This window comes from Phyllostomus hastatus, unplaced genomic scaffold (assembly GCF_019186645.2).
Source record: "Phyllostomus hastatus isolate PE091 unplaced genomic scaffold, TTU_PhHast_1.1 phas_scaffold_501, whole genome shotgun sequence".
In the NCBI taxonomy this organism is placed as follows: Eukaryota; Metazoa; Chordata; class Mammalia; order Chiroptera; family Phyllostomidae; genus Phyllostomus; species Phyllostomus hastatus.
Window position 1 is genome coordinate 32,087,666 of NW_025334033.1, and position 265,775 is coordinate 32,353,440.

The window sequence follows — 265,775 nt, forward strand, 5'->3', positions numbered from 1 at the left end:
GCTGAGCAGTCTGAAGATATTAATAAGAAATGTTGGCTAGAAATACAGAGCTCCAAGGCAGGCCAAGTGTCACCAATGCACTAATAACACTCATTAGGTGCAGAGTGAAAGGAAGCCGGTCTGTGTTGAGAACTAGTTCAGAGCTACTCTGTGCTTAAACCTGCAAGCTCCCTCATCCTCACAACCTAACAACTGCACAGACCCCTTCTGCAACCAGCCCCTTTACCAGAAAGAAACTCCAGGCTTTGCCCCAAAGCCTAAAGTCTGAACTCTTAGCTCTGGCCATGAATTCCCAGACTGATTCCTGATCAAACTATAGCAAAAGTAGGTTTATAGTTGTGAGTACACAAAACAGAGAGTTTATTCTTGTATTATTATTTATTAATTATTGTATTATATATTTGCATTATTTGTCTTCTTCTTCTTATTGTTACTATTTTGTATCCTTACTTATGATTTATCTTTTAGGTAAGCACAAACAACCTCCTTTTGCCGACCCTTGTATTTGGCCCTGGATTTCAGCTTTGCCTCTGGATATAAGTCCACACTCTCTCCTATACTTGCCCCTAGGTAGTGTCCGTCCTAGGCACCTAGCCCTTGGCCTGTGGTCTGAGACTGAGCTCCTGCACATCCAGGAGGACATACACTGTGCCTGGTACTCCCCTTGGCCTTATAACATCCATTATCTTACTTACTGGTGAATTCACTTACTTCCACTGCCATCTGGACAATTTTTTAATTGAGCCTTTTTGATTATCAGGGAATTTGTATTATTCATGCTCTCCTGCCTCATTATTATTGTGAGTAATTGAGAGCAGGGCCCTGAGCAATTCAGCAACCTGCACAAAGCCAACAGTACACACTCACTCAGATTCCTTTTATTTTTGTAAACAATCTGTGACATAGCTCACTCTTCTCATCTGTAAAATGGGGTTGTTGAGAGGGATCTACTTATAGATGTTAAATGTTTATAACAGATCCAGGCATGTGGTGGACACTCATGAACCTTGGCTTGAAGCAATAGCAGTTAGAGAATTCATTCTGGTCATCTCATGGCTATGCCCTCTGTAGCCAATGCGGGGCATCTCTTCTCCAAGTAAATGTCACTAATCCCCTATCATCAACAACACCCTACTCAGCAGCAGGCAACCCAGCTTGTTTTTCTGACCAAGGGGAAGATTTGATTCAAGCCCAATGACATGTCGTCATTTGATGACATGGCCCAATGGATGGCTTCTGGAAGACCCAGGCCTGACTCTTGGCTCTGCCAATTACTTGTTGTGTGACTTTGGGCCAGCTGTTTAACCTTTCTGAGCCCAAACACTCCATCTGTGAAATGGGTTTGCTAATATGTAGCTTCCAGCATTACAGTGGGGGCACAAATGAGATTTGTAGTAAAACACCTGGCACATAGTGGGCATTGGTACAGTGACAATGCTGAAATGCTGGAGCGCTCACTATCATTGGATCCGCCCAGTGAGCAAGAGCAGCCTTCCTTTTTCCTGCCAGATTGGCGAAAATCAAGTTACAAACTTATTGCTTGGTTGTTATACCAATTCAAACAAATATAGGTGATTATAAAATAAAAAGTTGAAGTCCTCTGCACCTCAATCACACACACACACACACACACACATACACACACACTATTTTTAAAGCAACATGAAGATCATACTATACATACTCTTCTGCAACTTGCATTTTTCCCTAGGCAGAATTTCATGGTCATTTTTCCAAGTCAGCATATATGGAGTTAGTCCAGTGTTAATGGGCTGAACTGTGTCCTCCAAAATTCGTATGCTGAGTCCCTAATCCCCAGTACCTCAGAATAAATGTAAAGATAAGGCCTTTACAAAGGTGGTTAGGTTAAAATGGGTCATTTGGGTGGGCCCTAATCCAATATAACTGGTGTCCTTTTAAGAAGAGATTAGGACACAGACAGAGACATCAGACACATGTGCACACAGAGAGAAGACCATGTAAGCACAGAGCAAAAGGTGGCCATACACAAGCCAAGGAGAAGCTTCAGAAGAAACCAGCCTGCTGACACCTTGTTCTCGGACTTCCAGCTTCCAGAACTTTGAGAAAATAAATTTCTGTTGTTCAGGACACCCAGCCTGTGGTATTTGTTATAGTAGCCCTAGATGACTTTAGTAGCCCTGGATGACTACATCCAGCCTTTCATAAGATACACAGTGTTCCATTTTTGTAGATGGTACAAAAATGTGTTTGTTGATGGACTTTTAGGTTGTTTAGTTTTATGCTATTACTAAAGTGCTGCAGGTAATATCCTTGCAATATGCTTTGTGCACATATATAAGGATATCTGTAGGCTCTGTTCCCATACAAGGATATACAAATCTTTAAAAATGTATGAATTAGTTGTACCAACAGAAACTGCAGCAGTGTAGGCAAATTCCTGCCTCCCTTTTCCCCAAATGCCTAATTCTATGGGCCATAACGCCTTGTACTCTGTGGCCATAAAGCATAACTAAACTGACAGTCGACAAAATGTGACACTCTTGACCTTGGCTTTGCAATGGCCTCTTCCAAAACCTTGGCTCCATCAACCACCTGCAGAAACACACAAGTTTCCTGAATGGAGAAAGCTCTCACCACACTTTCTATCTTCATATCTTCATTGTGAAGGCAAACTCAATAAGAACAAATAGCTGTGCTACAAACAGAAGTATTGATTTTAATTTTTAAAGAGTATAAATAGATTTGAATCACACACAGTATATTAGATTTGGGGAGAAAATATTTCATGACAATCTGCCAATATATTTGTCTTCTCATCTTTTCACCAATAGGAATGAGGGCTGCAGAGGTGGACAGAGTCTGGCAATGCCACTCAGGTAAACAGAGTTATTTTTGTCTGAATTAATGCATCTGACTGGCCTTTTGTTTAGAAAGAAAAATCAGAAGTGGGAACTGTCTCCTGTGGTGGAGATGAACTTGGGGGTGCTGTGGCCAGGTGCAAGGGGCGTGGCGTTCCCTCTTCTTGCTCTTACTCTTTTATATGTATGGATACACAAAAGAACCAATCATTAAAGGAAGTCTATAAAAATGGAAGCCATGACCTACTGGCCCCTCGGAAAATGTATGGAGGTAGAGCAGACATGCCCCACGGTGGCTGGGTGCTGATTTGGGAGAAGGAGTAGCTGGCAGTGGGACACTTCCAGGCATTGATTTTGTACCTGTTTGTCTTTGTGGGTAACTTGGAAGCAGGAACCATACAATTCTTCTTTGCCCACTGCCCAGGAGATGTCCTGGACACAGATCCTCTTCTCTCCTCCCCACACACTCACTGTTGAGACGGTTTCATCCAGTTTATGACCTTAAAAATGACAATTCACAAGTTTATGTCTCTAGCCTGGAACTTCTCTTTAACTCTAGCATTTATATCCATCTGCCTACCTGATACCTCCACTTCGTCACCTAACATGCATCTCTAACTTAGGATGTTCAAAACTGAACTTCCCATCTATACTCTCTCTCCACCAGTCTTGTTCACCTGCAGCCTTCCCAGCTCAACTGGTGGCAGCTTCATCCATCCAGTTGCTCAGCCAAAAACTGGAGTCATTCTTGTCTCATTCTCTTGCTCCTCAAATTCTGTTGACTCTATCTTCAAAAACGTCAAAAACATTTTCTTTTTTTGTTTTTTATAATATATTTTATTGATTATGATATTACAGTTGTCTCATTACCTCCCCTTCATTCCCCTCCACCCTGCACACCCTCTCCCACCCACATTCCCCCCCTTTAGTTCATGTCCATGTATCATAAGTTCTTTAGCTTCTACATTTCCCATACTATTCTTGCCCTCCCCCTGTCTATTTTCTACCATCTATACTACTTATTCTCCATACCTTTTCCCCTTCTCTCCTCCTCCCACTCCCCTGTTGCTAACCCTCCATGTGATTTCCATTTGGTTCTGTTCCTGTTCTAGTTTGCTTAGTTTGTTTTTGTTTTAGGTGTGGTTGTTCATAATTGTGAGCTGGCTGTCATTTTACTATACACATTTTTTACCTTCTTTTTCTTATCTTCTTTTTTGTAGATAAGTCCCTTTAACATTTCATAAAATAAGGGCTTGGTGATGATGAACTCCTTTAACTTGACCTTATCTGAGAAGCACTTTATCTGCCCTTCCATTCTAAATGAAAGCTTTGCTGGATAGAGCAATCTTGGATGGAGGTCCTTGCCTTTCATGACTTGGAATACTTCTTGCCAGCCCCTTCTTGCCTGCAAGGTCTCTTTTGAGAAATCAGCTGATAGTCTGATGAGAACTCCTTTGTAAGTGACTGTCTCTTTATCTTTCACTGCTTCTAGGATTCTCTCCTTCATTTTTACCTTGGCTAATGTAATTATGATGTGCCTTGGTGTGTTCCTCCTTGGGTCCAACTTCTTTGGGACTCTCTGAGCTTCCTGGACTTCCTGGAAGTCTATTTCCTTTGCCAGATTGGGGAGTTCTCTTTATTATTTGTTCAAATAACTTTTCCAGTTGTTGCTCTTCCTCTTCTCCTTCTGGTACCCCTATAATTTGGATGTTGGAACATTTCAAGATGTCCTAGAGGTTCCTAAGCCTCTCCTCCTTTTTTTGAATTCTTATTTCTTTATTCTTTTCTGACTGTATGCTGTTTTCTTCCTTCTGGTCCATTCCATTGATGTGAGACCCAGCTTTCTTTCCATCACTATTGGTTCCCTGTGCATTTTTCTTCATTTCACTTATTGTAGCCTCCATTTTTTCATCTAATTTACGACCAAAGTCAACCAATTCTGTGAGCATCCTGATCACCAGTGTTTTGAACTGTGCATCTGATAGGTTGGCTACCTCTCAGCCGCTTATAAGTATTGTTCTGGAGCTTTCGTTTGTTCTTCTGTTTGAACCATCTTTTTTGTTGTTGTTGTTGTTGCACCTGTTAAGTATGGGGGGCGGAGCCTTAGTTGTTCACCAGAACAGGGCACCCCAGTTGCTGGGTGATGACGCTGTATGTGGGGAAGAGGTCCGAGAGAGAATAATGGTGCTTGCTCTGCTCTCTGTTGGACTTCAGTCCCTTCTGCTGCTTCCCTCAAGCAAAATGGGCCTTTCTGGTGCTAATTCCCGTGTGGGTGGGCTTGTGCACCCCATGGGTCTTTCCAACAACCTCTCCTGTGAGGTTGGGAGTCTCTTTCTGTGCCTCAACCCCCACAGGTGTTTTCAACTAGTGCCCTGAGGCTCTGTTTCCTGGCGCTGGGACCCTGGGACCACCCGGTCAGTCAGCCACCTTGCGCAGAGTGCCTTGCTTCACAATCACCGCCTAGCTGGGTCTGCTTGTTACCACCCCTCCACCAGGTTCTGCCAGCCGCTGCTTGTGCACCCAGGGTCCACCTGCTGCAGTCTTGCGTGCCCGGGCTGCCTTATGCCAGTCCCAACACTCTTTGTTCTGCGACCCCTCTCTGCCCAGCTGCCCAACTCGGCCCTTCCTACTGGTCTGGATGAGCGTGTCTATTTTAACTCCTTGGTTGTCCGACTTCCACACAGTTCACTTTTCTGTCAGTTCTGGTTGTTATTCTGTTTCTAGATTGTTATTGTCCCTATCTTGGTTGTGCGAGGAGGCACAGTGTGTCTACCTGTGCCTCCATCTTGGCCAGAAGTCAAAAATATTTTCAATACCTTTATTGCTATCATCCTGGTTCTAAGCCACTGTCATGGGTTGAATTATGGCCTCCCAAAAGACATATCCAAATCTTAACCCCTGCAGTGTGGCCTTGTCTGGAAAAAGGGTGTATGTGGTTATAATTAAGAACCTCGAGATGAGATCACCCTGGATTTGAAGTAGGCCCTACATTCAATGACAGCTAATCCTATTAAGAGAAGGGCAGAGGGAGGTCAGAGACACAAGGACACAGAGGGAGGCCATGAGATCACTTTTGCACCTTCAAGCAACAGTTCCTGGAGCCTCTGGAAGAAGCAAGAAGCGCTCTCTTATGGAGCCTTTGACAAGGGCACAGCCCTGCTCACACCTTGACTTGGGATTTATAAATTCCAGGACTGTGAGAGAATATATTTCTATTATTTCAAGCCACCTAGTATGTAATAATTTGTTAAGGCAGCCCTAGGAAACTAACGCAGTCACCATTATCTCTCACCTAGATTATTGTAATAACCTCTGAATTGGTCTTCCTGTTTCATTCCTTACCTCCTTATGGTCCTTTCTCAATCCACGACCTAAAGCAGTCCTTTAAAACATGAGTCAGATCACCCAACTCTACCCTAAACTTTCAGTGGTTCTCAATTTAACTGAAAATTAAAGCTGAGTTCTTTACCATGGCCTAAAAAACCCTATCTGATCTGCCCGCCCCCTATCTCAAACCCCTTCTGCCTCTTTTCATCTCGCCCACCCCATTCAGCAACAACAGCCTCCTCTCTGTTCCTAGAATGTGCAAATGCTCTTCCCCTTAGAGCCCTGTCCTGGGTGGTCCGTCTGCCTAGAAGCCTCTTCCCCAGGTGTCTGTGCTCACTCCTGTGCCTCCTGAAGTCTCTGTTCCATCCTTGCCATCTCAGGGAGGCCCACCCTGACCACCCCATTAAATGTGGGCCCCCTGCACTGGCCACTCTGTTTCCTCTGCTTTACTTTCCACCATCGCATCTGTCGCCTTCCAGGATGCTCTGCACTTCACTTATTATTTAATTATTAATGTTTATTATTAATGTTTATTGCGCTGTTCCACCAGAACAGGTGTTCCTGCCTCTTTCACTCCTTGTTGAGTCCTTAGTACTTAGAAGAGGGCCTGGCATGTAGCAGGGGTTCTCCAGACATTTGCTTTGTGAATGAATAAGTAAACAGCTGTTAATATACCTTGTATTTCTAGTTATTTTCTGAATATGTCATACATTCACATCATTCAAAATTCAAAAGGTACAAAATTTACCGCATCTTTCTCCAACACCTCTCCATCCAGCCCCGCTTCAGTTCCTCTCCCCAATGGCAACAGGCATGTGCCTTTTGTGTCCTTCTAGATTTTACATCTGAGTAACTATCATCCACTGCTGATTTTTAATTAACAATGAAACTTGAAGGTATTCCATATCAGCACATAAGAACTTCCTCACTCCTTTTTTATCATGTATAGCATTTCACGGTATGTATAAACCTTAAAACAATTTAACCAGTCCTCGATTAATAGACACGTAGGTGGTTTTCAATCTGTTGATGTTCCAAATAATGCTGAAACATTGTACACAGGTTATTTTCACACTTATGAATAATCACTGTAGCACAGTACATTTTTAAGATCACTCAACTGATTTTAATAAATGTTTATGAGGGCTAGCCATCTGGTTGTCCATGCTTTCTGCTTCTCATGGTCTCCTTCTGGCTGGCACTCATGGTCAGAGCCAGCTAAGAGTGATAGCAGCAGTTCATTGGATGCTTGCTGGGCACTGGGCATTATGTGAAATACTTTACTTAATCCCACTTAATCCTCTGTTGGGGAGGGATTAGTATCCCTATTTATATTTGAAGAAACTGAGGGTCAGAATGGTTAAGTAATTTACTTGCCCAAGTTTACACAGTAAGAATCAAAATCAAGATTCTTTTCCAGGTCTATTACCAGAAGCTGGACAGGTAATTACTACATACTTAACCTTTCTGTGCCTCAGTTTCTTCAACCATAGTAATGGTGATAGTAATAGTGCTAATTTTATAAAGTTGCTTTGCAGGTGGGAGAGGAAGCTGCAAGCAGTGGAGTGGATCAGAAACAGGTGGGTAAGGAGTTGTAGGCAGTTCCTTGTGAATGTTTGGGATGGACAGTGCTTCTCAGTGTCATTCGGGGCCACCCACATTAGCATCCCTTTGGGTGCTTGTTTAACATGCATATCCCAGGGCCCTTGCCTAAATTTCTTCAAGAGTGGAGCCTGGGGATCTAGCTACATGTTAAACTGGCATCCAGGTGATTCAGATGCACATTGATATTTCAGAATTTCAGGCCCCAGCTTCTGTGAGGTATGTGGGTGTGTAGCTCTATCCAGAAAGCACTACTCTGGCTCTATCAAAAATCTCTCTTCACCTTCCCTCCTCACTCCCCACACACAACTTGTTTTTCTCATTACCCACATAGCCAGTAATCTGTGCAAAAATGGTTCCTACGTTCCAAACCCAGAAATCTGTGTCTGCTTCTGATTTATTTTAGCTGGAAAAGGAAACAGCGATAGATGACCCACAAATGATATGAAGCTGTGACCTGATGTCTTAAAGGTACAGGGACCCATCTAGCCCCTTATGTGACGATAACCCCAGTACCCATAGGTCCCCACAGTTACTCTGGTCCCGTGAATCTTGAGGCTAGCTCTGATGACCCAACACTGTCAGCAAACTAAGTAGGCGGTAAAAATTTAAGTCAACAATATTCATTAACATTATGATCATGTGTGGCATTTTTTATTACTAAATGATCCTGGTACACAGATATTATTCACTTAAATAATCAATCACTGTCAACAAATTACAGGATGCAGAGAATGAAATTAGCAAAATGAACTATGGATGTAAAATTCATTTGAAATTCAATTTGGTGACATTAGCTTTCAATTAGTCTGCCCAACTCTTTGAACATCTTCCATTTACACAGATTTTTTAAAATAAATGTAATTAACCTTTTTACTGTTTAATTGCTGCTGGGTGCAACAACATCATTATTACAGGGCTCCTATTGTTAGGATATGAACTAATTAAAGGACAATTTGGCCTGAGGGTGTCAGGGAAGTCCTGGGGCTGTTTCTGGAGCTTCTACTACTGACTGAGGGTGGGGGAACAAGAGCAGTCCAGGAGTGGGTGATGGGAGTGCCTTTGGGCTGAGGCTTCCCTGTGAGCATCGAATATTGCTGCATTGCCTCTGGCTTCTTGCAGACATCTTCTCAAGACCCACCTCGCATGCCAGATGCCTCATTCCCTAGTCCACACACAGGGGTTTGCAGCCCATGTTTCCAGCCTATTCCCATAAAAACTCAGCCCCTTCCTCCACTACTTTATTTCCTTTCTCAATTCTCAGACACCTTTGATCCAGCCACTCTGGCTGGAAAGCTGGAGTCCCCTCAGATTCCTGCCTCCCCTTCAGCTCCCCCAGGCAGTGAGTCACCCCTTCAGGTCTTCTTCCCATGGCACCTGCCACTCTCTCTTGCAGTCTGTGCCTGTGACTGCCACAAACAATGTGGGTCCTATCTGCACTCCCTTCTTGTTCCATCGCATTGCTATATACTTGCCTCTGCCCCACAATCCACCCTGCACACTTCTGCCAACCTTTGACAGACCCAGACTCAAGACCCTGCCACCGCTTTCCATTACCCACACAATCAAGCCCAAAGCCTCCTGACCAACTGTCCCAGACTGCCCTTCACTGTCCACCATGGCCTGGAGGGCACAGCCTCACCCGCCTCACCTGCCTCTGCTCCTGCCTGTACCCAATTTGCCCTTCAAATTGGCTTCCTCCTAGCTTTTAAAAAGGCCCCGCACTTTACTGCCCTCCCTCACATCTTTGCTCATGCCAGCCACTCCATCTGGAAAAAATACTCTTTCCATTCCTCTTCTAAGTGAAATCTTCCTTACCATGGCCCAGCCCAAATCCCACATCTGCTGTTAAGACTTCCTGGCCACACCTCAGTCTCTAAGGATCAGTTTCCTTCAAATGGCTCAAGCACTTAGGGGCTGGGATGTTCCTTTTGATCCTTAATAATATACTTTGTGATTTTCCTCTGAGCTCTCAGCTGAATAGCACGTTCTTTGAAAGCAGGGACGTGCCTTGTGGTCTCTGCTTCTTGCAGGTGGTCTTGCTTAACGGGTAGAGCCTTTTCTAAGCCTTCCCTGAAAATGGATGGCCCCAGTTTCTGTTTCCCATGTTCAGGGGTGCATTGAGGTGGACAAGCCAGCTGTGGTAAGATCAGGCAGCCTGGGCTTTCGGCCATGCATGGTGGGCAGGCTGGTAGGATTTTGTGAGGCAGGCAGGGACCAGCACCACAGCATGTAGATGCACCGCTTCCTCCCTCTGGAAAGCTGCCTCCTGTCAGCTGCACCTGAGATAGTCTTGGTTCTGAACCGCATTCCTGGCTGAACAGATCCCCCCTCCCCCCATTACTTCAGAGCTGCCCCCGCTACGGGGCGGGGGGCGGCAGTAGGCAGCAGCTCTGAGGGTCTGCAGGTGGATGCAGCCTCTCATCCTCCCTTCTCGAGGAGCCTCAGGGAAACAGTTACATTTGGACATCAGGACTCCTCTATCCTTTAGAGGCTGGGAGCAGAATTCTCCAGGAATCTGTGGAGAAGCTACAGGAATTCTTGGGAATTTCCTCCAAGAATCTCAAAGAGGGTGGCCCAGGTAGGTGCTGAACTTGTCCCTTCTCAGGTCCGAGGGCAGAAGGAAACAGCCTCATTTATCTCGGAGTTATAGCTCCCCTCCCCTCACGTCTAAAAGCCAAACTATTTATCTCTATGTTAGCCATCTACCGCTCAGTAAGCTACCATTTATGTGCCAGGAGCTACGCCAAGTGCTCTTCACATTTATCTCATTTATCTGCACATTTATCTACACATTCATGCCACAGCAACCCTCCGAAGAAAGGTGGTTCCCATTTCAGAGATGGGAAGTCTGAAGCTGGGAGCAGTTAGCAAACCCAGCTGGTAAGCAGAGCCAGGTCAGAAGCCAAGCTGAGTCTAAATGACCCCTTTCAACCACCCTCTGACCTGGCTCCCCACCCTGCTCCCCAGCAGTTCCGAAACCCAATCTCTCCTGGAAGCCCCACCCCCAAGCTGCCTAGATCAGGAAATTGCCCCAACTACCCCTCACTTGTTTCTTTACAGTGTGTTTGGAATGATGGGATCAGCTGCTCCTCCTGGCCTGTGTGGTTATGAAATGAGTGGATTGGTGATCACCTTGCCATGTTCCCTGGGAGCCGAGCCAGCGTTTGGGCTGGAACCAGGTTGCCCACTTCCACGGGCTTCACTACGAGGGTCAAGTGGGTCTCAGTTCACAGCGGCCACGGAGCTGCCTTCTCCCCAAGCCCACTTGCTCTCTAGGATACTCAGAGGTAAATTAGCAAGGCTGTCTTCCTCCAGGCCTCCTCTTGAATGGAAGTTCTGGCTTAACATGTGCTAGGGGCCTTGGTAAAGAACTTTCTCTCTCAGTGTCTCAGTGTGCCCCTCTGTAAAATGAAGGCATCATTCCCTACTTCATTAGTTGAGGTGTAAGTGAAATAGTGTTAAACACTTAGCACTGTGTCTAGCACACAGTGGGTTTTCACAAGTGTTGGTTTCTTTCAGACCCCAAACCAATAACCCAATAGCCAAATCAGTAACAGGCAAAACTGTGCTTGGAAGGTTGAAGTCCAAGTAACGACCACATCTCAGGCAGCGCTGCTGGTGAGGCAGGAGATAGTCAGGAAGGAAACTTCAGAGGACCTGCAAGGCTAAGATAAAAGACATCCATATGTGACAAAGACCCCCTAAGACCGGTTGTTTCTGTTTTCTGGAATAACTCTGAATCATGGTGGCTCAAAGAATGCACCAGCACGCTACCCCTGATTCATTATAATACCATTACAATGAATTAACATTGTGGGACTTCCTTCTCCAGTAGCTAATCAAGAAAATCATGGGAGACCACACATGTGCAGTAGCTTTGAAATGCAACCCCTTGTACATGTGCAATAGAAGCCTGCCAAAGACTAGCCAGGAAGCTTCTGCCCCTATAAGAACAGAATCCCTCCAGCCCACGGGGTCAATCTCTGCTCAGAGTTGGCCCGCTGCCATGTTCTGCGGAGTGTACTATCGCTTAATAAATCTTCCCTCTTTCTTTATGCTATAAACCCTGTGTGTTCAGTTCAATTCTTTGTCCTCAATCACTAAGAACCTGGTTACCTGTGCCCACCTGTGACACTGGTTTTGCAGTTTTATCTTGCCTCCTTTATTCCCCTTAAGTTTAGGTTATAGTTCCTCTTAACCTGTCAGGGGAAGAACTTTGAAATTTGGGTCCAGATCCTGCTTCTATCACTTACTGGCTGGGTGGTCTCTCTAGGCCTCCATTTCCTCATCTTTAAAATGGGAATAATAATATTTACCTCTTGAGTTAGGTGTGAAAATTAAAGGAAAGGTGTTGGGCCTGACACAGCACTTAGTAAAAGCTCAGAAATAGCTATTGTTGTCATTGCAATTCTTTTACCAAAAAGGTTTTTCCAAGTCTTACTGAGATGCACCAAGTCCCTGCTAGGAGCCAGTCGTTTCTTTTGCATAAACCGTGGTCCAGAATACCAGACCCAGAGATCTGACTTTGTAATTGTATTCACATGGAGAGCTCAGGGGAAATAAGGACCTGGAGCTACAATCTCGCTCTGTGTATCTATCGAGCTGTTTCCTTCTCACAAGCACTTTTCTGAAGTTTCAACCTTCAGCTAGAAGTCACAAACTCATAACCCGTGTTCCCAGGCTTTTAAAACGCCTCTGCCAGAAGCACCAGAATCCCACGCTACTTTTCCTCAAACGCTGGTTCGTTCCATGGGAAACAAGGGCAATAAGTGGGTAACTTGCCGTGCTGTCTCTCAGGGCGCCCAGTGGAGCATCTAAGACAGTGGCTTTCGAAGTCAGCTACTCACTGGAATCACCTGGGGAGTTCCAGCACCAGCATTCTGATGGATTAGTTTGGCACCAGCCAGGGCACAAAGATTTTTTAAAGCTGCCCAGCTTATTCCAATGTGCAACGAAGTTGAGAAACACCCAAACAGAAAGCTCTCAAGCCTCTTAAGTGGGACTAGCCTGCCCTACCCTAGCTGTCATGCAGACGAAGCCCACTCTTAACTAGGGGACCGGTGAATGACTCATTCATTCATTCACTCAGTAGTATGAGTAGTATCCCTGCCCAAATGAATTGAGTGCCCTTGTCTAACACCCATAGCCTCTGTACTTTACTTCATGGCATTTATCACTCTGCAAATCACTTGTTTGTCTTCACAGATGTGTTCTTGAGGGCAAAAACTGGGCCTTGTTCCCAATGCCTAAAATGTTTAAGTAAGGGAATGAGTGTATAAGTACAAGGATGGATGAATGAATAAATGAACGAACGAACGAACGAATGAACGAACGAACGAACGAACAGTGGAAGTCCACGCTCAGAAAGAAGCAGCATCACAGAGAGCATGGGATCTGGAGAAGATTGGTTTGGACTCAGGTCCCAGCTCTGCTGCATTAGTAGCTGTGCTTCAAGCTGTGCTGTTTTGTTTAGCCTCTCTGAACCCCACTTTCCTAATCTGTAAAATGAGGATAGTAAAATGATATAATGCATCTAATGTGCATTGCTTGGTGTCGCGAACATAGTAAACACCCAGTAAGTATTAGCTCTCACTAGAAGGGGCAGGAGGCTGGTATTTGAGCCTCTTTGTCATTCAGACTTTGTCCTCCTTACCTAACTCCTACCTAAACCCAGGCCTTAGGCTTCCCACCTTAAGAAGAGTGATCCTGGAAAGCTTGGGTGAGCAGGAAGCTCTTTCCTGAGCTTGGAGCCTGTCAGGGAGGCAGCTTCCCCAGCCCTTGGTGGGGTGCCGGAGGTGAGCAGTTGCTCTGCCTTTTAACTCCCTTACTGCTTTGTGCCGATTACCAGGCAGGTGGGGGCAGCTGCTGTGACTGGGCGGCAGCTGCTGTGGCCTGTCAGCCCCCTGCCAGACTCACCCTGAGGGCAAATAAGTCTCCAGCAAAAGGAAAGTTCTGTGCAGCCTCAGCGGCTGACCTGGCTTCTCCTCTAGTTTTCTGAGTGCTCTGGCAGTTCCAGTGCTCAGCACTGCCAGAGCTAGAGACCGGGAACCGAGGTGCCCGTCCCCAAAGATCGAGTTACAGAGCACATTCTCTGGCTCCACCTTGGAGAACATCAAAGGCTTGAGCAAAAGAAGCTTGCCTGTGGGTGAGGCGCCCGCAGCTGCCTACTGGGTGTGATTCGAGGGTGGCTGGAAAAATCCCTCAAGCCTCAAATATCTTCCTGCTATATGGCTGAAACTCCACCATTAGAGACCCAATCTTATCATTTGGATCGGCTTTCAGAGTGTGGTCCCCCCACAGGTAGCAGCAGAATCTGGGTGCTCCTTAGAAATGCAAATTCTCATGCCCCACTGCAGACCTTCTGAATTGGGATGGAGGAGGGAGTATCTGAGTTTAACTCGGGGACAGGGAGAGGGGAGGGAAGGTCTGTCTGGCTAGTGCAGTCAGACAGACCTGGGACGAACTCCTAGCTCTGCCTTCCAGCTGGGTGGCCCAGGGCACAGTACTTAATCTCTTCAGCTTTGTTCGATCCACAGTAAACTTCAGATTGTACAGCCAATTCCAAAGATGAAATAAGATATATAAAGTACTTGCACATAATAAGAGCTTAATGGGTGCTGATATCCTCTCCCCAACCTGCCTGTCTCATTTCCCACACAGAAGTCTGGGTGGAGTGCCAGGGTGGGGAGAAGGTGCGGATGTGTGAATGCGGACAGTGAGCTGAGACAGAGGAGGCAGCACAAACATGAGACTGGCTCTCCCCTCTGGTTTTCTGTTTTGCAGGGGCTGTCGCTGGAGTGTAGTGTTCCACCTCCAGTGGCCCAGTCTCACCACCACCCTTTCCAGGTTCTGGGTGGAGCTGATTCTTTGCTGAGCTTCCCACTACTTTATTCTAACCTCTTTTGGGAGCATGAGTTACAGCTCTAAAGGTTTCCTGTGGGAGATGACTGGTGGAAATAGAAGAGGTGGGCTTCCTTGCAATTCTGGGTCTTTGAGGTTAAGAAGAGAGCCAGCAGCTGACACAGAGGCCACCCTGGAGATGACTCTTGCCCAAATGCTGCTGCCGGGGTTACCTGCTGGCAGGCAGCTGAGAGCATCCTGAGGGGCAGATATGCCCCTGAAGAAGCAGATACCTGTGCCCCAGAGCAGCCCCCTTCCCTTCTTTTATAGCCTATACTTGCATTGTGGGACTTGGATGGGATGACAAATGAAATCCGTTTCACTAGGCACATGATGTGGTTCCAGGGAGATGATACTCCAATTTCTCCAGGTTTGGGCTTGTCAGGTTACATTCAAACCCCAGCTGTGCCATTTGTTAGTTGCTGGTTAAATATTTAATCTCTTCAAGCCTCACTTTCTGCCTTTATATAGTAGGGACAGTGCTTATATATTTAAGTGTATACTGTGTATATAGTTATAATTATTTTAAGGTTTAAAGTAAGCGGTGCCTTTTGGATTCCTTATGAACATATCTCTTTTTTAATGAACATATTTCTGTAAAGTTACAAAAAATAGAGAGAGGAAGGAGTAAGGACTGAAGTGAACAGTTGTGATCGGGGGGAGTTGATAGGTCTCCACTGTGATGCTCACGTGGGGGGACTTGCAGGCACCACCAGCACACTGCACTGCCGGGGCTGTGAAGGCCTCTGAGACTGACTCTGCAAGACAGGACATGGCTGAGCAGAAGTGTCTGCTCCAGTCTGGGCAGGGGGCCTGGGAAAATGTGCAACCCACATTTACCATCTCTGCGTTAGTATCCTCTGCCCTTAAGGCAAAAAGACAGGTTGTGATTCTTGCAATTACCTGTGGGAAAATTATAGAAGTCATTACCTGGGTCTTCAAAGGCTCACACTGAAAGAATAACTTAGCCTCTTAATGGAACACTGTCTCCCAGTATCATCTGGGGAAGGTTGGAGCTGTCCCTAGCCACAGCACACCTCCTTTTAGTCTTTGTGATGGAAGCCCTTGATGTAGACTGGCGAGGAAAGTGAGAGAAGAGTGCTCTCCGCAGCAGCATGAGACAGACAGACGTGGGGTGAACTGCACAGATCTTCAAGCCGGTTTTGTCAGGGTGGCGAGGACTAAGGGGTGTGTGGGACCTGAAGGACCCGAGCACCCAGGAGCCCCTGAACACACATCCCTTGGCTACTCAGGTGGTCAATTGTGGCTTTGGTGTGTTTCCCAGCTGGGGGTCGCAGAGGCACACAGGTGTTTTACATTATTAACAAGCTAGGTCTTTTTCTCCCTCTCCTTCCACATCTGTGGAAGCACTTTGAAAAGCAGCAGCAGTGAATCTATGCAGTGTGTTTCATGCGTGTTGCCAGGGCAGGCCCACTGGCCCTTAGGACAGCAGGCACTGGGCCTGGGGCCCAGGGGACTCTGAGAGGACGTGAAAAGGTTGTGATTTTAGTTTCCTTTAAAACTGTAAGGAAAAAAAATTAATAGAATAATGAACACAGAACCACCAATTCAGTTGAGATTTTATTTATCTATATACCAGTGCAATCATAAAGTATAATTTTTTTTAATGGTAGAAAGGGCCTGCAAAGGCAAAAGTGGTTAAGGCCCAGGGAAATCATAATGCAGCCCTGAGCTTAGGGTGTGGAAGAGATTTGAATGGGGTTTGGAGGCAGAGCTGTGGTCCTACCTCAGACCTCACTGACCCTGTTACCTGGAACAAATCACTCATCCAGGGTGGTGGTTTTCTTTGGTCCAGTGTCCTACAAGTCAGAAGAGGGCTGAGGGCTCCTCCTCTCCCCTTCTTCTTGGTCCCAGCTCTAAGGAGATTGTGGCCATTCAAACTAAGTATATAAAATGTCATGTTCTCAAACATGGAGAAACGATGGAGACCCACATGTTCCAGAAATGGAGGTCCCAGAGAGGACAAGTGAGTATTTCCACGACACTCTACTGTCCACTGGGCAGTCACCATCTGTCCCATTATTTTTCCTGAGAAAAAATAACTTAGGGAGAGGCTGGATGAGTTATCTGGGCCTTTGAGGGGTGATGGGGCTCCAGGGAAATAGAAGCCTTCATGGAACCAACAGCTCTCACCAGAACGTTGTGCTAGCTTCCGGAATAACCCAGGGGAGCAGAGAGATGGACTGGAAGAAGAAAGGGACTCCGGGTGTCAGACATGTGCCCACCTGCAGACCAGGTGGTCCTCCTGCTCCTTGGGGTACTTACGCTGAAATGAAGATCTGAAGTGCCCTGAAAATTGAAGGGACGCTTCAAAAATAGGCTATGGGAGAGTTAGGGGAGAGGAAAAATGGGACAGTTTGACTAGGGTATGCTGTTGCAGGGTGTGATGAAACCCGTTCCTTCTCCCCAAGGAATCCCCATAAAATCAACATTACCCACCCCAGCTCGGGGAGTAGAGTTAGCTGTTTTGGTGACGTTACTAACTGCCAAACAAATCAGGCTTGTGTTCCAATAACCCACCCTCCTGACTGCCTTCCTTTTTCCTCCTTCTTAATTGTTTTCCTTCTCTCCGCTCTCCCCGCTATGTTCCTTTTCCTTTTTTCTTCTCTCCCTCTCCTTTCCTTCCCTCTGGTCCCCTACGTCCCCCACTTCTCCCCCTTTCCTCTGCTTTCCCCCCACCCATCACAATGTGGAGGGAAGTGTGCCCACTGGAGATCTCCCAACTGTGGGGACCCCAGGCAGTAGGGTGAGGAAGCCTCCCTGAGAACAGCAGCATCCCTCTTCTTTCTGATGAGTGCGGCTTTCGTGGCTTAGTCTGACTCTGAGGCTAAGCCAGGCTTGTCAGTGGCATCGCTAATTTCAATACTACTTCTTTTCCTCAAGCTCATTGGTAGAATGAACTGGGAGTGGGGGAATGGAGGCTGTGCTTTTTCCTCAGTCTCTGGGGACGGGCATCTCGCCATCAGCTGTGCAGAGGCGAGAGAGCTGGTCCTCACTCCGCCAGCCAGAAGGACAGGATGGGATCGGCAGCCTGGGGGCCTTCACCTGCAGGGGAAGACCAAGAGCCCAGCCTGGCCTCCAGAAGGGAACCCCTGACTCCTGTTCTGCCCATTGCTGGGGGAGGAAAAGGAGCGAGTAGCTTAGAAGAAGAGGAAATGCAGGCATCCCCAAGGCTGTCTGGGGCAAGGGTGGGGCGCTGGGACAAAGCAGGGGCTGGCAGAGCCCTGTCCACCTCTGAGACCTCCCCACTCAGGGTTTCTCACCCACACAGTTTCAAAGCTGCTGTAATTAAGAATCAGAGAAATGTATGTTCAAATAATCAAAAGCCATTTAAAGAAATCATCAGATGGGTGAAATTGTCGAAGTTTTTGAAGAGTTTGCCTATTAAACAAGTGCTCTCAAATCCTTCTGGAAAGAACCACACAAGCTTTCTAGAAACACAATTTAAAAATACGTGACCCCCAATACATCCTTTGACTCAGCAGCTCCATGCCTAAGAATTCATCCTGAATCATGACTACCATGAAGAATTACTTACAAAATTGGCCATTGCAATTATATTAGAATAGTAAAAACTTTGAGACTTAGAGGAGTGGAACTAAGTTGTGGGACATTTATTCAATGAAATTCTGAACATCCATTACACATGATTACAGATATGGCTTCACTGACATGGAAGATGTTCATGAGACACTGTTTAAATGGAAAAGTTGTTTCCTGAACAGTATGTATATTATGATCCTACCTTTTAACAAAAACATATATTTGTAAGTATATTAAGTATCCATTACTGCATAACAAAGTACCCTCAAAGCTTTGTGCCTTAAAACAACAAACATTCATTACTTCACAGTTTCTCCAGGTCAGGAATTCAGAAGTAGCGTCTGGCTCACAGTCACTCATAAGGTTGTAGTCAGAATGTGACCTGAAGTCTTTGGGGGGCTGGAAGGTTGCTGCTAAGGACCGCCTTCACATGGCAGGAGGCCTTTTTCTCACCACAGGGACCTCTCATAGGATGGCTTGAGTATCCTCACAACCTGGCAGCTGGATCCCCCTGGAGCAAGTGATCCTAGAGGGCAAAGCAAAGATCCCAATGTCCTTCATTCATGATCTACCTCAGAAGCCACACTGTCACTTCTGCAATATTGCATTAATTATACAAATCAGCCATATTCAGTGTGGGAGCAGACTACACAACAGCATGAATTCTAGGGGGCAGAGGTCATCAGGGGTCACCTTGGAGGCTGTCTACCACAGTGTTTGTACTATTCAATAAGTTGTTTCTGAGTGCCTACTAAGTGTCAGATCCTAATGGCACCACATTGAGGGTATACATGTAAGAAGAGATCCAAGGTGTCTGCTCTCCTGGAGATCTCCTGGATATCATTCTGGAGGAGGGGGAGGGGAAAAGACACTAAAGAAGGCGGAAAGGTAACCATAAACAGGGATCAGTGACCAAAAGGGAGCGTGGGGAGTGGGGGAGGTAATGTCAGAGAAGTAGGCAGGGTCAGATGAAGTAGAACCTTGCAGGCCATGTAAGGAGTTTAGATTTTATTCTAAGTGTGATAGAAAGCCACTGGTGGGTTTTAAGCATAGCAATGACATGCTCTGATTTGTATTTTTAAAAGATCTCCTCTGGATCAGTGCAGAGAATGCATTCAGGGGTAAAAGTGAAATCAGAGGGACCAGCTAGGAGTTTGTAAGAGTAGTCTAGGGACAGTGGCTTGGATGACTGCACAAGTAATTCCAGGGTGCAGTGGGGCAAGTGGCATTATAGAGGGATGAAGGGTGAGACTGGAGGGTGCAGAGGTGGAGATGGTGACATGAGGGCCATTTAGATGAATAACAGGAAGGGCATGCAGCGGCAAGAGAAACAGAGAGGGCGTAAGTGCAGGAAGGAAGTGATGGTAGTGGTTGTGGGTTGAATTGTGCCCCACCTCTTTGTAGATGTAATTAAAATGTAAATTAAGATGAGGTCATACTGGAGTAGCGGGGGGGCCTTAATCCAAAATGATTGGTATCCTTATAAAACAGGAGACGAGATTGGAGAGACATTGGGGGAATGCCACTCGAGGACAAAAGACTGACAGCTACCACCAGAAAGTAGGAAGAGGCAAGAAAGCACTCTCCCCTACAGGTTTCAAAGGGTGCCTGGCCCTGCCAACACCTTGATTTTGCATTTCTAGTCTCCAGAATTATAAGACAATGAATTTCTGTTGTTTTAAGCCACCCACTTTGTGGGACTTCATTACAGTGGCCATCGGAAACTAAGACAGTGGTTAAGGCACAGATTTTTAAATAGAGGTGATATTAGAGCAAGTTTGTATGCTGCTGGAATGACCCAGAGAATGAGACCCTTGGGGGAAAGAGCTGGAATAACCGCCAGAGTGGAGTAATGGGGAGGAGAGAGCGGAGGGCATACTGTTCCACAGAAAGCAGGTCCTTGGCAGATGCATGACTGTCTAGAGCCCCCAGGAAGAAGAGTTGTATCTTTCAAGGAAGGAAGTGGGTTCCATGTTCTGACCCCTCCACGCTCTGCAAATCCCCAGACACATGTCTTGTGGGGTAATGATGCTTTTGCTCCCGGCATTTATCCAAAGGATCATGACTCTTGTTGGAAGCTGTCCATGCCCAGGGCTTCTCCTCAGTTCCAACCACTCCTTCACACACACACACACATACACACACACACACACACTCACTCACCCCACAACAGCTCACTTTTACCCCATCTCCCACCTTGATGGTGTGTACATACCCTTCATAGCTTAGCTGACCGGTGCTTTAGGCTCAGCACCAGGACATATATTTTGTCAAATTGAAAAAAGTATTTCCATTAGATATTTAATTTAGACTAATTGGAAGAAAATTAGGGATTATACATTAGAAAAAAAGAAAGGAGATAACTCACCCGAAATTTCATTTTAATGGTACCTACTAAGAATCTGAGATATAGTCTTCCAAACTTTATCCAAATGAAATTCTACCACATTTCTTTAGTAAATTCCCTTGCCCACACTTTTCACCTCATATTTCTTCTCGTCTGAGATCATAGAAGCTCTCTTAGCTCCTCACCATCAGGCCTGTGAACTTACCTCTATCTGCACACACACTCTCGCCTGCCCTCCCAGTGCAATGGGAGTGGGCTGGCCATCAGGAGAACGCTCCCAAACTGCGTGACAGCTGGGCATTCCAACTCTGCGCTTCAGTTTCCTCATCAGTAGAATGTGATGAGTGAGTAAGGTCAGTGGTTTACCGATTTTAAAAAAAATTTAGCAGTGGAACCATTTTATGCAATTGGAATCAGCACCCTAATTGTATAAACTGAATGAAAGAGAGGTGTGGTGGCTGAGGCAGGGGTGGGACACCCCGCCTCCCCCTTCTCCTCACTGGCTGTGTGATTTGAAACCCGGTGAAAGGGCTCCCAGCTGACCTCTTATACCAGACAATGCTCCCTATGCCAAGTATTTCATAAATACGTGTGGTCAGCCATTCGGTTTAATTGCCAGGCCTCTCCTGCCGCCACATCGAAGGCTTCTGTTCCATGGCCCTCTGCCCGGCAGTATCTGGACATTCCATTCCATTCTGTTCCTTGCATGCCACTGCCAAGCCGGGCAGCTGTAATGCTGCACTGTCCCTCACGGGGAGGGAGGCCTCTGTGGCTGGGCATGGCTGATGAGTTTTCAGTGTATTTAACAGGAGACTCCAGGCTCCCTGGGGAGGAAGAAGCTGCTTTGAGATCCCCCTTGTAAGCTATCCAATGAGTAGCTGCTTTTCTCTAAGCTCCTCGGATGAAAACTGTCAGGGGAGATTTCCTAGCTGAAATCCTTTACTCCCTCTAAAGCCGTGGACCAGACACTCCCACATCCTCCCAGCAACTCTGGCAGTGTTGTTTTTTTTTCTTTTCCCAATAAAGTATTTCACTTACTAGCCAAGGGACCCCAGGGAAACCTTCTCACCCCATGAGCTTTGGTGTGCTCATTTACACAACCTACCTTGCAAGGTTGTTTTTCAGCTAGTATACATCAGTGGAGGTATTCTGGTTGTTAGAATGTTCAAACACACCTATAATGGTTGGTGAAAAGCCACTACCCTAAGCCCCTGGATTTCCCTCACCCCCAAACACTCTAGCCACCCCCTTGAGGGACCCCCAGGCATCTACAGAATCAGCAGCTGAAGGCCATGTCAGACCCCTCAGGAGCCTGCAGGTCTGGTTCCAGGGCTGTGGCCAGGGTCAGTTCCCACAGGCCAGTGTCTGAGCTTTCCTGGTGGTTAGCAATGCATGGTAATGTACCTGCTGCACCCAGCACATTAGATGCTAGGATTTCAGAGAAATGGTCATTTTCATAATGCTTGGACTTCATAGCATTGGCCCTCTCAAGTTTGTTTTCCTCAGTCCAAGCCCAGCTGAAGAGGATCCTTGGTCATGCTTTGACACGGCACCTTGTTTCCTCCATTGAGAATTGAGACATTGAGGAGGGTGCCTTGTTTATATGTAGCTTTTTAAATACTCTTAGGTCTCCATGTAGTTATATGTCTAACTCCTTTGTGGGTTGATTTCAGATCCATTAAGTTTTAGAGAGGTGAAGCCATTTGTAGAGAGTGACATGGGACAAGAGGGCTCTCAGCCATCTGTCCACACTAGTACAGGCACAGGGCCAGAGTACAGCTCACAGTGTATGTTCAGCAGCCAGACCTGGTCGGCCCACTTCACGGAAGCCCACCCTAAGCACTGCAAGAATCGGTCTGACTTGCTGAGCACTGTGGCCAAGCACACACTTTCAAGTAACATATTGCATGCTTCTTAGTGCCTGTAGCAGGGTGAATGGTCCCCCCATGAACCCCCAAAAGGCATGTTTATTTTGTCTCTACCTGTTAGACTATAAACGACACTGGGGCAGGTATCTTCGTCTTGCTTGTTCACTATCCCAAGTGCATAGAAGAGCACCCCTACATGATAGATGTTCAATAAATATTTTTTGACTGACTGAAGTTGGCTCACCGCCAACTTTTTTCTACTGGCAGAAAGGGGGAAAGGCAGTAGGGGTCACACTCTTTTCCATTAAGGAAGCTGCAAACATTGTATCAAGTCCCATTCTAGTAGGCTGACTTAGTTACAAGGTTACCTCTGACTGCAAAGGAGGCTGGGAAACACAGTCTTTATTCCGGGTGCTATGTGACCAGCTAATTCAGCAAATCTAGTACAAAAGGAAAAAAGAGAGAATGGTATTTGGAAGAAATACTAACAGTCTCTACTACTCAGAATGATGGCTGAATAGATTGTACATTTCTACTAAGTCCCTGGGTAATTCCAATGCAAGGGGGCCAGGAACCTTTAAAAAAGTAAATACATTGATTTCACAATGTGTCTAAGACAAAATTCAAAGAAAACATATTCTACTCAGTAGGCCTCAGGTGAGAAAACTGAGACCTAGACAGGTGAAGTGACTTTTGCAAAGACACTGAACAAGAGACAAACCTTAGTGTCTGGTGTGGACAGCAGGCTACGAAGGGATACAGCTGACCTGCCACCTGGGGACAGCACAGCCAGATTGCAAATGAATGACCCAGAAGGGATACGACAGCCCGTCAAACCCACGCCACAAATATGAATGAGAAAACTCCCAATTTAAAGAAAATAGCATTGTCAGAAAGCGTTCAATTTGTCCCTGTCCTAATGGCTTCAGAAAACAGGTGAGAAGAGTCCCTCAAAAGAAGGCGCAGGCAAGCTCAATTGCCATACGCTTAGTCTGCTGTGACCCACTCCCCCATCCATCTACTCATTTGCTCAGTTATTTTATACAGCTTCCAAAAATTATTTGAGGCAGATTAACAAAGCTTAAAGCTCTTATTTTGTTACTAGGACATACGATACCTTTACTGTGTTGATGGAGAAGAGGGGAAAAAGGGAGGAAGGGGAAGGAGGAAAGAGAAGCTAGAGTAACTGGCCAGTAGCTAAGAGAAGAAAAAGAAAATATAGTCGTGATCCAGAAAGTTTCATTTACTAAGCAAATAACACTTTCTATTTTTCTTTGGCTGCTCTGAAAGGGCCTCCACTGAGCAGTATCGACTGGAGAGCTGGGCCACTGTCCCCCCTGCCTGGCAGAATCCATCAGGGCTGCAGTGGCACTCTTGGGAGCTGGTTTTCCAGCCCTGAAGGAACAGGACCCCAGCGGGTTCTTCGTAGGAGCCAGTTTGGGCTTAAGCATGCCCAAGGAGAGGGGAAATTGAAGGGAGATCGAAGAAGCTAGGGCAGAAGGCTTACAGAAGTTGGGATTCGCTTCCTCCGCATGCTGCAGGCCTGGCACCACGGCCCTGCCCTGCGAGCTGGCCCCAGTGCCCTGTGCCCGGCTCATAGGAAAAGCTGTCAGTCATCCAGCTGATCAACTGACCAACAGGTTGGTCTTTTTTTAAATTTCCATTTTAAGTTTGTAATCCTCACCTAAGGATATGTTTATTGATTTTAAAGAGAGAGGAAGGGAGAGAGACTGAGAGAAAGAAACATTGATGTGAGAGAGATACATTGACTGGTTACCTCCCCTGCAAGAATACCAACAAGGGATGGAAACTACAACTTAGGTGTGTGCCCTGACCAGGGATTGAACCAGCAACCTTTTGGGGTATGGTACACTGCTCCAACCAGCTAAGTCACCCGGCCAAAGAGCAGGTCGATCTTTGTTGAACAATTCTCAGTGTGTCTTAGAAAATGCCACCAAATGGAGGTGCTTGACCAGTGCCTTGGGGCCTTGGTTAGGGAGAAAATGTCGTTCACTTTAAAAAAAGTGAGCCACTCTTGAAAGCTGGCCAGTGAGTGACTTTAAACATTAAAGGAAGGAGAGAGGAAGAGCACTCCACTGTCTCCAGTGACTGATCTCATTAGGAGAGCTGGCTCAATGGTAGTTCAATTCAAAGGCCCTGAAAAAACTTTTTTTTGGAAAGCGATCTCCTCATTATGAGAAGCAGGAGGTGGCCCCTGAGAAAAGCAGAGTTGGGGTGCTGGGAGACTTCAGACAAGGGAAAGACCACTGTCAGCAGGGGTCAACAGGGGCCGCTCTGGGGCCAGCGGGACAGAGAAGAAGCTGGGGGCTATGGTGGACGCGAAGGCAAGGCTGGAAGCACACAGCATGTTTGGGGCACAGAGTTGTGGCCCCCACAACTACAGCCATGCCAGCCACACATCTAGGGCCTGGGAAAAGTAAGAGTGGTGCCTGTGGACGTGGAATGCTAATCGTTCACTTTTGTACGGTGGAGCTTAATAGGTGTATGCATAGTGTATTAACTGATGAATTCTCCCAACAATCCTATAAGGCAGGGTCACTATCCTCCTCATTTTACAGATGGGAAAACTGAGGTGTAGAGAGACTAAGTAGCCCATTGTCACAGATAAGAAAATAGTAGGGCTGAAATGTGAACCCAGCATCCTGGCTCCCAGATCCCGAATTCTTAGTCACTCACTGTGTGATCCTGTCTCCATCAGTATAACTGAGAAAGGGAGCCAGCGTGTGAGGCAGATGATGCTTTCAGGTGGGGAGACCTGTTGCATCGAGGCAGAAGCAGCTGCCCGGCAATTGATGATGCCTCCTGCAGCCCCTGAGACCAAGGGTGCAGACAGAGGACAGGCGCCAGAGATGGCTTTCTGGGCCACCTGCCCACACTCTGCCTGTTCTTGGGGAGGGAGGGAAAGGCATCGGAAAATGCTTGTTTTGTTTGTTTGTTTGTTTGTTTCTGAGCTTGACTGAAGGACAAGGTTCTATAAATATGAAAAGAAGATGGAGGCTACAGAAAGAGAATGATTAAGGTGGAGAATGGATATATATATACAATCAACAGCATATCATCCCTTTTCTCTCGGCTAATACAAAGGCAGAGGTCTTTATGCTGAGCCGATCAATGACCAGTCAGCACGTTCTTTTCATCCGTGAAAAAATCAATTAGCCAGTCTGAACCAACAAAGGGGAGCCAACAACAGGATGGTCTGAGTAATAAAACCCACTTCTGGGAAAGCTTATACTGTGTAGTTATTCCTTTAACCTTCAAAACAACCCTGTGACATAGGTACTACTATTACATCCATTTTTACTGATTGACACATTTCCCATGGACAAAAGCCTTTTAGGTAAGACATGCATTTACTGGTGGAAAGAGACCTAGGCTGAGAATCAGAACACATAGCTTGTAGCTCCCACTTTGCTGCTTACAAGCGTGTGTTGCTGGATCTTGGTCTTCTCACCTACAAAATGGGGGCAGGAGTTGACATGCGGCATTGCTGAAACACCTTTCTGCTAAGGCTCTGTGATCCCTGTTCTGCCCCAGGGCTTTGTCTTCCCATTGGTTTTCTGGGTTCAGGCTGGCTGCTCAGCTCCTGCCCCAGCTGCCTCTCTCCTAGCAGGCACAGGCCTGTGGCTACCATCCAAGCTCTGCCCCACTACCCCACCCCGGAGCCTTCAGTGAGCATCTGTCATTGCTTTCCTGCTCCTTGGTGTGAAGTTGGGGAGGGGGTAGCACCCTGTGGTTCCTGGCCAAAAGGCAGGGCTCTTCCCCCATCTGGCTGAGGAGGGAGAAGGAGGGTGGCAGATGGTGAGCAGAGCTGCTCCTGCCCCCAGGCCCTGGGTGGCTGTCATCTGCCACCTTCAACTCACTCTGGCCATGGCCTTTCTTTGCCGGCAGCACCCAACCTGCAGCCCAACCAGTCAACCAAATGGCCTTTACAGACAAAAAACACCGAGACTTGGTTTCACACTTATCACCGCTTTTGATTTTTGAGTTGACATTTTCACTCCATCGCATGAGGAACTTCAGATTCTCTTCTGCTTCCGATGTTCTCTGGCACTGGGTCAGGACCCGAAGAAGCTCACTGGCTCTGTGCCCTGCTCCCAGGAGGCAGGAAGCCCAGGCAGCAGAGTAAAGTCCACTTCAGGGACTTACCACAGTAACTTACCACACTGGGACTCACTTACCAAAGGGACTCACTTACCAAAGGGACTCTCCACAATGACGTGGGAATGAGGAGGGAGAGCCACAGGCCTGAACTCTGGCTCTGGCTCTGCCTTTTCCTGTCCTCTCGATCAGAATGTGAAGTAGGAGAGGGAAGGAGCAGGTGACTTCTGGAGCTGTTTCCACATCTCAGACCCATTTCTCTACATCAGAGTGGGCCCACCATAGCCCATGGGCCAAATCCAGCCAGCTGCCCGTTCCTGTAAATAAAGTTTTATTGGAACACAGACAGCTCCATGTGTGGTAGCTGCTTTCACGCTTCAGGGTTGAATAGTTACAGCAGAGAACATATGTGGCCCACAAGGCCTGAAATATTTGCTACCTGGCCCTTTAGAGAAGGAAGTCTGTGAGTCTTGCTCTCCATAGCCATTGCCACACTCATAGGGGCCGATGGGATGGAACTGCCCGCTGCTCTCCTTCTAGCCAAGGCTGTACAATAACACAGGTCTCTTAGGGCCAGGTGTGTTTCAGAACTCAGAACTGCTCAGATTTTGGTACAGGAATACATAATATATAGTGTATTATATGCCATGCCCGATGGGATCTGAGGCAGCATGTCATAATCAAACACATTAATTCTTTTTGTAGTGAAATCGATAACCATTCCCACTACATGGAATAAATAAGATCATCACCAGGTTTCCCTCAATTGAGGTTAGCTTCTACCACCTTCATCCAGTCAGGGCAGATGTGGCTGTTGAATGAGTTTTAAAAAATCACTTTTGGTTCTCAGAACATTAGGGTTATCAGAATAGCCACTAAGGCATTGTGATTCTGATACTTTATTGGGCACTTGGGGTGATAGATTAGGAAAGAGATTCAGAGAAGGCCCATGGTCAAGGTTACCAGCTCATAAGAGACTGATCCCAAACCCAAGCCCAGATTTCTCTCTAAATTCTAATCCTGGCCTCTTTTAAGACCAAGATTTAATTCACCCCAGGCCCCCTCCCCTGCCACCTTTCATGAAACCTTCCCTGAACATGCAAGTCTACATTGACTTCTTTTTTTCTTTCTCTTTTCCCCCTCAAAATCCAGCACTTAATTCTGTGCTACCTGGTGAGGTTGTGCCTGGGTGGTCTCCTTATCTCTTTGAGAGAAGGGTCTATGAATTCTATCTTTTCTTGTCTTCTCCACAGTGATCAGCACTGTGCTGAGTGCTCAGTACATCCAACCTGGCTGGCACTCCACTTCCTGCACGTGAAGGAACATGGAACAAGGGGAAGGGGAACTGCTGGGTGTGTGTCGTGGAGCAGGGTGGACACAGGAGGAGACTCTACTTGCCTCTTGTGGAAACTTAACACTCCTTATTTGGAGTGACTAGACTTGGAGGTACACAAATGTGCAGTTGAAGCATATTCATGTCATATTTTGTTAAACTGGAAAATGCCACGGGAAAGCTGTAGGCATAAAATCCAGCCACTGTGTACAGACAGACACCTTGATGGTCAGGGGCAGCTGGAAGTCAAAGGTGACTAGCTGTCTGTGGTTGGTGTCAGTGAGGAGGACAAAGACAGAGTCTGCATTTAGGAAAAGCATTTGGGTGAATCTCCCGGCTGAGTGCTCCTGTGAGGCTTGGGTAACGCTGATGAATATGTGCGTTTTGCAATGACCAGGAATTGGTCTGTAATCTATCACATATAAAGATGCCTTTGGGGGCAACTAGCCCTTTCTCCACTGCTGCGAAGTCCAACCGTTTATGAGAAAGGGGACCAGGGCAACATCCCCACAGTCTTTATCATTATCAGCCATCACCGCCAGGATGAGTAACTGGAATGCCTTCTGATATACGGTGCTTGAATAAAGCTCTATGTAGGACACGGCCTAAGTCCTCATCACTTCCCTCAGTGGTCTTGTGGTCTATCCATTTCAGCCTATGCACTAGGAGACCACGTGGGACAGTGGATAGAGCATGGCTCCTGGCATTTAGTAGCTGTCTGGTTTTAAGTGAATTACTTACCTTCTCTGAGTTTTAGATTTTGACCCATAAAATATGTTGTTATATTTCTTTTTCAGAGTTGCTGTGAAATGTAATGAGATATTCATTATTAAATATCTGATAAGAAAATCTTAAGTTCCTTCACTTCCTATCCATTCATTACTCTTCTAAGGCAAACAGTAGCCTAGGTCAGGGAGGGTGTAGATGTGGTGGTGTCCCTGCCCTTGCAATCTATGTGACAAGCATCAATGATTAATCATTGCACTGTGCTATGCCCTGTTAAGCTTAAACAAGTCCCCAGAATCTTCAACCCAGTGTTCCAGGCTGCACACCAGTTAGAACCTAGACCACTTTCTCTATATCTCATTTGTTTTATCCCTTGAGAGTGAGGTTGTTCCTGTTTGGTGGATGGGTGGAACACCCAATAGAGATCTGTTTACATGAGGAACTAAGGAGCCCCCTGGAAAACAATTTATTCTAAGAGAAGAGAGAAGGGGAGTCACAGAAGTTAGATGGAAGTGTAACACCCATAGTGTGGAAGTAGGGGTATGGATTTTGCTGCTCAAAATGACCTAGCCCAGCTCCACTGGACTGATGTCTGAGTTCTTATTGGTAGGAAGGGCCACAAAAAATATGTAAAAGATTATCTTCACAATGATGATTGCAGTTGCTAAAGGTCTAAGATAATGCTGCTTTGAAGTCCCCAACTGCTGCCTCAGTGGGACGAGAGATAGTATCTCTCTGGATACATATGCCAGGTATGGGGCATGGGCCGGTGTGGGGCACAAGGGAGTGTTAGATATGCGTGGCTTCAGCACAAGGCCCAGAGAACACCAGCAGCAGCAGGGTCCTGGTGGTGCCCCAAAGAACCAAGCTTTGGCAGGCACCCTTTGTGGCTACTGCCCATGCTATTGGAGATGATTGAAAACCTCAGCTCAGCAAGGCAGAGCAGCTGAGCAGGCTGGCCTCCCGTCCCCTGAGGCCTCTATAAGCATAGCGTGTTACTCACTGGGAACCCTCAGAACTACATGGGAAAAAATTTGACATGCCATAAAATGGATAAAAGAGCCAGATAAATGTTTTTAAAATAGTATTCCTAAAGCTTGCCTCCAATCTGTTGTCTGATAGCCTAGGAAACTATAGAGTTTTTTTTTTAATGAGCCTTTGGTATAAGCCCTAGAAGCAGTAGCTGGATTTTATGCCTCATGGTATCTTAGGTAGTTTCTAGAACAAGCTGAAATGATAGTAGGCCCTTGAATATGTCTGGTCAGAGGAATGAAGGAATAATGGAATGAATTCATGGATACAAGGATGGATGGATAGATGGATGGATGGATGGATGGATGGATGGATGAAGTGCCACTCCTGAAAGCCAATGTTGATGGCCCTCTATTACTAACCTTTATTTTTCATTTTGGTTTTCCTTCTCACCTCACCCTCTTTTCCTTCCTCCAACATGTCTCTTGCTTCCTTAGTTTTCATCACCTCCATCTTTGTCTCCACTGTGAGCTTCTTTTTTCATAGTTTTGCCCTCCTGAGATCAGAATGAAAGCCTGAATCAATTTTCCATTAATTAATTAATTAATTGAGTCAAGAACTGTTTATTGAGCTCTGGCTGTTCCTTTGTCCATTCACACAGGCAGTTGATAAGATGTTTATTGAGCACCAGTAGTGTGTCTGAAGCGGTGCCAGGAGCTAACCGATGGGGAAGCAGAAAACTCTAAGCAAGATCCCTGCTCTCTGGGGTCCAACAATATAAAAGACAAAAACAGACAGAAAATGGAAGCCACTGAGCTCTGCTGACCCATTGCCTCCACCCTAATTAGTTGCCCTACATTCAGGTTGTATGGGCAGTCCACTGGCTATGTTGCCTCTTGCCCATTTGCTAATTGCTGCAACATCACTGTCTGCAGTGGCCATGTAATTAATGTGGCATTTACAGAGGCAGCCAGGACCTCTCTCCTCTTCACCTCTCTTCACCCTGTGCCTCTCATTTTTCCAGTGGCTTTATCTTCAAGCTCTTCTTCTCTTTCCTTGATCTGAATCCTCAGGTCTCAGAATTAGGAGAGATCTTGGAATGCATCACGTTTCAGCTTGCACCTTCTGGAAGCTGGTCCCTGGGTGCTGGACCACACTTCTAGCAATATCCTGCCCTCAGTGCATAATGGTTCTCCTGCCCCAGCTCCACTGTGGCAGATTCATATGATGGGCTTAAGTTGACCAACTTTGTCTGCCAGAAGTTAGAGCTCAGGGTAATCCTGATTCATCTTTTGAGCTGCAGCCTGTCAGATATTGGAATTATAGCTATTATGTTTCTTTTCAGGATTTTCTTCTTCAGAGTAAATATCTCCATTTTCTCAACATTTCCAAATTCAAATATGATCTTTCATAGTCCAGAGGAGCTTTCTCTGGAGAGACCCTAGTTTTCCTATAGACCCCTCAAAATATGCCGTGTCCCCCAGATTGACTACTGTAAAGAGGTCTGCCCAGAAACTGAGGTCAGCTGGACAACTGCCTTGTCTTAAGTAACTGCTATAGGCCTACTTGTATACTCTAAGTCTGCATCAATTACTATTTGCAAATTATTGGTTCTTACTGAACTTACAGCCAATTAAAACTACCAAGTCTTCTTGACTTGGCTAAAATGAGAGAATTATATGTTAAAGTTAAAATAAACTGTAAAAATTATCTAATAGTCCAATCCACTAATTTTCTCTTCATTTTTTTGCCAGATGGCAGAGTTTTTTTGGTTTTATTAACACAAATACAGTGTGTACACAATCTGTCTATTCATTTTCTTTACTGCACAGCCTAGCATTGGGATTGGGGACTCTGGTGGCCAGCTGGGCTGCTCCATCCACAGTGGCTTTGCAGTTCTTTAAGGAGACACTGTGAGTAATCCTAGCACAGTAAGATTTGTTGCAGGTCAGCAGCACTTCAAGCTCCTTGATATTGTGAACCAGGAACTTCTGAAAGCCACTGGGCAACATGTGCTTTATTTTATTGTTGCTCATAACCAATGTTGGCCATAAAGATCTGGCCCTTGAATCTTTTACACACCCTATTGTCACTGTCTCTTGGGTTCTGGCAGTACTTCTTAATTTTGACACATTGGTCTGACTAGTGCTAAATGAACTTCTTTGTCCTGTTTTTGACAATCTTGGGTTTCATGAAGGATCAGAGGGAAGCCATGGAGTCAAGTAGGTGATGGCTGCCACCTCCATAGGCAGTGCCAATGAAGAGGCCAATCCACTAATTTTCCAAGAAAGGAAACTGAGGCCCAGAGAAGTGAAGTGGCGCACAGCTTATGTAGAGTTGGACAGGGTAGGGACTCCTAACCCTTCAGGTGGTACTTTCTACTACCTCAGGCTGCCTTTTGATTGGCTGCCATTTCAGAAGGGAAGTGGAAAGCCTCTATTGCTTTCAGGTCAGTTTGTCTCATTCAATATTTTGCGCTATTGGTTTGGAATCTAATGCATGACCTTGGTTTTAGTTCTTTTGGATTTCATCTTAGTCACTTATTCAATCTGTTAAAATCATTTCTGGCCTTGATTTGGTGGTGCATTGCTGTGGCAGATCCTCCCAGCCTTGTGCTAGAACTTTTTCTAGCTTTGGATGCTTTTTTTTTTCTGTGTGCTCTGCCAATTGTTCCACTGGGAGCTTGGCGAGAAGACACACTGTCAGGAGCCAGGTTCACCATGAGCTTCCTTCTCCCCACATCCATCTGCTTGGCTGTTGCCTTCCACAGTGGGTCTCTCTCCTCCTACTTGCTTCTCATCCTGCTTGTTAGGAGCCCAACAAATCCATTGCAGATCCCACTCCCTGTTTGAAATTTAGGGGGAAATATGAGAAGCAGTATTTGTCATATTTTTGTGACCTATCCTTTCCTGAGAGTCTATGTTGTAGTAAGAAAAATCCCTGGGCCAGGCATTACCCATACCCTCGTTCATTTCACTTGATGGACTCACATTATTTCTCTCTCCTCAGTTGACCCACCTCTATAATGGGACAGACAATAAGGAAACTCTCAGCTAGTGACCATCAGTTCTGTGTTAGTAGCTATACTAGGGTCTTTGTCATTTGCATTTCATCTTAATTGTCAACACAAGCTGACATAGTAGGGAACAGCCTCATTTCAAAGATTAGAAAACTGAGGTTAGAAAAGTTAGTTTGCTGGCATGCATCAAGTTAGTAAGTGGCAGAATTTCTTCACCCACTGCCTACCCTTACTGAGTAATTATAAATATCAAGTAATTTAGTAATCAATATAAAGCTGCTTTGCAAAGTATAAAGCACTCTGTAAATATAACAGAGTGTTATTAAAATCCTGAAGTTCCTCACTTGCTTGCCTCCTTCTCCTTTCTGTCACCTCCCTAAAGTGTAAGCAGCTGCCTCTGGTCCAGACCTATCAAAGTAATGTCATAACATCATTTTTCAAAATGTCAAATGCCTGTGTACTTTAACCCAAAGTAATTAAGCCCTTTTATTTTCACTAAGTCTCAATGCAGAACACTGAGAGCTTCCAAGATGTGCCCTTTCTCCTCCATCCTGAACTAATGGAGATCAGGGCTGAAGGCTGAGCTTGCAGGGGGTCCATGAGAGCCTTTCAGTGCCTCAGAGACCTGGCCTGACTTTGGCCGGTCTCCAGCAGTGACCACAGAGTGCTAAATAATAACAAGGTTGAATTATTTATCCAGGGGCCAGTGACACAGGATGGCATGGTCCACTCCTAGCAGAGTTCCAAGGTCTACAGTGAGTGGATGCCAGAGACAGGGCTGCAGTCCTCACTTCTTCACCACCCACCCCACAACTCCCCTCGAGCCCCCAGCCCCAGAATCATTCCACCTCCTACACGACACTCAGAGCAAGAGTACAGTGCCTGGAGGGCTGCTGACAGTGCAGTGACATTATCAGGTGTTTAAGCTGAGCTAGATATTTGTGCATACCTCTCCCCATTTTATCTCCATGGCATTGCCTTTCTCCTCTGTTTTCCCTGGTAGAGAAATGGCAGCTCATGTTCCAAGTTATACAGTTGGCAAGGGGTAGAGCTAGAATGTGAGACTAGATCTGACTTAGTTCTCTTACCTGACAATTAGCTTTTTTATTTTTAGATGTACAATACTTATTATTTAAAAAGAGAGACAAAGAAGAAAACGGAAGAAAAATCCATGACTCCATTTATGGTAACTTTAACCTTGATATCAAAAGCCGAGTAGTGGCAGTTTTAGAAAGAAAAAATAAATACCACAGGTGATAGTAGACACAAAAATCCTGAATTAATATTAACTAGCTAAATCCAGCAACTCAGGTGAATGTCAATAAAACTATATTTAACAACAAACATTATCACCAAGCAGAGTTACCCCCTCCCAAACATGCATGTGTAGAAGGCCATTCTCTTCCCTTCCTCCCCGAAACTCTCAGTTTTAATCGTCATGATACTAGATGCTGTCAGTGACTAACCAGTGAATTTCTTTTATTTCTCAAAGATTTTTTACTCTGGCCTCCTGTCATTCTGTCTAAGGCTACTGTTTTCTGAGTTCCTAGAGATTTAAATGTAAATGCAGACGATGCTTCCAATACCCTGGCTGCTCAGATCCTTAACCTCCTCTCCCCAAGGGACCTGTCCTCTCCCCTACCACCCACGTACTTCAATCAAGACAGACACCTTATACAATAACTGCTCTACTTTAGCCAAAACTGGAGGAAAAAATGTAGCCACGTGCACACACACACACCAGCAAAGGCAGAGCGAAGAGCCCAGACTTCCATCCTCTATAGGTGTTACGGACAATTGGTTTTAAAGCATAGTCTAAGAAGTTCAGGTGGTGCTAAGCACAGTCTTGGGGAACAGTAGATTCTCAGCATGGTTTTTAAGGCCCTCCCTCCAGGATCTGGTCCCAGTCCCGCTTCTTCTTATTGCAGACACAGTGCTGTTCATCCTCAGAATCATCTGGAAGCTTTTAAATACAGATTCTTGGATCCCATTCCTGGTTTACTCCAACCATAATACTTGACACTGGGTCCCAGGAATCTGTTTGGAATTCTCCCAAGTGATATGATGATGAATTGGTTTAGAAACCATCATTTTAAACAAACATTTTCTTTACTCACTTTCCAATTTACCTTTCCTGTTACTTTGCGCAATACCATGGACTTCACTTAGATTGGCTTTTCTCTGTTTCCATCCAACTCATACTCCATCTACAAGGGTCTTGATCACCAGAAGTTCCAGGAGTGGCCTCCTCACCTGTATTCCATGAACATCTTTGGTCCTCAACTAGCATAGTTGTTAGTTAGGAATTGAGTTTAGAAGCTATAACAGAGATCCAAAATAACATTTTTGCCTCACTTAACACCAGAGATACATTTCTGTCTTCCCTAACAGTGCAAGAATGATCAGTCCAGTGAGGGCTCCAGGGTACCAGGGACCCAGACTTCTGCTGTCTTATAGCCCAGTTCTAGGATAGCGCCTTTATTCATGTGGTCCAAGGTGGCGTATCACCATTCTCACATCCCAGCCATTGGGAAAAGGAAAAATGAGGTGAGAGGCAGCAATGACCCTGGAGTTGCACAGAACAATTCTAATCACATTTCACTGTCCAGAACTCAATCACTTGGTCATCAAACATTATGGCCCTAACAGCAAAAAGAGTTGAGAGATTAAACGTTATTCCGTGTGACTGCATGTCAAGTTAAAATTGGGAGTTCTATATATTGCATGAGTGAGAGGATTGAATAGATATTGGGGGACAACCTCACAGGTTTGTAATTTTCTGTTTGTGTCTGTGTTCCCAGCATGACTGTAAGCTTTCGAGAACTGGGCCACTCCACGGTGTCTAAAATGTGGAAGGCATTAGATGAATGCCTCTGGTTGACAAGATAGACTGGCGTAATTGACAAAGCTCTGCAATTTGGGTCAGATTTTTATTCTCGTCTTAGGTCTCCATAATTTAGGAAAAGTTTCTTAAGCTCTATGGGTTTCAGTTTCACAGAATCATAAAATTTAGTTGGAAGGCACTTTAGATATTATCTATTCCAACTGTCTCATTTTATGGATGAATAATCAGAAAAACAGAAAGGGTAGTGACTTGTCTAGGATGCAAAACTTCATAAATAGAAGAGCCAGAGTGTGGATCTCCTAGCTGCCAACCTGAGCTCAGCACTTGGGTATCTCTCCATGTCCAGAGAATGGATACCAGGGACAGGTGACCTATAAGCTCCCAACTCAGAAATTCTGATGCATAAACATAGTCACATTTACACCCTTCAATCAAAACTGGCAAGGAACCACTGCATCCTGCTGAAGTCTACTGAATCCTGCTATGTACCTCAGCAGCCTAGACAGCCATCTAAAAGGCAGAAAAGTTCAGAGCTTTGCATCCCAAGCTCATCTGAGAAGCCAAACTTTGGGGAGAAAGCATGGGAGAGAGACTTGGATGATTCTACTCCTTGGTCACAAGCAGCAGTATTCAATATCATGAGAGTACACTGCTCTCAGTACCATAGAGCAGCTGCCCTCAGGGAATTTGGAATCCAGGTCACACACAGTTAAATAGCAGTGGGAAAAGGCCTATGTAACATTAAACAGAAGAAATGTCACAAGGCAATCTGGCCATAATAATAATAACAGCTTCCGTTTATTGCTCAATTGCAGTGTGTGCCCCAATCTGTGATAGGTATTTATTTTATAGGCTTGATCTCATTAAATTCTCACGACAAGCTTCTGGGATTGCTGAAGGTCATACAGCTGGTAAGTGCTGATTAATTGTCAGAGGAGTGGTGTGAAGACAATAAATTATGGAGCAGTTCAGGAGAGTAGCCATGGATAGAGTCCTCTGGGAAGGCTCTGTGGGGGAGGAGAGATTCAACTGGACCTAGAGGATGGGTGGGATTTGTGGAAGGGGACAAAAGAAGACAAGCGAGTGTGGGTGGCAAAGGCAGCATATGTACAGGGAGCAACGAGTACACAAATTCCCTGGTAAGGTACGGGAGAGGTCAAGACAAGGGCAAACCACCAAACTGTGGAATGGTGGGGCTAGGGAGCAGAGGCAGGGAGTGACACACCCAGTGGTCATCCCTGGAGAAGGGTAACAAGTCAAGCTGCAGCCCCAGAGCCTGGTGCAAAAGAAGAGAGACAATGAACTGACTGAGAAACCATAAAGACAATTTGTGTCAAGTGCCCTATAACAAAGCAGATATCTTTTCATCCAGGAATCTCACCCTTTAGGGTTTTACCTAAAGAAAATTTCAGAGACAGTGTGAAAGCCGGAAACAACTCAATGTCTAATAACAGAGGAATTGTTGAACATATTACGGTACGTGTATATGACTAAATGTCATGTTGCTTCTACAAAACATACTTTGAAGAATGTGAAATGATATCACATAATGTCAAGTAAAGAAGCGGGATGCAATGCTTTTGTACAAAAGTTTTTAATTTTAAATTATATATGTGCATATAAAATTGTGTGTGTGTGTGTACACATATGCACACAGAAAGAGACTAGAAGGAAAGACACCCAGAATATTTACTGTGGTTATTACTGCAGAGTGGGAATATGGGTACTTGAATTTTTTCTTTAGACTTTTCTATATATACCAAGTTTTATTCAGTGAACATGCACTTTTGCAGTAATAAAAATGCTCATTTTAAGTCTTTTTAAAATGTAAAATTCCCATACTCTGCCATGAAACACTATAACAAATGCCTTGCTTTGTTTTTAAAGATAATTCATTATCTAATTCTTGAATGTACAGACACTAATATTACAACCACATGATTATGCAGTGATTCCTGCATTCATAGATTTTTTGAAGTTTCATTTAAACCTTAATTATTTCTGGGTTCCCATGTAAAGTTCCCATCTCCATGGCTCCCACAGGATTAGAAACACTAAAGTCTCCCATTAGCATGTTCTGTAGTCATTTAGATATATCCCCTTCTCCAGAGCCATAAATCTGAAATGAACAACACCCTTATTTCAGGGGATAGGCACCAAAGCCTTTTTTAAACTCAATGATTTATGAATCTGTGGCTTTCAGAATGTCAGGGGTCCTTCATCAATGCCCACAGGGCCTTTCCAGGTATAGGAACATATCACATCAGATGGAAAGCCATTACTGAACTCGGGTCAATAGTTTTCACCTTTATCCTTCCTGCTTGGTTTGGTTTTGGGGTTTATTATTTTTTTTTCTTTGATTGAAATAGTTGCAATATTAGCTGAGTAAGAGAGGCAGTGCATTAAATATGACTTGACCAGAATCCCAGCCTGCCTCTGCCCTCACTGCTATAGAGGCAACATAAAGGTTAATAACCAAGAGAGGTCCCCATGCACTTAACCACAGTGCAGCACCCCATCACCAAGTGACAATTAGGAACTCTCCGTGAATGCCAATGACGGGTGATCAGAGCTTCACCCAAACCCAGCAGACTTCTGCGTTACATTAGCTCAGCTCTCCATTCATCACTGAGCTGACAGCCTCCAGAGCTCCATGTGGATGGAGCAGGCAGCTCAGTCTTTCTGTTTCACCCAGCGAAATGATCTATGCTACCAGGACTGAATGGGAGAGGTATAGGGGAGGGAACGAGGGAAATGAAACAGGCTTGTCTTTGGCATGCTTGAGCAACAGCTCAAAGTGTCTGTTTGAGACTTGAAAAGAAATATCGCATGGTGATTTTACTTGTCCCTGCTTGCAACTTTCTGGCTCTCAGACAAGGATGGTCCTACCTTAAATAGTTCTCTTTTTTTGCAGGCAGCATGACAAATTGGAGCAAGCACATAGCTGGCTGTGATTTTGGCCAAGTCACTCTGGGCCTATGTTTTCTCATCCTTAGAATGAATGGGTTGGATGAGAACAGTGGTTTTCAAACTGGGTTCCTCAGGGTCTCACTGTACCATAGTGGTGACTCAGAACCTACAAGGTCAAGGGAGGTTGGGAGGTTAATGAATGCCAGGTGCAACTGCTTCACATAAGCTTAGTGAATTTTATTTGTAGACTATTTTTTAAATATTTTATTTATTTATTTTTAGAGAGAGGGGAAGGAAAGGAGAGAGAGAGAGAAACATCAGTGTGTGGTTGCCCCTCATGTACCCCCGACCAGGGACCTTGACTGCAACCCAAGCATGTGCCCTGACTGGGAATCGAACCAGTGACCATTTGGTTCACAGGCCCACACTCAATCCACTGAGCTACACCAGCCAGGGCAATTTGTAGACTATTTTTAAATGTGCAGATCATGGTCTGACATACTAATCTCATTTGATCTTTATAACTTTGTGAGGTAGTCAGGACAGATGTTACCATCTATTCCAGTTCCTATTGCTGCATAACAAACCACCTCAAAACTTGATGGCATGAGACAACTATGTTATTTTATTTTATTTTATTTTATTTTATTTTATTTTATTTTATTTTATTTTATTAGGGTGACAATGGTTAATAAAATTATATAGGTTTCAAGTGTACAATTCTATAATACATCATCTGGATATTGTGTTGTGTGTGCAACACCCCAAGTCAGGTGTCCTTCCATCACCATTTCCCTCCTGTACCCTCTTCTACCTCCCCACACCCCCCTTTCCCTCTGGTAGTCACCATAAAGTTGTCTGTGTCTGAGCTTTTTTCTTTTCTTCTTTTTTCTTTTTTTGCTTAATTCCTTTACCATTTTTACCCAGCCTCACAACCCCCCTCCTCTGACAGCTCAATCTGATCTCTGAGTCTGTTTCTATTTTGTCAGTTTATTTTGTTGATTAGATTCCACATGTGAGGGAAATCTTATGGTACTTGTCTTTCTCTGACCCAGTTATTTCACTCAGCACAATGCTGTCCAGGTCCACCCATGTTGTCACAAAAGGTAAGACTGCTTTCTTTTTTAAGGCCACAGTGTTCCATTGTGTAAATGCAGCACAGCTTTTCTATCCACTCATCTACTAATGAACACTTGGGCTGCTTCTAAATCTTGGCTATTATTAATAATGCTGTAATGAACATAGGAGTGCATATATTCTTTCAAATTAATGTTACAGATTTCTTCAGATAAACTCCCAGAAGTGGAATTGCTGAGTCATAAGGCAGTTCCATTTTTAATTTTTTGAGGTATCACCATACTGCTTTCCACAGTGGCTGCACCCATCTGCATTCCTACCAGCAGTGCATGAGGATTCCCTTTTCTCCACATCCTTACCAGCACTTCTTGTTTGTTGATATATTGATGATAACCATTTTGACAGGTGTGAGGTGATATCTCATTGTGGTTTTAATTTGCATTTCTCTGAAGATTAATGACATTAAGTATCTTTTAATATGTCTATTGGCCAAGTGTATGTCCTCTTTGGAGAAGTGGCCATTCAGGTCTTTTGCCTATTATTTAATTGAATTACGTGTTATTTTGATGTTGAGTTTTATAAATTCTTTATAAATTTTGGATATTAACCCCTTCTCAGATATATCATTGGTGAATATGTTCTTCCATTGAATGGGTTGTCTTTTCATTTTGTTGATGGTTTCCTTTGTTGTACAAAAACTTTGTAGTTTGAGGTAGTCCCATTTATTTATTTTTCTTTGTTTCCTTTCCCAAGGAGATATAACAGAAAAAATACTCTACAAGAAATATCCAAGATTTTATTGCCTTTTTTTCTAGGATTTTTATGGCTTTGAGTCTAACATTTAAGTTTTAATCCATTTTGAGTGTATCCTTGTATATGGTGTAAGAAGGTGGTCTAGTTTCATTTTTGCACCTATCTGTCCAATTTTCCAACACCACTTATTGAACAGACTATCTTTTCCCCATTGTATGTTCTTGCCTCCTTTGTCAAATGTTAATTTACCATAAACATGTGGATTTATTTCTGGACTTTCTATTCTGTTCCATTGATCTATAGGTCTGTTTTATAACAGTACCATGCTGTTTTGATTACTATGTCCTTGTAGTATAGTTTGATATCAGTAGCATTATTCTTCCAAGTTTGTTCTTCTTTCTCAAGATTGCTGTGGCTAGTTGAGGTCTTCTGTGGTTCAACATACATTTTGGAATATTTGTTCTAGATCTGTGAAATGCTCCAGTGGTATCTTGATAGGAATTGTGCCAAATGTATAGATTGCTTTGGGTAGTGTGGACATTTTAATGATGTTAATTCTTCCTATCCATGAACAGGGTATACATTTCCACTTATTTGTCTCTTCTTCAATTTCTTTCTTCAGTGTCTTATAATTTTCCAAGTACAGATCTTTTACATCTTTGGCTAAATTTATTCTGAGGTATATCTTTTTAATGCAATTGTAACTGGGATTGTTTTCTTAGTTTCCTGTTCTGATAGTTCATTATTGGTGTAAGAAATGCAACTGATTTCTGGATATTTATTTTGTATCCTACCACTTTGCTGAATTTATTTATCAGGTTTTTAAAATTTATTTATCAGTAGTTTTTTGGTGGAATCTTTAGGGTTCTCTCTATAGAGTATCATGTCATATGCAAATAATGACAGCTTTACTTCTTCCTTTACAATTTGGATGATTTTGTTTTTTCTTCTTGTCTAATTTCTGTGGCTAGGACTTCCAGTACTATATTGAATAAGAGTGGTGAAAGCAGAAATCCCTGTCTTGTTCCCAATCTTAAGGGATAAACTTTTAGTTTTTACCTATTGGGTATGATATTGGCTGTGGGTTTGTTATATATGACCTTTGTAATGTTGAGTTATGTTCCCTCTATTCCACTTTGCTGAGAATTTTTATCATAAATGGGTGCTGGTTTTAGCAAATGCTTTTTCAGCATGCATTGTTATGTCCATGTCATCTTTATCTTTTATTTTGTTCATGGGTTCATCATGTTTATTGATTTAAGGATATTGTACCAACCTTGCATCCCTGGAATAAATCCCACCCATTGTGGTGTATAATCTCTTTAATATATTGCTGTATCTGGTTTTCTAACATTTTGTTGAAGAACTTAGCGTGTATGTCCATCAGAGATATTGGCCTATAATTTTCTTTCTTTGTAGTGTCTTCATCTGGATTTTTAATTAAGATAATGCTGGCCTCATAAAATGAACTTGGAAGTCTTTCCTCCTCTTGAATTTCTTGGAATAGTTTGAGAAGGATAGGTGTTAGTTCTTCTTTGAATGTTGGTAAAATTCTCCTGTGAAGCCAGGACTTTCCTTTGTTGAGAAGTTATTATTATTATTATTATTATTACTACTACTACTACTACTACTACTACTACTACTTCTATTTCAATTGTTGTGATCTGTCCATTCAGATTCTTTTATTTTTCCTGATTCAGTTTTGGAAGATTGTATGTCTCTAGAAATTTATCCATCCTGTCAAGATTGTACAATTTTTTTGGCATGGAGTTGTTCATAATATTTTCTTACAACCCCTTATATTTCTGTGGAATCAGTTGTTATTTCTCCTCTTTCACTTCTGATTTTATTTATTTGAATCATCTCTCTTTTTTCCTGATAAGTCTGGTTAAAGGTTTGTCAGTCTTTTTTATCTTTTCAAAGAACCAGCTCTTGGATTCATTGATTTTTATATATATTTTTTAGACTATTTCATTTATTTCTGCTCTGATCTTTATTATTTCCTTTCTTCTATTCACTTTGGGTTTTGCTTGTTTTGTTTTTCTAGTTCCTTTAAGTGTAAAGTTAAATTGTTTATTTGAGGGGTTTTTTTTGTTGTTGTTTGTTTATTTGTTTTTGATGTAGGCCTGTAACACTATGAATTTCCCTCTGTGTTCCATAGAATTTTGGGTTATTGTGTTCTCATTTTCATTGTTTCAAGGTATCTCTCGATTTCTTCCTTGATTTCATTTTAACCCATTCATTGTATAGTAACATATTATTTAGCATTCATGTCTTTGTGTATTTTTCAGTTTTTTCTTTGTGATTGATTTTTAGTTTTATACCATATGGTCAAAGACAATGCTTTGTCTCCCTCTTTGTGTTTATTTCTATGTATTAGATAGATCTACTATGACTCCCAGTCTTGGTAGGGTGTCCTTATGTAGTAGGTGTCCTCTGGGGACAACCATTTTATTATGTTCATGGAATGCTTGGATCAATATTTTAGACAAGCACAGCAAGAAATTCTTTCTCTGATCCATGATGTCTGGAGTAGGGAACCTCTTCGCATGAATATACACGGACAACAAAGGTCCTGTGGAGAAAAAGGGATGGCATGGCCACTCTCTGAGAGAAAGAGAGAGGGTGAGAGGGCCCCAGCCCCTGCCTGGATAGGCTTTTATTGCTTCTCTGGGTACATTACATGGAGAATGGTCCTTATTTACTATGCACAGTTTTGCTGCAGGGGATTACCTTTTACAGATAACAAAGGAAAGAATGTTGTTAATTACTTCAAAGAGAAGGATGTTACAGATCAGGGGGAAAAGTGGTTGAACTGGCTACACTCCATACTTGGGAGGTTTAGCACAGACTTTAGGAAGTTACAGTAAGCACTTGCTGCCTCAATTCAGCGTGAGGGAGCTTTAGCAAAAGCAAGTCTCATAGCAGTCTAGGTACAATGCAGGCCTGATTCCCCACAGGAAAACCTCTCCATGGGCATGGTCCTGTGTGCCACTCACTCCCCACTGGTTTTCCACATGGATACTGAGCTACATTTCCATGCCATGTGAAGTGGTTCCCTACAGTCTGGGACCTCAGCTGGGAAGATGCAACAACTGGGGGTGATTCATGGCCAATGGCTAGACTCATCTGGATGTATCTTCACTCACATGTCTATCTATTGACTAAAACATTTACACATGGCCTTTCTCTGTGGTCTTGTCACAGGGGCTAGTTTGGATTTCCTCCCACAATTGCAGCTGAGTTCAAAGAGCTGGTATTCTAAGAGCAAGGCAGAGGTACATGGCTTTTTAAAATACTATAAACTCAGATGTCACAGAGTGTTTCTTCTGCTATACTCTATCTGTTGAGGCAGTCCCAAACTTTTACCTATGATCAAGGAAGAAGACAAGATGGGACAAGAATCATTGTCATCGTATAAAAAGAGTACCTGGGATGGGAGATAGTGTTGTGGCCATGATTGGAAAATACAGTCTGCCAAGCCCTCTCTATTTGAAGATGAAGAAAAAGACAAATAATTAAGATATATCTACTAAGGGTAGAGCTGGGACATGAACCACTTTCTTCAAATTTGAGTTCCTTCTACTTTACCATGCTGTTTTGGGCTCTGGGTTTTATCTTTCTAAATTGACTGGTCATTAACTTAATGACTGGTCATTAACTTCATTCAAATATGAATTCTCATCATAGTGGTGCCTGACCAGCTCAGAAGAATAATGTCTTCTAGTGCATGCAGTATTTTGGTCTCATCTATTCTAAAGAAATTGGAATGATAATGTGGTGATCATTTTGCAATACATACAAATATTGAATCATTATGTTTTGTACCTGAAACTAATATAATGTTTCATTTCAATTATACTTCAATAAAAAAATTTAAATGGAAAATGTATATAAACTCTATTAAAATTAAGTTAAAAGGCTAGCTTCCAGTCAAGCATTAGGAGCATAATTGGTACTTAGAAAAGGGTTGTTTTATTGTTTGTCTGTTTTTTATGAATCAACAACTGATGTTAAGTCCTTTCCAAAGTCAGGTGCCATATAAACAATCTTTTTAGGTTTCTTTGATGCTTTGATTATTCCTACTTGAAGTTTAATTCTTTCTTCCTTTATTCTCACAACTCTTAAGTGTACTTACTTCCAATTTACCAATGGAAAAAAATGAGAGGTGAGAGACTGAGAGAACCAAGGATATAGGGTAGAGTCTGAGGAAAGCATTGAACTCTGGAGGAAGTTGTGAAGTAGAAAAATTTTCACCGATGCAGCAGCCATGGATTGATAAGTGACAATACCTGGTTCTATGTTGGACATAGAATCCTGAGACAAGTTAACAATGATCCCTGTCATTGAAGGCTTCAAAGCCTAAAGGAAATGATATCTAACATAAGGAATGTTAAAGAGAGCCTGACCAAAATACTGATGGAACACAGAGGCAGCAGCAACAGGCACTGCCTGGGAGGTTGGAAAGCTTCACAGGGGAGATAACATTTAATTTAGACTCGGAGGGAGAGGCAAGAGCTGTCCAGGCAGAGACCATGGGTGGGAAAAAGTGCCAGGCACGGGGAGTAAACACAGTAGGCACAGAGACATAAAAGCATGTAATGTGTTTTGGGAAAGGTCAATATTTGGTCAGTGCCTTGGAGGCAGGTATAAAAAGTGGAAGGAGGCTGGAGCAGTAAGTTGAGGTCACATTGTGAAAGAGTTTTAGTAGCATCCCTAGCTACCCCTCTTTCTGTGAGTTTTATCTTCCTCATAGTCCCACTTTACCCCTACTTCTGAGACCCTGCTCTCTGCCATTCCACAATTATAAACCTACTCTGGAAGGTGTCTGACATTAGTCATTTACATTATAGTGTAAATGAGATTATTTATAGCCTATAAGCCAGTGAATTCTTTCTTGCAGAGTTTTTTTTTTAATTATAAATTTGATTTCAGCTTATAAAACAAAAGGCTGTATCTCTTTTTTTAAAAAAATGTGGTGGAAATTCTTTCTATGGTCAATGAATTTTCAGCTCATAGTGAGATTCTTGTGGGGAAACATCTACCATTCTATACCAGACACTGAATCCTGGGCTCAACTAACCAGTTGTCCAACTGAATATGCTTATCATTCTTGTTCATTTTGAGCTCCCTCAGTCTCTGGATGAGAGCTTAATTACCCCAAGAGCTGCTAACCACTTCTCCCAATAAACACACAGAACACCCCATAATGACCAACTACAGGACTCTTATCCTTCACATACAGAAAACCAAACTCCTAGGCATGGGACAGAATGTAAATGTTAACAATCTCATAGATCATTGCCTATAAAAACACTTTTATGAGTGCCTAAGTAACAGGCGACTGTCCAGTGCCTGCAGCTAGAGTGTTAATTCCACCTCCTACTAGCTGAATGTGATGAGAGCTGATTCTCTATGTGAGAACATGTGGATTATAGTGATGTGCAGGGAAAGCCAGACCTCAGCAACACATTGACACAGTTCATCCACAGTGCTGCAAGAGAGGAATGAGGATGTTGCCTTGGGGTGATTGGTTTCCTTTCCTTGTTGATTGCTGCCAGGTACTGCCTGGCCTCCTAGCTCCTCAGCGCCCCTTCTCAACTCCCACTTGTTGCCACCCTTCAAGTCAACCTGACCTAGTATTAGAAGGCAATTGGCTGATCATTAAGCTCCATTCTTGCAGCTTTTTCTCAGATTAGTCTTTTAACTTCTTCCTGTCATCTCTCACCTCCTGACCTTATAGACGGTCTCTTGACTCTTGTCTCTCTTCCTGAGCCCTGGTTTCCCAATGTTCCACAGTGCAACTGGCTTTTTCTCCACACCCTGCTGTCCTCTGACAATGTTCACCAATGCTACTTTGCACCCTCCTGTAAGCACCACTCTACAAGATTCCTCTCTGAGTATTATTACCCCAGAAGATTGACAGAGTCAGCCCTACTATGGCTACTGCTTCTGCTCCTCCAAAATGTCTCTAGGCCAGGGGAGAGGCTCTTGCCTTGTTCTCCTGTGTCCAAGCCTCTGCCTGGTGCTGCAATCCTACTCACCAGCTTTACATCTCATCCTTCTGCTCCAACCCCTGCTCTGCCCCATTCCTTTTTAAATGCTCCATCTTGTTTCTTTGGAATGACAGCCCTGTCTTACCATCACCGTGGAAACAGTGCCCTCAGGAGCTGGAGTCCTGTGGGAGGGGATCCCCAGTCCTTGGATCCCAAGACTCCCTCTTGTCATGCTCAATTAATGACAAGCTAACACCACCTCGAAGGCCCTAAACTGGACTCGGACTCTTTTCCAATCCATCTCATCTCTGGTCACTGTTTTTTGTCACTTGTCACCCTCCATGGGCTTTCTGCTGTCATCTACTGTTGGGTCTCCTCAGGAAATGTCCCTATCTCATCAATTAGACCAACTGCTAAGACAATCCCAAATCTCAGTAGCCTAACAGATAACAAGTTTGTTTCTCACCCACATAGTTCAAGTGTTCCGACAGTCTACCACAAGGTGATTCAGGACCTGGCTTCTGCCCTCATCACTGATTAGAACTAGTACCTGGCTGCACCTGGAAAATGCAATCTTCCTGTGTGTCAGGAGCAAAAGGAATGGTTGGTGTACAAATAACATGGTCTGTGCTGCATAGGGGAGGCACCTGTTTTCTAGGTGTAATCTCCTCCCAATGTAGCCCCCCCTCCCCTGCCCCAGTTTATCATTCCACCCAAAGCCTAGAAAGGACTGGACTCCTGAGATGACACTATAGGAATGACTAAAGATGTGGACCAGGGCTTTCCTCGTCTACCATCTGAACGGAACATGGATCCCCGGCACTCTGCAGAGAACCTCAAGCACTACATGATTCACAAACTGGGCTCTTTCTGACAAGTGTCAAGTCTTCCATTTCTTCCAAGAAATATTCTCTTTTTCCTCCTGAGAACTTGTTCAGAAAAGAGATACTCAAGTGATAGGTGCCTCACAAATATCTAGACAGAGGGGAAAATGGCATGAAGAATAATTTAGACAAAACAATGTAGATTGCCATGGAAACAATCTTTAGAACACACTGGGGAGAAAGAATCATTGTTAACACAGTTCATATTTTGTAGAGATATCCAATCATCAAATTCAATTCTGGACCCTTCAATCATTCTATTTTCAAAATTCTGGGGTTGTCACACCCAGAGGGCACATGCTCGTTTTCAGGGAGCCCTTTTCTTCCCCATCTAATAATCTTTAATGAAGGTAATGCTTTAATTACGGCAACTTATTGTTTCCCTGTTGGTTAATTTAAAATAAGTGAAAGGTTAAGTTACTACTAACGCAGCGAGTTTACTAAGCTATTCCAGAAGTATTTTTTTTCTGACAGCAGAGGCTTATAAGAATATGGGGAAATGTGCACAAGGAGAATGGAAGGTTTATCGTTTGCATTGCGTGGAAAGAAAGAGAAGCCATCCTTAACTACTCAAAAGCAGTTTTTCTCAGATTTTTCTGCCCCAACATATGTACAAAAGTTTATAGGTATGGATGACTCTTGGTCAGTAATAATGATTTAATATGGATGTTTAAACAAAACTTCTGGGGATTGCTAATGAACACTTTGTTTTAGGTGCTACTAAAAACAAAAGGTCAGAAGAAGGGCAGTGGCTTTTGCAAGTGAGGCCTCAGAGACATACGGTCACTACGGCCCAGGTGCTGGCATGGAAACGCAGGGCCTGTCGTGGTTATCTGCCCACTAGTTTCACGGGTTCCATCCCTGACCGCTCCCCAGGCTCCCAGCCTTCCCGGGGAAAGGTTGGTTGTGTTTTCATCAGAAGGCAAAGCCATTGTCTTATCTTGTGATCCCAGAACCAGCTGGATCACAAGTCATACTCCACACACCCTGAGGACTTCTAGAGAATGTGGTTTGTGTTCTTTTCTCCCCTTTCCCTGTCCTTCAACTTCCCAATACATGATATGTGCAGGCTCAGGGAGAAAGAGTTAGTTCGCTTGCCTGAAATAGATGACAAGCCTTGGTAAAATTATAAGATATCTTTTTTACCTTCTTCTATTTATTTTTATGTATATTTGTTGAGTGTGTGCAATGTACAGTAGGTCCTCAAATAACATTATTTCATTCAATGTCATTTCATTGTAAGTGATGAGAAAAGAAATGGATACCTGGCTGGGCCACCGTGTGTGTGGAGTTTGAATGTTCTCCCCATGTCTGTGTGGATTTTGTCCATGGATTCTGGTTCCCTGCCATATCCCAATGTTGTGCACATGAAGTGAGCTGATGTGTCTATCCCAGTCTGAGTGAGTGTGAGTGGGTATGAGTGGCCCTGCGACGGAAGCGCATCCTGTCCAGGGTGGGTGCCCACTCTGTGCCCTGAGCTGCCAGGAGAGGCTCTGACCACCTGAAACCATAAACTGGAATAAGTGGGTTGGAAAACAGTTCTCCTGCTTGTTTTTATAAATGTATGTATAGCTCACACTTGGTTCAATGTTTTATATTAGAAAATGTTTTGGGTCTTTATTTATAAATTTAGTGATGTTTTTGTGACCAAAAATAAACCATAGGAACTTGATTATTGTTAGTATCAATTGGCCCATGGTAAAATTGGTTTTCTTATATATCATTTTGCTTTAAATAAGTTCCTAAGAACCTATCCATGTTAAGTGAGGACTTACTGTATCTGGTGAAGGGGAATGGAATAGTGGAGATTGGATTAGTTCAAACAAGATTCATTCCTGGAGCAAGGGCATTGCTGAACTAAAGCTGGGCTTTGTTAGAAAGAAAGAGGGGGTTGGGGTTCTTGCTGTTGGCTAGGTAATCAGGAGTGGCTGCCCAGGGAGCCTTGTCATCAACTTATCTGTTAGCAATTGAGAATTTACTACATTCAATGCACTGTATACTTCTGATTCTCACATGGCTTGTGCACTTAGTAGCCATCGAATAAGGATTTGTTGATTTTTTTTTCAAATTGATGGTGAAAGGTTGAGAGAAGAGTGTAGAATTCAGTTTTTCTGAGATCTCATGGTTCAAAGATTTAATTTTTGTCCTCACTGTTAAAGGAAATGAAAGATCACCACATCTGTGTCATGGCCACTTAAATCATGGAAATGTAAATGAATCTCAAATATATCTTCTTAGCTGTAAGTCATCTCCTGGGTAACTTGTAAATTATTTGACTCTGTATGTATGGCCCATCTATATGACTCTTATACATGTAAAATGAATTTAGACAGGCAATGTATGTCACTTAGCTAACCGGTCTCCTTTCTACATGCCTTACTCCCATTTTTTATTTAATAGGCAAATTGCTCTCCCACTGAATCTTAATTCACAATGTTATGACTTCAGAAACACAGTTTTATATTTAGAAAAAATTTCAATCTTCTTACTGTCAAACATACTCTGCTCTAACATGGACACTTAACACGGTCTGGATGTCAATTTAATTTTGACACAGCCCCCATAGATGGAATTATCAATTTTTTATTCTTAATTAATATGGATGGGTAAGAGGATGTTTGAGGTTTTTCCCTCTCTGTTTTCATGGAAACATATACTTTACCATAAGATTGTATGACAGTAATATATTTTTAAAGCACTCTAAGCTTTTGTGAGTAAAAAGTGTCTCTACTGCTCAAAAGCTACTATTAACTGCCTCCAAATGCCCACCCCCCTGGGGTTGTTGTTATCTCTGAATGCTATGATGCTCTTGATAGTCTGTAGGGCACATGAATCTTTGTTCCCACCAAGATATGTTTTCTTCCACTTTCTTTTGGTGTAACAACACTTGACTTGTAGATGTAGCAAGTTATGGCAACAAATCCATTGTTCTTTGCCCTTTAGGTCATGTAAGTGCCTGGTGATTACTAGGATGTGAGTTTTTAGATTTTTGTTTAGGAGTAGGAGTGGACTGAACTATTCTCAAGACTCTCGTAATAGCTAGCTATGGCTTCATAACAAATGATCTGAAAATGAAGTGGCTTAAAACAATAGACATGTATTATCTCACACAGTTTCTGGGTGGACTGGGAGAGGCTTAGCTGACTGGTTGTAGCTGAGAGCCTCTCATGAGGGTATACCAAAGTGTTGGCTTGGGGCTGTAGGTCTCTGAAGGCTGGGCTGGGGTTTCCAAGGAGGTTCAGCCACACAGCAATTGTCTGGAGGCCTACGTTTCTTCCCATGTGGGTCTCTGCCTGAATGTACCTAAGACAGCAGCTGGCTTCCTCCCGAGTGAGTGGTCAAAGAGAGAGACCGAGGAAGAAGCTGCAATGCCTCTTACAACCAAGTCTCGGAAGTCATATACTGCTGCTTTTGCCATATTCTTTTTATTGGAAATGAATCACTAGTCTAGCCCATACTCAGAGAGAAGAAAATTAAGCTCCACCTCTTGAAGGGAAGTATATTAAAGAATTTGTGGACATACTTTAAACCACTACTTTTGATTTCTTCCCTTTGTCACAGGGTGTTTGCAAAAACAAACCAAAGTCAGAGGTTCATGGTCAGCAAATTGACAGATGAATACTGCTCCCTCAATCTTGGGGTAAGTCATACAGAATTTCAGCCTTCCAACCTAACCAAAGAGGTGTTCTACTCAAATTCTTAAAGGATGGAGTGGAGGCTGGGCCTAAGAGAGGCAGATTTCTTTCAGCTTTTCACATAATACTGTTTTCTATGTCCCCTGTGAACGTGCAGTGGCCAGGAGGTAGCTCTTCCCAGGGTATGTGCAGAGTGGGACAGCAATGAGGATGGGTGCTGAACAGGGGTAGATGTGTTTGTGTTGGGTTGTAGTTGCCTGAACTAATAGGTCAGAATCAGGCAGCAGATGGTAAGACCTGAGTAAGGAGTTAGTTGGTTCTGTTCCACTGCTGATTGGCAAAGATCAGCCACAGATGGTGAGAGTGAGACTATGAGTAGAATCGACTCTTGGGATCAAGCAAGTGCCAATGCCTCCTGCTGAAATTATCTGCAGCACCACTGAGAGATGTGCAGAATCCATGGGAGGAATTCTAGGCTTGGATCTCAGAAACAGAAACCATGGTGGTTCTGGCTTTTATTGCAGGATGTGAGGAAAGGAGCACTTGGTACCAGATGGAGAGGTTGCAAGAACAGAGCATGACTGTCAGACCACAGAGTAAAGCATTGTGCCATAAAGACAGATGGTGAGAGGGGTTGCCCCTGTCTGTGGTGGCTTACTGCCTTTTTAGTACTTACCCTGCCTGTGTACCCTTCACGTAGGGCCTCTTCAAGAGCTTCTACTTCCAAAGCATTTTAATTTAGAAGTCAAACGTAAGTGTTCCAAGCTTTAGTCCAGGCTGAGCACTTTATAGCTTTTCTCTTTTCCCACATTTAGATACATCTGGGATTCTGATACCCTAATAAGGAATCATAGAATGGTACAATTTATGAACTCAGGCAAAAGAAGATGCCATACAAAGGCAAAGTAGAGTGAAAAATAAGTTTTCTTTCCAGCACATTCCTGCCATTAAGATACCAGTGCAAGAGCAGAGAAGGGGGGAAGCATAGAAAACAGAGAGATTTATACTTCAAGATACAATCAATTCTACAAGTCATTACCCTACCAAAGAAATTCAGTGGTTCTCCTGGTACTACCTATAGACGCAGGTGGGAGAGGCCTGCCTTTAAGGGGCTCTGCCCTGGCCCCTCTCCAGCTGCACTCCTACCTACTGAGCAGGAGACCATCAAATGGAAAATAATGTGCCTGTCCAGAGCTGACCTGACCCCTTTAGACCTTACTCCAGGTACCCAGAAGTCAGAATACTTTTGCCCAAATGGCCCTGAGCCTGCATCCAGGGCCCATATGGGCTTATCCCTTAGATCCTGAAATATTACTCCTGGACCTGTGGAACAGCCAAGAAATGACAGCTTTATAGAGGGAAACATGGGAACAAAGTTTGGACATGTGGGTTGGAGTGCCCAGGGAACATGGAGTGCCTTGCAGTGTGGGCTGACCTAGCTGTGGGAAGCAAAGGGGGTAAGACTGCTCTTCGTGGGGACCAGCTCTCCCTGTTCCAACAGGGAACACTGAGAAGTCCCCGAATTCTAAGTGTAAACCTGGTCTTCCAATTTTTAAATTTCATATATTGTTGGCTTGTTTTATAGCTTTTACATATTTAGACATTCGACATGTGGACCTCCACATGTAGCATTTTTGTGGGTTCTGCAAACATTATGGTTGGTTCTGATTCCTCATCTAATACAGAAGCAAGTTGAATCAGCTGGCTTGGTTTTTTAAGGCCTTTTATTATTGGCTCCTCTCTAATATTTCCTACCACTGCTCTTCTGCAGGAATCTCCCATCCACCCAACTGGTTTACCCATCACCAGGCTCTGCTCACATAATTTTCTCTGTGCTCAGGTTCACACTATTTTTCTCTGAAAGGCCTCCATTTCTGTCCTGCATTTGGATAGACTGAGCTACTGTTTTAAGACCCATCCTCATAGTCGTGTCTCCTCCCTCTGGACTTTTGTAAGAGCTTTTGTTTGAGCCACTTATTGGCACTCAAAGTGTACAACTGTGTGAAGTCATTTTTCTTATTATGCACAATGTGTGGCTATAAGATAAGGAGACATCAATATGCAACAGTTTTCAAACCAGGAAAGGAGATTTTTTTTTAAAAAGTCAGAAGAATAGCTAGAGAATCAGTAGAATATGGTTAGTCAGGTACCAAAGGAGGTGTAGGTCAACACTGTCTAAAGGCTGCAGAGAGGTCATTGGGAAAGATGTCCCCAAATAGGCCATTTGTCCACTATGAAAGAGGTCTTTTGTGATTATTGAGAGAACAGCAGATTGTGTGGGCAAAGGCAACATTGTAGTGGGGAAAAATAGAGATGAGAAAGTAGAGATAGCAAATATACTTTAATGTTTCTCAAACAGTATAATTCTGAAAAGAAAGGAAAGGAGATAGAGTAGCTTGAGAGTAGTTTTGTTCTGTTGAAAAGATGGAGGAGATTGAGTGTGTTTGTGGAAGAAAAGTGCTAGATTAGAGGGGGATACTGATGGGGAAAGAAAAGATAGTTGATTAAACAAAATCTGGGAATGGCTGAGATCCAGTGCACAGGTGCTGGGGTTAACCTTGATGAGAAGAAAGGCACTTCTTGCTGCTGTAGTTAAGGCAATGAGGAGGAGACAGTGAAAGAAGGCTACAGGACAGGCATAACAATGAAGAGACTAGATTTAAGGGCATGACTCTCCGTGTAGAAGACAGGCTAGGAGAGCCAGAATTGGGGGGGGGGGGGGTGGATCAGATTTCATATATTTAAATACCACGTTCTTCATTCATTCCTTTCACATTTACTCGGTGTCCTGTGTGTGCCAGACTGGGGTCTACAGAGACACGACTTTTCATGTAATCTGCTGTATTGGTGACTCAAGTAAGATTTACTTTTCACTTTTCTAGAAGGCTTTAAGTAGAAATAAATGCACGAATCAGAAGAGAGTACTTTGTCAGACCAGATGTCCTGAACTGGGGTTTAGAAAACACGGACATCTAAACAACGGCACCATGTTTGAGATGGAGAAGGATGAGAGACCGAGATGGGGGAAAGGTAGCTCAGACAGGGTAACCAAACAAGGTGCGCCTTCCACTAGGAAGATGCGGACCTGGTCCGCACTTCAGGCAGAGCTGTAACCAAGGGTAACAGAGCCTCTGCCTATACAGGTGTGAAAACCAGCTTCTTCCCTAAACCAGGTGTATCAGCAAAGGCTGTGCAGGTCCAAATACAAGCCAAACTCGCCATCCAAGTTACTTTTCCCCAAACATCCACCGCCTGTAACTACTTAAGATCGGTATTACCTTTGCCCCTACTTTATTGAAGAGGGGCGGAGAAGGGAAGGAAGCGGTGGGCGGAGCGAATCGCCTTTCCTATTTTACAATTGGTCCTAATAGGGCTTGAGTCACGCCTCCTACGCCGCCGTGGACAGGCTCTGGGCACTGTCACTCGAGCCACCGCTACCGCCCCTCGTCGTGGCCCCGCCCCTCGCCGTGGCAGGGATCTCGCGGGAAGAGCTGCGGGCACGGCTGTGGCTGGGGTTCTTGCTGGCGCTGCGAGCGGGAGGGCTCTCCTCACACAAGCCCTTCCTCGCGGAAAGGTGGGAGCTGCGGCAGCCGCAGGCCTGGGCCACGGCTTCTCTGTCACCTCCTTTTCCTCAGGGCTTCCTCGTCCGCTTGCCCTCCGATGCTGCCCAGGTAAGACAGCCCGGAGCGCGTCTCTGCCGAGGAGCGGGTACTCGGAGCAGCCGGGGCAGCGGGCTCCCGACGGGGGCGGCTCTGGGGGCGGCTCCCGGGGCAGCGTGGCGCTGCCTGGTGGGCGCGAGGCTTTGGCTGGGTTCGGCAGTGCGGAGGGTGAGGAGGCGGTGAAGTGGGATGGGGTGCAGGCGCCCAAGGGCGGTGTAGCGGGTGCCAGGGCTCGTCGGGGTGAGGGGGCGGTTCGTTGGGGGTCCTGGGGCTCTTCTGGCTTGGGGTGGAGGTGGGTGGTGGCAGAGAGGGTGCCAGGTCTTTGGGATCGAGGGAGATTTATCAGGGTCCTGAGGTTCCTTGAGGTGTTGTAGTGGGGTTCCGGGACAAGGGGTTCCTTTATCGGGGTTTTAGGCTCTTTGGGGGCATAAGATTCAGTTTAGCAAGGTGCTGGGTTTCCGAAGGGGCAGATCACTGGGGTCTGGAGGGGTCCTTAGAGCGGGAGCGGGTGTCTGTTTCCCATCCCGGGGAGGAAGAAGCAGTTTATTAGGGTTCCGGGGAAAGGGTTCTGTGTATGTGGGTCTCCGGGCTAGAGTGCGATGTCTCTGCGTCCTGCAGGGACCGGGCCGCCTTGGTGTGCTGCGGGGGGCGAAGGGTGTACCTCAGAGATCAACGTCTTTACCGGGGTTTTTGCTTTGCCCAGAGGGGGGCAGTACCTTGGCAGGGTCTCGAGTCTTTTCGGGGCGCAACAGGGCGAGTTAGGCGGGTCCCCGGGTGATCTTGAATGGAGGGTGCGGCTCATCAGGCGCTGGGGTGGCTCTCAACGAGAGGGTGGCTTTAAGTCGCATCCTGAGTCGGCCCAGTGGACAGTCTGTGACATCCTGGAACAGGTCTTTCTTTCCAGATGAGAATGTACTCAATGCTTAGTTGAAGGGTTAATCGGTTTTGTTGCTTAGTTGGAGAAATAGTGGGTTTGTTTTGCAGTTTTCTTTTCTCTGTCCCAGGATCCCTGTGGGGCGTGCTGGTCTCGCTGCTCAGGGAACAAGAGCGGCTGCACTCTAGGTGGGGGTGTAGACTGTAGGTTCTTTAGGAGGTGAGTGCCCTCAGATTGGGTGTGGAAGCCGCTAAGGATGGGGAGAACGAAGAACGTGTACTTTAGGTGGTTTGGGTTTCCTTTCCTTAGGTGGTCTGCTTTGCTGATACTGCATTATTAGATCTGTACTCAAGTCGTGCCTGAATATTAGACAGAGGCAGGTGTGCTGGGAGATGTGTTCTGGATTCTCTCCTTTGAAAAGTATTTGTGGAGAGGCATAACCTCAAGTTTAGCCTCCAAGTAACATACTGGAATTTGAAGTCCCTAAGCTAGAATTCTGCAACAGCACGGTTGAGACCTGTCAGGGTGACTAACAGAGCTCTTGTAGGGAACCTCGCTTACCAGCTTGATTGTAAAGGTACAGCTAGTGGTAAAACTTACGTAGAGTTTTTGGTAACTAGTCCAGATTAAGGTGGAATTAAAATAAAATGATTTGTATATATGTGTGTAAGGTTTAATAAAAATCTGTAGGTCAGAAAGTTTTTGCATTTGCCTGGCTTTTTATGATAGAGGCCTGTAAATGAAGTCTAATGTGGCAGGCAGTGGGTCCTGTACAAATAGTAATTCTGTAATTTTAGATAAATAGACAGATTTGAGTATTTCAAAGCAAAGAATTTTGCTTGCCTTAGGCTTTTTCTTTTGGTCTTAGGTCCAGAAATGCCAAGGATAATGTACTTAATCCTTGAATCTTGCAATCATTTAAAAGAAAAGTGGAATCCTGCACAGTAATGTTTAACTTTTTGCAGAAATTAGATTTTTTTGTTATAATTCAAACCAAAATACCCGATTGACTTTTATAACTATCAAAATTATAACTATCAAAGCTGAGCAGATATTTGTATGGTACAAAAAATTGTACCCAAAAAATTAAGCAGACTTTTACCCCCTCAATTTTGAAAGACAAATGAGATATTAAGCAGATTTCAATAACTTTTTTAAAAAACAGCTTTTCTAATTTCCAAGTAAACATACTTATCAGTCAGCAAGTATTTGATTATCTCCTAGGTGTCAAGCACTGGAGGTACAATGATTCCGGCTCTCAGTAACCTACGTAGAGAGAGGGAAAGACAACATATAAATACATACATAAAATAATCGAGATGCCGATAAGGAAGGAATAAACAGTGTGCTTGGGGTTTAGCTCACACCCCTGAATGATAATGTAATTGATGCCTATTGTGGTAACTAGAAACCAAGCAAGATAATGGTCTTCCTTCTGAATTATTAAAGAAATATTAAATTATGAGAAGTAGAGTTTGGGTGTTAAATATGTATTGTCCCCGAGGATTAGCACCTTTTGTTATGTAAGCATAAGAAGTCTGTATGGACACACATCAAATTTATCAGTGTTGGGTTTTGTTTTTGTTTTTTTTTTTTTCAAGAGAAAATTTCAAAGACACAAGGCAGCTATTAATTTTATGTTTTTATATTATTTAAATCTATTTCAATGAGCAGACATTACTTAAGTGTAAATTGGAGAAGTCAAAAGTTTAAAACATTTTGGTCACTGTGCAAATTTGTGAAAAGTACAGTATTTATCAGGCTCTGTGTCAGTGTTGCCACTTCTACTTGTGTGTACTAGTGGAGGAAGCACACGTATTTCAGGATCCCAGAGTTATAGGGGTGGGGTGGGGAGCAGGACAAAATAAGAAAAAGACTGGGACCTAAGTAAAATGCTAAAACATGTTCAAGATATTGGAAATTTAATTATATAAAGATAAATTAATCTTAGACCTTTCTTCTTTCAAATTTAATTGTGTCCTAAGTTTGACAAAGGAAGTTTTCAGATTCCCTACAGAAGAATAGGGTGTGGTTTTATAGCAAAGAGGGAAGTGTTATCGTAGCACAGAGGTCAGGGAGAGTTCTTTTTGTGAAACATATGCAGATCTAATATGTTTTTCTTGTGAGGCATATGAAACATAAAAATAGTTTTATTGTTCATTATTAAACTACTGAAATTACAATACCAGAGTGTCTTCTGGATTATCATTCAGCATTCTAGAATTATAAATATGATACATTAAGGCAGTTTCTAGGAAGGAAATCATAAGACATAAATTCCATTCTTCACTGTGCAACTAGCCATATGATCATAGGTAATTCCTTAGTCTCTCAGGGCCTCAGTTTCTGCATATATAAATTAAAGCAAAAGAGGTCTCTGTAATTAATCAATATAAATTCCAACTCCAAGGATTCTATTGCACTGGTTTTTATGTTCCAGATCTGCAGTATTATATATACAAAAAGAGACAGATGCGGTAAGAGTAGCTAGTTCTCAGGATACAACTAGTTCCTTGTAATTTTTATGTATCATACCTGATTTTAGAAGCCTCTTCACTTTTAAGATGTATAGGAAATACTTAATTTCAGAATATACATTCATAAGGGTAAGTGATTGCCTTTTGATAATTTAGCTTTATCTGTTAAAGCATTGTTGTTTTTATTGAGTAATGTAATGAGTGCTAATACTGTAAAATAAGAAACAGAGATACAAAAAGCAATAAGACAGCCCTGGCTGGTGTGGCTCAGTGGATTGAGTGCCAGCCTGCGAATCAAAGGGTCACTGGTTTGATTCCCAGTCAGGGCAGATGCCTGGGTTGCAGGCCCGGTGCCCAGTTGTGGACTCGAAAGTGGAGACCACACACTGATGTTTCTCTCCCTCTCTTTCTCCCTCCCTTCCCCTCTCTGAAGTAAATAAATAAAATAAAATGCTGATTCCTGGTTCTGTAGAATATCTATATGATAATCTAATGTCCTTATATAAGCCTGATTGTAGAATGAGGTCTCTAGTGGATGAACCCCTTTAATCCATCCTTTACACTACTGCCAAGCTGATTTTTCTAAAATGCAAATCTGCCCAGTGTCTCTTTCTTAAAACCTGTATTTCTTCCTTACCTATGGTATTTAGTTCAAACTATTTATCATTACAAGGCCCTTCATCATCTGACTCATCCCTTGCCATCTTCCCCCAGCCCTTCATCCCCTCATAAACCTTGAGCTCTAACTGTACTAATAAAATCAGTTCACTGAAAGAGCCATACTGTTTCCTGATTTGGAGTCTTTTCATGTACCCTCCCTGCTGCTTAGAATGCTTTCCCTTCTCCTGCCTTGCTGACAAGGGCTACTGATTTTATCAGATACAACTTAAGCACTATCAGCTTTTTAAGTCTTCTGTGTCCTCTGGTCTTCCCTCTTCCCACTCCACTAGGTTATTCACTCTCTATGTCTTGTTCATTCATTCTCTTATGTTTCTTAGTCTGCTGTAATTGTTTGTCTCCTGGACTGAAAGGCAGGTTTATATTTGTCTTACAGGTTTATATTTGTCTTATTACTTTTTATTTTTTAAAAGATTTTATTTATTTACTTCAGAGAGGGGAAGGGAGGGAGAAAGAGAGGGAGAGAAACATCAGTGTGTGGTCTCCACTTTCGAGTCCACAACTGGGCTCCTGGCCTGCAACCCAGGCATCTGCCCTGACTGGGAATCAAACCAGTGACCCTTTGGTTCGCAGGCTGGCACTCAATCCACTGAGCCACACCAGCCAGGGCTGTCTTATTGCTTTTTATATCTCTGTTTCTTATTTTACAGTATTAGTACTCATTACATGTTTTGAACTCACAATGTCAAGACTAATGTCTTCATAATATCGGAGATGAGTTAAGTCCAAATCTCAATCTTGTCCTATTTTTCTAAAATTTGGGTCTTTCTGAATAATCTTATTCTCTTGTCTCAGTGACCTCAAACTGATAGTGGATCTGTAGTTCTTATCCTCATTTAAGATGTGAGACTGCCCAGCACTGTAGAAGTTAAGAGTACTTTGTTTAACTTGCAGAAAAGTCTTACAGAATTTTGAGGCAACCACTAATTTCTATATCTAAAATTGCAAAGAGAATTATGAACTAGTTTGGGTATTTCAGATCTTGGATATCTGATATTTGATAGATATTTTGCCTTGGTTGGTTTTTCTCTGGGAAATTATTATTGCCTGTGTGTGTTGGGTTTTATATTCACTTAATAATTGCTTTGCGTACATTGCCTTTAATTTTTAAAACAAGTCCTGTAGATTAAGTAAGTTACCTAGGGTCACCATCTACTAAGAAGCAGGCTTTGACTAAATCCAGGTCTGTCTTACGTCAGTCATATTCTATTATTTTTCAAATTATTACACTGCTTCCTGAATATGACTGCTTATTTAGAGTATTTAAAATTATTAATAGATACTTTACTCATTTTGTAAATTAGAGAAGTAGGTTGTAAGGTTTATTCATTCAAATTTTTCATAAAAAACTAAAGTAGAGAATCTGAAGACTTTAGAGCCTATTTAATCCAGCTCCCTCATTTAGCACATAAGGGAACTTACATAGGCAATAGAAGTTGAATGACTAGCTCAAAATCACAGAGCCAGTTGGCTAAGAGTTGTTAGTTGTGAACATTAGTATTATAAAACCATTATTTGAAAGGAATACCAGATGCCAGATTTCCACTGCTCCTCCCCACCCACCTGCCCCCTGCAGGAGAAAAAGCTTAGAGTGGCCTTTAGAAAAGTGATGTTGAGGATTTCAGTCTTAAGAACATGGCTCAGAGGTAATCCTGACTTTGGATCATGACACATGGAGATACCCCAGTACCTTTACTCATGTATTAGGTTGGCCAAAAAGTCCATTACAGGCTCTAGTAGTATTTATTGTCTCTAACTTCATTCGAAACAATTTTGTTAGATTGTTTTGTGACAGTTGTCATATCAGCATGCATTTAAAAAAATGTATCAGCCCTGGCTAGTGTGGCTAAGTGGATTGAGTGCTGGCCTACCAACCAAAATGTTGCCTCAATTCCCAATCAGGGCTCATGTCTGAGAAGGTACCCAGTAGGGCACATGCAAGAGGCAACCACACATTGATGTTTCTCACCCTTTCTTTCTCCTTCCCTTCCCCTCTCTCTAAAAATAAATAAATAATTTTTTTTAAAAAATTTACCAAAATTAGTGAATTTTTTGTAGCCATTTTAATATTGAAGATAGATGGAACCTAATCAACAAAATAAACAGGCAAGCAAAATATAACCAGAAACATTGAAATAAAGAACAAATGGACAGTAACCAGAGGGGAGAGGGATAATGGGGGAAAATGGGGAAGGTCCATCAAGAAACATGTATAAAGGACACAAGGACAAAGCCAAAGGGATAGGTTCGAGGGTGGGAGGTAGGGATGAGTGGGGCTGGGGGCTGTGGTGGGGTGAAAATGGAGACAACTGTACTTGAACAACAATTTTAAAAAAGAAAATACGTAACAGTTTTGGTGTATTATGCTTTATTATTTCAAGAAAGGTAAAAATGCAACTGAAACCCAAAAACATTTATAGAGCTCATGGAGAAGGTGCTGTGACTGATTGAATGTGTCAAAAATGGTTAGTGAAGTTTCTTGGTACTATTGACATTTTGGCCAAATAATTCTTTGCTGTGGGGCTGTCTTTATGCAGTGGAAGATGTTTAGCAGCACCCCTGGCCTCTACCCACTAGAAGCCAATAGAAGGAGATAGCTGGCCTACTCAGAATATCCAGATCAATAACATATTGGTGAAAATGAAAAATGTGTCTTTTACAGAAAAAACATAATAGACTTTTTGGCCAACGCAATAGTTCCTTAGTCATGGTTTCATTCCCTCCTCTTTTTTATTTTTAAAATTCTATTCAAAGTTTACTAATCTTATGCCTGATGTTATTACTAGCGTTGGCCTTTACTGGTAACCAGTTAAGTGCCAACCATGAGCCAAATACTAGGGATACAAAAAAGCATAAAATCTAGTCACTGCTCTGAAGAAGCTTGGTTTATTTGGGAGTAGGAGGCAGTATAGACAAGGGTTGGCAAAAGTAGGTTTACAGTTGTGAGTATGCAAAACACCATTCATTCTGGTATTAATAATTATTGTATTATTACGAACAACTGTAAGCCTGCTTTTGCCCACTTGTGTATTTAATTACAAGATAGTATATAAAGATGCCATGAATAATACAGCTCTAGAAGCAGAGAAGGTTAAATAAGTATAGGGTGGCTAGTGGTTATAGAAGTTTCTGTGTATAAGAAGTTTATCTTAAGTTAGTCTTTTTTTTTTTTTTAAGATTTTATGTATTTATATTTAGAGAGAGGAGAAGAGAGGGAGAGGAACATCAATGTGTGAAAGATACATTGATTGGTTGCTTCTCCCAGGCTCCCAGTTGGGGACCTGGCCTCCAACCCAGGCATGTGCCCTGACTGGGGATCGAACCCATGACCTTTCATTTCACAGGCAGGCACTCATTCCACTGAGCCACACCAGCCAGGGCTTAAGTTAGTCTTTAAATGAAGAGTTGGAGTGGTGTGAAAGAAGGAAGACTGGGGAAAATTCGAACCTCTTTTTTTAACCTTACCCATGCTCACTCCTCTTCAGTCACAGTGACTGCCTTGTTTTTTCAGTAGGCCTAAAACATACTCTTCCAGATATCCATATGTCTCCCTCCCTACTTCCTTTAGGTCTTTTTTGTTTTTGTTTTTGTTTTTTAATCCTCAAGGATATGTTTTATTGATTTTAGAGAGAGGGGAAGGGAGAGAAACATTGATGTGAGAGAGAAATATTGATGGATTGCCTCCCATACAAATCCTGACTAAGGATCAAATCCTCAACCTAAGTATGTGCCCTGATCAAGAATTGAACCTGCAACTTTTTTTTATGTACAGGTTAATACTTCAACCAGCCAAGCCACCTGGCCAGGGCTTCCTTCAGGTCTTAATTAAAATATCACCCCTTCTGTGAGGCCTTTAGTTGCTACCTTATTTAAAATTATAATATCCCTTTCACACATACTCTTCGTATTCCTCTTCCCTGCTTTGTTTCTTTTTTTTTTGTGCCTTTTTGCTGCCCCACATACTCTATATTTTAATTGTCTTTTTATCCCTATTATGATGTAAGATCCATGAGAGCAGGGGCTTTTTACACATTTTATTCAACGCTATATACCCAGCACCCAGAACAGTATCTGTTACAAAGCAGGTGCTCAGATTTTTGTTGAATGAATTAGACAATTGAAATTTAAAACAGAAATGTAAACATCATTTGACCTAACTACCTACTTTCCTTCCATTCCTTCCTTTCTCTCTTCCTACCCTTCCCTCCCTTTTGGCTGGCATAGAGGAGGAGGAGGAGGAACTTTTTCTTCCATGTTTTTCTTAAAAATTTTATAGGACTTTAAAAAAGTTATATGCAGAAGTCATGAAAAACTCCATGAACTTCTACATATGTAAACATGTAATCACCAACCAGTTCAAGATACAGAATACTTGTAAGGCCTTAGAAGCCTTTCTCATGCTCTCTCCTACTTCCCAAAGGTAACCACTATTCAGATCTCCATCACAATAGGTTAGTTTTGCTTATTCCTGAACTTCATATAAATGGAATCAAATCATTCTTTAATATCTGGTTTCCTTTGTTCAACCTTATGTCTGTGAGATTCATGTTTTTAGAGTTAGCAGTAGTTTATTCTTTTTTATTGTGTAGTATTCCACTTTATGAGTAAATATTTATCTATTCTACTGTTGATAAACATTTAGGCCATTTCCAGTTTTTAGCGCTTAGGAACAAAGTTGCTGTGAACAATTTTATACTTGTTATTTCAGTGAGCATAGGTTCATTTCTTGGCTAAATAACTAGGAATTAACCTAATCTCTCTCTCTCTAGATAGATACACATAATTCTTAATCCCACATTGTTCTTAGTACATCCTAGATGGCCATTAAATGGTTGAAGATAAATGATTAATTAATCATGTACTGTGAGATTATCTCAAATTTATTAAAAATATTGGAGAACAGTCCTTACACATTTTTCTTCCCTCTTGCTTAGCCTTTAAAAAAAAACATATTCTTTATTACTTGCTCTCCTTCCTCCAAAAGATGGGAGAGATATGTGTGTAAAAGAGAAACATCAAATTAATTTCAAAATGTGGATTTCAGAGCTTATTGGCTATTTCCTATGTTTTTTCCATAATAAAAGTTATTTTTTCCAACTGTTTGGTTTTACCATAATTATATTTTCCTACTATTCTATAGTTTGAAATCAATAGGTAGAAGAACTGAATCTGTTTTTTATTTCATGTGTTAATAACATATTTGGGGATATGTCAAGCAAAGACTTTCTTTGATGGCCTTAAGTCATTTTAGAAGTGGCTAAGTTGGTGAAGAATGCAAATGAGAGCCCCTACAATAATAGAAAAATCCTGAGAAATATTTTTCTCATACCAGAAAGTTTTCAGTTCTCTTTTGAAGTGATTTCTAAGCCAAGTCTTTTTTAGAAAAAAAAAATTAATTGTATTTTTTCATTATCATTTAACCCTCTTACATCCCCCTCCCCCTAAGATATGTCTTGAAAGATGAATAGGAAACAAGGTGGATGGGATACCTGGTAGGGAATGGGGTGAGTAAAAGCGAATTATAGTCAGTGAATTGCATTTGCAGAGAAAGAGCAAGGTACATTTGGGGATCTGCAGACAATTCAAGAGGATTAAAGCAATGGATTTCAAGCTACCATGTGCATATGAATCTCCTGGTAGGAGATTCATGAATTTTGACTTCTAACATGTTAACAGATGATGGAGATGTTGCTGGTTGAAGGATCACACTTTGCAAACCACTGGGCTAGAACATAGAAAGCAAGCGAGAATGAAGGAGTAGGGAGTGAAAGAAAGCAAGGCATGAAGGCTCTTATAACCAGTGTAAAGACTGCATTAAAGCAGTGGTAACTCACTGGAGGATGCTAAGCATAATGGTGACTGAGATTTGTGATTTCCTAGTTAGGCAACTAGTGGTAGAAATAATCTTTAGGGGTAAACTCTATTTACACTTCAAACTATACAGATAGTAAGTATTGTTTCTTCCACTAGCAGAGTCAGTCCATTTAAAGGAAAAGTTTGGTTTTATTTATTAATTTAGATGTTATCTGTTAGTTTAATCAGTTCCTTCTTCCAGGGGTATTATTTATCCTAATAAGTATTATAATTTAACTCATAATTACATTATTAATCCTGTTTGGGGTTTAATTTTTTGTCCTTAATCATATGGTAGTCTAAAGTTTTCTTTTTTATTGTATCGATTTAAAAATAAGCTAGCTGGGAGTGCTTATTGTGTGGTAGGAATCATCTTAATTATATATAGTACCTAGATTAGTTCATCATTGGCTTCCAGAAATGTTATTAATCAGAAGGATTAAACTTATTTTATTTTAGCTGTTTAAATACCACATCAGTGTTGCAATATTATAAACTTAAAAGTCTGTGTGTGGTCTATACATATATAATATATATAATTACCCCTGATTTTATAATTTCTAGGAACTCATTTTAAAAATTTAGAGAAATACCAAGGACAAAAATCTAATGCCTCAACCCAAATTTAAGCATTGCTAATATTATGGTATATGTGAGCATTCTTCCTCCTCCCATGAATGTATTTATTTACTTATATAATGATTATCCTTCCAGCAAGCAGTAAATTATGAAGATTTTTCTACTTTGTTAAAATTGTTTCAAAACCTTCCCTGGCCGGTGTGGCTCAGTTGGTTGGAGCATTGCCCTGTAATTGAAAGAGTGAGGTTCAATTCCCTGTCAGGGCAATGCTGAGGTTGCAGGTTTGGTCCTCAGTCCAGGTGTGTGTAAGTCCCAGTCCAGGTGCATCTGGGAGGCAGCGAATTGATGCTTCTCTCTCACATTGATGTTTCTCTCCTTTCCTCTCTTTCTTACTGTCTCTAAAAAGCAATAAAATGTTCTTCAGTGAGGATGAAAAGAATGCTTCAAAACCTAATTTCTATATCATAACCAGGTAGCTCACTTGGTTAGAGCATCTCCACACCTCCATCCTCCCCCACCCTTATGCCAAGGTTGCAGGTTCCTTCCCGGGTCAGGGCACATACAAGAGTGCATAACCAAAGAGTGCATAAATAACAGTGAAATAACAAATCGATGTCTCCCTCTGTCTCTCCCCTCTCTTCTTTCTCTCTCTAAAATTAATAAATTAAAAAAATTAAAAACCCTAATTTTAATATCAGCATATTTTCTATTGAGTGGATGTATGATTCAATCATTTCAATTATTGAGCGTTTTATTCCTCTGATGATAATATTGATTAAAATCTTTGTACATAAATGTTTCTACATATTTGAGTATTTTCTTAGGACAGGAATAAAAATGTTCAATGAAAAGGTAAGAACTTAAAAAAATTATAGATATTGACACATTGCTTTCTAGAAAGGTTATGTCAATTTATATGCCAGTATTCAATGTTAGTTTTTTTTCCACCCCCAATATTAGTTTTAAAAATCTTTTCTAATTTGATAAACAAAAATGATCTTACTGTAATTTGTATTTCTGTGATTATAAGTAAAGTTGAACATTGTAAATTGTTTTTGAAATAATTAATTATAAAATATTTTTATTTTATTTTATTTTTTAATATATAATCTTTTACATTTTTTCCATTACCATTTAGTACCTTTATATCCCTTTTCTCCCAGCAATCACCACACTGTTGTCCATGTCCATGAGCCTTTTCTCCTATAAAATATTTTTAAAAGGTAATGCCTCATATTATTTTTTTCTCATCTGTTATTTTTAAGGTGAAATATTTCAACTAGAATTAATGTTTTTTTGTTGTAGTTCTTCCTTTTAATAGAAAAATTAATTTTTTGAATAGTTACTATAAAAAACCAAACAGTTGTCCCAGAGGCAATCACTGTTGGCAGTTCCTTTCATGTACTTCCAGAGGTATTGTAGGTTGTGTGTGTGGGGGAGGGAATATTAGAGGAATTACGGAGAACATTCATTAAAATATTGTGTCTAGTTCAGATGTGGTATTGTGTACTAAATTGTGTAATAAAAATTAGAAAGGGTCTAAAAATGATTAGTATCTGGCTACTGGCCCAGAAGGAAGAAAAGCAGGGTCTGGCAGTATTTGGCAGCAATTTTCTATAAGACAAGTGGCCTTAGCTCTTTTTATTATTGGATCGATTCTTTGACAATAGCGCTTCTGTTTATAGTACTGATTCTATAGTACTGTTCCAGAATGGAAAGCCAAGTTTTAGACAGTTGGTACCTGAAAGAAACTCTTTAAAGTATAAAAGCTGTTTGGAGGTATTTAAGAGAACGCTTAGTGGAAAGATACTTTATTCTTAGGTATTTTAGGATTTCTGTGCTCAATGGTTACAGCTTTAGCAAAATTTTCATGACTTAACTGGTTAACAGTAATAGTTTGAGTTTGAATTAATTGCAAATAAAATTCATTATTTTCTTAAATTCTTATTTTTTAATTAAATTTATTGGGGTAACATTGGTTAATATGATCATATAGGTTTCAAGTGTACATTTCTTTTTTTAAAGATTTTTATTTATTTTTAGAGAGAGGAAGAAAGAGAGGAAGAGAAACATTGATATGGGAGGAAAAACATCGGTTGGTTGCCTCTTGAATGGCCTGGAACCCTGGCATGTGCCGTGACTGGGAATCAAAGCAGAGACCCTTGGGTTTGCAGGGCAGCACTCAGTCCAATGAGCCATACAAGCCAGGGCTCAAGTGTACGTTTCTATGATACATGATTTGTGTATCGAATTGTATGCTGACCACCCAAAATCAAATCATCTTCTGTCATGATATATTTGGCCTCTCTACGCTTTACTCCCCCTCACTCCTTTTCCTCTGATACCATCAGAGTGTTGTCTACGTCTTTGAGTTTCAGTTTTTTATCACACATGTGAATGAAATCATATGGTTCTTAGCTTTTTCTGATTTCTCTTAGCATAATATTCTCAAGGCCCATTCATGTTGCAAATGGCAGTACTAAATTCTTATTTACCTAATTCAAAAACCAATCAGCCATGATATAAACACATTTTAAAAATAAATTTTATAAAGATTTCATGCTAATAGTTACAGTAGTAATTTGTCTCATACGTCTGAGGTCTTTGAGCTTGACTTGAATGCTACTGCTAAATAAATAGTCAGAGGTTTTAGTTGGATTCTGCAGAGTTTTAATGTTTTAAGGAAAACATAGTTGCTTGAGATAGATTTTTTAAAGGCCCTTATTTCCAAAAATAAAATTTTGGGATGACTACTGTTCACTGAATATTAAATCTCTATGTGGCCCAGGATGAATAGGGGTTTTATAAGAGCTCCTATTTTCTGGAATTTGTCTCTCCTATTCCAGATTAATTATAGGGCTATACAGGCTGCTAGAGAATTTTCACCTAATAGTAGTTGGTAATATTTGAGGAGTTTTAAGAAAGAATTTATCAGAGGTGGTAGAAGATAACCTGGATTTTAAAAAATGTTTAATTTTGAAATGGTTATATATTCATAGAATTGCAAAGATAGTACAGAGAATTCCTATATACCATTCAGCCAGCTTTCCCTAATGTTAACATCTTTTTTTTAATTAATTAATTAATTAATTATTTTGAGAGGGGGGGAAGGGAGGGAGAAAGGGAGAGAACTGAAACATGGATCTGTTGCCTTCTGCACATGCCCTGACTGGGTACTGAACCCACAACCCAGGCATGTGCTCTGACTGGGAATCACACCAGCGACCTTTCGCTTTGCGGGACAACGGCTGACTAACTGAACCACACCTGTCTGGGCCCCTAATATTAATATCTTATATAATCACAGCACATTGATCAAAACTAAGAAATTTGTCTCAATTTTTTAATGAATTCAACAAACCTTGTTTTTGAATACCTACTGTGTGTAAAAGAGTGTTTTAGCTTCTTAAGTATGTACAATATTGGAAAGGAAGTAAAAGTTGCAGTTAATTATAATAAAATGGTAACCTTGGTGTCATTCTTGAACAGATTCTCAGTTTATTAAACACATGTACTGTTGGTATTTAAACGATAAGACAGTGATCACTAGAAGCCAGCATGGGTTCACAGAGAACAGATCATGCCATACTAGCCTCACTTCTTTTTGTACAGGGCAAGTAAACTGGTAGGTACCCCCGGAGATACTCTAACTATAGCCTGTCTAAAATTATAGCTACATTTATTGCAGTTTTAAATTTTGTGCTGTACACTGTAAACATAGATGACTTTGTTTAGTCCTGTTTCATAAATAAGGAGAGGGACCCCCAAGGTTATGCAGTTATATGTGTGACAGCCTTTTCAGATACCTTTGTAGATGAGAGAAATGTAGTCTGAATAATTACATAGGTAGGTAGATTTGTAATTCTTAATGGGCTGATGATAAAAATAAACTACAGTTTATTCCTAGTGGTGTGCCTCAAGATGTTGTCTTCCCCCATGTCCTATTTAAAATGTTTATTTTTTATTTTTATTTTTTTGTTCTGTTACAGTTGTCCCAATTTTCCCCTGTTGTTTCCCCTGCCTCCTCCCCCAGTCAGTCCCTACTCTGTTGTCCCTGTCCATGGGTCACTGACACAGTTTCCTTGATTAGACCCTTCCACTTCTCTCCCCCTTTAACCCGCTCCCCCCTTCCCTCTGTCATTCTCTTCCTTGTTCCATGCCTCTAGTTCTATTTTATTTGTGTGTTTGTTTTGTTCATTAGGTTCCTCTTATAGGTGAGATCATATGCTCTTTGTTTTTCACCACCTGGCTTATTTCACTTAGCATAATGCTCTCCAGCACCATGTTTTTTTTACTTTTAAAATTGTGAGGGGGAGTGCTAATAGTATGTTTGTTATGTGACAGAATCAGGATCCTCCCAGTCCTCCCTCATCCCCTTATTTTTAATAATTAGAACAAAAGACTATACCTAAGAAATTATTTGTTCTATTAATTTTATATTTCATGTGTATATATTAGATAGGAACAAAGTTCTGCACAAATATAGAGTTGGGGACTTGGAGACCTAACCAGTAGATTTTTTTTTTTAAAGCAGGGGTGTGTCTGGGTATGTCTTCTTATTTGTCTGAAGTTGGTGAGTCAGTGGTTTATTATAACTGCCCCAAAGGCTAACACTTGAAAAATAACATTATTTTGGAGCATATTGTCCAAACATAGTTGATTATCCTTTTGTACTCTGCCTGCATTTAGCTTAGTATTCTCAGTTCCATGTCACATTTTAAGGAGGGCATTGATAAACAATGTATTCAGAGGAGAGTACTCAGTATGAAGCAGTGTCTTGAAACAGGTGCTTGCAAAATAATTGAAACATTTAAGATTTCCAGCCTGGAAAAAAAGGACACTTCCATGGGGAATTCTCTTAAAACTGAGTAATTGAATAATCTTTCCAATTCTTTCTATTTCAAATCTGTGATTCTGTGAAACACAAGAAGGAATGGCATGTGGAAGAGGAATTAAACATATCTTTTGCACCCCCAGAGAATAGAACTAGGAACAATTAATGAAAGAGGAAGGGGGGAAATATTGGTACATATCAATGTTTTTAACAACTGAAATGGAAATAGACATTCTGTCATTGAGGCATTAAAGTATGTATTGAACAGAGTTTAATCAAGATATTCTCATAAAAAAAAAAAGAGATATTCTCTATGGACTTTTCCAGCTCCAACCTTTAAAAAAAAAATCATTCATTGATTATAATTCTCCATAGCAAAACTTTCTGTTAGGTACATTGCTTGTTCTTAACACCTAATGGTTTCATAATAGCAAGTGTTAGTAATAAAATATTATTATGCAAATTTAAACTACAACAAAGCATTTAATTCATTAATAATGTTTAACTATCATCACTGTCTAGTTCCAGAATATTTCATCACCCTGAAAAGAAGCCTGTACCCATTAAACAATAATTCCCCATTCCTCTTTTCTCCACTGCTCCCCGCCGCCCCACAACAACCTTTTGGTCTCTATGAATTTGCCAATTCTGGATATTTCATATAATGGAATCAAGCAATATGTGCCCTTTAGTGTCTTGCTTTTTCACTTAGCATATTGTTTTCAAGGTTCACTCAAGTTGTAGCATGTAGCACTACTTCATGCCTTCTTATGGTTGAGTAATACTTCCTCGTGTAGATATAACACATTTTGTTTATCCATTCATTCATTGATGAACATTTGGGTTGTTTCCACTTTTTGGCAATAGTGAGTGTTGCTACTGTGGATATTTGTGTAAATTTCTTTTTTTAAACACCTGTTTGATATATCTGCCAGGAACAACATTGTTGTGTAATATGGAAATTATATGATTAACTTATTCAGAAATTGCTATACAAGGGTGGGCAAAAGTAGGTTTATAGTGAATGCATGAAACAGTTTTTTATTTTATTATTTATTATTTATTTGTATTACAACAGTAAACCTACTTTCCCCACCCCTCTACTGTTTTCCATAGCAGCTATAACATTTGACATTCCCACCAGCAATATGTGCTGGTTCCACTTTCTCCTCATCCTTGATGTTAATTTCTTTTTTAAGAATAGCCATCCTAGTGCATATGAAGTGGCATTTCATTGTGGTTTTGATTTGAACCTCACTAATGACTGGTGATGCAGAGCATCTTTTCATGTATTGTACTTATTGTCCATTTGTATATCTTCTTTGGAGATAGCAATTCAAGTCTTTTGCCCAATTTTTAATAGGCTTGTCTCTCTGTTAAGTTTTAAGAGTTGTTTATATATTCTGATTATTAGATCCTTGTCAGATGTGATTTGCAAATATTTTCTCCCATTCTGTAGGTTTCCTTTTTGCTTTCTTGATAGCATCTTTTGATGCACAAAATTTAACTGTGGTAAAGTCCAGTTGATACATTTTTTTTCTTTTGTGGCCCATGCTTTTGGTATCATTTATAAGAAGCCATTCCCAATCCAAGGTCATGCAAATTTAACCCTTTGTGTTGTTCTTCTTGGATTTTTATGGTTTAAGATGCTATATTTAGGCCTTTGCTACATTTCGAGTTAACTTTTCTATATGGTGTAAGAAAGAGGTCCAAGTTCTTTTTCATATGGAAAAAGAACAGCAACATTTGTTGAAAAGACTGTTCCTTTCCTATTGATGGTCTTGGCACCCTTGTCACAAATCAGTTCATCATAGATGAATGGGTTTATTACTGGACTCTCAATTTTCTTCCATTGTTCTGTATGTCTGTCTTTATGCCAGTACTGCATGCCTGCTGTAGCTTTTAGTACATTTTAAAATAGAGGGAAAAAAAAAAGTGTGTCTTCCAGTTTTTTTTAAGATTATTTTTTAGCTGTTTGGAATCCCTTTTAATTCCATGTAAATTTTAGGATCAGTCTTCCATTTCTGCAAAAATAGCTGTTGAGATTTTGATAGGGATTGCATTGAGTCAGTAGATTGCTTTAGGGGATATTGCCATCTTAACAATTTTAAGCCTTCCCACTCATGAACATAGGATGTCTTTCCAGTTATTTAGATTTTCTTGAATGTCTTTCAACAATCTTTTGTCATTTTCAGTGTACAAGTCTTGCAGCGCAGAATAATGATACCTCTCCTCTCTCATGAACTCCATCTCCCTCCAAGTCTGAAGGAATATCCAATCCAGAGAAAAATGTTAATTATAAAAATTAAGAATAGATTTGTTTCATTTCTTTTTAAAAGTTGTTTTATAATTTGTTTCATTTATTTTATATTACTATATTTAAATTACCCACTGAAAGAATAACAGTGTTCTGAAAAATCTTTTTAAAAATCTAAGAGCTCAATTTGGTTCTTAGGCAACTTTTCTTGCCCATCAGCTACATGTATTACTTCCATGTCTGTTTCAGTTAGGCCCCTTCCATCTATAAGTACCAGAAAGCCCAATTCAAACAGCCTTCCTTACATAATCAGGAAATGTATTAACTTAACATAACTGGAAGTCAGGGGCACTGTAGGCTTCAGGATTTGGTCAGTACTTTAATTAGGACAGCAAGGATTCTTTGCATCGTTCCACTCCATAATTCTGGCTTTATATCAAGGAGGGGTTTCCTTATAGTTGTATGATGGTTCCCAGGAAGTAACCATATGTTCTGCAAGGAAGAAAAAGCCTGGCTTCCTCTTAGCAGAAAGGACAAACTTAACCAGAAGCTACCAGAGCACCTTTTCGTAGGTCATGGGCATGATTCGTTGTTTGTGAATCCGTTTCTGGCAGTGATAAGGCTCACCCTTATTAATTCTCTAAGGTTCTGCCACTTGGGGCTGTGGAATGGTTATTGAAGCAGGCAGTCACAGTGTCTGCTTTGGTTGTGTCCTGTGGCTCTGAGGTTTTTTCCTCCATTTTTTTGATGGTGGGAATGACATAAAATATACTTAGTCATGTTTTATTCATTTAATTACCCATGTTCAGAGCTTTCTGTCATATAAAGCAATATAGCAATCATTAAGCATTCCTTTCTTTAAAAAGAATGTTGAAGTAGTGTAAAGATTGGAATAGTTGGCAAATTTGAATCTGTATCTCCTTGTAACCAATAATTTTTAACTGCTTTTACATCCAGATAATTGACTTAGCTACCATTTACATAGAGACTAGTGATTTGTATCTCCTTTCTGTCTTCAAGTTGCCTGAAGCATTGTGATAAAGTAGAAAGTGAGGTGGGTTATGATTAAGGTTCTAATTAATTCTAGCTTCACTGTCTTCCAGTTATATGTTGCTCATGGGCAAATCACTTCCTTTCTCAGATCTTCAACTGTCTTTTCTATAGGCTGAGGTAACATTGCCTATCTTCTCACCATATTGTGTTTATGAGAGTTAAATAAAGTGATGTGAAAGAAATATGAAAAGTATAGAGTAATACACAATTTTAAATTGCCTTAATATTACACTAATTAAAGAGTAGGCAGTTAAAAGGATGAAACCTAAAAAACACGAGGCATTCTGTTCCTAAAAGATAAGTAATAGATCTTAGATTCTGTGTGTTCAAAATATATCAGCAGAAAATAAAGATGTGTCCAGATTTTTTGAAATTGAGTGCTTAATAAATAAAAGAAAGATGTTTTATAAAATCTCTTTGAAGGCTTGATTCTAGTTAGTGTAACCTAGTGGCTACTTTTCAAGTATTCCCCAGAATTTTTTTTACTTCCAATTTTTGCCCTGATTTTTTTGGTTAAAGGTGTTTTGAAGCTAACAAGTGTGGAGTAAATGTAAAGTGTAATGCTTTATGTGGCTTGCAGGGCATGATGGATACATTTAGTTATTTCAGTTATTGACTGTTCTCACATATACTCTGTTATTCCTTTCTTGGAATGTTATTTTTTAAAAGAACCCTGAGATTTCACATAGAAATGTGGGTGGAATTTGGTTGTTATTACCAAATGAGATGTCACATTTCATTGCTGAGAGCTCAAGAGCAAAACTTTGTATTTGGAGTTGAATGAAATTAAGTTGACACTAAGAAATTTGACTTTTAAAATACTATTTAATATATTCATCATGTCTTCCATTAATGTAGGTGTTGAGTCTGAATATGTTAATAAACTGTAGAGTGTTAAGTATAGTTTCTCTCTGTACCAATGGTAATTGGTGAAACAAAGCATATATGCTTCTTGAATTAATTATCATTTACCTTTTGATTTTGAGCTAATTGTTGTTATCTATCATGTTGGATTTGGGGCATTACCCTTTTCTAAATGAGAAGATCGATCTTACAGAATGTCTTTTTCTGTTATATTGGAGACTTATTGACATTGAAGGGAAGGGAGAACTAACATTTAAGTCTGCTATTATGTACAAGCATACCAAGTACCTAGCATTTATGTCACTTTATTTTCCTCCAATCTGATGGGAGAGTATTAGTATCCCCATTTTACAAAAGAAACATTTAAATTTAGAGATTTAGTAAACTCAAAACTACTCTAATGGAGGAATCCCACTCTCCCTTTCTCACTCCTACTTTAATTGCATTTTTCATACCCGCTTTCATTTAATTACTACAACTCCTCTTTGAGGAAGAGGTTTCTTTTTCAAATGAAGAAAAGAATTTGTAGGAGTGTACAGTTTAAGAATAAGAAAATAAGAACATGCATACCACATTAAGGAATAGAATCTTATATAAAAGTTTTTTTTTAACATTGATTCATTTTCAAATCTTAAACCAACTTTGCTTTTCTTGTAAAAGCACCACTTGGTCATAATACATTATATTTTTTTATTCATTGTTGGACTTGATTTATGGAAATGTTAAGAATTTTTGCATCTACATTAATGGGAGATTTGGCCTTATACAGTGAGTTGAAAAGTGTTCCCTCCTCTTCAGTTTTCTGTATTTTTTTTTTAGAATTGGTATTATTTACTCCTAAATTTTTGAAAAATTCATCAGTGAAGTAAGTTGGCCTACAGAGGTTTTTTATGGAAAGATTTTTAACAATGCAATCCTACCTCAGAAACTTGTCAGGTTTAGAACTTGTCAAACCCTGTCCTCATTGCATTTTGATGTGAAAAATGTGTTTCAGCACTCAGCACTTGCTTGGCACTCGTCACATTTGCTAGAACTTGTAGGAATCACAATAGCCCCTCAAAAGAAAATGCTCATCGTTTGTTACTCACCGGTTTTGGCACTTGTCAAGAATTGCAGAAACAATTAAGGACAAGTACTGAGGTACCACTGTAGTTCCATTATCTTTAATAGATAGAGAACTGTTCTGGTTATCTGTTTCTTCTTAAGTGAGCTTTGGTAGTTTGTCTTTCAAGTAACTTGTCTATTTTGTCTGAGTTAAATTTATTGATGTAAACATAACATTTCTTTATTCTTTTTTTTTAATTTTATTAATTGTGCTATTACACTTGTCCCAATTTTCCCCCTTTTTTGTCTCCCTCCCTCCAGATTCTAAATGATAGCTTTGCTGGGTAGAGCAGTCTTGGCTGTAGGTCCCTGTTTTTCATGACTTGGAATATTTCCTGCCAATCTCTTCTAGCCAGTCCCTTCAGCGGGCAGTCTTATGGGAACTTCTCTGTACGTAACTAACTGCTCTTCTCTTGCTGCTTTTAAGATTCTCTGTTTATCTTTAACCTTCAGCATTTTAATTATGATGTATCTTGGAGTGGCCCCTTTGCATCCATCTTGTTTGGGACTCTCTGTGCTTCCTGGACTTGCATGTCTATTTCCCTCACCTAATTAGGGAAGTTTTCTTTCATTATTATTTCAAATAGATTTCCAATTTCTTGCTTTTTCTCTCTCCTGGCACTCTCATCACGTGAAAAGAGAGGCTGCGTACACTATCCTTGTGTTTTGGATTTTTTTTCTTCTTGTTGTTCTGGTTGGTTGTTTTTTGCATCTTTATTTTCCACATCATTGATTTTTTCCCCCTGTAAATTGTCCTTTATTTTAATCAGTATATCCTAGACTTGGCCCTAAAAATGAATGGCCCTCAGCACCAAGGCCAGATTCTGTTCATTCCAAGTGTGCTATCGCCCACTGGGCTGGGCTGGCAGCCATATTTGTAGTTTGAGAGTCCCAGTAACTCTGATATGGCTTTAGAAATGAATTTAAATTTCATTTCCATTTGAAATTTCATTTCCAAAGAATTCATTCTTACTATTTTCAGTCCAGATTTTCAGGGTTATTCAGATAAGGATCTAGTATGAGGTCTAGCAGTAATTAATAAGTGTTACCTGAAGTAGCCTCTGTTAAGTATCTTCTGTTGGCTGCAGTGGTATTAGGTATCTGTTTAATAGTTCAAAGGTTCTAAAACATTGCTCTTGTGTACAGAGAATAACCATTAACCTCATTTTACTATTGCTTTGGATATTAAGGTTTTTTTAGTTGATTTTTACTGACTTCTTTGATTTTTTTTCATTTTTTATAAGAATATTAGCACATCTGTAACATCTGCAAAACACTTTTATAATAGGTTGGAATGTGCAACACCCCAATCCTGAAGGCAGACATCTTTACAGTCAAGTCTTTATAGACTCATGCAGTAATACCTTTACTTTAATCACTGGGTGAGGTAATGTGTCATGATAAAAAACACTACTTGAAAAGAACTGTTGTAGTACAGGTTGAACCACTTACAGCTTATTGATCTTCAGTAAGTTAGTTAATCTCTTTGTGACTCAGTTTTTTCCATCTGTGAATTGTGTGTAAGTATGTTGGATGTAGGGGAGGATGTGATTATATTTGCCTGCTTATTCAAGTACATGTATGTCAATATGAAGATCATAATAAAGATGTAATAGCACCGTGGAAAATGTGTAAAATACTACATTTGTAAAATACTATATTTTGTGAGCTCAGTCAAGTCCTATTTTTATCTTTGAGAAACTGTTTAAATATTGCTTCACCTAAGTAGTTACTTTCTTTCATCACTGATAGTTTTAAAAATAAAAAAAATGAAGTATATGTAGGTTGGAAAATGGATGGGAAACACATGATATTATCTATAAGGTTATAAATTACCTGTAAAAATATATAAAATCTCCTTAAGGTATTTTGGGCTTTTTTTATGCTAGTAAAATTTTGATTAAAATTTTTACTCATCCTCTCTTCTACTCCTAGACTTTGAAAATTCTTAACAGTTATATTTTATGAAATGTTGCACATGGATTTTCTACTTTGGATTATCTTCGAAAAATTATTTTTTAAAATCAAATAAAAAAAATAATGTTGCCCAGGATGATTCTGGACTATTTTTCCCCTCTTAATTAGTATGCAATGAGGGGAATGCAAACTAACTTAGTATAATTCCAATATGAGTATAATTAAGAAGTTAAATCTGTCAGAACATAAATCACAATGATTAAAATATGAATGTAAAATTTGGTACCTTTGAAATTTTTTAGAGTACTGGGTCAATGAGAGAATCCTCTTGGTTGGTTTAGTCTTTTATTAAACAAATATTAATATAGTGCTTACTCTTATATTTACATGTCCCTCACCCATTACTAAATAGTTGATACCTATTCATTATTCAACCCTTGGTTCCTTCACTATGGTGTTTTTATTCACTTCTATATGCCTATATTAGTTATCTTTTGCTGCATAGTAAATTATCTCAAAATTTAGTAGCTCAGAGCAACGTTTATTATCTCACAGTAGATCAAGACTGCAGGAAGAGTTTAGGTTGGTCTCTTACAAGGCTATAGTCAATGAATTGACTGGGCATGCAGCCCATTCATCTAAAAGCTTGCTGTGGAAGGATCCACTTCTCGAGCTCACTCACATGGTTGTTAATAGGATTTGTTTCCTTTTGGGATTGGCCAGCACTTTGTTTCTTGCTACATGGACCTTTTCATAGAGCATCATCTTCAGAATAAGCAATTGAGATCAGAGCAAGCAAGCAAAAGGGCAAGAAAAATTGCCAGCAAAAGGAAATCACAGTCTTTTATAACCTAATTAGAAAAGTGACATCCCATCACTTTTGCCATATTCTCTCCTTTAGAAGAAAGTCACTAGGCCGAGCCCACCCTCAAAGGAACAGGACATACCACAAGCATGTGAACACCAGAAGGCAGAGATCATTGGTGGTGCATCTTAGAAGCCTACTTCCCAAAACCCAAACCCTGGTACTATAAAATGCTTAACTTGTTGAGTGAATTATCTTTTCCCCATGCACCCTCCTAGCTGGTAGCATTTCTTTGTAAGAAGGCTGGCCAAGGATACAATTTTAGTTTGAGACTGTCAGACAATAACTTGCTACTTAGATGTTCTTTCCACCTATGTTTCTGGTGTCATTAATGATTTGCTTTAATGAAATGAGTTAATATTGGTAAAAAGCCAAAGTCATTTTGTATCTTTAGGACCTAAATGAAACCAGGAATGCTGGTTAAGAAAGTCAGAATACATGTAGTATATAATTTAATGGGGATTCAAGAAATAGTCTAATAGCAAGCTATATTTTGAGATAATTCAAGCATCCTTGTCATTCCCAGCACATTTCATTTTGTGACCTGGGGAGACATAATGATATATCAAAATCTGTGCAGTTGAAGTATAGCTAAATTTCTACTGTAAGATAATCTTTCCTTACAAAAATAAGCCTTAAACAGACTATAATAAGTATTAGATTATGTATTTTAATTTTTTAAATTTTTTGCATAGTTTAAATATTGAGGCTGTTTAATGTTTAGAAGAGAACTAAGGAATCTCATCCTATACTGGTAACATGTTAGATAATAGTAATGACTTGTCTAAGCTTATCTTTTTACAGAGAAAGAAGTGACTACCCTGGGACATACCCACGCTTGCTGGTGGTAGTAGAGCCAATGGCAGATCCCAGACCTCCTGATTCTATTCAGCGCACTGAACCTTGCCACATTGCTAATAATAAACTATATTGGAGCCACCAAGGGATCTTTAAAAATATTGATGCCTGTCTCATGCCCAGACATTCTGATTTAATTGGTATGGGGTGGAACTTGAGCAATGGGGTTTTTAAAAGCTCCAAGTTTGGGAACCTGTTCCATAAAAGTATTCATATGCCTAAGGACTTGAAACTAAGGTAAAATCAATAGTACAGACTTCCATCCATTCTGATTCCTTAATCATATATTTGGCTAGGTTTTTTTCTGGGCAACAAGAAAAATCTTTACGTTGAGAAATAGGCAAGAGTTCTGCTGAACAAAGTCTTTCTTAATAAAGCTACCCTTCCACTCATAACTATGTACTTTGTAAATGAGATAGTCTGCAACAAGGTTCTTCTTACTCATGAAATAGGAGAACAGCTCTTTGACACTGCTCAGGAAAGGAGAAAGTCTTCTGCCATCTGTGTTGTGGCATGTTCTGCTGTTGTTTGAACTAGATAAAATTATAATTATGCTTAAACAGATTGTTTATGAAGTTGTTTTTAATATTTTAGAGCAAGTGCAAAGAGGCAAAGAAATGGTTCCAAATTTCAAAACAAAAGGCCTTTCATTTGAAAGTAAATCAGGATTTGACACACTGGGTTGTTTAATAACACATTTAAGTGTATGCCCTTGGTACTGTATGTTACAAAGAATGTGAAATTTGAAGTTTGATTGTAACTATTCTACAGAGCTGTTGTGTATTCTTTGGCACAATGCTGACCAAACATTGTAACTAGAAAATACTAATTCTTTTCATTTCAAGATATCCATTCTTTTAAACAAGATCTTTCCTTCATAATGGCAGCTGGGAGAAGTGTGAAGTAGAATAGTTAATAAGAATAGGAGATTGTGATCAGAATGAAGTATTTAAGAATTTTAGACCTTTTATTGAAGTAGTGACGGGATGATGAGAAGAAGCAATATATTGGGGTTGCTATAACAGAGGTTAAAGGGAATGCATTAGTTTTCCATTTCTGCCATAGCACATCAGTACAGACTTAGTGGTTTAAGCAAGAAAAATGTATCTTATATTTTGTAGGTCATTAGGACAGAATGGGGGTCTCACAAGGCTAAAATCAAAATTTCAGCATGGTGGTGTCTTTTCTGGAGGCTGTAGGGCAGGGTTCTTTTCCTTGCAGTTGGAGGGCTTAAATCCCAATTGCCTGGCAAGGCGTTAGATAAGGGCTCTTCCCAGTTCCTAAAGGCCACACTCATTCCTTCATTTGCAGCCTTCCTTCCTCCATTTTAAAAGCCAGCAACAACAGGTCAGGTCTCTTTAAGACTTCCAATATCTCCTTCTTCTGTCTCATCTCTCTGACCCATGTTCTCATTTTCTCTTTCACCTAAAAGGACTCATGTGGTTAAGTTGGGTCCACGTGGATCACCCAGGATAATCTCCCCATCTCAGTGTCCTTGACCTTAATTATAACTGAAAGTCCCTTTTGCCATGTCAGGAAAACTAGGCTAGGGGTTCAGGGAAAAGGGCAAGAATGTCTTCTGAGGCCATTATTCTGGCCATCTAAGGTGGTAGGTACCTGGAGTCCAGGAAGCCAGGTGTCAGTATTGACATAACTGTTGAAAGTCTTCATTTATCCAAAAAATAATTTTGTATTACTTTGTGCTAGGTATTACAATAGGCACTGAGATTATTGTAGTGAACAAGACAAGACATGCCCCCTCCCCTGATATATATAGCAGTATGCTTGTAAAAAACAAGCAAAACAGATACAGCAGTGCTCTATAAAGGATTCTTTTTGTATTTTAAGTTTATGTAAGTTCTTTGAAAGCAGAAACTAATGCAGTGTTTTCTGTGTTGGCCCTTCACCCCACCACTGCAAGTGTTTTACCTACTAGACTAGATGTTCAACAGATACTGTTAACAAGGGTTTACTTTGTTTTTCCTTTGCGTTGTTGGGAACTTGACTTTGCTCTCTTTTTTGCTATGTTCTACTCCAAAAGCAGTGAGGAATTTTGAGTTCAGTAATCCAATCTCAGGTGACAGCTTAAGATTCTGCTGCAGAATTTTTTTAAAGGCCTTAAGAAGCATCATGTATGCGCTGGCAGGGTAGTTCAGTTGGTTGGAGTGTCATTCCATACACCAAAAATGTCGTGGGTTTGATCCCCAGTCAGGATGTGTGTGGGAGGCAACTGAGCAATGTTCTTCTCTCACATCAATGTTTATCTCTCTCCCTCTCTCTCCAAAAAGTCAATTTAAAAAAATCCTTCAGTGAGTATTTTTAAAAAATGAAAGAATTTTCACATACTCCATTTTATTTTTCTTAGTAAAAACTCAAGTGCTAAAGGCAGCTTTAAAAATGCTGTCATCATATAAATGGATAAATCTTCACCTTTTCCCCCTATAGTCAATAACCTGAAAGTATTTACCAATTAAAAAATGATCAACAGTTGCTTTAAATAAGTATTCATCAATAGATAGTAAAGAATTGCCAACCCAGAAGCATATTAAAACAAACTTCTCAATATGGCTTTTCTGTGAATGGATAGACTTAAAATAATGAAAGAGATTTATTATTTGTTATTTACATCTCTTAGAGCTTCTGCCTTCCTCACGTACAATTCCCTATTGCGCTCCCACTATGTGCTGAGTGTCAGTCTACTGTTGACGGGAAAACTGGAGGATTATTATCAAGTGTTCAAAGACTTCTAGAGACACTTATTCTTAATTTTTTCAGAGATGGTCAAGGTTACAATTATGTACTATGTACTTTCCCAAAGCTGCAATGTGGAATTTTAGTAATTGATGGATTGGGGTAAGCATAGGTATAGATCATTTATAGATAATCTACCCTGGTGTTAATTTCAAACTTGACCATCACCGAGGATTTTCTTTTTCTTTTTTTAATTTGTTCTTTTTTTTTTTTTTTTAACTTGGGACTACTAGTGAGTGACTAAATATACTTGTAACAGAAGTTTGGGCTGCAGAGTGTAAATGTCACATGGACTCTTAGGTCACCTTAATACATATGAATTCTGCACCTAAAATTCCTTCATGATTCTTTGTCAATTTAATATTATTTATGTATAATTTCTTATCAATATGACTTTTTATGTCTCTAAACAAATAGCCAAACTATGTTTATACAAAATTAATTTCTGAAAAAATAATTTGGAATAGTGGATAGAAAATTCATTTGATTTGCTTATGAAGAGATAGCTGTTATCATATTAAATTTGGATGATACTAACTTGAGTGAAGGGAATATAATAACTCCTTTCATTTTATAAAGGTAGATTAATGTATTGTAATCTACAAAACATTACTAGATAAAGTTGATTTCTGTGAAAAGATTTTTTTGGCTCACTTCACCATCTGTTAGAATAAGCACATTTGTAGAGGTGCAAAGCACTTAAGTTTTTTTTTTTAAGATATATTGATTGTGCTATTAAACTTGTCTTGATTTTCTCCCCTTTGCCCCCTCTTCACCCAGTACTCTCTATTCCCTCAGGCAAGTCCCCTGACTATTGTTCATGCACATAAGTTCTTTGGCTACTCCATTTCCTATACTGTACTTGAGATCCCCATGGCCATTTTGTAACTACCTATTTGTACTTCTTAATTCCCTCATCTCTTGGCCTATTCCCCCATACCCCACATTCCCATCTGGCAACCATCAAAATACTCACTGTATCCATGATTCTCTCTCTATTCTTGTTTGCTTAGTTTGTTTTTTAGATTCAATTGTTGATAGATTTGTATTTTTTGCCATTTTATTGTTCATGGTTTTGATCTTCTCTTTCTTAAATGAGTCCCTTTAACATTTCATATGGTAATGGTGTAGTGATGATGAACTCATTCATTTTTTTCTTATCTGAAAAGCTCTTTATCTGCCCTTCGATTCAGAATGGTAGCTTTGCTGGGTGGAATAATCTTGGTTGTAGGTCCTTGCATTTCATGGCTTTGAATAATCCTTGCTAATTCCTTTTAGCCTGCTGAGTTTCTTTTGAGAAATCAGCTGACAGTCTCCTTTTAAGATTCTGTCTTTATATTTAGCCTTTGGCATTTTCATTGTGATGTGTCTTGGTGTGGGCCTCTTTGGGTTCATCTTGTTTGGGACTCTCTGCACATCCTGGACTTGTATGTCTGTTTCCTTCACCAAGTCAGGGAAATTTTTCTGTCATTTTTTCAAATAGGCTTCCAATTTCTTGCTCTTTCTCTTCTCCTTCTGGAATCCCCTGATGCAAATGTTGGTACACTTGAAGTTGTCCCAGAGGCTGCTTACACTGTCTTCACTTTTTTTGGATGCTTTTTCTTTTTGCTGTTCTGTTTGGGTGTTTTTTGCTTCCCTGTATTCTAAGTTGCTAATTCATTTCTCAGCTTCATCCACTCTACTGTTGCTTCCCTGTAAATAGTTGTTAATTTGAATTAGTGCAGGGGTGTCAAACTCATTTTCACCAGAGGCCACATCAGCCTCATGGTTGCCTTTAAAGGGCTGAATGTAATTTCAACTCATTAACAGTTAAGGAGTAGTTACATTTATACAGTCCCAAAGTTCTTTCAGCCCTTTGAAGGCAACTGTGAGGATGATGTGGCCCCCGGTGGAAATGAGTTTGACACCCGTGAATTAGTGTATCCTTTGTTTATGACTGGATCTTTTTCATGCTCTTGAGGTTCTCACTAACCTTTTTGAGCATCCTTATAACCAGTGTTTTGAGCTCGGCATCTAGTACATTGCTTATCTCCATTTTGTTTAATTCTTTTTCTGGAGTTTTGTGTTCTGTTCTTTTATTTGGGCCATGTTTGTTTCCTCATATTGGCAGCCTCCCTGTGCTTATTTGTATGTTATTAGGTAGAGCTGCTACGTCTCCCAGGCTTGGTAGAGTGGCCTGATACATTAGGTGTCCTGTAGGGTACAGTGGTACAGCTTCCCCTATTACTGAAGCTTGGTGCCCATTGTGTTTACACACTCCTCTCGTAGTTGAACTTTGATTGATGTTGGCACATCCAAGGTCAGCTACCACTTGTGTTCTGTCTATGGTCACACAGAGAAAGCAACAAAGCAATCTGCAAATGGCTAGTACTTGTGCTGGGCTCAGAGGTGCCCTGGCAAGGTCAAGCTGTGAACCAAGGTTAGCTGCTGCTAGCACCCTGCTTAAGGCCACTTAGTGAGAGGTATGGGCTTGCTAAAGCCAGATGCTTCTTTTTTGAGAGAACTTAGGGAAAGCTGACAAGCCATTGGTATGGAAAAGCCACTGGAAACAGCTTGGGTGGGCCTGATAGTTGGGTGGGGCAGGGCTTCTGGTAATCAGCAATGTGGAGCAAACAGTGTGAATCAGACTGATGGAGTCTCAGATATGGTGCATGCTTTCTGGTTCTGTGGCTCTGTGGGGTGAGGGGGTGGCTCAGAAAAGAAACAATGGCCTCTGCCAGCACTCCTGTCTGGGAGAAGGCTGCCCCTCAGCTCTTGCCCTGATGCTGAGTAATTCACTTCTTCCTGGTATATCTCTGATGCCTTTCAGTCTGCTGCCCCTGGGCTGGAGCTCAGAGGAAGTGAGTCCAAGTAAGTCTGCATGGACCCTTTAAGAGGAACTGCCAAGGACTCCAGAAGTTATGGAGACTTATCTTCCTGGCACTGGAAGCCTGGGCTGGTGGGCCTGGTGGGCCTGGTGTGTGTCTGGGGCCCTTCAGTCCTGAGGTATCCCTCCTGGTTTTTATCTGCTATACATGGGTGTGGGACCAACCTGTTCAGCATCTCTGCCCCTTCTATACCAGTCTCGATGTGGTTTTGTAGTTTCAGGACTTCCATTCAGCTCAATTTCTGACGGTTCTGAATGCTGATTATTCTGTAGTTTAGTTGTAATTTTGATGTGGTTGTGCGAGGAGGCCAGTCGTGTTTACCTACATCACCATCTTGACTGGGAAAGGGAACTACATATTTTTAAATGCTGTACCTCTGCCATAATAGCGTCTTCTTTAAATGGAATCCAGCATAAAAGGGATTGAAATATATATGGTCATGATGCAAATGCTTTGGAGATAGTGACATTAGTCTGTACTGATGCTGATCCTGGCCTGCAGGATCTGTGTGTTGTGGTTGTTATGAACAAATACACACAGACAACAGAAGTCCTGTGGAGAAAAAGGGACGGTATGGCCACTCTCTGAGAAAAAGAGAGAGAGTGAGAGGGCCCTGGCCCCTGCCTGGACAGGCTTTTATTGCTTCTTTGGGTACATTACATTTAGGACAGTCCTCATTTACTATGCACAGGTTCACTTCAGGGGATTACCTTTTACAGATAACAAGGGAAAGAATGTTGCTAATTACTTCAAAGAGGAGGATGTTGCAGACCAAGGGGAAAAGTGGTTGAACCAGTTACACTCCATACTTGGGAGGTTTAGCACAGACCTTAGGAAGTCACAGTAAGCCCTTGTTGCCTCAATTCAGAGTGAGGGAGTTTTAGCAAAAGCAAGTCTCATAGCAGTCTAGGTACAATGCAGGCCTGACTCCTCCTAGGAAAACCTCTCCATGGGCATGGTCCTATGTGCCGACTCACTTTCCATTGGTTTTCCACGTGGGAGCTAAGCTACATTTCCACGCCATGAGAAATGGTTCCCTACACTGTAGCACATGAAAAATAATGTAGTTTGCACAGAAATTCTTCAAGGAAGTGCTGGCAAAAGCTGTTGTTCCTTTTGTGAGCCCTCCCCCAACAGAACCACATTTGGGCTTCCAAGGCTTATGATGTTTATTCTGGTGTTAATTTTCTCTGAAAGGTTATTTTCTTGGAACAAAGTGATTGATTCTCTTTGTCCCATGTTGGCAGGGCCTCTCATGTTTCAAAATGAACTATTCCACTAATCTGGTCAATAAATGCATTCATATGTCCTTCTGTTATCATTATGATATCTATTCTGCCTTAGCTGCAGGAATCTCTAATAGAGTTCCAAGTTCTTCAAAGTTAATATTATTATATAATTTGCTTGCAGACAACAAATTGTGTTCACTAACAGCTCTGTACCAGATGCTAGAATCATCAGCTGTAGTTCCTTTTTGGTGAGGCATGAGCATGGCAGCAAATTCTTGAAGTTCATTTCCTCTGATAATTGATTGTTCAGGAACATTTTCTCTAGGATCCCATAAGCAGCAAATTGCATCTTTCATTTTTAAGAAGAGTAACTAGCATTTGACAACACTTTTGTTTTGCTGGTGCTAAGATGGTACAGTGCAAATATGTTTTAAGGCCTCTGTCTTTCACTTTTGTGCACTATTGTGTTGTAAGAGAGGTCATTGTACATTTGTGCAGCTTCAGTGAATTTTCTTCAATAATCTAAAACATGCATGGCATACCTTATAATGTCTCTGTAAGTATTCGTTGGTTGAGTCATTCTGAAGCAATGATGCTCAATTTATGTAAGCATCTGCCTGGACTGGATCAACATCATCTAGATATAGCCTAGCAATCTTCAGCTATGTCTCCAGTTTATAATCCACATTGTATTTTTTTTTTTTTACTGTTTCCAAAGAAATTCCTATCAACACGTGGTCTGCCTTTCTACAGCCTTCTTTCTCATATGTGGTTGCAAGATGCTGTGTTATGGAAGCAACCTGCTCCTCAAATGAAATGACTCTAGGCTGGATCTTTTCCAAGGTGAAAATAAAAAAGATGTGTTGGCTATGCCATCAGGCAAGTTAGGAAGATATGTGCAGGAATCAGTCAGCAAGTGTTGAGAGATCATGAAGCTGACATTTTCATTTACCATTGCTTCCACAGAAGCTTTCAAAGCTTCTGGTTGTTCTGCCCCAGATAACTGAATGGTATTTTCCAGGATCTGACTATATTTGCCCACCGGATCTTTATGAGAGCTGTTCTAATTCATGAGCTGGGCCAAATCTTGTCACATGGCCGCCGCCATCTTTCTTCCAGCTCAGCCAAGCTCTGTGAATTTTTTTGCTGTCTCAGTGTCTAGAGTGTAGCATCCTGTCGGATTTTGTTCATATGTAAAAATTCTTATTAAGTAGAAACTTTTGAAGACAGCTGGAAGTGTATCAGTGAATGGCACAATGATAAAAATGACCGAGGTTCTCAATTCTTTTGAAAAGAGTGGGAAAACTCCTTTTGTGGTTATGGACCTTAAAATAAAGGAGTAGCTTAAATACATGCAGTGCCACAGAGAGACAGATGAAATTTACTGTCTTACTGAAAGCTTTTGAGAGGTGCATTGCATCTTTAGAAGTCAGATTTGAATTATTAAAGCAGGCTTTGTTTAGTAAATTGAACATCTGAGAAAATTACATGGAGGAATAAGCACATTTTAATGGGTGTTGAAACTAAAATGGTCTTAGTGAACTCTTAGAGCAACTACATCAATTGCTTCAGTTAGAAAGAATACTGTTCCAGATGTAAATCATATATTTTTCCAAATGTGTTTCTGGGCAGAATAATCTTAACTTCTTGAAGCAAGCCATTTCATTTCTGATCAAATGTAATATTAGGAAAACAAAAGGCCTTAAGGCAAAATCTATTTCTTACACAAGTTTTTTTGTTTTTCATTTGAAATTAGTGCAATTATAGATTGACCTTATTTAAAAAATCTGATTCTTTTAAATAAAGTGTAGCAATGTGAAATTGTTGCTAAACTTAATAGCACAGCTGAGAACAATTGTATCCTTAAAACAGAAGTAATCACTGAGTTTCACTTAAATACAAGTATTTGGCTGAATATGCTTTTAAAAAATAACTCCTAAAATAAATTTAGGAATGGAATGGATTAAATAATATAATAAAGGTGTTTAGGAAAGGTAGCACCTTTGTACTTATGCTTTTTATATTTAAATTAATTCTGCCCTGACGAGTGTAGCTCAGTGGATTGAGTGCCAGCCTGTGAACCTAAAGGTCACTGGTTCGATTCCTAGTCAGGGTACGTGGCAGAGTTGCAGGCCAGGTCCCCCATTGGGGGCATGCAAGAGGCAATCTTCTCTTGCACATCAATGTTCTCTCCCTCTCTTTCTCCCTCCCTTCCCCTCTCTAAAAAATGTAAATAAAATCTTTTTAAATTTTTAAAAAATTTAAATTAATTCCTATAGTATATGGATTTGAATGTTTTGTGCCACGTGTATGTATAGTCTATACATTATCTGATTTACATACAATATATATATGTTACCTGTTTTACATTTTTGTTTCACCTTGCCCTACTTATTCAAAGAAAACAATTTGTTTTCATTGTATTCACCCCGATAATAAAGGTGGAAATAAATTATTGTTTTTACTTTTTTATTTTTAGAATGCTCTCCATGCATTTGAAGTAGAATTAAACACAAACATTTTTTCCCTTCAGGGAATGTACTCACTATAAATCAGTATTCTTCAACATTAATAGAAGTTCTTTTATGATGATGCCATTAAGTGGATGTCAGGATTTACTCTTCAATTAGGTGGGGTTGTGATTGTTAGCAGATTAGATTCCTTTGCAGGTGATGTGCTAGCTAGGGGAACTGACATTTAGGTTATTGATCTCCCAGTGACTCCACATGTCAGGCCTGAGCTATGCTTTTGGTCACTGCTCTGCCTTAAAAGTAGCCAAAATAAACAAGAGAGTTTTTATAGACTCTAAAATCCAAACTAAATATCCTGGAAAAACCTTGCTGATTTAAAGGTTATTTGTTTGTTTGTTTTAGTTTATAAATTTATTTTTTTAATGAGCATGCAGTAAAATTGACTCTTTCTGTGCACAGTTGATGAATTTTAACATGTCTGTAGATTCATGTAGCCATCATCCCAGTCAGTATCCAGACAGTTTAATTAATTCATGAAACTCTTTCATGCTATCACTTCTCTTTGTGGTTGTACCTTTTCCACCTGTCAGTAATTCATGACAACCCCTCTATCATGTTAGTTTTGTCTTTTCAAAAATGATCACATAATGGAATTAATACAGTATGAAGCCATTTGAAACTGTTATGCATGCATTTATTTACTTAGCATTATACCTTAGGTTACTTTTAATTACATAGTAGTATTCAATTGTGTGGATGTACTAAGTTTGTTTATGCATTTTTTGAAGGATTGTGAGTTGTTTCAAGTTTTTAGCTAAGTTGAATAGAGAAGTAAATATTTGTATACAGGTTTGTGTGGATACAATCATTTCCCTTGGGTAAATAAATACATAGTGTTGGGACTGCTGAATCAGATGGTAAGTGTATAATTTAACTTTATAAGATATTGCTAAACTTTTCTGTTTTCTAAAGTGTCCATACCATTCTGTATTTCCATCAGCAATGCATGATAGTTCTAGTTGTTCTGCCTGCCTGTCAGCACTTGGTATGGTCAGTCTTTGTAATTTTAGCCATTCTAATAGATCTACAATGATATCTGATAATGGTTTTAATTTGCATGTTCCTAATAGCTAATGATGTTGAATGTCTTGTCATGTGCTTTTTGTCATACATATATCTTTTTTGGTGAACAGTGTGTCTTGTGTCCATTTTTTAAAATAATAGAAACTTTTACTTGGGAATAATTACAGATTTATAGAAAAGTTGCAAAGATAATACAGAACTTCCCATAATGATAGCATCTTACAATACCAAGTACCTTTGTCCAAAACAAGAAACCACCATTGGTACATTAACCAAACTCCAAATTTTAAACTTGGATTTTGCTGGATTTTCTACTGGCTTTGTTTTTCTGTTCCAGGATCCAGTACAGGACTCTACATTGCATTTGTTATGTCTCCTTAGTCTCCTGTAGTTTATGGTGGTTTCTCAGTCTTTCCTTATTTTTTTTGTAACATTGATAGTTTTGAGTACTGTCAGTTGTTTTGTAGAACACCCCCAGTTTATGTTTGATGTTTTTATGATTAGACGGCGGTTAGGCATTTTAGGGAAGATTTTCATCACATAGTATTGGGGAGTACATGATAACATCGCTCAGTCAAGGTTGTGTTTGCTAGGTTCCTCCACTGTAAAGTTTATTATTTTGTCTCTTTGTATTCCGTTCTTTGGAAGTGAGTCACTAATTCCAGCCTACACTCTAGGTGGCAGGGCGATTGCTTCATTTTATGGATGTGCTTCATTTTATGAAGGTACTAGATATTAAGCGGTATATATGTTAAGTTTATGCCAATGTCTGTGACTCTAACCCAGTACCATAGGTTCATTCTAGCCTTCTCCCCCGGCTTACTATAATTTCTCTCTGACAGTGAGGAACCTGGCTTCAGTCATTCATTTACTTACTTGTTCCACCCCAGTATACATGTAAAGCAAGTTCAGAATTATTAAGTAGTACCACCATGAGAAATAAATTTACCAACTAGAGTATAGTGTTTATGTACAGGTCCTTTAATATTTAGGCTTAAAGTTTCCATTCAAGACACTGTTTTCCAGATTTACTAAGGTCAACTCATTTTCCAAACTCTCCTCAGTGGGGATGTGTTATTCATTTATAATATAGTCAGATTCATTTGTCACAGACTGTCTTCTCTCTTGAAATTCCCCCAGCCTTTTAGTTGATTATTAAAAATTTACATACACTAAAGTTCAGTCTTTGTGATGTATAATTTTATATGGGTTTTGACAAATGCACAGGGTCATTGTACACTACTCTTGAACCATACAGATAATTTCATCACTTTAATAAATTCTCCTGTTAAAAGGATCTGGACCCAGTTGCAATGTGCGTATGACAGAGGGTCCCCACACCAAGTAATTCTCAGACATCAGCTGGATGTCCTACAATTCAACTCAGTTCTGATACTATCTATCCAGTGATAACATCAGATTCCTCAGATTAAGGGCCCAGTCCCATAAGACTGCTCTTCTCTGCTGCACCTCCCCACTTCAGATGCCAATCCAAAGACCTCATTGTCACCTGTGCTTCTGACCCACCAGCTGTAGAGTGGAGATTTCCTCCTTGGTTTGATTAATTTGCTGCAGCAGCTCATAGAATTCAAAGCAACACATTACTTACAAGATTACTGGTTTACAAAAGGGAATATAACTCAGAAACAGCCAGATGGAAGAGATGTGTAGGGCAAGGTATAAGGAAAGGGTGTGGAGCCTTCGTGCCCTCTCCAAGCCCACTATGCTCCCCAAATTTTCACGTGTTCACCAACCTGGAAGCTCTTTGAAACACTCCTATTTGGCTTTTATGGAAGCTTCATTGTGCGAGCATGATTGATTAAATCATTGGCTGTTGCCATTGGTGATTGATTCAACCTCCAGCCTCTCCTTCCTCCCTGGATGTTGGGGGTACGGTTTGGGGACTGAAAGTTCTAGCCTTCTAATCACATAGTTGATTCTCCTGGCAACCGGCCCCTATTCTTAGGTGCTTTCCAAAAGTCACCTTATTAACATAAACACAATGTGGTGAAAATGGGCTTTTTTGAATGATAAGACACCCATTTCACCTTCATGGTTTTCAATTATTTGATGTTGAGGACAAGAGACCAAATATTATAATAAAGGATTTTTTATTGCACTTACCACTAGGGAAATTCTAAGGGTTTGGGGAGCTGTGGATGAAGACCAAATACATATGAAAAATCTATTTTGATAACCCGAATGACCAAATATACATATTTCTTATAAATCACAATATTGCAGCTCTGCATCTGCTTTGTAGTCAGCCATTTCCCCATCCTCCAATCCCCAATAATCTCTTTTCTTTTCCTGTGGTTTTGCCTTTTCCAGTGTGTTGCAGCGAATGCAGTAATACAGTATGCAGCTTTTTGGATCTGACTTCTTTCAAGATCTAGCAAAATTCATTTAAAATTTATCCATGTAATTGCATGAATCAAATAGTTTATTTCTTTTTATTCCTGCAGAGTACTCTATTGTATGAGTATACCAAAATTGATTTTTCCATTCACCTTATTGAAACAACCTTCTAGGCCCAAGATGGAGCCACTCCTGCCCCAGGTGCCGTGTCAGCAAAGCAGAATTTACCGTGTGCCTGTAAATACTCCACTTGACCAGAAATGCAGTTATCTAGTCCGCCAATCCCCAAATGCCAAGCCAACTCTGGGCCTTCTCACCCCGAACTGTGTGGCCCTAGCTAATTAGATATTTTCTGTTTTTTCTGTTCTTTGTTCTTTATTCTTTATCTTAAAAAAAATTCCTGCCTCCTGCCCTATTTTGCAGTTTTCTGAATGGAAACTGTCCATTTCAAGAAGTGTTAAGTTTGCATCCAGTTGTTTTCTTTAGTCATTTTAACAACCTGTTGAAGGACATCTTGGTTCCTTCCAGGTTATGGTGATTATGAGTAAAGCTTCAGTCAAACAATCGTATGCAGATTTTTGTATGACTGTAAGTTTTCAGTTCACTTGAGTAAATATATAGCAGTTTTTTAGTCTTTCTAATTGGTGTGCTTCTGCTCACATGTAAATTGTTGAGTTTTGAGAGTTCTTTGTATGGAGGGAGATCCAAAAAACCCAGAATTTATTTATAAAAAATTGTGTATTTATTCTTACATGTTTAAACTTCAGTCACCATCAAAGTACTCTCCATTTGATGCAATACACCTATTGAGACATTTTTTCCACATCTCAAAACAGTTTTTGAACTCATCGATTTTGATTCCTTTAAGTGCTTCTGCCATTTTTTGTTTCACCTCTTCCACGTGAGTAAAACATTTCCCTTTGAGGACTTTTTTCATCCAGGGAAACAAAAAAACATCATTCAGGGCAAAATTGGGTGAATAGGGAGTTTGGGGCATTGGGGTCATGCCCTTTATGATAAAAAACTGCCAAACACTCACTGTGGTGTGGGCAGATGTGCTCATAAATAACCCATCATGAAATGAGCAAACACATTTAAAGAATCTAAAAAAAATTAACTGAAGCCGAATGCAGCCTCTCACAACAACACCAGCTGGTACACTGATGCAGATGGGTTCCTAGAATAGTCATCTAGTGAGGGAAGCCTGTACTACAAGGGGGCTGTCCTTCAGAAGATAAATAATGGTTTCTTAGGTCCCCCCTTGTATTCTGCCTACAAGTCCTTTGTTGGATATCTAATCTGCAAACATTATCTCCCTCCCTGTTTGTAGCTTGACTTTATGTTAGGTTAGCTATCTCCCCAAAGCAGGAGTTTTTAATTTTGATAAAGTCCAATTTATCACTTTTTACTTTTTATTTTGGTGTATTTAAGAACTCTTTGTCCATTCCTAGGTAACAAAGATTTTGTTCCTTTTTTTGGTAAACATTTTATATTTTACATTTAGGTTTATGATCCATTTTGAGTTAAGTTTTATATAAAGCAGGAGGTTTAGGTCAAAGTTCTTTTTTTCTTTTCATATGGATACTCAGTTGTTCTAATACTATTTGTCAAAAGACTATGCTCTTCTCATTTTATCAACTTTACACCTTTTTAAAAATCAGTTGACCATGTTGTATGGAACTATTTGTGAACATGTTGTTTTATTCCATTGATCTACATGTCTATCACTTTGCCAATATCACACTGTCTTAATAACTACTATAGCTTAAAGCCTTAAAATTGAATAGGGTGATTCCTCCAACTTTCTTGTCTTTTAAAAATTTGTTTTTAATAGCTTTGGTTACTTTAGTTCTTTTTCCTTCCATATTAATTTTTGAATTAGCTTCTCTATAACAACAAAAGATCCTAGGATTTTGACTGAAATTGTATTAAGTCTGTAGACCAGTTTGGGAGAAAATTGACATCTTTACTATTTTGAGTTTTGTTGTCAGTGATCATAGTCTGTATTTCTATTTACTCAATTCTTCTTTGACTTACTTCATTAACATTTTATAGTTTTTAGGATATAGATCCTACATGTATTTTATCAGATTTATACCTAAGTATTTTGTTTTTATGGAGCTATTTTGAATGGCATTATTTAAAAATTTTCAGGTTTCAAATTGTTCATTTTTTAGCATACAGAAATATAATTGATATTGACCTTATTTTTTTCTTTTACCTTGACAAATTCATTTATTACTTCCAGGAGGGTTTGTTTGTTTGTTTTCCTTGGAATTTTTTGTGTAGATAGTCATCTCACTTGCAAATAGGGACAGTTTTATTTCTTACTAGTCTTACCAGTCTGCAATTGTGTCTTTTTTATATGTCTTTTTTAATTTTGTTTTAGTCCTCACCTGAGGACATGGTCTTTGATTTGAGAGAGGGAGAAAGAGAGAGATCAATGAGAGAAACATCAGTAGATTGCCTCTGGTATGCACTGTGACTGGGATCAAACATGCAAACTTGGTATGTGCCCTGATGGGGGGTCAAACCCACAACCTTTGAGTGTATGGGATGATGCTCCACCCAACTGAGCCACTAACCGGGACTGTGGTTATTTCTTTTTTAAATGTTTGGTAAATTGGTGAAATCATCTTAGACTAGAGAGTTTCTTTTTTTTTTAAAGTCTTTTAACTACAAATTCAACTCATTTCATAGTTATAGGACTATAACTTACTATCATTGTGGGTGAACATTGGTAATTTGCAGTTTCAGGGAATTGGTCCATATAATCTAAGTTGTCAGATTTATGTGCATAAGATTGTTCACAGCATTTTCTTATTATTCCTTAAATGTTTGTAGGGTCTAGGCAAAATCGTATACATACTGATACTGAGAATTGGTGTTCTTTTCCCTTTTTGTCTTTGTCAGTCTTTCTTGTATTGAACTTTTCAAAGAGCCAATTTGGGTTTTACTCCTTTTTTGTATTATATTACTGGTTTCAAATTTATTGATTTCTCCTGTTTACTACTTTCTTCTACTAGCTTTTTAATTTGTCCATTTTCTAATTTCTTAAAATTAATCCTTATTAATTTTAGACTTTTCTTTTTTCTAATATAAGCATTTGATGCTATAATTTATTCTCTAGTTACTGCTTTGGCTGCATGCTATAATTTTGATTTGTTATATATTTTGTTTAGTTAAAAATATTTTGTTTCCCTTTGAAACTTCCTTTTTGACCCATGGATTGCTTAAAAGTGTGTTTTTAAATTTCCTACTCTTTGGAGGCTGTTCTGTTATCTATTATTGATATGTAGTCTAATTTTATTATTGATCAGATAATATCCTTTATGTGATTTCTTTTTTTTTTTCAGTTTGTAAAGATTTGTTTTATGATCCAGTGTATTGGTTTTCTACCACCATGTTCAAATTTTTTAAAACTACTATAAACAATGGCTTAAACAGCTCAGATTTATTGTCTTACCGTTCTGGAAGTCAAGTTTGAGACCAGTTTCACTGAGCTAAATTCCAGGGGTCAGAAAGACTGCATTTCTTCCTGGAGACTCTGTGGGAGAATTTTTTGTACTTTCTACTTCCTAGAGGTATTCACTTTCCTTGGGTCATGACCCCTTTCAGCAATGGCCTCATTATCTATGGCATTATATTTAAAGAATGTTTCTACAATTCTTTTTTTTCCTTTCTTTTAATTGGTGTTTGTAGATCTTTTACATTTATGTAATTATTAATATATTTGGACCTGTGCCTACGATTTTCTTTATTTCTTCTTCTTTTTGTTATTATTGTTGCCCCTGTGTTTTGTTTCTATGTTTTCTCTCCCTACCTTCTTTCAGATTGAGTTTGTTTTGTTTTTGGTTGTGTATTACATTATAATTTATTGATTGTGTTTTAAACTATGTTTGTGTGGGGGTTTTTTTAGTGGTCACTCTAAGAATTACAATGTACTTAAGTTTTCAGTCTATTTAGAATTAATTTTTACTACTTCAAGTGGCACATAGAAATGTACCATCATTCTTTTTTATTGAGTTTACTGAGGTTGACATTGGTTAATAAAAATTATATAGGTTTCACATGTATAATTCTGGAATACATCATCTATTTATTGTATTGTTTGTTTACTACCCCAAGTCAAGTCTCCTTACATCACCATTTATCCCTGCTTCTACCTCCCCCACCCCCATTTCCCTCTGGTAATTACCATAAAAAAAAAAAAGAGAGAGAAATGTACCACCATTAAAGTCACTTTACTCACTCCCTTATGCTGTAGTTGTGTTACATATTATATTGTATTACATACATATTAAAATATATACATTGGAAGCCCCATCAGATAACATTATACTTTTTTACTTTCAATTATCAAACTTATTTTAAAGTACTCAAGAAGATAAGAATAGTCTGTTATATTTACTCAGATACTTAAAATTATGCTGCTCTTTCTTCATTCCTGGTGTTTCAAAGTTTCCTTATGATATCCTTTATCATCTTTGGAAGAACTTTCTTTAGCAATTCTTTTAAAGTAGTTCTGCTGTCAACAAATTCTCTTATTTTCTTTCATCTAAGGCTGACTTTCTTTTACCTTCATCTTCCATTTCACGACTTTTTTGGTCTTCAGTTTTCTGAAGTCTAATTAGTATGTGTCTGGTCATGGATTCCTTTGTATATATTCTGTTTGGGGGTTTGCTCTGCTTCTAGAATCTATAAGTTATGTCTTTCAACAAATTTGGAAAATATTTTAAGATATTTTTATTACACTGTACTTTTCTCTTTTGCTGGGATTCTAGTGTCACAAATATTGAACCTCAGGCACTCTTCTGTTTTTTCATTCTTTTTCTTTCTATTGTTCACATTAGATAATTTCTACTCATTTATATTAAGTTCATTGACTTATTTTGTTATCTCCATTGTACTATTGAGCTCATCTAGTGAGCTTTTAATTTTGGTTATTGATATTTCTCTAATTTTAAGATTCGCATTTGGTTCTTTATATCTTCTGTTTCTATTTTTCTACGTGTTTCAAGAATGTTTGATCTTACCTGATAAAACATTTTTTAAAGATTTTATTTATTTATTTATTTTTAGAGAGGGAAGGAAGGGAGAGAGAGAGAGAGAGAGAGAGAGAAACATCAATGTGCGGCTGCTGGGGGTCATGGCCTGCAACCCAGGCATGTACCCTGACTAGGAATCGAACCTGTGACACTTTGGTTCTCAGCCTGCTCTCAAGCCACTGAGCTACACCAGCCAGGGCCTGATAAAACATTTTAAATAGTTGCTTTAATATTTTTTATATCTTCCTTAGATAATTCCAGTATCTGTGTTTTCTTGGTGTAGGCATCTTTTCCCATGGAAGTTGAGATTTTCCTGGTTTTTCTTTTATGTCAAGTAGTTTTGGATTATATCCTGAGCATTTAGACTCTTATGTCATGAGATTTTGGGTCTTGTTTAAACCCTATTTAGAATGTTGATGTATTTGTTCAGTAGGCGATCAGCCCATTTAGGTTCAAACTGCAAGTCCTGTAGGTAGTGGTTACATCAAATTTCAAAGACTTTGCCATGCTATTTGGATTTGGATCTCTCCTGCATGCATACCACCCATTGGCCATTCTGGAACTTGGTAGTGGTGTGTCCCATGGGTTCAAGTCTCAAAGTCTGTGTATGCTTGTTTGGGTCAGATCCACACACATGGTGCTTAAGGATAAGCCCAGGAGTTCATAAGCAACTTGGAAGTGTTGCTTTCCCAAGCTCTTCCTTTGGGGTCTCCCAGTAATTTCTGATTCTTCAGGGTTCCTCTTTTCCATTCTCTGACCAGAAAGGTAGGGACTAATTTATGCCTCTCCAATGTGCATTATCTACAACTGTACCCATATCTAGGGCCAAGTGGCAGGAGGACAGAGGGAGAGGAAAAAAAGCAACGGGGATTCACCACATCCCCTTGGGAGCACAGCCACTCTGATCAGGGAGGAAGGTGTTCCTCTCCATCAGTCTTAGGGTCCTGGTGGCTTCTGTTGCCACAGCTGCCACAGGAGGCTAAGCTTGAGGGAATGGAGAAAAAAGTAGGGAGGGATTTCCACACTTTCTTGTTAAGAGATCCCTTTCTTTTTCCTACGGCCCCCACTAGACGTCTTCTGAAGCTTTGTGTGTGCTAATGCCTACTTCTGGTTGGGGTCGTATTAAGTTCAGGCTGGAAGAAACCAGTTGGAAACAAAATGCTCTTTCAGTGATACTTCAAATTCTGGTCTTCGTACCCAGCCTGCTACTAGTGTTCACTTTTCAGAGTCCTCAAGTAGGTGCTCCATGTAGTCTGTCTTGTAGCTACACTCACAAAGTTGAGTGTGATTACCCCATTTTATCTGGTACTGGAATCTGACTTAAAAGTTCTTAATTTTGTTTTTCTAGGAATTTGACAAGAAACCGAAGTTTTGATCAAAAAGTATTTTGAGTTTGAAACCAGACATGTATTAGAGTTTAGATTCTGTCATTTGATTAAGGTAAGATTGTTTAATAACATTTAATCATTTTCAAACTTACATTTTAATGTGTGCTTTATTAACACATTTTAACTTTTCAGTCTACCTGAGATCTTGACCTCAGAAAATTTTTTCATGGTCCCTTTGTGATTTGAATAGCTAATAGTCCAGGTACAACTTCCAGATACGAGGGGAACATGTGATTATATGTTTACTGAAGAGGTTTGTGTATTGATAATCAGATCTGTTTGCCTAGTGCAGGAGTTGGCAAGCTGTGGCCCACAGGTCAGTCACCTGTTTTGGTGACTAAAGGTTTATTGGAACATAGTTCACTCATTAATTACATGTTGTCTATAGCTGCCTTAGCACTACAGTGGCAGAGTTGATTAGTTGCAACAGTGTCTGTATGGCCCACAAGCCTAAAATCTGGCCCTTTAAGAAAATTTTGCTGACCCTTGGCCTGGATGATTAAATCAGGCTGTCCTACTGTGCTGTATAATTATAACATGTGAGGTGATAACTAACCAATTTTTAGTTGTCAGTAAGCGCTGTCAAGTATGAAAACTACCTGAAGATTTATATATATATATATGAGTAGATGTACTCCTACTGCAAGCCATACTTCTTGAAGTGGAGGGTCTGTGTTATTTCTTAGGAAGAGATATTAATTTTCTGAAATAATTGATTTCAAAAATAAGACAGTGCTGTGAGCAGCCAAATGCCAACTGCTGCTTGTTTCTGAGTAGGTCTTTTTTTGCTTATATCTTTAAAAATAAAAGTTTATATGAAAAAGGTCAAGCTTTTTTCTGCCCTAAAAAATTTTCACATTGATGTTTTTAATTATATCTTGTCTGTCTTTGGTAAATTTAAACAGAAGTAGTAACATTTTGAGAGTAATGATTATGTGTTTTTAGTATCTGTCTTAGTAACAGTGATTTAGATTATATGAAATTTTAAATGAAAACATTCTGATATAAAAGTGTTTAGTGATTAAATTTGGAATTATATTTATCTCTGAAGTTTATATTGAATTACTTGTACCTGTTTGTGATTCCTAAAATTATGAGTGTTTAAAAAACCTAAGATAGAAGGAGAAATTAAAATTTGACTCTAGAGAGTTTATAAAATGTTTGCTTGGCTTCTCAGGAATCTCAAGAAAACACACATTTTTTTAAATATGACATATAAATTAGAATTTCCAAACAATCTCAAATTAAATACAGTAGCAAATGAAATACATGATAAAAAGAATTCTCTTGTTTTGAATTTGTTTTGGAAACCAGAATTGTTAAAAGACATTTTTTGCTAGTTTTTGGATAATTTTAACAAAATGAAACAAGTTTCTGAAATCTTCATCTCTTAAAAATCAAATGATTTGAAAAATACCCTCTATTATGTCATGCAGAACCTGAGATATATTTGGATTCCTAAAAGACTTCTGTGAGGTATCTTTGCTTGTGTTCTAAAAAGTGAGTTTAAAACTTTTAAAAATTTACTTTTTAAAAGGGAGAAATAGGCCCTGGCTGGCATAGCTCAGTGGATTGAGTGTGGGCTGTGAACCAAAGCATCGCAGGTTCGATTCCCAGTCAGGGCACATGCCTGGGTTGCAGGCCATGGCCCCCAGCAACCGCACATTAATGTTTCTCTCTCTCTCTCTCTTTCTCCCTCCCTTTCCTCTCTAAAAATAAATAAGTAAAATCTTTAAAAAAATAATAAACACTTGCAATTATTTTTTAAAAAAGGGAAAAATATATGAATTTATTTGTAAGAATATCTTTGCGTAGCTTTATACCATGATACATTTTATATTTAAATCAGCATAGCTTAGAATTAGAGTTCTTATACATATGAATTATAAAAGACGGATAAAATTAAGCTGCAGAAGAATTAATACGAATCCTGATAGGTTGAATATGTGAATGATGACACCTTAGTATTTTGTGTATTGTGGTCTAAATTGGATTGCACTTGTAAAGTACCTGATTCATAGACTGAGACTTATGCATAAGAATTCCCTTTTACTTTTATTTTATTTTTTAATACATTTAAAAAATCCTCACCCAAGCATGTGTTTATTGATTTTAGAGAGCAAGAAAGAGAAAGAAACATCAATGTTAGAGAGAAACATTGATCGGTTTGCCTGCCATACTTACCCTGACTGGGGATCGAATTCCCAGCCTTTTGGTGTGTGGAACGATGCTCTAACCAACCGAGCCACCTGGGCAGGGCAAGAATTTCCTTTTAAATGACAGATGATCTAAGAAGGTACTGCTAAAGCTTTTTGCCTCTATCATATCTTAAAACATCTTTTTAAAAAACCATTCCTGATTTATATGTCAGTATTGTACTTAAAAGAAGTTTTAAAAACAACTTGCAGAAAAGTTCACAATTTGATATTTTTCTTCCATATAATCCTCTATACAATGTTACTTTTCTGAGTCAACATAAAATATTTTATTTTAAAAATCAAATACTGAGTCATTGCCAATTTGACAGTGTTATTGAAATTAGATATGTGTGTGTTAGACAGTGACAGAATTTTTTAAATGGAATATGCTGCTTGTCTTTTGTATGGCTGGGTGAGAAAGGGCTTGGGTAGACTTGTTTTTTAATTTTTCCTATTCATATCTTTGATGGTTTTCAGACTAAAACAGAATCAGTGTTGTAGTCTATTCAGGCTGCTATAACAAAATAGCATAACTGGATAACTTACAAGCAATGAAACTTATTCCTCACAGTTCTGGATGCTGGGCATTTCAAGATCAAGGTGCCAGCAGATTTGGTGTCTAGTGAGGACCCACTTTCTGGTTCATAGATGACTGTGCTTTTGCTGTGTGCTCCCATGGTGGAAGAAATGAGGGAGTTCTCTGGGGCCTCTTTTATAGGGGCACCAAGTCCACTTATGAGGGAGGGCCCTAATCACCTCCCTAAGGCCCTTCCTTTAAATACCATCACATTTGGAGTTATGATTTCAACATGAATTTTGGAGGTGACGCATATATTCAGTCTATAGCAGTCAACTTTCTAATTTTGTAGACCTTGATCAATGAATGCTGTTATATAGTCTTAGGTCAATAAAGAAACTAGTTTGGAAATGAACTTCCAAGGTTTATCCTCATAAGAGATAATGTAAAAACATCTTAACTTTAATTGACCACTATGGGGTTTTCTTTTTAAAAACTTTAAGTAATATACTCTTTGCAGCTTTTCTTTATACACAGTCATTTCATTTCTACCAAAATAATTTTTTTAGAATAAGAAGTTTTATTCACAGAATTTGCTATCAAGAAAGGTATACACACATTTGAAAGAGAGTAATAAAGGCTATTTTTTAGAGCTTCCTTTATTTTTTTTCTTTTTTAAAATTGTTATTCTTTTACAGTTGTCTCAATTTTTCCCCCTTTGCCTTTCTCTGTCTTGCTCCCCCCACACTGCTCCCACAGTTAATCCCCACACCGTTGTCCATGTCCATGGGTCATTCATACGTGTTCTTTGACTAGTCCCTTCCCTTTCTTTCCACCATGATCCCCCTCCCCGACCCTCTGGCTGCTGTCAGTCTGTCCCATGTTTCTGTGTCTCCCATTCTGTTTTGCTTGTTTGTTTATTTTGTTCATTGGGTCCCTCTTATAAGTGATATCACATCGTATTTGTCTTTCACCACTTGGCTTAAAGCTTATTTAAAAAAAATTTTATTTTGGAATAATTTTAGATATGCAAATAAGCTCTAAAGATATACAAATAAATTCTGAAGTACAGAGCTTTTTTGTACAGAGCTTCTAGATGCTCGACTCATTCAGCTTCCCCTAATGTTAACATCTTATATAACCTTAGCACAATGATCAGAACTAAAGAATCAACAATGACCACTAAAGTACAGACATTATTAGGATTTCACCAGTTTTTCCACTAATGTCCTTTTTCCATGATCCCACATCCCATTTATTTGTCATATTTCCTTCCTCTCCTCCAAAATGACAGTTCCTCAGTTTTTCCTTATATTTCATTACCTTCACGCTTTGGAAGCCTGAAGGTATTTTGTAAAATGTCATTCAGTTTGGTTTTCTCTGATGTTGTCTCATAGTTAGCTTGAACTTACAGATTTTGGGAAAGATTACCAGAGAGGTGATGTGTCCTTCTCAGCTTATGATATCAGGGGTTACATGATGTCATTGTGACTTAATTACTAGTGATGTTGTTAACCTCGGTCACTTGTTTTTGGTGATGCCTGCCAAATTTCTCCACTGTAAACCTACTTCCTTAATTAATAAATATGTAGGGAAAATACTTAGAGGTTACACAAATGATTTTGTTTCATCTTAAATTTTTGGCCACTAATTTTAGCATTAACTGGTGGGTGTTGCCTATAGCAATTATTACTCTGATATTCTAATGGTAATTTTCTATTCCATTCCTTCCTTCTACATTTATTAATAATAATTCATCTTTAAGAAAGATTTGTCCCCACATTTATTTTATCTAATCATGTATTTATATCAGTTTACACTGATGGATATTTATTTCATTCTCTGGATTAGAATTGCAGCTATTGTTATTTATTTTGTCATTCAAATTGTTTGAGCTTTGGTCACAGAGAGCTCTTTGAAGTTTACTTTTGTGTTCTCTCTTATATGTTGTGTGTATGTGTTTTAAAGTAATTTCTTAACTTTCTGGCTCTGCAAGATGCTCAAGGCTCATCTTGTATTTTCCCTGCCACAGGCCTGGAATTACCCACTTTCCAAGGAGCTCAGGTCCATCTTATTAGAAAATAGTATTTAGAAACCGACTTCTGGGCACTAGTTGTGCTCATTGCTACTGAAATGTTGCTGCTGCTAGGCCTTTCAGCAGTCAGAGCTAAGAGATGTATGCTTATATACTAATCCATACATATACAGGGTGAGGGCAAAAGTAGCTTTAGTTGTTTGTATGAAAAATAATATAATAATTAATAAATAATAATATAAGAATAAGGTCTGTGTTTTGCATATTCACAGCTATTAACCTACTTTTACCCTACCCTGTATATATACACACCTATGTTTATTTCTGTGTGTATTATCTACCTCTATATACAGAAACAAGTTAGTTTATACCGATACCTCCAAATCCAATCTAGTACAATAGGGATTATTCTAGCATTTCTCTTTTGCTTGTTTGCAACTACATTTACATATTCGCTATCATGTATAGATAGTAGTTTTAGAATTGCTAACCCATACTCCTATGAGAAACAAATTTATCAAACAGAAGACAGTGTTTGTAAACAGTTCTTTTTTATCTTTATTCTCATAGTATCCAGACAAAATGCTCATTTCCAAAGGTAATTAAGTCAGGTCTTCTCTGTCGTATTTCCTTCAGTCTGCTATGTCATTCACTTCTAACACAGTTAGATTCATTTGTCACAGTTCGCATTCCATCTTCAGTTTCCCTGACTCCCTGGTTTGTTTAAATTTGTATTCTGTAAAATTCACTCTTTGTGTTGCACAGTTGTGGGTTTTGAGAAATGCATAGAGTCATGTATTTACCAACAACGGTTCCATCACCCCCTAAGTTCCCTTGTGTTGCCCCTTTGTAGTCAGCCCCTCTTTCTGCCCCAAACCCTAGCAACCACTGATGTATTTTCCATGCCTTTAGTTAGTTTTTTCCAGAATTTCATATAAATGGGATCTCTGGCTTCTTTCACTTGATAAAATTCATTTAATATTCATCCATCTGTTGCATAAATCACTTGTTCTTTTTTTTTTTTTTATTGCCGAGTGCCATTTCATTGTATTACCAGCTTGTTTATCCATTTACCTTTGAGGAACATCTAGGTTGTTTGCAGCTTTGGGCAGTTATTAATAAGCTATATAAAAATATTTACATAAAGGTGTTTTGTATTTTTTGTGTCTTTCTTTGTCTTTGTTTTTATTTCATTTGAGTAAAATACCTGGGAGTGGGATTATGTACCTTAGTGTAAGTATATATTTAAGTTTACTTTTTTCCAAGGGCTGTACAATTTTGCATCCATACCACTGTTGTATGAAAGTTTCTATTGCTCCCCATAGTTTTCAGTACTTGTCAGTTTGTGTTTGTCTTTTAGCTGCTCTGCTATATGTGTAGTCGTATCTTGTGGTTTTAATTTGCATTTTCTCTAAGACTAATGATGTTGTTATACCATTCATATGTTTGAGAAGGGGCAGCTGGTCCCTTTTATTTTTCTTAATTTTCTCCTTTTATGATCAACCAGGCAGGTAGAGGTGGTTTTTTTTTTCAAATATATTTTTGAGTGAACAAGTTGCCATCATCTCTGAATGTTTGCCTGTATTTTTAATAAAAATACACATTTCCATATATGAGTTTCAGTTTTCTATGCTTAGTGCAATAGAATGAATATATAGTTTTTCATACAGCTGAGTATTTGAATGAGAATTTCATTGTTCAAAACTAGCTTGCTTTGTAAGAATCTATTCATAAACTACATCTTGGGCTGAAAAGACGTGTAAGACAAGGTAAAATGTAATAAATTCTGCTAGTGCAAAAGGTTGGCATTGGATTGACAGATCTCACTTTAGAAAAAGGAATTTTAGGGTCTTAGGTAAGATCTTTTCCCCTTTGACTATCAACTAAAAAAAGGAAAGCTGATACTTTCTTTTGATGTCCATTTAGTGCCTTTGGTATGCTCTTATAACTAATCAGTTAATATTAGATGAAAGAGATTACAAATGAATGTTTTTAAACTTGGGCCTCTTTATGTAAACATTTAAATTGACTGACAGGTTAAAAGCACAACTATTTGCTTCATTGAGCTGAATTAACAAAAATGTGTGGAATTCTACTTTCTAGAACTTCAAAGACTACTGCTTAAAAACCTGTAATTCAATAACTAATTGAATTCTTAGCTTATATTTAACTTTTATCAGAATAGAATAAAGACAAAGTTTTAGTGAGTGATTTTTTACCCTATTTGATCTTTATATTTACTATTTTTGTTTTGTAAAGACTCATATTTAATCTATTAGAATATGTGCAGAGATATCATGTTATTTAAATGGATTTTTCTGTTTTGTTTTGTTTTGTTTTTTGCTGTATAAAGTCCTTTCAGGAACTTAATATATTACATAAAATATATGCTTAAATTGGAAAACTATATGCCTTGAAGAACAGCATTCCTATTACATTGTTTGGGTAATTATGATTGATTCCCTTGATACAGATTCTAGTTAACTAGGTGCATTAATCCTTTATTTCAGTAGGAGATAGCCAAAACAGTATTTTATATACATACTCAGATTCTGAAAATGTTGATGTTAGAAGTCATTACAATGGAAAGATGTCTTGTGTGCCAGAATGAGCATATCTCTTTTAGCATCCTATTTGATAGTGTGATTATGTCACTGATATTTCTAGTGGCTAAACCCAGGTTTGTTGTAATTATGGTGATGACAGTCTTGGAATTTAAGTCAGCAGAGCTTTTTTTCATCCTTGGTTAATTTTTAATAGTCTTTTCCATGTCTTCATATAGTTTTTCTTTTAAAAAATTAGGCTTATATTACACATGATGTTTTCTTACCTACATTTTTGAGTTCACAGTATACCATTTTTCCATGTCAATAAGCAGGTATCTACATCACTATTTTTAAAGGTGTCTTAACCAGTTTTACCATAGTTTAACCACTTTCTTATTGTTGGATACATAGGTTGTTTTACATTTTTTTAAATATATTTTATTGATTATGCTATTACAGTTGTCCCATTTCCCCCCTTCACTCCCCTCCATCCTGTACACCCCCTCCCACCCACTCCCCCCCTTTAGTTCATGTCCATGTGTCATGCTTATAAGTTCTTCAGCTTCTACATTTCTCATACTATTCTTACCCTCCCCCGTCTATTTCCTACCTACAATCTATGCTACTTATTCTCTGTACCTTTTCCCCCTCTCTCCTCCTCCCACTCCCCTGTTGCTAACCCTCCATGTGATCTCCATTTCTGTGGTTTTGTTCCTGTTCTACTTGTTTGCTTAGTTTCTTTTGGTTTTGCTTTAGGTGTGGTTGTTAATGATTGTGAGTTTGCTGTCCTTTTACTATCCATGTTTTCTTTTAATCTTCTTTTCTTAGATAAGTCCTTTTAACATTTCATAAAATAAGGGCTTGGTGATGATGAACTCCTTTAACTTGACCTTATCTGAGAAGCACTTTATATGCCCTTCCATTCTAAATGAAAGCTTTGCTGGATAGAGTAATCGGGGATATAGGTCCTTGTCTTTCATGACTTGGAATACTTCTTTCCAGCCCCTTCTTGCCTGTAAGGTCTCTTTGGAGAAATCAGCTGACAGTCTGATGGGAACTCCTTTGTAGGTTACTGTCCCCTTATCTCTTGATGCTTCTAGGATTCTCTCCTTCATTTTTACCTTGGCTAATGTAATTATGATGTGCCTTGGTGTGTTTCTTCTTGGGTCCAACTTCTTTGGGGTTCTCTGAGCTTCCTGGACTTCCTGGAAGTCTATTTCCTTTGCCAGAATGGGGAAGTTCTCCTTTATTATTTGTTCAAATACATTTTCAATCTGTTGCTTTTCATCTTCCCCTTCTGTTACCCCTATAATTCGGATGTTGGGTCATTTAAAGATGTCCTGGAGGTTCCTAAGCTTCTCCTCGTTTTTTTGAATTCTTATTTTTTCATTCTTTCCTGTTTGGTTGTTTTTTTTTCTTCCTTCTGGTCCACTCTATTGTTTTGAGTCCCAGTTTCCTTCCCATCACTATTGGTTGGTTCTCTGTGCATTTTCCTTCATGTCTTTTATGGTAAGCTGCATTTTTTCACCTAATTTGTGACCAAAATCAACCAATTCTATGAGCTTCCTGATCACCACTATTTTGAACTGTGCATCTGATAGGTTAGCTATCTCTTGGTCACTCAAAATAATGAGTTCTGGGGCACTGATTAGTTCTTCTGTTTGAGCCATTTTATTTATTTATTTGTTTGTTTGTTTGTTTTTGGTCTAGTCGCTCCTGTGTACATTGAGGGGCAGAGCCTTAGGTGTTCACCAGGGCTGGGCACCCCAGTCACTAGATTGTGACGTTGTATGTGAGGGCGGGGTCGAGAGGGAACAATGGCAGTAGCTCCGTTCTCATGGGACCTCAGTCCCTTCTCTGGGATCCTTGGTTGCACGCTCTGCCCTGCTCCCCATTCGCCACCTCACTGGGTCTGCCAGCTGCCGCTTGGGTACTCAGGGTCCACCCACTGCAATCTTGCGTGCCCCAGATGCCTTATGCTCCCAATTCTCCCTGTTCTCTGCGCCACGACCCGCGCCCAGCTGCTCGTCTCCGCCCCTCCTACCGGTCTGGATGGTTACTTCTTGGAGGCCATATGGACCATAAGGTCCATCACCCTATTGCTGTAGCCAAATTCACTGTCATACCAGGAAAGAAGCTTGACACAGTGGTCACTGAGGGCAATGTCATCCTCAGCATTGAAGGTAAAGGAATAGGTGTCACTGTTAAAGTCAGAGGAGACAACCTGGTCCACAATATATCTCAGAATGTCCTTAAGGGGGCCATCTGATGTCTGCTTCATTACTCTCTCTTTTTTAAAAAATATTTTTAAAGATCTTTGTTTACTTATTTTTAGAAAGAGGAGAGGGAGAGAGAAAGAGAGGGAGAGAAACATCAATGTGTGGTTGCCCACTGGGGACATGGCCTGCAACCCAGGCGTGTGCCCTGACTGGGAATCAAACCAGTGACCCTTTGGTTCGCAGGCTGGCACTCAGTACACTGAGCCACACCAATCAGGGCATTTACTCTGTTTGTTTTAATCCTCACCAAGGAACATGTCCATTGATTTTTTAAAAAGAGTAAAGAAAACAGAGTAACAGAGTCATTGATTGATACATATCCTGATGAGGGACCAAACCCACTACCTCAGTATGTGCCCTGATCAGGAATCAAACCCACAACCTTTTAGCATATGGGACAGTGCTCTAACACACTGAGTCTCCCAACCAGGGCTTCACTACTTTCTTGATGTCATTGTATTTGGCAGCTTTCTCCAGGTGGTCAGATCCACAACCAGCACATTGGGAGTAGGGACATGGAAGGCCATGTCAGTGACCTTCCCATTCAGCTCCTGGAGCTCTCACCACCTGGAGAAGCTGAATGGGAAGCTTCTTGCCCACAGCCTTGGCAGCACCATTAGAAGCAGGGATGATTTTCTGGGTAGCCCCTTGGCCATCATTCCACAGCTTCCCAGAGAGGTCATCCACAATCTTCTGGGTGGCAGTGATGGCACGGACTGTGGTCATGAGTCCCTCCACCATGCCAGAGTTGTCATGGATGACCTAGGCCGGGGGGCCGAGCAGTTGGTGATGCAGGAGGCATTGCTGGCAGTCTTGGGGGAGTTATTATACTTGTCATGACTCATACTCATTACAATATGGGAGCATCCACAGAAGAGGCAGAGATGATGACCCTCTTGGTTCCACCCTTCAGGGGAGCTCCAGCTTTCTCCAAGGTGGTGGAGACACCAGTGGATCCACAGCATTCAGCACCAGCATCCCCCCGTTTGATGTTGGTGGGATCTTGCTTCTGGAAGATGGAGATGGACTTTCCATTGATGAAAAGCTTCCTGTCCTCAGCCTTGACTGTGCCTTTGAACTTGCCATGAATAGTATCTTACTACAACATGTAGACCATGTAGTTGAGGTCAATGAAGGGGTCATTGATGGTGACAATATTCACTTTGCCAGAGTTAAAAGCAGTCCTGGTGTCCAAATGCCTAATATGGCCAAATCCATTCACTCTGACCTTCACCCTCCTGTCTCAGGGTTGAGGCTGGCACTGCACAGGAAGACATGGCTGTGTGTCGAACAGAAGCAGCAGAGAGCCTTTGCATTAACTTTTTAATAGTCTAATTAAACTCTAGAAATGATATGTGGTGTAACATTTGCAAAACAAACTCTTGTATAACTGCAAATAACGCTTTAAATTATTTGTCAATAAACTCATTTTATGGTAGATCAATAGATTCCATTTGCACAGTGATTAGACCCTCTTTATCTTAATGGTATTTTATTCTGTAGTAATGATATACTGCCAAAATTGATGCTTACATGTATACTTCTTGGTTGGAAGAGTTTTTCTTAACATTTTTGTTACATTAGTCATTTTATTGTACACTTAATTTATCTATAGGCCAGTTACTAGTTATTTAGTATTTATTTTTAGCATACTAAACCTCAAATTGCTAAATATAAAAGTATTTCAAATATGACAAATTTGTATGGGAAATTGTTTCAGTATGTATAAGCAGTCAAACTATAGACTTTTTGTTTAAAAAATGCTAAATGTTAGTTGGCATTTGATAAAGAAAAAGTCCAGAATTCAAAATTTCAAAGCATTACATGAATCTATTTATTTATTTTCTAATTTATTTATTTATTTTGGCTTTGAAGGTTGATCAATAAGGGAAGTAAGTTGAAACAGAAAGTACAGCCTTAGAAATTAGTACAGTCGAGGTCTAATGTTGATGCAGCCAATACTAGCTGTGTACTTTGGACAAGTCATTAAACTTCTCTGGATTTTAATTTTTTGTCTCTAAATAAAATAATTGGACTGTGGTTTCCAAGATTATTCCCAGTTCTGTGATTCTTATGCCAAAAGTTACGTCAGTAGTAAACCTGACGTAAAAGGTGCAGTTCTAGTTTTCTTTTCTGATTCTTAACCAATAAATAGGGATTGTTGTGGGGTTTTTGTTTGTTTGTTTTTGTTTTTGGAATGGGCAGCTCAACACAACTATGCTGGGGAATTTCAGTGCTTATAGTACTATATTTATACTTACGCTAATACAGTACCTGTAAAAAAGTATGATTCTTGCCAGTAGGAATGAAAGACTATAATATTAGCCAAATATTTTTAAAGCTTTCCCCCCAGATAGGGAAAGGTTACATTATTTTGTTCTCTCTACGCTTGGCAGAGTCAGCCCTTAGTTCTGGAAATGCCTGCAATACATTAGGCATTCTTGCATCAGCTCTCATGGAATTCCCTGTTATTATAGACAAAATATATGTTCTTTGCTGCAAGATCAGCATTAATTATATATGGCCTTAATACTAAATACTGTATTTTTTTCTTTTTTTATTGTTCAATTACAGTTGACTCAATTATCCCCCCATTACTCTCCTCTGCTCTACCCACCCCCACTTCCCACATTTAATCCTAGCTCCCCCTCCCCCATTGTCTTTGTCCATGGGTCCTTTATATATGTTCTTTGAGGACCCTTCCCCTTTTTTCCACCAACACCCCACAATCCCCCTCCTTCCTCCCCTCTGGTCACTGTCAGTTCTTTATTTCAATGTTTCTGGTTCTATTTTGCTGGCTTGTTTATTTTGTTGATTAGGTTCCACTTATAGGTGAGATCATGTGGTTAAATACCATATCTTGCCATGTATAATGCACACCCACATTTTTTTTGGCCCAGACTTTCAGGGAGGAACAATAATTTGTTTTAATTAATTAATTAATTTATATTGAGATACTTTTTTTGCATTATAAAGGAATTTTAGCATTTATTTTTGAACATATTATGGTATAAGAAATTTTATGTAACAAATAATTACAAAACACAAGAACAGATACAAGGTATTTCAAGCACTACCCATGTATAATAAGCATACTTATTTTTCACTCAAAAAACTGGGCAAAAATGGTGCTCATTATACTTGGCAAAATACGGTAATTTGTTAATAATGATTATAAGGTTTTGAGAGGTTGTTGTTTTACGTCTTATTTTTAATACTACCTTATTTTTGAAGCCCATAGGTTTATGAGGAAACTGAGATGAAAAAAGTTAAATAAATGTCCTAAAGACACAGAGTTAATAAGTGATAGAGCCAGGATTCAAACCCAGAAGGAACAGTTAGAAGCCTACATCCTTAACTACTAATCTATATAGTTTCCCAAAGTTATGTGTGTGACGTTTCAGATTTTTGTTTGACTGAGGTCCTGAATTCATCACAACTCACCTTCCTAAGTATGTGCGTGCACACACATGCCTATTTCAATTCTTTGTTATTAGATACGGCAATTCGATTATCTTGTGATCCTAGCATTTTCTGTTGCTAAACTACTTATCTTTAGGTGAGTTGGAAAGAATTGGGTCTATGACACAAATATCACATTTGTTCCAAATTATTAACAATTTAGAACTATTTAATGAGTAATGAACATGATTTTGGCAAAGTTCCAAACACTGCTGAGTACTCTATTAAGATGAATAGACAATGCAAATGATACAGTTTTGTAAAGATTTCACAAACTTCCTGGTCCATATAAACCCAGCCTGTCACACAAATGTACAAATGCAGAAGGTAGAAAAATCTGAGGCAATATATAGCCACTCAGTCGCTTTTTAAATGTAGCATTTTTACTTTGTCCATAGTGTTTATTGCAAAATAGCAGAGGCGTAATGAATGGAATCCTTCGAGGAATGCTAAATGACCAAGCAAAAAGTTCATACTAAAATGAATTCTGACTTAGTGAAAATCAAAACATAGCTGCATGGAAACATTACAAGGACTTTATGTGAATATATATTTCTAATCTGTAAATCGAGACTTTTAATATAGATTTTATGCTTCAGCCAGAGTAAGCCTGCTAAGTAGTATAATCTTGAGTAGATGTCAGTAGAAACACACACACACACACAGAATTATCACCTAATTAAATCAATGGTGATTGTTTAAATGTAATTTGAATTTGAGGCAGTGGACTATGTGTGAGCAAGAAATAAATTTGCTAAGTCACTAAGAGTGTGGGGAATATTTTTTTTACTGTCCCAAGCCTAGTCTGCCCCTGACTAGACTAATTTGTATGTTTTACAGTAAGGGAATCCAATTAATCATTAGAGATGACTCCTATTTATATAAAAGGATACTTGGAGAGAGAACATCAGTATTAGTGAAGCCCTATAATAACATCAGTCACTAGTCTTGAATATTATCTTCTCATTATACAGATGATACTAGAGTACGTTTGTCAGAGAAAGCTTTGAAAGCACAGCATTCAGTAGAATGAACTATTAGATAACTTAGTAAGAGGCATCATCAATTAATTTTTTTAATATAACAGTCAAAAAAGGGGGATAATCTCTTCTGGGCAAAGGCTTTGGTCCAAATGTAAGCCCTACAGGAAGCATTCTTCTACAAAGAATGTAGAACACAGAAAATAAAAGTTAAAGCCAAAGTTAATGAAATAAAAAACAAAGAGATACTCAACAAAATCAGTACATTTAATAAAAATAATAAACCTCCATGGGAGGACAGATGAAGAAAAAAATGGAAAAGCATAAATTTTCAATTTCAGGAATGAAAAAAGGATATCTTAGATAATACAGACCTTAAAAAAAATGAGGATTTTTTAAATTACTTTGTCAATAGATTTGAAAATTTTGACAAATTTGAATGTAAAAATCTGAATAGTTCCATATTTATTAATGGAATGAATCTGTAATTTGGGACTTTTCCATGAAGAAAAGTATTTGTGAAGCTCAGAGGGCTTCACAGATAAATACTTCCAAGAATTTTCAGAAGAAATAACATCAATATTACTAAAACTCTTTGAGACAATAAAAAGAGAGACACTTGGGTAACCTTAACATCAACACTTGGTAAGGACATTAGAAGAGGAAAATTTTAGGTCCATTTCACTTGTGAACATAGATGAACAAATTCTAAAAATTTTAGCAAATCAAATCTAGGCAGACAGATATAGGTAGATGCCATGGGCAAGTTGCCCTTACTATAGGAGCACAAGTTTGGATTACCATTCAACACGCAGTCGATGTAACTGACCGAATTAATAGAAAAAGAGAAAGGGTAACATTATCTCAGTAGATTTTATCCACTAGAAGTATTTGATTTTAAAGTTATAGATCATCAGTCACTCTGGCCACACATCAGGTGCTCAATAGGCACATGTGGCCAGTGGCTACCATATACTACAAATCTAGAACATTCCCATCATCACAGAAAGTTCTATTGGACAATGCAATAAGGAAGGAAGCATAATGATTGGAAAGAGAGGAATAAAATTGAAATCATTTACAAATGACGATTGTTGCAAAAAATTTTTTTAAACTACAAGCAATGGAATTAAAAGTACATTTAGCAAGGTTGCCAGATACATAATTGATACACAGAAATCAATTTTAGTTTTGTGTACCCACAACAAACAAAAAATGAAATTTAAAAAGTGGTACCAGTCTATCAAAAACATCAAATACCCAAAATTAATCTAACAAAAGACCTCTGTACTAAACTTTTAAAAAAAGATTTTATTTATTTATTTTTAGAGAGAGAGGAAAGGAAGGAGAGAGGATGAAAAACATCAATGTGCAAGAGAAATATCTCGCTTGCCCCCAACCCTGGCATGTGCCCTGACTAAGAATCAAACTGGCAACTGTTCGTTTTGCAAAGGTCTGTAGGACACACACTACCCACTGAATCACACCAGTCAGGGCTATACTGAACATTTTAAGACATTATTGAGATAAATTAAAAAGACAAATACAAGAATATGTTAGTTCATGGATTAAAAGACTTAGTGTTATAAAGATGTCATTTCCATATAAATCCAATACAGTCTCAAACAAAATTCAATGCAGTCTCAAACAAAAGATTTGTTTGTTCTTCAAAATTGGCAAGCTGATTCTGAAATTATTATGGAAATGCAAACGGCCAAGAATAGCCAAGATAGTCTTGAAGAATGATAAAACTGGTGGATTTATATTATAAGATACCAAGACTTACTACTATAAAGCTACAGTAATAAAGACAGCATGGTTCTGGCACAAGAAAAGACAAACCAGTGAAACAAAACATGGCCAACAGATGCACATGTACATAGTTACTTGATTTATATCAAAGATAACACTATAGTGCAGAGAGGAAAGGATGTTCTTTTCAATGAATTGTGCTAGGTCAATTAGATATCCATGTGAGAAGAAAAGATAAATCTTGATCTCAACCTAAAACTGTATAAAGACATTAATTATAGATGAATTATAGATATGAAAAGTAAAACAATAAAGCTTCTGGAAGTAAACAGTATCTTCATTACCCTGAGGTAGGCAAAAATTCTGAAACAGACTATGTAAAACATTAACAATAAGAGAAAAAATGATAAATTGGACCACATTAAAGTTAAGAAATGCTGTTCATTAACAGACACCATTAAGAATGAAAAAGCAAGCCACAGAGTGAGGAAAAGATATTTGCATTTGCATTACATATACCTGACAAAGAACTCAGCCAGAATATATAAAAAATTCCTACTCAGCAATAAGGAAGACAGACAATCCAAGAGAAAAATGAGCAATACATTTAAATGGTCATTTCCCAAAAGATATTTAAAAAGCAAACATAGCCCTGGCTGTTGTGGCTCAGTGGATTGAGTGCCGGCCTGTGAATCAAAGGGTCACTGGTTCAATTCCCAGTCAGAGCACATGCCTGGGTTGTGGACCAGGTCCCCAGGAGGGGGCACGTGAGAGGCAACCACACATTGATGTTTCTCTCTCTCTTTTTCTCCCTCCTCCTCTCTCTAAAAATTAATTCATAAAATCTTTCAGTCTTTTAGTCATCTGCAAAGTATAGAGTAAACCCATGATGAGATACCACATGATGTTAAAATTCTAGTTTTTAGTGTATGGAGGTGGGTAATAGGAGGTTTGCAGTTGTTTATATGGAAAAAGACATGCAGGTTATGATTATTACAAATAGCTTTACTAACTCAAAAGAATGTCACAATGGCACAGGAAATCTACTTTTGCCCACCCCATATATCCAACAGAAATGCAAACATCTGTTTACTAAAACACATGTATGAGTGTTCACAGAGCAATATTCATCTATCCCCAAACTGAAAACAATCCAAAATGTTCCACAACAGCAAATTGGGTAACTAAATATTATGTATTTATATATACAATGCAGTCCAGTGCAGCAATGCGAATAAATGAATTGTTGCAGTACACAACCACATAGATGAATCTCAGGAACATACTGTTCATGGAAAAAGCCAGTCACAAAAAAGTACCCATTGTATGATTCCAGTTATATGAAGTTTAAAAACAGGCAAAACCAATTTATTGTGTTAAAGTCAGGAGAGTTGGTCCTGTGTGGGAAGGGTTTTGACAGAGAAATAGCATGAATTGCTCTTGTGTGGCCGATTAAGGAAGTTCTGTTCTACTGATAGTTTGCTATAAGCATTTAATAAAATCGGGGGGCAGGGAGGCAGGTGGTATATTTTCTCAAAAGTTTCTATTAGATAAAACTTATTGTGAAATGGTGTGATTTCTCTCTCTTTTTTTGTTACTTTGAATTATGAATGTGAAACCAACTCTGTGTTCTTCGTAGTGTTGAGCTGGGCACTGGTTACTCAGGTGTATTCACTTTGTGAAAATTAGTATATGTGTTGCCGAAGTGAGCACTACTTTGTGAAAATTAATCATTGTGTACACTATGTATATTATACTATGATAAATATGTTTATTTAAATTTATTAATTTAAAAGAATTAAAAGGATAGTTGGAGGGTTAGCCAAAAATTTACATGTTCAGTTTATAGGACAAGAAGATATAAAGACAATTTTACATTTCCACAGAAGAGTATCTTCAGTCATGCTTGACTTAGAATGAGCTCAACAGAAGAATAAGATTTTATGAGATAGTTTAATAATTAACTCTTTTGCTCCTATGAAGTCAGCTACAAATACAGTAAGGCTTTTTAAGTTGGGGCAAAACAATGGCATCCTAATTAAATGGAACTTATTAATGGTATGAATTGACTCTCAACTTTACTTGTTTTCCTAATTGTGGATTTTCAGACTTGGATAAAAGTCAGTCTAGGATAATGATCTCTGAGAGAAGAGAAACAAATGAGGTGAGCCCACAGTGTTTCCAAGCCCTTGTGCAGGGAGAGGGAACATAAATATAGTCCAGCAGTCTCACAGGATTTAGTCTGGGGTTCACAGATGAGAAAGAAGCTAAAACTTTGAGGGCACAAGTTGGGGAAGGACAGAGCTGCACAAAAGGAGAGCTCCAGAGACCTGCAGAGGGCCCCTTCAAGTCCTTGCCTCAGGATCAGTCTCTGCATACACATGAAGTAACTACTCTACACTAGGAAAAGAACCACTGGAAGGAGTAGAAAGAGAAGTCTTTAAAGCAGCAATCCCCAACCTTTTTGGCACCGGGGATCAGTTTCATGGAAGACAATTTTTCCACGGACCATGGGTGGGGAGGATGGCTGTATAGCCTGCCACTAGATGCAGCTTAATTGTCACTTACCACTCACTGGTGGGGTTTTGCTATAAGTCTGTAAGCAATTGATTTATTATGGTCTTTATGCAGTCAAATCTCTCTGGTAATGATAATCTATACTTGCAACTGCTCCCCCAGCACTAGCATCGTCACCTCAACTCCACCTCAGATCATCAGGCATTAGATGCTTATAAGGAGCATGCAACCTAGATCCCTCACATGCACAGTTCATAGTAGGGTGCACACTCCTATGAGAATCTAATGCTGCTGCTGTGGGAGATGAGGAGTGGCTATAAATACAGATGAAGCTTTGTTAGTTCGCCCATTCACCTTTTACTGTCCAGCCCAGTCTGTGGGGTGGGGGAGGTTGGGGTTGGGGACCCCTGTCTTAGAGATCACAGAGAATAAGGTGACCTCACCAACCAAAATGGAAAGACCTTCTAGTGGACAGGAATTGGATAAAGTCTTACATAGGATATTGATGAAAAGCAGTGATTTTCAATCTTTTTCATTGCATGGCACACATTACTGATTACTAAAATTCTGTGGCACACCAAAAAAATATATATTTTTGACAGTCTGACCCAAAAAATAGCCACAATATTGATTTACAAAAAAATAATAGTAATTACCTACCCATTTTGTTCCAAAGTGACTTTTTAAATGTTTATTTTTATTTGGAGAGCGAGAAAAAAACATTGATTTGTTGTTCCACTTATTTATTAATTGATCATTAATAGATTCATTAGATTCATAGATACATTAAGAATCATTAATTGATTCTTATATGTGCCATGACCAAGGATCATACCTGCAACCTTGGTGTATCAGGATGATGGTCTAACTAACTGAGCTACCAGCCAGAGTCCAAAGTGACTTTTTAAACAATCTGGTCCCTATACTTGCAAATAAGTATTTCTGGTACCAAGATTTAACCAATTAGATGCAACCTTATTATGCAGGATGACCAATAAGATACAGCTCTGTTATATGACCTATATATTTATGGTTCAAGACAGGGCATTCACACTGGACAGCTATTTGTTGTGTTGGCTGTTGTCATTTTTTTATTTGACAGTCGAAGGGAAAAGAGGTCAGTACACCTGACTAAATAGTCAGATATGGCATGTTTTAATAGTTCTTGCAGCATACCAGTTGAAAATCACTGCCCTAGACTAAAAGCTACTCTGGTCCCACCTAACAAAGTTTATAAGTAAGCCTTGAAATGATCAAACTGTTGCCAAGTAACCTAACTATACCCAGAACAAAACTCAGAAACACTTAAAGGGGTACAAAAAAATTCATACCATATGATCCAGCAGTCACACCTAGGTATTTGTTAAAAATAATTATAGTCAGATCTTGAGGAGATACTTGCAGTTCTCTGTTCATTGAAGCATTATTCACAATAGGTGTAGAAGCAATTGTAAGTGAATAAAGAAAATGTAATATATACATATAATGAAAAAGAAGGACTTCTGTCATGCAACAACATGAATGAAGTTTGAGGACCTTATACTAAGTAAAATAAGCTAGTCACAAAAGGAACCAATACTGCATGATTCCACTTATGAGGTATCTCAAGTAGTCAAAATCATAGAAGCAGAAAGCATAGTGGTTGCTAGGTGCTAGAAGGAGGGAGGAATGAGTTGTTTCATGGGTATAAAGTTTCAACTATAAAAGATGAAATAGTTCTAGAGATCTGTATAACATTGTGCTTATAGTTAATAGCAATGTGGTATATACTTAAAATTTTGTAAAAGATAAACAAATAAATTATACAAATTTACTTGTCCGCTCACATTTTTTATAAATGGCATTTTGTGCTTTTAAAAAAATACACAATATTAAAAAATTAAAAATTAAAGATGGAGGCATAGGTAGACACACTGCGCCTCCTCCTACCAAAAGAAGGACAACAACAAATTTAAAAACAAAAACAACCAGAACTGCCAGAAAATCGAACTGTATGGAAGTCTGACAAGCTAGTAGTTAAAAAAGAAACATTCGTCCAGACTGGTGGGAGGGGAAGAGACCCAAGCAGCAATGAAGGTTGCATTATGTGAAATAAAGAAAAATATACAGGGAACCAACAGTGACAGGAAAGAAACCAGGACTCATATCAATGGTTTGGAGCAGAAGGAAGAAATAAACATTCAACCAGAACAAAATTAAGAAACAAGAATTCAAAAAATGAGGAGAGGCTTAGGAACCTCCAGGACAGCTTTAAACATTCCAACATCCAAATCATAGGGGTACCAGAAGGAGAAGAGGAAGAGCAAGAAATTGGACACTTATTTGAACAAATAATGAAGGAGAACTTCCCCAATCTGGCAAAGGAAATAGACTTTCAGAAAGTCCAGGAAGCTCACAAAGTCCCAAAGAAGTTGGACCCAAGGAGGAACACACCAAGGTACATCATAGTTACATTTTGCAAGATTAAAAATAAGGAGAGAATCTTAAAAGCAGCAAAAGAAAAGGAGAGAGTTACCTACAAAGGAGTTCCCATAAGACTATCAGCTGATTTCTCAAAAGAAACCTTGCAGACAAGAAGGGGCTGGAAAGAAGTATTCCAAGTCATGAAAGGCAAGGACCTACATCCAAAATTACTCTATCCAGCAAAGCTATTATTTAGAATGGAAGGACAGATAAAGTGCTTCCCAGATAAGGTCAAGTTAAAGGAGTTCATCATCACCCAGTCCTTATGATATGAAATGTTAAAGGGACTTATCTAAGAAAAAGAAAATCAAAACTATGACCAGTAAAATGACAACAAATTCACAGCTATTAACAACCAAGCAAACAACTAGAACAGGAACAGAACCACAGAAATGGAGATCACATGTAGGGTTATCAGCAAGGGAGTGGGAGAGGAAGAGAGGGGGAAAAGATACAGAGAATAAGTAGCATAAATGGTAAGTAGAAAATAGATAGGAGGAGGTTAAGAATAGTATAGGAAATGTAGAAGCAGAAGAACTTGACAATGTACGGCCCATGGACATGAAATAAAGGAAGAGGGGAATGTAGATGAGAGGGGGTGTGCAGGGTGGAGGAGAATAAAGTGGGGGAAATGGGACAACTGTAATAGCTTAATCAATAAAATATATTTAAAAAAATAAAAATTTAAAAATTTGCAATATATTTGTATAGTGAAACTTAAGCACAAAAGATAAATACATACCCATAACAAATCTGAAAAAAGTATCCAGTACCCAACAATGAAAAATTCTTAAATGTTTTGCATCCTAAAACTCACCAACATGCAAGGAAGCAGGAAAATATGACCCATCATCAGGACAAAATCAACCAATAGAGAGAAAGACATGATACATATGATTGAATTAGCAGACAAGAGCATTAAGGTAGCAATTGCAAATATACTCCATGTGTTCAGGAGGGTAGAGGAATACATAGCATGCCGAGGAGAGAAATGGAAGTTATTTTTTTAAAGAGAGACCCAATTAGAACTTATAGCAATGAAAAATATGATATCCCAAATGGAAAATTCAGCAAATAAGATGTTAGATTAGATATTAAAGGAGAAAAAGATTAGTTAAAGCCTGAAGACAGCAATAGCAACTTTCTAAAAAGAAGCACCAAGAGAAAAAAGTGCTTGGAAAAAATACATCAGTGAGTCATGAGACACTATTATGCAGTTTACACAAGATAAACAAGTTCAGAAGGAGACAAGAATACAGAAAAAATATTTTAAGAAATAGTCGACAAAGATTGACCAAGTTTGATGAAAACTATAAACCCTCAGATTACAGAGTTTCACAAATCTCCAAGTAGAGAAGCGGGGCAAAATTATCAGATTGTAGAAACCAAATGACAAAAATCTTGAAAATTGTCTTAAAAGCAGCCAGAGGAAAAAAGTACCACCTTAAATAACAGATGAACAGATATATAAAAATTCATGCAGGCTTCTTGTCAGAAACTGCATGTCAGAAGACAGTAAAGTAACATTCTTAAAATACTGGAAGAAGAAGAAGAAAAAAACAGCCTAGAACTCTGTACTGGACAAGAAGAAAGATCTTTCCAAAATGAAGGCAAAATAAAAATGTTTTGGATAAAAATGCTCATAGAATTTGTCAACAACAAGCCTGCACTGCAAGAAATGTTAAAAGTAGTTCTTCAGGCAGAAAGAAAGTGGTACTAGATAGAAATTTGCGCCTACAAAAAGAAACGAAGAACACTGGAAACAGTAAATATATGGGTAGATATAAATGCCATTTTCCCTTCATTTAAGGTTTTTTTCTCAAGAATTGCTTAGAACAAGAATAAAAATATACATGTCTATAACATAAGTGAAGTAAAATAAATAAAAAGGTATAACTAATGTCAGTGGTGGAGATAAAATGGAATCATAAAAAATATTAATAGATGGAAAGGAGAAAGAAAAACAAAAAGAAAAGATGGTATAAATAGACAAATAGAAAGATAGAGATTTAAATCCAACCATGTCAGTAATCACATTAAATATAATTGTTCTAAATACCCTCGTTAAAAGAGATTGTCTAATTAGATGTTTTTTAAGATTTTATTTATTTTTATTTTTAGAGAGGGAAGGGAGGGAGAAAGAGAGAGAGAAGCATCAATGTGTGGTTGCCGGGGGTCATGGCCTGCAACCCAGGCATGTACCCTGACTGGGAATTGAACCTGCGACACTTTGGTTCGCAGCCCGCGCTCAATCCACTGAGCTCCGCCAGCCAGGTCTTGATTAGATGTTTTTAAAAAAGAAAGATTCAATTATACACTGTGTACGAAAGAACACACTTTGGATATAAATATGCAGGTTAAAAGTAAATAGATGAGAAATTATATACAGTGTAGACACTACTCAAAAGAAAGCTGGAGTTCCTATATTAATATCAGAAATGTGGATGTCAGAGAGAGAAATATAAGATATTCCATAATGGGTGGGCATCTAATAACAGAGCTTTAAAAATAGATGAAGGAAAACTAGTAGAACTGAAAGGAGAAATAGATAAATACACAATTAGGGTTGGAAACTATGTTTTAGTTTTAATGTTTTTCCTCTAATTAGTATTTGCTATCTCATTAGCCAAAAGATTATGCCTGCCAAATCTGATTATAATAGTATTGAAGGTAAAGATTCTATATAAGTATTTACAAGAAGGTCAGTTAAAATAGTAAATATTGGGGCTTACTAATTGCTAGGTGTATTAATTTTCTATTGCTGTTGTAACAAATTACCACAAAGTTAGTGGCTTAAAACACACAAATTCATTATCTTACAGTTCTGGAAGTCAGAAGTCCAAAATGGGTTTGTTTCACTGGCTACTTCTCCTTACAGGGAAGATGTAACTCAGTGTTTAGGAGAGCAAAGTGGAATTTGAAGTGGGAATTATATTCATAGGAATTTATTCAAATGTATTCCAGGAATAATTAGACCATTACATGAAAGAAAAACAAAGCTGCATTACCCTAGGTATTTTGAGAGGGGGTAAATAATCCATTTATACATGCTTTCTCCCCCTAAGGAATTTATTTTCTGATACAAATACAAAAGCAAGGGAGTATAAGAAATTCATCCTTGGAGAGTTGCAAGGTTTAGATTAGTCTAAAATCCTAAAACTAATTGCAAGTGTTTCTGTTTGAGTGGAGGATGTATGGGGAGAGCAGCAAATGGAAGAAATGAGGCAAAGAATACACAGATGAGAAATAATTTTCTCATCTGTATTTTCTGTAAAGAAATAACTTATTTGACATTATTAAAGATGATACAATATCTGTATTTGGGCATTTTAGGGTAATTTCTCATTTTTCTGGAAAAGTTGTAGGGAGGTGTACTGGCTTAGAATTTGAGGAGTCATCTTAAGGCATTCCTTCCAGAAAAATATGTTCAGGTTGGGCATATTTAACTTTAGGGTGCTCTATAACCTCCAAGAGTTGCAGGTCTAAAGTATATGAAAAAGATGTGAAATGTTCCATATGACCCCCAAAGGTCTTGAAACCACCAACTTCCCTATGACCTGCTTGTTTTTAGCCTATAAATAAACAACTCTTGTTTCTGCATTCAGGCAATGTAAACTTACACCAAGGAACTGCTAGAAGAATTTAATTTTCAGTCAAGAAATAAACATCAATAACACACTTGATTGCCCTCCTTCCCTACCTCAGGCAGTAGTAAGGGAGTATAAAACAATTGTGCCATCCATGCCTTCAAATGCAATGTATAATATTAAACTTTTTAAATTCATTCTACTTCCTAGAGATGCAGTTTTGGTACTAAGAAAGAAAGATGATCTCTATCCTTACAAGTTTGCATCATAGAGCATAAGGGAAGCTCAGTTAGTAACCTAGATTCCTGTTGCATTGTTTGGAGCTCCTAGCTGCTTTGTAGTTGGCTTAATAGAGAAGGGAGGATTTGTGTATCATCTTAATTTTTTATTCCTTAATCAATATTTTCCACAGTTCAAAGCTTAAAGCTTATAAGATGTGAGATAATACTTTTAAATTCTATTTTGAAGGAGCAATTTTTAAAGCACATGAAGCAGTGGTGAGGCTTGTTGCAGAAAGAAAATATATATCTATATGTAGATATAAATATATGGAACATACATGATACATACATACAGTTATGGAGAAAAGAATTTCGATTTGGGGAGAAAAACAGAAGATATAATTTTCTCTTTGCCAAATATTTATAATTCAAATCTCACCTTTGTAAATAATACCAATGCCAAGATCTGAGACTGTTTATGTGTCAGTGAAAACTTACTTTCAACCCTTAGAATATATACAGAAATATATTTCTATGTACATTAAGAAATACTATTTTGGATAAATTTCATCTCTATTTCAGTCACCTTATTAATTTAGGTAAATGGAATTTGTGTTGTAATTTACATTGGTCTCCAATTTAAAAACCAGCAGAAAGTATCTGTACCCTCTCTGCTCAGCATGCAGTGAAGTCTTAAGTAGGAGTTAAGTGAAAGTTCCTACAGTGTTGAAGTTAGTTCAATTTGGTAACCTTCCGATTTGCTTAGGAAATTGTACGTCTGGGAATCTTAGCCTAAGTCTTATTTAATTTACATTTATTCCTGATAAAATTTATGTTCCATACCAATATATCATTCTGTGGAAAGGCAGATTGTATGTGTTTCTCAGTTGCTGTTCTTATCAACTTTTATGACATAATAAAAATTACCGAAGCTTAGAGAAAGGTGTTCTTTTCAGGGGTGGAGAGATGTACTTCTCTCTTTTTTCAGATTGCCTAATTGGAAAATGTTAATATACCATATGGGGGGGAGACTCCAAAAAACCCAGAATCTATTTATAAAAATGTGTGTGTTTATTCTTACATATTTAAACTTCACTCACCTTCAAAGACACAATAATGTTTTTTCCACTGCTTAAAACAGTTCTTGCACTCATTGATTTTGATGCCTTTTAGTGCTTCTGCTGTTTTTTGTTTCACCTCTTCCATATGGGCAAAATGTTCCCCTTTGAAGACATTTTTTTAATCCAGGGAAACAACAACGAAAAAGTTGCTTGGGGTGAGATCAAGTGAATAGAGAGGGTGGGGCACAGGGGTCGAGCTATTTTGGTTGAAAACTGCTGAACACTCATGCCATTTAGTTAGGTATGTTTGTAAATCACCTAGCAAGAGATGGGCAAATGCAAAGCTGAGCACAGCCTCTCACAACAACACCAGCTGGTGCACTGATACAGATGGGTTCCTAGAACACTCACCTAGTTGGGGAAGCCTATACTACAAGGGACAGGTCCTCTAGAAGATAATTCGAGTTTTTTGGAGGGGCCCACACCCCTCATATCATAGATAACTAGCAAATAATACAGGAGTGGAGCACAAAAGTAGGTTTACAGTTATTTGTATGGAAAATAATACAATAATGAATAATAATGCAAGGATAAACTCTGTGTTTCACCTACTCACAACTGTGAACTTACTTTTGCCCACCCCTGTATGTTGATTAAATTAACTGATATAGATGATTACTCCTTTATTGACTTAAAAAAAGAGAGACATCACTTCATCTGTAGACATTTTCTTTTGTTTCCCTGCTATGTGGTGGGAACCAAATTAAATGTTCATTTAATTTCACAACTGCTCTATGAAGTAGGTCTTTTCTCAGCTTTACAGATGAGAAATCAAGATTTGGAAAGGTTACCTGACTTTTCCAAGATTGTCTAGCTTACCAGTATTCCAAATTAGGTCTCTTAGACTCAAGAGCTCAGGATTTTTCCCAAAATATAGTATCTCCTTTTATTTGACCAGTTTTATTAGTTTCTTCTGTATTTTCATAGCCTTTATTACTCAAAATAAAACCTATAGAAAAACATTTATTCTTGACTAATTTTACAAGCTGTTTTAAAAGTCAAGTTTATTGAGGTATAATTTACATATGATAAAATGCACTTCTTTTAAAGTATACAGTTAGATGAGTTTTAACCGACATACACAGTCATGTAGCCTGCACCACAGCAATCAAAATCTGGAACATTTTCATTACTCTCCCCACCCGAAGTTCCTCATGCCCCTTTATAGTCAGTCCTTTCCTGCCACCACTGATCTAACTTTTATCCCTATAGTTTTGCTTTTTCTAGAATGTCTCATAAATGGAATCATGCGTTAAGTAACTTTTTATGTCTGAATTCTCAGCAAAATTCTTTTAGGATTCATCCATGTTGCTGCAGATGTCTGGTATCAGTTTATTGCTGAGTTGTATTTCATTGTATGAATGAACCAGTTTATTTATCCAGTCACCAGTTGATGGACATTTTTTTCCTCCAGTTTGGGATTATTTTGAACAAACTATAAACATTAATGTTTATAACCTATTGAGTTTTAGAATTTCTGGGTTAGTGTGGCATTCTCTTGATTGACTAGATCACAGATCCCTTAGTCTTAGATAATCTAAAACAAGACTCCTCACTAAGGGCTCTGAGCTCTCTATTAGAAATTGGGGATGAAAAACATGTTGACTGTTTTCAAAATTTAGAGGTACTGCATAAATATCCACTGAGCAGTTACGAGAATTATATGTGATTATATTAATAAGGACTCAGAACTGGTAGTCTCTTCCTTTCCTTTTTACAAAGGTCCCTTTTTCTGTCTCCTGCCCTGCTATTCTGTTAACTGTTATTAAGAGAAATCTAAAATGTGGGTGCTAACTTTATCTTTTCTTAATTGTAAAAGATTATATAGTATCAGAAGATTGGTATATTAGATTTTTCTTTTTATCATAAACATTAGAAAAACAGTAAGTCAGCCAGCAAGTAGACTTTACAGTGTAGTCCAACAACCTGACAGTGTTCTCACATGAGTCCTATTAGCACATTCTCTCAGTTATTTTTTTCCAATGTGATGCTTTCTGCACTGCTTTGTGAAGTAGCTCACAACAGCATTTACTACTTGTGTCAAAATTAGCCTAGTAACTAACTTCTCACATTTAAAAATCAGCACTTATTTCTTCCACATACATCTTCTGCATGGCGAAGACTTTATCTTTATGCCTTATGATTGTTTAAATTAGTATAAGCAAGCAACTTGATGGACCTTTCCCCTTCTGTCATTCCTGTTTTGCAGGATTGCACCAAACGTGATAAAACATAATCAGCAGCCATTTTGTAGAACTCCGTAGGATAGTTCTGCCAATTTGTATTGTAAATTCCCCTGTCCATGAGTCATGCAGAGTAAACACATCATTAGTTTTTCCTTCTCCTGACTTTCCTAATGAGGGAAGATATCTCACACCTCTGGAGAGGCCTTGAACTCCTTTCTGAAGTGATTTATTTACATAGCATATGCTTAGTTTGACACATTGCTTAGAAGAAGCAGAAACCTTTTTTAGTTAAGTACTATCCAATACTTCAAAGAACATTTTAGCTACACTGTAATTGTTTAGCTTTTTTGGATACAAAGCTGCTCTTTAAAAAACATTCCTGTCCTAGTTCTTTATATTACTGCTTTCAGTGTGAGAGGGAATTAAGCTGAATATATTTAGAAGCTCTTTTCAGAAACAAATTTTAGTTTCAGGAGTTGCTGTATAATGCTAGCAGTTTAAGATATCTGCACAAACCTAGGGCAAATCATTGTGCTCTGGTCTAGTTGGTGAGAAAGTAAACGGTGACTTGGAGACAGATAATATGCTATTGTGGTCTGATATAAAAAAGCCTACACTTTGAAGCCAGATAAATCTAGGTTTAAATCCCAGTGTGTGCTTGCTAATATTTTTTTTTCCAGCAATGTTAAAACTACTCAGTTTTTCAACTACGCTTGTTATAAGAGCTCCTTCCTGGGGCTAGATTTCAGTGACTGAAAGTATGTATAGCACCTGTTATATGGTAAAACTACCCATTAAATGTTTCCTTTCCCTGTAACCTTTCCTCCTACCCCCACCAAAAAAAAAAAAAGTTATCATTCAAATGTGATTAGATAGTTTTTTAAAAACCTACATATGTCTCATGCAGGTTTGAGGGTAGATAAAGAAAACAGGGTTGACCTACCCATGGAATGCTGGGGACGATTTTTCAGCACAAGCTCTGGACTATGGAAAGACTAGGTTGCCATATTAGGTAGCACAAGCCAGTAGATTGGTTTGAAAATATACATGACTGTATACACTGTGACTAGACACATAGCTTCAGTATGGCTGAATAAGGCACATTCCAATTTAATATTTGAGGAGTACCTACAGTAGATAAGACATTGTACTGAGAGATGATTTGCTATTATGCCCTCCATCTCTCCTCTGGGCTACAACACAAACATACTGAGGCGTCAGCTGCTTTCCTGACCACAGTGTGATGTAAAAGGATGGAAGAGGTCTAGATCCTTGATGATATAGGTATATATTAGGTCCAGACTGCCTACTATTTTTGAGTTTTGTCAGCTGAAAGTGTTGTTGACAATACAATAGCAACAGGAGTCCCAAGAGAAGAGAGACTTTATCCAGTACAAGTATTTCAGTTGTGATGCAGCTTAGCTGTGGAACAGCACGGCTGTGAGATAGCTCAACAGCGGTGTAGCATGGTTTAGAACAGCAAGCTGTCAAACAGCTCCGGCCAGGAGGTCCGGGTGTTACAGCTCCAGCTCTGAAGTTACAGCTCCACCTGGGGAAACACAGTCTTTGGTGGAAAGACTGCACTTAGAGTACATTCCCACAAGGCAGAAGTAGCTTGCTTACATAGATAGTAGTGCCAGTTCCAGGCTCTGATTGCTTTGTTCTTGTACAAATGAGGGCTCCAAATCCTCTCAGTTTGATTGATCCAAAAAGCACTGTCCTAATTGGTCAGAACAGAGCTGCTCTGATTGGTTGGTAAGGATGCAAATGAAGATATAGTTGCACAGCTCCCATTGGACAGGGAAAGTCTCAGTCCTATTGGTTGAAATATGATCCTAGGAGCTCTCTTATAAGGGTTGGCTCAGAAAGCAGTTACACAATGCAGGAAGCTTGACAACCCAGTCTGTGGCTCTTCTCTAAAATGCAGCACGTGTGAGAGACCTCTGTAAACAATGGCTTTTACTCTCTGATTATGAATTTGAGTTTAGTTAACCAGGAGGAGTCCTTCTTGGCAGGTACATTCTTCTCGGGGTCAACAGTTTCTTTTACTTTTGTGAAAAATGACAATGGCTAGAATATGTAAGGATTTTTTTTTTCTGGTGTTCGCTAGTAGCAGCAGAACCTAATCCTAAGAGATTCAGATAGCAGTTTGAGTATAGGCACTTGACTCCCTGTAACTCCACCCCTAGTCGCTATTGGAATGACTAATATATCTAAAAATGGTACACTTCACTGAAAGATGGAAAGGTAGTATTTATCTACCTAAAATACAAAATGTCAAGAAATTTCTATTAGAAATCTAGATACTCTGTTGAAAGTAACTAGAACTCTTTAGTGTCCCAGGTTCGATTCCCAGCCAGGGTACATTCCTGAGTTGCAGGCCATAACCTCCAGCAACCGCACATTGATGTTTCTCTCTCTCTCTTTCTCTATCTCCCTCCCTTCCCTCTCTAAAAATAAATAAATAAAATATTTTTTAAAAAAAGAAAGTAACTAGAACTCTTTGAAGAGTGGCCATTTCAGATCTTTGGCAGGAAGTATGCATTATGAACTTGGGGTATCATGTCATACAAGAAAGCAATAAAGCTATCAGAAACTGCTTAAGTTGTTTCAAAAAGGACTTAGGAGCCAACTTGAAGAATTTGCACTGATGAAAGATGGGATAATTTGAGCATCAAGAAGTAATAACTGCAATGGATATGTTTAGAATTTGTGGGTTCATATACTACTAAAAATGTATTGCTCGTTTTTGGAGGTTTTTAGAGAGCTAATTCATTATTTTTAAAATCGATAAGTAAAAAGAAAGATTCAACCACTAATTCTGCATTTCCTATACAAACTATATACCTCAAAATAACTAAACAAATGGTAAAGGCAAGATTTTCTTTGCAGAAGTATTTCAGCTAATATATTAAGATGGACTGATAGAATTAGGAAAGCATTATTTTGTTATGCCTGAAACAATGATCAGTGATAGCTAAAACTATTAGATGGACTGCTAATGAAGAACTTTATAATGGCCGGATTAGGCTAACAACACCTGAATGTGCAGATTAATCCTAGAATAACAAAAAGAAAAACTATCAGACATTATATACTTCCTGATGAAAGTTCATACCTCTGCCTTAAAGTATTGTGCTGAAAAATCAAACCCTCGAAATCAAGCTGTAGATCCAGCAGCTGTTTTACAGAAAATACTCAGAATGGAATCTGAGATAAGACTCTGCATGCAGCCACTAAAAAAGAAGAATGTGGCACTCAATACAGAGCAGAAGCTTACTCTTGATACTGTCACATAAGAAACATCCAAACCTGTAGAGAATTTTTATGAATTTATTTGAGCCAAACTGATAGCAATTAGCAGAAAGCAACATCTCAACAGATTGAGAAAATGCTCTGGAGTATGGCAGTTTTGCAGCTTATTTTATACATTAGAATAAAAGGAAATGTGAGGAGGATTACATGAAATCCATTGATGGTCGATTCAGGGGGCAGGAGAAAGCAAAGTGGGGAAATTCTAGGATTAGATAAAAAGTAAAGCAGAGAGACACATACTTTTATATTGGTGAGTACAGGATAGTTAATATTTACCATTTATAGCCCATAGAGATGGTTTATGGGGGACAAGATAATGGGTTTCTGTGGTCTCCTGCTCCGGTGCAGAAGCTGTGCCCTAAGGGGTCTGGCAAAGGGGATCACTCTGACACTTCAAAGGCATGTTCTTAGATGTAAAAAGACTGTAGATGAGCTAGCTTAAGGTAAAAATTGTCAAGGAAGCTATAGCCCTAGGAGGTGACTACCACCATGACTGCTTTTAGTTAGGCATTTTATATTTAAGCCATCTGAAGTGATTTATTTCAGTCTCTGAGTTTGTAAAGCCCACCATGCAGGCCTCCCTTGAGCTTGTCAGGTTTAGCACATGGCCCCTTTTTTGTCCAAAATACTAAAGGTCACTTTTAATAACTAAAAATCTTTGGAAGTTTTTTAAAATACTTGCAAATTTCAAAAATTGTGGAGTCTTTGGAGTAAAACATGGAAAATGAGTTTATAAGACAGTAGACTAAGATGAAAGGGGAGTAGCTAGTTGATTGGGAAACACATATTAAAAGGATATTTGATAATATAAGAAACCCTTGCCATGGCTGGTGTGGCTCAGTGGATTGAGTGCTGGCTTGTGAACCAAAGGGTCACTGGTTCAGTTCCCAGTCAGGGCACGTGCATGGGTTGCATTGTGGGCTGGGTCCCCAGTGGGAGGCGCGCAGGAGGCAGCTACACACTGATGTTTCTCTTACTTTCTTTCTCCTTCCCTTTCCCTCCCTCTAAAAATAAATAAATGAATAAATACATAATAAAGTATTAAAAAAAAGAAATTGTAGGTTGAAAACTAAAAATGCAGTATCCAAATAAGAAACAATAGAATAGTAACAGGATATGCAGTATCCAAATTAAATTGTACAGCAGAAACAATAGAGAGCAGATAAGAAACTTAAGAAGATTGATTCTGTGATATGGAATACGAATTTAAGAATCTCTACCAGAATGCAACGGAATAGGAGAAAAGAGATGGAAAAAAGAAAATATGAAGAAAAAGATGACAGACATAGGTAGAATAAAGGTAGAATAAAAGAGATCCAACATAGAGATAATTGATACTTTGTAAGAGACTAGAATAAACTGAACAGCAGCAACTGTTAAACACACTCTAGGAAAAACATTTTGCTGAGTTGAAGGACGACCCTAGTCTATAATTCAAACAATTGTTTCCAAATACCAGGAAATTTTAATAAAAAGAAACAACTAAGCCTACTATGGTGAAACTTTGTACTTCTTGTCAGAAATAATTAGGCATGGAGGGAAGGGGAAACACACACACACACACACACACACACACACACACACACACACACAAATTACTCACAAAGGTAAAAAAGGCATACTAGCCTTAGATTGCTCATACAATTAAACAGCAGGAAACAATTGAGCAGTGTCTACAGAGTTCTGTGTACAATTTGGACCCAAAATTCTTTTTTTAAATATTTTTATTTATGTTTAGAAAGGGGGAAAGGAACAGAGAGGGAGAGAAATATCAATGTATGGTTGCGTGTCACACACCCACCACTGGGGACCTGGCCCACAATCAAGGCATGTGCCCTGACTGGTAATCAAACCAGCAGTCCCTTGGTTCACAGGCTCGCACTCAGTCCACTAAGCCCCACCAGGCAGGGCATGTACCCCAAAATTCTTGATCCAGACAAATTATTTGACTAAGAAGCAACACACATTTTAATTCAAAAAGGTTTCAAAGCCTTGTTGGCTTTGAAGGGTATATGCCACACACCTACCCTTCTGAAAGAATTGTTCTAAAATATGTTGTAGCTGAGAGATTCTTCAATATACAGGTAAAAGCCACAACTTGTGACTTTTTTTCCAAGTATGACTTCATACTTCATACTTTGGGTTTAGCTAGCTCTTGAATCATTGCTTTGTTAATTTTAGAAAGCAAAGACACTAACCGAAGTAATTCTCAATGGAGTATGGATTCATTATTTTGTAAAAATCATTGTGCTAATTGACCTTAATCTTCAGAATTGCCTAAGATGGTTCTGAGTTCAGGCAGCACTCATATTTTGTCCTTTATAAATAGTACTTACTAGTTAAATATACTTAGTGCATATGGTATATTATAGTGATTCTCACAGTGTGGTCCAACAGCATATATTTCTCACCTGAAATGACAAATTTTGGGGTCCTTACCCAGATTTAGAGAATCAGAAACCCTAGGGGTGAGGCCTAGCAAGCTGTGTTTGAATGAGCCTTTCAAGTAATTCTGATGCCCAGTAAAATTTAAGAACTGCTGGTATAGTATATTGGCACCTAGACCTAATTAATCATCAGAACCACCTAGGAACATCTCGAAACATCTTTTCCTAGCCCGGATGAGACTTAATCTTCTGGTTTTGGGAATTGTTGGTATAAGAGAGCTTAGAATCAGAAGACTTCGATTCTGTACTTTATTCCACAGCTACTTAATGTTGCTGTGCCTCAGTGTTCTGTCCTATAAAATAGCACTCATTTCCCTCCCCATTCCATTGGATTGTTGCAAGAATTAAATAAAGAAGTGAATAAAAAAGTATTTTGCAATATAGCTAAGGAAATCCATCATCATGAGTGTATATCATTCTGTTTTCGAAAAGGAACTCACATAATGGTTGTTAATGTTCTCTTGTAAACCAATGTATATCATCTGTGTTCTGCTTCACTGAATGTTTTCCCCATGCATCCCTTTCAAGCATCTTTGTCTTTCCTAACTACCTGCCATATTACTTTTTATTCAACTTGCAATTTCAACCATCATTTTTATTTTACACACTTTCAACATGATTTTTTTCACTTGTTTCTTGTATGTTCATGTCTTGTCTCTTTGAGGTTGTAAGTCTTTTGACAGCAGGGATTATATGTAAACATTTTATATTTTCCTTAGTGTCAGATCTTAGGCTCAACTATATACATAGTAATACCAAGTAAAATAACTTAATTGAATTTAGCCTGTTCACTAGCTCACTGTCATAACTGGTACTATAAGAATTGATCTCCTATTCATTAATTTAATATTTTAGTGTAAACAGAGCTGCTTTCCTTCTATTAGTATGGACAGGTGGTTAATATGGTACTAACCAATGTCTGTACTTCACTGCTTTAAATTATTTTATTTAACAAATGTTTTAATAATTTAAAGCATTATATATTATGTTACTACATTCTTAAAAACTGGAATTGCTTTGGTGGTCTATTGGCACACTAAGATTTTCCTACAAAAGTAAGGGTGTCGAGTAGAAGATCCCAGTAGGCTTAGAAGATGAATTTCCAAGTTAAGACATAAATAAATGGAAATACCTCCCATGTCTGTGGATTAGAAGACTTAATGGTAAGATGTCAATGCTACCCAAAGCAGTCTACAGATTCAGTCTGCATCAGAATTTCAATATGTGTTTTACAGAAATAGAAAAACCCACCTGAATTCCAAAATTCATGTGGAATCTCAAGGGACCCCAAATAGCCAAAGCAGTCTTTAAAAAGAAGGACAAAACCAGAAGATTCACATTTCTAATTTTAAAACTTACTAATACAAAGCTACAGGAATCAAAAAAGTCTGGTGCTATCATAACAACAGACATACAGATCAGTGGAATAGAATGCAGTCCCAAAGTAAACCCTGACATACATGGTCAAATGATTTCTGACAGGAATACCAAGACATTCAACAGGCAAAAGGACAACCTTTTTCAACAACTGTTTCTGGGAAAACTGGATATCCACATGCAAAAAAATGAAGTTGAACCTCTATGTTACAACATATGCAAAAATTAACTCAAAAATGGGTCAAAGACCTAAATGTAAGACCTAAAACTATAAAATTCTTAGAAGAAAACTAACAAAAGCTTTACATTAGATTGGCAATGATTTCTTGAATATGACACCAAAGGCATAGGCAACAAAAAAAACGAATTGGACTTCATGAAAATTAAATTCTGTATATCAAAGGACATCATCAACAGTAAAAAGGCAACCCACAGAGTGGGGAAAATATTGACAAGTCATGTATCTAGTAAGAGATTATAGAGAACTTCTAAAACTTAATAAAACAAGCAGTCCAATTCAAAAGTGGTAAAAGGAATTGAATGGACATTTCTCCAAAGAAAATATACAAATGGCCAATAAGCACATGGGAAGATGCCCGACATCACTAATCATTAGAGAAATGCAAATCATAACCACAATGAGATGCTACCTCATATACCTGTGATGGCTACTATTGCAAAACAAACAGTAAATAGCAAGTGTTGGTGAGGTTGTGCACTTTTGGTGGGAATTAATAATGTTACAGCCACTGTGGAAAACAGAATGGTGGTTACTCAAAAGCTTAAAAAATAGAATTACTATATGATCCAGCAATTCTACTTCTGGATTTATATCCAAAAGAATTGAAAACATGATCTCAAAAAGATATTTATACACTCATGTTTATAGCAACATTATTTGTAATAGCCAAGAAATGGAAGCAATCCAAGGATCCACCAATTGATGAATAAAGAAGCAAAATGTGGTATATATATATATACAATCGAATATTAATTAGCCTTAAAAAAAGGAAGGAAATTCTGACATGTGCTACAACATGCATGAAACTTGAAATCATTATACTAAGTGAAATAGGCCAAAAACAAAAAGACATGCTATATGATTCACTTACATCAAATACTTAGTCAATCATAAATGCAGAAAGTAGATTGGTGATTGCCATGGGCTGGTGGTGTGAGAGAATGGGAAGTTATTGTTTAACGTTTAATGAGTTTCAGCCTTACACAATGAAGAGAGTTACGGAAATAAATAGTAGTGATGGTAGCACAACATTATAAATATATTTAATACCGCTTAACTGTACACTTAAAATGGTTAAGATGATAACTTTTATGTTATGTGTATTTTACCACAATTTTTTTAATTGAGAAGAAGAAAAGAAAGTTAGCTTCTACACTTGGGAGTAATAAAAGACAACAGGTGGTCTCAGCTCTCCTGACAAATACAGTACAGGACCACAAGTGCATCTTCCCAACCCCCAAGTTTCTTTTTGAGTGTTTATTTATACAAGTAACATTCTTTATTAAATGGTTCTCCTTTGCTTCTATAGTTAGAAGTTTTTCATTTTTGTTTTGTTTCATTGTTTTCCTTTTGTGGCAATGGATATGTTTATAGAAGAATGGCAGAGAAAGCAAAAGTACTGGGTTAAGTTGCTTCCAAGCAGATTCGTGTTGAGTAACTGAACAGATAAATATGAGCTTTGATGTCACAGATAATTTTCATTCTGAGGATAATATAGGCAATCTAAATCCAAGATTATATATTCTTGCCAGAAATTAAATAGGAAAAAAGATTAAAATATTTGTATTTCAGGTTGTGGTTTTTTGGTTTTATTTTGTTTTCTGGGCCATGGCTAATTAAAGACAATCATGAAATGAAGGTATTTTTATCTTAAGATTTATACATTTTACACCCCAACTTTTTATACTACTGCTAGTTACTCTCCTTATATATGCTTCTACCTTGGGATTTTTAGAACACCAACACGTTATTTTCAAAGCCTCAAATTAACATGGACTGATGAAACTGTAATTATGTTCCAGTTCTATCTCTGGAGAAAAGTTTTGCTTTAACAAGCTATCCCAGAACATCAGTATAATTATTAGCAGAAATGAAGCTTTGTAATGCATTTGTAAGTTGTTGCTGAACTTGTGGGACCAGAGGGGATCCTATTTTCAAGGGTTTTATTGGACTGTATATACATAAATATCCATAATTATTACTCATTTCAACTCTTTTCTTAATATGGCATGTAATTACACTGTTGAATTTGAAGAAAATTCAAAAATTCAGGTAGCTTCATTCAGAAATACTAATAAATTTTTAGAACACCTAGATAACTTTTTCTAAAATTATATTTTACCTTTGCAAAATTATTGATCCAACATCAGAATTCAACTTTGTCTAGAATAAGCCCTGTTAATGTTTGAGTTCAATTCACAACTGATAACCTGTTATAAATTAGAATATCTCCTGAGGAAGGGTAGTGTTCAGCTTCAGAAATGCTATGTACATATGCTCAAAGATACCCTGTGACATGTCAGAACACAAGGTTTGGAGTCAGACAAAATTGGAGTTCAAATATCGAGTGCAATATCAAATAATATTGTGACCTAGGTACAGTAAATTACTTAACATCACATAGCCTCAGTTTTAACATCTGTAAAATAGGGGAAATACAATTTTAAATCAGGTTTAAATTCTCTTTTATCTTGGCTTTGTCCCTGTCCTCTTTAGTGAAGTTCTTGTGGGCTGTTATAACTTACTCTCTTCACCTCTAAAATGCAAATAATGTAATATATCATATATCCCCTGCTCAATTTCTTTGGGATTTTTACCTAGACATATAATGTTATTTGATGCATTGAACCACATGTATCAAAGATTACTTTAACTTTGTTATTTTAAAAAACGGACTGGCAAAATTATCTTCTCAGTTTGTCCTTTATTGAGAGTAATTCCCAGAGAATACTGCTTGTTTACATTACTGGAAGGGACCGGACCACCAGAAATATTAAGTCAGTTCTCCTTTGAGTTAGAGCTATCACAGAATACTTAACCATTTGACTGCATAATTTAAATCTTGATCTATCAGTCAGTAAATAGATGGAACATAACTAAGAGCGATAATGAATTATAAATATGTTTTAAAGAGTTGACCAATGTACAGCATTACAATCCATGTTCTCTTGTATCCATTGTATCTCTTAAATCCATTATGTTCAGTTTTACTTGGATTATGATTTCAGAATACCCAAATATGGGGAAAAAACAAAGTTGTCTATTTCAAATGTCTGTTATTTTTTAAAATTGCATACTTAACATTGTTTGTTCATTCACCAAATCTACATTGAATGCTTACTATGAGCCAGGCACATTTTTAGCCACTGGGGATCCGAGAGAAATGAAATCACAGTCCTTGTGGAGTTTAAATTCTAGTGGATTAGAGATGGCTCATAATCTAAATATATATGCATAATATCAAGTGGTGATACAAGCTAAGAAGAAAAGTAAAATTTACCGAAGACCTGAAGAATGACAGGGTGAGAACTGCTATTTTAGATAGGGTGGTCAGAAAAGTCCTCTTTGATATATGGACCTTAAGCAAGGACCTGAAGAAGAAATAAGGGAGCCAGCCAGTGGATATTTGGGGAAACAGTACCAGAGAGAGGGAACAGCAAGTGCAAATACCCTGAGTTGTGAGCATGCTTGGCTGTCAATCTTCTACTTGTTCCACCTTGAAGCTTTCCTCAATACCTTACAAAAATAAGAGTTACAGGCTTCCTTCTTTGTGTTTCACACCAAATTTGTGTAACCTTTTTATAGTTTTTGTCTCATTATTTTCTGTATATATAGTCAGTTTGATTATCAATTGAGAAACTCCTATTCCCTCTATCTACTTGGTACCAAAGAGATTATAACAAATTAAATGTAGATATATAAATAAATAAGAGAAAAGAGTGAGCAAGTAAGCCTTGGTCTACATTATTCAGAGGAAAGAAAAAGCCAATTTCTTTCAATGAAATCTTTTACAAATTTATTTAAAGATTATTCATAACTGAAATATAACCTTCCTATTTTATAGAGTCATGCTGATATTCACAGTTCCAATGTTTACTGAAATACTCTAATGATCATTTGAAATATTTGGTTAGGAAAATGAATTTGAAAAGAAAGTATCACAGAAGAGTTCTTTGAATTGAAGATCTTTTTAAAAAGATTTTGTGTATTTTTAGAGAGAGGGGAGGGGAGGGAGAAAGAGAGGGAAACATCAATGTGTGGTTGCCTCTCTTGTGCCCCCAACTGGGGACCTGGCCTGCAACCCAGGCATGTGCCCTGATTGGGAATCAAACCAGCAACCCTCTGGTTGTCAGGCCAGCACTCAATCCACTGAGTCACACTAGCCAGGGATGAAGATCATTTTAGAAGAGAACAGTTTGCTCTCCCAAGAAAACCTAAGTTAAATTTTGCTTTTCCTAATTTTTATCCATGTCTGCAAAGTTTTTCCAGTTTCTTTACAGTCTTACTGAATGTTATTTTCTGTTTTAGATCTCCAAAGTTACTAAAGCCAATTTTTATTGCATCATGTTTCTAACAAAATAGATTTTTAGGGTCAGCGATAGATGAGGTTTCAAGGCTTTTGAATTTATGGTTTTTTAAAACTTTTTTTATTGTAACTTGAAAGGTTAATCTAGTTCATGGATGTGGCAAAAGCTTTAAAGTTAAATGGGAAGTTTATCACTACTCAGCAGAAAACCCTCATTTTAACTCTTAAAGTTACTATCATTTATACTTAGCAAAGCTTTAAAGTTAAATGGGAAGTTTATCACTACTCAGCAGAAAACCCTCATTTTAACTCTTAAAGTTACTATCATTTATACAGTGCAGTGTACTTTTTGATATTTGAAAATTCTATGGTCAGTTTTTTACCATTTAGCAATATTATAATAAAATGTTCACATTTACGTTTCCATAAGCCTTATTTGGTGGTTGCCAAGAGCCATGTGCCAATACTCATTGTTTTCTTTCTCTCCATCCTCTTTCTACCTTTCCAATCTCTCTCCTTCCCCCTGAAAATATCATTGCCTACTTTGAAAACTAAATACTTACAGACATTTTTTTAACTTAAACTTTACATTTCTTTCTTTCAATATTTTAACAAAATTGACTTTGTCCTTTTTAATTGTCATTTTTTACACTTAAAAACAGCAAATATAATCATGAAAATTAGAAAATAAAGACCTGTATATGTATGCATTCTATACTAAAGTGAGATCATACTATATTGCTGTTTTATAACCTTTTTTAAACTAACAACATCCTCTGTCTGTTCTTCCGTTTTTCCTTCTTATCAAGTCTATAGTCAAATTTCCCAGTGTAGGACAAATTTTCACATCTGGTTGTTATATTCCTTATATCTCCTTAAAAACATTTAATCCAGTCCCCCTTTCTTTTTATACCACTAATTTATTGAGGAGACAGGGCCAGATATCTTGCTGGATGTCTTACCTTCTAAATGTGTCTGGTTGCTCCCATATATAACTTGTTCCTCTATACTTTGTATTTCCTGTTAACTAGAAATTAAATCTTAAGGCCTGAGAGATTTAAATTAAACATTTTTGGTTGGGCTATGTAATAAGTTATGTACTTTATATTTTAACTCATTAAAAAACACAATATCTGGGACTGAATTTGACCACTGAATTAGGGTAATGTCCATTCAGTATTTTTACTGTAGAGTTTCATGTTTTTCTCCCTGTGACTAGAAAATCTCTAGGTCCCTATCGAACATATACCTGACTATAATACTTACCTAAATTAGTAACTTCATAAGGGAGTCCATAATACTAGTTTTCTGACTTAAAAAAAAATTTTTTTTGAGACCCAAGATGGCAGAGGTATAAGCGGAAGCTACACCAACCTACTCCCAGGACCAAACTGGATTTACAACTAAATTATAGAAAAATCATCCTGAATAACCTACTAAGTACTAGCTGGAAAGAAGCCTTATAACCATGGACAGACGGAAGAAACCACAATGTGACTGCCACTTAACCTGGGCTCTGGCAGAGGAAGGGCAGAGTGGGCTAGAGAAGCTTCAGGAGAGCCTGGGGCTGGTGGCTCTGGAGAGAGAGCTGAAGGGACAGCCACCAGGATCCCTGTGCTAAGTCATTCCCCATACTGCAGGAACCATCTTTCTCAAGCAGAGCACTCCCCTCCGAGAGTGGCATCAGCCTGAGGAAAAGCAATAGCCCCACTCATAGGAATTACTCTGCCCCATCCTGCTTAACCTCTGCTGCTGCGGAGTACAGCTGGATGACATTAACCCTACAGAAAACCTGCAGGCAGAGGCAGATTGCTGGGAGCTCTGAGGCTTCAGCTGACCTGCCCCAGGTCCTGGTGCAGGTAAAAGCCAGCTGTGATGGACAGCCTCATTCTTTCTGCACACACCCAGGCCCAACAGAGGGAGCCACACACTGTAGATTCTGATAGCTCCAAAGAGGTTGCCCAGGGCCCGTCACAGGCAGGGTTTGACTTAAGTGTTCACCAAAGTCTTACAGATCTACCTAATACACAGAAACAAATACAAAAGAGCAGCCACAATGAGAAGATAAAGAAACAGACCCCAAATGAAAGAACAAGAATGTTCTCCAGAAGAACTACATGAAATGGAGGCAAGCAATTTATCAGCTAGAAAGTTTAGAGTAGTGATTATAAGGATACGCAACAGCATGAAGAAAGACATAGAAACCATAAAAAATACCTAAAGGCACTAAATACGTATCTATCAGTAATCACCTTAAATCTAAGTAGCTTAAATGCTCTGACCAAAAGATGTAGGGTAGTTGAATGGATAAGAAAACAAGACCAGTCAGAAATAAAGAATGCAATATCTGAAATAAATACACTGGAAGGAATAAACAGTAGGTTAGATGAAGCAGGGGATCGAATCAGTGGTTTGGAAGACAAGGTACAAAAAAACACCCAAGCAAAGCAGCAAAAAGAAAAAAGAATTTTAAAAACTGAGGAGAGCTTAACAAACATATTAGACAACATGAAACATAACAACATCTGTATCACAAGAATAGCAGAAGAATAGAGTGAGCAAGGGATTGAGAACCTATTTGAAGAAATAATGATTGAAAACTTCCCTAATCTGGTGAATGGAAAGTCACACAAGTCCAGGAAGTTCAGAGAATCCCAAATAAGTTGGACCCAAAGAGGTCTACACCAAGACACATCATAATTAAAATGTCAAGGCCTAAAGACAAGGGAGAGAATCCTAAAAGCCGCAAGAGAAAAGCAGGTAGTTACATACAAGAGAGCACCAATTAGACTGTCATCTAATTTCTCAACAGAAACATTTCAGGCCATAAGGGAGTGATATGGAATATTCAGGGTACTAAAAGGAAGAACCTGCAACCAAGGGTATGTTACCTAGCAAGGCTTTCATTTAAAATCAAAGGAGAAAGAAGGAGCTTCCCAGACAAGAAAAAGCTAAAGGAGTTTGTTAATACCAAACCAGCACAGCAACAAATGTTAAAGGGCTTGCTTTAATAAGAAGAAGAAAAAAGAGAAAGGGGGGAAAAAAAAGAAGAAAATAGTTTAACAATAAAATGGCACTAAATACATATCTATCAATAATCACCTTAAATGTAAATAGCTTAAATGCTCTGACCAAAAGACATAAGGTAGTTGAGTGGATAAAAAACAAGACCTATATGTATGCTGCCTCCAAGAGATCCACCTCAGATCAGAAGGATACACACAGACTAAAAGTAAAAGGATGGAAAAAGATATGTCATGCAAATAAAAAGAAAGCTGGGGTAGCAGTACCTATATCTGACAAAATGGACTTTAAAACCAAAGCTGTAGTAAGAAACAAAGAAGGACACTACATAATGATAAAGGAAACAATCCCACAAGAAGACATATCCCTAGTAAACATTTATGCACCCAACATAGGATCATCTAAATATAAAAAGCAAATTTTGTTGGACATAAAGGGAGAGATCGACAGAAATACAGTCATAGTCAGGGATTTTAACACCCCTTTGACTTCAGTGTATAGATCTTCCAGACAGAAAGTCAACAAGGAGACAGCAGCATTAAAGAACACACTAGATCAAATGGATTTAACTGATATGTTCAGAGCATGTCACTCCAAAGCAGCAGAATATATATACTTTTCAAGTGCACATGGAATGTTTTCTAGGATAGACCACAGGTTAGGACACAAAACAAGTCTCAGTAAATTTAAGATTAAAATCATATCAAGCATCTTCTTTGACCATATGGTATAAAACTAAAAACCAATCGCAAGAAGAACACTGAAAGACACAAAGACACGGAAGCTAAATAACATGTTATTAAACAATGAATGAGTACACAATGAGATCAAGAAAGAAATCAAAAGAAATCTTGAAACAAATGAAAATCAGAACATAACAATGCAAAATCTGTGGGACACAGGGGAAGCAATCCTAAGAGGGAAATTCACAGCATTACACAGACCTATAAAAAAAAAAAAAGCTCAAATAAACAATCTAACATTACACTTTAAGGAATTTGATAAAGAACAACAAATAAAGCCCAAAGTGAGTAAAAGGAAGGAAATAATAAAGATCAGAACAAAAATAAACCAAATAGACTCTTAAAAAATGATACAAAAGATAAATGAATCTAAGAGCTGGTTCTTTGAAAAGATAAGCAAAATTGACAAATCTTTAACCAGACTTACCAAGAAAAAAAGAGAGAGGACCCAAATAAATAAAATCAGACATGAAAGAGGAGAAATAAGAACTGACACCAAAGAAATACAAAGATTGTAAGGAAATATTATGAACAACTATACACCAACAAACTGGACAACCTGGACAAAATGGGTAAATTTGTAGAAACATACAATCTTTCAAAAATGAATCAGGAAGAATCAGAGAATCTGAATATACAGATCACACCTAGTGAAATTGAAGCAGTAATCAAAAAACTCCCAACAGACAAAGGCCCTAAACCAGATGACTTCACAGGTGAATTTTATCAAACATTCCTAAAAGAACTAACACCTCTCTCTCTCAAACTATTTCAAAAAATTCAAGAGAAGGGGAGGCTCCCAGGTTCATTTTACAAGGCCAGCAGTATCCTAATTCCAAAACCAGATAAAGACACTACAAAGAAAGAAAATTATAGACCATACATAACATACATGCTAAAATCCTCAACAAAATATTAGCAAACCAAATACAGCAATGCATCAAAAAAGATCATACACCATGATCAAGTGGGATTTATTCCAGGAATTCAGGGTTAGTACAGCATTCACAAATCAATACATATGATTCGCCGCATAAACAAAATGAAGGATGAAAACCACATGATCATATAAATAGATGCAGAAAAAGCTCTTGATAAAGTTCAGGGCCCATTTATTTTAAAAAAACAAACCAAAAATTTCTCAGCAAAGTGGAAATAGAGGGAACATATCTAAACATGATAGAAGCCTCATATGACACACTCACTGCCAGCATCGTATACTCAATGGGGAAAAACTACAAGCATTCCCCTTAAGATCAGGAACAAGACAGGAATGTCCAGTATCACCTCTCTTATTTGACAGAGTACTAAAAGCCCTAGCCACAGCAATCAGACAAGAAGAAGAAATAAAAAGCATCCAAATTGGAAAGGAAGAAGTAAAATTGTCTTTATTTGCAGATGACATGATACTGTACATACAGAACCTTAAAGATTCTACCAAGAAACTACTAGGACTGATAAATGAATTCAGCAAAGTAGCAGGATAAGAATTAAAATCCAGAAATTAGTTACATTTTTATATGCCAATAACTAACAGAAAGGGAAATTTAAAAAACAATCCCATTTACAATTGCTTCAAAAAGAACAAAATTCCTAGGAATAAATCTAACCAAGGGTGTAAAAGACCTGTACTTGAAAATTGTAAGACACTGAAGAAGGGAACTGGAGAAGATACAAATAAGTAGAAACACATGTTGTGTTCATGCATAGGAAGCATTAGTGTCATTAAAATGTCCATACTACCCAAAGCAATCTGTAGTTTCACTGCAATTCTTATGACTTACTTCGTAGAACTAGAATAAATATTTCAAAAATTTATATGGATCCACAAAAGGCTCTGCACAGCAACAGTGATCCTGAGAAAGAAGAACACATTTGGAGGAATCACGCTACCTAATACCAAACTATACTATATGGCCATAGTAATCAAAACAGCATGGTACTGGCATAAAAACAGACACATAGATCAATGGAACAGAATAGAGGGCCCAGAAATTAACCCGCACCCTTATGGTCAATTAATGTTCACCAGAGGAAGTACATACAATGGGCTAAAGATGGTTTATTCAGTAAATGGTGTTGGGAAAATTAGATATGTGCAGAAAAATGAAATGAGACCATCTTCTTACAATACACACAAAAATAAATTCAAAATGGATTAAAGACTTAAATGTTTACCTGAAGCCATAAAATCATAGAAGAAAGCATAGGCAGCAAAATCTCAGGCAAAGCTTGTAGCAATACCACTTCTAGGAATATATTCAAAGGAACCCAAAACACTAATTCAGAAGAAAACAAGAACCCCTGTGTTCATTGCAGCATTATTTACAATCGCTAAAATATGGAAGCAGCCCAAGTTTCCATTAGTAGATGAGTGGATAAAACAATTCCAGGATATTTACACAATGGAATACTAGTTGGCTGTAAAAATGAAAAAAGTTTTACCCTTAGGGACAGGATGGATGAATCTGGGGAACATTATGCTGAGTGAAATAAGCCAGTCAGAGGAAGACAAATACCATATGATTTCATTCATATGTTGAACAAAATGAATTGACAAGCAAAATAGAGACAGACTCATAGAGAGCAGAATGACAGCTAAGCAGGAGCATGGGAGGAGGGATGAAGCAAAAAGGAAAAGGGACTCATGGACGAGGACAACAGTGTGGTGATTGCCATTGGGGAGGGGGGTATAATGAGACTAAATGGTAATGAAAATAAAATTATTTTAAAGAGGAGAAATTTAAAAATTAATTATTTCTACATTATTAGCCACAGTTTGTCTGTAAAACAGAATTTTCTTAACATCTGAGGCTATTGGTTTGTTCTCCTGCAAAGGTCAGATAAATTCTTTAACCAGCTCAGAAGATGATGTAAGTTTTTTTTCTGGCTCTCTCCTTTTTTAATATCATTGTAGACTCGTGGATTTTATTGGATCAGTTAGTGTCAGTATGAATTCTCACAACTTTGACTAGCAAGGAAGGGGATCTTTCAGGCTAATCCCTGTCCTGTGCCTTTTTGCTCTGATACTATGTTTTAAATTATGGAAACATTTAAACATAAAGAAAAGTATAGAGAAAAATATAGTGAACCTCCAAGGTATCTTTCAACTTTATACATTTCCAGTCTTCTTTTATTTGTCATCTTCTACTTTATTGATCCCCTGGATTATGATCCCACTGATATTGATAATCTTCATTGTTTTCTGTCATGGTAAGGTCCCAGACCTGGAATCTTCTGTTTCTCGAAGAAGCCCTGATTACTTTTGGTAAGGAATGGTATCAGATAAAATCAGGGCATAAACGTTGTTGAATGTTTTAAATTATGATTTTTCTTTCTTTTCCTCTCATGTGCCTCATCATAATGGTAGCCTAGTTCTCATGAGCAGAGTTACTCTCATTTGGATCATGGAGAATGAGCACTTCTCAAAGATAGGACAAAACAACTTCATATTTCTTTTCTTTTTTTTAAGATTCTGTTTATCTGTATTTAGAGAGAGGGGAAGGGAGGGAGAAAGAGAGGGAAAGAAACATACACATGTGAGAGACACATCTATCAGTCACCTTGTATACCCCCAGCTGGAGAACCGACCCACAACCCAGGCGTGTGCCCTGACTGCAAATCGAACCAGCAACCCCTGAGTTTGCAGGCTGGCACTCAATTCACTGAGTCACACCAGCCGGTGCGGGGGTGGGGGGTGGGGCGGGATACAACAGACTTTATATTTCTATTTTAATTGGTCTACATATTAGTATAGCTGACAGATGATTCAAATCGTGGCAGGTAAGTGTTTGGGGCTTTTTAAAAGATTTTATTTGTTTATCTTTAGAGAAGGGAAGGGAGGGAAAAAGAGAAGGAGAGAAACATTGATGTGGGAGAGAAACATCAATTGGTAGCACCTCTCACTGAACCTGGACCAGGGACTAAATACAACCCAGGCATGTGCCCTGCCCAGGAACTGAACCAGTGACCTTTTTGCTTTGTGGGATGACGCCCAACCAACTGACGCACACCAGTCAGGGCCAGATAAGTGTTTTTAATAACAGACCTTTTATAAAATAAACACCATTTAGTGTTATCAGTTTACTTGTACTACAATATAAGGAAATTCTCTGAAGGTTTGTTTTTATCACACTTTGTTTTTTTAGCATTCAACACATTTTCTCATAGTAATAATGTAGATGATAAAATGTTATTGGAGTCTAGCTCTTAAAGTCTGTATGATTTCCAAGGTGGATTAAACCCATATCTTTGCCTCCTCCTCCTCCTGATGCCCCACAGAAATAAAATGCATAGAAATAAGAAATGAAGAAGCCAATAACAATAAGTGGGAAGACTACCCAAGAGCAATAATTGAACAGATTTCTGGATCTCTTTCTGAGTACTAGAAGACACCCTTTTCTCACCTCCCCATACCTCTCCCACCCCTGTACTTGGATTACAGATAGTTGGCATGAACCCAGGCAAAACACCAGGCAGATTTTCTGTAGAGAAATTGGGAAAAGCGAAGGCTTCTAGGGTACAAGTTATGTCCCCAGAACAAAAGGAAAAACCATCTTTATTCTGGCATTTAGAGTGCCTGCTGGCTCCCCTTCTACACAACCTTAAAGGAACACTGTATACCTAGCCTACACAGAGGCCCCCTCAGGAGAGCAATCTAATAAAAAAAAAGAAAAACAACAACAACAACAACAAAAACAGCCCATCTTGACAGTGACAGAGAAAATCTATGTTGGCTAATGAGTCATTCCGGCCTAAATATGAATGAGTAACCAGGGATTACAAGGCATGGGAGGAAAACTAATGGCATGAAAGACTAAAATAATCAGAAAAAAATGCCACTGGAGAAACTAGAGTTAACCAGAGAGAACTTTACAAAAAAGGAACTCTAATATACTCAGAGCTGCAAGAAGATACAACATCCATTAAACAAGAATGAGAGGACAGAAGTTTTCAGATTGTACGGACACACCAAGTGCTGAAATAGTGAATCAGATATCACACTGTAACACATTCTCGTGAAACTGCAGGATTCCTAGGATAAAAGATCTAGAGAAAAGTCATGTATAAAGTGACAAGTATCAGTCTAAAATCAAACCTCTCATCAGTAACCTTTAATGCGTCAAGACAGTAAAATACTACTGACAATATTTCAAAAGAAAACACTGTGCAGCCAAGGATCCTATATCCTACCTACCAAACATAAAGTTGTTTGAAATAAAGTTGTTTTCAGACAGGCAAGAACTCCAAGTTTACCTTCTCTTGGAATTGAATGGATTACACATTCACCATCAATCTTCTTGAGAAACAAATTCATTGTGTAATTTTTCATTAAGCATTTTCATTTTGTGCTTTGATTTTTGAAAAATCTCACCGGAGCTAAAAGGAATTATTGAGAGGAAATGGGGAAGGTGGATTGCAAGCAATAAAATTAGTTGTGCTACCCTAGCCGATGTGACTTGGTTGGGCATCATCCAGCAAAGCAAAAGGTCGCCGGTTCAATTCCTGGTGAGGACACATGCCTGGGTTTCAAGTTCCATCTTTGATCAGGGCACATATGAGAGGCAACTACTGATCAATGTTGCTCTCTCACAGCAATGTTTCTCTTTCCCCTCCTTTCCCCTCTCTTTAGAAATAAATATATTTTTTTAAGTAGTTGTGAATTTACACCACAAAATAAATTACAGACCTACCATAACAAACAACGAGACTATTCCCTTTACTCTCAGCAGGCTGAAATGCTCCATACATTGCACATATAACTAGCCCATGACTTTTCGTATTTCTCAATGACCCCAGCAACAGGCGACTGGGACTGCTTATGTGCAATCACAGCTGGCTGGTATACCATGTGGCCAGTAGGGACAACAGCATCAATTTCTTTTCCCATCTTGACTGGAATGACATGATCAAACTTACATTTAAAAGCATCATTCCAACTGCTGCATTGAAAGTCGACTTGGGGGTAGAATAGTAGTGCCAGGGCAGAAGCACGAGACCAGTTTGGACATCATCACTGTATTCCAGGTGAAAGATGACAGTGGCTCTGACGTGGTGGTAATAGAGGTAGCAGAAAATAGGTCAGATTTTGAGTATAATATGAAGGTAGAGCCCATAGGATGTCCTGACTGGACATGAGGTGAACAAGAAAGAAGTCAAGATTTCTAGTCTGAGCAGTTAGAAATGAGAACAGATTGAGGGGAAAGATTAAGGGTTAAGTTTTGGGTGTTATGTTTCAGAGTCCATTTGCCCTCCAAGTAAAGATGTCAATTACTTGGATCGGTACTTGGAAATATGTGTGTGCAGTTCTAAAGAAAGGTCTGGCTTCGAGACTGGATTTTGGGAGATAAAGAGATTAAGGGGGGGTCTGCAGACTGGGACCCTGTGGCACTCCCATATTTGAAATCCAGGGAGATGAGAAGAAATGATCAAAGGTGACTGAGGAGGAGCAGCCAGTGGGGTGTAAGGAGAACCAAGACAGAACGGTGGCCCGGAAGTCATGGGAAGAAAGTGTTTCAACAGGGAGTCACTGACTGTTTTATACTGCTAATTGGACAGTAGGATGAGCACTGAAAATTCACTGTTGGATTTGGCAGCCTGGATGTCAGTGTTTACCTTAACAGGACCTGAATTTTTTTAACAGCTACTAAGTCGTTAAGATAAAAATATGTATTAAGTTGTTTGGGCCCAACTACTTAATAAATGGAACTATTAGATGTTTCTTTGGGCCTATGGGCTTTGTGAAAAAATTACCAAGGTACAAATGGAGCCACAAACAGAAAATTTGGGGATCTCTGCTTTAGAGCACCATGCCAACTGAGCATTTTATTGGGTTGACCAAAAAGTCCATTTAGTTTTTTCCATAAACTGAAAAATGCATTTTTCATTTTTACCAGTAATTTATCGATTTGGATATTTAGAGTATGTCTGCTGTCTCCCACATGGTATAACGTTGATTGTTCTCAATTAATGTCTTGATTTGATCGCTGTCAACTTGAACTGGTTACCCAACCTTGGAGCACCGTCCAGCAAGAAACCTCCAGCACAAAACTTCACAAACCACTTTTGACACATGCGATCAGTCACAGCACCTTCTCCATACACTGCACAAATCTTTTCTTTGTGTTTCAGTTGTGTTTTTACCTCTCTTGAAATAATAAAGCACAACATGCCAAAAATGTTACATATTTTCTTCCAGCTTCAGTATTAAAAAGCTGCACAAAAATTCACCAATTTTGATGTTTTTTTATAAACACTGATATGACAGCTGTCACAATAAAATCTAACAAAATTGTTTTGAATGAAGTTAAAGAGAACTAAGTGCTACTAGAGCCATCTTACAGAAAAAACTAAATGAACATTTTGGCCAACCAATAAGAGGGAAAGTACTTCTTGTCTTTTCTTTGTCTCTGCTGAAAAGTTTGAGTTAGTAATTTTAAATCTGATTAAATTACATGTGATTAATAAAATTTCCCAAATGTGGTTATGTAACATAAAAAAATAAAATCTTGTGAAATGTCCGTTGCACATCTTTGCATGATTTTTTCTTCTTGACTCCACAGGTATGGTCTGAATATGCGTTGCTTGGCAGCTCGGGTCAACTATAAGACTTTGATTATCATCTGCGCACTCTTCACTTTGGTTACAGTACTTTTGTGGAATAAGTGTTCCAGCGACAAAACGATCCAGTTTCCACGGCACTTGAGTAGTAGCTTCAGAGTGGATGGATCAGAAAAAAGAGCAGCAGCTTCTGAGAGTAACAGCTATGTGAATCACCTGGCCAAACATTCAGAGGACGCATTTCCTCCAGAACAGCAGAAAGCACCCCCTGTCGCTGGGGGCTTCAATGGCAATGGGGCAAGCAAGGTGTTAGGGCTCAAGTATGAAGAAATTGACTGTCTCATAAATGACGACCACACAATTAAAGGGAGACGAGAGGGGAATGAAATCTTTCTTCCATTCACTTGGGTAGAGAAATATTTTGACGTTTATGGAAAGGTGGTTCAGTATGATGGCTATGATCGATTTGAATTCTCTCATAGCTATTCCAAAGTCTATGCACAGAGGGCTCCTTATCACCCTGATGGTGTGTTTATGTCCTTTGAAGGCTACAATGTGGAAGTCCGAGACAGAGTCAAGTGTATAAGTGGGGTTGAAGGTTAGTATATCTCTGCTCCACTGCATTTTTCTATCCTGATTGTGTTGAGGAATAAGAAACTATAGGTGTTCATTATATAGCAAGTACATACAAGCTTACTATTAAGAGACCTTTCGTCACTCTGACTTAGCAGGAGAAACAATTTATTCTGAACCTAGGGCAACATTCTAGATGGCATTATTTATACCTGATCAAATAGGATTATTCCATTAACCTGCCTCAGAATCTAAAATTTTCACCGATAAGGCCAACGCACAGGGAGCTCCAGAAATTTTGGTTAAAATACATAATTATCCTATGAGAGGAGATGGAAAGGAGCAAAGACCATTCAATAGACCTTTCAACATCCCAGTATAATCTTGTTGCCAGATTAGCCAGGTATCATCTCTGGATGGAGGTTTGAAGTCCTCAGAGGTAGACAGTAGATACCATTTTCTCTCCACTTATTCTGAACTAGTATAGTCTGTTGCAGATTGTTTTCCAAACTTGGAGCAGTTGGTGTTTCTTAAGAGGGCATTAGTACAATTCGAAATTTGTATTTCAAACCTAGGATTGATCAGAAAGCCACAATGAATTTGACTTTTCACTTACTTATGATTTATTAATGTTAGAAGTTCTCACTTCTATTTACTAAATTTCAGGATTTTTTTAAACCTCTTCCTTTGTATTTAGAAAGTCACTTGCCACACCATGATCAGCTATTCCTTTGTACTTTCACTAACAGTTTTATGGTTTGGTTTGGTTTTACATTTAACTTTTTAATCTGGCTAAACTGGTTAATGTTTTGGTAAATGGTAAAAGATTAGGGTCTTACTTTAGACTTTTTTCCCTATCGTGTGTGTTGAATAATCTCCTCTTTTCCACACTAATTCATGATGCAGGCTTTATCACTATACTAAAATATTTTGAATACTAGAGTATGTTTCCAGCCAGCTAATCCATTGACCGGGGTCTGTCAGTTCTTAGACAAATTATACATTATTGTAAATAGTTATCCCCCATCTTTAATGGGATTGCATAAGCCTTCCTTTTATTACTATAAATGAAAATAATAAAATTTTGAATTTTGAAAAATAAACCACCCCTTGGAAAAAAGAATTCAGGAGTTAAAAAGCTTATTTGTAGCCTAGGCTTCTTAGCCTCTTTGGCCCCTAATTTCTTAAACTATGTTGAAACTACATCATAACACATTCAGTTTTATAGGTTTCCAGTTTCTACTCAGACTGGAACTACATACAGATAGGAGTTTATCACTCACCACATACACCATGATGCAACAATACAACAATCTGTGCAGTGTGGCACAATTATATTTCCCATGTAGGGAATTACTAAAATAAATACTGACACCAAACACTTAAAAGATTTTCCTTAGAAGTTTACAAGAGGTAATCCATTAATGAATTATTTCAAGAATCTGTGTTTAAACATATAACTTTTATTCATTTAAAAAAATACTTCTTGTTCTCAAGAATTACATTTTGACATGAAGGATATGAAAAAGAGTTGCAGGCTTGTTCACACTTCAAGTTGCCTAATCATAACGGGGTTCTTAAGCAAATGCTTTAACTATCAGATTATACATTTGTGAGAACACATCTTGACATTGGAGAGAGAGGAATATGCAGTTAACTTGGTTGTTAAGTATAAATGTTTAAGAAGGTTTTAGGATTGCTATTCTATAATAAAACTATAGTAACATTATCTACATTTATTTAAATTGTGCAAAACTTGAGTATATGAAGCAGGATTATGAAACATGACATCTGTAACCATGAGCAGAAGTTACATAAAAAGTCAGTCCTTAAAAGATAATCTATAACATCACATTGCTGTCTCTCAACAAATAATGAATGGAAGTGAATGAACCCTTAATTTCATTTTTCCTATCTTGTATTTTGGCACTATTTTTAGTTAAATATGAAGACAGTATAATAAAGAAGCTCAAATTTTGCTGATAACCTTATAATATCCCCAGAAGTAAAACTGTGAAGAGTAATGTTCAGAACAAATTTATGAATATCTGGACATAGTTATTTATTTTGTTTCTCTATTTTATAGGTGTACCTTTATCTACACAATGGGGACCTCAAGGCTATTTCTACCCAATCCAAATTGCACAGTATGGGTTAAGTCATTACAGCAAGAATCTAACTGAGAAACCTCCTCACATCGAGGTATATGAAACAGCAGAAGACAGGGACAAAACCAGCAAGCCCACTGACTGGACCGTGCCAAAGGGCTGCTTTATGGCTAGTGTGGCTGATAAGTCTAGATTCACAAATGTTAAACAGTTCATTGCTCCAGGTAAGTGATGTATCATGTGTCTGCTAACTTTATGAGATTTTTGGCATCTGAGTCTCTCTTAAAATTGTTTTTTTTTTAAATACATCAGCAGACCCTTATTTTACACATGTAAAGAAACAAATGGTGTCACTCAAGTGAAAGAAATCCCTAGTGAAGAAACAGCTGAAAATTCGAGGTATAAAAGGCACGTTGACAGTGTGAAGAACCAAGCCATAGCCTGAATATTTAGGCCCAGGTTACTGCATGGTGTGCATCTCCTTCCAGGGATCTAGAGCCCATAAGAATGAAGTTTCTTTGTTTATTTTAATATTTCAGTGCAGTATTTATTCTTTAATTTTTAAACTACTTTGCATTAAGATAGAACTTTTCCTTTATAGAAAGAGCCATCCTTTCCTTTGCCCATTTTTACCAGTAGTTTTTAATTTTTTTCAGGATAAGACAACATTACCAACTAGGCGTGCATCCATATTGAATTTTGTTAATGTACTAGATTGTCTCAAACTTCATATAAAACCATTTCATTAATAAAATCATTTATAAAATCAAATTAACTTTATGCAACATTTCCCCTTTTACTAAGACAGTCTCATTAATTAGGATGTAATGCATTTTTCTCTACTAATCAATATCCATGAGAATTAATAAGTCCATTACTTAAAAGGACAATGAAATAATTTTAGTTAGCACTTCAGGCTTAAATTCTCTATGGGGAAATGTCGTCAAGAACAGAACTCATTCCACCCTCCTGCCAACCTTGCAGTCGGTAAATAGATAAAGAGAAGGTTATAAGACTTCTTCTGTATTCTCTCCTTGTTCTTTATCGATGACTGTGTAATTCACAGACCTTGAAAGCCACAACACAAATCTACTCATTCTGAGTGGCCTTAAGTAATGGATTTATGAGTGCTTAATGCAGTGCAAATAATGAGTGACCTTTCATTTTTATTGTGACTAGAACTCCTTTTCTTCTATGGCATTCTGTGCATAGAACATCTTTCCTTATTGTAAAACAGCAGGTTTGTCTGGGTGAGAAGTATGTGGAAATATTTAAGAATATTTAGCTTGTGATACCTAAGAGGTTATTGCAGCAGGAAGTGATTAGAGTAAGCAAAAGGATATTTGATTTGGTGTGCACCAAAGGCACTTATTTTTGCACTAGTTAATGTCTGGATTCGAGTGGAAAACAACAGCCCTCATATTGATCTCCTCAAGTGCTGGGAATTTTTCTAGAACAATCTTTTGAACTCTATCCTATTTAGAGCAATAGATTTCACAGCGCACTTTTGGATGCCCTGGGTAACACAAAAGATAGGTCCCCTCAACAAAGTGAGGGGCCCTCACTTTAGCCCTTCTTTCTGCAGCCAGTAGCTGGAGATACAACTACTTCCTAAGGTGGTCTCAAGCATGTGGAGGAGGGAACTCTGTCCATGATGGTAACTCTGCCAGTAGGACACAAGCTACACTTGGAACTCCCTGTTGATGGGAGTGTGCTTGCTGGGGATGGAGTGCTTGTTTTGATACCCTGGGTACGCTTGGTGTGGCATTTGATACAAGTGTTGGAGGGAGAGCGAGTTGGAGTTACATGGGTGTTGTTGCCTAGAGCAGGAGAAAGGAATCCCAGCGGTGAGTCTGTTTTATTAAGGCATTGGTATGGGAGATGAGGCTTTTTAGAAAACATTGACCTCGTAGGGGAGAAATTCAGAGAATCACTGTTGAGAAGAAATCAGGACTTGTACGTACAAGCATAGGCTTAAGTGAAATGAGGCTCTAGAGAACCAAGGCCTGAATGCTTTTGGCCTTTTATTTTTTCTTACTTGTCCTTGATTTTTCCCCACTGAAAAGGTACAAAATCATCTAGAGGAAAGAATCATAACATGGATCTGCAGCATGGTTTTTTTTATTGTTTTGTTCATTAGATAATATTTTGTCCCTCTTCTTAATTTTAAAATGAAATGAACTGAAACTGTATACCTGTCATACTCTATTAAGTTAAATTAGTCTTTGCCCCGACCAGCACGGCTCAGTTTGTTGAGCATCCTCCCACAAAGCAAACGGTCTCCAGTTCAATTCCCGGTCAGGGCACATGCCTGGGTTGTGGGCCAGGGACCCTGGTTGGGGCGAGAGGCAACTAACTGATCGATGTTTCTCTCTCACAATGATGTTTCTCTCCCTCTGTTTCTCCCTGCTTTCCCCTTGCTCTAAAGTTGAATAAATAAAATCTTTTTTAAAAATTAAAGTAGCTTTTTCTTTCCCAAAGCACTCTCTTCATTTCCATGGCCACACTTCTCCCTCTCTCTGTAGCCATTCTTTCTCGGGCTTTTTGAGAGCTGCTCTTCCGCCAGCCCTCATCTCCCAGTGTCCCCTGATGTTTGAGTAGGGCCTCTTCTTGTTCTGGTAGTACACCTGTTGACTAAGTGAATGACTCGTAACAGTTTGTGTTTTATGTGAAAACATTGATTTAAAGACTACTCTTAAGTGTTTATCATTCTTTGTTGCCTAAAGTGTGTGTACACATATACTAGAAATAGACACTTGTGGTGACTCCTGGGAATAACTGCTCAGAGAGAGAAGAGGTCATGGATTTCAAACAGTTAGGAAACTCAGAACGTTCTATTAGTAGTTTTAAAGCACTGTGGTTGCCCCTCCTGTAGTCACATTGCATTTTCTACCATTCAGATCTTTCTGAATGATGTTGACAGGTTATTTAACCTTTCTCTACATCTGTAAAATGTGAATTAAAAGAACTATCTCATAAAATTGCCATGAAGGTTATGATTATCGGTAGATTGATTTAAATTGGGGATTTTGACTTCTGTGTCACTTCTCCTGTGGAGCTCAGTAATCCCCTCTGGTGGTATGAGGTTTCAGGAAGATTAATAGTAGTTTTTTAAAAGGTTACCTTCTATGACATCATTCCTTACTGAGTTGTTTGAACTAATCTGTTATATTGAGACATAAGGTGATTGATTGAACTACATCACTTCATTGGATTTGTATATATAAAGTGAAAATAGAATGGAATTCTGGGAGAAAAATGGATACTTCTTCAACTTCATCCCATTTGAACTTCTAAAGATGGGCCATTGTTACCATTTTGGTGAAAATGGATGTCATAGTTAATACTCTTGTCTGATTAATGAAGCATTACCCTTTGCTGAATATAATTCAGTCTTGAATGATTCAAAGTCAACAGAATCCTTTAGTGTTTCAGGGATGTACTGAGCATCCAGTTTCATTTTACTAGTGATGCAGAAAAATGCTAGTTAAGAAGGAGATTTCGTGTTGGCATTTTTTCCAGATTAAGTGGATTTTAACTGTACAAGTATACTTCTGAAAAAACTTTTTAAAAAATCACCTAGAGTATCATTTGATACATAAGTCTGTCAAGATGTTCTCATTCTTTTTTCTTTAATTTCTTTTTCTTGTTAAAGATTTTATTTATTTACTTTTAGAGAGGGGAAGGGAGGAAGAAAGGGAGAGAAACATCAGTGTGTGGTTGCCTCTCACACAGCCCCCACTGGGGACCTGTTCTGCAACCCAGGCATGTGCCCTGACTGGGAATTGAACAGGCAACTTGGTTCACAGGAGGGCACTCAGTCCACTGAGCCACACCATCCAGGGCAAGATGTTCTCATTCTTAATACAATTTTCATAATTGTCCATTAGGTGAAGTAATTAAGAGCCTTGGGTCAATTATATCCACGCTGATAAAGTCCACTGTTAAGAGAGTTAACGATCAACTCATGCATGCTAATACTCTCCAAACTAATCACATCGTACACACCATCATCAGTTCACATTTCTAGTCTTCGCTCCTGGTCACACACTAAAGATTCCCTCAAGGACTACTCAAAGCAGATCTGACTCTCTGGTTATATTTAAGAGAAAGAACTCTTTCACTGATTATTCTCATGAGAATGCCACCTCCAATATCATTTCTTTTTTACAGTCTTTGAATTTGAGTTCAGGAATCCTCGTTTCTAGTCCCTACTCCACCAGTAATTAGCGTTTGGCTTTGGACAAACCTTTTAACCTTGCAAAGCCTCTATATTTTCATCCTAAAGTGGAAGTGGTAATTCCTGCTGTACCAGGCCTAGTAGATTATTGTAAGGATCAAATGAGATAATACATGTGAATGTGTTTGGAATATTTAAGCTCTATAAAGATCAAGATATTTATATTTGTCTTTAATATTATAAAATTTGTATGGCATTTTTTGGTCATTTTTCTTGTTGCTGCTGCTGCTGTCTGATTCAATGTGCTTAATTCCTTTGCGGGGTAGATCTAGCACAGCAGTGAACTGAAAGTCATGTTTTGGGAAGTCAGTTATTATTGTACTACAGACATTCAAGAGAAATTTTCTATTTGATAATTGGCCAGATTGAACAGCTTCTACTGTTTTATCATCTTCTGAAGCCACTGGCTTCAGAATAATAATAATAGTCACTATCATTTTTTTATTATGGTCAAAGGCACAATCTTTTTTTAAATTCTCACAATGACCTTGCAGAGTAATATTATCTCCACTTAACATGTGAAGAAATGGAGACTCAAAGAGGTGTATTTATTCAACATCTCAAAGCTAGTAAATGGTAGAGTAAGAATTCATACAGACAGGGTTTTTTTTTTTCTTTTTAACTCCACAGCCTGTGCTTCTATTTCCCTCAGTTTCCCTCACTCTTTGTTGACTACATGAACCTGTTCCTTAATTACCAGAAATTTTATTCACAATTTCAGCAGATATCTGAAAACAAACCTATCATATTTAATATCAAATAGTGATTGAGAGCGTGTATTGTGGAGCCAGACCATCTGGGTTCAGCTAGCTTTTGGCTCTGTTTTTCATGCTGTAGAGCAGTGGACTAGAATAGTCACAGACTGTCGGTCGGCCGGCGCTGGGCCCATAAAATGCTATTTGATCAGCAGCACCTTAGCCATTTGCTCTTAACCCTCAAATGTAAACCACACGGGCCGAAAGGCTTTAGCCTGATGCTCACAAGCCATCATGGACTCACCCATCATTTGTGGTTAATTTAGTAAAAATAATGATAAGACCAACAATAATAATGGTGATCTGACACAAAATATTGAAGTATTACTTTAGTATGGTCAGTGGTTGTCAAGGATGAATTGCAGTTTGCTTTTAAATACATAGAGGTTTTATTCTAATCAGTCTTTGTTGTTATATTTTATCCCCTACAGAGACCAGTGAAGGCGTATCTTTGCAACTGGGGAACACAAAAGACTTTATTATTTCATTCGACCTCAAGTTCTTGACAAATGGGAGTGTGTCCGTGGTATTGGAGACTACAGAAAAGAATCAGCTCTTCACTGTCCATTATGTCTCAAATACCCAGCTAATTGCTTTTAAAGAAAGAGATATATACTATGGCATTGGGCCCAGAACTTCATGGAGCACGATTACCAGGGACCTAGTCACTGACCTCAGGAAAGGAGTGGGTCTTTCCAACACAAAAGCTGTCAAGCCAACCAAAATAATGCCCAGGAAGGTGGTACGGTTGATTGCAAAAGGGAAAGGATTCCTTGATAACATCACCATCTCTACAACAGCCCACATGGCCGCATTCTTTGCTGCCAGTGACTGGCTGGTGAGGAACCAGGATGAGAAAGGTGGCTGGCCAATTATGGTAACCCGTAAGTTAGGGGAAGGGTTCAAATCTTTAGAGCCAGGGTGGTACTCTGCCATGGCCCAAGGGCAAGCCATTTCTACATTAGTCAGGGCCTATCTACTAACAAAAGACCATATATTCCTCAATTCAGCTTTAAGGGCAACAGCCCCTTACAAGTTTCTATCAGAGCAGCATGGAGTTAAAGCTGTGTTTATGAATAAACATGACTGGTATGAAGAGTATCCGACCACACCTAGCTCTTTTGTTTTAAATGGCTTTATGTATTCTTTAATTGGGCTCTATGACTTAAAAGAAACTGCAGGAGAAAAACTCGGGAAAGAAGCGAAGTCCCTGTATGAGCACGGCATGGAGTCCCTGAAAGCCATGCTCCCCTTGTATGACACTGGCTCAGGAACCATCTACGACCTCCGGCACTTCATGCTCGGCATCGCCCCCAATCTGGCCCGCTGGGACTACCACACCACTCACATCAATCAGCTGCAGCTCCTCAGCACCATTGATGAGTCTCCAATCTTCAAAGAATTTGTCAAGAGGTGGAAAAGCTACCTGAAAGGCAGTAGGGCAAAGCACAACTAGAGCTCACAACCAAAGTCCTATTGCAACCTCTGCTGTACACAAAAACCATGGGCCCGGTCTCAGCAGAGCACATGCACCTGTTAAAAGGTCGTAGACTAGGTTTTTGTGGACAACATCAAAGTGATAAATGATCCTTAAAACCAATCTTCTGAGATATCCGCATTCCATGGGTTGGGTGCTTAAAATTGTAGGTGGCATTTAGAGCAGGAAAGTGTTTAGTCAGTGGGCCGAGCAAAGGTGTTTAGCCTTACCTTGCTCACACCCGGTACAGTTTCCGCAGGTAGCCGGGCCCTCTTGGTTTGGGAAAATGAATGGTAAGTAGCTGTAACTGGCCAACTGTCTATCACTTACCTGAAAACTTAGTATGGGGTGCTTTTAAAATGTGATTATTTATGTTTATGTTGAAAGCAGACTTTCAAAAATAATGTGCTGTAATACAGTAAATACTTGTAGCCTGAAGAGTGGACTGTGTGCAACTTTTTTTAAATGATATTTTTTTCCTATAGATTAACCTCTTGGGGGCAAGTGATCATTTGTTGCATTTGTTCAATTTGTTATATATGGAGAATATTTTGAATCTATGGTTTTATTGATGTGTAAATTAAAAACACAGTCAATGTTCAGGCTTCACAGTTACGTGATGTAAGCACAACTAAAATGAAACATGTTGACTGCACAAGAAATCACAAAAATGTCATCTGTTTTATGAAACTTGATCTACAATCACTAAAGATTTGATAATCGATCTATCCCTCCCCACCCGCATTGTGATGGTTTCTTTTGTCACTCTCTAGAATTTTGTATTTTGTTTCAGACTACACGCAAGAGTTTTTTCTATTTGAGGGGACATTATTTGGGATATTTTATTATAAACTTAAATTTGAGAAGGAGCTAGTAATTTTGATAAGTCCACCACCACTACCCTTTTAGGACTTTTTCCCCCTTAAGGAAAAATACGAGGTCAGATATTACATACAAAAATCACAGCAGGTTTTTCCTCCTTAGATCATTCTTGGTCATCAGCTTTTCAAGCCATTGGCTCAGTGCATCATTGTTTTTCCTTTGCAGTTTTAATTTTAAATTATTTAAACTATTGGATAGAATTGAAGCTACTGCATTTGTTGTACGTGTATAATCAGACTTTATTTAGCTTTTACATCTCATTATACCTGCCATACCTACAGGTTTCTTAGCCCACATATGCTCGACAGTGTCTGCTGTAGGGCTTCAAGCTTTAGGTCAGAACCAAGGGAGGCTGATTTTACTGGCTTTTGTTTCCGTGTGTGACAGCACACTAAGTCAGTACTGCAACTTAACCGATTGGGAATATGAGACCCCACATTCTCAGGGGTCACATACAGACAGTGCAGTTTGTCTATGACCTATATTAAATGCCCATCGCAAATCTATTTTACCCACAATAAAATAGTTGCTGGTTATTAGGTTTCCCTGTAGCTTTTGGCCTTTGTAGTTCTTACACATTAGATGTCTCAGCAAGAATATCTGGATACCCTCCTTTTTAATTTCAGTGCTCAAAAATAAACTTTCTCCAGTCTGGAATGCTTTTACTTCATTGTATTTGTTATTATTTTAGAATAGTCTGGCTCCTGCCTTGAGTTTGCATACTGGTATTTCAGAGTAAGGGACTCGGTGAAAACAGTATGGTACTGCTTCTGTGACAAATATCAGTGCCTTAACAACATGTCTGTCCTTCCCCACCGAAAATGGGCAGGCGCTCTGACCTAGAAACGGCATTGCTGTCTCACTGCTGTTGGTTTCACACTGCCTTCCACATTGCAACAGTGACTCGATTTTTCTTGTGATCCCAGAATTTTCTGAGAGAAGGAATTGAACCCGTAGCAGCACCGTCAGTACACACTGACGGTTCTCAAACTTTAGGATGTCTCAGAACCACCTGGAAACTTACTGAAATACAGATTCCAGGTACTCAGTAAACCCGCCTGTGAACCGTGGTGACCTGAGTCTCTAACAAGCACTCAGGTGACTCTGACGCAGGTGGTCCGGGGCGTACGTGCAGGAACACTGCCCACGAGCATCGGCTGCGTTTTTGTTCCTAAACACTTCTGGCATTTTCTAGGGTTTTACATCATGTAAAATGTTTACTATTCAGAGCTTACAGAGAATGGGAAGGTATTTTCAAGTTTTAGTTTGCTTCTTTAAATTTGTCTTTGTGTCAAGATTATGGGTATTACTTTACATTTATCTTGAGTTAGCTTTGATGTAAAGTTAAATCTATTGCCACTTCAGTTTTTAAACTAGCCAAAAGTCTCAGATAAAGGTCAAGTCTGACCCTTTAGCAGTTACTGTACATAAAGGCTTCATCCCAAAACCAGCCAGTGTGTGTGAGCAGACACAGAAACGACACACAAGCACAACTCTGCAGACGTGGCGGTCCTCCTCCTTTGTCAGCGTGCAAACTTCCACTGAAAGCTGCTATTTGCATCCTCCTTGAACTTGCTCTTCTTGTTTTCCTCCATTGTACATGTGGGGTCTACACCATGTGTTAAATATGCAATAAAGTGTTTACTGGATGCCCTTCTGAAGGGTAGTCCTTTGTAAAGCTGTACAGACTTTGCAGTTCAAGCACAATGTGCACATGTTAGTTTTATATACAGCAGAAGTTGATTTTTTGCAGATGGAAAGGTATTTTGTTTCTCTACAAAGTAAATGGATTGTTTGTGCTTAATGTAAAGCTGCTTTATAAAATTGTAAAATAAAGTTTTTATCTTAAAAGGAATATACCTGGATATTTCTCTTTTTTCTCAAATTATTCTAAGATTGTTTGATCCCAGCGAGCAGATTTCTAACCATCATTTTCTGTTCAGTCTGTGGCACCTAGTCAGGCAACAGTGTTTATTAAAAGGTGTGTCAGACCTTTTAAGACAGTATGGGGAGGGGTATATCACACGGGCCTTAACCAGGAAGTCTGGTCTACAGAGGGTGCGCAGTGTCCACCAAACAATGTCAGAAAAAGAAAAGGCCAGGCTGTGTGGTCAGTCGGAGAAGGTGTTGTGGAGGAGATCGAGCCTGGGCAGGGCCTGCGGGCCTGGGCCCAGGTGGAAGGAGAGGGTGAAATAAGGAGCAGAGCCAGGCTGCCTGCCAGCTGTGAGCACGCCCTTCCAAGCTAATTCAGGCTGGTAACTGTATCTGATTTAGCCTAATTGGAAAGTTGGTCCTTTATTTTTTTATAGTGGTCCCTTCTCCAGAACAATAAGCATTATTTAATCTTTTCCCCTGTTGTCAGGGAATAATAAGTGACTTGGGCTCCCAAATGCCTATAAAATCATAGACCAGTCTGGCTTCACATTATGTCTCATTGCACATGATTTTTTGGGTTATAAACAGGCTGCATTTATATAATGGAATTCCAATTGATCACCAATCAGCTTTTTCCAGCTGATGGGTACACATTTTGACAGGCTGATAGTCCACATTCTTGGCCTCTCTTCCTTCTCTGCCATCCTCAGTTGGGAAACAGCCATGAGAGGGCAAGCAGTTGCGGTCTGGATGAGGTCTCAGGCTGCTCTTGCTGTGATTTTGCCGTGTGCAGCCAAGCTTACTACATTAGCCATTCTGCTATAGCACACTGAACACGTATCTGTCTCCCATCTGCCCCTGAGTGGGGACAGACCCTCCACGCCACAGAGGACTTATTCCACAGCCTGGTGAGTTCTTTCCTGAGGACGCCTCCTTCGTATCCATGGGGCTGCATCGGCCACTGTGTGCCCTGTGACTCTGCCTCTTCTGGGAGTGACTGTTAAACCAGGGGTGAGTCCCTGACTCAAACTGGCCAATGATCTCCTCCCCAGGAATCCAAAATTGGGACAGATTAAAAAAAAAAACTGAGTAAGATTCACAGTGAAAGAGATGAAAAGTGGGTGCTGGCAGTGCCCTAGACCCTGGATCCAATGCATTTCTGAGGCCAACAGCATTCTGCTCTGGTTGCATTGGACACCACTGTATCCTTAGGATAAATTCCTCTGTATGCTAGGTTGGCTGGACTTGATTTCTGTTACTTAAAACTAATTAATAATAGTGTCACCATTATGGAGAAAAGTATAATGTAAATGCTACATTTTCCTCCAATCTGGACCACTGTATTTGCTAGGGCTGCCGTAACAAAGTAACAGAGTGGGTGGCTTAAACCACAGAAATTTATTTTCTCACAATTCCAGAGGCTAAAAGCCCCACATCGAAGTGTCAGCAGGTTTGGTTTCTCCCAAGGCCTCTTTCCTTGGGTTGCAGATGGCCGCCTTCTTCTGTGTCCTCCAGATGTTGTCTTTGTCCTAATCTCTTGGAAGGACATCAGTCATATGGAATTAGGGCTCATTTATAAGACCTTATTTTACCTTAATTACCTCTGTAAAATCCTCTCCGTAAACAGTCACAGTCTGAGGTCCTAGGAGTTCAGGCTTCACCCTGGATTGGGGGACACATAGTTAAGCCCATAACAACCACTCCTCACTCTCAAGCGCACAGAAACTAAACTAGCCAGGGTTGCCACTCAGTTTGTTGATAACCAGTTAAAAACTCAGACATTGAGGGACTATTCGGTAGGCAGAACTCTGGACTCGGGACTCAGGAGACAGGGCTCCCTGGCTCTGCCAGCGAGGCACCAGGACCTTCCCCCACCCCACGGGCTTCGATTGCTTCATGGTGCAGTCCAGTAAGGGAGAACTGATGGAGCTTAAACTTCTCTTTGTAAACTAGCAAAAGGTAACCTCTAAACTTACACAGTAGTGTTAAAGTATAAATATATATAGACACCAACATCAGCTGCTAGATTTTAATTCTTCCTCCCATATGCCACTTCCATTAGCCCATTCTGAATACAGAACTCTGAGGTATTGAAAAAATAGGGATACAGAGTATGTCACAACAGCAAGCTGTTAGATTTGTTTAATGACAACTTTTTTAAATCTCAGGTCTGCATTATTGTAACTTACAAACTATTAATATAGGGATAAAATATTGGTTCTTATTTTGCCAACTCATTAAGGATGTCCAATTGAAAATGGATGTGAATTTAAACGTTGTATTGGTGATGGAATTGAATGTTTGCTGCTGCTCACTTTCTGGTGAAATGAGATACATTCACCATCTGGTAGGCATGATTGGTAACTCGCGTGTGTGTGTGTGCTGCGTCTCCTGAATGCTAAGTAGCAGCAACACTGTAATTTTGCTCATCCTTTTCCAGGAGTAGAAGGATCTTGTGAAATGACAGGACCGCAAAGCAAACCATCAAGGAGCAGGAGCAAAGTGGACAACAGAAGGGAAGGAAAAGGCCCCGTGAGGAGCAGAAGTAGAGCAGCCCTTGTATGTGTATATTGGGAATGTATTTGCATGTCTAAAATAATTATTAATGAATAAACAAATGAAGTGTGTGTCTCTCCGAGAGAGAGAGACAGAGAGAACTGGAGCTGCCCATGAGCTGATGGTAAACAGTATAGATCCGGCATCACTCGGCAGCCCCAAGCTCACAGCATCCAGACACCACCCAGAAGAGCCAGTGCCTTCCTGGGGTTTTGTGCTGTTCTCATCAGCACCCAGTGAAATCACTGAGATAGAAATGGCTGAACCCTTTCAGTTCAAAAAACCTAGTAAAGATGGATAATCTCTGGGTCTAGAGAAAGAAATAAATCCCTAGGTAGGGGTGGGGGTCTTGGCAAAAGTGCATGATTTTAATTTAATGCCTGTTACTCTGTCTTTTTTAACACCAGCGATATTAACTCTGTGCAGTTCAATTGAATATAGAGTGGGAGGCCCCAAACTAATTCTCACACCGCATCAATGACATGGCAAGGTAGTCAGGACAACAGTGCATCTTCTCAACTCCTGCAGATAACCTGGAGGGGCACCAGCTTCATCTGCAGATACCCACTGCAAGATATCATCCCGGCAACTTCTTACAAACGTGAGTAAATGTTCAGAGTTCTTAGCGTCTGGGCAGAGCAAACCAAGGTCTGGGCTGGGGCTTCTTTGTCTGGGAACAGGGAGAAGGGACCAGCACCATGGTAGGAGTTCCCCAAACCGAATCTCATTTACAACTCACCAGGACTCGAAGCCCGGCTCTGGAGGCAAGTGGGAAAAGGAAACACTGTTAAAGTGACTTGCTGCAGGTCACCCAATTCTTTTCACTAAATACTTATTCACGTCTTTCTACCAATCATGTACTGCCCACCTACCGAGACAGAGGAGGTGAGCAGACCCCTCTCCTGCCCCAGTCCCAGCCTGGAGGGCTCTTCTCTGGTGGGCACTGGGTGGGCACTGGGGAGCCTTCTCTTTCCACAAGCAAAGGCCGAGCAGTGGTGTCATTACAGCTAAAGTGGCTGAGGGCCTGCAGTGAAGCTCTTGCCAAAGGACTCCACATGTGTTCTTTCTAATTCCAAAAATGTCCCGTGAACTTTACAGATGAAAAAAACAAGCTTGGAGATGTTAAACAACTTTCGGTTTTTGGATAAGCCAAGGTCTGGAAACCAGGTATGTCTGCCCCCAGATGCCATGTTCTAAAGCATCGACCCCAGTCAATAGCCACCATCCACCACCTGCCTCCACCCCAGGGGGCCCGCAGAGTGTGCTCCACCGGCACGCAGATCTCCACCCTGCACTCTCCCGCACTCCCCAGATGAGAAGGTGAGTTCGCTTCCTCTGTGGACTCTCTGTATCAGATCTGCTCAAACTGGTGGTTGCTCCACTAAATGATAAAGAGAGCCCAGAAACAGGATGTTTTCCAGCGACCAAGTCTCCTTGGTACGTGCGCCATTGCTTCAGTGTCTCTGCATCATCTGTTTACATTGGGTTTGGGATGACCCAGCATCCCAGCCCCTCTGCAGCCTCTCCAGCACCCTCCTGCTGTTTACCGTCTCCCTAGCAGACTTGAACAACTACATATATTACAGAGTCGCATGTGCTTGTGTATGTGCAAATGCACACACACACACACACACACACACATGTAAATGCACAGAAAACATCTGGAAGGATTCACAGCAAGCAGTTACCAGGCACTCTGCCTTCTGCTGGGGCTACGGTACTGAGTAAGCCAGCCCCCGCCCCTCTGTAAGTCTGTGAAGTAACAGATCTGGAGGCACACAGTTTTTATTCTTGGCTATGAAAACAAAGTATGTTTAAAATATTACCAATTCCAAATTAGAGTTTGAATAAATGAGATTCTAGAGTCCTTCCATTATTTTTGTTTTTCCTCAGCATGGTCTTAGGGGACCAGAGGCATGGGCGTCTCCTTGTAATGCGGGAGCGGAGGCATGGGGGTGGGTCCAGGGCCAGTGTACCCGCGGCAGAGCCGAACCAAAACCGGGCCTCTGGACCTGATGCGCTCCCTTCACGTCCTGTGCAGGAGGGGAGAAAGGAGCCCCAGAGAGGGTGCTGCCTGGAGTGGACACGAGCAGGGCCTTGTCCTGTCTCCTCTGGCCCTAAGCTTGGCATAAAAAGGGGGGCCGGGGGCACTTCTCTCTTGGTTTCTGTTTCTCTTTGGTTATCAGTCCAGCCGTGTCTCATCACATTTGAGCTCTACCGACCGTGCGGAAGGAAGTGACCCAGACAACCACACAGAAGGTCTGCCTGTGTGCTGCTCAGTCACCTGTTTAAAGCTGGGTGTTTACCTAATGAAAACGCATTTTAGGGGGGAACATATCCTATCTTAAGAAACCAATTGCTTCATAAACTTTAAGGAAGGTAGTTTTATTTTGCTCCCAAGGAAAACCCAAGCTGAGCCTCCACCAGAGTGGCCCCCCAGTCTTCAGTTCCACGCCGCCATGGGAAGGGTGACTGACCCGTGGCTCACCAGCTGTGGGAGGTGCGGCAACTCACTCTCGGCACCTCAGCGACTCCTCCGGCTGTGTGGACAGGGGCTTGCAGGGGCGGGAGTGGGAGTGGGGTGACCATTGCAGGGGCCCTGGTGAGAGGCAGGGTGGCCAGGGCGGAGGTGAGGTGGTGAGATGTGGCTGCAGTAAGGATACAAGCAGAGTGAGTGGGCTGGCTGTGCAGGGCGAGGGGTGACAAGGGATCAAACGCAGAAGGGCTGCTGGCTGAGATGGGGGTCAGGATGATCAAACAGGGGTCTTCTAAACACCTGGGTCCCCTCCTGGGCCTGAAAGCAGAGCCTTTTCCCAGGGTATTTGAAGGTTTGAGAAGGAGGAGGATTTGGGGGAGGGGTGTGTTGCATCTCTATTCACTGATGGGATTTCACTCCTGTCTCTCTGTAATCCTGTTCACATAGCCAGCACAGACACTTTTAGAATAAAAAATCAGATGCTTAAAACTTTCCAATGTCTTTCCATTGCCCAAAAACAGAATCCAAACTCCTCACCAGCGAGCTGGCAGCTCCCAGCGAGCCAGCCCTGCCTCCCCCTGGCCTGGCGCTCCTTCCTAGCCTCTCCCCATCACTCACTGGGCTCGACATTGAGGACTTCTGAACAGCCAAGCTCCACCTTGGGACTTCGCACTGCCGCTCCCTCTCCTGGGACTCTGTTTCCTGACTTTTCATGGCTTCTCCTCATTCAGTCACCAACGCCAATGGTCAGTTCCTCGGTGAGGCCCCTTGGGCCACCCAGCGAAGGCTGGGTGCCCGTTATCACAGTACCTTGCTTTATGTGTTTGCTTAGCCTTTCTCCCCAACAGAAATGGACTTGCTCCCATGTTGGTGTCCGTGTGCACGACCCTGTCTCCCCAAAGGGTGCAACCTCCTTGAGAGCAAGAGCATGGCTCCGGCCACTGCCTTATTCCTAGTACCTAGCACTGAGCTTCACCCATAGAATGAGCTCAATAATGGTGGGTGTTTCATTAATGGGTTACTAAAAGCTTCCAGAGAAAGAAGGGGACGGGGAGCTAGCTTTCTCCTCACGGCACTCTGACTGTTCTTTCTGCCCTCCAGCATCAGCATGAGCATCAGCCAGGAGCTTCCTGGAAATGAGGAATCTCAGGCTCCATCCCAAACCTGCTGAATCAGAGTCAGCACTAGTTCACTGTCCCCAGGTACCCGGTGTGCACACTGAAGTTTCAGAAGCACTTCCCAGTGCAGGGATCTCAGACTTGCTTGCGCTTTGGAATCACCTGGGGAGTTACACAGAACACGGATGCCCGGTCCCCTGCCCGCAGTGCTTCTGACCTCATCTGTGTTGGTGTGGATGGGACTGTGCGAGTGATTGTAATGTGCAGCTGCGCTGGAGAAATAGCTTGTGTCTGGTGTCATTTCTAAAGCTCAAGGAGATGGACACAGGTAAGGCTGGAATCACAGGGGGTAGGAGGAGGAAGGGAAATAGCTGATTTCCTCTCCGTCTTTGGCGTAGCCCTTGGCAGGGCACTTGTCAGCCCTATTAGTTGTATTTGCCCACCCTTCTCTTAGTTCCTGTATTGCTCTGGGCCCTGCTTTCCTCCTCTTCCCGGGGTTCTCTGAACAAAGGACTGTGGCTACGCCATCAGACTTGGGCATCACCCAGGGTGGGGGCTGAACCTCAATTGGATGGGGACCTCTCCAAAGTACACTGTCCTTTTCTCCATCCCCCCAAAACAAGCCAGTCCCCAGAGTTCTTGGCATGGACTTCTCTGGTGGGTCAGGGACAGACCCAAGTGTGAGCACATGTATGTGAGTGTGCCCCAGCACACAGTGGGCACTCTGCCTGTCCCCTTGGGGAATTCAGAGCCCCACCTGCAAGTCCTCTGGTCAAAACTTTCAAGGAGGCTGGATTTACAGAAAACCGGGAGAAATCAGGATAATCCTACCCAACTGCTGTCATTTTGATGGAAAGGAGAATCTGTGGCCCATGCTAGAACCACCCAGAAACAATGCCGGGCTGTGCTTGGGTCTCAAAGAACAATTCCAGGTCTCAGATGAAGAAGAGGGACTTGGGTCTAAGGCCAGGACTCCTGCCCCTCCCCCAAACCCTAACCCTCCCAGGCCCCATTCCAAAGTTGTTCTCCACCCTTACCTCAACCCCAGCAAGCCACCGGGAAATCAGACTCAGCCCTGTGGCTGAACTAAGATTGCAGTCAAAACGCAGAGGAAACTGTTTTCAACACCTACACCTGGGTGTAAGTGGAGTAAGAGGTCCTTTCGTAAGAGTGGTTTGCTGGGAGGCGCACAGCCAGGGGCCCCTGGGGCCAGGGTGGGAGAGGCCCAGCGCAGCCCACACCACCTGGCCCAGTGCCGTCCCTCCCAACGGCAGCCTTCCAGCTCTGTGCTCGTCTCCCTCTCAGGTTCTGCGTCCTTCAAAGCAGCCTCCTAATGGGGGGAGGAAGTCATTAACCGAAGGCTTTCTCTCCAGTTCACAAAGTCACTCGCTTTGCCTGGCTGCCTTAAATCAATGTGCCAGCCCTCTGGTGACAGCCACAGTGCCTGCCTGTGCTCTAAGCAGATCTCACAGTGCATTAATATTTTTAATTACCAGCTGAATTAAAACAGACTGAGAGGAAAAGGTGAGCAGAACTCGGCCTTAGGTCTCTCCTTTGCTGATTGCGGAAAATTTCTCCAGGGACCAGCAGAGGCCCCCTCCCTACCTAGCAAGGCCTCTTTCAGGACAGAGGGGTTGACCCTTTGGAGAACTCTGATAGCTAGGGGCTCTCTCTCCAGAAAAATGCTCAGAAAATCTTAGGTCCATTTCAGGCCTCATGGTTCCAGCCCACAATTATGGAGCCTCCCGGTGCCCTGAATTTTATCCAAAGATCTGGAGAGGGTCCATGAAACCCAATTGGAAAATCACTATATTTTTTATATTTAAAAATATAAACTCACAAGCCTTCAGAAACCTGATGGTTAAAATATTGTAAATGAATAACTGGGTCAGTGTATGATAAGGAGTGGTGGGGACTGTGGCTAAAATTAAGCATTTAAAATTTCAAATTTAATTTCAAAAATCGAATTATTATTAGATGTACCAAACGAAATACATCTTTAGACTGGAATTAACTCATGGGTAACCTTCGTATTATTTTAGGGTCTTTCAGGTGCTTATACCTACCCTCAACCTCCAACTGATAATGAAACCTACCCATTATCTGCGTCTCTTTCTCCTCAGTCTCACCTAGTGAGAGTTCTCTCACCTGTTTTCCTCTGTGCTGTTGCCAATTCCTCCAGGGCTCTGCTCAGCTCTAAGACCCAAGTTCAACAGCACCTCAGCCATGGAGCAGCCCAACAGCCAGAGCTACAGTGTGCTTCCTGAGCTCTGTCTGACTTGGTGGTCAGCTCCCGCCCCCTAAGCAGTGGTCCTCAACCAGGGGAGATTTTACCACCTAGGAGACATTTGGTAATGTCTGGAGACATTTTCCATGGTAGCAGTTTGGGGGAGAGGTACTGCTGGCATCTAGTAGGGCAGGCCAGGGATGTTGCTAAACACTCTACAGTACACAGGACCGCCCCCCCCAAAAGAACAATCTGGTTCAAACGTCAATAGTGCTGAGGTTGAGAAACCCTGCCATGAGCGACCCTGAATGAGATCCTCAAGGGCAGGCCTATGTCTTGGTTAATGCCATGCCCCCAGCATCTGGCACACAGTAGGTGGAATGGTGAGGGGGTGAGCCTAAAAAAGAAAGATCCCATCTCAGCCCAAATGGGTGCCAGCTGAGTCAGGAAGGCGGCCCCTGAACAGTGGCTCTCTACACAGACAGCTCAGCCAACTCTGACAACCATGAAGTGAGTTCGCTGAGAGAGGCTCCGTGAGTTTGGGGAGGGAGCATTAGAACTGTGTGTTTAGCTGGGCTGTTTGGGTTGTAAGAACAGATGACACCCAGGGCTCCTTGAGAGGGCAGCACAGGCCTTGGGAAAAGCAGTGCGGCCTCAGGGAGGCTGGGCTGGGACCCTCACCGGGGCCCCTTCCATTCAGAAGATGCAGATAAAGCCACATCTCTCCTCTCCATCCCGCCCCACCCCTCCCCCAGCTTCTGACCATCCTGCTTACCTTTGACCTGCACTCCCACGGGGCCAACTTATTTGTTAGTCAAAGTGCCTCAGGCCCACAAAGTGCTTTAATTTTAATTCCTTTTAAAATCAGAACAAAAGAATATAATAATGAATATAAAATAATGAATCTAGCCTAGATTATAATCATCTTTATACCAACATAGTCACATTACATTTAATACTATATTTTTATAAAAAGAGGGGGGTCCCACACCCAAAGGCGTTGTCCATCGCCCCCCTCCCAGCACCTCTACACTGTGTCTACACTGTGACTTCCCCGGTGCAACTCCAGCCACGGGCAACTGCCCCTTGTCTGTTAATGAAAATCTCGCAGAGAATCCGCTGGAGACACTCTGAACACAAACATGTAACTAGAAAGTACGTTGACTTTGATGAATTTTCCTTGGGAAAGGGTTTTCCGGAATGGACTCCATTAAGTCAATTTAATTCCCTGATCAATTTTCTATAAAGCTCAGTTAAGCTATTTCCAATTTTTTCGCTTTTTCATTTTGAGTTGACTGATACCATTTTCATTGGGACCCATTCTTTTTTTACTTAAGCTTTATATCAGAACTTTGGTTCGTAGATCGAACCTTTGTTAGTAACGAATTTCACTGATGATAGCTTCTGTCACGGCAGCTTTTCTCTTCTAACCTTTACGGCTACCGAGTCCATTTTCTGGGGCCACATTTCATTCTAAATCTCGTCAAGAACACATGATTCTTTCATGAATTCTAGTAGATAACGACCTAATTGAGCCATGTAAGTTTTTCTATGCGTTGGGTAAAAGACTTTAGAGTTTATAACTCTTTCTTTGCTTAAACCACAAGAAAATTGTGACTCCATCTATGAAACAGAAAGGGTGATGCAGAAGGGCAGGCGGGGTCACCAGGAGTCTTGGGCTCCGGGTAGAATAGTTCCCATCTGGACAGTTCTCTCTCCATGTCACGGAGGGCTTGCTCCTGCGTTATTTCACATGATTTCTGAACAGCGCCATGGGGCAGGCAGTATCACCTTTGATTTACAAATGACAAAAGAAAATAAAGGGAGTAAGTTGGGTCCTCTCGTTTCAAACCCATAATTCCCCATTATGGCTCACAGCCCGTGGAAAGAAGGCCAGCGAGGCGTCTGCATACATCACATCACAATCCACCAAGGTCTTCAGGGTGGCTCCTGACATTCGGGGGCCTGGAGAGTACAACTGGAGGAACCCAATCCTATGGCTAAATATTTAAAAGTTGTTTGTCAGGTTCACAAGCCCTTAAAAGACATTTTTTTCCCTCCTCTTACCTTGACAAATAATACCTTAAGGTTTTGGAGCATGGTCCCATGCACCAAAGGATTGCAGGCTCAATCCCCGGTCAGGGCACATGCCTGGGTTGCAGGGTCAATCCCCAGTCAGGGCACATGGGCACATGCAGGAGGCAACAAATTGACCTCTCTCTCTCTCTCTCTCTCACACACACACACACATACTCTCTCTCTCCTTCCCCCGTCTTTCTCTAAAATCAATAAAAATGCATCATTGGGCAAGGATTGAAATAAGTTTTAAAGAAAAATTATGTTTTTCATATGACTGAAGACTGGTTTTTACATGGCTGAAAGTTAGTAAAATGTCAAAGATGACAGTACTTCATCAGTACTAGGAATGTCTGAATGTTCTGTGGATGAGCTAGCAATGTTTGAAAGAACAATAAAATACAAACACATAAGTTATACATTATGTCTTTATTTCATAAAATTTGTCTCTTTATTCCAATGAAATTACTAATTACATTGTTGTAATAAGGATTTTTACAAAAGTTTTGTTCTATTGGCAGAAATGCCAAATTAGACCATCTTTCTTGAGTTCCCAGACAGTTCTGCTTTAAATTCTGCATGGAGACACTTCAGTTTTCTAAAGCAATAGGAACTGGAATTATCAATATATTCCTTAAAGCAGTACTTAGATTCCAAAGTGAACCATAAATTTTACATATCATGTTCAAACACTCTAATGGGCTTTTATATGATAACTTATTGTTACAGGAAACATTATATGATATTCTGATTTTTTCCATACAAATTTCTATCACTCACAGATTCAGCCTGTCTTGAAGCACGGCCCAGCCTGGAGCCACACAGAACCCCAGCCCTGGGACGTTTGGGGCTGCTCTGTGACGCGGGCAGGAGGCTGTGGAAGACTGTGTCCCTATAGGCATGCTCTTTAATTCAGCTGGATTTTTTCCCAGCAAGACTTTCCTGATGAAGAAGGCAGTATGTTGATTTACATTCCTTAATTAGCATGAAGATTCCATGTGACATTTCTGAAGTTCTTTCACATTTTTCAATGCTGAGATATTATTTCAGAAAACCAAAAATGCCAGTACTTTGCTCATTTGTGCAAACCTTTCTTCAACTGAGGCTCGGCCTTCATCTATAATGACTGGAAAGTAGTCTCTATATTTGAACTATTTGAATGTGAATCTTCTTTATTTGTGTTTCCTAATTTCCTTATATTTTATTGGTATATCACTTTTATTGCATATTTCATATGAAGGTTTGTTCTATGATTGAAAAAATTTCTCTAAACATTAAAATATATTTTTAGCCCTTTATGACAATTTAGATGTTTTTTAAAAAATGTATTTTATTGATTATGCTATTACAGTTGTCCCATTTTCCCCCATTTATTCCCCTCTGCCCTGCACACCCCCTCCCACCCCATTCCCCCTCTTTAGTTTATGTCCATGGGTCATACATACAAGTTCTTTGGCTTCCACATTTCCTATACTATTCTTGACTTCCCCCTGTCTATTTTCTACCTACTATTTATGGTACTTATTCTCTGTACCTTTTCCCCCTCTCTCCGTCTCCCACTCCCTTGCTGATAACCCTACATGTGATCTCCATTTCTGTGGTTCTGTTCCTGTTCTAGTTGTTTGCTTAGTTTGTTTTTGTTTTTGTTTCTTTTAGGTTCAGTTGTTAATAGCTGTGAATTTGTTGTCATTTTACTGGTCATAGTTTTTTCTTTTTCTAAGATAAGTCCCTTTAACATTTCATATCATAAGGACTGGGTGATGATGAACTCCTTTAACTTGACCTTATCTGGGAAGCACTTTATCTGTCCTTCCATTCTAAATGATAGTTTTGCTGGATAGAGTAATTTTAGATGTAGGTCCTTGCCTTTCATGACTTGGAATACTTCTTTCCAGCCCCTTCTTGTCTGCAAGGTTTCTTTTGAGAAATCAGCTGATAGTCTTATGGGAACTCCTTTGTAGGTAACTCTCTCCTTTTCTTTTGCTGCTTTTAAGATTCTCTCCTTATTTTTAATCTTGCAAAATGTAATTATGATGTACCTTGGTGCATTCCTCCTGGGGTCCAACTTCTTTGGGACTCTGTGAGCTTCCTGGACTTCCTGAAAGTCTATTTCCTTTGCCACACTGGGGAAGTTCTCCTTCATTATTTGTTCAAATAAGTGTTCAATTTCTTGCTCTTCCTCTTCTCCTTCTGGTACCCCTATGATTTGGATGTTGGAATGTTTAAAGCTGTCCTGGAGGTTCCTAAGCCTCTCTTCATTTTTTGAGTTCTTGATTGTTCATTCTCTTCTGGTTGAATGTATATTTCTTCCTTCGGCTCCAAACTGTTGATTTGAGTTCCAGTTTCCTTCCCTTCACTGTTGGTCCCGTGTATATTTTCCTTTATTTCACTTCTCATGGCCTTCACTTTTTCCTCTATTTTATGACTGTACCCAACCACTGCTCAACCACTCCTGTGAGCATCCTGATTACCAGTGTTTTGAACTGTGCATCTGATAGGTTGGCTCTCTTTATCACTTAGTTGTATTTTTTCTAGAGCTTTGATCTGTTCTTTCATTTGGGCCATTTTTTTTTGTCTTGGAGCACCTGTCACATAGTAAGGAGTGGAGCCTTTGGTGTTCACTGGGGCAGGGCACCCAGGTCTGCATTGTGGTGCTGTCAGTTGGGGAGGGGTTCAAGAGGGAACAGTGCTGCTTGCTCCACTTTCTGCCAGCTTTCAGTCACTTCCCCTGTTACCCACAATAAAATTAGGCCCTGCTGGTGCTGATTCCTAGGTGGGTGGGTGGGTATGTATACATTCTAGGACCCTGTGGGTCTCTCAACTGAACTCTCCTGTGAGGCTGGGAGTTTCTTCCACTGCCGCCTCAACCCCCACAGGTGTTTTCAGTCAGAGGTTTTGAGGCTTTATTTCCCTTCTCTGGGACCCTGGGTTGCGTGGTCTGTCTCACTCCCCAGTTGTTCCTCCTGGTTTATCTGCACACAAATGTGGGATCGCCCAGTCCTCCAGACACTGCCTTTTGGTGAGTCCTTTCCACCCAGCTGCCCGACTCTACACCTCCTACCAGTCTGGATGAATGTTTCTTCTTTAACTCCTTGGTTATAGGACTTCCATACAGTTGGATTTTCTGTCAGTTCTAGTTGTTTTTTGCTTTTAAATTGTTGTCCTTCTTTTGGTTGTATGATGAGACACAGTGTGTCTACCTATGCTCCCATCTTGGCTGGAAATCCTAGATCTGTTTTTTTTTAAATAATTGTTTGCTAACATTATTGACAAACAACAGTTTATATCAAATAATTATGGGCAGCGCAAATTTTTTAATTAATTTCATTTTCTCTCAAGCATCATGATTTGCTCTTTGAGGATCTTCTGCTGTTTCACTGAACTCTCCTAATCATACTGCATCTTGTCCAAGTTACTTCTGGCACCTTTAAGAGCATTTGCTGGCCTTCCAATCAAGTGCCTGTGAGTGGCCGTAAGGTCAAATTTGATATGTGTTTCATTGAGATATTCCACCTTGGGACAGAGCCCAAAAACACCAGATGCAGTTGCTGAATGTCCAAAGAGCCATTGCACGGGCACAGCCGAACTGAAGCCGTGAGCTGCACACAGCACAGAGGATGCGCCTTCATTTTGGTCACATTAGTAGCATCATCAGAGGTTTACCCTTGACAAATTATTTTAAGTAATGCCTGTAATTGAAAGCCATTATTCAGTTTGTCACTTTAATCAAAGCCTAAATACTCCTTAATTTTGACTTTTCTTTTTTTGTAGTTCAAAACTCATCGAATAAATATTAGTCATTTAATGTAGCTTTTGTCCCTGAAACAACCTAATTGATAGGAGTGATATTTGTTTTTTAAACATTTTCTGTTCAATTTCTTCTCACACTTTTTACCCTCCAAAGTAATCTCATTTTGAACTCTGCATCCTACATAATTGTTTCACTTCTTAAAATTCTATCTTATATGTTTGCCTATTTTAGCATCAAAATTTAAATTCATTTCTACTAAACCTAAGCTTTATTATTTTGTTTTCTGTATTGTGTCCACACTGTCTCTCCTGACCCCAAACACAACATTGTGTGGCTGAATACAGGGCACCTCGTTTTATTCTTTAAAGTACCCCCTTGATGTTCCCGATCAGTGTTGGCTTTTTTCATTGAAACTGTCCACACTCGGCTGTTTAGTCAGCTCCTTTCTTGTTTCTAGTAACCATATGAGTGTTTTTTAGGGGTGCAGGAAAAATCCGCTCACCTTTGTTGGCAGTTTTAAATATCTTAAGCAGAAATAGAAATAGAAAATGTTAAGACTTCCTATTTTTTCTTGCCTCTTTTGTCTCAGCTCCACGTTCATAATTGCTCTTTCTATCAAAGTCTCTGTTTGTGTTCATTCTCCATGATCCATGGGATTAACAATAGAATCAATTACATCATGAGTATAAAATTTGAATGTGTTTTCATCATAGCAATGTAAATTAAATCAATTGTAAAAATGAACTTTTTTGTAACAATTTTTTTTCTAAAATATTCAAATGTTTCTATTAAATTTTAAAGGCCAAATACGAATTATAAGTAATGCCTATCAAAACTTAAAATCAAAATGACCCAAACCTGGAATTCTCTATTTAATTTGTTTAAATTATAATTATGTCTTAACTAGTTTATAGTAAAACCACTAGTGATTTTAAATGGGCATTCAATGCCCATTTCATTGGCAATATATCCTGTCCTGATTCTGATACAACCTGTGTGCAGAATAACAAGAACTGCTAACATTTATTAAGTGCTTGTTGTATGTCCTGGCAGCCCTATGAAGTAGAAAGGATTGTTCCCCTTCTTAGGGTGGGGAAACAGACACTAAGGACTTGTCTGGTGTCATCAGACAGCGAGGGGCAGCATCAGGAGTTGGCTCACCACACACTAAGTGCCACCCTTGGGAAAGCCTGCAGGACAGGGCCCTTGAACAGTTTGGGGCCGGTGGGCAGCGCCGCAATCCAGAGTTTTCTCTGTCTCCACACTAATGCCACAGCAGCTACTCCTGGCCCCTTCCAGCCTGAGGCCTGGGGTCCTGCAGCCCCTCACTTAGGGCTCTGTGTGGAGCAGGTTAGGGACCAGACATCTGGCCGTGGGTCCCAGCTGCTGCAGGGCAGGACCAAATCGGTGCCACACATTGAGCCGGCATGAGGGCGCCATCTGCAGGGCAGCAGAGGCCCTTTCCAACCAAGCAACTTGCATCAGAGTAAGAACTGAGCATGAAGAGGCCTGGCTGGGTTGGGCCCAGGCAGACCCAGTGACAAGGAAGGAAGTTCAGACAAGTGCAACCAGGCAAGATCCACGCTACTCTCTCCACCATTAACTGTTATCCCTTTTCACTCCTTCCTCTGGCAGAAGGAAAGTTCTTCCTAATGTCTAACTTCTGTCTCTCATAAGGGGAGCCTTTTCACTGCAAAGAAACAGAGCAAGACCAAGCAGTCTTTGTAGCTGCTTCCTAGGATTTCAGGAGATACAGCTCTGGGGAAATGCATCAGGAGTTCCTCAGTTGTATGCGTGTTTAGAATCCTGCCCCCAGATTACACCTCCATAGCCGTCAGGATAACCCAGAGAGATCAGGGTGGTTACTGCGATTTTCAGACGACGGAACTGAGGCCTGGGGAGATGGCATGACTTGTTCTAGAGAATCAGGGACAGGCCAGAAGCAAGCAGAGATCTGATCCCAAGCCTAGAGCACATCTCCTCTTGTGGGAAAGGACTGTGGTGCATCTGTTCTGTGTGTAAATGGGGATGTGCTCACGTGAACATCCAGCCCCAGGTACACACTCACGTACTTTGCACAAGTGCATGAGTGACTGGTACAACTGGACCTCTATTTGCAGGACCAAAAACAAGAAGACCTCTCACCTACCCCACATCTTATAAAAAATTAACCCCAAAATAGATCATACTCTTTTTTTTAAGATTTTGTTTATTTATTTTTAGAGAGAGGGAAGGGAGGAAAACAGAGAGGAAAAGAAACATGAATGTGAGACAGAAACATCGATTGGTTGCCTCCCAAATGTACCCAGACCAGGGACCGAACCCACAACCTAGGCATGTGGCGAGACTGGGAAGTGAACCAGCGACCTTTCGCTTTGCAGGATGATGCCCAACCAGTGGAACCACACTGGTCAGAACTAGATCATAGTCTTAATGTAAGATGAAAACCTATAAAAACATCCAGAAGATACAGGAGAAAAATACTTGTGACTTCAGGTTCAGCAAAGAATTCTTAGATACCAAAAGTATAATCTGTAAAAGGAAAACTTGATAATAAGTTGGACTTCATCAATATTAAAATCTTTTGCTTTGTAAAAGACACTGGAAAGGAAAACAGACTGGGAAAATACGAATTTTATAAATCATATCTCTGACAAAGGACTTGCACTCAGAATATATAAAGGAATCAGCAATATGAAATGACCTAATTAAAAATAGGCAAAGTATCTCAAATGACATTTTACCAAAGAAGAAATAAGAATGACACATGAAAGATACCGAATGTCATGTGTCTGAGCATAATGTAAATTAAAACCACAATGAAAGAACTCAAAGGCTCAAAAATACCCTAGTTCCCCCTTACATGCAAAGGATGCATTCAGATGCCCCCAGTGGATGCCTAAAACCCAGATGGTCACTGGACCCTGTGTACACTGTACTATGTTTTCTCCTGTCCACACCTATCTATGGTAACATCTGATTTATAAAGTAGGCGCAGTAAGAGATTAACAACAATAACCAATGATAATGTAGAACAATGAAAACAACATACTGCAATGAAAGTTACGTGGGCGCAGTCCCTCTCCCTCTGACAGCGGAGTGGGCTCCTGAGTGACTGACAGGAAGGGAGCGTGTGCGTAGCAGGAAGTGCGAGATTTCATCATGCTCCTTAAACCAGTGCATAATTTCAAACTTTTGAATTGTTTATTTCTGGAATTTTCCATATAATGTTTTCAGACTGAGGATGACCACGGGTAACTGAAGCCATGGAAAGCAAAGCTATAGATAAGGGGAGAAAGCTGGAAGGGAATAGGTAAATTATGGTACATTTCTACCAAAACGTATTATCCACCTTTCAACAATTATGTTTTCCTCTTCAAAATAACACAAAAATACTTGTAGAGCAATATGTTAAGTAAAAGAAATAAGATTTAAAGCTATAAAGCATTACCTCAATTTGAAGGAAAATTTTGTACGTGTTTGTGTTAAGTACTTGTATTAAGTAAAGATGGAAATACATAAAAATATAAATATGCCTCATTTCTGAGCATGCATTTATAGGAGATTTCGGTTTTCTTCCATATACTTCTCAGAATTCTCCAAAATGTTTCCCAACATACACATAATGCTTTTATAAATTGTCTAATTAAGTCAAGAGAAAAAAAATGGATGTGTATCTGGACCTGTAAGCCAACCCTAATCGTTCTGTTCTTCACAGAGGACATGCCACCCAACTCCTGACAACCGTATCCGGAGGTCGCTCCTGGCGCTCTGCTCTGGTGCTCCTGCCCTCCCACCCTCCTGGGAAGAGCCCCTCCCATGGCGTTGTCCGCATTCTCCCCTCTCCTCCACTTGCTCCTCTTTGGTGGCTATCCCTTGCCGCCCCTCTCTATTGCCTTTTCCTTCCTGATCTCCATCTGTCCCTGTAGGATTTCACTCACTCTGTGGCACCAGCAAGGGCACCCAGGAGACCCCCATCACCACGTCCCACGTAAACGGTTCCTGCCAGCTCCAAACCCTTGCTCACTCACCCATCCACTCAGCAGATGTTCGCTGCAAAACTACTGCCAGGTGCTGCTCTAGCAGCGACAGCACAGGTACTGCTTTTGCAGCCCTGACCTTCCAGCAGAGGGTTCAGGCAATAAACATGGCAACAAATAAATGAGCAAATAACTGCAGAACCCGTGTGTTAACAAGATCCCCAGGACGTGGGAAGCACATTAAAACTTGGGAACCACCGCTCTACACCAGCAGCTCTCTAAGTGCAGCCCCCCAGACAGCAGCCTTAGCAACGGCTGGAAACTCATTAGAATGCACATTCTCAGCTCAGACCTACTGAATCTGAAAGTCTGTGGGTGGGACCTAGGGTCAGTGTTTAACAGCCCTTCCCAGGATCTTACACAGCCCCATAAAGTGCTTCTCAAGGTTAGGGACCACATCTCATTTATCCTGGCATCTGTACTAGTTTCCTATTGCAGCTCTAACAAATTACCACAAACGAAGTGGCTTAAAACAATATAAATGCATTATTTTTTGGTTCTGGAGATCAGAAGTCCAAAATCAGAGTCGCTGGCTAAAAGCAAGGTGTTGGTGGGGCTGCATTCCTTCAAGAGGCTCTCGGGGAGAATCCGTTTCCTCGCCTTCATCAGGCTACAGAGGCTGCTCACAATCCTTGGCTCGTGGCTGCATTGCTCTGCCCTCTGTTTCCATTGCCACTCTTCTTCCTCTGACCTCTCACCCTCCTGCCTTTCTCTTATGAGAATCCTTATGACTACAAAGGGCCCACTCTGATTATCCAGGATAATCATCCCATCTCAAGATCCTTCACTTAACACATCTGTAAAACCCTGTTCACCATGTAGACAACACATTCACAGGATCTGGCATCAGCACACGACATTTTTCAGCTTACCAGAGCAGAGCATCTGTCACAGAGCAGGTGCTCAGTAAGGATCTCTGTGAAGCCTGATTGAATGAGCGAAGGAAGAAAGAAACCAGGGGCCAGATGAAGCCCGCCCTTCCCCACTCTGTGAGCCCAGGCTCACCTGTGAGCTTCTGACCTGGTCCTGAGGCAATGAGACCCCACAATGGTCCTGGGCACACCGTTCCTTAATTCAGTTCAAGTGGACAGGTGCCCAGTGCACTGGGAAGATGAGGCCCAAAACTGAGGCTCTACCAGGCAGGACGGAGCCCAGCAGGAGGCACTCACCAAGCTCGGGGGCAGGCTGACTGATGACCAGAAGGTTGGGGGTGAAAGGAATACTGGGATGCCAGCTGGACAAGCTGGGTGTCTGGGGTCAAGAGAACATGCACTGTGGGTTCAAGTCCTGACTCAGCATTTGCCAAGTGCATGAGCTTGACTAAGGCATTTAACCACTCTGCAACTCTTCCTCTTCAGTGACTTCATCTGCGGTGGGGGAGGGGGTGATAACATCCGCCTCACCACAGTGTCATGAGAACTAGAGAAAAGCAATGAATTCCAGGCCCTGGGGCAGTGGATGGGGGCAGGGATGCTAATGCTGGTGAAGGGGTGAAACAGGGAGCTAGAGGGGGGCTAGACTGGGTCTGGGCTGGCACGGTGGGGCCAGTGCTCACTCTGAGTCTGGGTAGCCAGGAGTTAGCCCCTGCCCTGAGGCCCCTGGCCCCCAGCCCTGACAGCTCTGGGCATGAACTAGGCTTTAGGTCTTCCATGGCCCTTTGTCTCTGGGTGATCTGCTGACTCCCTTTGGACATTCATTACTCCAAGAAGGGAGGAATCATAGGGGCCCATGGTCCAGGGGGCCTCCCAGTGAACCCCAGGCAGAGAATGCTCGGAGTTTAGGTGGAAAAACACCTGGACTCAGTATTTACCAACTTCCCTAACTCTTGAAGCTTCGGTTTCCTTATCCATAAGCAGGGATGACGCAATCTGTCCCACCTCTCCCCTGGCCCTTGGTGAGGAGGATGTGCCAGGGATGGGAAGGGCAACGTGAGTGTGGGCTGGGAGGGTGGAGGGAACAGAGCGTTCAAGTAATAGAAAGAGGCTCTGTCTGGAGTCTTCTGACCCGGGGTTTGATGCGAGCCTGGGAAAGGCTGTTTGCCGTTAGTTAGACTCAGGAATACTATGATAAAAACATTAATGTTCTGTAATTAAGGATACCAGCTTGGGGCTAAATTAAATATTTACACAGCCTTCAACTATCTTCTCCCTCTCTTTAGCAACTCCCTCCCCATGCTAAAATATTTAGCAGGGATTTCAGAAGTATTGTCAAACAGAGCTGCGGATCAGAAAGGAGCTCAGCAGTGAGGAAGGCGGCGACCACTGCTCTTGGCAGGTTCCTGCGGCTGTTGCGGGAGGCCAGGGCAACCCCTGGGCTCGCTCAGAACTGTGTATTAGAAGAAAGACATTGCACTTGGATCTTTCAAAGGCAAACTAAATAAACCGTGTAGGCTGATATAACACAGACCGGACCCAAAGGGACTTTCTCGTGTCAGAACCCACCCCGAAAACAGCTGCACAAGAATGTTCGAAGAGGAAGAAAGCCCAGCAAAACAGCTGGCAATCGAATGCAATGTCAGCCGTTAATTCACGGAGCGACCTCAGAGAAGTCACTTGCCCTTTTAGGATCTTACTTTTCCTGGAATAGCTAATAGATCTCTACCTCCCTATATTCTTCTAATGTATGAAATTGACTATAAGTTCTCCATATTTCCCATAAGCAGACGATTTCTCAAAGGCTTGATCCTGTGAAAGCCTCAAGATTGGCTGGCTAACGTGAACTGGAGTCAAATTTTGACTGTTAGCTGCAGGATATATGTTGTGGGGAAGGCATGTTCCAGGAAAAATTATATACATATTTAGTGTTGGGACTTTGAAACGTGCCCTCTGGTTAATAAGAAAGGCAGTACAGCGCAGCGACTGAGAGCACAAACTTTGGACCAGTTCTGAAGTGATACCAACTGAGTGACCTTGTACAAGTCACTGACCCAGCTCTCCGTCTGTGAAATGGGGACAATGACAGGCATGGGGCTGGGCGAGCGTTAAGTGAGATACCGAGTCTGGCCTGTAATGAGAGCTCAGTAAATGCTGGTTATGATTATCCCTTTAAATCCTCTTGTTAAAGTGAAGCCTTCCTGCCCAGCTAAATGTTTCATGTAAATCTGGATCTCCACACCGCAAGCAGACGGGGCATGCCACATTGTTCCTCGGAGCCAGAGCTGCCCTCCCAGCCAGGCCCCAGGAGAGCCCGAGGCAGCACTTCTGCCTCCCAGTGCTGACCGCTCCTGAGCTGGGTGTGGACAAAGAGCCCAGCAAGGCTTCCTCCGTCCTTTCCTGAGAACACAGCTTCAAAGGGTCCACACCCAGACTCTAAGGAAGCCTCGGCCCCAGTGCCAGCCCCCTCCTCCTGGGGTTAGCGGTCGGTCTCAGCCCTATTTCTAGAGGTGTCCTTGGCCATCCAGGCTGCCACTGAGGAGGCTCTAGATAGATAGCACTGGGTCACCCCTCCACCCCAGGGAGAAGCCCCAAAGGCAGAGAGGAGGGGAGAAGGCCCTTGCCCCTAGCAGAGTCCCATCTGGGTTCGCATCTCAGCCCTGCCCCTACTAGCTGTGGACCCTCAGATAAACCCTCCACTAGTCAGTGTGCCTGTCTGACTCCACAGATATTCTTACTAATGAATAAAGTAATGTGCAAAGCTGGTGAGGCTCAGAGGCTGGTACCTGTGAGCTCTCCCTCTGCTGTCCTCACAAGGTGGGCACACTGAGCCCAGAAGGCTGAGGGGGTGGGAGCATGGAGAAGAGGGCTCATCCACAGGAGGGGACCACAGGGCTTCCCCACCTGTAAGATAGTTCTGCCCCCTGGCCTGAACACTGAAGTTTGTCTGAAGCTTTAGCTTCTTTCAAATGCAAATACTCCAGAGAGGCAGCCCAAGGAAGGACCTGTGCTCCCTCGTTTACCCCTGAGCTGGCCAGGCATATTCAAGAGCCTCCCCTGAATGCAAGACTAATAATAATTCCTGTTATACACTCATACAAATATGTATTTACTGCATATTTATTACCGCAATACCAGAAATCAGAAAAAGAAGCACTCACAATCCCAGACTCAGTGAGTGGGAATTCTGGTTTTCTTCCCCCTCCCCTCTCCCCGCCCCAATCCCCTCCAGCCCTTGTGAGTGCTCATATACAACTTTTTCACAGCTGGACTCCTGCGCAATGAAATTTTGCACTCAATACCATATCATCAGCGTTTTCCCATGTTGCAACGGCCTTCACAATTAGCTTTTGAAATGGGTGGGCTGCTACATATCTGCGCTCTGGAGCGGGACATTAAGGTTGCTTCAAGTTCCCTGCTGTTAGGGATAATGCTGGAACTTTGTTCAAAGAGCTTTTTCATTGTTTGAGGATTATTCCCTCAGGATACATTCTTAGGTGTGGGATTGCTGGGTAAAAGGTGGTAAATATTTGTGTGGCTCTTGAAAGGAAGCTGAGCCCAGGTTTTGTCTGGAGCTGGAAGACAGCGGGTACCTGGGGACTGAGAGAGAGCTGGAGGTCAAAGAGGGAATCTCTGGGTTCCCCAGGGTAGTCAAGATTTTGCAGGGGCAATCCGTAAAGGCTGGAGCCCTGGAGGAGAGGCAGCAGCCTCAGGCTGAGGGCAGATACCAGAGGCTGCCCAGAGGAGCTCCCTCCTTCCCACTCCTCCAGCGCGTGTGGCATCCCCAGTGGCCGATAAGGAGTCTGGGAGAGGAAGAAACCTAGGGAAGTGGTGAGCCACGTGCACAGGGTGGCCCAGAATTCAGGCAGGAAGTGCAACTGCAGTTGCTGCTGGGGAAATCCAGCACCCGGCTATGGGCTGAAGCGGTCTAGGCAGGCTCCCCGTGCTCTGCGCACATTTCTTTGTCTGTACAGTATATTTGCTGTGTGCTGAATCCAATCCAGGGTACTGCGGGGCAGGACGATGATGGCTGCACCTCTCTAAGCACCCCGAGGGTCGGGCAGCTGAGGGAGCTGGATATCTCAGGGTCTCCATGCTGGCTGCACATCAGAATCACCTGGGGACCTTTAAAAAGACTTGTTCCCACTTGCAGGGGTTGGGATTGAATTGGTGACTCATGCTGACATCTGCCAGGACTGAGAACCACTGGATCGAGTATTATATTTTCTTGTCAGAGCACTTTTGGATGCAGGGACAGAGGCCCTCTGAGGCTAGGAGGAGGAAACAGAGATAATGCATGCAGGGGGAGGGGGAGTTAACCCCGCTTCATAATCTCTATGCCTGCCCTTTCCCTAGCCACCCAGACAAACCCTCCACCCAAATAAAACCCGTGCTTCTCTGAAATGCAGCTTCAAGACCAGTCTCCTAGCTCTCCCCTTGCAAGCAGGGGGCTGCCAAAGCCCCTTGTATGGAAGATTGCAGGCTCTTTGGATTCTCTGGCTCTTGACAGATCCTGGCACTGGGCAGGCTGGGGCTTCCTTCAGGGACCTGAGATGTTGGGCCCTCATGGTCTCTCCCTGGGGAGGCAGGGGTCTGAGCCTAAGCACGGCCATTTGGCCTGGCCTGGCCAGTGTGAGCCCCAGACATGGTTGGTCATCCTGCTCCCCGTCTGGCATCTTCCTTCGCCACAGACGCTCTTTAGGGGCCAGCCTTGCATGCTCTGCCTCCCTCCATGCCACTCTGAGGACAGGACCCACACCTCGGGAGCGACTGCTGTGCCCCCCACTCCGGCGGGCTTTGACTGGAAGGCTGCGCTCTCTGCACAGAATGCAAAGCTTTGTTGCTCCCTGGCAAAGGGCTGTCAGCACCTGGACATCAGGAGAAGGGCGGGGCATGGAGTGGGGTGAGCATATTCTCCAAAAGGGGCAAGAGGCAAGATGCCTTCCACAGGTGCCTCGTGGCGGAAAGGTGTTGGAGGAAGGGGTGCAAGCGTGCTGTTGAAACAGCTGTGGTCAGACTGTGAGAGGGTGGCAAAGGAAGTCATGGGCAGGGGGTGAGTCCCCCAACTCAGTGCCCCAGCAACGTCCCCACATGGCTCTTGCCTCCTTTCTCCTCTGTAACAGGACCAGATGGGAGAAGACACTGTAGGAAGCTCTCTCCAGGCAGCTGAGATGAGGTGAGAAGGTGAGGGAAGAAGGAAAGGAGGAGACTGACCTCAAGGGACCACCAGGTAGTGCCATTAGGAGGAAAGACACTTCAGCTGGTTAGCGTCCCCTTAGAAGGTAAGTCTGTGTTCTAACCTCCAGCCCCTGTGACTTTATTTGGAAAAAGGGTCTTTGCAGATGTGATTAAATTAAGGGTCTCAAGATGAGATCATTCTGAACCCAATGACCGGCATCCATATACAAACAGGAGAGGGCACAGTGACGCAGAGAAGGCCCTGTGAACACAGAGGCGGAGGCTGAAGGCATGCCACCACAAGCCAGGAGATTCCCAGAGCCACCAGAAGCTGGAAGGAGTAAGGCACATTCTCCTGTGGGAACTTCAACAGGAGCATGCCCCAGCTGACACCAGGATTGGGGACTGCCAGCACGCAGGGTGGTGAGAGAGTCAGTTTCTGTGTGAGCTACTGTGTCTGTGCTAGTTTGCTACGGCAGCCCTAGGAAAGCAACTGCAGCAGTGACTGCTCGTCTGAGCACAGGGCCTGAAAGAAGAGCTTTTGGAGAAGTCCCGGTCGCCCACAGATGATCCCTGAGCAGCCTTGTCTTCCTCCGTATGAGGCTAATAGTCCCAGCCCTCATGGGATGGTGCCAGGAAAGGGCCTTGTCAGCAGGGCAGTCCCGACGGTACAGGGGAGGTGATGGTTCTAGATCAGCCTGGGCACCTCTTCCAGCCTCAGTTTTCTCATCTACAAAGTGGAGCAGTTAGCCTTGCCCTGAGGACTCCATCACAGAGGAGACAACAAGAGGGGGAGGGCTTACGTGTCAAATCAGGGCTGGATGCGAGAGGGCCAAGAACACAAGAATGCAAGACCTGAGTCCTGCTGTGCAGTGGGATGCCAGCCCCCGCTGTGCTGTTCCTGCTGTCACGTAAGGCATTTCGAACACAGAGGACAGTCTGGGCCCACCCGGGAGGAGCTGGTGCCTGGTGGGGAAGTAACTTCTGATACTGTGCACCCCAAACACCCAGGTGCCAGGAGGGGCAGAGACAGACAGAAGATTCCAGTCCTAGGAATGGGGCAGGACTAGTCTCCCAAAAAGGGTATTTGAGTTACATTGTAAAGGTGTTCAGAGGAGATGTGACAGTTATGACTGGCATTCTCCTTTCTTCCTGCCTTCCATGGTTCCCTCTGACCACTGCAGATCCTCCTCCCCTTTCCTGGTCCATGCGCCCGTTGCCATGAAGAGACACACAGGGCCCAACCCAACATGGGTCAGTTCCACAAACGTTTACCAAGGCCCTGAAGGAAACAACCAAACCCCAAAGGTCAAATTCACTCGGTGCTCTGCAGCTTCCAGAGCACTCCCAAATGCATCCTGCGGTCCTCACCGTAACCCTAGCAGAAAAGGCTTTATGATCCCGACTCCACAGAAAAAGAAGCCAAGGGTCGGAGAAGAGAAACAACTGCTCAGAGCCATTTGAATACAGGTTGCCCGACTCTTGGTGCTTTTTCCATGTCACCTTAGCAACTTCCTGTCATCTGCTGCCTCGTTGGGTAATTTGGGGACTGTGATTCTCCAGGGATATCCTGTGCCATATCTCCCCAACTGCTACGGCCTCAAAAATCCTGTAAGTACCCTCCCTCCCTTCTGCTCACTCCCGCCTCTGCACCTTGGCTCAGCTCCTTCTCCCAACTGGGATGCTTCTCCCGGTCACTGGTACACATCCCAGTCCTGCCTGTGCTTCATGTTTCCCCAGGCCACCCGGAAGGCCCCAAACCACCCCCTCCTGCCAGGCTCCCTCCCTCCCCATTCTCCTGCCCTGCCCTCCCTGTGTGCTCACCCCTGCAACAGCCTCTCCTTGCTCCACATCTCTCTCCAAAGCATTCCTGTTTAATCATTCAGCTAGATTTTAATCTCCTTAAGAGCAGAGCTGGGTGTCTGGCACCTACTGACCAGGTGCTCAGCCTGGACATGATGATAGGCTCACTGGTAACCCACTGACCTCCCTTTAGGTCGGGAGCTTCTTGATCTTCCCTCGTCAGCTTCCCAAGGTGCACACAGGGGCCTGCAAGGGGCCAGAGTCTGGGGAGACACTGTGCGTCTGTTCACGTTGCTGGTGGTAGAAGTGGGGGTGAGGTATAGGCCTGCGCTGTCCACACTGCAGCTTCTACAGGTGGGAACAAGGCCAGCACCAGGCTCTGGACATCTTGGGTCCTCTTCTGCCTCCCAAGTCCAACGCTGTCACAGGCATCAAAAGACGACATCAGAAAACCCACAACCTCTTGCCTTGCCCATTCAAAGGGCTCCATATCTAATATCTCAGTTAGCCCCACACCTTTGGGAAGGCAAAGGGAGGATTATTAATGAGGGCTTGTCTGAGGCCACTCTGAATGCAGCATAAGCTGGAACCAAGATTTACTTCCCCAGTGCCAGCCATTCTTGTCAAGCTCTGCTTTTCACAGGACGACCTACCTGTTTTTATGCCTTCAGTCACTTTCCCTTCATGAACTCAACTCTCAGCACTGGCCAGGTGGCTCAGTTGGTTGGAGTGTCATCCCGTACACCAGAAAGTTGTGAGTTCGATCCCAGGTCAGGGTGTATATCTGGGTTGCAGGTCAACTGATGTTTCTCTGTCTCTCTCCCTTCTTTGCTCTCTAAAATCAATAAACATTCCCTTGGGTGAGGATGAAAACAAAGAAATAAAATAAAAACTAAAGGTATGTTTAAAACATGCTTCATTCAAAAACAGAATTTAAGTCTGAGAGGACAAGCTAATCTGGTCTGAGGCTCACACATACACAGACACACAAAGACACACCTTTACAAGATGTGCAGCCACAGAAAAACTCATGAAGCAAGATGCCCAGTAGCACAATTCAGGATCCATTAAAAGGGCCTTAAAGACAATCATTTGAAACCTGCTCACTGCAAATGGGGAAACTGAAGCCCAAAAAGGGACAGAGGCTTGTCCAAGGTCACAGAGCGAAATGGAGGCCTGGGGACTCCAGGCGCAGTGCTCCTTCCACTGTCTGCGCACTTAGCACACAAGGCGAAGCAGAGCTCAGAGAGCCCGAGGCCCAAGGGGTGTGACCCTCCACTTCAGTGGGGAGCTTGGTCCAAGGGGTGGATTTTCCAGAAAGGGGCAGGGGGCAGGGGAGACAGGAAGTAGCTGTAACCTGTTCCTTCCGCACCTGGGAGCAGCCACAGAGTCTACGTCCCAGGGACCAAGTGTCTCTTTGTCCTCTGTGTCCCTCCTACTCTTATCTCTGTGTCCAATGAGTGGCAGGGGCCCAGGCCCAGCACTTTCCAGACCTGGGAAATGGAAACCTGGGAGATAGGGAGAGGGGTGGCCAAGCAACACCGCCCTCACCACCTCGGCCGACTTCTGGGCCACTCCAGAGGGAGCCAGGTGTAACTGACAACCGGGCCAGAGCAGCCAGCAGCCTCTCCCAGTCGAGGAGGGCACATGTGGGGTGTGGCTGCGGGTACCCGGTTTTGTTTTGTTTTTTCTTCCCTGTGCTCCACCCTGTGCATTCTTCTGAAGGTCATGCTCAGGGGCCTGGCGCTCCTTGAGACCTCAGGCTCCGGACCCTGGGCTCCAGGAAGTGCGGGTAAGCATGAAGCGCGCAGAGGGGTACGAGGTGAGGGGGGATAGCACCCCCTGGGCGCCGGGCTTTCGTCTCGCCTCAGCCTGGCGAGTGGTAGGGCGAAACTTTGGAGGTCACAGAGTCCAGTGTCGGCGGGTTCTTAAGTGGGACCCTGGAGACGGGAGGGTGCCCCCCGCCAGCGGCTCCTCCCACGGCCTCCCCGCCCCGCCCCGCCCCGCCCCCGCCCGGCGCGCGGCAGGAGATCGCGGGCGGGCGGGCGGGACCGGAGGGGTAGCGCTCGGACCGGCCGGGCCAGGTGCAGCGCCCGCGTGTCTAGGGGCCGCTACGCCCAGAGGAGCTCCCGGGTCCACGCGCCCTCTCAGCTGGACGCCCATGACCCTCGGAACGCAGGTAACCGAGGGCGGGACTCCTCGCCAGTGCCGCCGCATGTCCCGGTGCGCGTCCTCCCTGTTCCCCATCCACGGGCACCCAACTCCGTGGCCTCCCGCAGGCTCCCTGGAGCCCGCGGCGGCTCCGAGGGCAGGTCTTGGAAAGTTCCCGCCTGACGGCTGTGCTGTGCGTGGGGCGGCAGGGAAATGTAGCCTGGTTCCTCGCACGCCCTCCACCCGTCTCCTGTTGCGTGGAGCTGCGTGGAGCTCGGTGGGGCGGCTGCCGCGGAGTGCACAGGGTCTCCGCTGAAATCGGTTGAGTTCTGCCTTCTCACTTTCCCATCGCTCACTCTTCTGAGCCTTTGCTGCCCTCCCCGTACTACCGATCCCTGGAAAAAATTTTAGGATGGGGACTGCAGAGTTGGTGATGTCTTAAGGGATGTTTACATTTGCGCTTCCCGCCTCCTGGGGCCAAATACGCGCTAGGACACCGGGGCTGAGCGAGCAGGGGTGAGGGTGAGGTGGCTGCCGTAGCTCAGGGGGGTCCGTCTGGGTGCTGTTGAAGTGGGTGCCCAGCCTAGGGGTGTCCTGGCTTCTGTCCTGTCTTGTGGCAGGCCACAGCCCTAGATCGGCATCCTTGGCTCCCCCAGTACCCAGGGACAGGAGCGCAGGACTAAGGGTGGCCTGCAGCAGAGCAGCGGTGGAGACCCAGCGCTCAGTAATCCTTGCTGGCATGAGCAGAATGGGCTTCCTCCAGCGCAGCGTGGAAGGAGACTCATGGTAGAGCTGGTGGTGAAAAGTGCCCCTTTCCACCCAGAACCAGAGAGAACAGGTGGGGGAGGTCTGTGGGTCAGAGAGGAACTAGCACAAAACACATCTCTCATTCATTTTACCCCCGCAAGAAACCAGCGTCCTAAGCAGGTCTTATTCTACTGGCAGAAGAGGAAAAAAGGAGGCTCACAGAAGTTCAGCAGCTTGCTCATGAAAAGTGGTGCAGGTGGGCCACAAACCACAGTCTCTACAGCCAGATGGTGGCTCCTGGGCATTTTTGCTGGACTCCCAGTTCAGTGGGGGTTTGTTTCTTCTCCCTCTCCTGTGAGGTTCCTCCCCTGGAAGGGGTAGGCCAGGAAAGGGGACCTCCAAGAAGAAATAAAATCTGGTCAGGAAGCGCTCCTCCAGGAGAGAGCCTGCTCCTTGCTAAGAGCTGCAGGAGGGCCGGGCCCCATTTTGTTTCCGGTGGAGCCAGAGTACCTGGAACAAAGGTGCTCAACAAGAACCGAATGAATTAACCTGAAACAGCAGCAGTTCTTTCCCAGCTGGTGGCTCTCTGCCCTTGGTGAGCGGAAGAAAGGGCACTCTGAAAAGCTGGACCAGAAAGGGGCCACCACCACCAAAGGCCTTTGACCTTCTTACCTACTGGAGGCAATGTGGCACTTTTCTAGCCGGTGAGCATATCCACAGGCCGATGTAGTTTTCCAGACAGACGGGCTTTTGCTTTCTCTCACCCACGACTTGTCAGGCCAGGGGGGAGGAAAGGGGGGCGGGCTGCATGCCCAGCCTGGCCTGCCCTGGCTTGGAGGCGGAGGACCCTTGTCCCACCTACAGCCACGCCTTACCCATCCCTCCAGAAAATCTTACTTGGTGATCTTTGTTGCCTCCTCCCTCTTGTTACCATTCCCTGGGGCAACCATGGACTGAGGGAAAAGAACTTGCTTTTCTGGGCCTTCATTTCCTCACCTGTAAAATGGGGACAACAGAACCCACATGGTTTTATGGGACAGTGAGCGGCCCGAAGGGCTCTGTAAGCATCAGAGCAAACCATAGTCACCCCCTCATGTATATCCGTGTCAGCCTGACCTGCCCAGGTGGGCTGTGCATTCCTCTGGGAAGTGACCCTGCATCTTAGACTCCCTCAGGGAGCTGGCCTCATCTTGAGCACACAGTAGGTTCACAGGAAGTATTTATGGATCAAAAACAGTCTCTACAGGATGAGAAATTGCTAAAATTGGTAGAACAAGGGAGAGTTTTTAATCCTTCTTCCCCCTCCCCATGACAGGCTCCCACACATAGAGGGACAGGAGGGGTGTGAGAGCCCCTCGAGATTACAATGGTCATTGTCTTCCTGTTTACCCAAAGTCAGGGTCCGATGAGCTGGCTATGGAGGAGGGCCCTGGAAGGTTTTCTGCGGCTGTGCTCTGAAAACTGAGGCCCTGCGAGGAACCCATAATCCCCTGGACTCCTCAGCGGAGCCCAGTAGCTGTTTTGGCCCAAGGACACATCAGGGCACCAGTGTTGGTCAGTTCTGTTCCCTAGAGGAGTAGAGGAGGCCATTGTGAGCCGCACCAACATGCTCCCCACCCAGCAGCTGTCCCTGCTGAGCCTCCCACTGCTGGTTCCCAGGTCTTACCTAGAGCTTTAGACTCAGAATTGCTCAGCCGGAATCAGCCTTAAAGGTTATATCCTACACCCCCCCCCCCCCTTATTTTCCATAGTACATATTGCCATGTAACGTCTGCACATTTGACTTTTTAAAAAACCTTGTTTATTGTCTGTCATCCCTGTGAGAACATCAGCCCTACGAGGGCAGGGCTTCTGTCTGTTTTATTCACTGCTCTAGCTCCAGGGACCCGAGCAGTGCCTGGTGTGTGCACTGGGTGCCTGGTTCCACGTAATGAATAGACCACCCATCCATCAAGGCCACCCATCAAGGTCACCCATCCTCATGGTACAGATGGGAGACTGTGGCCCAAAGAGGAGGAGTGATCTGCTGGAAGCAACACTGGAGCTTTTCTTGACTGGACTCCAACTAATTCAAAGCTGGGCCTCTGTCCCCTGCATGAGGTTGCTAGGGGTACCTCAAGGCAGCTGCCTCACCCAAAGGTGCTACTCCTAGGCTGAACGGACAGCCACCTCCACAGGGTGGTTTGAGAGAGCCTGGGAAGAGTGCTCTGGGTCAGACCCTCCTTCTGAAAAGAACCCTCCCAATGCTGCCCTCCAAGAGTGGGCAGTTCCTCCGTTAGGGTGAAAAACTGCACCCTCTCCAGGCCTCCTTTTAAAGTTCCCCAGGGCACTGGGGAACCCAGGGAGACCAAAGCCAAGTCCCCGCTGTCCTGGGGAGGAGGGTGGAGCTTCAGATCACCTGGCCCAGAGAGAGCAAACCTGTCTGAGAAGATGCAACCAGACATGTGGGCCAGGAGAAGTGAGGACATTATTTTCCCCCAGGCCCTGGGAAGGCTTGGGGCTGAGGCCCCACTTAGGAATCTGATAAGGTGGTTTCCTTGGGTCCTGCAAGAGCTTGGGTTTCTGAGACACTGTGTATAGAGGCAAGCAGGATGGAGAAGCCCAAGTGCGGGGTGTGGAGGTGGAAGTCCAAGACTTATGTCTGGGTAGGAGCTGGAGCTTTCTATGGGATAGAAATACAGGAGACACATCCACACACACCAAGCAACTTCAACCCCTCTCCCCCCTCATTCTTTCCCCGCCATTGTTTCAGCAAAGGAACAGGATCCGAGTTCTAAAGTGAAACTGTGGGGCCGTTTGGAGTTGATTGGAGGGGAAGAGGCTGGTGGCAAGGAGACTCCCCAAGGATGCTATTGTAGGAGGAGAGATGACAGACGGGGTCCCTGGAGGCACCTCTCCTCCTCCACTCCCAGGAAGTATAGACCCTGTCTTCTTTCCTGATTGCTTGGGGAGCTACATTATTAATGAGGTTAATAAACATCCCACATCTGTGAGCTGGGTGTTAGGCCCTGTTCTGAGGCCTTTACATGCATTAGTTAATCCTTACAATTACTCCACGAGGTTGAAACTGTATCATCTCCATTTCACAGATGGGGAAACTGAGCCTCAGAAAGGTGGCATAACTTTGCCCAAGATGACAGCTGTAGGGACAGGGGGCACCAGAATTAGCCCAAACAGTCTGGCTCCAGACCCTGCAGCCTTAGCTTCCACGCCATGCTGCCTCAGTCAGCCAGGTAGGCCACGCCCATGGGACAGAGAGCCTGGAGGCCAGGGTGGTGGGCTCACGCCTCACAGGGGAAGCAAATCCCGGCAAGCCCACACCTTACATCCATGGGAGCTTCGGTTTTTCCCAAGCCCTGCTGTTGACCCCTACATCCTTTTCCATCGTTACTGTGGCTTGCCAAATTAAGAATTGGGATGCACCTGAGACTTGGTTTTGGGGAAGAGACTCCAGAAGTTGGGACTTGAAGGGTTTGTAGGAGTTTATCAGCTTGTTGGGAAAATTGTAGAGGAAAGGAAAAGGGTAGGTGGAGGGAACAATAATGATTCTTAGCCTGAAGAAATGAATTCGTAATGGTGACTCCTTCTGTCTCTGAAGCCACTTTAGGTCCCCTCCCCCACTCCCCACTGTCCTGAGTTCCCTTCCCCTGAAGAGGGGGAGGCCTTGGCCTGAGATGTAGCTCATGCATTTCTGCCCCTGACCTTCTCTTTATCACCGCCATCACGACAAGCCTGGTGGCTCTCAGCAGCAGTGGATGGAAAAGTACAGCTGTTGTGACATGATGTGAGTCAGTCCTTCACAAATAATGGGGTTGCACTGTCAGCTTTGATGCCTGGCCCTGTGCCCTGGTGTTGGCTCCTGGGGAAAAGGACAAGGGTGACACGAGATGTTATTTGGAAATTATGCGGGATGGCAGTGAGGAGCCAACAGGTGTAAGAGATACAGTCATTTCTGGCCTCTGGGAAAAAAGATGGTGCTCGCCAAGCAGTGATCTAAGGCACAATTCCCACCGTGCCCTGTTCTCTGACCACGGTTTATCTCATAGGGTTGTGCTTACTTCTGGTTTTGACACCAGGCTGGGATCACCCCTAGCATGTTCGGTGCAGGCTTGAGTGGCAATTTTTGCCTAAAACTCAAACAGGCATTTTTTTTTTAAATCCTCACCTGAGGACATTTTTTCATTGCTTTAGAGAGAGGAAAGGGGAGAGGAAGGGAAAGAGAAACGATGTTGTGAGAGAGAAGCATCGATTGGTTGCCTCCCATCACATCCAAACCAGGGACAACACAATGCTCCAGTTACAACACAATGCTCCTACCAACCGAGTCATATCCACCAGGGCTCAGACAGGCATCTGCCTGGACACACTGTAGCCCCCAAAGACACTCTTTCTCTGGTTGTGTGGGAGCCCCAGAGGCCCAGAGCCTAGCTAGCCATCATGGGCCTCTAGGTTCCGTGGTCCCAAATCCAGCCACTTGACCAGCTTGCCACCAGTCTGAGTTGGTTACTCTTTTTTTTTTTAAATCCTCACCCAAGGATATGTTTATTGATTTGAGAGAGGAAGGGAGGAGTGAGAGAAATATCAAAATGAGAGAGAAACATCAATTGGTAGCCTCCTGTACACATCCCAAGGGGGGACCAAACCCGCAACCTAGGCATGTGTCCCAACAGGCATCAAACCTGTAACCCACCGAGCCACTGGACCAGGGCTCACTGCACTCTCGGGAGCTGACGGCTGGTGTGGCTGATTGGGAGCCTGGGATTCTAATTCTGACACTAACGCACAGTTGACTTTGGCTCTGACCCTTCCCAGGCCTCAGTTTTCTCATCTGTGGAAGAGGCAGCCTGGCTTGGATCAGGGACCACTGCCGTGCAGGACTGGGTGGGGCTTTGCCTTGGGGGCCGGCCTGAGCGCTGCAGGGCCCTGAGCTGCATCCCCGCCTCTACTCACCAAGGGTCAGCAGCACCTCCTCTCCCTTCCTTCTTTATAACCAAAGCTGTCTCCAGACAATGCCAGATGTGCCCTGGGGGCAAAGTTGCCTCTGGTGGTAACCACTGGGTTAGGCAATGTCGGAATTCCCTCCCAAGAATTACTCTCAGGACCCAGGACACAGTTGTCTCTTTCCAGCCCTGTGTTGTAAATGCGGACTGTGTGTGACTGTGCGCAGGGGCTCCCAGAGCTTAGAGGGCGGGATGCGAGGAAAGGGAAGGCCGCAAGACCGAGCTCTCTGCTTTCCAGACCTTGGGTTACGTAAGAAGGTGGGGGGCAGGGGCAGCAGGCCTGTGGTCGGCCCACGCACTAAGGTCAGCAGCCTTCCAGCCAGTGACTAGTCAGCTCTGTGCGTTCAAAGGACGGGCTTCCCCACCGTCCTCCCCCTCACTGTCCCAGAAGGGGAGGGAGAGGACGGAGCATGGTGATGCTAGACTCAAGGGCTCCGCACGCCTGCCCCCACCCGGCCCTGGTTGTATTTTGTTTATTCCTCCCAAGTTAGCTGTTTATTATCTTTGTCCACGGAAGCCCCTTCTGACCCTATTGCTTAATGGAGGGATGAAGATGTATCTTTTCCACGCGTGGGAGGGATTTGTCCATGAGTCTTGGAAGTATTCAATAAATCACTGTTCTCGGGACAACAGGCTGTGAGATTTGGAGTAGTATTAACCCAAAAGGATTCATTTCGGTTATTCATTGTTATAGTCCCCATTGAAGGACTGTAGACTGCTCCAGACTGTGGGCTGGATGCTGAGGAAGGAACAGTGAGTTAGACATAGTCCCTGCCTGCAGAAACCTTCCGCCTGGAAGGACAAGATGTGAGTCCGTAATTGCCGTGTGCTGCGGCCATGTGCTGCGGCCGTGTGCAAGCGTATGCAGAGGAGGGCCGGGTCAGCCCCACCCAGGGCGCGATGCAGCGAACTGGGGGGATGTGTGAACGGGGTTTGGTGAGGTGGCGGTAGCATATAGAAGTTTTCCACACAAAGAAGCGGGTTTAGGTTTTGCTTCTGCCTTTTATTTTTATTGTGGTAAAATAGATATAACATAAAATATACGATTTTTATCATTTTAAAGTATACACTTCAGTGTTGTTAAGTACATTCACATCACTGTACAACCATCGCCACCACCCAACTGTGGAGCTCTTTCTACCCTACAAACCCGAAACTCTAAGCACTGACCCTGCATGCCCTCCCCCCGCTCCGGGTCCTGGCGACCAGCATTCTTCCTTCCCTCTCCGAGAATCTGACTGCTCTCGCTACCTCCTGTCAATAGAATCATCCCACGTGTGACCTTTAGTGTCGGGCTTCTTTCACTTAATGTCATGTTTTAAGGTTCATCTGTGTTGTAGTGTGTATCAGAATGTCCTTCCTTTTTAAGGCTGAATAGCGTTCCATGGTATGGGTAGACCACACTTTTTTTAAATTTTATTATATTTTTTTCATAGTTTATGCAATTACAGTTCCCACTTTTTTCCCTTTCCCCACCTCCACCCAGCCCCACCCTCTCCCCTCCCTCATTCAGTCCCCATGTCATTGTTCAGGAGTTGTGCGTAATTGTTCTTTGGTTAATCCCTTTACCATCTTTCATCCAGTCCCCCCCACCCCTTCATACATCTGTCGATGGACACTTGGGTTGCTTCCACCTTCTGGCTGTGTGAGCAGTGCTGCTATGAACACTTGTGTGCAAATACCTCTAGGAATCCCTGCTTTTATTCTTTTGGGCATGAAGCTAGAAGTAGGAACACTGGATCCTATCTGTTCAATTTTGGGGGAACCGCCATACTGTTGAGGAAGAAGTCTTTGAACTAGACTTTAAGGATGAACATGAGACCTCCAGGTATCTAAGTAGAGGAAAGGGGAGGGAAGAGAAAGGAGAAGGGCGTTAAGATGAGAGGAGGGAAGAGGAGATGAGAGGGGAGGGCCTAAAATCGGCATGAAGCTGGCGGCCCAGTGCTTGGGGCTGAAGCAGCGGTGTGACTGGTGATGAAGCCCCGGTGGGGGGCGAGGGGGGGTAGAATATGAAGAGTCTTGGACCAGGCTAGGGAACTTGGCCTCCACACTGTAGTCACTGAGAAGCACTGAAGGATTTTTTTAATCAGGAAGTTATACGTGCCATTTGCAACCTTAGGAGGACATAGCTGGGAGTGATGTCACAGGTGGACTGGGAGGGGAAGAGGCTTAAGGCAAGAACCAAGTGGGCAAAAACTGGGTAACAGTGAAGCCACATCACTAGGGTGGATGGAGGTAGCAGGTCTGAAGGGTGGATGTGCCACCCAAGGGTGTCCAGGTTTCTGGTTTGGCGGTAGGGTGAACATGGGTAGCATAACAGGAGGAGCAGCTGGTTTGACAAAATGATGAGGCAGTAGCTGGGGCCCACTTGATTTGGAGGGCCCCTGGATCCCCCTGGGGGGATGAGGGTTTGGGGGGTGTCTATACAGAGTTAAGTGCTGCAGTATAGGGAGAGAAGCTGGTCAAAGGCAAGGGTAAGGACTTCTGTTGGCCAGCAGAGGACCCTGTGGATCTGGAGGCCGGGACCCAGGGCGGGGCATCTGCTCAGGACAGGTTAATCCCTGCCTTGAGCATCTCACCTCAGCCCATACCCTTCCATTGCCAAGTTCAAGGTTCTAAGCTTCAGGCTAGTCATTGGGGGTGGAGAGAGAGAGAAACATGAGCCAGTGACTATAATTCATTTATTTACCCCTAAAGCTTAGAAAATGGAATTTGGCCAGTACCTTTGCAAAGCTAAATATTTAATCATGATCATGATAGGTGACATGCAAGAGAAATAGGGCATGTTATGAAGTGTGTCATGGGGACATGACTTAGTCTAGGCCAATGCTTCTCGCCTCTGCACTGTGGACATTTTGGGCCAGGTCATTCTTTGCTGCGAGGTGTCCAGTGTATTATTGGATGTTTAGCAACATCCTAGCTTCTACCCACCAGATGCTAGTAGCCACACACAGCTCCATACTAGCTGTGAAAATAAACAGTGACTCCAAACATTGTCAAATGTCCCCTGGGGGCAAAGTCACCCTCAATTGAGATCCATTGGTCTAGGAGGTCAGGAAAGGTTTCTGGAGGAAGTACTGTTAATCTGAGTTTTAGAAGACAGATAAGCAATAAGATAAGCAGATCTGGAGAGTGGAGAAGAGTGTTCGGGGTGGAGTATTCTGCGTGCAAAGGATCCGAGATAGGAAAGAGTATGAGGAAGACTGGTGAGGAGAGAGCGGAGTGGATGAAGAGGCACTCAGTAGGTGAGCAATGGTGGAGGGAGAAGAGCGGACGGACTAGAGACACTAAAAAACGAACACAGGTAAGGAGGCCTCCCAGGGGTGGAGGATGAAATGGGCTGGAAGCTGGTGAGTTACATTTTGATGATGTTGGGTTGGAGATCTCTGGAGACACCCAGGCAGGGCCCTGGGCTAAGACGCAAGATCTGGCTAGAGATGTAGATTTGGGAGTCGTATGTACATAGAAGGTGAATGAAACCCTGGGGTGGAGGAGCCAGGAAGCAAGTGTGGACCAAGGAGAGAAGAGGGGAAGCCTAGATGTGAGCTCCAGGAGAGTTCTGGAGAGTGAGGACGAGCCTGCAGAGACTGGAGTCTCATTCTCCCAGAGAATGAGCAGAGGAACCCAGGTTGTGTGGTGCCCTGGAAGAGTGTCCAAGGAAGAGGGCCTGGCCCGCTGTGATGTCTCGGGAGCTCTGGCTCCTCAAGTAAGATGAGGACTGGGAAGCAGCCGCTAGACTTACAGACCAGTAAACGCCGTGAGGGAGGGCAGACGGAGTTAGCTGAGGAATAGGGCGGGGAGAGGGAAGCTGGATGCCAGAAAGGGAAGTGGGTCCGGGAGGGTTTTGTTATTTTAATCTTGCATGTCTCCCTCCCTTCCCCACCACACACACCTTTTCTTTTTTTCCTTAGCAAAGAAATGTGCATGGTTCAGGATTCAAAAACAATAAGGATTTCAATGTGAAAATTCTTTACCCCCATTTCCCTTGGCCTCCCAATCCTACCCCCTCTTCAGAGGCAACTTCACCAGTTTCTTCCAGACTCTTCCAGAGCTACTTCATGTATGAATCAGTAAATATATGTGGAGTCTTGCCCCTCTAATGGCTGCACACTCCATGTAGTCTTTCCTGCTGCGTTCTTTTCCCCATTAGCTGTCTTGAGAAGCTTCCAGATCACTGCATTGCATCTTCATTCTTGTTTGCGACTATATAACATTCCACTACTACATGGAGTTCATATAATTTAACTCATCTCCTGTTTTTTGGACATCACAAACAACGTCCCATTGAATTACCTGTGCTTTAGTTATTTTGCAATACAGATAGCTGCATGTGGAATAAGGTCCTGGGAGTGGAATCAAGGGGCCAGGACTCTGGGAGTTTGTATTTTGAAAGACACCAGCAAGTGGCTGTCCATAGAGTTGCTAAGAATGTGTCCTTCCTGCCGTGTATGAGGATGCTCATTTTCCCACACCCTCTGACATACAGTGTTACCAGACTTACTGATGTTTGCCAATCTGGAAGACAAAAATAATTTCTAGATATAGTTTTGATTTGCATTTTTCTTCCTGGGAATCAGGTTGAACATGTTTTCATAGACATACGATCCATTTCTATTTCCTTTTCTATGAGCTATCTATGCATATGTTTTCTGTCATTTTCTATCAGGTTATTGGCCTTTATTTATTGAAAGGGAAGTGATCTTTACTCTTTTCTTTAGAATATAAATCGTAAGTAGTTTTCCCCCAGTTTGTCAAGGAGTTTTTTGCTGTTGCTAATTTTTTTTTTAAAGAATTGTGAGTGCTGGTGGGAGAGGTTCACTAGGTCCCTGCAGAAGCCTTGAGGTGCATTCCAGATATGGAAGTCAGGGAAACACCCCCGCTGTTGTAACAGGCAGGAGCAAGGGAAGAGGGTGCCGATGCCCCGGGGTTGGTGGCCACAGGTTGGGGGAGTGAAGGCTGAGAGTGGAGTTCGCCCAGGGGCAGGGTTATGTTAAGGAGGTATCAGAGAATTTGAGGGGCAGGAGAATTGCTCTATTGGCAAGAGAGTGATTGGATTAATGAACCCTCAAAGCTGAGCTAGTTAAAGGGAAGTGAGGGGGTGGGTGTTATGTGTTTGCTTTGCTTCTGTCTGTCTGTCTGTCACCCATTAATCATAGGGCCAAACTAACGGCCAGAGCTGTTTACACCTCCCTTGTGACCCAGAGTCTGTGCTCTGCACCACCTCCTTATCTCACGCTCACACGCCAAGCCAGTGCTTCCCCTGCTCTAAACCAACCCAAGGCAGGTACCAGACAACTAGGGACAGCTCCTGCACCCCCGGTGCCTGGGATTATTCAAAGGAGTCAGTCCTGAGCTGTTTAACCTGCCTGCCCTGTCTCTCCCATGGAAACCCAATAAAGGCTCTGGCCTGGGCCTTCCCTTCCCTCCTGCTTCTGCTTCTTAACTAAAACCTAGTGCCCCCCACCCCCACCTTGTGGCCCTGTATGATGTGATGCATTCCCTTCTGTTGAGAAACATACGTAAATAATTTCTTCTTTTAATGCATTTAGCTTCTCCAGATGTCACTCAGTCAATTCCAAGAACCAAAGTCTTGCAGGTACCACTGAGACATCAGCGACTCTTGGCAGGCACAGAGTATGAGGCCCAGTAAACCTCTGGTCTCAGCAAAACTCCTGAACTCTCACAGTGTGAGTGGTTGAATAAGCAGCTCTTGGGGCAGGCTTCCTGGAGGAGGCGGGCTGGAAACAAGGCAAGGCCTCAGTGGGGGATACAGGACCACAGACTAGAAGGCACAGGGGAGTGTGTTGGTAGGGGTGGTCAATGATCAGAACAGAATCTTTTTGGAGGGCAGCGGAGAGTTTGCCTGTTCTAATAACATTGGCCTAGATTCCAGGCCTATGTACTGTAAGTCAATAAGTCCACCAAAAGTTCATGAACGCATGTACACAATTGGCAATGACTCATGCTACCTTGTGATTTTTATTGTTGCCTGGAGAGTTATTTACCTTCCTGAGAGTGGAATTTGGGGGGAAATAATCTCACACTCAGCAAGTGCTTACCCATTTCTTACGATGTCTGGCTTGGGCCTGGTGCTGTGGGTCTCGCAGGTTTGTGGCGGGAAAGACACCAGGCAGTGATCCACCAATCCAGCCACAGGGGCCAGGGCAGAGGAGCAAGGGAGGCCAGCTGGGCTGTGGTTGGCAGAGAAGACTTCTTGAAAGGGGAGGAGCTGAAGCAGACAGTGGGACTGGAGAAGGTGGTGAAGGGGAGGGAAGGGGCCAGAAGGAAAGAAAAGAGGAAATGCGGTCGTGTGAGGAGGCCCCTTGTTTCAGGCATTCCACTGGCCAGGCGTCCCCGAGGGAGATCCAGCGTGGGGCCAGAGGGTGGTGATGGTCCCCCTGGGCCAACATATGCACCTCTAAGATGAAAAGGGAAAGGCGGTGGAGCACCTGTGGGCTCTGTCATAGTGGGGGGGGGGGGATCTCGGCTGGCTAGCAGCACGGCAGCCCCAGGGAGCAAGGACCCTGGAGCTAGATGGGAGGGGATGGACTCAGTGGCCTTGCTTCTCTCTGAGGGACTGTGAGGCTTTGAAAACTTCCACTGGGGGGTTGTCACCTCCTGAAGGATCCCTCCATTGCCCCCAGGGCCGGGAACAAGTCTTTCTTCAGATCAGGGCTCAGTAGTGCTTCTCTCAGGGAGTCCTCGCGAAAGGGGGTTGGGGGAGCAGCAGGTGAGAGGGGAGGAAGTCCATTTCTGAACTATGGGACCTCAACAGTTTATTTCTTGAATGCTTTTGGTACACATCCTCTCTAGAACCTGACCAATTTTTTTTTTTAAATGTAAGTGATTTTAAAAAAAGGAAATTGTGTGGAGGATGAAAATCTGGCTTACCCAAGAGGCTGAGGGGAGGAGGCAGAGGAAGGGAAAGTGGCTGGCTCTACGGCCTCCTCCTTCCTAGTCTGGGTGAGTTCAGTATTCGCTGTCCTCCCAGGGACAGTTCCTCCAAGTCCCACAGGTGCCCTTCGAATGGAATGTTGCTTTTCAAGACTGGAGGCTCCAGGACTTGCCCCGGGCCCAGCTATCGTGGGATCCCGAACCAGCCGCCCCGATGTCTCTGGGCCTGGGTTTCACACCTGGCTACTCTCCTGGAAGCATCAGCTTTGTCTTTTAGGTGGTGCCTTTTAGGCTCCTCCAAACGATCAAGTCATCAAGTCATTGCTTGTCATCCTCAAGATTGCCTTCAGGGCCTGAAGAGAGCAGGAGTCTGAGGAAGCTAGTTCCAGGAGCCAAGCTCTCGCAGGTCCCGGTGGGCGGAGCCTCTGGCTGGGCCGCGCCCAGCCTGCCTGGGTGTGCTGCCAACACCCTTGTTATCGGAAAGCCTCAGATTTGACTTTCAAAGGGAAAGCCCCTCTCCTGAGAAAGTGGGCCTTTATCCCACTAAAGACAGCCCTGCTCGGGCTCCCGTTTGTCGTCCCAGTGTGCTACTGGAGCGGGGAGGGCGGAGCTGACCTGTGTTTCTGGGGGGTTGAACGATTGCTGCTCTGAGTTTCACACTGCTGGTCATGCGCAGTCGTGCCTTCAGCGCTGCTTATGAGTGCCTGAGGGTGCGGGGCAGGTATTGCCACCTCCATTTTATCATGCTGGGATGGGGAAACTGAGGCACAGGAAAGTCGTGCAGCTTGTGCACTCCCTTGGGCCTCTCAGGGACTGCTCGGTCAGACTTGAGCCAGGTCTTCGGACTCCCGGCCCAGTGCTCTCCTCCCACAAGCTGTGTATGATGTGCCCTAACACAGCTGGGTTCTCTGCCCCTCCTCTTCCCCCCTCCTGTTTTGATTTACTGCCCAAAGTGCCAGCGGCCACCAATTAGTGTGGAAATGAATTCACTTTGCTCAGGGAGGAAGATCTGGGCCTCCGTATAAAAAATGAGAGGAAAAGAACTTCCTCTAATAATTTCAGGGAATCCTCATGACATCTCCCTTCTGCCCAAAGTACCAGTATGTTCCTGAGGCCCTTCCTTGAAGGCCCAAAGAAATGAATCTGTAATGGTGAAATTTGCAGCTTCGGGGTGGGGGGGTGCCCCTGATTCACACTGCTGAGGTGACCACCTTCCCACCTCCTGGTACAGATGCCAAGCCCAGTGGGATGTTCCTGAGCTAGGAAGAAGACACCTATGTCCAAGCACATGTCCACCTTCCCGGTGCTTCCTAACGCAGTGCTCTGTGGTACACCACAGGGACACCTCTTTGGGAGGGGTGTTTTAAGCAGGAAAAATTTGTTTTTTCCTTCTCATATAAAGGCTTGGCTTTCCCTCCCTGGGTGAAAGTGAATCATTTTCCACAATAGCCAGTGCCCATTGGGGCTTTGGGGGGCAGGAAGGTAGGACCAAGATAGCTTCAGCTAGAATCCCCACCCCCACCCATGGTACTGCCTCTGGAGCTAGCCCTCTTGGGTTCTGGGTGGACCCCAGGGCAGTGGGGGCGAGGCCAGCCTGGAGCCCCAGGCGCACGGAGGGCAGGCAGGGGTTACTGCTTCCACCTTCCCAAGCTCTGCCTGCACATTCTTGGGAATGATTTCGAGGAACCCATTATTCCCATTCTTCATGGGTTTTTGAATAATGTATTTGCCTCAGCCCTTTAAAAATGCCTGTGCTTAATAATGCTAGAATAATGACCTTGTGTCACATTTCAGCCACGGGGGCTGTTAATCCACCGCTGCATTCAAATGTGAAATGTGTTTCTTGTGACATTAGGTTAGCAGGAAAAATGCCATCCTAGTGAGGAGGAAGGATAATCAGTTTGCGGTCTACCTTGTAGCCTGTGCAGTTTTGAGAAGGGTCCTTCCTCTTGACATCATAGGGGCAGGTGCCCTGTTGAACACCTGCTGTGCCCCCAGCCCTCCATGGCTCTTGCTAATGCTCAAAACAGACCAGAGAGGTAGTCACTCTGGGGATTATAAACATGCTCACCCAGAGGCATCTTGTGAGAATTCAGTGGAGCATAAAATGCCCATACAGGGCTTGGAATGGACTAAATGCGCTATAAGTGGGATTTCAAATCAACACCATCGTCTGCACTTTGCAGCAGAGGAAAGTGAGGCCTGCAGAGACTTTGGGACTCAAAGCCAGGTTCCCCTCCCTCCAGGGCCCAGACTCACACATCCCCAATGGGAATGGCTGTGTGGTGGAGAGGCTCCACCTGTCTGAGCTCCTCGTTGGCTGTGCGGCCATTTGCCAGTCAACCTTGTTCCCACCTGGGCCTTATGTCCTTCTCTGAAGTGTCCTCTACTTTGAAAGTTTGGGCATATGCCGGTCCCCTGCCTGGTCCATGTGACCTTCTTCCTTCTGCCCTGACCATTTCCCCCTCACCTGCAGGGTGTGTTTTTTGGGTAATAATTATGTGAAATGGCTCACCCAGCAATTTGATCACTTATCAATCCCCCTAGTCCTGCTGGGGGGAAGTTCAGGGTTAATGATTGCCAAGGAGAGCCTCTGAGGAATGTCAGTCCTCAGAAGAGGGAGGTGGCCCTGAACACCCTGCCCTGGAGGAGAGACCCCCCAGGAGGCATGGTGTCCTGGCTGACTCCCTGTGCCCCTCCCATCTCTTGTCTCTCTGAGTTCAAGTTCAATGCCAGTAGGCTTTCCTGTTCATTCACACACTGACAGCCCGCTTCCCTGCTCTGGGCCTCTTTTCTAAAAGTCTTCTCCCTGGGGGCATCTTTCCCTCTACTCTGCCAAAGCAAGTCCGCCCCACCTTTTGGGGTCCACCTCAAGTGCCGTCTCTTCCAAAAGCCTTCCCTGACTACCTCAACATCCTTGCTGGGTCCCTTCTCTGAACTCCTCCAGCCTACTGGGCAAGGTTTTGAGTACTCCCTAGCATGTAAGGCATTCTGATTGGTCCCTGGGACCCCACAATGAGCAAGGTGCCAGCCTGTAGTCCAGCAGGGGGATAGACGTGCTCCAGGGGCACGTGTGCAGCCTGACGTGTGGCGGGGTGCTGTAGGAGTTCCCGGTGACCCAGGGGTGTGGGGGGTGAGGGGCACTGGAGTCAGATGTGGGATCTTGGGTGTACACAGAAGGGTAAGTAGAATTTTCCAGGCAGATGAAGAATGAGGGGCAGGGCATCTGGAAGAAGAGGGGGTCAAATTAGGATTCAGATGGGGTGTGTCAGGCTCAAGGCACCTATGGAACACCCAAGGGGGCCCATCCAGAAGGCAGGTAGCCTCAAAGAGAGGTCTGTGTCTTTCCCTCGTGTTGATACCTGGCAGTTTTACAACTGTGTCAACTCCTCAGAAAGACAGGATTCTCCTTCAGCGCAACCATGGTTTCTTCTACTGCTCTCCAGGGACCTGAGCAAGGAGCACTGAGGGGATGAATCTAAAACTCACCTCCTTCGGCACCGGTCACTACTAGGTTCCCATTGTGCACCCATCCCCCCGCAACCCCCCAACCCGCCCCCCACATGTAACGGCTTTTCACCTCCCTGCTGGTTCAGGTCCCTAGCTCCTGTACTCCTGTGCGCCTTGGGCGCTGAGTGCCTCGTCTGCCGAGTGGATTCTAGGCCACGTGAAGGTGCACAGTCACAGAAGCTCAGGGCAGCTGTTCCAGAGCCAGGCCTTGTGTGGGAATCCCCATTAGTGCTTGAAGACCAGGCTGCCCCTGGGGATTCTGATTCAGAAAGCCTGGGATGGGCTCCCTTGCTTGGTCTGTTTGCAGCTAGACTCCGGAGTAATACGGATGCGTGGTTGGGTTTGGGACTTACTGCTGGAGAGCTTTTCCAGGCCCCTGTCTCTACCCCTAACTTTACCCCCTTCCAAGGGTCAGCACCCCAGGCTCCACTTGGAAGTTTTCTGGGTGGAGCAGCCCTTCCTCATTGAGGGACAGGCCTCTGTGGCTGCCATCTGGGGGGCTTGGCTCTGTCCTCAAGGACTGCTTGGCCTCCTTCAGGTTTCCAGACCTGCTTCCCCAGGATGTGGGAAGGTATCTGCTGCCCCATCTTCACTGGGTGTCCCTCCTTTTCCTCCTGGCTCTCACAGGCTGACAGCTTTATCGCAGATTTGACGTTCCTGATCAAGTTAAAAGCTTGGGACAGGGGGGTGGGGGTTGGGGTGGGGGTTGGAGATAAGATCATGCCTAGCCCAGCAGCCTGCCATTTCCCTGCTGGGGGAGGGGAACCCTAACAGTCAGGACCTGCATTCACCTTCCATCAGCCTGGCAGGGACTTCACCTTTTCCCCTCCTGGGGGGAGGGAGCGGCCCCGAGGCCAGCAAACCACCACCAAATAGGCTCCCTAGTCCTGTTCTCAGGGCTCAGCCGCAGACCAGCTCTGAGTAGGGTCTGCTCTCACGGTGGCCCAGACTCCCAGCAGGTCCAACTCTGGCTGTGACTTACAGCCCCCTGGGCTCCTCCTCCCTCCCTGACCTTTGGAGAGCCTAACTTGCCTGGGCCGTAGTGGGCCTGAGGATAGAGTGTGTGTTAAAGTTCCCCAGGTGGTTCTAAGGTGCATCAGAGGTAAGGACCCGAGGCTTAGATGCCTGGCACCCACCTGTCCAGCTCTGACAATGTGTAGAAATAATTACACTGGAGTCAAATAACCTGGACCATCTTACTCTGTATATCACATAGTCCTAGAATAAATCTTTATATTTTATAAAAACAGTATTTAAAAGTTTAAGTCAGTAAAACCGATTATTTAATCATTTTTAAATAAACAAATGTCTAACAGTTTAGAATATCAAGTAACTGTAAATTTATTAAAATAGATGCTATAATTCTGGTGTATATTAGATGAACAAAAATGAAGTATTCAAAACATTAAAATCTATACACTTGAAGAACACAAATTAAGTAATGAAAAATTGAAGATGAAATCTTAGTTGATCCCTTTGGAAGCAGAATCTTAAATTCAGAGGACATTGGCAATATCATCATGTCACAAGTATGTTTTTTCCCATCAGTTTTCTAGAAAAAGCCTTTCCTGGCTGCACACTAGCAGGGGAATGGTGAAAAGAGAAATTTGAGCGATATCTTTGAATATTTTCTGCTGACAAGGCCTTTTGGCCTTTTTTTTTTTTTTTTTAATCAGGACTGCAGTCTTTTATTTATCAGGAGCCACAGTTTTCATTTCTAAAGTGTTTCTAGTTTGGCCTTAAGTCCTTTAGTTTTATCTTGTTCAGACAGAGACTCTGAGGCAGCATTTCTTGTATCAGTTTTTAAACTATGTCGATATTCTGTGTGTTAGGGAAGTCTGTGAACAGAGTAATAATTATTCATGCAACACACTTTCGCATTGGCTTCTGCCATGTCTGAACACTCTCAACATATTTCACATTTCAGGGGTATTTTTTTTTTACAGTGTGATTGTCTCCTTTTCAAAATACGTACAAACATTGAGAGATTCATATAATGAACTTCCGTACCTGGCCTCAACAATCATCACCCCTCAGCCAATCTTTTTCACACCTGCCCTTCCCCACCAGCCCTTCTCCGGAGCAGAGTCTGTTGAAGCAGGTCCCAGACCTCGTATCATTTCCTTTGTAACTACTTCAGCACACTTCTCTAGGTCAAAGAGCCCTCTGAAAAACATAGCTGTAGTGCTATTATCGCACATTAAGAACTGATCGTTTCTCATTATTATGAAATAGCCAGTGTTCAGATTTCCACAGTTGTCTGGTACATTCATTTTTAATAGTTGGTTTGAGATTTCAGATTGTAAAAATTTTGAACCAAGCATAATACACCATTTTGGCACTGAAGTGCAGGATTTGTGAATATACGAATACACGTGAATGGCCACCACTGAGTGGAAGGTGCTAGAGAAATGGGCCAGACCCCGCCTCTAGGGTTCAGAGTGTGGCGGGTGGAAGAAGTCATTCAGTTGTTCAGCAAATACGCATTCCTTCAGCAGTAACAGTGCGCCCAGTCCCAAGCTGAGCACCTCGGACACATCCGCGAACCAGACAGACTCAGCCAGTCATGACCCGCGGGGAGCCAGGGTGTTGGTAATTCATTGTGAAGTTCGCAAATAGGCTGATACAGACCCTTGCAAGTGATACTTGACTTGAACGGGTAGAATTTCATCAAGAAGAGAAAGTGGAGGAAGAGGCGTCTCACCCAAGTAAACAGCAAGTGCGAAAGCACGGAGGTGTGCAGGCCCTCGGTGTGTTCAAGGACAGAGACCAGTGATGGCGGGTGGGGCATATGGCAGGGCTGGTGGGAGGCGTGGCTAGGGCTGGTTGGGCTGTGGAAAGCTTGAGGATATGCTAAGGAGCGGGGCCTTCTGGGGCCTTCTGCGACCTTCCCGGAGGGGACCCAACCATTTTATTGTGGGAGCACAAAGTGCCCCTGAGTCAGGAGAACAGGGTCTTGCAGGAACTCTGAGGAGCTGGGATTTCTAAGTCCTTCCTCGAGCCCTATATGTACTAGGCCAGGAGTCCCGAGGGGGCAGGCCTCTGTCTGCCCCCATTTCCATATATCTCCAAGACTAGCATGGTCCTGGCACACAGAAAGTGCTCAGTATCTGTCTATTCACTGAGGACCTTCAGGGCTCCCAGTGCCAGGCACTCTTGCCCACCTCTGCCTTTACATGGTTATGATGGAGGGAGGAGTGCCCTTAGGGCTTTGGCTTGGGAAAGGTGCCGGTTTTTCCAAAATTCTTGAGCGATTTGGCTTTAGGACCTGGGGTCCAGTTACCCTGAATGGAGGACTGCAAGGCCATTGTTGCCCCTTGGGCCAGTAGGCAGGGCAGAGGCAAACAAACTTCTCTTGTAGGTGTGTGAAGAAATGCCACTAATTGCAATGGATATGCAAATATTTGCAGTACAGACTTGCCAGCTTGGCTCACACAGCTAATTTCTGTAAGAATGGCCAAAGGTGGCCCTGGCTGGCGTAGCTCAGTGGATTGAGTGCGGGCTGCGAACCAAAATGTCGCAGGTTCGATTCCCAGTCAGGGTACATGCCTGGGTTGCAGGCCATGACCCCCAGCAACCGCACATTGATGTTTCTCTCTCTCTCTCTTTCTCTCTCTCTCTCCCTCCCTTCCCTCTCTAAAAATAAATAAATGAAATCTTTTAAAAAAAGAATGGCCAAAGGTTAGAGGACTCCTTCATTATTGTGGATTTGCTAAATAATAATAACAACAACAACATGCTCATTGTGGGCAAACTGGTGTTACAGAAAAGTAGAAAGAAGAAGGTAAAGCAAAATCCTTGAGCTAACCATTACCATCTAGAGAGAGCCACTGCACACCCTTTGGGGAACATCCTTCCAAACACTTTTCTGTCCATAAATACAAGCTGTTAAATGTAACACAATTTTATATAGATGGTGTTACACGATTTATGCTGTTCCATAACCTACTCGTTTCATTTAACAACATGTCATGACATCGTTTCCTGTCAGTAACCACAGATCTGTAACATTTTTAATAGCCGCACAGTACAATTTTGCATGGGTGTACCATAACTTAACCAGCCAGCTCGCTATTGCCAGAAATGTGGATGGTTTCCAATTTTTCTCTACAACGTGCTAAAGAATATTGTGCAGCCTTTTTGAAATGTGCACAAATTGCCTAGCAGTAAATATCTAGAATAGCTGGGATAGCTGGAACAAAGAAAGGGTTCAGGTCACTCACTGAATCCAAAGCCAAACTGGAAGGTCACCATGGCAACCCTGCCCCACAGCTCGTGGAGTGCCCATTAGTCACAGTTCCAGCCAGGAAGGTGGGTCAGAGCCAAAGGGGAACAGTCTGTTTTCGGGCAGCATTACAAACCAAAGGCAGAGGGAACATGAGGGAGCACTAATGCAGAATTCAGATGGTTCGGAGTGCCATGGTGATAATAGCCTCATTTATTGAGCGCTTGTTATCTCATAGATCCCACAGTTTTTCAGCCTCACAAGAGCCATCGATCCTTTCATTATCCACATTTAACTGATAAGGACATTCAAGTTTAAGAGATTAGGAAATCTGCCAGAGGCACACAGTGAATGATGGAGCCAGGGTTTGAAATTGCCCAACATCCACTCCTCAGAATTTTCCTTATCCTTCTCTCTCCTGTCATCACCCCTGACATCCCCAACCCTAACTCCCCAGCCCCCTGAGTCCTCAGATGGGCTCTTCTTCAAAACCACCCTGGCCACCTGACCCTCCACCACGCCCTCCCTGAAATGCCCACAGCTCCCAGAATTAGCTACCCTCCTGACTTCCATGCATTGGCTCATGCTACCCCCTCAGCTTAAATGCCCTCTCTCCTCTGTGGCTGCCATGCTCCTGTTTAGTCTTCAAGACTCAGCTCAAATTTCGTTTCTTCAAGAAGTCTCTCCCAAATCGCTAGTGTGATGTCCTTCCTCTGCATTGCCCCAGAGCATCGGGTTCTAACTACTCATCCCATGTGCTTTTTGTCAATTATTTGTGCAAATCTCCTGAAACTGTCTTACCTCTTTCTCCATCTCCACATCCTGCCATGGCCTTGGACACATAGCAGGTATTCAGTAAATGTGTGCTGTGACTGAGTAAGTGTCAGAGCATATTCACACCCACTCATCATTCCTGGGAGAGTCGGTGGGGAGGGAGAGCATGAGCGCCCTGCTCCCCAGCAGCCATCCCTGCTTCGCTGCCTCTCTCCCGGCTGGTTCCCCAGCATTGCCCTGCAACACCTGCCCCAGCCTCATCCTCCTCAGGAATAGCTCACACCTTTCTCTCCCAATTTCTGCTCTTTCCCTTTCAGCAAAACCGAGGTAATGGGTGAATCCTCTGTATCACCCTCTGCTCCCACCCCACCTTGGTCAGCGTTGCCCCATCAGTCCATGAACCTGACTTGTTCTCATTCATCTCTGGACGGGAACCCAGTTGGCCCAGAGTCTGTGGTTGCCAGCCTCCCACTGTGTCTGGAGGTGCTCAGAGAAAGGAGAGAGCGGGGGATGGAACAGAGAGGGCTCTTTCTGGGAGGGCTGGGTCTGGAAGGCAGCCGGAGAGTGGATAGTGAGAAGTTCAAGGCTCGTGGCCAGGCCTAAAGCCTGGCCAGAGTGGGGAGATTCCTGGGAGTTTTGGGGAGGGGTTGGGAGCAGCTTCTTCCCAAGCCTGGCTAACTCTGGGTGGTCCACTGTGGTAATGGTGCTGGCAGTGTCTGTGGGTCTGCCATGCCTGCCTTCCCAGCCCCGCCCAGGGGAGAGCTGGGTCTGCAGTGAGAACCACTCCCATTTTCCCCGTGGGTGGGGCTAGGCTGGTCACCCTGGGTGCGGACATTCCTGTCAGAGGGCAAGGCCAGTGCAGCCTGCAGAGCCAACTGCCTCTGGAACACACCCGCTGAGGGCATGCCTCTCCCAGACAGTGGGGCCGGTTGCAAGGGTGGGTGGGGCAGTGGGTGCAGGAACAGGTTTTTGTGAAGGAACACTGCCCTCATTCACCCACTGGTAGAGACGACCCAGAGAGTCCGTCTGTCTCCCACCACTCAGAGCTGGCCCAGTGACTCTTGGCCTAGAAGGGCGTAATGGTTCTGAACCTTTCTAGCTCATGCTAGAAAGCCATGGCCCTGCCCTGGCTATTGTTGCTCAGTGGATTGAGTGCCAACCTATGAACCAAAGGGTCACCAGTTTGATTCCCAGTCAAGGCACATGCCTGGGTTGCAGGCCAGGTCCCCAGTATGGGCGTATAAGAGGCAACCACACATTGATGTTTCCCTCTCTTTCTCCCTCCCTTCCCCCTCTCTAAAAATAAATAAATAAAATCTTTAAAAAAGAAATAGAAAGCCATGGCCCTGTCACTAGTGACACAAGAAAATGTGTTCATGTATGCACTTGGGCCCATACATGCATACACAAACTTTTACCTATGATTTTATTACCCTCAGTTACAAACCCCCATCCTAGGAGTTGTTGCAGCTGATGGCCCCCTCTCCTGAGGGTGTTGTTATTTATAGTAATAGTAGCGGCACTACTATTAGGGGTAGTAGAAACACTACTGGCATTTATTTAGAATTTGTAGTAATAAGTATATTCACATCCATTATTTCATTTTAGCTTCCCACAGCTCTGACTGGGTAGATATCAATATCCTTATTTCACAGATGACAACAGGAGTCAGGGAGAATTATTCGGCCCAGCCAAGGTCATATCCAGGAGACAGCACAGGGGAGACCTGACCTTGGCTACGGTAGGTCCCAAGCCCCATGCGCCTCCTTCCTGTCACACCTCCCTCATCAGAGGCTTCCGAGGAGCTGGGATTCTGCTGTTAGAACATTCTCCGAGCTCAGGAGGTCAGGGTGCTTGTTACAACACACCAGGGAACATTAGGAGGGGCTCTCGTCCAGCCATTCTTCTGTCTGGATATCTGGGAGCATTTGTCTCTCAAATTCTATCTATAGACGCATTGTGGTGTCTGTGACCCTAGACAAAATTTTAAGAGCCATAGCTCCTTGCAATCAGTACAGGTGTTCTGTGACATTAGCACATTTTTTTTTCGAACTTTTTTGACTGTGGCCTTCAGTAAGAAATATCTTTTATCATAACCCAGCACGCACATGTTGGCATATATAACATAACAAACATATAACTTAACGTGCATAACAAACAGGAATATCACAGAGCAATACTTAGCTTCTCTCGAGGCAATGCACTGATATTTTGCTCTACTATTTTTCATACTATTCTATTTTTAAATGTCACAACCCACTAAATCAGTTTTATGATCTACTGATGGGTTGTGACCTGCAGTTTGGAAAACACCGCATTAACAGACACAATAATCGAGGTTTTAATTAATAGTGAGCTGTTTGAATGCTGTTTGTCGTCTTGCGCAGGTGGGCATGTGGCACCTCAGGCATGTGTAATCTTGGGCAAGCCCCTAACTTTCTGATACCTCACTTTTCCTGCCTGTAAAATATAAAATCAATTTTCTAAGTGAAAATTAATAATAATAGCAAGTATTTGCAGGCCCTTTATATGGCTTTTCTCTCTCCAGTCATAACGAGAACCCTGTGAAGGAAGCATTGCTGTCATTTCCATTCTGCAGACGGAGACACTGAGGCCTACGGAGTTAGGTCCCTTGCCCAGGGTTGCCAAGGAAATGGCAAACTGGTCTGTGAACCCCATGGCTTGAATCCAGTTCCCAGGTCCTGACCTGCTCTGCCAGTTTCCTGGAGGGCGGGAGCGTGGACGAGATAACACAGGTGGCAGGGTGACCTGCACAAGCCTGGTGCAGAGTGGGCGAGGGTCTCCCCCATTTTCAGGGTGACTTGTGCTAGTTAGTTGGTTCCTATCTGTCTCATATCTTTCCTTATACATTTCTGGGGAACAGACACTATCTTATTCATCCTTTTTCCCTGTGTGACAAAAAAAAAAAAAGAATGGTATGGAGGGTGCCCACAAGTCTTTGAATTCTCACCTTTTCCTTCAAGCTGCAGCAGCCCACCCAGATTTATCAACTAGACAGTAGCCCATAGCCTAACTCACCACCTGATAAAAATGCAGTGACCATTGGCTGAAGAAATGGATGAATCATATACTACTTTTATTGCCTTTCACTTATTTCATTTTTCCAATTCTGTTGACATCCAGTCTCCATGTGGCTTCTTTATGTGCTTAGTTAGAGGAGTTCTGTACAGCTTATCTTCCAATGATTCTCCAGGTTGTTCATTGTATAATTTTGATGTGGTTGCAGGAGCAGGCAAGCACAGCATTTACCTACCCTGCCATCTTGACCAGAAGTCCTGTTACCGCTCACTTCAGATGTTTAGTCTGGCCATCCAACCGGGGCAGTGTGTGCTGTGAGAGTAGGGACCATTTCTTTTCTTTTTCCTGCCCATGACATTGAGTCAACTCCAGGGAGGACCAGAAGACCAGGGTTGGAAGGTCTGTAGCAACCCAGCCGTGGTCCCAGTGCAGTTTGTGTTTCTCCCAGTGTACATGATAGCCCCTAGCACCAGTCCTTCCCCTCGTGTCCTGCCACTAGGGGAATCTGCGGTGCTTCTGGCTTGGCAGCTGAGGCCTGGGCAGCCCAGAGAGCCAGGTGTGCTGTGGCCCACTCACAGCAGTGTCATTTGCAAAGTATTAATTTTTGTTTTTTAACCTGGGTAAAATGTCCATGTGCTTTAAAAAATTATTTTCTTTATTATTCTGTAATTTGGAGATATTACATACATTTTTATTGTAGTAACATAAAATTTACCATTTTAACCACTTTTAAGGGTACAAGTCAGTGACTACTACCCATTTTCAGAACTTTCCATCGCCCCAAACAGAAACTCTGGACCCAGCAGACAACTCCCCTGTTCTTCCCTCCACCCAGAATCACTCTCTGTCTCTGTGAATTTGCCTGTTCTAAGTACCTCATACAAGTGAATCGCACCCTTGTCCTTTTGTGACTAGCTTATTTCACGTAACATTGCGTGTTCAAGTTTCATCCATGGTATGGCATGCATCAGAACTTCACTCTTTTAAAGATTGAACAATATTTTATTGTATGTGGAGAACACACTTTATTTATTTGTTATTTTGTTTATCCATTCTGCTGCTGCTGGACATATGTGTTATTTCTACCTTTTGACTATTGTGAGTAATGCTTACATCAGTGTTTTTAAGAAAAAAAACAAAGTTATGACAATGAAACATAAATATACTGGATCTTGCTGCAGAGATCCAGGTAATACAGAGAACATAAAAAACTATACTAAGAAGCAAAAGTATAAACAAATCACAAAAACCAAACATACTTGAAATTCAAAAGATAAATAGCATTGCTTTAATTAACAGAATTAAATAAGTATTTGATTAAGGCCCAGGATGAGCCAGGTACCCACCTGGGTTTCCAAGCATCCTGGAGGGTCCTCCCCAACAGTGGGGGGACAAGGCCTAGGCAGGTGACTTGCCCTGCAGGCAGATGTGGCTGGTGCTGCAGGAGAGGCACAGCAAGGTCTCCAGACCTTTGGAGGCAGGGACAGAACCCCTGGGGGGGGCACTAAGGAGGCGGCAGATTTTGGCCCAGTGATAGTGGGGGTAAAGGAGGTGTTGGCTGTGGCACATACCGAGCTCTGCTCTTTCTTTGCTAAACTCAGCTTATATTTGTCTGTTCTTAGGCCTGTCCTGAGGCCTTGGGTTTCTCTAGTTCACATTAATCATTAAACTATTAAGCAGTCTTAATCCTGCATTTAAACAACCTGTTCGTCCAAGTTGCTCTGCCCCAGCCAGTGCGGGGGATTTGCCTGGCCTGGTTCTTTTGTGTATCTCAGGGCAACCACGCCCTGAGCAGCTTCTGGAAGAGCTGCTTCCTTCTGGGTGATTGGGAGCACAGCTCTCAGTCCTCTTCTGCCCACCAGGTGGACACAGACTGGGGCTCACACCACCTGCCCAGGGGCAGCACAGGGTGCAGTGCAAAGTGAGCAGGCCCAGCCCTCCCCTCGTGGTGCAACCTTGGGGAAGTGACTCCACCCCTCTGACCCTCCCATGCAATGTGAGGGGATTGGGTGACCTCTGTGGTCCTCTCCGGCTCTACAATTTAATGATGGCCTGTGTTATGATTTAACTACTTCCCTCCAGAACTCTTGGAGTGACTCAGCAGTCCGATAGTTTGGCTGTTGTTTTTAAGAAAGCCTGATTATTTTGCCGTCACAAGCAAGTATATGTTCCATAAACAATCTGTGTCTTGATCCAGCTGGAGTTTGGCTGAAACTGACTGGACTTCTTCACTCTGTCCTCTTCCAGGGAAGCAGCCCCAGCACCCGCTGGCCAGAGCCTCCCCAGGCCATGTCAGAGCTTTGAGTGAAGACTGGTGACAGGGAGTGGCTGCCACCCACCTGCCTCCCCAACAGGGCTTCAAGATGCTGAGCCTGAAGCTCCCCAGGGTGTTTAGCATTGACCAGATGCCCCAGGTAGGTGCTCTCACTCCAGTGGCTGAGCTCCAGGTGGTGACGAGGATATGGCCTCTCCCGCAGGGTGACTGACTGCGCTGTCTTCAGCCAGTCTGCTGTCTTCAAGGAGTTCCCCCCAGACTCCTCAGGGGATGAGAGCTTCCTATTCTCCCACTTACACCAAATCTGGAATGGAAATGCTTCTGAAACTGTTTACAATATAACCCTTCCCTGTGACATCTGTATTTTATCCTGAAGTAAACTCATTGAGACTACAGGTTCAAGCTGAAGCGATGATGCCATCACCACCTAACTGGGGAGAGCTTTGTTTTGAGGGCCCTCCCATGGGTACTTGAACTTAGTCTAGAGGTGAGGGCACCCTAGGACGTGCTTTGGTGTTGTCTCCCATCTTGTGCAGGAGGCCCAGGCCCGGCAGGGGTTAAGGTGATGAGCAGGGTTCTTGAGTAAGCCCAGGCTCTGCCCCTGGTCTCTTGGGCCTGGGCACTCAAGGAAAGTCATCCCAGAATGCCTGAAACTCATTGGCAGTCTGCACTTTAAATAAGTCTTAGGTGAAGCTGGTCTTCTTGTGAGCTGTGCTCTGGCCAACTGGTATAAGCCCTCCTTCCCTTGCAAAGAGAACATCATTTCATGATACCCTTGTTTCAGCATCCAGTTTCCTTGCGTTTTGACTGGAGAAGTGTTATTGTGGGGTGGGGCGTTTCAACTGGAGGGGGTCCCAGAGGGAGGGAGAGCTCCTTTGCATTTAGTTGGCTACCAAGTGCTTACAACACTGCTCTGCAGCATGAATGGAAAATAAAGAGGAGGTACACTGTCAGATGTTCTTCCTAAAAGCCAGGGAAGTGAGGTGATTCCAGCAAGATGACATTTAGGAGAAACCGGGCATGATGCAGAGCTGTTTGGTAGGAAGAGATGAGGAATGCAGCAGGTGACAGACAAATTCAAAATGAGCCTGGGCTCCCAGACTGCTGAGCAGAGCACCTGCCTCAGGTCTCGTGGGGCTAGAAACTCGCCTTCCTGATGCATGCGTTTCAGGGTTGATTCTACCCACTGAGCATGGGGCTGTGATTAGCAGGAAGACAGGGTGATGGTCATGAGCATTTTGTGATATAGCCTTTCCTATAAGCCAGTCTTCCATTCCCGCTTGGGTCTTCTGGTCTGGGCCTTAAGAACCAAAAGCGCAAAGCTGCCTGTATGACCATTAGTCCTACAGGTGATACCAGCACCGAGAAATAACAGGGAGCCAACACAGGTGACTATGCTATTCATTCGGCTTTTATTAATGCAGATCCACTCAGTTTTTATTCATGCAGATTCAATTCAAATCCATGTTAACCTAATAATAATAATAATAATAATAATAATAATAATAATAATAATAACAACTTAGATGCTAGTAGCAATAACAGTACACAAGACAATTGGAGGATAATGAACCCAACCCTCAGTCTGTGGGTCTGGGAGACAGCACGGTAGACAGGGGGAGACATCAGTGTCGTACAAGGCGGAATCTCTGGAGCCGAGCTGGCAGCGGGGCAGATGAAGTCCTCCGTTCTTCAGGGCAGAGTCTCTGCAGTGTGGCAGTCAGGAGACCAGTATGGCATGGGGCAGCACCTCAGTGCATGGGGCTCAGCTGTCTCTGCGGTGGTGTGAAGTCCAATTTTACCTGAAAATTTGGCACTCAAAAGAACCAGGAAATTCTGAGGCTCGGAGCCAAGAGTCCCCCAGGAGCCTATCAGTAGGTGTGCCCTCTCTGCAGACACATCTGTGTGTAGATGTTTTGGGTATATAATCCTGGGAGGCATTTGACAGGGTGGCTGGCATGACTTAGGTAGTTTCTCTCTTGAACCAAAGTGTCATGCTGACTGGCAGCCATCTTGGTTGACATGAGCAACGCTGTCTTGTTTTACATACGTTATTCTGTCTTGACCAGACAAATGCCATTTTATTGGTCCTGCTCTCCACAGTGATTCTTCGATCCATTCACTCATGAAATTTGTATTGACTGTCTACTATGTGCAAGGTGTTACTCCATGCAGGGCTCAGAGAATAATCACATACAAATCCTGCCTTTGCACAAGCACTTCCATTGCAAAGCGGGTCAAGTTGTGTCCCAAGAGAAGGAGAGATAGGTTCAGAGGAGGGATTGGGGCACATCCATCAGGGTGGAGGAAGGGATGGGGGATGGTCCAATGGAGAGGGCCACATTTAAGATGGGTTGTGAGGGTGCATAGAATTGGGAGGTGGGGAGAGCCTTCCAGGTAGAAGGAGCAGTGTGAGCAAAGATGGAGATGGGAAACCTCAGGGCAGGTGTGGGAACTCTTGGGGTGGGGATCATGGGCACCTGCTCAGATATCTTCCTGGGTGTTTTGGTCAAGGTCAGGTTCAGACTATATGTGGGAAGGAAGAGAAAGTGATCTCAATGGGTACTTTTGCTAACCTGCTGGAATTCCAAAGATGAGGACCTGAAAACCTCAGAAGGTTGAAGATGAACACATCTTCTCTGCCCAGTTTTTGTAAATTATGGAGATGACAATATCCTTTTTAGTAAAATGGCACTAGTCAGAGGTGGAGAATCAACATCAAAACCTTCCCTGGGCGCCCACATCCACTACTGGACTTCCCAGCATCACCCCCAAGGTTCCTGCTGCCAGTGAGAAAGCAAAGTGGCTCCACCCACCTGGAGGGTGGTTTTATAGGAGGATTTGGTGGGGAAGGGGGAAAAGGCATTTTTTGTTATTAAAACGGGTGCAAGTATATTAAGGAGAAAAATGCACAAGTTGCATAAATATTTAAAATAGGAGACTTCAGGCAAATGTTAGGCTTACTTTTGGTGGACTCTGTGGGTCCTACAACAGTCTGCAGAATGACTTTGGGCAACATACTTAATCTGCCTACCTCAGTTTCCCCATCTGTAAAATGGGGAATAGTATCTGCTGCCTAGGATTGTGGTAAGGATTAAATGAAGGAGGGACATCACCTCTTGGCATCATCAGAGTCATAATTCTGGCACATTCCTGGCTGATAGATTACTCACAGGAAAGGCCAGTTCCTCCCTTCCCTTAGAAGGTGGGACTTAGGTATATGCCTCCAATTTTTAGTATCCCTCCTGCCTAAAAACAGGCCTGGACATGTTAGCCAGTTATTAAAGATTTGAACAAACAGGCCCTGGCCAGTGTGGCTGAGTTGCAGCATATCCTGTAAATCGAAAGGCCATGGGTTCAATTCCCAGGCAGGGCACATGCCGGGATTGCAGGTTTGGTCCCCATTCAGGGAGCATAGGAGAGGCTCATATGCTCCCCTAACGGGATCGATGTTTCTCTCTCAAATCAATGGTTCTCTCCCTTTCTGTCTCCCTCTCTTTCCCTCTCTCTAAAGTCAATAAGCTTGTCCTCAGGTGAGGATAGAAATAAGATTTGAATAAACAGTGAAGGGATGGGGAAAATATATAGGCATTGATTCCTACACAGATCTAATTTAGAGACAATACAGAAACAGCCAGATAGCAAGTTAATATGGAACATAGCATGACACTTTGACATGAAACAAAGGCATTTTGTGTCAAGTTGAGAATCTTTTATTAACTTCAGCCTTGGCCCGCAAGCTGCAGGGAAGCACATGACATTGTCCCAGATGCCTTTTCGGGGGCACAGGCAGGAGCTTCCCTGAGGTGCTTTGCAAGAGAGAATTTCCTAGCCTTGCTCTGCAGCTCTGCTGCTTAACTGTGGGAACTCCAGATAGACTGCCTGGGCAAACTCTCTACGCCTTAGTTTCCTTATCTATAAAATGGAGGTAGTATCTGGTAGGCCATTCTCACAGGGCTATTGTGAAGATCCCAGAAGAGTTAAACAGAACAGTGGGATTATTATGAAAGAAAGGGAGCAGGGGCTGGTACATGGCTGGTAGTGGTGTTGGGCAGGTGGGCTTGGGTACCCGGAAGAAAGGAGCTGTTGCAACAGGCAGCTGGTCTCTCCAGCCCGGAATTTCCTACAGTGGGTGCCTAGGTCACCGCCAGCAGAACCACCTGGGAGGTGACTGAAGTACAATGGCAGTCGCGATTGCAAGATTTCATCATTTGATATAATGTGAGCTGTGTGTGTGTATGTGTGTGTGAATGGTCTTTATCAGGTTCAGGATATTCCTCCCTATTCCTACTTTCCTAGGATTTTTTTTTTTTTTTGCTTTAATTAGGGATGAATTTTACAGAACTTTTTTTCTATCAATATATCTTTTGAGGTGGTATATTGGATTCATTTCAGTTGTTAATGTGGTGAGTTAAATTGATGGATTACTAATGTTAAACCAACCTTGTATTTAAATACAACTTGGTCATGTTGTAATATCTTTTCAATCTATTGCTAGAATCTATTAACTAATATTTTGTTTAGAATCCTTAAATCTATTGAATGAGTTGGTGTATAATTTCTCTTTCTTATACTGCCATTGCCTGGATTTGGGATTGAGATTATGTCAACCACAAACAAGTTGCAGTGTTGCCTATTTATTCTGCGGAGAAACTTATACTATTAGAATTACGTGTTTCTGAGTGTTTGGTAGCATTTCCCTGCAACATGAGCAGGGCCGCTGTATTGCCCACTCTCAGGTTTACCATTTACCTTGTTGTCTACATGCTTGGCAACCTATCAAGTTGTAGAGGGAACAGCTCATTTCTACAGCTGAATTTTCTTTGTGGAAAGATTTTTTTTATATAACAGCTTTGTTGAGATGTAATTCATATACTGTGAAATTCACCCTTTAAAAGTATACATACTTCCAGAGGTTTTAGTATCTTTACATACACGAAGTATACTGCACAAAACGATCACCACAGTCAATTTTAGGACATTTTCATCACTTTAGAAAGAAACTCTATACCAATTAGCAGACATATCCCACCCCACCCCGCCCCGCCCACCCCTTCCCTGCTCCCAGGCCTGTGCCAACCACTAATTTACTTTCTCTTTCTACAGATTTGCCTATTTTGGATATTTCCTATAAATGGGATCATACCATAGGTAACCTTTTGTGAAGGCTTTTTAGCAAAATGTTGCTCACTTAGCAAAATGTTTTCAAGGTCCACCTGTGCTGTAGCTTATATTAGTACTTCATTCATTGTTTATGGCTGACCAATATCCCACTATATGGATATACTTCAGTTTTTTATTCATTCATAAGTTGGTGGACACATGAATTGACTCTATTTTTTGTCTATGATGAGTAATGCTGCTGTGAACGTTTGTGTACAAGTTTTTATGTGGACATTCTTTCTGTTCTGTTAGGTACAGCCCTAGGAGTGGAACTCTTGGGTCACGTGGAAACTCTATGCTTACCTTCTTCTGTTGTAAAATATACTTAGCATGAAATTTACCACCTTAAACATTTTTAAGCGCACAGTTCAGTGGTATTAAATACATTCACATTGTTGTGCAACTGTCACCACCATGCACCTCTGCATTCTTTTTGTGCTGTAAAACTGACATTCGATGTCTATTGAACAACACTCCCAATTCTCCGCTCCCCTGGCTCCAGCCGACTATACTTCTCCTTTCTGTCTTTGGGAGTTTGACCACTGCAGTACCTCACATGAGTGGAACCATGCAGTATCTGCCCTTTTGTAACTGGCTTATTTCACTTAGTATAATGTCCTCAAGGCTCATTCATTTTGTAGCACATATGTCAGAATTTACTTTCTTTGTAAGGCTGGATAATACTCCATTGTATGCATACACCACATTTTGCTTACCCATCCCTTCACTGGTGAACACTGGCTTGCCACTGAATTGCCTCTTTCAGCAGGTGTGAATAGTTCTGCTGTGAACAGAGGGTACAGATAATTCTGAGACCCTGTACACCCGGAAGGGAATTGCTGGGTTATTTGGTAATTCTGTTTTCAGGAACCACCATACTGCTTGGTACACAGTGGCTGTACCATTTTACATTTCCACAGACAATTCAAAAGGGTTCCAATTTCTCCACAATCTCACCAAAACTTGTTTTCCTTTTTGTTTTTAAATATATAGTGGCCATTCTGATGAGTATGAGGTGGTATCTCATTGTGGCTTTGATTTGCTTTTCCTTGATGATTAGTGGCATCAAGCATCTTTTCATGTATTTATTAGCCATTTGTATATCTTCTTTGAAGAAATGTCTATTCACGTCATTTACTCATTTTTAAACTGGGCCATTTTTGTCTGTTTACTATTGAGTTATAAAAGTTCTTTAATATTCTGGATACAAGTCCTTTATCAGATATATGACTTGCAAATATTTTCTCCCATTGTATGTATTGTTTTTTTCCACTTTATTGGTGGTGTCCTTTGAAGCATAAAAGTTTTAAATTTTGATCTTATCTATTTTCCTGTTGTTCCTTATGCCTTTGGTGTCACATCTAAGAAACCTTTGGTTAATCCAAGGTGATGAGAGTTTACTCCTATATTTTCTTCTGAGAGAAATCTAATCTCTTTCATTTAGGTCTTTGGTCTATTTTGAGTTAATTATTGCACGTGGAGTGAGAAAGGAGTCCAACTTTATTCTCTTCTTTTATACGTGAGCATTGAGGAGTTCCAGCACCATACGTTGAAGGGCTATCCTTCATTGGGCTGCCTCGGCACCTTTATCGAAAATCAACTGACTGTAAATGCCAGGGCCGATTTCTGGATTCTACGTTCTCCTCCATTGATCTAATCGTCTCTTCTTATGCCAGTACCACATTGTCTTGATTATGTAGCTTTGTAGTAATTTTTGGCAAATGTGAGACTTTCAACTTTGTTTTTCTTTTTCTGGATTGTTTTGGCTTTTCAGGGTCCCTCGCATTTCCAAATGAATTTAAGGATCACTTGTCAGTTTCTGCCAAAAAAAAAAAAAGGCAGCTAGGATTTTGATAGGATTGCATTGAATCTGTTGATTAATTGGGGAGCATTACCATTCTTAACAATGTTAAGTCTTTTAACCCGTGAACATGGGTTGTCTTTGCATTTACCGAGGGCTTCTTTAATTTCTTTCCGTCAATGTTTTATAGTTTTCAGTATACAGGTCTTGCACCATTAAATTAATTTGTTAAATTTACTCCTAAGTATTTGATTGTTTTTGATGCTGTTGTAAATGAAAATGTTTCCTTAACTTAATTTTCACATTGTTCATTGCTTGTACCTAGACATAAAACTGAGTTTTTTATATTGCTCTTATATCCTGCAACCTTGCCAAACTCATTTATTACAATAGTTCTAATAGTTGTTTTTAGTGAATCCTTTAAGATTTCCTAATGCAAGATTATGTCATCTGCAAATAGTTCTGCTTTTTCCTGCCCAGTCTTGATGCCTTTTATTTCTTTTCCTTATCCCACTGACCTAGCTAGACCCCCACTATGATATTGAATAGAGTGGTAAGAGCAGACTTCCTTGTCTTATTCCTAATCTAAAGGAGAAAGCTTTTCATTTCCCGCCAAGAAGTTAGCTGTGGGTTTTTCATAGATGGGCTGTATTAGGTTGAACAAGCTCTATTCCTATTTTTGTGAGTGTTTTCTTGTCAGGAAGGGGTATTGGATCTCATGAAATGCTTTTCCTGCATTGACTGACAGGATCACGTCATTTTTGTTTTTCTCTCTTCTTGATTAATCTTGTCAGTTTGTATTTTTTAATATTTGGAAAGAGGCAAACTTGGGCTCAGCGGAGCTTCTATTGTGTATTTTATCTCTAATGTTTGGTGTTATTTTTATTTTCTTTCCACTTTGGGTTTATTTTGTTTGCTTTCCTCCTCTAACTTCTGAGTTAAGCTCCGTCTTCTCATGTAAGCGATTAGTCTGTCTCCCTCTAAGCATGGCTTTGACTGTAGCCGCGTGTGCGCTTCTCATGAATCTCTAATTTCCATTTTGATTTCTTATGTGACTTCTGATGGCTTAGAAGTGTTTATTTTTTAAAATCCCAAAGGTTAGTTCAAAGTTTTTATGTAATTTATTTAATTTCATTGATTTCTGTCAGAGAATGCCCTTTGTATTATTCCAGTCATCGAAGTTCGTTCAGACTAGCTTTATGTCCGAACACATGATCAACTTTTTTTTTAATCAACTTTCCTACATCTCCCTAGTGTACCTGAAAGTGTTGTGTCATCTCCAGTTGCCAGGGGCAGTATTCCGTACATGTCCCAGAAGATCAAATATTTTTATATGATTGCTAATTTTGTTCAACTTTATCGACCCTAGTTGAGATGTGTTAACAATCTTCTACCATCATAGCGGGTTTGTGAATTATTCCTCATGGATAAGTAAGTTTTTCCTCTATATATTTTGAACCTGTGCTTTATGTGTACCCAAGTTTGTAGTTGTGATATCTTCCTGGTGGAGTAAATTTCTTATTATTTCATAGGGATTCTCCGTGTGTCTAATAACGCCCACTGTGTGGGGAACCTGAAAGTCGCACAGCCACTCCAGCTTTGTTGTTTTGCTGTTTTTCTGGTTTCCTCTTTTCCTTCCTTTGACTCTCAGTCCCTCCCTGACCTTGCACTTAACTGTCTCATGTAAATGACATGAAGTTGGATTTTAGGCCGTTCGACAGTATTTTTTATTGAACTAGACAGTGTAGTCTGTTCACATTTGTAATGGGCATCCACACATCGCGTCCATTTCGATCATCGCAGGTGCTTTCCGTTTGTCCTGTTTTCTCTGCTTAGTTACCCTTCTGTGCTTTCTTTGGATTGACTTTTACATTCTTGTTTTCTATTTTCCTTTTAACATCCTATTTTCCCCCTTCATTTCTTTTGTAATTCTATCAGGAACTATACTCTATTTATCCGTTTGGTGGCTACTCCAGCTATTTGAACATGAGTACTGCACTAGTCAGAAAGTGCTAGGCTGTGCTCACTCTAAAATTGTTCCACATGGCTCAATGGCTTAACATGGCAAAGGTTTATTTCACTCACTTTACATAACCAGGTGTTCAGTGGGGAATTGTGAGGGACCCAAGAAGATGGAAAATCTACCGTCTTGCAGCTGCACCATCTGGAACATGTGGCCTCCTGGTTTGCCCCAGAAGGGAGAGAACATGCGACGTCTTAGGTTGGGTTCTCCGGAAGCAGACTCTGAGCAAAGATTTGTGTGCAGGGAGTTTGTCAGGGCAAGTTCTCAGGAACAACACCTGTAAGGAAGCAAGAGAAAAAGGATTGGGTAGAAGAAGTTGCGTTAGAGGCCTCAGCTGATCACACAGGGTGCTCTGGAATGGGGTTTGCCCTTCAGACTCATCCCAAATGAGGAAGGAGGCCCTGACTTTGTATACGTAGCAGTGGATGCGTGCTGCCCCTGGGCAGGGAGGATATCGTGGTTAAGGCAGCGGCCTTTGGCCAAAAACAATTCCCACGGAGGGATGAGTGGCTCAGTTCTGAGGGGGGAAGAGTTCTGGCCTAAGTGCACTGTGACGTCTACTACCAGCAGGCACACTGCTTTGAACTGCCCTGGCTGGAAAGTAGCATGGCCCAGAAATAGGCATAAGTCCCCAAGCTAACCACAAGAAATTCTGGAAACTGCAGGAAAATGCATGGAATATTTGGTGAGCACAAATTGTCTCTACCATACCTAACTTAACTCCTTGGGTCTGAGGCCTGGGCCTGTCAACAGCTCTTTATCAGTCATCTCTTCAAATAGCACAAAGAAGACCATCGTACTTTTCTTCTTCTGGAGAAATATTCCATGTTTCTAACTTGCTCTTTCTTATTTGCTATCTCTTAATCTCTTTGGGCTGCCTTCTGGGTACTTTTGGGGGGATCTTTCATTTGACTAATTTTCTCTTCAGCTAGGTCTAGTCTGCTGTTTATTTATTCTTCAGTGACTTTTTCCTTCAATTATTTTCTAATCCTCACCTGAGTATATGTTTATTGATTTTAGAGAGAGAAGAAAGGAGAGTGAAACAGAGAGAGCAATATCAGTGTGAGAGAAACACTGATCTGTTGCCTCCCATATGCGCTCCAACAGGGGACCGAACCCACAACCTGTCGGTGACGGAATGACACTCCAACCAACTGAGCCACCCAGTCAGGGCGATTTCAGTTGTTTTAATTTCTAAAAGCTATATTTGGTTCTTTTCAAATGTATTCACTTCTTGTTCATATTTTTAAGCTTTCTCTTCAAACATTGATCACAGTTATGCTGTATTTCCTCATCCGTTCTTTGAGCTTGCTTTCTGTCATCTGCTATTTTCACTGTTTCTCCTTCATGGTGTGTTGTTTCCAGGTATGTGCATGCTTATGTTAGAGTAGGAATTCTTCAGAGGCGATTTGCATTTGCTTTTGTGACATACCTGAAGAAGCTACAGAACTTTGACCTGTGTTTGTAATCACAGAGATAGTGTGAATCTGGATCGGAACCCTATACGAAAATGAGCGGGTGGTTCTGAATTCTTGGGAGAGAGTGTTTTTCATAGAAACAACTGCTCGTTGTCTCCTTCTGCCTAGTGGGATTTATTTTGCATTCACTAATCTTTAGAGTCCTTGCCTTCCTTATTGGTGAGGTCGCCTGTTAGACTCTCTGCCTTTGATGACCACAGGTTTCATCTCTTGTTTACAAAGTCTGACAGCAGATTCTCTAATGGCAAAAGCAGCTTCCCTCACAGGGTCCCTGGCTTCTTTTTGTTTGGGGGCTTTATGACTTCCTTGCTTTTGTGCTGTCTTGCTGATGCATTTACCCAGCATACAATAAAGACTTTGTCCAGCATTTGAATTGTTTTAGTCAGTAGGGTCCTTTATGATAGCTAATCGATTACCATTTTGCAAGAACCAGACATTCTTCCAGGTCCTTCTTTCATCACTCTGGGTCTAGTGATCTCTTCATTTTGAAAACTTTGGTAATACTTAGCATTCCCATAAAATGTCTGTAGCAAACTCTAGTTTCCATAGGCTGGATGCAGTGAAGTAGGCATAGCCTTTGCAGCCCAGCAGACTATGGTTGCATCTTGATTCTGCTATTAATTATGCCTTGGGATTTTCTTTCCCTTTTTGAAAAAGAGGAAAAGGAGTGGCTGCAGCAAACAAGGCATGAGTTAAACTCTGGGAATTGAACTGGGGCTGCAGTGGTGAGAAGAGCAAACCCAACCACTACACCATCACGAGATAACTGTGGCCTTGGAAACGTCATCTCACTGGATTTTAGTTTCCTCACCTGTGAAATGAGGGTGGCAGTGCCTACCTTGCTCTCATGATGATCAAATGAAACAGGCTCAGCCCCACCATGTGCTGGGTCTGAATCCAAAGAACAAATAGAGGCCACAGACCGTAAGTCTAAATATACAGAAGTTATTAATGGTGGTGGCAAACAGATGAAGCTAGCAAATACTTATATGGAACAGTCTGTTTCTCCCTTGACAATATCCCCTCATAATGACAAAAAAACAATATGTAAAGCTCTGCTTTTACATAACTAAAGTCAGCAAAATACCACAGATAACTAAATTCAATTATTATTGTACATCTGGATGTTGTAATGATAGGCTAGTCATGTTTGGATGAGTAATAAAATAAAAACATGCATAATTTACAAATTATTACATGTTTATTCCAGAGTTTACTTCTCTTGCAAAATTATGAGTTGATTGTTGTAATGAACCTTATCCCATATTTTGTGTTCTATTAACAGTGATACCAAATCACACCACTATTCTTGAGTCATTGAGTCTTTGTTTTTTTAAATTACTTTCATTTGGAAGAAATTTCTGCCAAGTTTTGGCTCAGTTCTGCTGAGGTAGAACTGGAATTATCAAAAACTATTCTTGAAAAAAAAAAGATTGTATTTATTTATTTTTAGAGAGAGGGGAAGGGAAGGGGAAAGAGGAGAGAAACATCAATGTGTGGTTGCCTCTTGCACGCCCCCTACTGGGGACCTGGCCTGCAACCCAGGCATGTGACCTGACTGGAAATTGAATCAGCAACCATTTGGTTCACAGGCCCACGCTCAATCCACTGAGCTATACCAGCCAGGGCTCAAAAAACATCCTTAAAGCCATATTTAGAATCAGAAATGAAGTATAAATTTTCCATATCAACTTTAAATATTATAATGTGTAATTGTAACTTAGAAAAAATTTAAATATTTTAATTTCATATGAATCACTATTTTTATATAGCTGTTTTTACTCTCAAAACAGCATCTAGATCCATACAGTACTAATTTTGTTTTTTCAAGAAAAAAATTATAAAGAGAATTGAAAATAGCATTATTTTTCTAAGTGAAAAATATACCTCAATTTATAATACCCAGAAAAATAATCAGTATAGAAGTTAATTTCAGGATTATTTGTATGTGAATATTTTATTTCATAGTTTATAGAAAGTTTTATTTCTGTTTTCAAATTTTATTTTATCTGAATGTCATTTTTGTTGCATATTTTACATGTGGCTCCTTTGGTTTAGAAAAGTCCTGTATGCATTTAAAATAATAAATATGTATTTTTAATCCCTCTAAAAGTGAAGTAGCCAAACCTAGGGTTTTTTTGTAGGTTTTTGCTAACAACATCTCATAAATATCTGTGAAAAGCTCAGATTCAAAATTAACATAAATTTCCACCAAAGATGCAATTTTCTCTATATTTAAGGACCTATTATTTCACTGATTCTGCTAGTCATCTTATATCTTGTCTAAATTAAATCTAAGTGTTCAGTGGCATTTATTTGCCATTCCCATTGTGTGGCTAAAAATAGCTTATGGTCAAATTTGTTATGCGTTTCAACAAGATGTCCCACATTGGAGAAGGTTCAGAGAATGTCCTACATAACCTTCGAGTTGTTCCAAAGGAAGTCATCAATTTTCCTAGTAAGAAATTGGAAGTGTGTGCTGCCATTCCCAGTTCTAAGATTGCTTTTGGATTTTTGGTCACATTCTGACCTTGTATTAATTACAATGAACTTGGTGGATTAAAAAAGAAGGTAAGTTCATTATGGGTCTCATTAAACTAAAGTCAAGGTGAAGGAGGTTCTCAGGGAGAATCTGTTTCCTTCCTTTTCCAGTTCCCAGAGACCACCTGCGTTCTACAGCTCCCGGCCCCTTCTTCCCCTTCCCCCGACTGCAAAGCCAGCGGGGCTGCCCTCCCACAGGCACACTGCCCTCTGCCTCTCCTCTCCCGTCCCCCTCTTCCCCTCGTGAGGACCCTTGTGATAAACTGGGTGCACCTGAAAACCCAGATGCTATTCCTATTTTAAGGTTAGCTGATTAGCAACATTAATTCCACCTGAGACCCTGATTCTGTCTGCTGTGTAATCTAACATAATCACCGGTTCTGGTGATTAGGATGTGAACCTCTTTGGGGGCCATTTCTCTGCCTACCACAGACTTTCTAATCATCTTATACTGCTACCAGAAGCTTGCCCACGGCGGATTTTTAAGTCAATGCCTATAATTGAAAATCATTTTCCTAGTTCTTAAATCAAAGACTTAGCTTTTACAACAAATGTAAAACCGGTGGAATGCTCCGTTGTTCCCACTTCCTCATGCTCATCTCCGGTAGGTCAGCTCTCTACATGGTGGGAGTCCAGTCATTCAATGGGACTTCTCTCCCAGACAGCCCCTGCCTGAACTGAGTAATACTTACTTTTTAAAGATACTTTATATCTTCTTTTTTCACTTTATCCTTTAGATCCTCCATCCTGTATAGGTATAATTTGTTTCATTGCTTTTCATCCTTCTTATATGTTTGGCCTAAGGAAATTTACCACCATCTTCTAGAAACACTGTGTTGCATGTACAAAAAGCATCCTTATTGGACATCGGACAGTTATTTTGTAAAGAATATCACACTATGATGCAGTTGATGCAGACACCGGCCTGCAGTGTCCACGCCATTATGGATGAAATGAGACATTCACATGAACTACCGAGTCCCGTGGAGGAAAAGGGACAGCATGGCTTTTCTCTCAAGGGGAGCAAAAGCCTTGGCCATTGCCATGACCTCCCTTTATTGGGCTTCTCAGCACATTATATGATGGTCCTCATTAACTATGCACAGGCTTGCTTTAGGTGATCGCCTTTTACAGAAAACAAAGGAGCTAATGATGCTAATCACATCACAGAAGAGGGACATTTGCAAATGGAAAGGCAAAAGTGGTTGAACCGGTTACACTCATCCTTGGAAGGTTTAGCATGGGTTTTAGAAAGTTACTTTGCAGTAAATGTCCTCAATTCAGGGTGAGAGAGTTTTTTAGCAAGAGCAAGACTCAAAGCAGCCTGGGCACATTGCAGGCCTGATTCCCCACGGGAGAACCTATCTGTGGGCGTGGGTCCTGTGCCTCTCCAAGTGGGAGCTGGGCCCACGCCACACAGAACGGCCTCCTACAACCAGTGTTCTAAGTTAGCATTTACCTAGAATGGCTTTCTCCCAACAATGGTCATCTATTTAACACACAGGGGCTGGCACAAACAATACCCCTTTTTTATTACAAAATCTTAAGCATGTAATTCTATAACATAACAATATCACACTCAAGCACACCATATGACATTTTAGGTGAAATATCCAAATTAAAACTATAAATCATTACACACATATTATTACCCTACCAACCACACACAAGCAGGTGTTACTTCTGCTGGACCCTGTATTTACAGTTCAAGCAATTGCATGAGTTGTGTATACATGATGTTTAATTGAGAACCTAAGCGTTCTATCCGGCCAGGACTGAGCATGGTCCTGCATGAGACAGTGCCTAGTGTCCAACCCCATGCCAGGCACACTGCAGGCACTCACTAAGTGGCAGGTGAAAACTGTTGGTGGCAGTTCATGCCCTGCCTTCCCCCCTCCCCATTCTCTCTGAGCCTTCTGCCCACAATGCTCCACTAGACTCCTCGCTGGTCTGTATCCCCTGCCCTGGCTTTTCATGCCCATGTTTTAGAGTTCATCTCATCCCTCTTACCTAAAGGGAACCTCCTCTATTGCAATGAGCTGGATTCCAGGCAGGGAGGCGGCAGCAGGATGCTGAGGCGGGAGCCTGGGCCATGAAGCTAGAGGCAGCTGCAGCACCAGCATGCCCAGGGAGCTTGTAGAAATGCAGGCTGTCACCGCAGCCCCACCCAATTGCAATAAGACCCCGAGGTGAACTGCAGGCACCTGTGGAAGAAAGTTTAGATACACTGGCTAAGGGACTTTGTCACCCAGCCTTACCACTTTTGTGTTAGCCTGCTCGGATTGCCGTAAGAAAGCACCACAGACTGGCTGGCTTAAACAAGAGAAATTTGTCTCACATCCTGGAGGCTAGAAGTCCGAGGCCAAGGTGCCAACATGGTTGGTTTTCCTGAAGGCACCTTCTTGGCTTGCAGATGGTCACCTTCTTACTGCTTCTTTGTGTGGTCACCCCTCTGTTCAAACACACCCTTGTGTCCCTGTGTGTCCAAGTTCCCCCTTCCTATAAGGGACACTGATCAGATTGGAGTAGGACCCCCCCACACACACACACACATTGGCCTTGTTTTAACTTAATCACAACTTTAAAGACCCTATCTCCAAATACGGTTACATTCTGAAGTCCTGGGTATGAGGGCTTCAGCATATGAACTTCGTGGAGGACACAGTTCAGCCCATAACACTGTGTTAATGAAGAAGAAACAGAGGCTCAGAGAAGCATGTGCCAATCCAAAATCACCCCGGAGGCCAAGAGGTGAAAATGTCGCCGCATCTCCGACTGCGCCCCTGTGAGCAGCAGCAACGGAAGTGTGAGAGGCTGGGCGGGTGGGGTCTGGTGTTTGCATTGAAGTTTGAGCTGTGCTCCCACCATTTGTGGGATCTTGGATACTTGCCTTAACCTCTTCAGACCCTGGTTCCCTTTTCCGTGAAATGGGGACAATAGAAGGCTCTCCCTCACAGGCTCGTGGGGATGCCGTGGGGTTTGGACAGGAAGTGCAGGCGTCCACACTGCCGGCACCCGCAGCCTCCCAACCCCGCTCTCCTCTCCCCTTCACCTGCTATCAAAATCCACTTATTTGCCACCAGCCCAAATACCCAATTATTTTCCCCAGGTTATTTGCAATTTAATAGCTAGAAAAACCAAGGGTTTAAAACTGTCACAGTGGAATGTCAGGCATCAGCTGGCAGGTGCACAGGGTCCTTTGTGGAAGGCAAGCCCGTGGCAGGCACTAAAAGGAAAACCTGCTGATGTGCCCTTCCACCCCGGTGCCTGGGGGTTCTCACTTCTAAATAATAGGCTGTGCACAATTTGATTTCATTTCACTGTAAATTGCCCAGCCTGCAACCAGGGATGCAAGGCAGAGTCCTACAAATCAATTCTGCTGTGCCAATAAGCCGGCGCCTGCTAACCTGGGGGTGCTTAGAAATGAGGCCCAGCCACAGAGCATTAAGGCAATGATTGCAATTTGCCTTTTGGGGTCAAACTGGGTGTGAATACAAAATTGTTTTCAAGTGTTTTGTTTGTTTAGATTTATGTAGCATATGCTCTGCTAAGATCTACTCTATGCAAAGTGCTTTGCTGAGGCTGGAGTGGGCAGACGGGGAGAATGAGTCCCCTTCCCGGGGCTCAGAGGGGTCAGCACTGGAGCGCACCTGGCCATGTGGCCCTAATGGATCTTGGGGGGCGGGGGGTCAGAATGTCACTGCTCTGGGACAGAGGGAAGACTCCGTCTTTTGTCCACCCTTTACCCACCTGTACTTCTGGGGGAGGGGGCTGCTCTAATTCCTGCCCCCAGGGCAGGTTCACATCGGCTTCCCACCCAACAGGATCCTGTGTCCAGGGTCAGGACAGCAGCCCAGAGGGCTTTGGTGGTGAGCTGCCCTCTCCAGGTCTGGGCCAGATTCTTAACCGTGGTCACGGTGTCCCATTTGTGTGTCTCCTGGCCCCTCTGTTCTCCTCTGACTTTTGACTATGTCAGCATCCTCTCTTGCCTCCTGAAATCCAGGACCCAAAGAGAAAAGGACAGTGATCACACCTGAGTCACCCTGGACAAAGTGTAGGTAGGCTCCCTCTCTGGCTCGTGTCCATCCGGGCCCCACCTGCGGCCCGCTGTGTCTGGCTCTCCTGCAGCTCCACCTTGCTTCCTCCCTCTGTGCCACCACCCCGCACCCCAGGTCTCCGTCAGGCCCTTTTCATGGGGTCTCCTGCCACACAGGGTCTGCTAAACGCATTCCTGGGAAGAAGTGAATAGGAACAATTGCTCCTTTCCAGAGTCTTTGCATTTTAACAAGTGACCAGTGCTTTAGTTAAAAAAAAAAAAAACCACTTATTTTTTAAAGGAAGAAATAAAGAAGCATAAGAGGTAGAATTAAATATTCTACCTATAGTTTCTACAGGAGGGCCCTCTGAGTGCACGCCAGCCCACACCATCCTCCTCGAGCGGGTCGAAGGCCGAAGACCGCCGGCCCGCTTGCCTCCTGGCCGACAGCCCGGGCCGGGTGGGCAGCTGCAGGCCAGGACCCCTGCTGCCCATGAGAGGAGCCTGTCCGCTGTAAGCCAGGATGTCAGCAGAACTGAACATTTATCTGAAACTGGAACAAATCGCTTTAATTAGCTAAGACCCAAATCAAATTCAAATAGTATTCCTTCACTGAACCATGAACCAGCTTCATTGTCCTCCCGCCCCAGAGGACCAGTTTAACCCAGAATTGAACTAAGAAGGGGCCTACTGACCATCCCACTGGCTAATGCCTCCCATTTCATAGCTGAGGACACTGAGGCCCTGAGGGGCATGACCCAGCTCAAGGTCACACAGCACCTCGGTGGCCCACATTTGACTCTTTACTCTAATAACCCCCTACTTTCTCCTCTATTTCAAGTGACTATTGACACAGAACCTCAAGAGTTAGTACAGACTGTGCTCTCTGCTGTGTGTCTTTGAATCGGAGTCCTCTCTCAGGCTAAGACGTTGGTGACTCAGGTGACAGACGGGTGATGGCTCGGTTGGAGTTCTCCCAGCCGGCCCTTCCTCCCACAGCCCTAGAAAGTCAAAGGGAAAGATTTAAAACTTACTGTGATTTGTATTATGATGACTGATACTATCATTATTATTTGCGTTGATTATCTACACATTTTAAACTTACTTTCTGAAGGTTCTAACAACACTCATCTAGATCAGTGTTTCCTAACTGAGGGAGATCCCAGCTGGGGGAAACTCACCTCCAGAGCACATCAGCAACACCTGGAGACATTTTTTGGTTGTCACAACTTGGGAGGCAGTGCAGTGTACGCTACTGAGATCTTTTTTTTAAAGCTTTTATTATTGATTTTAGAGACAGGGGAAGAGAGGGTGGGGCAGAAACATTGGTGGGAGAGAGAAACGTCAATTGGTTGCCTCTCATTCACTCCCTGAACAGACCCCAGGCCTGCAGCCCAGGCCGGTGCCCTGACTAGCATCAGACGGGACAACTTTCATTTCGTGAGGTGATGCTCCAGCGGAGTCCCACCGGTCAGGGCCCAGCGTCTTTCAGGGGGAGGTGTGGACGTCCCAAACAATGCCTAGCACAGCCACCACAACAAAGAGTTATCTGGCCAAAAAGGTCAATAGTGCTGAGACTGAGAAACTCTGATCCCAGTCAACACAAAGAGGGGGAAGTGTCCTACCAACCCTGCTACCTCAGCCAGCACAACTCCCCACTCTTCTGTGGCCTCCCGAGCTCTGCCCCACCACACGCACTGAGATTTCGCCAGTTCTTATCATCGTGGCTGGAATACAGTTCACATTCTTCTTCTTTTCACTTAATACTGCATCCTGAGCTCTTGTCCCTCTTGCCTCGTTGTCTTCACAATGACGACTTCTGATGGATGTAACGCAGTTCTTCAGGCGGGTTGACAGCCCATATTTTACTGTCAGTCCAAGTCTCTCGTGGAGACTTGGTTACTGGGAGACTTGCCAGTGGGCTATGTTGGGTGGGGGTGGCTTGGGTGGGCCTGCAGTGGCCAGCCTTCTCTTCTACCTCAGCCCAGGCTGATGCCATCATAGTCTTCATCATCAGAAGGCCTTTATGAAGCGCCTTGGTGAATATATTCAAGAGGGATCTTCTGCAGAGGTCTTCCCACCAGCCCCTGACATCCGGGGCATGTGGCTCTGATAGGCAGCACATATGTCAGCCAGCCACAAGGGCATCGCGGGACCAGGCTGCGGGCCCCAGGCAGAGGGCGCCAAACCAGACCCTTAAGCAACATTCATGACAAGAGTGAGTGTGTCTGAGAGTGGAAGACAGGCTGGATTCCTGAAGGGAGCCAGGGCCTTCGATCCTCTCCTCCAGCTGGCTGTAGGCTTCTTGAAGGTCACGGGGTTTTAGGAGCCATGGTCGGGTGGGCACTCTGACAGGGGTCAAGTGTTCCAGGCCCAAGTGTCCGAGTGCACGGCCTCGGAGAAAACCAGATGCTCCCAGAGATGTCCCTCCTGAGACCTGCCTGCCACCCTCTCTCTTACCACAGTGCCCCTTTTTCACCCCCTGCAGGTGTTCCACGAGCAGGGCATCCTCTTTGGCTACCGACATCCACAGAGTTCCGCCACCGCCTGCATCCTCAGCCTCTTCCAAATGACCAATGAGACCCTCAACATCTGGACTCACTTGCTGCCCTTCTGGTACCTTCCAGCCCCCTTGACCAGCTGTCTCATTTGGGAGCCCTGGGAACCAGGACCTCTTTAAAACACAGCAGGGGTGGGGAGGGCTGAGATTTGGGGGACTCCCGCGGTGTGTGGGTGTGGAGCCGAGGTGAGTGTTAGGGCACAGACTGTGGTAGGATTCGTGGGGCTCGTGGTGGCTCCGCAGTCTACCCTGCCCCCTGCCCCCTGTGTCCGGGCCTGATTTGATCTCATCCCCTTCAGTCTTGAGGGCTTTCTGGGTCTTCCAGAAGCATCGGGCACAGAGCTGTATGCCCCGTAATCGTTCTGGAAACACAGCAGCTATGGGCAGTTGGCAGGCAGCCCTTTATTGGGGCAGCTGAAATCTAAGCCCGGGACACACAGGGATGCACCAAGGGGAGCTGCAGGGAAGGCGAAGGGGGGAAGGACCTTGCTGAGAAAGGGGCGGGGTCCCAAGGGCAGCTCCACACACCTCGTGCTCATACATAATGAGGGGAGAGCGGAGACGAGGTCAGAGGCCGAATCATCACACATCAGAGCTGGAAGGACCTCAGAGGTCATGCTGGCCACCCTCCGGCTCGGACTGCCATTGGCTGACACAGATGGGCCCAGAGAAGGGGGTGGCTTGTGTACCTTACACCATGAGGGCACAGGCTGGTCTCTGGTCTGGACTCCCCTCCAGATCGTGCTGAGCAGCCAGCAGGGTCTGAGGGGCCCAGAGCATGCGCAGATGGAGGCGGACTGTGGAAGGCAGTGTGCTCCGGCAAAGGCGAGGACCAGCCTGTTGCCACAACTTGGGGGAAGGTGCCAGAAACCCTGCGGTGGACCAGGGTGGACTGGAAAGAAGCCTACAGCCTGCTAACTGCTCAGGGCGGCAGCGAGGCCCTGCCCAAGGAGGCTGTGTGTCAATTTAAATATAAGTAAACCTACATAAACTTAAGTAAAAAGTCTAAATGCTAACAAATGACAACTTGCAGAAAAGAGAATGAAGCCCCTGTCTCCCCTGTCCCCTCTTCTCCCTGGAGCCACCAGGTGACCTGCTTCTCGTGCGCCCCCCAGAGCTGCTCTAGAGCCAGGGACACCTGTGACGCGTCTGTACGCCCAGAACCTAGTTCCTCCCTCCGCTGCTCCCCCCCTCCACCCCCCGCGGCTTCCCGGGAGCTGGGACCGCAGCCTCTCAGGCTTTGGAACAGCTGCACGGAGTCCATTTTATGGATAGATCACGGGTGATTTGGGCTGTTTTAAAGTTCATGCTGCTAGCAGGGGTGTCCAACCCGTGGCCCACGGGCTGCATACAGCCCAGGATGGCTGTAACTGTGACCCAACACAAAATTTTAAATTTACAGAAAACATTATGAGATTATTTTTGTGATTACGTGTCACAATGTATTTAATGTGTGGCCCAAGACACCTCTTCTCCTTCCAGTGTGGCCTAGAGATGCCAAAAGTTTGGACATCCCTGTGTGCTGGCCTGACTATCCCCGTTTGTGGGGCCCGAGCCCTGTGGGCAGATCCTGGGGGACGACTCCTCAGCTGCTGGCAGCGGAGCACCCCACACTGCCAGGCCCCACCGGACAGCACAGAGTAGCAGGAGGGCTGGGGAGGGCCGGGAGTCAGACACCCTGAGGAAGGGAGACCAGGGAATAATGTCAAGATGATCAAAGCATATGCTTTGAGAAATAGCAAATAGCTCAAGCTTTATTTCTGCTGGGACAGGGAGAAAAAGATCACAAGCACAGCCAAAGGATTTAACGATCCTCCTTGGGTTTTCATGTGGAAAGCTTTGTAGTCTCCTTCCCTGGGAGAGTTCGAGGGAAGGGGGGCGGCTCTTTAGCAGTCTGTGGAAGTGGGCAGCTCCGGAGGCAGGACCCCTGCATGGGTCACAGGTTAGGCAGACCTGACACAGAAGGGCGCAGTATCGCTGCGTAGAGATGGAGCCCAGAGACTCAGGCTCGGCCGAGACTCAGCACGGGCCTCGGCCACTCAGGAAAGTGATCTCGAAGTTAGTGGAGGAACGGTGTGGAAGAGAAGGGAGGAGAACATCCTGTTAGCCTCTAGACTTGCAGGGCCCCACCTGAGGGGTTGCTTCTGACTGAGGAGCCTTCCTGTAAGGGAGACATAGACAAGCCCCAGGGATGGTGACCGGGGCAGATGTGGGCCCTGTGAGGACGGTTGAATGCACTGGGGTGGTTCAGTGTGAAGTCCAAAGAGGTGGGGAGGGGTTATGAAGACTGCCTTAGGATATCTGATGGGCCTGTTTTCTACGGTCCCGTCTGGGAGTCTGGGAGCACTGGGGCTGACCAAATGGAGAGGGATTCCAGGGAGGCAGACGGCGGCTTGGTGAAGAACTTTCTCACCCTTAGAGCTGCCTTGGTAGGTGGTGAGCTCCCCATTCCTGGAAGCATGCAGTTTGAGGCTGGAGAATCACTTGGCAAGACACTGTAAGAGGGATCTGTTATCAGAAGCAGGGAGAGAGGACTGGACTAAATAAAGGCCCTCTTTTTGCCCCTCCTACTTATTTCCAACCAGAAAAGGACCATACTCACCGTCCCTTGCTCATGGCATTTTACCAAAGTGAGAACACATAGGGATCGGCCATCCCTGGGGAGCGGAAGGCAGAAGACAGTCAGGTGGGGAGGGTAAGGGGAGCCCCGGCCGCAGGGGCTGAGCGGCCATGCTGTGTTCCAGGTTCTTCGTGTGGAGGCTTGTGACCGCACTGTATGTGATAGACGTCCAGAATGACAGCTACTCCTGGCCTCTGCTTGTGTACATGAGCACCAGCTGCGTGTACCCCCTCGTGTCCAGCTGTGCACACACCTTCAGCTCCATGTCCAAGAATGCCCGGCACATCTGCTACTTCCTGGACTATGGCGCTGTCAACCTCTTCAGCCTGGGTACGTGAGGTCTTGCTCTCAACTTTTCTCTGCCGGGACTGAGCTGCCCGCCCCTTCTCCTGGGAGCTGGGGTCACCGTCAGGCTTCGATGGGCATGCCGAGGAGTTGTGGGAACGCAGTGCCCACCAAGTTTCCTAATGAGTGTGTTATAAGCAACTTGTCCAAAGGTGTGCTGGCAGTACTTAGAAACTGGTCCTCTGGGGACAGAGGCCCTGACCCGTAGTGTTTGCTGGCTTGTGGTGTAAATACTCCCGCACATCCACCACCGTGACAGCAGCGAACACGGACGGGGTGGGGAGAGAGACACAGCAGCACACCACGACCTAGTGATTCCTCTATACTAACACAGTGACGGGCTAATTGGAGAGTTATTGCTTTCATTAATATGATTTATTTAATTGTATGTTTATGTCATTTCATTGTTAACAATGGCTGTGTCTAACATGGGCTCACAAGTTCTCTGAAACTAGCCATCTGCCCTCACAGGCCAGCGTGAGCCGACCACACACATCAGTGCTGGCCTCTCTTGTGTGTGGCAGAGAAGTGGGGCGCTCACAAACCCCATTTGCCCAGAGGCTTGCAGGAGTTAGCGATTTTCTCAAAGTGCCACGGGAACAGAGCGGGGAACCCAAAGCTAGTGTCCTACCATCTTATGTTTTCCTCTAACTATGGTTTGCCCCTCCTGCTGTCTCCTCTCCCCCACTGGGGGCATCCGTCTGTCCCCTCACCTCCCAGGTCTGGCCTCTTCTCCCTCCTGACCCTGCCCTAGGTATGAAAGCAAAGGCATCGTCTTCTCTTCCCCAAGAGGGGGTCCCCTGAGGAGCCCACCTCTATCCCATCTCCTTTTCTCTTTCTTCACAAGTTACACACACAGATATACACACATACACATATACATGCATACATGCATATAGACACATACCGCATGTACACATATACACACACGCAGTACACATATATACATGCACACACACACAGAGCCTTTACTGCCTCCCCTCCCACTCCTCAATGCTCTGCTGTCCACCCCCACCATTCACTAAACTGCCTGCCGAGGCCCCAGCCTCCTCCCAACTCCCAGGGTGCGTGCAGCTCTGTGGGCTCCCTCTCCAGACTTTGAGGCAGGGGTGCCTGTGCTCCTCAAACCACCCCCCTCTCTGGTCCCTGTTGCATCACTCTCCTTTCTCCTCCTTTGCTGGTTGGCCTTTCTCTGCTCTCCCCCGAATGTGGGTGAGCTCAGAACTGGTCCCTGGGCCTCTGCTCTGAAATGGCCCAGCTCCCTGGATGCTCTCCTCAGTGCCTGCACCATCCCCTGCCACCTCTGAGGCAGGTGCTCCCGACCCCCATCTCTACTTTAAACTGCTTACCTGAGGTCCACCCCATATCAAGCCCTGTGACCCAGACTGTCCACAGTCTCCCATCCCTGCCTCCAAGTCAGAAATCTGTAAGTAACCCTCGCTTCCCCCGCCCTCTTGCATCAGCCCGCCCCACTTCTGCCGTCCTCTCTCATCAGCACGTTCAGTTGAGTCTCTCCTCCATATTTGTCAAAGCGGCCGTGCCCCACTGGCTCGGCGCAGCTCCTCATGCCTCTCCCCTGCGTGTTGCGACAGTCTCCTCTCTGCCCCCCCAAACTCAACTTCTGCCCAGCCGTCCTGGGGCAGTTTCTACAACACCATCTGACCATGGCAGCCCACCCACTTAAAATCTTTCGGGGCTCCCAACTGCCTGGGATGAAGTCCAAACTCCTTAGCTCGGAGCTCCCACAGCCCTTGATCACCTGCCCAGGCTCACAGGGACAAGAACAGGCGTATCGGAGCAGTCAGTGCCGGGCAGACGCGGGGCTGAGCACCTGACGCACACCACCAAGGGGCAGCGTGATGGGGAGCTCAGTGCCCTGCTGCCGCCACGCCCTAATAGTTACATGCTCTTGGGCAAACTTCTTAAGCTCTTCAACCTCAATCCTCTCACCCACAAAGTTGGCATAACATCTTCCTCATAGGTGTGTTGTGAAGATTAAGTGCATTTTGGAAGTGAAGCACTTTGGACAGTGCCTGGCATTTAGGAAGCATGGGAGGGTAGCCATTACCACGGTGACCTAGGTACCCTGACAGCGGTCCCCTGAGGTGGGACCCTCATTGTGCCCACACTGTGGGTGAGAATAACGAGGCACAGTGGAGGTCAGTGACCCAGGTCACACAGCTTGTCAATGGCAGAGCCAGGGCCCCAGGGCTGGACCCATCTCCATGCAGCTCTGGTCCCCGGCCGTGTCAGCGGCCCCTGCTCCTCACTGGGTACTGCTCCCTGAGGATAAACGTGTACCCATCACACTTGGCTGTCCGGCCTGCAGCCCAGTGCCTGATTCGGGGTGTTGAGTAGACAGGGAAGGAGAGTCCAGTGGCTGAGAGAGCCTGTGGGTTCCTCCAGGACACCCAACTCCACGTGGGCAGCCGCCTCTCCTCCCCGCACTCCTCCCACCCTGCGGAAACCCTCAGTCCCTGGGAGGCGGATTTGCTCCAGCCTCCCTGCCTCCCCCACTCCTGCCCCGGCCCTGCCGGTTTCCAGCTCTTCCTCCCTCTGGGTCATCCTTGCACTTCCACCAGGTATTGATCACCTTACTCCCCATGCAGAAACCTTCCGGTTACACCTGACACTAATACAAAATAAGACTGAATGTAAACTGTAATAAAAAATTGTTTTAAGAAAGAAAAAAGAGCCTTGACCCGCGTGGCTCAGTGGGTTGGGCATCGTTCCACAAAGCGAAAGGTTGTCAGTTCGATTCCTGGTCCGGGCCCATGCCTGGGTTCCGGGTTCAGTCCTCAGCTGGGGCGTATATAAGAAAGAGGTAACCCATCGATGTTCCTCTCTTACATCAATGTTTCTCTTCGTCTCTTTCTCCCTTCCTTCCCCTCTTACTAAAGTAAATAAATAAATAAAATCTAAAAAATGTATAAAAGAAAAAAAAGAGAGAGAGAAACCTTCTGGTTGCTCCCACTCTCCTGAAAGATGAAGTGCGCTTTCCTTAGTCGGGCATCCAAAGCCACCTCCTGCTGTCCTGGGAAGCTCTCCCTGCCCTCAGGCCCCTGCCAGGATCCCCCACCTGCTAAGGAGGCTTCTCACGCCGTGGCTGGATGCCCACCATCCTGAACGCCCACCTTGCACTACAACCTGCCTGGAGGCTCTGATCAAGTGTGCGTCTCACTGCAGGTTCTGGCAGGATCTGAGGCTCCTCGCTCCTGCACCACCCACGGAGCTTGGCGCCTAGGCCCCAGACAGCATGTGCAGGGCAATGCGTCCTGGCCTCGTGTCAGGCTCACAGAGGAGAGTGTCCCCCCGGAGGAGCTCCCGGCTGAAACCTCACAGGAGGCCTGCTAGAGCGGGGAACGTTGCATCAGAAGGCGGCAATTTGAGGTCCTTTCTGCCTGTGTGACCTTGGGAATACCAGTTGGCTTCCCTAGACTCCATCTGTGAAATGAAATCAGAGGCAGAAGTTGTGTGACCCTGAGCCCTGTTTCAGCCTTGAACTTGAACTCCAAGTTCTCTGTCTTTGGAACAGTAGGTGACCTTAGGCCTAATCCCTCAGGCCTTGGGCTAATGGCCTGTGGCTGCCTCTCCCGGAAGGCTGCCCCCACCCCCCTTCAGCAGGTGAGGGTGCCTGGAGAGGCCATAGAATCTAGGTCCCCAGGCAGTAATCGCCCTGCTCTTTCAAATAAAAGCTGCAGCAGACGGGTCTCATGAATTTCCTTAGTTAGCCCTTCTCTCACAAACTCTAAAACAAAAAACAAAAAAAACACCGAGTCCAGCCTCTTACACCCAGCCTCTCAGCTGGCCAGTCCCGCAGCCCACTGATATGATTCGCCTCACCTCAGCAAGGGTCCTCTCTCCCTGCACCTGGGTCTTTGCGCAAAGAGTACCTCGTGCCATCGGGCGGACGACATGTGCACACTCAGAGCAAAGCTAGCGTACTGGAGTGTCGTTGTGGACCCTAGCATGTACTTAAGAGCAGAGACTGGCCCTGACCTGCCCTGTGCTTGAAGCTTGGCTTTGCTGCCTTCTAGCTGTGTGCCCCTGGGTGGGTTACTAAACTGCTCTGTGCCTCCGCTTTATCACCTATAACATGAGGATAAGTGCAGGATGGTGGTTGTAGAGATGTTGTGAGTTCCTGGCCAGCTAGCTCAGTTGGCTAGAGTGTCATCCTGATACACCAAGGCTGTGGGTTGGATCTCCAGTCAGGGCACATACAAGAAGCAACTAATAAATGCATATGTAAGTAGAGCAACAAATCGATCTCTCTCTGTCTCTCTTCCCTCCCCAAATCAATAAATTTTAAAAAAGATTATGTGAGTTAATATATGCAAAGCCCATGGGGCAGTGTAAATTCTCAGGCTAGGATCTGGGTGAGGTGGAGGAGAGGGGAGGGCATTCGGGTGGGGGTGGTGGCCCTCTCGAGGGTGTAGCAGCAGGACTGCTCGTGGTTGGCGGGGATGATGAGACTTGGCCACGTGCTAGGGTTGGTCTTCCCAACAGTCCAGACAGTGCCAAGTAGTGGCCTCTTGCCCAAGGCTGATTTTTCTTCCCCAGGCTCAGCCATTGCCTACTGTGCGTATTCGTTCCCTGACACCCTGGTGCACGCCACCTTCCGTGACTACTACCTGATCCTGGCTGTGCTGAACACCATCATCAGCACCGGCCTCTCCTGCTACTCCAGGTACCTGGCCGCTGTGTCTCAGATGGGAGGGGGAGGGGGCCTCGTGTGTGCCTCCACGGACTGTGGGAGGGTTCAGTGCAAGAGGCACTCAGGGGCCAGGGCCTCAGTTCCACACTGGGCAGGACCAGCTTCAGGGGCACGCAACCTGTTTAGTCGCTGAGGGCCTCATGGTCCAGAGGGCTCCGCACTCGGTTTAACAGTCTGCTGTTGCTGTCCTGAAATTCTTAATGATTTTTGAACAAGGGGGGCCTATGTGCTCCCTTTGCACTGTGCCCTGCAAGTTATGTGCTGGTCTTGTTGCTGGACAGTCACTTATCCTCCTTGACCCTCAGTTTGCTCATCTATAAAATGGGGCCAACACCTACTTCATGAGATGGATGTAAGGATTACAGGTAACGTACGTATGTTCCCAGAACACCTAGTACAAGCCCGGCCCAGAGGAGCGCCTGCTACTGGTGACTGAGCGGACCTGCCTCTAGACACGTGTGATGGGTGACTTGGTGTTCATGGTCGGACACATCCCCAGGGGAAGCCCCACGGCCACGAGTCACACCCAGCCCACTCATTCGAATTCCCTCGAAGTTTCCCTGCTTTCATTCATGAAAGCTTATTGGAATGAGAGCCAGAGACATTGTTTTGGGGGTAACTAGTTTATTTAGCTCTTTGTAAAAGTGACTGCCCCAAAGCTCCAGTTCCCTGAATTACTGAGAAAACCTCTCAAATGATGGTGTCGGGCAACAGCCCTTATAGAAGCTGTCGGGGTGCCGGGTGCTTCAGTGGCACCAAGGCTGGCTGACAGGTCACAGCTAGGGTCAGTCCCCTCCACTGCGATTCCATGGGCCAGTCTGAGTCTCCCTGGTAAACTGCAGGCCTCAAAGAATCACTGTTCCCTACAGCTGTTCACCACCCCCTGTGCCCCGCCCCCAGCCCCCGGCCCCCAAACAGGAGAAAACGGGGAGGGAGAGGTGTGCCGCTGTGACTTCACAGTGGTTTTGACTCCAGCTTTCTTCGGGTGACGTTTAGGTTCCATGGGACTCGAGAGGTAGGTCAAGTTCACAAACTTGACAAACTGGTTTTCTTTAAGAATGGAAAGGTGGATTCCTAAAGCAGCACCAGGAATACCTGCCCTAACTTGCCTTCCACGTGCCTGTCCAAGGACAGGTTGGAGCGTGCAGCTGCTTTCCGTGGGCGTGAGTCTCCTTTCTAGGCGCAGTCTCAACACTGGGTTTTGTGTTACTTCGTCCTGTGGGAAGGCCAGGGCATGGGAGTTGGAGGTAGACCCTCTCTTCCCTCTTCTGGGAAATCACAGAGCTCCCCTAAAGCTGTGAGGAGATAGGGTCTGCCCACAGAGTAAGAAATAGAATCAGATGTCACAGGTGACTGTTTCCTTCCTTATCCCCCTGTTCCTCAAGGACACTGGTGATTAAAGCTCTCTCTGCAGTGCAGCCCAGCCGGAGCTGGGAGGGCTGCAGAGATGAGGGAGAGATGAGGAGGGCAGGTCCTTGGGTGAGACGAGGAATAACACACATAGAAAAGTGACAAGGATGCTAAAAACCGCTCAAAGAGAGGCGAAGCAGGCCCACGAGGCAGTGTGCTTGACGCCTAGGATCGCTGATGGTCTGGCCCAGGGACCGGGACACACCTGGGTCTGGTCCTGGGACAAGTCCCTAGCCTGTCCGATGAGCTCCTGCAGGGCCACACAGCCCTGGCGTTTGGAATTCAGGGGCAGGGGGCAGCGAGCACTGTGGGCTGAGGGGCCGAGAAGGCTTTGTGGAGCGGGAGGAGCCGCCCCAGAGTTCAGGACCCAGGACCGCCTTCCCGTGACCCCCAGTGCGAATCCTTGGAACACTTGCTGCTTTTTTTAAAAAAGCTTTCCGAATCACCTGTGAGCCCCCAGGGCAGACAGTTTCCTCCCAGCCAGGAGTCTCCCCGGTTGTTCAGCTACAACGAGTGGGGATTCCACACACAGCAAGCCTCGCACCATTAAACAAACCTGTCTGGCAGGGCAGGTCGGCCAGGAATCTCTTGAATGCCCATGTTGGGGGGCTTTTCCCTTCTCAGTGAAATGGATTATTTCTGTTTATCTATGGGCACATCTGTGGCTATTCCATCAACCCATCTAGCCAACCATCCACCCACCTACCCACCTGTCCATCCTTCCCTTTGTCCGTCTGTCCATCCAGCCAACGGACACTCCACATGTCTTATATGCCCGCCAAGGTCCAGGCAAGGTGCTGAGATCTGAGAATACCAGGAGGAGTGGGGCACAGTCCTTGCCCTCAGAGGGGCCCGGTGCCTAAGGAGAGGCAGCCTGCAGACCCCCTGGGGACACGGCCTGTCAAGTGTGGCATTACAGAGTGTGGCACAGACAAACAGTGATGAAATGACACTGCATGGGTAACCAGGGTTCTTCGAAGTGGCACTCTCTCTTCTGGCAGAGAGAAGGACCTTTGGACAGAGCAACAGCCTGGACAAGGGTGAGGGGGCAGGAAAGGGCTGGATTGGGAGGCAGCGGGGAGCTTCGGGGTGGCCAGAGCCCACCGGCTGGAAGGGAAAGAACAGCTAGAGAGAGGCCTCAAAGGTGGCAGGGGATTCGAAGTGCCCCTTGTGTCCTGCTGGGGACTGGCGCTGTGCTCCTGAAGGACAGTGATTTCCTAGGAAGACAGTTCCCTAGACTCAGCCTCCATGCCCTGAGGGGCTCTCGGGTGTGTTAACAACCACCTGTGAGGGGACTGTGCAGGAACAGAAGGGGGAAAAGGGGCAAATGCCACCTTCTCAGAGCCAGAGGTAGAGCAGGCTGTCCCATCGTGAGGGCCCTTAGCTTTCCTCCTCCCCTTGTCCATACCAGTGGCCTCCCTGATCTTACCAGGCCTGTCCTCTTCTGTTCATTCCCTGTCCCCACTGTCTTCCACGTGTGAGCAGTGAGAAGAATGACATGGGCAGGGAGGGACTCTGGCCCTGATGGACTTTGGGAGATGCAGGTGGAGAGGAGGGCGAGGGCCATCTCCCGGTTTCATAGCCGTGCTGTGTGGCCACTCACTGCCCCCTGGGTGTCAGTGTCCACGCCTTAAACAAGGGCATCTTGTTTAAGATGTCCTTAGACAATGTCCTTAGACTAGAGAAGATGTCCTCTAGTTCTTTCTGGTCTGGGCCTTCTGCAGGGCCAGTGTCCTTTCCAAGATTTCTCTTCTGCCTCTCCCGCCAGCTCCTCAGTCCACAGTATGGCCAGGAGCAGTGAAGACCCACCCACCTTCTCCTTCCCTGAGCACAGCAGGAGACCGAGACGCCTGTTAGTAGCTTTCCACGTAGTCACATGCTCACCAGCGGATCACAGTCCGAGTGCCACTCATTCCATCACAGTACACATTTACCTGCCCCTCGGAGTGAATCCCTGCTGCACAGAGAACTGTGGACTCCCCTGGCTGGGTTTTGGTCCTTATTACCACGGAATTTGTTTCAAGTAAACATGTTCCAGAAAACTGCTTTCCCATTCTGTAGCATTTGAGAGGGGAACTGGGGGGTGGTGTGTGAGCCCTCTGTGGTTCTCGGAGCCAGGTCGGGTGATGGAGGCACCATCCGCACATGCCTGCCGACCACCCAAAAGCCCAGGAAGGCGTCCCTCCCTTAGGAATGTGAGTTACACAGTGTTTCTGAGCATCACAAGTCACTGCAGGGACTTTTATGGTTATCCATCGAAGTAATCCAGCCTTTGGGGTTCTTTTGACACACACTTGCTCAGTGCGATGCCTTGTGGTTGGTGCTGTGAGGGACGGAAGGGATTGCTAGCCCTGTGAGAGCCATGCTGTGGCACGACCGGTCAGAGCAGCGTGGAGCCTGGGACAGGGTGTGGAGGTCAGAGACAAAAACCAGAGGCTCAGCAGGCAGTGGTTCTCAAGATACACCAGAGGTCAGAGGTCTCAGCCAGATGACCTACACTGCTGGGGCCGGGGCCACGTCCACGTCCCTGAGGTGCCACCCAGACAACAGTAAAACAACTGTAGCCACACATGCACACGTACACACACGGACCCTCAGCATGAGAATGGTGTTTCCAAAGTCCCACCTGTTTCAAGCACTAATTCCAGAATTTGCTGGCAAAAGTTTCCAACCTTGTTTCAACAAGAATGATCAGGTTTTAAAACAGACTGGAATGGCATTGACCCTCTCTTGATGGAGGCTTCTCCCAAAATCTGGTGTTTCCAGGTTCTAGGCAGAGGAGGCCTGACTCCCTGTGAATTGGCCCCCAACCCTGGGGGGCCAGGACTGCCTTACCAGGCCTGGCTTTCAGGCCAGGGGCACTTTGCAAGAGTTGAAGGCTCTGGCCCTTCCCTGGCAGAATCTCTGACTGTGGCGACACCCTGTGGCCTAGCCTAGAATTGCACCTTGGTAGTGGGAGGCCCCTCTCTCTCTAGCTGCTAGCCTTTCTGCTTTTTAGTCTCTGTTGCTGTCTCTCTTCTGTTCTGCTTTTTCTCCTTTTTTCCCCCTGTAGACTCAGCATTGCAGTTGGAGAGGCTGATTCATTTGCCCCTGGGAAAGCACTTTATCAGGCTGGGTGAAATGTTGTCTCAAGTCACAGGAAATTCATGCTTTGGGAGATGGCCCTCACCAGCCAGATCCAGCTTTCTTCCTGTGTAAGTGGCCACAGAAAGAGCATGCTTTCACAGGGAGCCCCTTTTCACCCAGAAGTGACAGGGGTGGCAGTTCGTGGGGAAGGAGGGAACGGACTTGCTGTGGTTGACTGGATCTGCCTGGGGAGACCGAGGAGGCTGTCGAGACCTGCCCCGGTTCTTGGGGCAGAGGGGCCATTTTGGTTTGCCCCCTGGGGCAGAGGGACCTAGAGGGACAAACAAAGGCCGGGTGGTGGTCTCAGGCCTGCTATAGGGTGAGGGTGCGAAATGGGAGCCAGGCAGCCCTGGGTTTAAATCCTAGCTTTGCCCCTTCTTAGTCATCTGACTTTAGACAAATCCGCCAGCACCTGTCTGTGCCCTCCTGTTCTGGTTTCTGGTACAACCTGGCTCCTAGGTGGGGAAGGGAGAGAACGGGTCCCATGACACACCTTGTTGTAGAAGCTGCCATTTATGAGTGTCACTCTGTGCTGTGCACAGTTATAAGCTTCTTGTATCATTTCATCAAGTCTTTGCAGCAAGCCCATGGGGGGATATGGTCGTTGTCCCTGTGTTACACACGAGGATTCTGAAGTGCACAAAGGTTACAGGACCTGCAGTCACACGGTCACGAAGGGCAGAGACAGGATTTGAACCCAGACTGTCCAGGGCAAATACTGCATGCAGGATCACGGCACTGTGCTGCTTCACCTACCCCAGGGTTTGCGGTTTACTCCAAGGCTGGGGCTTTTGTTTGGGGGGTGGGGGGATGGTTAACTGACGTCCCTTATTTCTCTTCCTCCTTCTCCTTGACCTGTTTTTTCACCTCCTGCCGCCAGGTGCTTCTCTGATTTATGGGCAGGGTCCGAAAAGGATGGATGGGCTGGTGGGCTTGAGTGAAGTCGGAGCTTGTCTCTGGAGACTGTGGGGCTTCTCAGGTCCCATAGGGCTGCCTCTTACCCCAGAACAGAGATCCCCATGCTCGGCCGCCCTGAGGGCTGGACAGAACACAGGCGATGGGCTTTGTCTTCTGCCCAAGACCTCACACAAGCCTCTGAACTGAGCATGGGGACCCAGACCTGAGCAAACCCAGCTCCAGCCCTTGAGAAGGTTGCCAACCACCAGGAGGCAGGTGTGGGGGTCTCTGCCACATCCCGCTCCCAAGGATATGGGCAGCAATGGGGTTTCTGGTCAGGTGCCTGTGCCGGCTCAGGGGGCACATAGACAACCTGGTCAGGGAAAATGGGCCTGGGCTGGGGGAGCAGCAGACCGTGTCTGGGGGAGAAGGTGCAGGCTTGTGGGCTGGGACAGGGGTTCTGGGGAGCAGAGGTGAGGCATGGTGGTGGGACACGGACTCTGTCCCCTCGGTAGAGCGTGATGATGGACCAAACTGTGAGGAAGGCTGCGAGGGCTGAGTGCCTTCATTGTCCTACAGAACAGACGCCCCCTGAGCCTTGGCATGCTGGCTCTGCAGGTCACCTGTGCAGCCCCGTGGGCACCGAGGGAGGACCCAGCCCTCCACAACACCCTGCAGTATTGAAGCGGGTACCTGTCCCACCACCCATCCCCGGTGCACAAGCGTTCCTTTACCTGAGTCCCGTTCAGGGCTGTGGTTCTGCGTGCGCCTTCTCCTGGCCCCTGCCATCCCCTCACTGCCAGCTGTGCTGGCCTGCTCCCCAACCCTCTGCTGCTGCCCGCGCCCCGGGCCAGGCCCAGGCCCGCTGAGGCCCTGTCCTGTTTCATCCCAGGGACCTGCCTGTCTGACAGTCAGCACGACTTGTGGGAATTTTGACCTCACTTGTCTTTGGGTTGGAGGTAGATAGGAATGGTGACAAGGAGAGAAGGAAAAACTGCACTGACTCAGTTTCCCCAGGCAGCAGTATCCCTGTGTGTGGTGGTAAATATTCTAGGAATTCCTCAGAGAGATCAAACACCTAACTGAAGCAAGGTTTCTGCACGGTAATCACCGGGGTGGCCCTGACTGATTAGGCATCTCAACCTTCACAGACATGCTCACCCCAAGGGCCTGTGCCGCTGTGGCCACCCACGCCCATGTGTCTCCCAGCCTGGCAGTCACTGCTCTTCAGAAAGGCTCTTTGGCAGTTAGATGACTTGGTGCTTGAAGGGCTCCTGCCAAGCTCTCCTCCCTGGCATCATCTGGGTGCCATTGCTTCTCGTGGTCCCAGGAGACAGATTCCCCTGAGATCTTGTCACCTCTGAGGCTGAGCCACTCCTATGGGAGGTGGGAGAAGGGAGGAAGGAGGAAGGAAAAGGCTGGTGGAGAAGCTGCTGGAGGAGATTGTCCCAGAATTCTTGCCTCCCAAGACCGTTGGCAGCTTGCCCTTGGCTGTTTTAAATCTGCGTGTGTGTGTGTGACTTACTAACACTCCTTTCATCCCATTTCTCCCCCGGCCCTCTCACCCCTGATGTAGGTTTCTGGAAGTCCAGAAGCCCAGGCTCTGTAAGATGCTCCGAGTCCTCGCCTTTGCTTATCCCTACACCTGGGACTCTCTCCCCATCTTCTACAGGGTAAGGGCCCCACACCGTCCCCTCTTCCTATTGGCAATGGTAGGGAGTCAGTTGTTTCCCAAGTCCCTGAGGGTCAGAGCACCACACTAGTCGCCACAGGACACACGGGAGTGGAGCCCCAGGTGCTTCCTTACTGGCACTTGCAGAGTGGTTAGGAGATGGTATGGCACAGAGGCCTGGAGGAACCACAGGAGCTGTGCCAGCCACTGGTGCTGGGTGTCGACGGGGGGCAATCCTGGGCAGGGGAGGCAGCCTGGGGCTTAGTAGAGTGAGCAGGGGGATGGGCTCTAAAGACAGACCTCTAATACTTACTCACTGGAGCCTTTGGGCAAGTGACACATCACCTCTGTGCCTTGATTTCTCATGGGGAAAAGAAGTGTGGTAACACCCCATTCATCAGGCTCAGGGGGATTACATGAGATGGTGGCAAGAGTCCCTAGAAAGCATTGTTATGTATTATCAGCAATGAATGTATTATTAGTAGTGATGGGAAAAGAATGAATGAAGATCTTAAAGAGAGAGAGGAATTAGATGGGGAACACAAAATTGGAGGGTGCAGGAGGAAAGAATGGAAGTAAGGAAGTGCATGCACTCTCAAAACAGATGGGCCTGAGCTCGAGTCCCAGTCCCACTGCTCACTGGCTGTGTGACCTCACACAGAGCACGTAACCTCTCTGAGCCTCAGTTTCATTTGTAAATGGGACTAACATCCCCTCCTTCATAGTGGGGTAGAGGAGATTCATCAAAACAAGAGAGCCGCAGGGCTCAGCGATGCCTGGCACATGGTCAGCACCCAGTGACTGGCGTTCCCCTCCCAGAGGCAGTCTGTGGATCCAATGTTCGCCACCGAGATGGCAGCGCCAAGGAGTGAAGGGAAGGGGCAGGGGGAGTGGGAGGGGCAGGGGGGCTCTCTCAGCTGGAGCACTGACCACATGCTCTGTGCTTTGTCCATGTGGGCCTGGGGGAGACCCAGAGATGGGGGTGCAGCCCATTCCCCCCATTCCTTCCTTGAGGACACAGGTCACACGGAGGAAACTAGAGCAGAGAGACCAGACCGGTCCCACGTGCCACCAAACTACACAGCTCAGGGTCTGCGTTATTATGGGCACAGTGGGCTCCTGCCTCCTGGCGCACAACTGCAGAGGGCAGTGGGGAGGGAGGTCCACCCTAAACGGCGACATTGACGAGCGCACGGATTCTGGGGTCAGTCTGCCTGGATCCAGATCCTGACTTCACTTCTCATTGGTGGTTTGCGAGTCACCTCTGGCCCAGCCTCCTCGTCTGCAGAACGGAGAAATAGACTCTGCCTTACGGCTGCGGTTGTGAGGTGCCCGTGACATGATGCAAGTCAAGGGCCCGGCCTTGCGCCTCCAAGGGTGGTGGCTGCTGCCGTCATTTATAACAATAACAAAAACTACACTTAACCCTGAAATGGTATCCTGGCTGTAAGTAACACCTTTGGATGATTCAGAAGGCCTTCGAGGAATTGCTAAATCTTGAAGTCTCAATTAGGAGTATCAGTTCAGGGGATGTGCTGGTTAGAAGTGAATTTAAAGTGAAATGATCACTTTTTTTAAATTTAATTTTTAATCCTCACCTGAAGATATATTTACTGATTTTGGAGAGAGAGGAAAGGGGGAGAGAGAGAAATATGATGTGAGAGAGAAACATCAATCAGCTGCCTCCTGTATGCACCCCGACCTGGGACTGAACCCACTACCTCTGGAAAAAAGAATGGGAATGTATCTAATGGGGTTTTCTTTCCATTTCCTTTCCTCTTCTCTTTTGTTTTCCTTTCTTTCCTCCCCCCCCCCTTTTTTTGTAATCAACCGAAAAGGTTCTCATGAGCAGTTGGGGGATTAAAGCACAATTGCCTTGGATCTCAACTGAGCCCTCTCAGAGTAGGAGTTCTGCTCACACAGCCCCTGAGAGGTCCCCTTCGCAAACACGACCCTGAGGGGGTGGGGGCCTTGGCCTGCGGAGCCTGCACGTGGGTGCCAAGCTGTCTGCAGGTGAAGACAAGGAAGCGGGCCTCCTCTCAAGACCCGATGTTTCTTTTAAATACCTGCAGCTATTCCTGTTCCCAGGGGAGAGTGCGCAGAATGAAGCCACCTTGTACCACCAGAAGCACGTGGCCATGACTCTCCTGGCCTCTTTCTTTTACTCTGCGCACCTGCCAGAGCGCCTAGCCCCTGGATGCTTCGACTACATCGGTGAGTGTGCGCCTGCGGTGGCTCTGCTGCCCTTGCCCTCCAGCCCGGGGGGCAGTGCAGGGCTGGGGGTGGGGGGGGAGCTCCCATCCCTGACACCCGTGACGCAGCTGGAGAAGGGAGGCAGGCACAGGGAGAGAAGCAGTTCTTCAGGAAGTTCTCCAGGTGCAGGCCAAGGTGAGTGAAATTGTGCATTCACCACATCCAGAATGTGCGTAGCCAGCAAATGGCCAGGGAGGATGGGAGAACAGGTGGATCTAAAACTCTAAAGCATTTCTGTGGGATATGGGGCCAGGGTAGTCCTCTTATCATGTAGAACATGAAACCCCATTGTCAAATGGCCACTGAGGGTGTCCCTGGAGAGGAAGAGGAAAGACAGGGTGCACATGGCTCTGAGGGCGCCAGATGCTGTGCAGGGCTGTGCCGAGGGGAATGTTTCTGCACTTGTCTCGCTCAGGTGGGTGCGATGGGCCCAGGAGGCAGGGCAGAGGAGTGGTTCTCAGGTATGGTTCCCAGACCAGAAGTTTCAGCATCACCTGGGAGCATGCACATTCTCGGGCCCTGCCCCAGGTATCTCAAACCAGAAACTTGGGGGGCGGGGCCCAGTGCTCACTCAGAGGCTGTGTGTGGCTCTCTCCTGAGCCTGAGCTCACTGAAGTTAAAGAAGATGTGGTGGTGAGGAGGTGTCGGAGCCACAGGGCTTACACCTGTTGGTAGAGTTCCTCCCACCACTGTCTAGGGAAGCGGGGCAGGCACTGCAGAATGCGACTCCCCCACCTTGGCTCTGGGACTGGCTGGGGGAGGCCCTTGGGCCCCTTCTGGTGAGGCTGATGTGTCTTGGGGAGAGAACCCTTTAGACAAGCTGTCATGGGGATCCATGTGGTGGGCAGGCACCTTGATTCTTTCCGAGCCCATTTTGTCTGTAATTTTCCATCACCTCCCACCTAAGACACATGGTCAGATTTGCTTTGTTCATCCTGGTTAGAGTTTTATCTCCTTTACTTATTCTCTCCTGCTGGGGGATTACAACAAGCAAACTGCTTGGAGAGCAGATTTCAAAAAAGAAGAGAGACAAGAGGGCCAGGGGCACCTGCCCACAGGAGCCCACTGACCACACCCACCCCCAGCCCTGCTGCCGCTGCAGAGGTGACTGCGCATGGAGTCTGGGGCTGCAGGCAAAGTGGCCCTGGGTCTCATTTTGCCAGCTCCCTGGCTTAATACCATTTATTTTTTCACTCTATCCTGTCCTCTTGGGCCTAGTGGCACAGAGCAGAAAGACATCCCTATGGGGAGAAATTCGCCAGACAGCAGTTAATGAGAGATCATTAAATCGCTGGGTCTGCTGGACATGGGCACCCTCCCCACCAGCCCCAGAGGGAAGTGCTGCAACAGCCTGGTTAGGGCTGGCCCCAGGAAGCCCCTCCCCATTCCTGCCAGTGGGATTGCTGAGACCACTCCTCCCGCTGCAGCCACACTTCAGATGTGCCCAGGGCCCGGGGCTCTTCCGTCTTATTGGGTCCTGTCCTAACAGAGACAGATTTGAGCCTCCACTGGTGAGCACAGCGAGTCACCTCTCTGCTTGGTCCTGTGTCCTTGGAGAGCATGGCTCTCTGCTGGACAGAAGCCACTTTGCTGCACCACCCACAGGGCTTGGAAACTGTACACAGCCCATCAGTGTAGTGTGAGTGAGGCAGGGGGGCACCTTGAAACACAGCTCCTGCCATAGGGAGCTCGTCGACCACCCAGGTGCACTCTCATTTCCAACCCTGCTTCTGCCCAGCTGTGCAGGTGTCCAGGCTGGCCCCTTCCTGGGTTAAGTCCTGGGGTACAACGCTGAACACTTTATTTTTTACTAAAGGAAAATCCTTATTTAACTCCTGCGTTGTGTTAGTCTGCTGGGGCTGCCATGACAGAGCCACAGACAGGGCAGCTTAAGTGACCAAGGTTCATTTCCTCCCAGTTCAGGAGGTTGGGAGGCTGAGATCCCTGTGTCAGCAGGTTGGTTCCTTCTGAGTCCTTTGTCCTTGGCCTGTAGACGGCCGCCTTCATCTGTCATCATGTGGTCTTCCCTCTCTGTGTGTGCATGTGCCCCTCCCAGTCTCCTCTTCGTCTGTAAGGACACCAGGTATAGGGGGCCCCTAGTGACTTCGTTTTAACTTAATTATCTCTAAAAGGCCCCATTTCCAAATATGGTCACACTCTGAGGTATGGGGGTTAGGACTTCAACATATGAATCTGAAAGAGGGAGACATAGTTCAGCCCAGGATACCTCCTCTTCCTCCTGGCTCCTGAAGGTCCTCTCCCAAAGCTGTCCCCAGCCCTGGACTCCTTTTCTCACCAACCAGTGAATTCGCAGGTCCCTGCCCACGCCCAGCACCCTCTGCAAGCCCCACTCCCAACCCTGAGAATGTGCAGGTGCCCGTGGAGAGGAGGAGCTCCTGCAGGTCACGTCTGGGGCTAGCCAGCAGTAGGAAATGGACCACCTCCTAAGTGGCCAGTGGAGACTTCGGTGGCTTGTCCTCTGGCACGGAGGTCAGAGTGTGAGCTCATTAGCGCTGGCCCTTACAGGATGGCCTTTGACAGGACATGATGCCTAATGTTTTCATGTGAAAAACAGGGCTGCTGAATTCGGTTTGCTCTGCCGGCCTTTTTATTTCTCTCACATTACATTTTAAAAACAAATTTACTGAAGCACATTTTACATATCACATAATTCTCCAATTTCAAGTACACAGTTTAATGATACTTTTACTATATTTACCAAGCTGGACAACCATCACCATAAATGAGGTTTGGGACATTTCTGTCGCCCCAGGAAGACCCCTCAAGCCCATACGCTGCTCACCCCCACTCCGACCCCCGCCCAGCGCAGCCGCCGGTCCACACTTTATGTCTGCAGACTTGCCTTTTCTGGACCGGGGACGGGAATGGAATTGTGCTGCCTGTGTCTCTCGTGTCTAGCTCCTTCCCCTCATCACAGTGGTTTTAGCGCACATGCCACGGCGTGGATCCAGAGTCGTTCTTTGTTTTATCGCTGATCTCGGTGGCCTTGTGTGTGCTTGTTGCAGGTCACAGTCACCAGCTGTTCCACGTGTGTGTGATCCTGGCTACGCACATGCAGATGGAAGCCATCCTTCTGGACAAGACTCTGAGGAAGGAGTGGCTCCTGGCCAGCTCCGGGGCCCTGTCTTTTCCTCAGATCGCCGGAGCCATACTCCTGTGCCTCGTCTTCAGCCTCAGCAACATAATTTACTTCTCAGCTGTTCTGTATCGGGCGCCTGAGCCAGAACCACATAAAAAAGAAGCATGATTCAGACCCCAAGCTCTTTGTGTTTGATGTCAACGCCAAGCTACAACATCCTAACCACCATAAACCTGTTGTGTGGTGCCAGTTTACGCTGGCCTGAAATATTCGTAATGACTGGTGTCTTGGCATTTTTGAGTGGGTTCATATCAATAAGATATGTAACTGGGGAAATTTCTCTAAATGTGCACTGATTCTGCATGTGTGGTTTTAAAGGGAGAATGTGGGTTTGTGCAAGTTATTGTTCAGGCAAATAATATTTCATTAAGTCTTAACTTTATTTAAAATGAGTTTTGAAATTCTAGTTAAGCAGTTGGGTTGAGCATACTGCCTTTGCAGCTTTACCGTTAAATAGGTGAAGCTTTACAATCCTTGTAGTATTACTTTTTAAAAGTGGAACTTGCTTCATTTGGTGAGTTTCATGTAGCAAAGCCTCTCCCAAGGGCTTCCACAGTGGAGGAGAGTAAGCCAGAAAGGTCAGGGAGAGGACCTTAGAAAGGGGAACATGGGTCTGTGGGAGCCCTGGGGACTGGAAAGGCATTCCAGAATGAAGGGAGAGACCTGGTTTGAGGAGGGGGTCCTCTTTCTTTTCCCACCTAGTGAAGGGCGTGAATAGAAAGAGAACTCTCTTTTTCCTTAGGTCTATTCTGCTTCAAAGTGTAAATTCTCATGTCAGTGGATTTGCATTTTGGACTATGAATTTGGATTTTCTTAAAAGTCCACAGCCTATGGCTGATGTCATCTCATATGTTCTGTTTTGCTCTGGTTTCTTGTTGCCCATTTGATGCTGCGAAGTGTTATGCAGTGCAGGTAAATCGTGTTACACCGTGGGAGTTGGCTGAGTCAATCCCTGTTGGTTCTGCTCACTGGTCACCTTTTAAAACAATGACAGCACTGTATTTAGGGATGTCATGCATCTCATGTGGCTTCATCACTTCAGATATGCTGCCAATTTTAGTGTTCATGTGCCAAAGATGCTAAAGACCTTGCCAAAGGATTGGTCAAATGTAGTGATTTTCCACACTTTCCAGAGAATCTGTAACACTTGCTGAACTTGTGACAAGTGCAGGCTCCCAGGGAAACCAGGAGACTCTGCTTTGCTGGTGAAAATATAGGTTCCTGAGAGGGCACCTGCACTGGAGCAAGCCCTCGTGATTCTAATGCAGAAGGGCCGCAGGCCCAACTCGAAGAAACGCTGGTGTCAGGAATGCCAGAAGGCACTGGGCTTTGTTTTCCTCATGTAATTTGTAGCAACTCAGCCCCTAAGGATGTGTTCCCCGCTTTCTACTCTGCATAGTACTAAAACACTGAGCACTTTCTCATCTGTTGCATTACTAATTGAAGTTCAGTATTTCTGGGTATTTTTCAGAGCATACAGAAATGTCGATGCAAAGCGACTGTTAACAGAGGCCCATCCCTCCCCACCCCCGATTTGCACTCGTTAATGACTTAAGGGGCTGTCTGCAACGCAGGATCCTATTTGCTGCCTCAGGAACACCCCTGTGTCTTAGAATACTGCCTTCGTGCGTGATTGGCCCAGGTTGAATGGCCTTGTAAATAGCTCATCATCCAGTCCTCTGAGGTCAAGCAACAATTTATCCTGGATGAGAGTGGTCAAGAAATGTGATTTCATTAGTTTTATTATCTCTTTACTCCCTCTGGGGGAAGTAAACTGATAAAATTATATGGTAAATTTTTGGTATCAATACATTAATTGCGTACTACTGTACCCGACAAAATTTGGTGTTTCAGCAACAATCTGAAACCATTAGTAAAATTTTATTCCAGCGGGGTAAGTGGGCTTCCATTTCATTTTACTATAAGTTCAATTTTATAGTGGAAAAAAGAACAGCATTTAAATACCCTATTTTAGTAATGCCAGAGACATGAAGGCTTTCAGATTCTCTTGTTTATAACAGTAAAGTCATATTCTTCATTCAGCTTAGACATAGTTGGAAGATAACAGGCAATTAACTGGAAGGGCTTTTAGATTATTTAATCTTTGGTTGTTACTTTTCAAGCCTAATGATGAAAAAGAAATGTTAAATCACCAAAATAAGATCCAATGTTTCATAGTGTTTTTATAAGTTTGGTAAACTTAGTTCCATTGTATATTTTTGGACAGTGTTACACATTAAAGTTTTATAACACTTTGCAGTACACTGATTTAGACGCTTCTGAGATGTAGAAGAATGAGTTCAAATAGGTGAATTATCATTAAGTATTAAGTCTGACATGGGTATGGTTTTGCCTACACCATCCCAGAAAGTCAAAAAGGTTGGCAGTGAGTCGGGTGAAGACCTCCCTGGGAAGATGCTTTTTAATGCAGTTCTCAAACAAACTTTGATGTCTCCATACACTTCAGACACATGCCATCCTCCCATTGATGTCACCTGCTCACCCTGGCCCTGTCTCAAAGGGGTGACGTGGGGCGGGCAGGTACAGTCCCAATGGGATGTCCTTTTTCCCCCTCCCCCTGCTTGAGAAACATAACTCTGAAACTTACCAGCCACTACAGCTGTGATAAAACTTGAATGTGTTTGAATGAGGCCATTTAGTCAACTTTACCTCCTTTTACACATGGGAGTTTCGTTTTCTATTGCTCGATTTTTAGAGAGACATGATCCATCTTCTTTGTCGAAGAAATGTTTGTCATTGTTGATTAGAATTGGAAGTGGGAGTTTAGAAACTTTTGGGTAAAAGTGAGTTAAATATTTGATCTGTTGCAATGTTTTTCAAAGTGCCTTTTTTGTGGAACCCTGCTCATATGAGAAGTTCTGAGGAAGGGGATGGAAGAGAATAGTGTTGTTAGATAAGTTGGCAAATCACTTCTTTTGGATCTACTGTGCTCCAAATTTGTTTGGGCTGTGATACCCTTCTTATATGAAACATTACATCCTTCTTGTATGAAAGCCAGCCTCTGATGTTCTTCTAGTCAACGGTCCGTAGTGGATGAAAAGGCAAAGACCCATTCCCAAACTCGGAGATGTTCTTTCAGTGTCTGGTTTCCTTAAACTGTGGGAGAAATAAATAAATTTATTTATTATAAAACAGTTGTCCTGCTTCCCACTTGGTTTGATAATATTTCATCTACCACACTGCAAATGTGTTCATTCATCTGAACATGTGTGCATTGCTAAATCGTTCATTGAACATTTATTCAGTGCCTGGTGTATAGAGAGCAAACATTGTCCTAGGAACAGGGGACACAGAAGTGAACAAAACCCACACTGTCCCTCCCTCACAGAGCTGATGTTCTGATCAGTCAGTCAGACAAGATAAATTCAGATCATGGTGAGTGCTATAAAGAAAATAAGTCTGTCCTGGCTGGTGTGGCTCAGTGTATTGAGCGCCAGCCTGGGAACCAAAGTGTCGCCAGTTTGATTCCCAGTCAGGGCACATGCCTGGGTTGTGGGCCAGGTCCCCAGTATGGGGCACTCGAGAAGCAACCACACTCTGATGTTCCTCTTCCTCTTTCTCCTTCCCTTCATATCTCCCTAAAAGTAAATAAATAAAACCTTTAAAAAAACTTTTTAAAAAAGAAAAGAAATCTGCCCTGGCCGGTGTGGCTCAGTGGACTGAGCACCGGACCGTGAACCAAAAGAGTTGCAGGCTAGGGCCTAGGTTGGGGGTGTGTGAGGGGCAACCAATCAATGTTTCTCTCCCTCACTTCCCTCTCTCTCTAAAAAATAATGAATACAATCTTTTTAAAAAAAGCAGTCTGGGGAAGGAATAGGGAGGGGTGGGGTAGGGCAGGTGAGAGTGGGTGGCCACTCTGCTAAGCTGACGTTCAAGGAAAGGCTTGGTGGGCAGAGAGGTGCCAGCCGTGCCAGCGTGGGGGGAGTGTTCCAGGTCCAGGTGGCAGGCACTGCAAAGGCCGGTGGGCACGTGTCCTATCGGAAGGACAGAAAGCTGGCTGCTGATTCCTGGTGTGTATAACTCCAAAAGGTGTCTGGATGACTTAACGTTTGAAGAATTCTAGAATTTCTCCAGAGTGTTCTTCCTGGAAGATTGCTAAGGGGCTTTCCTAGGCCCCTTTAATACTTGTATGAATGCGGGGACTTCCAGCAAGATGGAGGAATAGGTGGACGCACCGTACCTCCTCGCACAACCAAGATTAGCACAACAATAAATTACGGTCAGCATACCACACAGAACTGACAGGGGATTTATCTGAATGGAAGTTGGACAGCCAAGAAGTTGAAGTAGACCCGTTCATCCAGACTGGTAGGGGACGACGAGCCGAGCGGGTGCGGGGCTGGCGCGGGTCGGAGGCGCGCGGAGGTTGGAGAAAGTTTGGCGCAGAATCGGCGCGACAGCCATCCGGGGCGCAAGAATGCAGCGGTGATCCCTGAGTACGCAAGCTGCGGCTGGCGGACCCAGTGGGACAGCGGTTGTGGACCAGGGCAGAGCTCGAAGCCCAGGAGCCTGGGGAAGGGTCTGGGCCCAGGAGAACTGAACTACCGCCATTGTCCCCTCCCATCCCCGCTCCCCCCGCCCCCACATATAACGTCACAATCTAGCGACTGGGGCACCCAGCCCCGGTGAACACCTAAGGCTCCGCCCCCCACCGTAACAAGAGCGACCAGACCAAAAAAAAAAAAAAATAGGAGAGACAGGGAAAGACATAAGACATGTGTACAGCAGAGCAGATCAGTCCCCCAGGACTCATCCTTTTGAGCGACCAAGAAATAGCCAATCTATCAGATGCACAGTTCAAAACGCTGGTGATCAGAAAGCTCACGGAATTGGTTGATTTGGGGTGCAATTTAGATGAAAGGATGCAGGTTACCATAAAAGAGATGCAGGAAGATACGCGGAGGAGAGCCAATAGAGAAAGGAAGGAATCTGAGTCTCAAAACAATACAGTGGACCAGAAGGAAGATAGAATCAACCAAGCAGGAAAGCATGATGAAATAATTCAAAAAATCGAGGAGAGCCTTGGGAGCATCCAGGACACCTTTAAACATTCCAACATCCAAATTATAGGGGTACCAGAAGGGGAGGAGCAACAAGTGGAAAAGTTATTTGAACAAATAATAAAGGAGAACTTCCCCAATCTGGCAAAGGGAACAGTCTTCCAAGAAATCCAAGAAGCTCAGAGAGCCCCAAAGAAGTTGGACCCAAGAAGAAACACACCAAGGCACATCATAATTACATTAGCCAAGGTAAAAATGAAGGAGAGAATCCTAGAAGCAGCAAGAGATAAGGGGACAGTAACCTACAAAGAAGTTCCCATCAGACTGGCAGCTGATTTCTCCAAAGAGACCTTCCAGGCAAGAAGGGGCTGGAAAGAAATATTCCAAGTCATGAAAGACAAGGACCTACGTCCCAGATTGCTCTATCCAGCAAAGCTCTCATTTAGAATGGAAGGGAAGATAAAGTGCTTTTCAGATAAGGTCAAGTTAAAGGAGTTCATCATCACCAAGCCCTTATTTTATGAAATGCTAAAGGGACTTATCTAAGAAAAGAAGATAAAGAAAAGACATGTATAGTAAAAGGACAGCAAACTCACAATTATTAACAACTACACCTAAAGCAAAACCAAAAGAAACTAAGTAAACAACTAGAACAGGAACAGAACCACAGAAATGGAGGGCTAGCAGCAGGGGGGTGGGAAGAGGGGAGGGGGGGAAAAGGTATAGAGAATAAGTAGCATAGAATGTAGGTTGAAAATAGATAGGGGGAGGGCAAGAATAGTACGGGAAAGGTAGAAGCTAAAGAACTCATAAGAATGACACATGGACGTGAACTAAAGGGGGGGGACGTGGGTGGGAGAGGGGGGTACAGGGTGGAGGGGAGGGAAGGGGGGGAAATGGGACAAATGTAATAGCATAATCAATAAAATATATGAAAAAAATACTTGTATGAATGCTTGAACCCTGTAGTAATACACTTCAGACAAAGAGGTGTCACACCCATTCTCTTCAATTAAGCCACAGATTTCTAAAACTGGCTTTAACTTTCGCATCCTCTAAGGCACAGAACAAAGGACCTCAAAAATAATTTAATCCAGCCTTTCAAAAATGCATTTGATGTAAAATGCACATTCTCAGGCCCAAATGAACAGACAAAGAATACTCAAGGGTTTGGGGGAGGGTGGAGTTTTAAATTTTTGTCAAAGCCCTAGGTGATTTTTAATCTAAGGGAGATTAAGAAGCAATGTTATAGTCCAACTGTTCCTTTTCTTTTTTTTCTTTTTTTACATGGTTTCAGACTTAGAAAAATGTTACAAATAGAACAAAGAATCCCCAGGTACTTTTTACCCTTCCCCCTTTTGATATTTATTTATAATAACTCTTCTCTAACGGAGAAACTCTTCTGCTGTTATCCACAGTGTATTTACTTATTTGCTCAACCCTAGAATGTACACAATGTTGTTTGAAAATTATCCATGTCTGCAAAGGCCCACTAATTAGAATTCAATATATGTTTCAAGATCGGTCTGCCTTGCCCCTGAGGGCATGTAGTAAATAGTCTTCATTACTGGGGTTAGTTTTAGCCTCCCTTTCTGTGTATGTCCTTCATTTGAAACGTGGTTCAGATAATTTGTTTCTTGTATCAATTGTATAGTTCCCTTCCCCAAGCTTGTTGATTTTACTAATTTGTTTTCTTAGTATATAAAACATTGATTTCCAGTCAGTCATTGTATAACTGTCCTGGGAATGTGAGATGACGTTTCCAAGGACCCTGAGTGAACAGCAGGGCAGAGGATGGTGCTGGGTGTGTCCCAGCACCCACAGTACTCCCATCTCCATTCTGCCGCCTCCCCTCCTGGGCTTCCACAGGTTCTGACCTTTGGTGTTTATTTGGTTCCTATAGCTGTACTTGCTTAGCTGGGTGCTTGGATTAATTATGGTTTCAAATTTGTGTAGTGTCAATCACTCTTCAGAGATTTGCATCACACCCTCCCAGTCCAGTCCGACAGTTTCTTATAAATTTAAATTTACACTTACCATACCAGTACTCCCACCCAAGAGAAATGGAAACACATGTCTACAATAAAGGCCTTTGTACAAATAATTATACCAGTTTCACTCATAATCGCCAAAAAGCAGAAACAATCTAAATGTCCATCAAACTAGTGAGTGGATAGATTGTCGAGCATTTATACAATGGAATACTACTCAGTGTTAAAAAGGGAACACACTACCAGTATGTGCAACATAGGGATAAACCTCAAAAGCATTATGCTGAGTTCAAGAAGAAACATTCTGGAAAAGACAAAAATCAAAGGAAGTTAGGAAAGTGGTTGCCAAGGGCTGGGACAGGGGACTGTAACTGACTACGAGGGAATTTTTGTGCGATGGGAATATTATACATGTGATTGTGGCAGTGGTTACAGGATAGTGTGTTTGTCAAATATATAGACAGTACAACTAAAAAGGGTGAATTTTACTGTATGTAAGTTATACCCCAATAAACCTGACTTTTAAAAATACAGCATCCTGCCCTGGCTGGTGTAGCTCAGTGGATTGAGCACGAGCCTGTGAAGCAAGGGGTCACTGGTTCAATTCCTAGTCAGGGCACATGCCTGGGTTGCAGCCAGGTCCCCAGTGAGGGACACATGAAAGGCAACCACACACTGGTATTTCTCTCCCTCTCTCCCTCCCCTCCCTTCTTTCTAAAAATAAATAAATAAAATCTTAAAAAACAATAAAACATAAAAAAAAAACAGCATCCTCTCTGCTAATCACCCCTGGTCTGGATCTTTAATTCTAAGGGGAAATACAAATCTTGAACTGGTTATGGAAGCCCTTTAGGGGGAAAGATTAGGATGTGTTCAGTGTAAGGTGCCTGTGGGAAACCCAGAGAAATTATATAAGGAATTGGTGTTTTAAGGAAAACTAATAAGCCAAAGAGCTTGATATGGACATAAGTGAGGGAGGAAGAAAAAACAGGCTTGAAAAAAAGCTGGGGGTGATGCAATTTAAACAGGTCCTTCACTGGGGTGGCCTCTGAAGGGACAGACTCATTCCTTCTCAACTCAAAGGAGTATCTACATTGTGGGATGCTGGGGGTGCAACAGTGCCATCTAGCGAGGCTGTAGGGATAACCTGGAGAGGAGACAGTAATAAACTGTAAACTGGGAAGTGAGTGCCAAAGCAATCAGCAGGCACACTGACTGGGGGAATGCAGGGGACTGTGGATTTAGAGCAGGGGGCCAGCATCCAGACCTGCTGTGAACTGAGGATAAGGAGTCATTGTCAGAGGAAGGGAGGAAGGAGAGCTTGACAGCAAGAGGAAGTGGCGTGTGAGCCCAGTGAGTATGGTACCCTGAAGGTCAACGTGCTGGGGGCGGTGCAGGGGTTAATGGTAGGTGAGGAACTTGAATAGGAAGAGCCTTGGGGCCCTCTTGAGGGTCTTCAGCAATGGGGAGTTACTGCAGTGTTACAAGAACATAAGTGACATGACCAGACCCATGATTTACAGGTGAGCTGGCCGCAAAGAGGATCCTGGATTGGAAGGTAGTGGCAGGGAAGCCTGTTAGGATAATGCTGCAATCATCCAGATGAAAGATGGTAGTGACCAAGGGGATGAAGAGAAGTGGAGAGGTTTGGAGGCTATCGGTAGAACTCTCAAGATTTGGAATTGAATGTTGGAATAGAAGGGGAGTCAAAAGTCAAAGACACTACCTTGGATTCCGGTTTAGGTGAGTGGATAAACAGTGATGGGGCACAGACTCAAGAGAAGAGATTAGGGTATATGGGCTGCGGGGTGGTTGTGGGTCACCCAAGTGGGGAATCCATAAGGATGTGTGAGTCTGGAACTCAGAAGAGCAAATATGAATGGTACATGAAGCCACGGACGTGGTTGGGAGTGCCTAGGGAGAGGGCCCAGCTAGTAACCAGGTAAAAACCCTAAGTCACAACATTAAAGTGAGAAAAATGAAAGTGCAAATGAGGCCAAAAAAGAGGAGCTAGAAAGCCAGGAGAAAAAACAAAGGCATAGGAAGAAATGAATGAGAAATATTTTTTAGTGCTATTAAGAGGTCAGGTAAGATAAGGGTGGGGAAGGGTCAGTTAGATTTAGCATCGAGGAGGCGGTGTGATCTTGGTGAGAAGAGTTCCAGTGGAGAGATTGAAGCCAAAGCCACACTGTGGAGTAACTAACAGGTGGGCCAGTGGCCAAGCCCAATTCCTAAATGATACAGATCTGAATCTCTCATCTGACAACAATCAAATTCTATTGGTTCAAGACTTACACATAAAAACAAAGCAGGAAAAGCACTAAAATATATATTTTTAAAAATTATGTATAATATATAATAATATATAATTAAATTCTTTTGGTGGGCAACTTTTGCCCTAGTATGACACAAAACAGAAGACAATAAAGAAAAGACTGATGGTCCCAGGCCACATGGCTCAGCTGGTTAGCTGTTATTCCTCAAACTGAAAGGTCGCTGGTTCAATTCCTGGGTAGGGCACATGCCTGGGTTGCAGGTTTGGTCCCTGGTTGGGATGCGTATGGAAGGCAGCCAATAGGTGTTTCTCTCTCTTACATCAATGTTTCTCTCCCTCACTTTCTCCTTCCCTTCCCCTTTCTCTAAAATCTAAAATTAAAATTTAAAAAAGACTGATAAATTTGGCTATCAAGTATTTTTCTAAACTGTCACAAAACAACATAAACTAAACAAAAACCAAAGTATAAACTCTAAAATTGTTTGAATTCATATTTTGAATGAGGACCAATTTCTTCAATATATGAAGAGCTTTTACAATTCAATAAGAAAAATGAATAACTCAATAAAACAAGGAGGCAAAGGAGATGAACACAGTTCATAGAGAAGGAAACAAATGGCTCTTGAATATAGAGATATCCAACCTCATTCATCATAAGAGATAAGAAAATTTAAACTACAATGATTTTTCCCCCGTTACATCAACTGTGTTGTCTGAGAATTGTGTAGAAACAGGCATTCTCATACACTGCTGATGGACCTGTATGTTTGAACAGACTTTATAGAGGATAATTTGGCAATATTTGTAAAACATTATGCATGCATATACTCTGACTCAGCAATTATGCTTCTAGGACTCTATTATTCTCCAGATTTATTTGCATTGTGTAAAATTATGAATTCCAAGTTTATTCACTGTTACTATGTAATTGCAAAGATCGGAACCATCTTTGTCAAACAGTATGGGCCAAGGATATCACATTATGCCTATCCCTACTGGTGTCTGGTCCTGTAGGAAGTTGAGATGGGACTAGAGTTCCGTGAGAACACGGATGTGGATGTATATTTGACGTTCATCAGTTTCGGGGCAGAGGTCGGAATGAGATAGAATCAGCTCATCCTACAAAAGAGTGGTTCAGGACGTTGTTCCTCAAGGACAAAGACCAAATTTCATTCATTTCTGTACGCCTATGATCATATACTTAAAAGAATTCGATAAAACAATGTATATAAATGAAAGCTAGAGAGCCCAGGAAAGGTGAAGAGAGAGCAAGGAAGCCAAGATGCGGTGATATGAAAGCTAGAGAGGGCGTCTGAGACTGCGCTGGACAAGCACAAGAATAGGACACTCCTGGGCCGGAACGACAGTGCAGACTTCTGAATCAACCCTCGAAGTGCTCTTCC

The 265,775-nt window shown here is 42.9% G+C and overlaps 2 protein-coding genes and 2 pseudogenes across 5 annotated transcripts; 2 read left to right on the forward strand and 2 right to left on the reverse strand.

The window, feature by feature from the left end:
* Nucleotides 1-54,197: 54,197 nt before the first annotated feature.
* Nucleotides 54,198-160,554, forward strand: GLCE (glucuronic acid epimerase). Of its 2 annotated transcripts, XM_045822650.1 has the most exons (5): nt 54,198-54,391; nt 97,748-97,839; nt 148,667-149,262; nt 151,324-151,569; nt 156,772-160,554. In XM_045822650.1, the coding sequence occupies exons 3-5, from the start codon at nt 148,680-148,682 to the stop codon at nt 157,794-157,796; spliced, it is 1,854 nt and encodes a 617-aa protein (XP_045678606.1). In that variant the 5' UTR covers nt 54,198-54,391; nt 97,748-97,839; nt 148,667-148,679; the 3' UTR covers nt 157,797-160,554. The 2 variants fall into 2 exon arrangements, with proteins under 2 accessions (XP_045678606.1, XP_045678607.1); XM_045822651.1 differs by lacking the exons at nt 54,198-54,391; nt 97,748-97,839 and adding an exon at nt 144,329-144,372.
* On the reverse strand, nt 85,464-86,547 carry LOC123808191 (annotated as a pseudogene).
* LOC123807871 lies at nt 107,140-146,994 on the reverse strand (annotated as a pseudogene).
* A 27,749-nt stretch (nt 160,555-188,303) lies between the features above and the next one.
* Nucleotides 188,304-258,238, forward strand: PAQR5 (progestin and adipoQ receptor family member 5). 3 transcript variants are annotated; one of them, XM_045823528.1, is made up of 8 exons: nt 188,304-188,463; nt 215,259-215,425; nt 234,817-234,944; nt 237,633-237,838; nt 242,414-242,540; nt 249,577-249,673; nt 251,745-251,886; nt 254,952-258,238. In XM_045823528.1, the coding sequence occupies exons 2-8, from the start codon at nt 215,375-215,377 to the stop codon at nt 255,191-255,193; spliced, it is 993 nt and encodes a 330-aa protein (XP_045679484.1). In that variant the 5' UTR covers nt 188,304-188,463; nt 215,259-215,374; the 3' UTR covers nt 255,194-258,238. The 3 variants fall into 3 exon arrangements, with proteins under 3 accessions (XP_045679484.1, XP_045679483.1, XP_045679485.1); XM_045823527.1 differs by lacking the exon at nt 188,304-188,463 and adding an exon at nt 188,717-188,850; XM_045823529.1 differs by lacking the exon at nt 188,304-188,463 and adding an exon at nt 197,852-197,873.
* The last annotated feature ends 7,537 nt before the right edge of the window (nt 258,239-265,775 follow it).

Coding starts and splice junctions, on each gene's coding strand:
- GLCE (XM_045822650.1), top strand. CDS start 148,680: ATGCGTTGCTTGGCAGCTCGGGTCAACTATAAGACTTTGATTATCATC. Junction 149,263..151,323: donor GTGTATAAGTGGGGTTGAAG/GTTAGTATATCT, acceptor TCTATTTTATAG/GTGTACCTTTATCTACACAA. Junction 151,570..156,771: donor TAAACAGTTCATTGCTCCAG/GTAAGTGATGTA, acceptor TATCCCCTACAG/AGACCAGTGAAGGCGTATCT.
- PAQR5 (XM_045823528.1), top strand. CDS start 215,375: ATGCTGAGCCTGAAGCTCCCCAGGGTGTTTAGCATTGACCAGATGCCC. Junction 234,945..237,632: donor ACTCACTTGCTGCCCTTCTG/GTACCTTCCAGC, acceptor GCTGTGTTCCAG/GTTCTTCGTGTGGAGGCTTG. Junction 242,541..249,576: donor GGCCTCTCCTGCTACTCCAG/GTACCTGGCCGC, acceptor CCCCTGATGTAG/GTTTCTGGAAGTCCAGAAGC.